General features: G+C 37.8%; 1 protein-coding gene across 4 annotated transcripts; it reads left to right on the top strand.

Annotated features, from left to right (window-relative positions):
* Nucleotides 1–43,983: 43,983 nt before the first annotated feature.
* LOC127494526 (A disintegrin and metalloproteinase with thrombospondin motifs 2) lies at nt 43,984–218,823 on the top strand. 4 transcript variants are annotated; one of them, XM_051860481.1, is made up of 23 exons: nt 43,984–44,286; nt 46,242–46,633; nt 122,018–122,189; nt 173,754–173,953; nt 186,802–186,885; nt 197,152–197,308; nt 197,544–197,649; nt 198,556–198,699; nt 198,783–198,915; nt 199,980–200,009; nt 202,128–202,241; nt 202,341–202,486; nt 202,648–202,823; nt 204,079–204,212; nt 204,288–204,408; nt 205,172–205,252; nt 205,358–205,521; nt 205,609–205,774; nt 207,244–207,376; nt 207,914–208,121; nt 208,212–208,341; nt 210,357–210,446; nt 215,898–218,823. In XM_051860481.1, the coding sequence occupies exons 1-23, from the start codon at nt 44,202–44,204 to the stop codon at nt 217,301–217,303; spliced, it is 4,572 nt and encodes a 1,523-aa protein (XP_051716441.1). In that variant the 5' UTR covers nt 43,984–44,201; the 3' UTR covers nt 217,304–218,823. The 4 variants fall into 4 exon arrangements, with proteins under 4 accessions (XP_051716441.1, XP_051716442.1, XP_051716443.1 ...); XM_051860482.1 differs by lacking the exon at nt 199,980–200,009; XM_051860483.1 differs by lacking the exon at nt 210,357–210,446.
* The last annotated feature ends 1,915 nt before the right edge of the window (nt 218,824–220,738 follow it).

Below are 220,738 nucleotides of genomic sequence, written 5' to 3'. Positions count from 1 at the left end.
TATCATAAACAAGCAGATTTGATTGTACCATGTGACTTTGTAATGGATTTTATATTCATAGATTTAAAAGCAATTTCACACTTGCTAATGTAAACTTTTCTGCTTTGACACAGTGTTAACTTTGAGTCAATCTTTTATTTTTAAACAATAAGGTATGAGATGTCATGCCTTTTGTGAACGTTATCATTAATAAAGGGAGTTGCAACCCTTTTAGACTTTTTTTTTTTTTTTAGCCTGCAACCCCTTTTTGTTAAGCAAATAAATGATCTGATGAGTAGTCCTTATATTAGATCAGACTGTGTTGCTACTACACAAAAATTATGATCTGTTATATGCACAGTGATATGATGAACGGGTGTTTGACATGGCTGTTACTTTACCATGGATTTGAACATGATTGGAAAATTTTATTGATAATTAGAAGCCTAGAACTATCAATTTTTATCAATTACATAATAGGTAATTTGTGAGAAATACAACCCGAATTCCGGAAATGTTGGGACGTTTTTTAAATTTGAATAAAATGAAAACTAAAAGACTTTCAAATCACATGAGCCAATATTTTAATCAGAATAGAACATAGATAAAATAACAAATGTTTAAACTGAGAAATTTTACAATTTTATGCACAAAATGAGCTCATTTCAAATTTGATGCCTGCTACAGGTCTCAGAATAGTTGGGACGGGGGGCATGTTTACCATGGTGTAGCATCTTCTCTTCTTTTCAAAACAGTTTGAAGATGTCTGGGCATTGAGGTTATGAGTTTCTGGAGTTTTGGTGTTGGAATTTGGTCCCATTCTTGCCTGATATAGGTTTCCAGCTGCTGAAGAGTTCGTGGTTGTCTTTGACGTATTTTTCGTGTAATGATGCGCCAAATTTTCTCTTTAGGTGAAAGATCTGGACTGCAGGCAGGCCAATTCAGCACCTGGACTCTTCTACGACGAAGCCATGCTGTTGTAATAGCTGCAGTATGTGGTTTTGCATTGTCCTGCTGAAATACACAAGGCCTTCCCTGAAATAGACGTCATCTGGAGGGGAACATATGTTCCTCTAAAACCTTGATATACCTTTCAACATTCATAGTGCCTTCCAAAACATGCAAGCTGCCCATACTGTATGCACTTATGCACCCCCATACCATCAGAGATGCTGGCTTTTGAACTGAACGCTGATAACACGCTGGAAGGTCTCCCTCCTCTTTAGTCCGGAGGACATGGCATCTGGGATTTCCAATAAGAATGTCAAATTTGGACTCGTCTGACCATAGAACACTTTTCCACTTTGAAACAGTCCATTTTAAATGAGCCTTGGCCCACAGGACACGACAGCGCTTCTGGACCATGTTCACATATGGCTTCCTTTTTGCATGATAGAGCTTTAGTTGGCATCTGCAGATGGCACGGCGGATTGTGTTTACCAACAGTGGTTTCTGGAAGAATTCCTGGGCCCATTTAGTAATGTCATTGACACAATTATGCCGATGAGTGATGCAGTGTCGTCTGAGGGCCCGAAGACCACAGGGCATCCAATAAAGGTCTTTGGCCTTGTCCCTTACGCACAGAGATTTCTCCAGTTTCTCTGAATCTTTTGATGATGTTATGCACTGTAGATGATGAGATTTTCAAGGCCTTTGCAATTTGATGTTGAGGAACATTGTTTTTAAAGTATTCCACAATCTTTTTACGCACTCTTTCACAGATTGGAGAGCCTCTGCCCATCTTTACTTCTGGGAGACTCTGCCTCTCTAAGACATCCCTTTTATAGCTAATCATGTTACAGACCTGATATCAATTAACTTAATTAGTTGCTAGATGTTCTCCCAGCTGAATCTTTTCAAAATGTCCTGCTTTTTCAGCCGTTTTTTGAGACCTGTAGCAGGCATCAAATTTGAAATGAGCTCATTTAGTGGATAAGTGTAAAATTTCTCCCTTTAAACAGTTATGTTATCTGTGTTCTATTGTGAATAAAATATTGGCTCATGTGATTTGAAAGTCTTATAGTTTTCATTTTATTCAAATTTAAAACACATCCCAACATTTCCGGAATTCGGGTTGTAACTAAAAAGTCAATTTTCTGATGTATGGAATGTTTCCTCTGCTTTTGCCTTTTTTTTCTCTCTCCAGTCTTCAGTGTCACATGATCCTTCAGAAATCTTTCTAATATGCTGATTTGGTGCTCAAGTATAATTATCACAGTTAAAAACAGTAGTGGTTAAGTATTTTTCTGTAAACCGTGACTTGTTTTTTTTTTTCAGAATTCATTGAGGAGTAGAATAACAATTTATTTTAAGCATTGTAACATTGTACATGTCTTTACTTTCACCTTTGATCAATTTAATGTATCCTTGCTGAATACTGATTGAAAGTAAAACAGACAATATATATATTGACCCCAGACTTAATGTATGTGCTTTTGGAGAGATGTTTATCAATTTATTGTTTTGGAAATGTGTCAGTGTCAGTACATATTACCATTAGGTGACATTAGTTTTTCTCTTTACTAGCACGTTAAATCTTTGTACGTTTTTTTTTTTTTTTTTTTTAAACTTCACAGGTGATGGCAGTAGTGTGATTTTAAATTCAAACATTACACTGTCTAAACCAGCTATTTTATAACCTTTTAACGGACTGCATTTTTTCCATATAAATATAATAAATTCCAGTTTAAATGTTTCAACGATTCGAGGCAAATTGCTGTGAAGTGTCGAAGCTGTAATTTATGGCATGCTGTGTTGCTTTGAGGAACATCTAGAGCCTGTGGCCTTCAGCGTTCCGCAGATGTTTACAGCTGCTGTTGCACGTCTGCCTCTATCAACAGACCCAGCCAGCGAGACAGAGGCATGGTGCCGTTTCCCTTTTACTCACTCTCTGTGTTTATCTGGGACCCAGCTCTGGCACAGTCCTGCGCACATGGAAGTACTCAGGCAATGATACAGCGCATATGGGATCCAGGCAGTTTGGCCTAACACATGATCACAACATGTTACTGGAGATGGGAGAAGTCAGACATGGAAAGTTGACTAATATGGACAGAAAAGAAAATAATTATGAGGTTTTCAACTCATGGAGACAGATTGATAATGGTAAGGGTGGGGGAGTTTTATATAAATAAAGTGTTTTTTTGCAAAACCATCTGGTATTGGTACAAGTTTTTGAAAAACAAGGTACAAAACATTCATTACTTGTTTGAACATTATTTAATTTATTTGTTTGATTTATTAGTTTACATTTATAAAAAGGATAGTTCTGGTCCTGGATGCTGATTGCTCAATTCAGTGTCCCAGTTGTGCTAAAGTAACAGATTTGTTGTTGTTGTTGTTGTTGTTTTTTTGATAGAAGTCTCTTATGCTCTCCAGTGCTGCATTTAAAACCCAAATTCCGGAAATGTTGGGACGTTTTTTTAAATTTGAATAAAATGAAAACTAAAAGACTTTCAAATCACACAAGCCAATAGTTTATTCACAATAGAACATAGATAACATAACAAATGTTTAAAGTGAGAAATTTTACACTTTTATCCACTAAATGAGCTCATTTCAAATTTGATGCCTGCTACAAGTCTCAAAAAAGTTGGCATGGGGGCAAGAAATGGCTGAAAAAGCAAGAAATTTTGAAAAGATTCAGCTGGGAGAACATCTAGCAACTTATTAAGTTAATGGATATCAGGTCTGTAACATGATTAGCTATAAAAGGGATGTCTTAGTGAGGCAGAGTCTCTCAGAAGTAAAGATGGGACAGTGCATAACATCATCAAAAGATTCAGAGCGTAAAGGACAGCGTAAGGGACAAGGCCGAAGACCTTTATTGGATGCCCGTGGTCTTCGGACCCTCAGACGACACTGCATCACTCATCGGCATTATTGTGTCAATGACATTACTAAAATGGGCCCAATCGGTAAACACAATCTGCCATGCCATCTGCAGATGCCAACTAAAGCTCTATCATGCAAAAAGGAAGCCAAATGTGAACATGGTCCAGAAGCGCCATTGTGTCATTTAAAATGGACTATATCAAAGTGGAAAAGTGTTCTATGGTCAAACGAGTCCAAATTTGACATTCTTGTTGGAAATCATGGACGCCGTGTCCTCCGGGCTAAAGAGGAGGGAGACCTTCCAGCGTGTTATCTGCGTTCAGTTCAAAAGCCAGCATCTCTGATGGTATTGGGGTGCATAAGTGCATACGGTATGGGCAGCTTGCATGTTTTGGAAGGCGCTATGAATGCTGAAAGGTATATAAAGGTTTTAGAGCAACAAATGCTCCCCTCCAGATGACGTCTATTTCAGGGAAGGCCTTGTGTATTTCAGCAGGACAATGCAAAACCACATACTGCAGCTATTACAACAGCATGGCTTTGTCGTAGAAGAGTCCGGGTGCTGAATTGGCGTGCCTGCAGTCCAGATCTTTCACCTGTAGAGAACATTTGGTGCATCATTACACGAAAAATACGTCAAAGACGACCACGAACACTTCAGCAGCTGGAAACCTATATCAGGCAAGAATGGGACCAAATTCCAACACCAAAACTCCAGAAACTCATTACTTCGAAGAGGAGATGCTACACCATGGTAAACATGCCCCCCGTCCCAACTATTTTGAGACCTGTAGTAGGCATCAAATTTGAAATGAGCTTATTTTGTGTATAAAATTGTAAAATTTCTCAGTTTAAACATTTTATCTATGTATTGTAATATCTGTATTGTGAATAAAATATTGGCTCATGTGATTTGAAAGTCTTTCAGTTTTCATTTTATTCAAATTTAAAAAAACCTCCCAACAACCCGGAATTCGGGTTGTATTTAATCAAAAATAAAAAAAAACAGTAATATTGTGAAACATGATTACAATTTAAAATAACTGTTTTTCTGTCAGACCACTATCGTCAAAGATTATTAATGATAACAAAGAACGCTAGCAATAAAACAACGATAGTAATATGCAATAGTGATAGCAATTTAAGGTTGGCGGTATGGAACTGTTCTGGGCAAAACTCCCCGCTCATTTAAGCAGCCATGCCTGGACAGAGCAGGGAGCGCAGCGATACATTTCCCCCATAACCAGAACAGTTTAGCAAAATAATAGAACAGATACTTCTCAGAGAAAAATACATGTGAACATCACCTGAAAGAGAAACAAACAGACATGAGGAATTAATAACAACAATAATTATACCTGGATTACATGAGTAGAGGTGCGGTACTGAGCCACGGGTGCAGTCATATATTGGAGGAGCAGGGGATGGAGGCGGGTATAGCGAGTGCAGCGCGGCAATCAAGCAGCATCTGAATGCTGGAAGGTGTATTTGAAAGACGCGGTCTAATCTGAAATGTATTCCTATTGGATGGTATGGATCAGCTGAATGTCAGCTGACGCAAGCTTGACTGACGTGTCTGCCAGAACTGAAGCTATACGCTTAATTCTATTTTCATATATTTTTAAATGTAATTTATTCCTGTGATGGCAAAGCTAAATTTTCAGCAGTCTTCAATGTCACATGATCCTTCAGAAATCGTTCTAATATGCTGATTTGCTCCTTTTTTTTTTTTTTCTCAGGATTTTTTGACGGACAGAAAGTTGAAAAACAGCATTAATATGAAATAGAATTTATTTTGTAACAACATAAAAGTTTTTAATTTCTCTTCTGATTTAATGCATCCTTGCTGAATAAAAGTATTCATTTCTTTCTGCAACACCAATAGAATTGTTATTGCTTACATATAGGGACTATAATATTTTATATTACTAGTTCTATTTCTGCTAATTGTCTTATTGTGGCCCCCTCCCTGACTTTTTTACTTTTGTTTTTAGAGCCTAGGATTGTCAGAGAGACAGTTGTGATTTCACAACACTAATGTATTTCTGTGATATTCACTCAGGTGGACAATTTTTTTTTTTACAGTGTATATATATTTTTAGTAAATAAATTCATGCAATAAAACTGTAAACTTTCGATAACGTTTGGTAAACTGATGAGACAGTCATTAAGCATCTGTGTACTTGAAGTGAGGCTGTAGAGCATTACCATGCCATATGTGGCCGTTTGGTACAGCCAATACAAATATAGTGGCCAAAGGCTGTTACCTTGTTAAAGTAGTTAGTCAACTGGGCATGTTTTTCTGTTGCTCAAGATGTTTCAGCACACATCCAAGTAGATTCATCACTTGGGAACTGATCATGAAGCCATTTGGATCAGTGGTGAAACAGAAAAACATGTCTAGCTGACTAGACTAACATCCAGCCTGACCTGGATAACTCTGTTATAAGACTGTTACCTTAATAATGTGGCAGAAACATTCTTGTTTATAGCGATTGTTGTGACAAAAGAAACTGGTATTTCATTTGTGGTGTTGTTGTTTTGGATCTTCATGAATGGATTCCATAGCTCATTTTCATTTTGAATTATGCGAATAGTGTTTGTTTCCCCGAGTGCCCTTAAGGGGTAAAAAAACTGGAACTAGAATTTGGTCAATGATGCCTTTTTTGTATTGAGGAGCTCTTTAGGTGGACAGTGAGTAAACAAAAACAAGGGATACTAAACAGACACAGAACAGCTAGGCTTTCACGTACAAAGAGAACAAACATTTCTGAACGCTCCATATTTTTATTCTTAAGCCATTTATGCTTATGCTATTTCTGTTTGACCATGGCCCTGCTGTCAGTTTTAGTTTTAGGGCTGAGGTTGTGGCAAGTTTTATATATATTCTATTTCAGAAAGCTGCTTTCATTATACTATGGTTTGTCTGTAAAATCATTTTGACCATTCAAGCAATGACCAGAAGTCCACAATAAAGGAATAAGAACAATCACAGTGACAAAAAACAGGGAGAGAACTCATTTGAAATTGTGTTATTTAATTTTTATTAAAATATTATCTAAATTAAATGTTGTATTTATATTATTAAAAATTATTGTTAAATTATTTCATGTTGTACATCATGGTTGTGTGCCATTGAAAACTGAATTGAGAAACTTGTGTTAGACTAAGTAGACTTGCAATTTAGTCAATTTCACTTTGAGTTATTCCAATTCTACTTCCTGTGGAGTGTAACCATTTCAGCTCGTGAACAGAAAGGGAGCACGTTTGGAATTTTGACCAACACTGTTGTACATATTCGCTGCATCTGAAATCACATACTGTCTGAGTGGGTACTACATTTGAATATGAGTTAACTTTGTGTCCATTAAAAAAGTATGCATTATATAGTATGAATATGAGTAGTATCAATGAAATTCAGACATACTACATCTGCCATGTTGTTACTGTCACGTGACCTATCATCGTCACCTCCATTCATAAATCCACTCCCATCACCTCATGGGTTAGTAAAGTGTCCATCGAATGCACAGTTCAGAATCTCGGCAGAAGTAGTACGTCATCCGGGGATTTTTCGCCTACTTAACGTTTGTCTTCTTGTGGACTGAACTACGATGTGGTCTTAAGGTCAAAGGTCAAGAGTTATTTCAGCTAGATCAATCAATCATGTTCACAGTCTAGAAAACTAGCCATATCTTGAAGCAAACAGCTTTAGTTTATTGCATCTGTTTGATCAGTACATTTGGAGTTCATATACAAACTAAAATCCCAATGTAAAGCTAAAGATACCCTTGTTTTTTATTTAATATTTGTTTGTTTTAGATTATGTCAGGAAAAAATCATTCTGATTGAGGTGAGAACTTCATTTGCCTGAAATGAATTATTAAAACAGGCTAACAACATCATTAACATAGAGTTGATGAAATAAAGGGGAGAGAAAAGGTAAAAGAGAAAGAAAGAAAGGAAGTGAGAGAGAGAGAGAGAGAGAGAGAGAGAGAGAGTGCGCCAGAGTTTGTTTGTACAGACATTGATCCACAGCCTCCTGGGTCTGTGGCTGCCGTTTACCAATTTGTGTCTTCCCTTTTTCTCAGCACAGCTCGGCGGGAACAAACAGTCATGCTCGCCAACACTAGACCACACGTTGCTCAGCAACAGCACACTGGTCGGAGGGAGGGTGGATAGGGGGTGGTGCGACAGGATAGAGATTCGTGAAGAGGGAATCAAGGCCTTTATTAGCCCTGAGTACAGATCCCTGACCCAGAACTCTGCACTCTTTATGACCCTCATAACAGCAATGGAGACGTTACAAAGCTTTTCTATTGGCCTTAAAGGGTTAGTTCACCCCCAAATGAAAATTCTGTCATTAATTAATTACTCACCAAACCTGTAAGACTTTCGTTCATCTTCAGAACACAAATGAAGATCTTTTTGATGACAGAATGTTGTCAGATTTCCTTCCATAGACTGCCTTCACAACTGAAACTTAGTTAAGATCTGTTTTCAGGGGTGACTGTGTCAAAGTAATACCCATATGGCAGAAATGTACAGTTCTAAGATAATAGAAATCATGCTGATAGCTAACATCTGAAAGTGTTACTACAAAAAAATTAACTCATCATTTGCATATATTAGCTAAGTAACCTGAGAGAGTTTTTTTATAGCTTGTGAAGCTTTTGTAAAGTATAGTGTTGTATTTTCATACATTTCTTTCTTTGCACATTTCCACCTTGTAATGCTAATTTATAACCAGTCTTGGGGAAAGTTACTTTTAATAGTAATGCATTACAATATTGTGTTACTCCCTAAAAAAAGTAACTAATTGCGTTACTTTTTATAGAAAGTAATGCATTACATTACTTTTGCTTTACTTTTTCTCATCTGGGCTGGGCTGTTTATTTGTTTTTATAACAACTATAAAGTTCTATTTTTGGCAAATGTAAAGGGCCTTTCACACTAAGGGCCCTATTTTAACGATCTAAGAGCATGGTCTGAAGTACATGGCGCAAGTGCACTTAGGGCATGTCTGAATCCACTTTTGCTAGTTTAACGACGGAAAAAATGGTTGCCGTTGGTCCAAAAGGGTTGTACCCTAGTCTCTTAATGAGTCATGGGTGTGTTTTGGGCGTAACGTGCAATAAACCAATCAGAGTGTCATCTCCCATTCCCTTTGAAAGCCAGGTGTGAAGGTATGTATTTACATGGTGGAATATGGACACCCTCAACCTGATGAGTCAGTTTAAATACATGTGTGTATTGCCACGATTGGTCAAATAATTAGCCAATTTCATTCATCATTACTGCAAATACTGATAAATGCAATGACTATCCATTGACATGTAGGCATTTTTATCTTTATGTACACAATAATAATCTTTTACATTGTAATCCTTTTATTTTTAATATTTGGAATGTTTGTGTGCTGCCTATAGGCGCGTATTACTAACACGCCCTTTAAATAACAAAAAAATTAAATCAAAAATACTGCGCCATTGACTTTAGACCAGGTTTTTGTTGGTCAATGGAGCAGTCTTTTTCAGTTGCCTCAAAATAGCAACACGCCAACAATGCGCCTGAACACACCTCTGGGCAAACAGATGGGCGTGAGTGCATTTGCTATTTAAACAAACGTGGACGCTGGACGTGAAAATGATAACTGCGTCGGGCTGAAACTAGCAAAAAACACTTGAGTCGCACCTGGCGTCGCATTGCGCCGGGTATATGATAGGGCCCTAAATGTGAAATGAATAAGCCTCAGTCTGAAGGATATGCAAATTCAATCCTGTACAGTAGAGGGCGCAGTTCAAACAAACAAGCCTTTCAGCTGTGTTGCCATTCATGAATACAGAATGGATGCGGGAGAAAAAGTAAATGGGTAAATGTTTTCTCACATTTATTCTAGAACTAGTCTAGAATAACCATCTTGTTTACACAGTGCACACAACGCATCTGCAATTACTCATGATTTCTCTTAGCATAGAGACCGGAGAGCTGTCAGTCAATAAATGGGAAAACAAAATAACTTGCGTTACTTATTTGAAAAAGTAACTTAGATATTTTGTTGTAAATTTAAAAGTAATGCTTTACTAGCTGAAAAAAGTAATCTGATTGCGTAACTCGCATTACTTGTAATGCGTTACCCCCAATACTGTTTATAACAACAACAGCAACAACAATAATGTATATGTATCAGTCAGGTTTTCATTCCACCATTCTGGAAGGAATTGTTAAGAGATCATTCTGGAATTGTTCACTTATGGGTGTAATGTTACATGAGCAAGTTTTCACCTAAATGTAGATCAATGACATGATCCACATTTTTAAGACAAATCTAGATTTCAGTACTGTGCGCATGTTGTGCAGTCTATGAGTCTAGCTGTGAGAATGTGGACCTTGACCTTATTAGGTTTCCAACTACTTCCTTTTAAATGTATTTGTTCTTTATAGCAAGCTATAAGGTTTTTTCATATTAAACTTGGTGACTTGGTGAGAAAATGGTCTTTAAGGTTGGATTTGAGTAATCTGACAGTGTGCTATTTGTCATTGAAGATGTTATTGTTTTTTATATATATATATATATATATATATATATATATATATAAATTGCGTAGTATTTTCTTCAGAAACCTTTTTATGACGATATGCTCAAAATATCTAAGAATTTTGCTTTTGTATGAGTTCAAACCAGGCCACAGTGCAGCTGAAGCCACTAAAAACATTCAATTAGCATTTTGGGAAAGACAGTATGTCTGAAAAATCTGCTTGGCCCTCAAACTTCCAATTTAGTGGTGTGAGGCTCAGAATTAAACTACTAAATGGTGTATGTATTAATATGCCTTTAAGAAGAAGTTATTTAGGTTAAGAAGAATGATATTTATGTTAGTAAAATTAGTAGATTAGGAGTTTAGGAATTATTTAATTGTAGTTATTTCCTACTTAATAGTATAATTTATTATACTCTTGAGAGCTTTTGTACAAAGCATGATTTGTCCAAGAACAGCATCCAAGATACGTTTTTGAGTTTTAATAGCTTCCAGATTTAAAGCCAGTGAGATGTTTTCAGAATCTCAAATAACTTTTAATCATAGTAAAATATGATCTGTGTGTTCAGATGATGTTCAATGCCAGGTGTAAATTTCTGATTTGATTCTTGTTTTGATTCTGTGTGTACGTGCGGGTAAATGGATTTTTAATAGAGACTTAAGGGAAGGGAAACACAGGAATAAATTATCAAGTACATCATGTATCAAGTAATCTTCAGACATTACAAACAGATGGATATGATTTTGTGACAATATACATGTTTGAAGTTTTGATACTTTTGCCATATATACTTTTGGTTGAATTGTCTGTCTCCCTCCCAATACTTTTTTTTTTTTTTTTTAATTATTTGAAATACATCCTATGTGCTTGGCTATTAATTCACAAGATATTATGTCAACATGAGGCTTTCCACCAAAACAATCTGTAAATAATAGTCTCTCAATAACGAACAAACGCTTTTATCCTCATTCAGAATAATTCAGCCCTAAATACTCTAGCCGTTCCTATCCATTCCCTGCATGGCTTACCGGATATGGCAAACATATGCTGAGGGCTGTCTGTGTAAGGTTTACCTCAGTCCCTGGACGAATAAAATAGAAGGATTATTGGATTAGGAAGGAGAGAGGGATGAGGAGATTGCTTTTTCCTCTACATGCCATTTCATATTCTCGTATATTTTCAATTAAAGCAATGCAGTCATTGATTAAAAGACCTCATAGACATAAAGTTAGACATAACATGTCATTTTTACATTATCTTTTCAGTATCAGGTTTAATATCACAAAATTAAGATAATATAATATACTATTTAATAATGGTTTAGTTTAGTTTTTGAATGTTTCTGAATTTTATATAAATAAATACAAATTTAAATAAAAAAATGTAAATACATTTTAAATTTGTATTTGCATTATTTGTTTTTCAGATAAATTCAACAGCATGTGTGACTGTAGATTGTGTTTCGCTGGACATAATGCTTCTTGACCTATAAAGGGAAACTGCATCCACGTCCATGTTTTCATTGCACAAACCTCGCTGGATCACAGATTCTTCGCATATGCACGCCACCAAACCGCTCAACAATACCGTGCTGCGAATTGTATTGCGTTCTTTTGTTTTCTTTTTTTCTTTTGTGGTGCCTGTTTTCGTGTGGTTTCACTCTTAAGGATGATATGAAAATTCTTTGCCAGACATAAGAATGTGATCATATGCTCCAAACAAGCTAAAACAGCATTCTTAAGGGCCTTGAAGCTCCCAGTTCCTCAACTCTTCCAGCCACAAGATCATAGCCTCTCCATACAGCAGGAAATATAAAAGTGCACTTTTTTAACAACACCTACAGTCTCTTAGGGCTTCTATTTGAATGACGCTTCTTAAAGTCAAGCCATATGTGTGCTTAACTCTTATGTGTGCAGGAGACCCTTGTCACCCAGCTGGAATGCATTTTAAATGCATAGTAAAACCTAGGCTCTTGGCAAGGATTTCAGTGCTATATACGTGTTCAAATAATAGGTAGGCTCTATAGAGATTGTTGGCTTTGCATACATGTATTTGTGAAAGATAGTGCTAAAATCCTGTTAATACATTGAAGAGTCATGGATAGTGCAGTATTGATGGTGTGATCCAAAATTACACAGCACTGAGGGGACGCTTGATGGCTGGGGCTGGATTAGCTGGACCTGGACTGCTATTTGACATGACATGGTCGCATGCACTGTTGTGAAGTAGTGTTTATACAAGCAATGCAAGTTTAAGTTTGACTTTGTACATGTAGGGACAATACAACATTACTTAGAATGTTGATGTATTTAAGATATTAAAAAACTTGCACTTTGGATTTTTGCACATTGGATTGTATATACATGGGTGGACACATTGGACTATCAACACACTGAGTTTTCTATGGACTATTTTATGGTATGGAATTGATGGACTCTATGCTTTTACCAGTCTAAGGACTCTTTCCCCCGGTTTCACAGACAAGGCTTAAGATAGTCCTAGACTAAAGTGCATGCTTGAGCTGTTTTAACTGAAAGAAACTTGTACTGACATATCTTAAAATATGTCACTGCCAATGTTTTGTCTCAAGATGCACACCAGTAATGTTTTTTTTTTCTAGTGTATCTTTATAAAAGCTACTTAAATATCCTAATTAAACTAAGACGTAATCCTGGCTTAGGCTAAGCCCTCTCTATGAAACCGGGCCTTTATATATCTTGTGTTGTTTTAGTTCAGCGTCATTTCTGTTGGTGTGAATACATATCTGTTTTTTATAGTTTTCTTGTCTTCATATTTAAACCCAACGTACAATATTTTAATCAGTTCTCGTTTTAATTGTTTCATCTGCCAGTAGGGCTGAGTGTTACAACATTCAACATTGTTGTTACTGACTGTGGCAAGGGGGGCGTGGTTCAGCGGAGTCGGCAGCGGGAGAGAGAGTCAGGAGACGAACGGTGAGTGAGTGGGTTAAATGCAAATGACGAACACCTGTCTCTTGTTCCTGTCTCAAGTCCAGCAGGGCCTGGTGTTGTTCTTGTTGCATGACCGCGAGGGAGGTGATAATCTCCGCAAATGGCGATCCGGAGGACGATTGCATGGCGGCGGCTTCCGTCTTCCTTCCCGGGTTTTGGCACCAGTGTAGCAAGGTTCAGGATTCAGGAAGGAAGAGGACAGGGTCGGCTTGACTACTGACTGCTTTATTTTAACCAATTCACCATATACAAAACAAAGGGGTGCAGACAGGCACAAAGCGGTCATAAATCATTCACAATTCTCTCTCAACAAAAGACATATCCAGCGGGGCAGCAGTCAGTAGTCCTTCTCTCTCTCTCCCACTCCTGTTTCTCCTGGTGTTATATATCTCTCTCACACACCTTATACTGAAACAAGAGACAGGTGTTCGTCATTTGCATTTAACCCACTCACTCACCGTTCGTCTCCTGACTCTCTCTCCCGCTGCCGACTCTGCTGAACCATGCCCCCCTTGCCACATAGACGTATTGGGGTCTCGCCTGGGAGCCCAATATAGGGAGGTATATAAGGAGATATATTAGGCCAGCTCGCACTCGCTCATTTATACTTTGCATCGGAGCTGAGCAGAGGCGGTCTTGCCATTAGGTGACTGCCTTGGGCCCTCAAAAGCCAAGGGCCCCCTAAAAAAAGCTTCATGTATACGAGACGCGTGTTCAGCAAACGGTTGCTGTGGTGTTTGTTACCACAACAACCGTCTGTGTGTCCACGTTGAATGTGCTTCTTGTGTATCCTGCTTGTAGCAAATGAAAATATCATGCATCTTAAGCAATAACTAAATATTGAGCAATAGTTTGTATTTTATTTTTATTGTTTTAAATGGTGCCTCAAATCATTAAATCCGCTCTTGGAGCTGAGCGGTTGTAAACAGCGATTGCTCTTTTCCAGTCATCCTTCGACAGAAGCGGTTTCCTGATTGCAGTGAAAAAGCAATTTTAATTGCTAAAAGAGCTTGTTCTTAAGGAGATCTCACCGGTTGGTGTGAGGGCGCATCCAGTGGTGTTTCGCTTCCTGAGAGAGCAGTGCATGGTGAAGTGCTGTGTCACCCCTCAGCACTTCGGCGCATAAGAGCAGATTTTCCTAAAAGAGCAAGCATAGGCGGCGAGTGTCTTTTTAAAGATGTCTTTCCATCCATGTGTTTCTGGATGCGGTCATTTCCTGGCTTTATCTGACAGCCATGATCGCTGCCTCACATGTCTGGGCCAAAAGAAAAAAAAATGACTCTCCTTCACGAAGGTACGAGTTGCTTCTGCTGTTATCCAGCCCACCGCCGCTTCTCATAGCACAGCCATGGGTCTGGTTAACACTTTGGGAGACCTGAGGGTTACAGTGGGAGCTCTTCCGCCGGGCCAGTCCCCATGTACTTCCCATTCCACTAGCGTGCCATGTGCCGCCAAGCTGCCCGATGATGGTGCGGGCAATCCAGCGTGTCATTCAACGCTTCGGATAAAGATGTCGATAGCTGCATCAAAGAGTGGGCTATTGTCCTCTGAAGAGGAAGATGAAGCTATGCTTCCCCCTCTGGGCGGGTTGCTCATGCTGAATCGGATTCAGAGTTGACAGCCATGCTTGCCCGGGTTGCCATGAGCATCGGACTCGAGTGGAACCCACCACCTTGTCCTGAGCACTCGCGGTTGGATGATTGGTTCCTGGGCGCAGAACATGGTTCAAAGCCACGTTTTGCCTCAGTGCTTTTCTTGCCTCAGTGCTTTTCTTTTGCCTCAGTGCTTTTTATGTGTTTGCCCCCAGGATTGGTTTACAGCAATCGACCTGAAGGATGCGTACTTTCACGTCTCAATTTTACCTCGAGACAGATCGTCCCTACGCTTTGCTTTCGACGGTCGAGCATATCAGTACAAGGTCCTCCACTTTGGGCTGTCCCTGTCTCCCAGCGTCTTTACCAAAGTCATGGAGGTTGCCATTACCTCTCTCAGGGAGGTGGGCATCTCTACAACTGGCTCATTGTAGCTCTCTACCGTGCAGAGCATCTCTTTTCTCGGTATGGTGTTGGACTCGGTCAATATGACGCACATCTATGTGTCTGGAGTTGCTGGCAGTGCTGTTCGCCTTGCACCAGTTTTGACCGTTGCTTCAGGGCAAGCACATGTTGGTCCGCACGGACAACACTGCGACTGTTGCGTACATGAGCATGCTCGCACAGACACTGTGCAAGGTCTGGGAGGAGGAGGAGCAGGCCTTGTTAATTGCACCTTATTGGCATACCCGGACCTGGTTTTCGGACCTGATGTTCCTCACGACAGCACCTCCCTGGAGGATTCCCCTGAGGAAGAACCTGCTTTCTCAGGGACAGGGCACCAAATGGCACCCGTGTCCAGACCTCTGGATTCTCCACATGTGGTTTCCGGATGGGACGTGGAGGACTTAAGTGGCCTACTACCAGCCCCCTCTACCAGGTGCACTTATGCTTTGAAGTGGAGTCTGTTCACTGAGTGGTGTTCTTCCCGGCAGGTAGATGCCCAAAATGTCCGAAAAGTTATGTGCATTCCATCCTGCAAGAGAGGTTGGAGCAGAGGCTGTCCCCCTCCGCCTTGAATGTGTATCTCGAAGCAGTGTCACTGGGAAAGCACGATCTGGTCATCAGGTTCCTGAGAGGTGGCAGGAGGCTAAATCCTCCCAGGCCGTGCCTCATACCCTCCTGGGACATATCTGTGGTCCTTTCTGGTCTACAGAGAACTCCCTTTGAGCTGCTGGAGTCAGTAGAGCTTAAGATCCTGTCTCTAAAGACAGTGCTCCTGACCGCGCTCACTTCCTTCAAGAGGGTGGAGGACCTGCATTTGCGGTCAGTGAAACATGCCTTGAGTTCTGGCCGGCCATGTCTCATGTGATCCTGAGACTGCAGCCTGGATATGTGCCCCCTTTAGAGACCAGGTGGTGAACTTGCAAGCACTGCCCCTGGATGAGGCAGACCCAGCCCTTGTGTTGCTGTGTCCCGTTCACACACAGCATGTTTACGTGGACCGCATGCAGAGGTTCAGTAGCTCTGAGCAGCTCTTTGTCTGCTTTGGAGGTCAGCAGAAGGGAAAGCTTGGCCCACTGGATAGTGGATGTCATTGTCTTGGCGAGCCGTACCCCCTCGGAGTGAGGGCTCACTCCACTCAGGGTGTTGCCTCCTCCTGGTCATTGGCATGCAGCACCTCTCTGGCAGACATGTGCAAAGCTGCGGGCTGGGTGACAACAAATATCTTTGCGAGATCTTACAATCTGTGGGTGGAGCCGGTTTCTTCCCAACACATGGTGGCGTCCGACGCCAGACCCAGTACTCGTGTGCATGCCCGGTTGGTCAGCCCTTGTACTGGACTAGATGCCCGTATGCTGTGATTCCTCCTTGGTAATCCCATATGTGTACTTTCCATGGTATGGTTTCCCTGTTGGTAAACCCATGTCTTTCCCTGGGCAGTTTCTGCTCTGCCCTGTCTCTGCATCAGGTAGTAGTTCCATCCCTGGCTAGGCAGGACCTACTGCAGAGATCTTCCACATGTAGCACTGCCCCACAGGTCAGTCCATATGTGTATCCACTACACGTTACTTCCCTTCGGCAGGGTGTGGCCTCCGTAGCATCCCTCTCCCTTGGACTAGGCACCCTTCCCCAGCGTTAACACACTGGTAATTGCTGAGAAATATGAGAATTGAGATCTGAAGCACTCTGCCCCATGAAATATCACGATAATAGGAACAGCAGCTACGACCGTCTCCAGGGTGAGCCCTGTCCCTTCCATCCCGTTGGTATGGAGGCCTAATTTTCCTTGGGCTTACGTGGGGCGCTGGATAGGTTACAACTGTGTGAGGGCAGTTGCCAAAATGGCACACTACAGCTTGCCAGCATCTGTGTCTCTGACACTTGTAACACAGTTCAGTGGCTGTGGTGCTCTCCATAGCGACCCCAATACGTCAGTATCGATGTAACTTTGAACGTGACTGACTGAATGGGAATGTCTCTGTTACTGATGTTACCCTCGTTCCCTGAAGGAGGGAACTGAGATTTTAAGTCCCTCCTGCCACAACCCTGAATCCCCGCTGAATGGCCAGGATCCCTTTCTCGGCTCCTCAGCAAAATATGAATGAATGAGTGAGTGAGCCTTATATTCCTGTATGTCTGGGTAGGAGTGGCTCAGCATGCAAATCTCACTGGCCAATATCCATTGGCTCGTTTAGTTACCACTTCAAGATGATTGGGCTCCCAGACGAGACCCCAGTATGTCAGAAGTAACGTCTTCGTTCCCTCCTTCAGGGAATGAAGGTTACATCAGTAACAGAGACGTTAACAAGAAATTAATAAATACTGTAACAAATGTATTGCTAATTTTTAGTTAATGTTAGATAATGCATTAACTAACGTTAACTAATGAGATCATATTGCAAAGTGTTAACAATATTTTTTAATCTTTAATTTCAAGGACTAATTAATTATAAATTATAAATCAATTATAAATAATTGTGGTACTTTGTTGGGTTTCCATTTCATGCCCAATTTAAAATCTTTGTCCTAAAGCAAAACCTGTCGGGAACCACTGATATAATAAACATTGATGTATGTCTAATTCATGAAAATGAGCCTGATTTCTCCTTTCAAACCAGGTCACACTGTGTGGAGTCCTACAGAAAATGCAAAAGCTGCACATTTGTCCTCTGTCTTAAAGGTATTTTTCTTATGGGATCTTTTATTACATCTAACGTGTACATCTGGACAATCACCTAAAATAACTTTTGCATGCAGGCCTGTTTGGTTTTGCTGAGGCGCATCAGCATTTTTGTGTTAACTTTTGTGGGCCCAGCCATGAACATCTCACATGAGAGTACAACCATCAGTTTTTGATCTATTTAACCAACATGTGAGGTCAACATTCAGGTTTCCAAGAGGCAACTGATTTTAAAATGATAGGTCAAGTTTTTGAGTCGCATGACCGTGTGTCTCACTAACTAGGAGCATCTGTCCTATACTTCATGTCTTTGACAGATTCCAGCCATAAGCATCTTGCACGAGAGGCTTCAATTTGATACCGTTTTTACCAACATATGGGGACAGCAGTCGATTTATCCATGTGCTAAAGATTTAACATTCACTCTATGTTATAATTGGAATGATTCAACCCTTTTATCGACCATAAACATTAACTATTGAACCCACTTCAAGCAGCTACCCTGTCAGACATGGACCATCTGTGGGTACATCACACTGCAGGTCCAGTCAAAGCTTTAGTGGTCCATTTAATGAGCACCCAAACAAAGATGATGTAAGTAACAGATTCATTAAGCCTACACAATGCCAAAGTCTCCGTCTCAAAGTTGATCTTCGCTCCTTTTGTGGATAATGATACCGTCAAAGGTTTGCAAATATAGAATCTTTTATAATCGCAGATCTTTTAAATAGGGGAAAGCGGAGCCTGTGGGGGCGTCTTTACCATTTCTATCCCTTCATGTACTTTTTCTTTTTACAGGTCCATTATGTACACCCAGACACAGAGCGACGAAGGGTTACACTGGTTACCCGAAAAGAGAACGATTGTCTGATCAGTGACAAGCTGCAAGACTATAAACATACATGTTTTCATGTCATTATGTGCCATCATTGATTGGCAGTGAGGAAGCGAGCCTGTTTCTATCACTAAACCATACTGTGTGTTACATGCAAGGCCCATCTGCCCTACAGCCTCCGTTTTTTCACGTATCTGTCCGTTTTATTTATTTCTTCCATTTGGACTGGGTTTAAAGAGCTAATAAAAACATCAGTACCAGATACACAAGTGGATTTGTGAGACATGAGAGTGTCACACATCCGCTTTTTCATTTCAGTCAAAATCTTTGTCATTGCACACAACATTCTTGAGATTCTCCAGCTTTTAGTCACATGACTGCGTAGAGGAGTGTGACTGTATTATCTTAATTTTAGTCTACAGACAGACAAAACTAAGAAGCAACTCACCTTGGGGCAAGATTCTTGGAAATTCACTGTTGATTTGTGTTTTCACTAAGAATCATTGAGTGTCAGAAGAGATTCATGTTGTTGCAGCTGGACCATTTGCTTCGTTTTCAAGATTCTTGTGATAGAACCGCACATGAAGAGAGTATTTTCAGACAATATATGGCATATGATGTCCGTGTTTAAATTTAGATAGATGCAGGAGAGAAAAATAACATGTACTATATAGCAATCAAAGCCATGTAAAAAGTTTAATTGAATCCATGGGATGCATCGGCCTGGGCCGGCCCAGACTCTGTTGTTGCCCTATATAGGCGAGATTTTAGATAGTGCCCCCCACATGCCAGTACCCAGAGATGTAAAGAGTACCTGAAAACCGTAGTACAGATACCTTACATCGAAAATGACTCCACTACTAGTTACAAGTAACCAATTACAATACGACTTGAGTAAAAGTCTTTACATTTTACTAATTTTAACAGTACTTAAGTATTTTACTCATGCTGAATGTAGGCTCAGAGACGCACTAGTCCTCAACACCTGAGAGACAAATAAGAAACAATTGATTTGTAAGATGAGAAATCAAGTTTATTTTCTAAAATCAAAATAAAACTGAACACCTCAAAATTGCAATTAATCAAGGTCTACGCTGCTGCTGCTGCTACTGCTGCTGAGCAAATACATAATTGTTCAGCTTAGTCAAAATAACAACAAAGGAAAGGCTGCTGCAGAATGATAGAACCCCCCGTAGCAGATCTCTACAGGTGGCGCTGGGGAGGAGGTAGGATTATAGGTGTTCTCATATTATGCGGCGTGCTGATTGCAGCTAGGATACGGTATAAATAAAGCCACGTAAATGAGGAAGTACCTCTGATTGGTTGGTGTCGTAGTACTGGAAGAACCAATCAGCGATTGATAGAGTTTCATGACTGAACTTTATATTGAATAGGCTATGTAATATAGTGCATATTTTTGCAAAGTGCTCCTCTCTCCTCTTTATTTTTCTAGCTACCTGTCGAGTTTATTGTCATTTGAATGGTTTTTCAAAGGTAAATGTATGTGACATATTGTTTAAAAGCTTTTTTGTTGATGTCTTTCCGCCCTGCTGACAAGATCTGCTTAGAACAGAATTTCTATGTTTATCCATGCTGGGTGGTACTTGTCAGCTAACAAAATCTTGAAGTCTTGCTGGTTAAGCAAGTATAAAAGCCTCACATATTATGTGTGTTTTCAACATTAAATATATTTTTAAGTGTGAGTTACTTGTCCAAAACCTTTTAGGGGCAGTTTATGCTTTTTATCTAGGCACATTTTTATACCCATAATCTTAAAATCACTGCTTGGCAAGCTTTCTTTAATACTTGATTCTTTAGTACCTGTTGTAATTTATTTCTGGCAAAGCTACTGCAGATATTCACTTTAATTCCAAAGGTCATTTCTATTTATATGTGCTTGAACAGTTACATTAATGCTCTCTTTTGAATTGCATGCCTCTTAAAATGTCTTGCAACAAAAGGCCTGTGGAACAGCAAGTAAAAGCATTGATTTAGTTCAGTATGTAGCGCTTTATGACAATATAATGGAGGCTTTTGTGTAAAAAATGCTTTATATAGCATATCACAATATGTTTAAAAAGGTTCATTAACAAATGATTTTGTTTTTGACAACACTTGACCGCTAGACCTAGACGCTAGATATCTTTTGATCTCCACCTCCAAGCTTGCAGAAACGTATGCTGTGTGCCGAAATCGAATACTTCCCTAGGCCTACTATAGGCTATAGTATGTCAGACATCACCTGAACTGAATTTCAATTACAGTTTAGTAGTATTGATGACTTTATGAATTTCTTCACCTAGAAAATCAAAAGCATCAGAAATACAACTGTAAAAGCACAAACTTTTACAGCATTTCATGATTTAGCCTCAACCATATGCAGAAGTGGGTAGTAACAAAGTACATCTACTTCGTTACATTTACTTAAGTATTTTTTTTTTGTGGAAAATTTCTACTTTTAAGAGTAGATTTAAATGTGGGTACTTTAACATGAGTACATTTCTATTGAAAAATCTATACTTTTACTTCGCTACACTGGGCGACGTTCCTCTCGTTACTTTATTTTAATGCAATACTGTACATGTTAAGAAATGCGTAGGTTAGCTATTCCAAGCGCGCAAGTCTCTTTTTTCATGAAGGATGCCCGATTCACAAATGAATCACTCTTTTGACTCGATTCTGTTCAAAGACTTGATCAAACAAGTTGGAAAAACTGGCTGCGTCCGAAAACTGGAAAATGCTACCTTCGGAGGACACATTTCAAGGTAGGAAGGCATCAAGGCAAAGGTCCGAATCCAATGTTAGCTTCACTTCCTGTTTCCTGAGATACCTTCATCTGATCGATTTTTCAAGGCAGCATATAGATGTATCCTTAGCTGCCTTTGATATCCCACAATCCTGTGCATTCTGTGACAGTTGAGCTAGAAAAATAAAGATGGCATCCGAAAGTTGCGTTTGCTGGCCAGTTTGTGAGTAAATGTACATTTCTGACCAACATTTTCCATTTTTTATGTCATTTCTAGCGAGAAATTACTACTGTAGTAATGAAATATTTGTTTAGTTCTCACCAAAGCTTGCGCTATATTGCGGTAGATCATTAAACTCCTATGCTGCCTCAGAAGTCTGTCCGAAATTATTTCCCCCGGGTTTAATAAAATGTCTTGCACATCGTCACACTCGTCCGCATACATGGGGATGAGTGAGAGAAAAGGTTACAAATAAACATTCAACTTAGGTCACAAATAGAAAAAGGAAAATAAAAGGGAAAAGAGTACAAAGTCGATAGAGCGGTCATCTCTTCTCCTGCTCACGTTCGCATTCTCTTACAGACGCGCACACTCTATGCACATGCGCAGTTCACGTTCTACCTCAAATTACTGTAAATGCTCTAAGTGACCGTTACAGTATGCTGTCTGTGAACAATTCTACAGGTATCGATTTCATTTGATTTCAATTCATACAGCCAATAGCCTACATTTTACAATCAAACAGATTATTATGCCATGATAACAAAGTATGTAGCATTTCTTTACCGTTTTTTGGAAATATCTCTTAATTTATACATTAAATAAACTACCATTGTTCAGAGAGTGAATGAACACTCGCCGTCCCGCGGTAATTTGTGGTTAGCCTACCTATTGCGGAATGGCGGCGACGGAAAATTAACGCCTTTCCGTAAACACAGTTAACCAGTTTACACACGCCTGCAGAAATATACATTTGATTACATTTTGGAGAACAGACGGCAGAAGATCCGTCAATGTGCATTTGATCATTGTTTGTGTTCAGATGTTCAGTGGTTATGGGCGCAAGCACATGTAAAGAGTTTTCTCTCTTTCTTCTTTCTTCTTTCAAATATAGCTGTATACGTTATTATTATACAAAGCAAGGGACATGCAATGATATTCGGGCTACAGATGCCAGAAATAATGCTTGTCTCTTCTGTGTTTGTTGCAAAGATATCTAATTATGATGATAATAATAATTTAAATATCTATCTAAATAATAACATGCTATTGTTTTGTTATGTATGTGTGTGTGTTACAAAGTAACTAGTAACTAGCTACTTGAGTAGTTTTTTCATTGGATACTTTTTTTACTTTTACTCAAGTTACTATTAAGATTATTACTTTCACTATAATTGAGTAAATATTTCTATAAGTACTTGTACTTTTACTTGAGTACAGTTTTTGGATACTCTACCCACCTCTGACCATATGACAGGAAGAACTAACTAAACAAACTTATCATTGCATCTAAACTAATAACGTTTATTAGATCCAATACCCACTAAACTACTGAAAGAGTTGTTACCTATAGCAGAAGAGCCTCTTCTCAATATTATTAACTCGACTCTATCTCTAGGTCATGTCCCAAGACCGTTCAAGCTGGCAGTTTTTAAAGTGTTAGTTAACCCAAAAATGAAAATTCTGTCATTAATTACTTACCCTCATGACGTTCCACACCTGTAAGACCTTCATTCATCTTCGGAAGACAAATTAAGATATTTTTGATCAAATCCGATGGGTCAGTGAGGCCTCCATTGCCAGCAAGATAATTAACACTTTCAGATGCCCAGAAGGCTACTCAACCTTAATGTTATGAAGCGGCGAGAATACTTTTTGTGCGCCTAAAAAACAAAATAATGACTTTATTCAACAATATCTAGTGATGAGTGATTTCAAAACACTGCTTCATGAAGCTTCGAAGCTTTACGAACCTTTTGTTTCGAATCAGTGGTTTGGAGCCTGTATCAAACTGCCAAAGTCAACACTTGCCATACAATCAGTTCATATGACACAATGCTCTGGTGTGGTCTAGAAGACTTGGAATGTGGTGCAGAAAGTGGACTGCTTTTATGGTGCATTTCTAGTGATTATAGTAGCCTATTTGTCCTTTCAGAAGCTTGACATCTCCTGTTATTTTATGGAATAGAGCTCCAACTGTGGAAAAGAGATAAAAAATGTATATGGTGGTGAAAAATACAGTAAACAGTAATACAGTTTTCTATGTGAATATATTGTAAAATGTAATTTATTCCTGTGATCAAAGCTGAATTTTTAGTATCATTGCTCCAGTCTTCAGTGTCACATGATCCTTCAGAAATCATTCTAATATGTTGATTTGCTGCTCAAGAAACATTTCTGATTATTATAAATGTTGAAAACAGTAGTGCAGCTTCATATTTTTGTGGAAAACGTGACACATTGCCATTCAGAAGTCAGGGGTAAGATTAAATAAATAGAAATTAATACTTTTATTCAACAAGGACACATTAAATTGATTTAAGTGACAGTAAAGACATTTAATTATTACAAATTATTTATATTTCAGATTTCTGTTCTTTAAAACTTTCTATTCATCAAAGAATCCTGACAAATGAAAGTATCACAGTTTCCACAAAAATATTAAGAAGCAAAAACAGTTTTCAGAATTGATAATAAGAACCATTAACAGTCTATAATATTCCCTAACACTGCCGTCATCAATGAAAATTAAGAGCAGCTTTACTCAAGCACCAACTTTAAAAACAACCTGTTTAAAGTGTTAGTTCACCCCAAAATGAAATTTCTGTCATTAATTACTCACCCTCATGTCGTTTCACACCCGTAAGACCATCGTTCATCTTCAGAACACAAATTAAGATATTTTGATAAAATCCGAGAGGTTTTTTAATCCTCCATTGAAAGCAACAAAATTACCTCATTCAATGTCCAGAAAAGTAGTAAAAACATCGTTAAAATAGTCAACGTGACTACATTGGTTCAACCTTAGTGTTATGAAGCAACGAGAATATATATATATATATATATATATATATTTACTACATAAATACATTTATAAATATATATAAATTTACTATATTTATAATCTCTATTTCATTACTACTACTGTTACTACTAATAAAACCGATCTCTGGGGGCCCCAAAAGTGCGTGGGCCCTTAGAATCATCCCTGAACGACATAAATTCTGGAGTGCCACAAGGATCTGTGTTAGGCCCTCTGTTATTTTCAATATATATGCTGCCACTTGGTAATATTATAAGAAAACACGTAATTATTTTCCACTGTTAAGACGATGATTCTCAGTTATATATTTCATAACGACCAGATGAATTCTCTAAATTATCCAAGTTGACAGAGTGTGTTAAAGTGTTAAAAATATTGGATAACCTGTAATTTTCTTCTATTAAATTCATGTAAGACTGAGGTATTACTTATTGGGCCAAAAACCTGTACACAGAATCTCTTAGACTGCAATCTGCATTTAGAATGATGTACTGTTACTTCATCCTCTACAGTAAAAGACCTGGGTGTTATATTAGACAGCAACTTGTCTTTCGAAAATCATATTTCATATGTTACAAAAACAGCCGTCTTCCACCTCACATCTCTAAACTACGGAACATGCTATCTGTTTCTGATCCTGAAATATTAGTTTATGCATTCATGACCTCTAGACTGGATTACTGTAATGCATTACTAGGCGGTTTTCCTGCATCCTCAATAAACAAGGTTAAGAAAATAAAAGGTTACCAGGTCAAGAAAATATGATCATATAACACCAATTTTATCATCTCTACACTGGTTACCTATTCAGTTCCATATTGATTACTATATATTGCTACTGATATAAAGCCTGAAATGGTTTAGCTCCTTAACCGATCTTCTATCGCTGTACAATCCATCACGCTCTTCAAGGTCACAAAACTCTTGATTGTACCTAGGATATCTAAGGAGGAAGTCCACTAAAGAAGGCAGAGCATTTTCGCATTTGGCTCCCTAACTCTGGAATAGCCTTCCTGATGATGTTTGATGCTCAGACACACCTAGTTTAAATCTAGATTAAAGACACTTCTCTTTAGCCAAACATTCACACAATACATCTCTTAACCTTGTACTCTAGTTATATCAGATCAAATGCACATGATTGTCTTTGCTTGAGATGTTTAGAACAGCAGCTACGCTAGTTATTTTCCATTGGCTATTCTGTTTTATCTCGGGATGCCCATACTGAGGTAAATAGCGACTATGCCAGATCCAGTTTGGATCCAGCTTTTTACGAAGACTTCAGATGCCCCAACACCTGTGAAGAGATGACTCCAACTCCTGTGAGGACTTTAGATGATGCAAACTCTGAATCAACCTGCATCAATGCTAACTATATATTGTATACATTGTTCACAACATGTAATAATTACTTCAGTGAGCTCATTGTTACTGCCTAAAATTAATACATTATGGGCCGGTTTCACAGACAGGGCATAAACCAGGATTAAGCCTTATTTCAATTAGGATATTTAAGTAGCTTTTGTAAACATACCCTAGAAAAAAAACATTATTGGTGTTCCTCTTGAGACAAAACAATGGCAGTGGCATATTTTAAGATATGTCAGTGCAAGTTGCTTTCAGTTAAAAAAGCTCAAACATGCATTTTAGTCTAGGACTAGCTTAAGCCTTGTCTATCTAAATTGCAATGGAGACACATGCATTTTCTGCAAAGTTGCTTTGAAATGATGTGTATTGTGAAAAGCGCCATACAAATAAATGTTAATTGAACTGAATTGAATAAATCATTTATTATAAATACTGCAAAATTCCAAAGCAATATTTGTCAATTTTGATTTCATGGTGACTTTAATAACTCCTGTTAATTCCCAGTATTGGACATCCAGCACTGAGTTCAGATCATGTCATTCCAAGAGCAGCTTGAGATGGAGCCATCCACAGATGGTCAGTGTTGTGTACACCCAGAGCACAGTGAACCGGGAGGGTGAACGGGCCAGGCAAAGGGTCCACAGAGAAAGGATGTATACGTTCAAATGGGAGAATGAGCACCAGCTGGCATCTGGCAATCTAAGATCAGCAGCTGCCCAATCTGGTGCACATACCGCTCAGTAATATGGAGGAACAGGACCACCGTGAATGTCTGGACACACAAAAAGAAGTTTATGCGGGCGAGAGGTAGTTCTCCTGTATGCCAAATTTGGACATTTCTTCCTGATTTCAAAGCCCATACACATAAATTGGTTCTATTATCAGCTTTTAATGTTATTTGTTCGTATAATAAAAGTCAGTGGGGTCCAAAACAACATTGTTCCCCATTGACTTTCATTGTATGGACAACATTTTTTAACATTTTTAAAAATATACGTTTCTGTTGCACAGAAGAAAGTAAGTCAGTGTGGGTTTGGAGTGGCATGAGAGTGAGCAAATGATGAAAGAATTAACCCATCCCTTTAATGAAAAGAGCTTTGTGTTTCTTTGGTGTTATGTTAAAGCTCTACAGTCAAGTTGCTACATGTCATTTTATTTGGGTCTATTTTGTTTCATCCACCCTTGACAGTGGTAAAAGGAATTGCTGAAGCACATGACACAATGTTTACCTCTTTTTCCTCACTTGTTGATGCCTTGATTAAAGACAGAACTGAAAAACATTTAATTACTTGGTGTCACAGTGTATCTAGTGTTCCTAAATGTATTTCTATAGTCTGGAAGGGAATGTTCATTCCTGTGACTGCAGTCTTTCATAGACTGATGGATTCCTTGGCAACTGTTTCTCTTGTTTTTTTTGTTTTTTTTCTGCTCACACTTTTTTTCTCTCCTTCTCCCTCTCCTCTTCTTTTAATTAGAGTAGAAGATCAGTGAAATGCCAAGTGTCAGAACCAGAGAGGATGAGAATATAGCATAAACAACCTTTTAAACTTTGCTGATCTTTGATAAGGCCACAAATGGAGCATCTTGGTCCTTCCACAGTATTGTTTGTCTCACATACCTGGACTGTTATCTAACATATCTGCCTGGGCAACTGTGGACTGTGATGGATAAATGTGATGGCTAGAGCTAAGCACATCATGTGACAGACAAAATATCTGAGAACAGAAGTAGCATTTTGCTCTATTCTCAAACTTTCAAGTCATGTCCAGAAAAGTTGTTTCCTCAATGTTTGGTTGCAGTTGCTAAGGTGTTGCTAGGTGGTTGCTAGGGTGTTCAGTGGCCAGTTGCATAAACTGCTTAGACCATACTTAAAAGTTAGTCATCTATTTTTTTTTTCTTCAAGGCTGGTTCTATTTTTTTTAAGGTCAGTTACATGTAAAGGTAGATTGGTCTAATTAGAATTGAAAAAGTAAGACTGATGACCCCTTGATTGACTGCAAGTTGGTCAAACTAGTTATTAAAGGATTAGTTCACTTTCAAATGAAAATTACCCCAAGCTTTACTCACCCCCAAGCCATCCTAGGTGTATATGACTTTATTCTTTCTGATGAACACAATCAGAGATATTTTAATAAATATCCTGACGCATCCGAGCTTGGCAGTGAATGGCAGTGAACAGGGGTCACGAGTATGAGCTGAAGAAAGTGCTTCCATCCACATCCATCAATCATAAACGTGTACTCCACACAGCTCCGGTGGGTTAATAAAGGCCTTCTTAAGCGAAATGATGCGTTTGTGTAAAAAAAATCCATATTTAACAAGTTATGAAGTAAAATATCTAGCTTCCGCCAGACTGCCTTCTGTATTCAAGTTACAAAGAAAGTGTAAACTGGTGTCGCGTCAGTTAAACTTTTTCCGTAAGTTGAATAGGGAAGGCTTAGGATGTAGTGTAAGCATTTTGAACTGCAAGAGTTTTACACTTTCTTCTTACGGTGAATACGGATGGCGGTCTGGTGGAAGCTAGATATTTTACTTCATAACTTGTTAAATATGTTTTTTTTTTTTTTTTTTTTTACAGAAACGCATCGCTTTACTTCGGAAGGCCTTTATTAACTCCCCTGAGCCATGTGGAGTATGTTTATGATGGATGGATGTGGATGGAGGCACTTTCTTCAGCTCATGCTCGTGACCCCTGTTCACTGCCATTATAAAGCTCGGATGCATCAGGATATTTATTAAAATATCTCCGATTGTGATCATCAGAAAGAAGAAAGTCGTATACACCTAGGATGGCTTGAGAGTGAGTAAAACTTGGGCTAATTTTCATTTGAAACTGAACTAATCCTTTAAGACAGTCTTAACATAGTGGCTAAGTTTATACTGCATGGCCCCTGGTTGGTTAAAGTGGTATAAATACTATTTATATTATAGCATTTATTAATATTTTGAAGTAGCTTTTATTTATTTATTTATAATCATTTTCAATTTTAATTTTAGTTTAATATTCAGTAATTATTTGATTTTATTTTATCAGTTATTATTTTAATATTTCTATATAGCTTTACTTTTTTAAACTTTATTTCAGTTTTAGTAATTTTAGTACTTCAGCTTATTTCAGTTAGAAGGCAACCATTTTAAGTTTTGTTAGTATAATTTTTTCATCTAATGTTTATATATATAGCCCCCGGTTTAAGCCAAGCCAAGCCAGGCTTAAATGCATGTTTGAGCTGAAAGCAACTTGCACTGATATATCTTAAAATATGTCAGTGCCACTGTTTTGTCTCAAGATTCACACCAATAATGTTTTTTTCTAAGGCATGCTTATAAAAGCTACTTAAATGCCGTGCCGTAATTGAACTAAGGCCTAATCCTGGCTTAAACTAAGCCATGCCTGTGAAATCGGGCCTAGAGTCCACCTCCTTTACATCTTTTTATTTTCCAATATTGTGGGTAAATATTTTTAAATACTGCATATACCATATTATATTATCAGGAAACACAGACTTCACAGATGATAAGTAACAACAACACAGCTTTATTGAATGATGTAGTGATCAAATGGTGAGTAAACTTGCAATGCGCAACAACCGTGACAGAAGCAGGGATAGTGAGCAGATGATTAGTCCTTCAAAGGTGAGCTAGCAGCACACACACACACACACACACACACACCCCAACAGGTCGCTGATACTTCACAAGTATGCCTCTTTGTCTTACAGGTTGGAAGGAGCAAACTTGGAGACTGGAGCGAGGAGGAGGATCAACAGGGAAAACAATGCGGTGAACTACGCTGGAGGTAAAAGCTTCTGGTAAGTCGAGCATCAGAAACTTTGGATAGTCCTAGTTGAGACCAGACATCGACTGTGTTTCGAGTGCAGGCTTATATGTGGGTGCAAATGAGTGCTGTGATGAATAACATGTGGCAGTGATTAATACTCAGGAGACGGTGAACGTTGAGATAGTGTGAAGGTGGAGCCTGTCCGTGACACATATAGTATATATTTATCATATAATATATTAAAATGTATTATTTTAATATATTTTCTATGTATTATTATTATAATAATAAAATATTTGCAAAATATTTTAAATACTACTCTTCATATACACCTGTCTTGAATAGTGCGCTCTCTTTTCTGTTTTCCTGTCAACTAAGGGCAGAACTCTTTCTGTTTAGCAATTAAAATTCACAGACTTCATTGCCAAATGTCTGAACTTTCTATGACATTGGAAGCCTTTGGGTTTTGCTCCTCTCTGGCTAGAATAATCACCTGCTTTTGGCTTGAGGCTATAAACCACACTTCATAGGGATGGAGAATCTAGTCTGGCAGTCAGAGAGACTAGTGTCAGGACATTTTATTCAATCACACATTTTACCCGCCAGAATTCAGATCATGTTTTGGTTCAGGTGTTATGAGACCAAAATCCAACAGCCTTAGGGGAAAAAAAGAAGTCTCACATGTTGCTGTATATGGATGTCAAATTTAGTCTGTCTGTGTGTGCAAGGTGGATGTTGGATTTATAATAATGATAAAAACAACAGCAAAACTGCTACTACAGTGCTGCTGCTTTTTATATAATATCTACATTCTATTACTTACAACATTCTATGCATCTCCCCTTTTTTTAAACGATGTCTAATTATTCTACATATAATTTTCTCTGGTCGGTTTTTTTACATGATTTTGGGTCATCTTAGCCTTTGACTTATTCATATTGTCAGTTTGTCTTGTGCTAGACATTGTGTGGGCTCTGATATTCAGATTTGGAGAGAAACACTGAGAGCATCTCCAGGATGAGTGGGAGGGTAAGGCACTTGCACCTTGCAGTTTGTTGTCTTTTGGAAAACAGACAAAAGAATAAGTAACACAGTATGTAATCTTCACAATTAGCATTGGATTCACAGCTTTATGAGAGCAAATTGAATTTTCCCACAGGTTTCCAGGAATGAGGTGGATCAGTAGTCAAGAGGTGAATATAGGTATTCGACACTTTTTTGTTCAAGAGTCAGAACAATATTATAGAGCCTCATTTGTAGAATAGATTACTTGGATGACTTAGACTGCATTGTTTGCTTCCTTGTTCTCAGTTTTTTCCACTTGATATTTACATTCTAATGAGATTTAATGAGTTTTCTGAAGAAACTATGAGAAGTGAAGGAATGTTATAATTTGACAGTTTGAAATTAATCCACTATTTTTCTTGCTATACGATATGTACTTCCTAAGTTGTTGCTAGGGTGTTTTCCTGGTCCAAGTCGGAAAAAAGCTCACCAAACCATACGATTTGAGTTTTCATGTCTGTAACACAAATTGTGCACAGGACAGGAAGAAAAAGCATGAATAATAATAATAGTGATGCCACTAAAAAGTGACTTCAGACTGAAAAATGCATTCAATTTCCTCTGACTTCATTTGAAAATATACTATTGCTACACTACCAGTTGCACAACATTCAAAATATTGATGTTGGTCACCTAAGACACAAAGAGTTTATCCTTCTCTCACATATGTGGAAGCAAGCGTTCATGTGCATACATGTAATCGCTCATTAGTGAACTATTCAGTCAGATTAAGTTTGTGTATTCTCTTGGTCTTGGCCTCTGATTCAGGAATTGCAGCTTGTCAGTGGCACCATGACATTCACTGTCAACATTCATTCCAGTTTCCACAATATAGAAATCCTTTTAAATGGATCAGCTGTCTTTGTGAGAGTGTGTGCTGTGCCTACAGTGGCAACAGGGCATTGTTTAAAATATCTATTTAAACTTACATTTTAAAGGGAAGAAAAACAATGCATTTCTGTGCATAACAATATAAACTGTCTTGTTGATGTTTTCATTTATTGCCAGCATTGTTTGCCAGCAATCAGAGAATCTTGGCTCAGCAATTCAGTGCTTTGTTTTGGAGCTAGGGCAAAGAAATTAAATTAAATGAAAACAATTGTCGTTAAGAAAATAGAAAGGGATTGAGTGATTTACAGTATTATAATCATCATATTTTCTGCCAATAGAAATTTGGTTAGAAACAGGTGTACAAACTAAAGCAAAAATAAAAGCAAAAGATGCTGTTGAAGTATAATGCATAGATGAAACGAGTCCGTGAATACCTAGTCTTTTATTTAGACTTTAAAGTGAGTGGAAAACAGCAAATACATTTGTTTTTCAATGGTATAGCCTACTGGTTAAGAATTGGTGTACCAAATGTTAATCAAAACAGGTTTAAAGTTTTCTTTCCATGATCTAACTTAGGATATTGAATGAAAAAAGTAAGACAGGACTTGAGATTGTACATCAGGAAATGAAAAGTGGCCATTATGTACCAGAAAGGATTTGTCACATTAGATGAAAAAGAAATAGTTTTAGATGCACAGCAAGTAATTTGTTGATTGCATAACCTGTTTTCTACTGTATGTTACATCATGATGAGAAGTAATCCTGACAGGCCCTGCTAACCGTATAAAATGATCTCAGCTTTTTGACTGAATTTTTTTTTTACACAGCATGGAGTCATTGACCGAATTGACTGAGCATGTAGAAAGAGGTTTTAAAATATTCATGGATAAAAACAAAACATGTTTTTTGACATTTTCAGGATATGACATGTTCTTGACACGTTCTTTTCATATCTGCTCCCCACAATTTTCACTCATTTGGTCTTAAAACATTTACATGTACATTTAATCATTTAGCAGACGATTTTATCCAAAGCGACTTACAAAGGAGGAGAGCAATAGAAACAATCAAACCAACAATAGGGCAACAATATGCAAGTGCATTTACTTTCGGATTTTTGAACTTAAGTCTTTATTCCCTGATGGTATAAATGAAGAACAAACTTTTTTTTATATTGTTTGGGGTTTCTTTGCATTGTTTGTATTATTTTATTGTTCGCATACTTGCTATATTTGGATTATATGTTGTAGTTGTATATTTGTGATAGTCTTTGCCAAACATACTTGTTACACTCTCTTGGAGTTAGCTGCTTTGGCCATGCCTAACAAACACAAATTCAGCAACGTGACTTTAGCACGTCAGCACAATAAACAAAACAATGTTTCCTAGCAGTGACAACTGCGCTACAAAACAAATGAGAAAAGACACAAATCCACTTGCAGTATGCTGTCTCCTCCTGTTGCTGACAGAGGTTGGACATTCATTTCAAAACCTAAATATATGTGTTTGCAGTATCTGCATCCTCATGTGATTGTTGATCTCTATATTGTCTGCATGCTAATCCTCGATCATGCAATTTTTATGATGTTTGTAGTGCTGTGAACAGATGATTTTATTAATGTGGTCACACAAGGTCATCATAAGTGAATATCTGAGAACTTTTCCATGTTTACGTTTGAGACCAGCACAAATAGGAATTGTTGTGAAAGTGAGTCTGTCCAAGAGAGTGTGGGTGGATGTATGTGTGTGAATGTGTGTACAGGGATATGAGAGTATGAGGAGTTCTGGCAAAACAAGCATGGGTGGCAAAGGGAGAGTGAGGGACACAGATGGACTGCGTTTGCAAAATGTGGGAAAAAGTTATAAAAAAAAAAAAGGATTAACACATCTTCAGTCCCACAGCACAACTGCGTAGCCATGCTGTAGAAATTTATGGAAATTAAACAACAGCAATATTTTTGTATACAGTATCTCACAAAAGTGAGTACACCCCTCACATTTCAGCAACCATTTTAGTATATCTTCTCAAAGGACAATACTATAGAAATGAAACTTGGATATATTTTAGAGTAGTCAATGTGCTGCTTGTATAGCAGTATAGATGTACTGTCCTCTGAAAATAACTCAATATACAGCCATTATTGTCAAAATAGCTGGCAACAAAAGTGAGTACATCCTAAGTGGTAACAGCTCTACGTTGTTTAACCATGCAAAGCTAAATGTCCTATTCATCATGTTCATGTTTTTGTCTGCTTGATAGGACCATACAAATTTGTGTATCTTGTATTAGAGCAGTTAAAATTTGGTGCTTTGAGTACAATCCTCTCACACTGACCACTGGATGTTCAACATGGCACCTCATGGCAAAGAACTCTCTGAGGATTTGTGAATTAGAATTGTTGCTCTCCACAGAGATGGCCTAGGCTATAAGAAGATCGGTAACACCATGAAACTGAGTTACAGTACAGTGGCCAGGGTCATACAGAGGTTTTTCAAGACGGGTTCCACTTGGAACAGCATCAGGTGCAGAAGCTGGCTTCAAAAAACAGATGCATGAGTGCTGCCAGCATTGCTTTAGAGGTTGCAGAAGCAGAAGGTCAGCTTGTCAGCGCTCAGACCATACGCCGCACACTGCAACAAGTCGGTTTACGTGGCCGCCATCCCAGAAGGAAGCCTCTTCTGAAGCTGGCTCACAAGAAAGCCCACAAACAGTCTGCTGAAGACAACCTGTCCAAGAGCATGAATTACTGGAACCATGTCCTGTGGTCTGATGAGACTAAGATAAACTTGTTTGGTTCAGATGGTGTCCAGCATGTGTGGCGATGCCCTGGTGAGGAGTACCAAGAAAATTGTGTCTTGCTTACAGTCAAGCATTGTGGTGGTAGCTTCATGGTCTCACTTTTGTGAGATACTGTATATGGGAAGTTTCAGTTGTCCACTTTAGACAGTCTACTATATAGAATGTCTATATAATAGTATAGTATTACTATGCTAAGTAACTCATAAGCAACTAATCTCAACTAACTCTCAGGCCCAGTTTCACATACAGGGTTTAGATTAAGCCAGGATTAGGCCTTAGCCTATTTAGGGCATTTAAGTAGCTTTTTTAAACATGCCTTAGAAAAAAACATTACTGGTGTGCATCTTGAGACAAAACAATTCTAAGATATGCATAAGTTGATTTTAATTAAAACAGCTCAAAGATGCATTTTAGTCTCAGACAAGCTTAAGCCTCGTCTGTGAAACCAGGGGTCACAGTGTTAGTAGGTTGTTAGGTGTTAGGATTTGTAGAATAAGTTGACACTTGCTTGCAAAGATACTTATAGTCAGTAGAATGTCTATTGGGGAGCATCAAAATAAAGTGTGAGCAAATATTAAAGGATTAGTTCACTTTCAAATGAAAATGACCCCAAGCTTTACTCACCTTCAAGCCATCTAGGTGTATATGACTTTCTTCTTTCTGATGAACACAATTGGAGATATATTAATAAATATCCTGACGCATCTGAGCTTTATGATGGCAGTGAGCAATACCAACGAGTATGAGCTGAAGTGCCTCCATCCACATCCATCCATCATAAACATACTCTACACAGCTCCAGGGAGTTAATAAAGGCCTTCTGAAGCGAAGCGATGCATTTGTGTAAAAAAATATCCATATTTAACAAGTTATAAAGTAAAAAATCTAGTTTCTGCCAGACCACCTTCCGTATTTAACTTAGGAAGAAAGCGCAACGCCTCTCGCAGTTCAAAAAGCTCACGCTACGTCCTACGCCTTCCCTATTCAACTTCCCTATACAAGCTTAACTGACGCGACGGCAGTTCCGTTTTTTTTCGTAACTTGAATACGTAAGGCGGTTTGGCGGAAGCTAGATATTTTACTTCATAACTTGTTAAATATGGATTTTTTTTTTTACACAAATGCATTGATTCCCTTCAGAAGGCCTTTATTGACCCCCCACATCCGTGTGGCGTACGTTTATGATGGATGGATGTGGATGGAGGCACTTTCTTGAAATGTATATATGTAGTCGATATGTAGATGAAAAGTTACTTGTAGTTAGAATGTTTATAGTGAACTATGGAAATAAAGTGTTACCATACTTTTTACTTTTGTGTGCATGCTATATAGTGCTATACTATTTTGAACAATTTAGACAATTATTTATAAATATGCATGTTTTTTTATGATAAAAGTTGTCATACCACTGGACCATTTAGGTGAAAGTAAAATGGTGATTAAAAACAATAAAAAAAATTTAAGAGAAAAGGTAACCATAGCATCTAAAATATATGCTTACCTTGTACATTCATATAAATGTTAAACTACATTTTTCTGTATTATTGTGTGTGTGTGTGTGTGTGTGTGTGTGTGTGTATATATATATATATATATATATATATATATATATTATAAAATATACACTACAATCAGTAAGGTTTTTATACAGTACTAAAAACTAAAAACTAATATTTTGAAATATTATTACAATTTAAAATAACAATTTTATATACAATAATTTATATGAATGTTTAATATAAAATGTATATATTTTAAAGCATTTTAATCAACTTAGCTCTGTTTTGCAGTTCATCTATATAGTCACAGTGTGAAAGTGATTTTTTTTCTAATATAGCTCTGTTAACTGTAATGAATATTAAATCACAAAAACTTTTTTTTTTTTTTGAAAACTGTAAACACCTTGTTGCTCTATTTGTTATTAAGCAATTTAGTTTGGTGCCTTATATTGTTACCTTTTGTTCCCCTAAATCACAAATACATGGTTATGGCCTTGCATTTACCAGCTATACTGGTGAAGACTTAAGCTTTTCCACAATCCTGCATGATTCAGCTCTCAGCTTGTTTACAAATCTCCAAATTGACAAATCAACACAAAACAAACAAGTTTTGCCAAATATTTTGTCAAATAGCTGCCGTCCCCTCCGACATCATAAAATGATGGAGACTTACTCACAAGCAAAACAACAGAAGGAAAGAATAAAGAAAATCAATCAAGGAAAAATAGGTCAGGAGGAAGGATAGACAGAGGAATGGTCTCAAAGGACTGCCTCAGCTCCAGAATGCACAGGAGAGTATTGATAGACGTCTGTTGGCTTGAACCTGCTGTGAAGAGGCAACATGTGGAGATGGTTTGAAATGGTCAACCTGAAAGATTCAGGGTTTATTCTTTGTCAGCTATATTGGCGATGTTGAATGGCCTGTATGTTCTCGCATGGTGCTGTGCCTTTGTGACTAGAACAATGTCAAAATATTGTTTAATATAATAATAATAATATAATAATAATAATACGTACATGTATTAGAGATTGAATATTACACATTGGAATATTGAGTGTGAATTGCATAGCACAGACTTCATGATGACGATATTTTGAATCACTTATATTTATGAATGAGTTACAAATTACACAACTACTTAAAATTATAAAATTACAATATATACCATACACATTTTTGAGGTACAGTACGTGTGGTATGTGCATGTATAGGACTTTGTTGGTGGGTGTTTTTGATTGTGCCAGTCTTTGAGGGGGCTTTTGTATAACATAATGTTATCTTGCCTGAGATGCAAGGCAATTCCATAAAGTTTAATTACATATTATGCTCCCTGTGGAACAGAGAAGATTAGAATAAAATTAAAATGTGGTGGTGCAAAAGCACTCCAGTTGTATGGAGCAGAGCTGTGGTTATCAGAGACCCTGAAATGTCCATAGATCCTTATTGCATAGCGAAAATTCAGTGGGTGGCTTCCCACTCAGTAAAAGACTTCAGGTGATTATTTTTAGTCAATCATTACGTATTCATAAATGCTTTTTTGTAATATTACGTAATAGGCCTATAAGGTTTTTGAAGGCTTTCATTTGACATCAGAGCTTTTCCCCAAATTTAAAATGGTGGCATGGACAGTGGGCTATCTATCTGTCTGTCCGTCCGTCCGTCCATCCATCCGAATTCTTTTTATTCCAAAAATCAAATCACCACACACAGCAGTCCCTAATTCTCATTGTCTGTCACTCAAGGCAGCTCAGTGACATTTTCTGTTAGATGACATTTCTTCTCCCTCACTTATGTTGTCTATTAACACACCACAGAAATAATGTGGATACATCTAAAAGCAAATTTAAAGCACATTTAAAACACACACACACACACACACACACACACACACACACACAATTTTGCAATTCACAATCTTAAAGGATGTTTCCTTCAGAATAAAAATTTCCTGATAATTTACTCACCCGCATGTCATCCAAGATGTTCATGTTTTTCTTTCTTCAGTCGAAAAGAAATTAAGGTTTTTGAGGAAAACATTCCAGGATTTTTCATGGACTTCACTGGGGCACAATGGCTTGAAGGTCCAAATTGCAGTTTCAGTGCAGCTTCAAAGGGCTCAACATGATCCCAGACGAGGAATAAGGGTCTTATCTAGCGAAATGATCGGTCATTTTCTAAAAAAAAAAAGAGACTTTGCTAGCTCTGCGATGCTCCACACATTACGTAATCACATTGGAAAGGTCACATGTGATGTAAGCGGAAGCACCGAGCAAGTGTTTACAAAGCGAACGTGCAAAGACTAAGTCAAACGACCTTTACAAAAAAAAAAAAAGGTAAAACAACCATGTCGGATGATTTTGAAGTTGGAGGAGAAAATTAGATGGAGTTTTTCGCCCTACCGTGGTACTTCCGCCTACGTCATGCGTGATCTTTCCAACGTGATTACGTAATGCGTGGCACATCGCAGAGCAGTGCAAGACGAGCATTTGTGGTTAAAAACTATATACATTTTTCTTTTCTTTTTTTAGAAAATGATTGATTGTTTCGCTAGATAAGACCCTTATTCCTCATCTGGGATCGTGTAGAGCCCTTTGAAGCTGCACTGAAACTGCAATTTGGACCTTCAACCCTGTTGTACCCCATTGAAGTCCACTATATGGAGAAAAATCCTAGAATGTTTTCCTCAAAAACCTTAATTTCTTTTCGACTGAAGAAAGAAAGACATAAACATCTTGGATGACATGAAGGTGAGTAAATTATCAGGAAATTTTATTCTGAAGTGAACTAATCCTTTAATAGACCAGAACTTTTAATTACAAAATTAATCTTATTTTAGATTTTACCTAATTTCCAACAACCTGATTTTTACTTTTTTTGTGTTACTTTGCTTTTAAGTGACACACATTTATACGCTGTCACCTAACATATGTAAGAGATGGTCTCTACTGAGAGCCTATTATTTTGACTAAACAAGATCAGATAATCTTCGGTGATGTTCAAAGCCAGGAGATGCAGTCAAGGTCTTCGGCACGGCTTGACTGTGCTATTCTAAGGAATGGTGAGCTCACTAATTAAAGTCTGAAGCTGCTCCTTCACAGGGATGCAGCACTCAGAATCGTTCCCATGTGGCAGAAATGTAACTGTTATTGAAATGTTCAGGTCTAAAAATACTAATGGCATGAGGTATGCAATTACTTCAGGATTGTTCTTGGATTAACCAAGACATGTGTAAAGATGGAACAGACGCTATATGTTAACTATTTCAAAAGGCTATTATTAACATTCCAGTGTCGATGGTTGACATTCCATGGGACCGACTGCTGGTTTTCAGTTTTTTTTTTGTTGTGAAATTTTGCTCTTCTGTTGAAGTGAGTATGGTAACTCTGAGAAGAAAGTATGATTTTATTGTCAGCTGGTACAAATAGATAAATATATACTTGCAAATACAACACACACACCTTTCCACTATCTTCTCTTGTCCATGCTCCGTAGATCAACTTAGGTCAAGAGGTCAAGGTATTCAATGCCTTCAAAGTCTTCAAAACTGTGACCCAATTGCATTCATGAAAGTCATATATATATAAAGAATTGTAATTTTCGATAAAAATGTCATAAAACCATTGACCATTTAGATTTTCTTCCCCTTTAGTCCAATTAAAGAGGTGTATTGAAATGAACTAATTACTGTGCATTTGCATCTACTTTTCTACTTCTATTATTAAAGATATTGATATATGATTGGAATCAGGTAAAAGTTTCCTTAAAGACTAAACCTTAATTTAGAAACAATCTTGCATGTGATCTGTCACATTATTGCCCAATACGAAACTTCTTTTTTATCTCCAAGGTATTGTAGAAAGTTGTTGCTCAGCAACTGCACCTATTCCACAGGAACGACAAAGGTGGCTTCTTCCAGACAGGATTTATACCTAATCATAGTCCTGAGACAGCACTAGTTATAGTCAATGACTCATTATTGTCCTGACGGATCTCAGTGCAATGTTCAAAACGTTGTCCTATCTCTGTCTGGAAAATCATTCCCAAGCTTAAATAACCTTACCAGTTAGATTAGAAACTTTTTGAATGTACATGGCTTAATTCTGGTATTCCTCAGATTGCAGAGATGTTCTTGAGCACACCAACTCCATTTTATTTTGATTTTTTTTATTTAATTTAATTGCCTATTTAATGCAGTTATTTGACAATAATATATGTGTGCAGATTCACAAAAATGTGTATTTTGTGTAAAAATTAGACAATGAAAAAGGCGGATCATTTGCAATATCAATTATCCATTAATTCCTGCTTTTTACTAATATGCTCACAGAGTGGTGTTTATGTAAGAATTTTTTTGTGATGTTTAGATGATTGTGAGGGATAAGGAGGAAAAGTGAGAAGGAAAAGATCAAACGTATTGACCATCAAACCATCAGACGTCTCTTTATGGGGAAACATGATACACACTGATAGAATTCCCCCACATCCCTGCCACAAAGTGAACACACACACACACACACACACACACACACACACACATACACGTACGTTGGGTTTCCATGTCTTATGGGCACTTTCCATATAGACATAATCATTTTTATACTGTACAAACTGAATATTCTATCCCCTTACTCTAACCCTAAACACAACCCTCATAGAATATGTTCTGCATTTTTACATTTTCAGAAAACATCACTTAGTGTGAATTATAAGCTGTTTTCTTCATGGGGACCAAAAAATGTGTGGTGGTCCTGGTAAACCTTCCGTTGAGGGGACAAATACCAGAAATCTTTGACCTTGTGGGGACATTCTGTCCCCACAATGTAAGGTTTACCAAGACACCCCACCCCCCACACACACAAACACACACACACACACACACACACACACACACACACACACACACACACACACACACACACACACACACAAACACACACAAAATGTGCAGTATTAAGGGAATTTCTCTGCAACAAAATGCTTGATAATTACACTGTGCTCTGACCTCTCTGTATATCTGTGGAATGAACAGGGTTTTCATATCAGCATTGCCATTAGAATCAGTTGCCTTTGCATTTTTGTTCTCATTCTTGACTGAAATGAGACAATAAATATATTAGTGACAATAAAATGATTTGGAATTGGCCTGGTAACTTATGTTTCAGGTACTCAATACATATTTCACTATTTGTCTTAGCAGTGAGTGTGAGATCCTTTTGACTAACTTTGCTCAGGGTCAAAAAATACCATTGTTTCTCATTTAGCCTTCAGACCTTGTTAACACACAAATGTAACACTTATTTTGCTTGTTATAATTTTTTAGATGACAAAAATTGCAATGTGGAAGGCCATTTGCTTTTAATTGAGCTATTAATATGACAAGTGGTTTACATGATAATAGGAACAAATCTTGTTATGCCAAACCAGACTAGGGCAGTGTATTCATCACACCAATATAATGAATGCTTTAACCCTGATTTTATCCATGTTGCTTTGTGGACGTGCATGTTGCTCAAGGTAAAGATATATGTAAATAAGTATAAGATCTGAAGATATGGATGTTTCCAAGCATTTTTTATCAATACTGTATCATGCTTTCATAGGGTCTGGCAGCTTTTTAATGAGTATGTCAGATTAATTCTGACACTCTCTAAACCTGATGCTCAGGAGTCTAACCTTTCAAGAGCAAAATTAAAATCCGTCCCATCACTCATTAGGTATGTTAATACATGCAAACGAATGGATGCCATGTGTTTGACCCTACCAAGGACATTCTCTGTCCGCATTTCAGAAAGGCTATCTGCTCACCTGCCTTTTCAAAACAATTCTACTCCTGATATAAACTAAAAGGAAATTACAGTAAGAATTCTTACTGAAATTACACTGAATTCTCTTATGCAGAAGAGAAATCACACACACAACCATTCTCTGTAAACCCTAGGGATGGTTGTGTGTGAAAATCCCAGCAGATCAGCATTTAATACTCAGACCAGCCCGTCTGGCACCAACAACCATGCCACATTTAAAATGACTTAAATCATCCTTCTTCCCCTTTCTGATGCTGAGTTTGAACTTCAGCAGATCATCTTGACCATATCTACATGTCTAAATGCATTGAGTTGGGAAAAAAAATGCAGAAAAATGCGTATGAGTAATTGAACAGGTGTACCTAATGACATGGCCAGTGAGTCTGTGGGCGAATTCCAAACGGTGTTTTTGCACCCTTGAAAGCCCAAAGTATACTTCACTTTTTACGCGTATGCGACGGTCAACGTAGAGTGAGCGTGACGCGAATTTCGCCATCAGATGAGTACGCGCACCGCCGGATTTTTGTAACCAAGCGTACTTTGTACGTGCAGGTCGCATATGCGCATTTAAGTTTTTTTGTAGTAATTAGTTTATCCACAAGGTGGCAACCATGCCCTGGGTGCGTCGATTCACTATAGTCAAAGAAAAACTGCATAAACAGAACAGACCAGAGCGCATGCAAGCTACAGAGAAGATGGAGGCCTACGTAGATGAGAAATTGTGCGAAGAGGTTGGAAAGTATCCTCATTTGCGTAAAAAATGTATAAGGGCACTTCGGGAAAGGGACGCCATTTGTAAGGGCGTTCCAAATGAAAATGAACAACTAAATCCCTTCACAAAGGGCTCTTCCACAAGTCTGTTAGTGAAGGGAATATGCGATAGTCACTTCAAGGAAGTAATTTAACCGTTTATGGTCATATGACCAGGATAACAAGTCCTCGCGATTCATTTTAAATTTATATGGCGGGAGAGTTGGAGTTAACGTAGAAACAGAATAATTCAAGTTGTTTTGTTTTGTTGTGATATATTACATACTTTTATGTCATGCGTTTCATATTAAGTTTAAAAGAGTTTCATAGGTAAGAAATGTGCTTTATGTTTAATGCTTAACTTATAAAGTTAAGAGCAGATCGTGAACACACACACACACACACACACACACACACACACACACACATACATATAAAGCATATTTTTTAGTTATCATATTAACTGCAATAACATATTCCTGCTGTCGCTGCCTAGCGTTGTCGTGGTAACATTCCATGTGAAGCTAATGAGGAAATTACGTGGTTTTTCTTTGCTCCTATCGTCAAGTGTGTTTCAAACGGCTTCATTATGACACACAAGTGCCCTGCTCCCTCCAAAGTCTCCACTTCAAGGGCTCTGCCCTTCAGAGTGAGTAGGGCATAGGGATGCTCACTTCCTATTGGAATTTGCCCTGTGTATGTATATTGGGCCTCTCAAGCATTTTGATACACTGAAATTAAATTTATTTTCATGTTTGTCTTTTACATATACAAACATATTTTTGATTTCAGTTATTAGGCTATTATTATTATAATGCATTTGCACCATTATTCAGATTTGCCACAGATGTCACAGGTGAGCAATTCCTCCCAGGCAAATGATTCAAAGAGAATTGTTTGGTCATTATCTCAACCATTTGATAAAGGCTCATAATCAACTATAATAATTACAATGTTGTGTGTAATATTTTATACATTTGTGTGGATATTTTTGTTAATGATAATGCTAAATGTAATAACGCAGTTTTGGTTTGTTGTTGATTAAGTGGTACTTGAGCCTACCTGTGATTGTTGTTGAACAAGTGACAATCTGTGTGTGTGTTCAAGGGGGCGCTATTGCTCTAGCTGAAGATGCTGTGCTTGAATGTGATGAGGCGCTGCAAAAAGTTTGAGCAGGTCATGAAGAACACAACCTCACACAAGTAGCATTTCATCTGTAAAAGTTTCAGACTTGAGCAGCAACATTTTAAAAATTCAGCAGTGACTCACACGTGTAGTTTGAAGTCCTTAAAATTTTATTTACGTGCGGAAGAATGAGAAATATCAATATTTATATTGCCGCGCTGTCTGAAATAATTCCGCATCCCTCTATCGCTCCACACTGTAGAGAGCTCGTGAGCGCGCTTTCAGGTGTTGACAGAGAAACCTAGTAAGAGTCGGCGAGGAGGAAGAGGGTGTGTGTGTATGAGAGAGAGAGAGAGAGAGAGAGAGAGAGAGAGAGGCACGCGCTCTCTCCTAGTGCACTTTGCAGTAAGTTGCGGGTGGCTGTTGCTGGCGTGGCGGTTGCTGGTCGCGCAGGGAACTTTAACACGCTGGATCCCAAAGTCCGTCTCCCTCACCTGCGCAGTTCGGAGCTGCCATGGATTTCTCGGCCGGATTTACTATCCTAATCACACTGCCGATCTTTCTGCAGACGAACGGCCTTTATATCTCCAGTAGCATAGGTACGTGCGGCTGCTTTTACCTATTTACACTTCCAGTTCCATCCCATCGCAAGATGTCCTGCCCGGTACCACCCCAGTGCGCATCAGACCTGGATGTTTGCGCACTGTCCCCATCCCGGTGTGTGAGAAACTTGTGGCACGGGCTATTTCTGATCTTTTTAATTATTCTCTAGAGCTTTAGGAAATATAAACAGCCGCGGCATTCTCGTGTGCTGTGTCATTACTGTTTGTTTTGTGTTTGTTTCATATGCTGCTGAAATTAATTCTCAGCGCAGCTCTGGCGGTGTAGTGGAAATGTTTTGGTTTTTTTTTTCCTTTTTTTTTTTCTCGCGTTTTTTTCTTTGGGTTTTTTGACGGACGCTCTGGCGATATTGATCTGCCTGAGAGCGGAAGTATTGCAGTATTGATTTCAAATAATAATAAAAAATTCTGTTCTCCTTCTGTGATAGCGTTTAAACAATGTACGTTTTTGGGTATAGAAACTCAAAAAAATACCCCAAAGCTTTGAAATAGAACTTTTGGTTTTGGAAGAGAAATACTAGGATGTTTTTATGCGGCATCTTTCTGTTTATTGGTAACTTGTAATGGTTATTGGTAAATTACAGATTGTAATAAATATGCTAGAGTAAGTGGTCTCTTCAGAGATGCACATGCAGAACTCAGCATCACTTTGAACTGACATATCGGCTGTCTCTCAAAACCTATTGAGTTCTCTACCTAGACAGCATTTTTGGGCATCATAGATGTGTGCAACATAGGTTAATTAAAGTATTTTTGAGCACATTGCACATTTGAGCATTTTATTAGGCATCATAGGTGTGGTTATCATTACTGGGCATCATTGGTATGTGCAGCATTTTTGGGAATCATAAGTGACTGGAGCATTTTTGTGCATAAAATATTGGTATTACAGGTGCATGTGGCACTTTTGCGTATGATAGGTGTGTGCAGCATTTTTGTGCATCAGTTACATTAAGTATTATTGGGTATTATAGGTGTGTGCAACATTTTGAATGTCATAGGTAAGCATTTTTGAGCTTATTTTTTTTTTTAGGTATAATAGGTGTGGGCGTCATTTTGTGCATCGTAGGTGTGTACAATATTTATGTGCATCAGGTGTATAAGCGTTATTGGTTATCATAGGTGCTTGTGGCACATTTGGGTATCATAGATTTTTTGTGCATCAGGTGCAATAAATATTAGTATTTTCAGTGCATGTGGCACTTTTGGGTATGTGTGCAGCATTTTTGAGAATTATAGTTGAGTGGAGCATTTTTGGAAATTAAAGGTGCATGCAGCATTAATGGGCATCTTAGGTGCATGGAAACATTTTTGGGCATCATAGGCACATGCAGCTTTTTTGGTTATCATAGGCTGACAGATAGACTGACACGGAATGCGCCTGTGATCCCAAAATGCTGACTTGATAGGGTGCTCACTAGGTTTTGTGAAACTCATTTAGGATGAGTGGTCTTTTTTTTCCTTATGTGGGCCTGTGGTTGTATTTCTTCTTGATATATTTCAGAATTGTAAATACATCTATCAGGCATCTGGCTGTCATTGAAAACAATAAGGCATATTGAGAATTATACTTGGTATTTTGTGATGGGAGGCAGATATGTAATTACAAGCACAGAATACCAAAACACACTGTTCATACAGTCTGTGCACAAACAGGCTTTGTTAAATCTGAAAATGAGGGTGTCAAACAAGTGTTAATGTGTTTCTTCACCCGGACCCTTCTGACCCATTGCTTCTCATGTGCATTAACTCGCTGCATGGGAATAATGTGCATTTCAAGTGTCAACATAAACACATCTAAATTTAATTCATTAAATTAAATTGCATTGTTTTTGCAAACCATCACATGAAAGTCGCCGGCATAGTGACATTCATTATAGATGCACTACGGCTAATGTGTGCTGTCTGACTGACCATCTTTGTGTGTAATGCAGATTCCCTGCAGCATGTTCTGGGGGACTATGGACTGGTGAAACCCGTTCTTACTGATGCAGAAGGCCGCTTCCTGTCCCATGCGGTATCGGTTGGTCCAGCAGGTGGGCAGTTCCGTAGGCGCTGGAGAAGAGAGGCGGCATCAGCCGACCACGCCCACCATGAGTTCAAAGGAGACACGCTCGAGCAGCTCTACTACAACGTCACCGTCTTCGGCCGGGAGTTTCACCTGCGTCTGCGCCGCAACACACGCCTGGTGGCTCCCGGAGCCAAGATGGAGTGGCAGGAATCCGGCGGCATGCACTCCGAGCCTTTGAAGAGTGACTGCATGTATGTGGGTGACATTACGGACATACAGGGAGCATCAGTAGCTATTAGTAACTGCGACGGCCTGGTAAGTGGCCACATTGGCCTTCATTTGTGTGTGGTGTCCAGTATGTCCATTTACTTTACACAGTCCCTTAATGAAGCTAATTTGTTCGATAAAAATTGCAATCATTGAAAAGAAACTTTAATGAAAAATGAGCAGTTTATCTTTCCTATATTCAATCAACATGTAAATTAGGAGTTATGTACATACTGTATATTTGTAGGTTTTTTCATTTCAGATGCTCTCAAGTTGTATCCGAATACCAGGGGTGACATTTAGGGGGCAGAACCTGATTTCACCAAGTGCAACATATATTCCTGGTTCAACATCTTTGTTGATCCTGAAACAACATTCCAACCAACCAATCAGATTTTAGGGACAAGTTTACAGTTTATGTCAAGTTTAGGCTTACAACCAAGGTTAGGTGTTTCTACATCTGTGTTTTTCACCTATCATTTCCCTCTGATTTTAGAGATAACTTGTGGGTAGGGGTAGTTTTAGGGGTAGGGATATGGTTAGGACAAAATTTTCGGACCAGGATCCACAAAATATAATGACCCGGGAACATGTCTAATCAGGACATGCACTGAAGGTATAGTTCACCCAAAAATGACAATTTTGTCATCATTTACTCAACCTCATGTTGTTCCAAACCTGTATGAGTTTCTTTCTGAAGACAAAATATGATATTAAGAAAATATTTTGAAGAATGTTGGTAATCAGACAGATGGTAGCCATTGACTTCCATAGTAGGGGAAAAAAAAATACCATGGAAGTCAGTGGCTACCGTAAACTGTGTGTTTACCTACGTTCTTAAAAATATCTTCTTTTGTGTTCAGCAAAAGAAAGTAACTCATACAGGTTTGGAACAACTTGAGGGTGAGTAAAATTTTTGGGTGAACTATGCCGTTACGGGGAGACAACCAGGAATGAGGATGTGAACCTATAATGAGATGGTCTCATTAAGGTCCTTTATGGTGTAGCCTAAATGTTTTGTCCCAGGCCATGTGTTTTTAAGTGACAGTACTACCTAAAACTATCCGTGCCTTAAACTGAATATTGAAAAGTTGTTTTAGTGCATGCAGTAGTCACAGATTTTGCGAGTATCCTGGGATATTTCTAATACAAGCTGAAAGGCAAATAAATAGTTGAGTGGTAGAGTGTGCTTTGTGATTAGTGTGCAATGAGATCTGTGTTTATGGCACTGACAGATGTGAGGATTGGAGCAGAGGTCTCTTGTTAATTACTGGAGGTGTTTTTCTTTACTCAAATAAAACTATAATTCTAAACGGGCCCAGATGAGAAGCTCAGAGAGTCTGTCTGAGATCATGAGATCCATACTCCCCCTGTGGCTGATATCTTTATACAGCGAGAAAGAGAGGCACAAAATAAACAGAATGAATAAACTTTATACGCAGATTAAACAGAGGTTAAATAAATTATGTAGACATTAACTACAGAGTTCCAGTGCAGGGTTGTGCTGTCGGATCTGTTGGTCTCAGTGTTCTTGTAGAGGCATTATAGCCATTTTTATTTATTGATTGCACTTAAGTTTATTGATTGTATACTTGAAATCCAAAAGTAATTTTTTCAGTTAATATAATTGGCACAAATTAAAAAGTACTTAAAACATGACTAATACTGTAAGAGAATACTGTAGACTTTCATTACATATATGTAAGCACACTTTAAAAGTGCTTATTTGTCAATATAATTTTATATTTAAAGTGGTCATGAACTGCATTATTTTATTATTTTATAATGTTTCCTGGGGTGCACTTATAATGTTAGTATGATTTTTACATCAAAAATGGTCATAATTTAGAATTAAAAGGCATTTTTCCTACCTGATATTAGCCCTCTGATTTGAACGCTCTGTTTTAAGGAGTGTGTCTCCTGTGAGACTTCAGTGTAAACAAACACTGCTGTGATTGGCTAAAATCTTTGCATATGGAAATAGCTAAGTGTTACATATGGAATTCTGTCAAACTTTTAGCACGTTTTTACTATTACAGTTCTTAACGTTTACTAATCATGAAAAGTGTCAATTATAGCTTTATATTTAGATCGTGGCATGAAAGGTTGCAGTGATGATCAGACATGTTGAGTGCATGAATGCAGTGATCTCGTCATTGTAACTCGATTTCTGCACACTAACGAATGCTTTCATCATAACTAACAGTGCAAACACAATGTAAATAAGAGATTTGTTGATTCTAATGGGAGTTTTGGCGAAAGTCCAAAACACTTGCGCTGTTTGATTGACAGTTCCAGCGATTGTAAAGGGAGCGTTCTTTGATCGCTTTCTATATATAATTTAATCACAGTTTAAATAACATTTTCATCCTACTAAGAGAAACGATGTGAAGTTGACCGTTTAGTCACTGTTTGATTTACTGACAATAAACGATTTTGAGACAAAAACATCTGACTGTAGGCCTACATGAATCATTACATATCAGAAATCCCTGGCTACTGGTGATTTTGGTTAGACAGTACACATAATCCATACATATCAAACGATCTGTGACACAGTAAATTTTTTTTTACTCAGATAAGTGTGTTGCGCCGTTCCTGTCAGAACCATTATAGAAGGCACAGCATTGTTTTTTAATTTCAGGCTCTCTGCAAATCCAATCCACAACCTGGCATTGCACAACATTTTGCACTCTTCAAAGTAGGGCTGGGCGATTTTTCTGGGTTTTTTTTCGATTAATTCGAATTTAATGTTTTGCCTCGATTTTATTATTTTTAAATCGAGAAATCGCAATTTTGAATAAAAATGTTAGCAAACGTTACAATTAGACGTTGACAGTACAGCAATGATAACCGCTAAGAGAAGAAAATGATCCGACCATATGATGGCGCTCTCATGTGACGCTCTATGAACGTAGAACACATCACTAGTCTTGAGCGGCTGTTCACTCAGAAATGGGTTATTGCGTTGAAAAGATGAGACGCGGGCAGTGGAATGGGAAAAGAGCAAAGTTTTTAAACACAAGTTGAATTTTTTGTAACTTGACCGCCGCATTTTTATTATGCCGTTTCATGAGTGAGACGCTGCAAAAGACGCGAGACACGAGTTCAACAGCCAAACATAAAAATAATGCAATGGAATGCAAAAACCTGTAAAGAACTACTACTGTATGTTTGATATTTCATGTTTGCATGATGGTGACAGGCTGAAAGGTGCTGTTATTTTCTGTTTTTACAAAGCATTTGCTGTTAATAATAACCTATTACTGGTGTTATTTATTGCTATTACTTGTGGCTAAGAAATATTTAGCATTTTTCTTATTTTAAATTATTTCTGAGTATATAGGATGTTTAAGATAAGTTTGTCATATTTAATGCATATTTTCTGCAAAGATATTTAACAAAGATATTTAACAAATAACAAGTTATTTGTTTTACATTTACACCATGTTGATCACTTCAGGTGTGCTGCACTTGGAATAGAACTTTAACCAGATGGTTAATAAAGAGAATGTTACTTGAATCATATTGTAGTTAAGTTTTTAAGTTGACTAGTTAAACATAAAAAAAAAAAAAAAAAAAAAAAAATTGAAATCGTGAACCGGTCAATTGTTCTGAAGAAATCTAGATTTTATTTTTTTGCTAAATCGCTCAGCCCTACTTCAAAGGCATGTTTATCGCTTAGTTGCTCGATCAAGTGTTAGCGTCACATCTGTTATTTACCTAATACTACTTGTTGTGGTTGAATCAGTGGGTGGGGCTACTAAACTTTAGGGTCCGTGATGTCACCAACCCTGGAAGAAGCTCATTGTAGTCCCTACCAGCCGTTTGTTGTAGTCCTTAAAAAGTGATTTCTGTAAAAGAAAATATCTCCCTTTGCATTGAACTGTGAGCATCGTAACTTTGCAGATGTTGTTTATGCTCTAACAACAAGATTACGCACAAAAGTTAAAAAAAATGAAAACATAATCAAGGACCCCTTTAAAGTACATTTAATTTTTATTGTACTTTTTTTTTTGTATCTGTAGTGCGTTACTAGAAATGACATTTAAAATCTCTGAAATATATTTTTAGAATCCTTTTAAGAAATATTCTTCTAGGACATTATTTCCAGTGTTGAGTAAGTTACTCTAAAAAATAAATTAACTACTAGCTACTAATTACATCTTCAACAGTGTAATTAGATTTATGTACTAATTACTCTCTCTAACATATTTCGTTACTTATTATTATAAATTACTTTCTAAATTCGATATCGGCCAGTTAAACAATACAAGGATAGTCATTAAACTGCTCTTTTATGTATGTATATATATATATATATATATATATTATTGCAAAAATTGTTCTTGAACTGACCAAAGTGTTTATAGGGTGTGGTTACATTAAAAACGTACATTTAAAATTTTATTTATTAAAATGTCGTTTTTTTTTTTTTAATTCTATTGTTTTATATTGAGTTGTTCTATAGTCTATACAGTATTTAATGCAATTATCAGAAGTAACTGTAATTAAACACTCAGGGTGTAAATTTACAGGATGGAAATGTGTTAATCAAACACTCGGGGTGTAAATTACAGAAAAATGAAGCGTAATTCCTTACTTTACTTTTTCAAGGGAAAAGTAATTACAGTAATTAATTACTTAGTGATGCATTATTTCACAACATACTTTAGTGCACTTAAATGTATTGATGCTTATTGACCATGCTTAAATACTTTGTTTAGAGACAACAAACATGTACTCTAATTAAATTGATGTATTAATTAGACATTGAAAGGTAATGTCAAACTATGTAGACTTAAGTATAAGTACATTCAGGATTATCATAAATATGCATCAGATTGTTTGATAGTTAGCTGACAGTTAGTTGTACTGAAGTGCATTTTAAATGCAATATAACTAACAGTTTACTTAAATATATCCAACAGTGAATTTTAAATGCATTTCAAGTGCATTAAATGTTAAACTGCTCTTAAATACAGTGAAATTGAAAAAAGTTCAATATACACTGAAGTATGAACTATGAAGTATGAAAGTATATTATATTCATAACTCTTGTTCACTTGTTCTGCAAGGGAGGTGGACAAAAAATAAACGCTTTTGATGAAGCAAAGTAGTTTGAATTAGTTAGAGGATCAGAAAATATATATAAAATAGCCTAAAAACTTTAAAGAATGTAGTATACCAGTCATTGTGTGTGTTGCTTTTGTTTCATTTGTATGATTGTGTGTGTAGTAGCTTGTTTTTAGCACTCCATGTGCTCGTTATATCATAACCTGTATGAATGCCCCATATGAAATCATGCTTACAGGAATACTCTGTGTGTTTGTGTGCTTGTGCACAGGTATGTCCACACCTGTGTCAGTTTGTGTGTGTGTGTATGTATGTGAATACACGCTCCAGTGGGCATGGTACCCACAGGATTAAACAGTCTCCATGCTGTCCTTCAGCTTCAAACACTCAGGGTCATCCAGGGCAACAGCCGTGGGCATCTTGCATATAGAACAGCCTCAGTAACTTCATTTCCTCTGAGGGTGATACTCCTCAACAGAGAGAATAAATGCAACCTTAGCTCCACGGCTCTTGTATTTCAGACCCAGGTTTGTTTGTACGTGATTATGTTGCAGAATGAATAGTGGCCATGCTAACAGCAGCATTAAGTGTATTTTGAATAGCTCAGAGTCAGGATATTCGGAGTGACAGATCAGGAGAGCCTTTGATTTTATCCTCTTTTTTTGGGCATAAATTCTGCAAATTCTACAAACATAAGTTTTGGCCAGGCAGTCATACAGAGAAATTATGAACACATGCAAAAACATTTCTATGCATTTTTTTTTTTTTTTTACGTATTAAAATAAAATAATTTTAAAATAATTTTGTCAGATAAATACAGTACCTTAACCAAGTTTAGTGTTTTGTTCTTCCCTCATATTTAAAATATTAAAAAAATATAAAATATCGTCATTAAAATATATTTTTAACGTAGTTACACGTTTGTACATGTACTTACTATAGTAATAACAAGTAACTAACCCTAACCGTAAGTTCATGTAGTTAATTAATATTACTCAGTACTTAAGTACAATGTAACTACATCACCTTAAAATGAAGTGTAACCATGTTTTTTAATGAGACCAGAAAGGAAAACAGCCAGATGAAAGTAGGTAGATATTGTAGCAGTAACCACTTGTTGTTCAAGAATCTCATAGAAACTCATTGTTCCATTCCTTCTAAATAACTGGAACTGCAGAAAAATCAAAACATCTGCTCATCGAGCAAAAGGTTACGCAGGCTGTAGAGAAATCCAATTATGTGCTATTATGTTTTCTCCAAAACAGTATTTTTTTGCAAATCAGAGGTATGTGGTATACCAGTGTTAGAGGTAAGATGTGGTAATCAGAGGTTCCATTTTAGTAATGCAGAACTGAGAACTCTTTACGGTTGAGATGGTTTATCAACAGGTGTTTATCAACACAATGTACAGTGTATGTGAAGACGTGTCTTTTGGGAGGTTATAGTTTTAATTGCTAAAGGTATTTTAAGGTTTTCAACACAATTGTCTGTTTCTGAGAGTGGACATGTGTACTACAATTTGATTGGTGATATAAAATAGAGTTTTAGGGCTTAGTTTTAGATTAGTCATGACCAGACTCTTATGAGATGAGAGGCCAATTTTGTGTTTGTTTGGTTTTGTAATAAAATGACTAAGGCCAAGATATCCTTTAATAATAGCAAAATGTTGACTGTGCATACATATGTTTTATTGTGGGGTTTTTAATGCAGGTTACGTTAACACTTACTGAGACTCAAGAGAGTAGTCTTTTATTGTTTTTACAAGTTAGAAAAATTAAGCCTGTCCACTCACTAGACGATGGCGTGCTATTTTCTAACTATAGACAATAAAAGTAACTATATATATATATATATATATATATTGTCTCAGGTTACGCATGTAACCATGGTTCCCTGAGAAGGGGGGAACGAGACACTGCATCCCAGAGAGGGTGCTATGGGGGAACCGTGGCCGGTGTCCGAAGCATGGGTGTAAACACGACAATGAACTTGACATTGGCAGGTGGCAGCCTATGACATCACTACTGGTGTGACCGTGAGTATAAAAGGGCACCTGTGAAATATGTCATCAACTTCTTGTCTAAAAGAGACGTTCGCACGAAAACCTGAAGCATGGCAAAAGAAATTATATATATATATATATATATTAAAGTTCACCCAAAAATGAAACGTCTGTCATTGTTTACTCACTCTCAAGTAGTTCCATATAAGGAGAAATTATGAATAATTATTGTCCATACAACAACAGTTCATAGTGACCACGTCTGTAAAGACTATTGCAGTATATTCCAACTCTTTTGAAGTCATACGATAAAGGTGAGCAACAGACTGAATTTCACTGAAATGTTTGTTTTTAAGGTGCGGTCGTATTTACTGTTGCTCAAAAATAGTTTTTTGCAGGCAAAATCTAGTCATTTCAGTAAGAATCTGGATGTTCGCATAAGGGAGAAAAAGTTCCCCACACAGATTTTGCTCATGTTCAAGTTGGTCACACGAATTCACCATACTGACCACCAACAGAAAGCTGCTTGGTTTGTAAGTGACTTCTGTGTGAGCAGTGTATTTTGCTAAAATATATTGTATTATGACTGCACCTTCATTCATTGATAGTGAATTGAGTGAGTTGAACTCAAGAACTGAATCGGTGAAGGAATCATCCTTTTGAGCCAGTCATTTTATAATGAACCGTTTGATCTGGTTGCCTAATGAGGCTAAATGATTAGTTTGCAAATTGTACAGATTTCTTCACTAATTAGGCTTTTGCGATCCCAGTCACAGCAAACATCTTATGACTTCAAAAGACATAAAATAGTCTGTAGCACACAAGTTATACTGACTATTTTATAGCTCTTTTTGGGTATTTTTGAAGCTTACTGGCTGTGGTCACTTTGAATTGTTTGAAGACTGAATTGTTTATTTCACAGAAGAAATAAAGCCATACAGGTTTATAACAACATGAGGATGAGTAAATGATGACAGAAATTTCATTTCTGGCAGAACTGTTCCTTTGATATTCACTTCTTTCTATTTTTTGTTCATAGTCTTGGTGGTGAGCCAGTTGGCATCTTTTAACCACAACTAAACAAACAGATAAACTTTCATTGGACGTGTTCAAAAAACCAAACATAGGAAAGTGGAAACAGACAGGTGAAAGGCACCATCACACATCCTGAGGGAAGCTTTCGCTCGTAATATTGCCATACTAATGAAGACAGAGACTGTTGAGCAGCTGAGCAGGTTCGAGAGGACATGCCATGGTTGGTAAAAGACAAGGCCAAGGCTGATATAGCAAACAGGCAGGTGAGGAGAGTCGTATTGAAGACGAATGGTGCTGTCGGCACATTGGTTTCAGTACACAAGCAGGCCAGCGCACTTCTCCCCGGGGGAGACAGTCTTTTATATGTGTGTGCTGAAGAGTGGCCAAGGCCTAATCCTTTCACACACTTCACTGCCCGACGCAATTATACTCTTGCCTCTTCTCTTCTCGTCTCTTCTCTTGGGGCGAATCTGCATCCAGCAACGCATTCATACCATCAATCAGACCCTTTGTCCATCATCATATAGTGTGCATTTCTGGCGATAGTCGACAGCAGCATCAGCACCAAAAGGCAAAGCTGTTCGCTCTATCTATCCATCCATCCATCCAAATTGCTACCTGTTGGAAGAGCTAATTATTTCCCTAACACTTTCAAACACAAGTACGGCAGCATGTCTAATTTTGATGAGGTGATGAATAGAGTCCCACGAGGAACATTAGCACTCCATTCGCCTTACATGTTGTGGAACATCTGTTTCACTTGCTTCACTTTTACTTGCAGTTGGCTCGAAGTTCTTAAGCATTACTTGATCTCACCCATCTTATCTCATTCCTGTAGTTTAAGGGGGGTCTGCTCCAGGCGTAAACCATTTCAAGTACCGCAAGTGCCCCCGTGTCATCAAATAACACTTTTAACAACTCAGCAGAGTCATTTAGTCATTTTAGGAGTTGATGATCTGGTAATGACACAGGTGGTTTAGTCTGAAAACACTAAGCCGAGAGACTTCATTTCTTGATCAAAAAGCACTAGCGTCACCATGGATATAATCGTGATGGTGCACTGAGCTAGTGGAGTTCAAGTGCCATTTATTTCTGAGTATCAATTTTCTGCTGAGCAGCTGTTATTGACCCCTTTTGTTCGAATTTGTGTGAATCGGCTGGTGCTGGGCATGAACGAACAAGAGATTACGCTATGATTACAGACTCCGCCCTGCAATGTGGCTCTCAAACGCACAATTACTCAATCAGAGGCTTTTATCAGCCAGTCAGCGGCTCAGCGCGAGGGCAGGAATGTTTCTCATAACCTATAATTACCAATTCCTACTGACTGCAATTCAGCAGCCATTTCACAGTTTATGCACTGAACACATAAAAAAGACAAGGGATTTCCCTTTGGATGAGGAAATTCCACATGAGCAAAGACATTATGTACTGTAGGTGAAATTTTAATAGCAGAAGATATATAAGATCTGTAGCATCATCATCTGTATGTCTGTAACATTGGCGCTAGCAACAGCAAGGTCATAAAAAATAATGTAAGTAACGTAATGTAAGTCACTTTGGTTACAAGTGTCTGCCAAATGCATATTGTAAATGTAAATTCAGTTACTACTACACTGTAAAAAATTATTGTGATTTTAACAGTAAAAGACGTAAAAATGCTACGGTGAAAAACAGTTAATTGGTTTACAGAAAGTTTCCGTACTGTATACGGCTGTATAACTGTAATAGATCTAATGGTTCATTTAATGTAATTTTACAATAAAATACAATTAAATTTAGTTTTTGGAAGTGAAAAATAACAAGTCATTGTATAATTTACAGTGAAAAAACAAAAATTCACATTCCCTTAATTCCCTGCGTGACACTTCACATTTGATGAATTTTCGTTGAAATAACTCTTTCTTCTTAGTTTTTTCTAATCAGTTATGTACATTAGAGTTTTATGTTACATCTAATATTGTTAAATTAATGTTTATTGCATTTTTAAAATTTCATGTGTGTTACCATGATGGTGTTTAGTGTTTGTGTGAATGACACTGTGTGCACCTTCCATATATTATTATTGTAATTTTCAGCTTGTGGAAAAGCTGCTATGAGCTTTGAATCATCATGCGACTCTCATCTCCACTGTGTTTGATGGTTGTCAGTGTATTACAAAGGTACAAAACAGATATTAGTTCTTCAATAGGTTGGTAAATTAACATTATATCAGTTAATGTAATACGTTTTTTACCGTAAATTTAAGATAATTTTTTTTACAGTGAAATAAACAGTTATGAACCGTAATTATTACAATATAATCCTTTAAATTATACGGTTTTGAACTGTAAAATAGACGGTAAACTAAGTGCTGTCCCGTAAAACCTAAAACGTTGCTACCGTATGTTTTACGGTAAAGTTCTGGCAACCACAGCTGCCATTTTTTACCGTAAATTGCACAGGGATTTTTTTTTTTTTTTTTTTTTTTACAGTGTATGTAAAATGCATTTGCTTTAAATTCTTTATCAAAGAGTACAGACATAGAACTGAAATTGTTAGAATGACAAGAAAAATAATTATAAAAAAAAAACACAAAGTGATCTTTCACAGCACACGAATTGTCCAACTTCTGCTTTAGAGTCTACTGTATATTGCGAGTTTTATATTCTGTCAATAAAGCAACATTACACAGGCAAGGGTGCTGTTGTTCCAACAGTACAATTGTCATGAAGTTGCAAATGGTTATTGTTATTGAGAGTGTGCTAGTTTACCTAATTAAAGCTTCCTTTTTTCTCACAAACTGGGGATTAACAAGTTGGAAGTCACAAAAATGGTGTCAAATGGGTGTCAGAAACACAATGTAACTGACAAAAGCTAAAAAACAAAGGTATCAACCCACGTTTTGAGGCGTTTGACCTGATTTAGATGTTTTGGTTTAGAATAGTCGACCATTGTGTCTCACCCAATATCCATGGGCCTTGATGCTCAGCACAGAACATTTAGCAGCCTGTACACCAGGAGCCTCCCTGAGAGTCTCCCACTCTGTCTCTCTCCATCTCCTTCCCTTCATTTATCTGTGGGGAGGTGAGTTTGGTGCAGTTCCATGAGCAGCAAAACAGGACGATATCACACTGTTTTGTACGTATTCACACTTTCAGGCTTCCAGATGCTGAGGTGTTTAATTTGTTTTTGTTATTGATGTTGTTCTGGTGTAGATTATGATTGAAGCATTAGATTTACACTTGACTCTCTTATTATTGCACAGTAAAATCAGCTTGTCTGTCTGCCTACCTGTTTTTCTGTCTGTCGATCTGTCTATCTTGTTTACTCAATATTATAGTAATGATAATCAATTAAAATTCGTAATCATTGAAAGTAAAAGTGCATTTAAATTTTTACATCATACAATAAATATTAACTTTTAACTGCCAAATTGTGTTGAATACAGAAATACGGAAACTTGCACAGCATATTATATATCCCAAATACTGTATGTAGAATTTGTATGTTCAATTTCTGTAATGAAATTGATTTCATTGTTGAGCAGCAGATCATTGTCCCAAAAATATTCCCATGCTTATGATGCAAGATAAACCTTTCCAATCTGACAAAGGCAAGTACCCCACTAAAATATTTTAAGTCATAATTCCTGTAACATGCTGTGCATCAAATTGTTTACAGAAGCATTAGAGATTGGTTTAATCTTACTCAAGCAATTTCTTTTGCCATAGTTCATTTCCAGTTCAGATCCTCCCATGAGTCTCCAAGCTCCAGAAGTGTTTCAAAGCCATGAATTGAATTCTAGTGTAATGAATGTACTTCCTTGCTGCAAAACTACTTTAGACTAGCTTGAATTTGCATGGTTGTCCAAGCTAGCTTATGATGATTAGTACTGTTTTGGTGTTGGTTTAGCTCAAGGAGGTTTTTAATACCTAGAGAAATATATCAATTAGCATTCCTATCCATAAAAAAACAAAAAACAACAACAACTGAGTTGCGATGTATAACATGAATGGTCACCAATGGAGAAAGATGCTTATTGCATCTACAAACCTGATTCCAAAAAAGTTGGGACACTGTACAAATTGTGAATAAAAAAGGAATGCAATAATTTACAAATCTCATAAACTTATATTTTATTCACAATAGAATATAGATAACATCAAATGTTGAAAGTGAGACATTTTGAAATGTCATGCCAAATATTGGCTCATTTTGGATTTCATGAGAGCTACACATGCCAAAAAAGTTGGGACAGGTAGCAATAAGAGGCCGGAAAAGTTAAATGTACATATAAGGAACAGCTGGAGGACCAATTTGCAACTTGTTAGGTCAATTGGCAACATGATTGGGTATAAAAAGAGCCTCTCAGAGTGGCAGTATCTCTCAGAAGTCAAGATGGGCAGAGGATCAGCAATTCCCCTAATGCTGCAGTGAAAAATAGTGGAGCAATATCAGAAAGGAGTTTCTCAGAGAAAAATTGCAAAGAGTTTGAAGTTATCATCTACAGTGCATAATATCATCCAAAGATTCAGAGAATCTGGAACAATCTCTGCGTAAGGGTCAAGGCCGGAAAACCATACTGGATGCCTGTGATCTTCGGGCCCTTAGACGGCACTGCATCACATACAGGAATGCTACTGTAATGGAAATAACAAAATGGGCTCAGGAATACTTCCAGAAAACATTGTCGGTGAACACAATCCACCGTGTCATTCGCCGTTGTTGGCTAAAACTCTATAGGTCAAAAAAGAAGCAATATCTAAACATGATCCAGAAGCGCAGGCGTTTTCTCTGGGCCAAGGCTCATTTAAAATGGACTGTGGCAAAGTGGAAAGTGGACTGTTCTGTGGTCAGACGAATCAAAATTTGAAGTTCTTTTTGGAAAACTGGGACGCCATGTCATCCGGACTAAAGAGGACAAGGACAACCCAAGTTGTTATCAGTGCTCAGTTCAGAAGCCTGCATTTCTGATGGTATGGGGTTGCATGAGTTTGTGTGGCATGGGCAGCTTACACATCTGGAAAGGCACCATCAATGCTGAAAGGTATATCCAAGTTCTAGAACAACATATGCTCCCATCCAGACGTCGTCTCTTTGCATTTTCCAACATGACAATGCCAGACCACATACTGCATCAATTACAACATCATGGCTGTGTAGAAGAAGGATCCGGGTACTGAAATGGCCAGCCTGCAGTCCAGATCTTTCACCCATAGAAAACATTTGGCGCATCATAAAGAGGAAGATGCGACAAAGAAGACCTAAGACAGTTGAGCAACTAGAAGCCTGTATTAGACAAGAATGGGACAACATTACTATTCCTAAACTTGAGCAACTTGTCTCCTCAGTCCCCAGACGTTTGCAGACTGTTATAAAAAGAAGAGGGGATGCCACACAGTGGTAAACATGGCCTTGTCCCAACTTTTTTGAGATGTGTTGATGCCATGAAATTTAAAATCAACTTATTTTTCCCTTAAAATGATACATTTTCTCAGTTTAAACATTTGATATGTCATCTATGTTGTATTGTGAATAAAATAATGAAATTTGAAACTTCCACATCATTGCATTCCTTTTTTATTCACAATTTGTACAGTGTCCCAACTTTTTTGGAATCTGTTTTGTAGGTGGTGTAGTTTCAACATCTACCAGTAGGGGCTAACTGGGAAATATTAACTACAGTAGCTAGACAGTGGTAATGCAAATAGCATTTACATGCTATTTAATAGCAAAATTTAGTGGTCTGGTTTTTACAGAGAAGCTCATTGTTTTTGTTGAATAAACTAGTTAAAAGCCTGCTAGGGACCAGCATGCAAAACACAACATATGCTGGAGGTTTCAGCAGGGTTATTGGATTTTCTTCAATAAAAACAAAAGCTCTCCACATTAAAACATGACTATTTAAGACTGTGTTTATCTTCCATGTCATTTTGCTCTGGTTATGTGCTAATCATCATGCTTGATGCTTTATGTCCCTCTTCCACTGCTAGTGAAGAATCTCACTCCATGGGATCCTGCTGTGGTGAGATCTGTTGCCTCTCATGTTCCTGTGCTATTTTTTCACAATCTCTCTGCTAAAAAGATGGCTTTACTTGTCTGTAATCCAGTTATTCATTGCCTGAATGTCACTCTCGCATCTACTTCACCACTATTGTTTTATTTGCTTCTTAAGATAGAAGCAGGTTATAGAATAAAAAGCTAGACGATACAACACAGGCCCAGCCACCCAGGAGCAATTCGAGGTTAAGTGCCTTGTTCAAGGGCACAGTGATGATTGGGCTTCCCAAATATCTTTCCAGTTCATGTCTCCGACTCCACACTTTGCAGAAATGCCACATAGGTTGTTGAGTAGCTGTAGTGGCCACATAGGGGGAGCTCATGAGCACCCTTCTGAATCTTAAAACCTTCACAGATACTCGCAAAAGAAAAAAACAATACAGATTGTTTTAAGGCAGCTTCAAAGTAATAAACAGGAAAATAAAAATCAATGATGCAAACTTCATCAAAAATTAGACTAGCCTAATTCAAATTGCTGTAAAGCAGCTCTAAAAACATCATTATTTTAGCTCTAGCCAGTTCATGTTTTGTAGTGTCAGTCAAATTGATAATATTACTGAATATTATGTGTTGATTTAAACCCCAACAAAGCAAGCCAAAGGCGACAGAAGATGGGAATCGCAACACTGCAAGTACACATAAGTGTGCTATTTTGGTCAGGTGTGTTCATTAACATGACATGGAAATGTAAATAAATGCATATTTACATGTGAGAATGAGGATCAGTATTGAGTTTACAAGAAAATGACAAGAAAATTTGCAAAAAAAGTAAACACACACACAAGTGAGAGAAAAAAATTCTATCATCTACTCACCTTCATGTGATTTTACTGTTATTCAGAATATCTTATTTTGTGTTCCACAGAACACTAAATGACACAATTTTAGTATTTGGGTTAACTGTCCCTTTAAGGACTCAAAGCATGAGTTTGTTTTATGTAAGCTAATATCAAACAGGTGCTGTAAGGACACGCTACTTTGTTACCCATCTGTGGTCTGTCTTGGAGACCTAGGCTTGAGTCTTTGATAGAAATGGGATGTGACATGGCCTTTCTGATTGTCTTTTTCCTCGTGTGTGATAGCACGTTGCCTGCATTCACCTCGATTCCCAAGGAAAAGCACTTTCTTTCCTCAATATTATATTTTCTGCCTGTTTCTTGTTCACTCTCCCCTCTGGTAACCCCACCTCCTCCCCGCTCGGGGGCTCAGGCTGTAGGCTGTAACATCAGATGACTGATGCCATCTCAAGTCATTCTGTGATCGCATCTATCCATCCCCGCCTTAAGACTCACTGAGTTTCTCTGGCCATCTGAGGCTCTAATGTGCCGCCAATGGGAAGAACCACGTATTTACCAGAAAAAAGTTTAGTAAATTGTTACAGCACAGTCTGTTTTAAATGAATTTGATAGGGTGAGGAGGTGTTGGATTCATACAGACGCTGTGTAATTTGTGCCTGGGGTGAGGCGGATGGCATATGCACAGCTTGTAAGCGGCATTTAACAGATAGATTTACAGCACTACTGTCCTAATAAACGTAATAAGATCAAAGCTCCTCCACATAAAGCTGAATTCTATAAGGAGGATTGCAAGAATTATCCCTCATCCTCCAAATAAAGCACTTAACCTTTGAGCCAGGGCACCTGTGAGTTGTGGGTTATCTGTTTTGCTTGGCCAGCATTCATTTGAGCTGTTTTTAAACATGCTCAGATGTCTTGTCGTGGGAATGCCATTTAGACTGTGAATTTTTGTGGATTTCAGGCTGTTTTTGGAACTCACCATGCTGGAATGGGAATGATCCAAGAAACTTGGAACGCAGTGCATCAGCAAAGAGGTCAAAAATCCAGCTGAGTCACAAGCTGTTGCTGCTGGAATGTTACCTTCCTGTGTGGGAAATTACAGGAGACTAGTTATTATTGGTGTTTCTTCAACTATGGGCACTTTTGACCCTGTGGAGACAGACACACACACACACCCACACATATATATATATATATAAAATAAATTTCAGCTTGATTGGAAATAATCAAAATAAAAAATTATTCTGTATGATACTTACCTTAATTTGTCTTTTCTTTCAGTTAAGTCACCTTTATTTATATAGCATGTTATACAATATAGATCATTTCAAAACAGGTTGATGTTAATAATCAGGAAAATAATAGTGTTAGGCCCGGTTTCACAGACAGGGCTTAGGCTAAGCCAGGATTAGGCCTTAGTTCAATTAGGATATTTAAGTAGCTTTTATAAACGTACACTAGAAAAAAAACATTACTGGTGTGAATCTTGAGACGAAACAATGGCTCTGACATATTTTGAGATATGTTAGTACAAGTTGCTTTTAGTTAAAACAGCTCAAACATGCATTTTAGTCTAGGACTAGCTTAAGCCTTGTCTGTGAAACCGGGGGTTAATGTTGTAAAATTCAATTCAGCTGTTCTACAGAATAGTGTACAATCATGTCATTATTCAGCTTAAGTCAGTTCAATTTTGTTTTCTCATCTGATAGTGTCAGTGTGGTTAAATCGACAATATTACTGAATATTAAAGGGGTCACTATAATGCCACTTTTACAAGATGTAATATAACTCTCTGATATCCGCAAAGAGTGTATGTGAAGTTTTAGCTCAAAATATCCCACAGATAATTTTTTATAGCATGTTAAATTTGTCACTTTTTGAGGGTGAGCAAAAACGCTCCGTTTTTGTGTGTCCCTTTAAATGCAAATGAGCTGCTGCTCCTAAGAAGAGGGTAGAGTTTCAAGAATCCGTGTTTGTTAGCAGCTCAAATGTCAGAAACTGTTCAGCCTTTTATGTTCAAACCGGAGTCGGACAATGATGGAGAGAGACAACATGTTAATGCAGTAGGACGTTTCTGAATGGTTAGTTGATGAATTTATGTAGCTGATGTAGAGTTAACTATCCTAAAGTCATTGATTAGCATATTCTGTCATGATAATCTATAAATCACTCGTGTGGGAACTGTTGTAAGATAATACAGAGCCAGAGAATATATGCTGCATGAAGATAGAACAGGTATAGTTTAATTACGGTTATAACTTGTCATGTCGTCATGTTGCTTTTATGACATGCTATTGCATTTGTGTTACGTACTGTATTATAACATGGCCTCACCCCTTTGTTGCGTGTTCTCTGGGGCAGGGTTTATGTAAATTTTAGGGTTCGTGATGTCACCAACCCGGGAAGAATCTTGTTGTAGTCCCTACCAGCCGTTTGTTGTAGTCCTTAAACAGAGAATTCTTTTTAAAAAAAAGTATCTCACTTTGCTTTGAACTTTGAGCATCGTAACTTTGCAGATGTTGTTTATGCTCTAACAGCAACATTACACACTAACTAAAGTTAAAAAAAGTGAAATCATAATCAACCACCCCTTTAAGATGTATTTTAAACCCCAACTGCAACCCCAACCCCAAGCTATAGGCAACATATTCAGTATACAGTACACTCATACACTCATATTCAGATAAAGTTACATTTTTTGTTTGACGCATACTTTTAACTGACACTGTTGTCTACTTGGATAATTTTTTGATAAAACAAAGTTTTGATAAAAAAAAAAATATTGTGGTAGAAGTGATGACATAGGACAATAATTTGTGTTAAAATGTATATATATATTTTCACAGTAAATATTGAAACTTTTTTGTTTAACTGTTAGTTTAGATTATCATAGTTTTAAGTATATAATAATTAAGATTATTATGATGGTTTTTTACAGTTTAAAATTAAAAGTCTGGGACAAGCATAAAACAATAAAATCTATTTAGAAGTCACTTGAAAAGGAGCAAAAGTAAATGATAAAAGCATGGTAAAAAGTGTCCATGGCAGTTTTAAAGTGGCCACCCCCTATATTATATATATTTTTGTGATCACAAAGCTGAATTTTCAGCATCATAACTCCAGTCTTCAGTGTCACATGATCCTTATGAAATCATTCTAATAGGCTGATTTGGTGCTCAAGAAACATAAAAAGTATTAATTTCCTTAAAAAACATCTTACTGACCCTTTTAAACGGTAGTAGTGAATATACGCTCTGTTATAGCAAAAGCACAGCTCTTGAGTGCACCAAAAAGATTTAAGAATTTAGAATACAATCCAGGCCCCAGCATCAAAAGCCAAGATGAGCTCAAAACATTGAGGACTTCATTTGCCAAAAGCACTGATGCTCACATTAAGATGTCATTTATTTGGTTGACAATCTGTTCTCAGGCTCAAGTCCAAAGTAACAGAGCGCTCTGTCATCAGGTGTTGGGTTCATCCTGCAGGGTTTCACATCAGTTTCCAATCAAACTGGGCCGTCTAAAATGACATGAGCATCACTGCGCCTTACCTTAATTGATGCCCTAAAGAAAGACCTCTGGGTCTGGCCACATCAGCCTCTTGATGGCCAATACCAAGGACTGCTGATTGGAGTGTTGGACATAAGTGCAAACAGTAAACTGAAGGTTAAGGAAAAAGTCAATATACATTAATTGCAAGCTGCCAACCCCCTTTGCTTTTGAACCTTCATTGATGTGGTCACATTTCCTGAGACAAAAACTCATCGTATTGCATCCGAAAGCACGTTCTGTGTGCTCCGGGACATTTAGACTGTAGGATCTGCTGCTGCAGAGCCTCAACATCAAGGTCGTGTGCGTATTTGACCCTGTTTTGGAGGCTGAATCCGAAGAGAGTGTGCGAGGACTGCGGTAGATGTGGTGAGGGGTAATCTAGTTAAGGAGGTTAACTATAAAAAATGACCAGGCTTGTGTGCACTGTTTTGACACTTTTTCCTCTTCGCAGCTGCAGCTTTGATGTATCGCGGTAATTCAGTGTTTCAGAGGCAGCGCATTACCATCAGCGGGGCTCTGTAAGAGGCAGGGCATCCATATCTATGGGAATAATGGGCAAAGTGACAATTCCTCTCAATGCAACAACAACGCCCCCACCCAACACACTAAATGCAGAAATCAGACCTAAAAGTGTTTATCTTAGAGAAATGGCACGTGGAGTACCATCACCCTTAGAGAAATGATTGATAACATGCCTTTTATCGAAGCACTTGTCTGTTTTTTTGACACTAACAGAGATTATTTCATTTCGAGACTCACATATTGTGAAAAACTGAGGCCGCCTGCTGGAGTCTTTTGTCACGGTAATTCGGTACGGTGGAGAACTCTGGTATTTTCTTCTAGATAAAACACCATTACCTTTTTTCTCCGTCTGAGGTAATACCACACTACTCTGTTATTTTGTAAGATAAATCACATAAGTATGGCCTCTTCAGTGAGCGGTAAACCACAGATGGGCACAAATTGTGTCTGCCTTTCGCTGGAGCCACATAAATAATATTGAGAGATCTGAAAATCCTATTGAATTACCGAGCAATGTACGGGTTTACTGGTGAAATGACCATTATTATCACTCACATGTATTTTAGCATAGCATGGTATGTCATTTGCTTACAGTTGAAATCCACTTTTGAGATAAAAATGGTTTAGTATGGTTAACATTGACTGTTCTCCTTTTCGCTCATATAGTATGAATTTGCAAAATGTCTGTGCAAAAAATTCTGTGTCTATCGTAAGACTACTAAAAAAGTTGAAGTGCTATTTTACACCCACAAGATGTAATTAGCTTTCTATCACACTGTATGATATTAGCAATATAGGCCACAGAAATCACATCAATCACTCTGGTCAGATCCATCAAATGTTTTTTTTCCCTTTCCTACCTTTAAAACATATCTCATCTGCTTACTTTTGCTATTTCCAGACAGAGCAAGTAAAATGTGCACGTGTCTCCCACCTTTACCACCAGAGAGCCACTCTACAGAGTTCTCTTAAAGGGATAGTTCACCCAAAAATGAAAATTCTCTCATTATTTACTCACCCTCATGTCATTTTAAATCTGTATGACTGACGTTTTTTTGTGAAACACAAAAGAAGATATTTTGAAGAACGTTGAGAACTAAACATATTTAGAGCCCATTGACTTCAATTGTATGGAAAACAACATACAAAAAAACAAACAAACACTGAGACGTTTATTAAAATATTTTCTTTGTTGGCAAACACTATTTACACTAGCTCCGCCCACCAATGTCTGGTTTTAAAAAAGACGCGCAGAATTCAATGTCTTCAGTAGCGCAGCAGTAGCGAGTAAGACCTGGCTTTTAACACGATCAACGCGGGTTCGAATCCAGCTTTTTCCATTTAATAATTTTAATAAAAATAATAATTTACACTCTGATATTGTTGCATCCTGGTAATGTACAAAAATACTGAGGTGCAAATAGTATCTGCCAATATAAAGTAGTGATAGCATCTAATTAGGCACCTATTTACTCTTATTGCAAAGAACTGATACTTTTACATGGTGTAAATAGTCTATTGCGGTTTTCACCAAGTGAAAATAGCATAGAAAATGCTGCTATTGTCACTTAGTGTAAATAGAATATATTGCTATTGTCACTTAGTGTAAATAGCATCTATCACTATTTGAGGGTGAGTAAATGATGACAGAATGTTCATGTTTTAAAATGTAAATTCTCTCATTATTTACTCGCTTTCATGTCATTCCAAATCTCTAAGACTTTATTTTGTGGAACACAAAAGCAGATACTTTGAAGAATAACATTAAGAACATTAAATACAATTTTTTCTTCTTTTACATGGGAGTAAATGATGTCAGAATATTTTTTGACACAAATATGTGTTTGTTTGTTTTTTGGACATTCAACTGCTAACTTTTTTTTTTTTGACAATTTGTAACATTTAAACATTTAGATCTGTCTGTTCTGAAACTCTTATAGCTTGAGTCATTCTCTATTCTAAGTGTTGGACTGTATGTGTGGACCTTCAACATGTAAACATGCAATTTTCTTTCTTTCAGCATCCAGGCCAAACTTGTGGGATGTGGGATGAGGTGGCTATGTTGGTTTGACTAGTTGGCCATGGTGTAGCAATGCACTGAAGTGCTGTGTCCCAACCAAAGGGTCAAGTCATGCCCTGCTGCCCTCTTATCCCCTGCTGGTAGATGTGGTAACTACAACCCCATTTCCAGAAAAGTTGGGACAGTTTGTAAAATGTAATAAAATCAAGAATCTGTGATTTGTTAATTTCTTGAAGCTTTATTTAACTGACAGAAGTACAAAGAAAAGTTTTCCAATGTTTTCACTGTCCAACATAATTGTATTTCGGAAATATAAACATATTTTGATTTTGATGGCTGCTGCACTCTCCAAAAAAGTTGGGACAGAGGCAAAATAAAAATGAAAAGATTATGGAATATCCAAGTTAAACTGTTAACAGTTAAATAGGTGAGGGAATTGTGATTGGATATAAAAGGAGCATCTCAGTCTTTGCCAGCAAAGATGGGTCATGGCTCACCACTTTCTGCCAAATTTCATGAGAGAATTGTCAAACAATTCAAAAATCACATTTCTCAATGCAAGATTGCAAAGAATTTAGGTCTTTCACCATCTACAATACATAATATTGTGAAAAGATTCAGGGAATCCAGAGAAATCTCAGTCAGTGTAGGGCAAACCTCTGTTGAATGTGTGTGACCTTCAAGCCTTCAGATGGCACTGCATGAGAAACCATCATGCTACTGTGTTAAATATAGCCACAGCGGCTCGTAAATATTTCGGAAAAAACATTGTCACTTAACAGTCTGCCGCTGCGTCAAGAAACGCAACTTGAATCAATTTTGAATCATCAATTTTATGCAGAGATGCCGCCAAGATACAACAGAGTAGTTTCTCAGACACTCCACACCATAGAGAGGATGTGCTTGAGTGGCCTACCTGCAGTCCAGATCTGTCTCCTATTGAAAATGTGTGGCCCATCATGAAAAGGAGAATCAGACAACGATGACCACGGAGTGTTGAGCAGCTGTCTTGTATCAGATGAGACTGGGTAACAATTCCACTGCCAAAACTGCAACAATTAGTATCCTCAGTTCCCAAATGATTAAAAAGTGTAATTAAATGGAAAGGAGATGTGACCCAGTGGTAAACATGCCTCTATCCCAACTTTTTTGGAGTGTGTTGCAGCCATCAAAACCAAATTTTTCTTATATTTGCAAAATACAATTAAGTTGGTCATTGGAAATCTTTTCTTTGTACGTTTGTCAGTTAAAGGGCTAGTTCACCCAAAAATGAAATTTCTGTCATTAAGTACTCACCCTCATGTCGTCGCAAACCTGTAAGACCTTCGTTCATGCTCGAAACACAAATTAAGATATTTTTGATGAACCACACATAGGCAGCAACAGAATTACTCCTTTCAAGGCCAATCGTTAAAATAGTCTACGTGACTACAGTGGTTCAACCTTAATGTTATGAAGCTACAAGGATACTTTTTTTGTGCAAAAAGTAAATGCAGTGCAGTGCTTCCATGTTCTACATTAGCACGCTGACTCAGTATTGGCCGACGCTGTACACATGTGCAGCACGATGCATGCGATGATGCTGACGCAGAAGCTGACCAATAATGAGTCGGCGTTCTGACGTAGAACATGGAGGCGCTGCACTGTGTTTACTACGTCAACAGCATAGGATACTGACAGGGAAGAGAAGAAATTTTTGACTAAAGTCGTTAGTTTTGTTTTGTTTTTGCACACAAAAATGTGATGTAAATGAACCACTGTAGTCACATAGACTATTTTACGATGTCTTCACTACCTTTCTGGGCCTTGAAAGGTGCAATGACGTTACTGCCTATGTGTGGTTCAGAAACCCTCAGATTTCATCAAAAATATCTTAATTTGTGTTCTGAAGATGTACGAAGGTCTTGCGGAACGATATGAGGGTGAGTAATTAATTACAGAAATTTAATTTTTGGGTGAAGTAACCCTTTAAATAAAGGTTAAAGAGAATGAATAAATCACAGATTCTTAATTTAATTGCATTTTACAAAATGTACCAACTTTTCTGGAACTGGGGTTGTACACCATCTGGACGGAAACAGCATCTTTCTCCATTGACGGTCATTAAAAAGGGTTTTGGTTTTTTGTTACATATAAATTGCAAATATTTCATTATATTATTGTAGATATTTTATTAGCACCCAATGTGCGTGTTTGTGGCTTCTAGTCACTAGTGAAGGGTTTCGGCATTGGTTGTGGGTGGTTTGGACAAAAAAATTGGGATTTACATGGAAAATTGCTTTTATCGTTTGTTGCAACACATTTGTTTATGAGGTAGGTAGACCTGAATGCAAGTGCAAAAACAGTGTTGTGTGTATGTGGGGTGGAAATCAGCCCCATGGGATCCTGTGAGGTTAGAGTCAGTGGTAAGTTGACTCTGGTTGATTTATTACAGTGATTTTGCTTCATCAACATTAATATAGAGCAGAATCAGTGCAACAAGCATCAGCATTTCCCTTATAAACTGCCAGCATGCGACTAATCAATGAACAGTCAATAGTGAATACTGGAAAGCATCTCAGCCTCTCGTTCTCAGAAAATGAGCCATTTAATTTTAATCAGAGCTGATCGTGTATAACAGTCTGTAACGTTTATGCCTAATTATGACTTGAATGGAAGGATGACAGTTATTCTTTACCATTTAATTGTTTGATGTGGCATCTATATTCTTCGTAACGGCATTGGATTAAAGTGCTGCACTCAGCTTTTTCTGCTGTACGCTGGAGAGTAAAAAAACAACAACAACAACACACGCATGCACACTTATATCATACCTAAACCTTCTTGCAAACCTTCTGCATTGTCTATTCATTATTACAAAAAATATATTAATATATAATTATTTCACATTTTGATGCCTCAGAGAACATTGAATAAAATCATAATGAGTAAATTAATACTGGAGGATTTGATCTGTTGGGGTGGTGTATCTTAGTGGTTAACCCTCTTACCTTATCTACCCATAAAGAATGATTTGCACCATAATTATGAGTAGACAAGGTACAAAGGTTGTTATAAGCTGGAATAATATGCCCAAAAATGAAAATCCAGTCATTATTTAATTTAACCTTAAAATTGTATTTTTGCTGTGAAATTTTTGACAAATATTCATGCAGTAATAGTAAATCTGATTTTATAATCTGATTGGATTTTAGAAGTTTATTATGTACAAAAAAAGAACATAATGTCAGGTTCTGGTTCTGAGATAACTTTATCATTACATAACACTATCTCTTACATCTTCAAAACAAATAAAATGTGATTTTATGTGCGTATATTGTTTTACTTCAATTAACCCCTTCAGACCTGAATTATGTTCTACTAAGCATTTTTTTTATCCACTTGATATTTGCTCTTCTTTTAATGTATAAATGAGTCTAATTTGTGCAAACTCATTTTTTATTAGATTTTTTTCATGTCCACTACAATGGACATCAGGGCTTAAGCAACAAAAAATGTGTCATATTTTAACCATACAGTTCTTATGAGCTAGAGTTCAAACACAATATGTGAACTGTAGCATTTGAAGATTTTGAAAATAACATGCTGTAACAAAGAGCAATGCAATAAGAATGTAGAGAAAATGTAAGATGATAAGATGAATTCTCAAAAAACTTTTATTATTTTTGTTGTTTGCAGTGGGTGAATAGGAATATGTGTATATGTCTCTGTGTGTTTGTGGGTGTGTTTGTGTGTACTTGCTGGTTTTGATAAATATATGATTGTGTGCATATAGCATCAGGGCATCAGTTTGTGTGTGTGTATGTGTATATGTGTGTGATTTTGTGTATGTGTGTTGCTGTGTATGCATTTATTTCACATTTGCTGTTTCTGTTTTTCACTAAAACTAATGAAAACTGAATGACAGTTTATGATCACAACATAGAAGACATAAAATCAGAAAAAAATAAATAATTTTATTAAGACCTAATGTCCATTGTGATGGACATCAAACTTAAAAAAAATCCTGTGTTCTTCAGCTCTGAAAGATCTTCAAATTAACTTTGAATATTATCACTTGATATTATTAAGATTATAATAGGTGCAATTTGATGATGCCATGAACGTAAATCTTCATATAAAAGATAAAAAAGGAGCTCCTCCTCCTCCTTTCTAGTTGGTTAGCCATGCCTGTCTTTTGTGATGCCTGAAGCTCAATCAGATTAAGTTATGGGTCATACTTTCATTGTGATTGGTAGATCAGGGGCCAATCAGTGATCAGGCAGTACTTATATTATAAAAACACAAAATCTTTTTGGTTTAAACCAAAATCCATGTGATGTCCATTCCAATTGACTCAGTGTTTGAAGGTTAAAGCAAGCTAATACAACAAAAAATACAACTAATACAGCTGTTTTATTTAATGCACTATTGCATTAAATGTAACAGGGCTAAATGCTAATAATTTTTTTCTACTGGCCTGGTTGGGCCAGTGGATAAAATTTTACTTGCTGTGCCAAATTTTTTTACTGGCCCCGCCAGCAAAAAATAAATAAATAAAAAATAGTTTTGTTTTTTGATCCATTGAATTCTGAAAAAATAAAGCACAAAAATGTTAGATACCAGTGAAACTATTTACAATTCTATATTTCAATTTAGATGCCTAACTAATTTAAGTTCTAACATTATTGAAAACAAGTGAACAGTCAGTAATAAAATAAGAACAAATAAACAAATTACAAGCAATAGCACAAATAAATACAACAGCTCAAAGATACAAATGAAATAAATAGTGCTTAAAGTTTTTCAGGTAGGTCTAACAGTAGTGTTCAGGTACAGAAATTGAATAATCAAATGTAAAATAACACTGCATAGTCTTCACTGTATAAATGAAATACAGATTAATCCTTGTTAAATCTACAAAAGTTATTCAGTCAAGAGCAGTAATGGATTTTTTCTTTGTCTTTTGATCAACATTAAGGACACAGACAGCGGTGTATTAGGTTGATGTCACTTTAAGACCTAATGCACAGATTCAATATGTTTACATCCAATTTCTTTTTCAAATGTTTACATTCACTTAAGACATAACCGACTGTTTATGTGAATACTCACCAAGACAAGCATTTGGACATAATTGTGTGTATTTATTCGTTAAAGCAAAAAGATGCAAAAGAGAACTCAATTCCTGAAAGCTTGTGCAAATGATAAACTTTCGTGATGATAAACTTTCGAGTTGAGAGTTTTGTAAACCGTCTCGTGTGTCTTTCACGCTGGCCACAGATGTACACTCTGAATAAATATTTATAACGGTCTGAGAATGATTTATCGATCCATCATTGCCTAGAGAACCGTCTTTACCGTAGACTTCCTTGCTCTTTCTTCATAGTTAGCTAATTGTTCTGGACATTGTGAGCCTGTGGGCAAAAAGCTTTTGTTTTCCGTGTGAAGTATTACAGACACTGCAGTCATGTGACACGTCCACCCTGCCCTTTCATCTTTGATGAAACCTGAGACAGAGCAAGGAATATATTAAGGAGGACTAAAGGCGTTGCCTTGCCAACTGGAAGGAGAGTTCCCACGTCTCTACACACCGCTCGACCATAATGTAGTATCATTAACCAATTTGATTTGATGTACTGCATCAAGATTAATATAGGGTTATATGACCTTCACTACCTTTAAAGGTAACATACCTAATAGAAGCTGTAGCAGGATAGATGAAAAATAAACTGTTTCCAGTTGTACACACACTGGTTGTCTCTCTTGTCTCCCGTGTTATTGCTGGAGAACGGCCCAGTACAGCAGGAGAGGTGCTACGCAGGCCATTTGCATTGACATATTGACACCCTTGTCAGGATTTATATGTACAACGTGGCAGGCAGGCTGGGGCGAGGACAGCGGAACAGAGCACAGACATCCCAATCAAGAGATCTCACTTCACCAAACCACACTGAAACTGCACATTTATCAAGCCATAGGTTTTTATTTTTGTCAGATATGTGTTTTTGAGAATCAACAGGGTTCTAAATTAAATTTAAACCTGTTAACGAGTTCATAAATAATGATATTATCTGATTCTGAATGTTCAGGAGAATATCATTTCAATTTTCTCTCTTTGTCCTCTCTCTTTTTCGTTCGTTCTCGGCTAGACTCCCTTGAGGTCCCTTGCATCATTACAAAACTCGAGGCTGAGTTGCACATAATCAAATATTTGACGTAATGAGGCTTTTTAATTACTCTTCCCTGCCTGCAGTATCGGCATGCTGATCCTCTCATTCATTTCCAGAGCCATTTGTCATACAGTTGACAGGTGGTTATGGATACTTCCCATGGTGCATTTAGGCTGTGTGAAGCTGGCTGTGGTACTGTTGGGCAGAATAGAATTACTGTTTATGGTCAAGATATTGGCATATACATTTTTGGCAACAAAAATGAAAAGATGAAACAACTGATGTGCATCTATCTATCTATCTATCTATCTATCTGTCTGTCTGTCTGTCTGTCTGATGGCATCTGCTGCTTTTGTTTTGGATTCTCATTTTGCAACACTGGTCGCATTGGACTTAGTGTGAGATTTTACTGTTCAGTGTCTGAATAAATAAGCATGGAACACCAGACAGACCTAATAAGGGCCGTCATCCATGTTTCAATGTGAAATGTGAAAAGTCTGTGCTCAAACATGTCATTATACAAACAGCCTACTTGCTGCAATTTCCCAGTGTACCTGCATTTTTGTGGGTTTGTTAGAGAAGCTCCTGAAGTCCTTTACAGCAACTGAGGCTTAACTTTACAGACATGACCTTGGTGGAAACTGAATGCAAATAAGGTTTGTGCAGCGTAGTCAAAGACACTCTGCATCTGACACTGCTTTCATTAACGTATTCTTGTAAACATTGAACAGACTTGTAGGTATAAACATGCATTTTAGTTGAAGTTTATACTCTTATTTGCATAAAATTTAATATGAGGTGTTGTAAAGCAACAGTTCGTGATTTTTTTTTTTTTTTTTTGCTTGTTTTTCTTTATAATTTTCACATGTATTCGGTTTAATTTCTCTTGGGTTCATATGATATAAAAATGCATTTTATCATTTATTTGATCTTATTGCTTGCATAAATTTTCTCATTCTATTGAATAATCATACTTTATAAATTTACAGGCCTCAAATAAATGTTACAAGTAGTGTGGGCCCAATAATAATGATAAAAGTTTTCTGTGAGGAAGATACAGGAACAGTTTTCTTCTTGAATTTAGGAGCTTGGAAGGAGACTCGCAGCTCTGCTCTGTCTGTATTCCACAAACACACATCCTATGAGACAAGCCATGGCATCCTCGCAAGTTTCCTGTATTTTTTTTCCCCGCATGTGTGAGAGATAAAATTCTGTTCTTAGATGAAAGTAGAAAGAAAAAAAAGAAAAAGAAAAAGCATGGCACCTGCCTGGATGGAGTAGGACAGGAAAATGAGTGTCGTTTTTGCTCATTAAAATTGTGGAGTGATGACAGAAGGAGAGATAAAATGAAAAGGCTAACTAGAGGTTTTCGCTTTGCCTTAAGTGTCCGTCGCAGCTTGGGGAGGGTGTGGCGGAGCCCGGGGTATTAAGAAGCCCACCAAATGTCAATGATCTCTGTATGATTCAAATGGCGGAATGGAAATATCATTGGAGATATCTAGCACAATCACAGTAATAGGAGGTAATGAGGGCTTTTGTAATGTTAGATCTGTCTGAAGGAGATGGTGAGCAATTGAGAGAGATAAAGACACTAAAAGAAATAGGAAAAAGACAAGATGAGCAGGAAAATACCATCATATGATGCTGGTGTTCCTTAATCGGCAAGGCTTCCTTAGTCAACAAGCATCACCAGAAAACCCTTGCTGGTTGAGCAATGTTAAACCAGCATATGACTTCATGATGGTCTTTTCAGTTGAATTTACTCTTACTACTTTTAGACATTGTAGTTTGAGTGTTTAGGGTTAAAATAAGTTAGATGTGTTCGCAATCAATTATGCTAGAGTAAAAAACATGGCTGAACTTATTTCATATAAGTTCATGGCTGAACTTATTTCAGTTGTGTTCATTGGTTTTATACATTGAAAATGGGATTTCTGTAACATTTTTTGTAAACTTAAATACATTTTGAAGTGGAAACTGAGCTGAATAACTGAGTTGAGTAACAAAAAATAAAATTAGGATGTCGAAATAACACTTAATCTTTCGTAGTCAACTACTAGCTAGCAATAGTGTACGTTAGTGTTAAAATAATGTGCAATTTCAACACACTCTAAAAAAGTTTCAGTGGGTTTCAATAGAACCCTAGGATTATTAACTCATTTTTAAAGAAGGCTTTATGCCAAAAGGGTTCTATATAAGAAGAAGTGTCTTAAATAATTGCATAATATTTTCATGTTTAACAGTTTATTTAATTTTTTTTCTACTGATAATGTATGTTTAAGCTATTTAATTCATACAATTTAAATTAAATTAAAAATTAATTAAAACCAAATTAATTAATTAAAACTAACTCCGTAAAATAATCCCATGATGCGAACCCCGAAAATATTTTATATATAAAGTGCCTGATAGAAGGTCTATATAGAGGGTATGCATTGATGTCACTTTCCTGCCAGAAAACACCCCCTCAGCCGGACTGAGTGGCAAAAGAGCATACTGCATGACTGGATTTAATAGGGGAAACTGCGAAAATGTGAGTTAAACAAACGATTGTCAGATCCAGTGATCCATGGATATTGACATGCAGCCAGGAATTGTGTTTCCTGACATGTGCCTGATTCCGACGCCAGGGAAATACATAAAGCAAATTTGCCTGTGGACGCAAAAACAATATAGGTAGGCCTAAATCCGGGGGATCACTTATATCAATTTTATATATATTTTGCCATATTGTCCAGGCCTAAAACTTGTATAGTTTTTGTCAGTGTTTATTTAAAAACATCCAATAATGCAGAATATAAGATGCTAAATATTAAATTGATGAGTTATACAATACAATATAACAATGCAATATATAGGTTATGATTTTACCTTGAAATTCAACATATTGACACAAACTGATAACTGCAAATCCATGTTTCGCTGCCTGGAGTCCAGTTGTTTCTGTGAATTACCTCTCTTTTCTGTAGCTTTCGGCAGTCTGTAAAAATATACCTCAGATTTCTTGTCAAATCTATCTGTACAGTCAATCGCAAAGCTCTTTCCTATTTTAGATGTGTTTTGTGTGTTTTTCGCGGCATTCATTGCTTCTTTAAATATAGAGCCATTTTACTCAATATGTCTTTAAAGGAACGGGCGAAGATGAGCATAACCGATGTCTATCGCATTGATATCTAAAAACTTTTTTTTTTTCTTCTCACTAACATTTAGATAGCAAATAAAATATCAACAATAAAAGGAACTAGCTAGGTTAGCTGATTACCCTAAAAGTCCATAGATATTGCTGTCAGTTCGTACTGCTGTTAAAGGAACACTCCACTTTTTTTGAAAATAGGCTCATTTTCCAACTCTCCTAGAGTTAAACAGTTGAGTTTTACCATTTTCGAATCCATTCTCCGGGTCTGGCGGTACCACTTTTAGCATAGCTTAGCATAGTTCATTGAATCTGATTAGACCGTTAGCATCTCGCTCAAAAATGACCAAAGAGTTTGGATATTTTTCCTATATAAAACTTGACTCTTCTGTAGTTACATCGTGTACTAAGACCGACGGAAAATGAAAAGTTGTGATTTTCTAGGCCGATATGGCTAGGAACTATATTCTCATTCCGGCGTAATAATCAAGGAACTTTGCTGCCGTACCATGGGTGCAGCAGGCGCAATGATATTGCGCAGCGTCTCTCACAAATGTCTCCATGGTTGCAAGGCACGCTCCCTGTGCAAGCAGCGGGTCACAGGCGCTGCTGCACCCATGGTACCGCAGCAAAGTTCCTTGATTATTATTACGCTGGAATAAGAGTATAGTTCCTAGCCATATCGGCCTAGAAAATCGCAACTTTTCATTTTCCGTCGGTCTTAGTACACAATGTAACTACAGAAGAGTCAAGTCTTATATAGGAAAAATATCGAAACACTTTGGTCATTTTTGAGCGAGATGCTAACGGTCTAATCAGATTCAATGAACTATGCTAAGCTATGCTAAAAGTGGTACCGCCAGACCCGGAGATCGGCTGAATGGATTCGAAAATGGTAAAACTCAACAGTTTAACTCTAGGGGAGTTGGAAAATGAGCCTATTTTCAAAAAAAAGTGGAGTGTTCCTTTAACACTTTCTCCGACAAGTGGATGCAATGAGATCTCTTTTCCTGTTTGTTCATGTGACGTTCGGCATGAAGCCTATTAAACTTCTATTTTACAAATGTAAATGTGAACCTCTGACAATTTTTTTTTTTTGTTGTATTAGCTTGCTTTAATTGAAGTAAATTGAGAAAGCAGAAAAAGTGCCTCTCTTGAGTGTAAGAGAAGTGATGTGTTCTTGAGTAATGTGAGCGAGAGCCCTTATGACCTGTTGATGCTAAGTTACCAGGGCAACATTGTTTTGTTGGAATCTGAGGAGATGCAGACAGCAGACATGAGACGAACTGTCCTTGCAGTCACTGCCATCACGCACACTCTCAGAGAATGCTTTGAAACGATAAACAATACTCTTATATCACTGGAAAAGATTTGTTCACTGCCATCTTAATCAGTGATTTTTTAATAAACATTTTCTCTGACGTATTTTGCTTGTATCTCATTTTACGAATGTTGAAGAAAATTATTTTTTTTGCAGTGTCAGTACAACAGGGCTAAAGAGCAACATTATGTATTGCGATGCTCCCTGTGCGCCTGCCACCAGTTTGTCAATGAAGCTCTTTTATATGAAAAACACCCATCTCTCTAGGAAGTGGCCCTCTTCCATTCAGTAAGGCATTTGATGCCACTGATGTCAACATGAGGCATCAAAAGCCCAAACAAGGACCCAAGCAGAAGCACACTTGGCTAACTGCGGCTCCTCTCGTTCACTTTTGCTCAGAGACACAGTGTTGGTGGAGCTCTTGGCCAGGCTTGAGCTTTTGATGTATCGGGTGGTGAGCTATTCTCGCAGCCGGCCGCAGATGGAGGTTCTGGGCTTTTAACCAGGGTGGAGAGGGTTGAATGGTGTGAGAAGACAGCATGGAAGAGAAACAATTGGAAAGGATGAGTTCAATGCTTTATTAGATCCTCTTCAACTCTTTCTCACCCATGTCTCCATAATTTTTATTTTTTTTTTGTAGATAAAAGGATTGAGTCAAACTGCATGGCATGCTTATTAATTAATAAAATTACTTGGAATTAATCACATATATTTGTAAAAGAAGCCTCCAAATTAATATAATTTAACACATTTGTGGCAAATGCATGTTATATATGAAAAGACATTTTAAAAAAGGCTTTAGAAGTCAATATATATATTAGTCAATATATATACATTGATTTTTAGACTTCTCAAGCACATACTGGATGGTGATTAAGTAAAACTAGGTTATAAGACTGAAATATTTTGGAGGATAATGAGAGACAACAGCAGATACTTTCGTAGACTTTCATCCACAAAATTGACAAACCGAGAGATGGATTAGATAAGGAACAGACCACAGTCAGATGGAGACAGAATGATCAGTGTTGAAATTGTTCATAAACTGCAGTCTCTCTGTCTGGCCTCTGAAGGAGACAGCAGGTAATTAAAAAGCAAAATGGGGGGTTGTGGGATGGGGCCTGGGCTTTGATAGTGCATTAATGGGCTGTGGAGGATAATGATGTGAATTGTACCAATTTACCAATTCTGAAGTTCTGATTCTTCTTAACTATGTTCTGATTCTTCCCAATTAATGATTATTTTAGTAGCGTACTTTTGAGGAGGAAATATTTGGGGAAAAAACGAATGGCAGTTCTTCTTGCCCTCAGAAATCTATTGCCAAATGATGAGATTTTAGAACAGATAATTCATTTATAAATCAAATAATATATAACACACAATATAATTCTATCAAATGGTCTGTTTACACAGACCCCCAGGGCATCCAAGATGTAGGTGACTTTGTTTCTTCAGAAGAACACAAATGATGATTTTTAACTCCAACTGTTGCGGTCTGTCAGTCGTATAATGCATGTCAATAGTAACTCCATCTATAAGAGTAAAACAAAACACGCACAGACAAATCCAAATCAAACCCTGCGGCTCGTGATGACACATTGATGTCCTAAGACACGAAACGATCGGTTTGTGCGAGAAACCGAACAGTATTTATATCATTTTCACCTCTAAAACACCACTATGTCCAACTGCCTTGCGCATTCGGTTGGTGAGGTCTGAAAACGCGTTCTGATGACGGAAGTGATGTCTCGCGCTTATACTTCAATGATAAGTATCAGAACGCGTTCAGACCTCACCAACCGGATGCGCAAGGCAGTTGGACATAGTGGTGTTTTAGAGGTGAAAAATGATATAAATACTGTTCGGTTTCTCGCACAAACCGGTCGTTTCTTGTTGTTATTACCTGAACCTAAATTATGTCGACTCATGTGTCTAATTTCTGTCACAATAACCCTATCATCCAAACCCTATAGTGGAGAGAAAGAAAGAATAATGGGGAAAAACCGTCAAGCGGTGCAACAGCCTTGGTGGAAACCTTGTTTATAAAAGGAATATGGCCACAGCAGACTGATTTATTCAGGAAAAAGCAGAGGTCAAGAAGGGAAGACATAGGGAGGGAGGGTGATTTGAGAGCTAATCAATATTGAGGCTCATCACAGAAAATGATGTTTTATATTCCTCGCTAACGCTCGGCTTGTTTTGTTCTCTCTGTGTGCCCTTTGGGTGGCTATGTTTTCTCCTCTGCGTCTGGAGATTTCTCTGTAGTGGCATTTCTGATGCTATCATTGAGTTCCTGTCAGCCAAAGATCACATTAAATGGCCAGTTATCAAATATACTTAAAAGAATGAGGGTGAAAAAGAGGGAAAGGAAGTTAACAGAGAAAAGAAGAAGAAAGTGAGCGGGAAGGAAGCAAACAAATGCATTATTTTGGGTACAGTAGGGCGGTGACTGTGTAAGAATTTCAGTTAGTATATATGTATGTTAAAGGAATAGTTTATACAATAATCTCCTGTTATCAACTTGTATGACTTTATTTCTTTATTTGAATGCAAAAGAAGATTTTTGTGTATTTTAGAAAGGAAGTTATATGGGATTATATATAGATCTTAGGGCTGTCACGATTCCTCGATTAAATTTGAGTACCCAGTTAAAAACAAAACAAAACAAAAAAAACTCAATATTATTGTCTCAGCCTATTATTTATGTGTTTTAAGTCATTTTGAAGGCTATTGTTTGCTTAGATCTATTTTTATTGCCACAAAAAAAGTCTAATTACTCGATTAATCATCAAAATAATCGTCCGATTACTCAATCAGTGAGTAAATGATGACAACATTTTCATTTTTGGTAAAAAAAAAAAAAAAAAAAAAAAAAACTTTTAATCTGTGTGTGTCTGTGTCTGTGTCCGTGTCCGTGTTTGATTTTTTTTTTTTTTTTGTCTAAACCCGAATTCTGAAACCTTTCAAATCAACAAAACAAACCGACATCTGATGTCAAATTGGTCTATAGCAAAAGAATTAGTGTAAAAGCACCCTTATATTTGTTAAATATTTGTAGTTTGTTTACAGTTTGGAATGCTTACAGTTTGGTGTGAGTGTGTCTGTGTCTGTAAGGGAGAGATTGAGGGCATATGTGTGCTGGTATGCTGCAGTGAAGTGTCCATCCAGCATTTAAATATTTAGGTCTATCTGTCAGCCTGGCTCAGGAAGGACTTGGCTTCTAGGCACATTTGCCGCAGGAAAAGAGAAGAGTGGGAGAGAGACAGAAAGGGAATATGAATAAATGGATAAGAATTGTGGGAAATGAGACAAAGACAAATGAGGACAAGATGAATACCTGGACTTGAAGTGTGACAAACTTATATATACACACATGGGTTGGGTTTCCATGGTTTATGGGGTCTTTCCATAGACATAATGATTTTTATACTGTACAAACTTTATTCTATCCACTAAAACATTTTTCCATTTTCAAAAAAACATAATTCTGTATGATATTTTTTTCCCTCATGGGGACCAAAAACTGTCCATTTTGCCCCTCAAAGTAAGGTTTACCAGGACTACACACACTGAGAATCAAACCTGTGACCTTTGTGTTACTAGCATCATGCTCTTCAAGTTTATCTACAGGAGCACAAAATCAAATATAGAGAAAAGGACGAGTGTCCTGTGTCCATCTGTCCCTTTTCCCTTTTCCCTTTCTGCTCTCAGGAACAAAGATCTTCCCACAGTCCTGCTGTGACTGAAAAACAAATCAGGTTCTAGGATGATGTAAGTTCATTATGTTTGTGTTTGTGGTTGCTATGGACAAAGGAACTGAAATCCATCGTCAAGCCAAAATTATTATCTGGTTTGGCTTCGAATTTGCCTGTGCAGCTTGGTTTCATTCTTGATTGTTGAAGTGACACTTTAAGTTTAGAAGTTCAGCCCTCCAGTATTATGAAAACTGTGGGTTATTATGACCCTCTCACTAGGTAATGTTTTTAACTGGAAATCACATTTGTTCTGTAAATAATATTTGTAAAAAGTCAAAGCTATGTTTAAAACTACACACTGCCCTGGCCAATCAAGTAGACATTTTTCTTGACCTGCCAACTGTTGGCAGACTCGTATGTTACATTTACATGTGTTAGATTGTGCATGACATGATAATTCATTATGCCATGTTGTAAATGCCCAATTTTGAGTGGACATGTTGTGAATATGCTGTTTTCGTGCAGGTTACTTTTAAATGCAAATGAGCTGCAGCTCCCCACCCTGCTTTCCAGAATAGGGTGGAGCCTGTACAACATGGATGCGCTGCCAAAAACGAACAAAACATCTGTTTGGTTTAGATTATCATCTCTATTGCAGTCACGCTCATGTGACAGTTCTTTGTCTTCATGAGAGTTTATTATTTGCATGCGTTTTAAAGCCATAACAGTTTGAACTTCTGATATATGGGTTTTCTGAGCGCACTTATCCAAAACACATGCACAGAAAACTGGCTGTCAGACGGTGCATCCCGTAAATATTAAACTGATTCTTCTTACACGTCTTAACGGTCTTATTGCACTTAAACTGTCAAATATACACAAGGTTATAAAGACACAAAGTTCACAAACACAGTAGGTTATGTCTGTGAACGTAGATCTGAGTATTAAAGTGACAGCAGCATAATATACAGTACCTACTTCTGTATATGCTGTTAATATGAACCAAACAACAAAAGAACAACATAAATCACTCACTGCTCTTGATTAAACAACTTTAGTAGCTTTAAAGGGGACCTGTTATGCAAAATTCACTTTTATAAGGCGTTTGAAAACTGATGTGTGTGCAGTGTGTGAAAACAACCAGCCTATAATGGTAAAAGTCAACTCACTCTTTTTTTTTTTATAGTTCCCATAAATCAATAGCACTCTCATCAAATGAGCTGATTCAGATTCAGGCCCCACCCACAGCCGGTGACGATCTGTCCTATTAGCATAGACACAGCCCTGAGTGAGAAGCACAGAGTCCGCCATTTCTGTATCCTCGCTGCATTCATTTTGGAAGGAAATGTCCCAAATAAAATCGGTAAAGTCTTACATGTTTGCGCCAATCATTTAGCACCAGACTGTTTTACAAACAAGGGTCTTTTCAATGCTGGAGTTTTACAAAGGATGATTCTGAAACATATAAGGCTGAACACCGCTTCTGACATTTTCAGTGCGTGAGATTGTCCTGTTTTGTTGTTGCCAGTATGCTAGAGCATGAGCTCTTGAAGCTCCACCCTCTTCTTGAAAGGGAGTCCAGGAGCACCAGTTCCGTTGCATTTAAAGGGACAAACAAAACGGCGTGTGTTTTTGCCAACCCCCAAAAATTGGATTTGTGAAATGTTCACCTGTTTGGCAAGTTTTTGTCATAAAGAGTCTTTTAAAACCAGTCTAGTTTCTACAACTTTCACTCAAGAGCAAAAATATGCCCTTAAACTTGAAAGAAATAGAGATTTGATATTTATTGTGATAATTACTGTATCAATAACAATTAATATGAAAATTTTTATTGTGATCATTTTAATGGCCATATCACCCAGCCCTACTGGGATCCTTTTGAAGTCTTTACAGAGACGCAAACAAGCTGCATGTTTAAACTGGACGCATCAACGCTCTTTCACTCTTCCATTTGTCCTGTTGTTGAAAGACTCAAGTGCGTGGAGCATGTCAGAAACTGAACCAGCATCTGTATACTTTATCCAGTGATTTTGAAGAATCTCCATGCAGCTCCTCAAATGAATACATAAACATGCTGTTAGGACACAAATTCAGAATATCCCACATGCTGGAGAATAGTTTTACAGCTAAGCTTGAATTTGAACGCATTATCAAGTCTAACCTGGGCTTGTCTTGCTTCAAGTGAGGATCAGAGAGGTCTGTGCTTAGCTGAGGGGTGGCATTAAGCTCAATTGATGGTTTGACATAGATCGTCCATCAATGACGCTAGAGGTTGTAAATGTTATACGATAAGATATTAGACAAGGCTAATAATGTGTTTTAGTCAAAGATTGCTGAAGACTGACTCCTTTATGTTATATATACTGTAAAAGTGCTTGAACACACACACACACACACACACACACACACACACACGTATATATACAGTATCTCACAAAAATGAGTACACCCTTCACATTTCAGCAACCATTTTATTATATGTTCTCAAGGGACAATACTATAGAAATGAAAATTGGATATACTTTAGAGTAGACAGTGTGCAGCTTGTATAGCAGTACAGATTTACTGTCCTCTGAAAATAACTCAACATACAGCCATTATTGTCTAAATAACTGGCAACAAAAGTGAGTACACCCTAAGTGAACATGTCAAAACTGTGTCCAAAGTATCAATATTTTGTGTGAGCACCATTGTTATTTAGCACTGCCTTAATCCTTCTGGGCATGGAATTCACCAGAGCTGCACAGGTTTTTGCTAGGATCCAGGTCGTCTTTACTCTGATTGCAATCCTCATCCATCAAAACTTTCATAGCAAGAAGCTGGTTTGCTTTGTCCAGCCAAGAAACATAGTTTTCATATCATCTGGCCATACAGCGTTGGGATGTTTCGACGTTCCGTTCAGGCAGGAACAGCGTGATGTGGGAGGGCTCTGTATCTTCAGATACAATGACAGAATATGACAGAGAGTGTTTTAAAGCGAAACAAACACTGGAATGAATAAGTTAATTCTTTCTGCCATCTCTAATATAATCAGCATGGACTTTTAAGATCATCTAACTGCGTGGTGTAAATTACACTATGACGCAATTTCACATGCTTCCATAATTTTTTTGCGTTAAATTCATTAAATTATTTTAACGCGTTAAGGATTTTGAATTAATCGCATGCGTTAACGTTGACAGCCCTAATATTTATATATACTGTATGTGTGTGTGTGTGTGTATATATATATATATATATATATATATATATATATATAGTCAAGCACTTTTACAGTATATTGTCACAATTAGAGTCAAAAGATGATGATGAAGGCAGGTTAAGTGTTTCAAAATAGTAACAAGGTTTATTAGCAAAAGCGAACAACACGAGAAAGAGTGCATAGCATACACCAACAATACCGGACAAAGACGGAAGAAATATGACAAAGACAGAAAAGTAATGATCAGCTGTGATAATTAAATGAATATTGTAATAGATGACTGTCGGGAAAACTAGAACAAAGGAAACAGACGATTATCAAACTAAAAGTCAATGAAAGTGAAACCAACTGAACATAATCATCACACATATAATGTGTATTAAAAATTTCTAAAATTAAATATCAGCAAATAAATATGGACCGTCCTCAGTCTACTCACTGTCCGTCCGTCACACGAACATGGGAAGAGCTTCCTGATTGGCCAGTTTTTCCCCATCTAACAGAAGCCAGTGTTCAGTCCTTCTAAAATGTTGTGGATGGAAAGAACTTCTGATGTTTTCTATACAGTGCAATTATTTTTAAAGATTCTTTTTCCATGGCAGTCTATTATATTGATATTTTGGATGATTTTACGATCTTGAGTTGGTGGTTCTTGGACAGATTAGGCAGATTTTTTTTCTTTTTTAGCATACAGAGATGAAAACATACTGAAAACATACTTTAATGGGGATGAGATGGTGTAATTTATACTATGTAAGATTTGGAAAGTTTCCACCCACTCTCAAAACTTAGAAAACCAGGACTGCCTTCTGTGTTTACATTTCTAGCTAGCGTAGTCTATGTAATTTGAGTGTATTTTTGCCCTTTTAAACAGGAAAAAATAGGCTAAGTGCAGGCTCATTTTCCCCCTCAGCCCCTTAGCATTAAAGCTGGGAATTATTTAGCCGTGGGAGAGTTACTCAATTTTTCAAGCGCATCCTGACTGAAGCGCCTGCACAGTTTCTCTGACCATTAACATGAGCTGCCTTGTCACACTCCTCCATCCTTTTCCTGTTCATGTCTTTGCTATATCTCACTGTATTTCCATTTCAAACACCCTTAAAGTGCTCTCTTCAGATTTCAGCCTCTCACTTGAGGAAAACCGCACTGTTTTTCTTATTATTGAGCTAAAACTGGATGTTGAACGTTTGTGAAGATTCCAAAAGATGTAGAGTGGTGTTTGAAAACATGTATGAAAAGCTTCTGTCATTTTCTTTTATGCCTAGTCTCCCTCTCCTAGTCTGAAAGAGCTACTTTCACAACTGATCTTATCTGAGCTCGCTCAGATTTACAGCTTGCACACTACATCTTCACACTAGCCTTAAGGGACAGGGTCAAACTCTGTACAACTGATCCCCTTATCTAATCTCACTGCTGAGACAGACAGAGAAAGAGAGAATCACAGTGACTGAAGGTGTTGGGTCCTGGAGGTTGTAGAGACAGGTGGCCACAGTGCTCAATTATATGTGTTACACACGTCCTTCGATTCAACCTAATGCTGTGTGCTTCTCTATTTATATGTGTGTGTTTGTTATATTCCACCACAGACAGTTAATGTTTAGTGTGATTTTAGGGAATTTTTTGAATTTGTATTTTATAATGCTAGAAATAACAGTAGATCCAGAAGAACGCACGCACGCACGCACACACACACAGCAATTAATTGTGAAGGATAGGAACTGTTTCCTATCATACAGATCCTATTATCTCATCTCAATACATGAGGAAATGTGGAAAGACATAAGCAGTCACAGTCAGATAATTTGCAGTTAAATTTTAAAATGATAGCTCTCAAATACAATGTTAAATGAATGTAACTACCCTTTTTTTCCCTCTGCATTTCTATTGTTATCAGTGATTTTGGCCTTGATTATACTTTTAAATTTACAGTTAAAGATTGGGCACATTTCATCATTTAATTTTAACACAAAATACTATGTAAAAAGTACAGTGCATTTTATCTGTGCCAGTGTGATTTGCAATGTCTGGTTTGTTTTGTGTTCCTGCTGGCCAGATTCTGCTGCAGATTCCTACAGTAAATGGAGTCTGTGTAACTACAGCTAATTAAAGCTGCATTATTGATAGATCATTGAATTATTCAGTACCAATAATAAAAGATAGCCCAATGACAAGCGTGGTGTTAAAGGTTTAGTGCCCTTATAATGGAATTTTTTTTCACCATATTGTCTTTAATTGTCTGTCTGTGGTTTTCTCTCTGGCTCTGAAAGCTGTTTAACAAATCTGTACCATAAGTGTCACACCACTGACCTGGAGTGGGATAGATGGTATGCAAAAAAAGTTAATTAATTTGGCATTCTTCTAATTTCTTCTAATTTCTAATTCTAATTTGGCAGCCTACGTAGCCAGAGTTTTGATGGCAAAAAGCTAAACCCACAATGCAGCTTGTTTTGGACAAGAACCACTTAATTGTGGTGGACATGTAAAGTGACCACAAATTCTACAGACAACCACAGAGCATTTTCTTTTACATGGCTTTTAGGAGCGAGTTAATCTGAAATAGATTGTGTCACAATAATAGACTGCATTGGGGAAAAAAAAGGTAATAATTAGCATAATTAGCAAAAAATAGCATAAAATGTGTGTAAAAAGTTCTCTCCAACACAAGAAAATATGCTCAAAACAAACTCCCAAAAAGTTGTGTAAAGCCAGCCAATCAGAGTACAACACACCAGATTGAGAAAGTGTTTTCCAGTTTTATGAGAAATGTGCATCAGACGGTCAGTGAAAGGACTGTGGGTGGTCTGTAGGCGTGCCGTCTGAGACTAGTCTACTCTGACCTGAATTTAAGGTCATCTTAAGGGAAAAATATTTTAAAAAGTGTCTTGTATCGACATGTAGTGCATTAAGTGCTATGGTTACTCACGTAACCCTGATTCCCTGAGATAATGGGAACGAGCATTGCATCAATTTCACTGACGCTTAGGGGGAAAACTCCGGTTTTCTCCAAATCCTGAAGGCTGATTGGTTCACATCTGTGCAACTGCATAGACAAATGGCGTTTCAGCCCGCCAAAAAGGGTGAGGTTGACTGCCTATATAAGTCATACAGAAACGCTGTCAGTCAGAATCTTTCGACTGAGGAGCACCTAGCATGACTTGCTGGGCAGCGTGGTAGCATGGCAAGCTACGCAATGCTCGTTCCCGTTATCTCAGAGAACCAGAGTTATGTGAGTAAACATAGCGTTCCCTTTCAATACAGTTCACTCGCATTGCGTGAGCGCTGTGCTACAAGTGCAGAACGGAAGTTGGAGCCGACAGCTTGGATGCGCTCGATTTGAGGGCCCTTCAATCAGCTGAATAAAGTGAGGCTCAGACCGCATTCGGAGCTTGCTACGTACTACGTAAGTATTTTTAGACTGACAACACCCGTGCTTGAAGAGCAGGGATGTCCAGGTTGTAAAATCTGATGAAAGTGTAAAGCGAGGACCAGCCAGCCACTGCACAGATATCTGCTATAGAGACTCCGCTGGACCAAGTCCAAGAGGAGGCCATATCCTCTAGTGGAGTGGGCCCTCACTCCTAAGGGGCACAACAAGTCCGCAGACTTGTAAGCCAGCGCTATTGCATCTACAACCCATCTGGAAAGTCTTTGCTTCGAAACCGGCAGCCCTTTAGTGTGGCCTCTGTAGCTGACAAACAGCTGCTCTGATTGCAGAAACTGGCCAGAGCGCTCAGTATACACTCTGAGGGCCCTTACGGGACAGAGTGAATGAGGTTCTTGTTCGCCTTCCGCAAGTGGAGGAGCTAGCAGCGCTATCCCCTATGTTCTGAACAGGGTAGAAAGCACTTTTAGCACATAAACGAATGTCAGCTGACTCGAGCGGCTCAAAGGGAGTATTGTGGAGAGGTCCCACGATGGGACCGAGGAAAGGTGTGGAGGATTCAACCTTCTAGCCGTTCTGAGAAACTTAATGACCGGGTCGTGTTTCCCAATCAATTGGCCATACATCGGGGAACAATTCACTGCGATAGCTACTGAGCATGGAGGGGGTGAGTCTGCCATCCAACGGTTCCTGCAGAAATGTGAGAAGAGACACGATCTCGCAATTAGTGGGGTCTAATTTCCGAGCTAAGCACCAGCTTGATAAAATAGAGTAGTTCTGGGAATAAAGGCACCTTGTGAAGGGGGCCCTCGACTCTGAGATCGTTCTCGTGTTCCCTTGGGGGAAGCCTGATGGCTCCCGTCAAGGGGCCATACATGCACCCATAACTCTGGACGAGGGTGCCAAGCTGTTCCCCCCGCTTGAGAGAGGAGGTCTCTCCTCAGCAGTATGGGCCATGGAGGTGCTGACAGCAGCTGAATCAATTCTGGGAACCAAGGCTGGTTCTGCCAGTGTGCTGCCACCAGAAGGGCCGAAGATTTCTCTTCTCTTTCCTAATCCGACTGACAAGCTGCGGGAGCAGGGCTACAGGAGGAAAGGTCTGAAGGCCCAGGCAAGGCCATTTCTGGGCCAGCACACCCGTTTGCTTCAAAAAGTATGTCTGGCAGTGGGAGTTCTCTTCTGTTGCGAAGAGATCCACATCTGGAAGGTGCGCCATGTTGCATTCACTGTCTGGGGGTAGCGTCTCCATTTCCCCAGCGGTGGTTTGCCGCGTGAAAGCATGTCCACTCCTACATTCTGTCACGGTTCAGGGTGCTTCATCGGCTTCCCTGTTGTCTATGTCCTGTCATTTTCTGCAGCTCGTGACCTGGGCAATCAGCGCTGATTCTTCGGCGCTGGTGTGTGCAGATCACAAGCTGATTGCCCTCACCTGTCGCTTGTTCCCTTCCTCCCTTTTATTCTCTGCTGTGTCTGCCCCTTGTTGTCAGTAGATTTCGTGCTGTTGTTCATGTACGGTTGTACCTGTGCTGTGTGTCTTTGTGTCTTACCTTCTCTTACTGCTGTGCTCAGGACGCCTAGACGAGGAGTCGTTCAGCTGGCCGTGTGCCCGCTATCCTCAGTCTCGTTCCACGTCCCGTTGGGCATTGCACCTGAGGTGGTCTCCACAGCCTGTGTCCACAGGTGCCTGTACGGACGGCTCTGGAGTTGTTACACCAGTTTTCTGTTCGTGTGTGTGTCACTACACACGTTGGATGTTTATTGGGTTTTCTGTTGTGCCTAATAAACTGTTGCACGAATCCTCTGCGTTTGAGTTCTCTCTTCACGTTCCTGACACATTCAAGGAGCCTGGCACATGAACTGCCCTCAATGAGCGGAGGTTCTTCTGTGCCCATAAGAGAAGACGCTTCGCCAGTCTGTAGAGGGCGATACCCGATACCTCTTTGGCAGTTTACGAAGGCAACCGTTGTCCTGTTGTCCGAGCGGACCAGGACATGATGACCTCAGTTCTGTCCAGAGCTCCCTGAAGGTCAAGATTACCAGCAACATTTCTAGATTGATCTAGGTTGATGTGCCAATTCATCAAGGAAGTCGCCCATGAGCCGAAGGCTATTCTGCTGTCGCACAGGGTGCCCCAACCCGTCTTGGATGCGTCCGTCATGACCACTTTCCTTCTGGAAACAGAGCCCAGCATTATTCTGTTCTGATAAAAGCGGGAAGACTACCAAGGGATCAAGGCCTTGATGCAGCCATGGGTCCCTCTGAGAGTGTGTTGACCCATGCGCCATGCATGAGTTGGGATAGCTGAAGACCCCACCTTGAATGAGGCTGCCATGCTCCTGATTTTCAGTGCACGCTCTTGAGAGAGCCAAGCCTGCATTTGAGCTGAATCAAAGACCGCTCCCAGATCTTACAGTTCCACTGATATTGACAGTGTCAGTGATGCTGAGTACATTCTGAATGACCTTATCACGAGGGCACGATTCAGACATCTCCGATCGAGAATGTGCCTGAGACCGCCATCTTTCTTGGGCACGGGGAAGTAGCGGCTGTAAAAGCCTGACTCCGTTCCGTGGGAACTCTCTCCACGGCGCCTTTTTCTAGCAAACTGAACTTCGGCTCGGAGGACATGAGAACTACCGTCTGAGATCGAAGAGTGAATCACACCCATGAAGCGTAGTGGTCTGCGAGCGAAAAGGAGCGAGTAACCTTGTTCTATTACCCCCAATATCCAGCTCGACCACACGGGGATGCCCAGGATGCCCTGCCATGCCCAGAGTTGAGTGGTGAACGGTTAAAGTGCTACAGGCAGCATCTCATGCTGAAGCGGAGAGCGGCACCTGTTACAGCATTGAGAAGAACAGACATGTTCTTTTTGTGAAATTTAAAAATTATAAATGAGAATGTGAAAAGTTTGGTTCACTATCACAGCGAGAAGGGGTTTAGGTGTGCACACTGGCAGGGTGGGCCCAGAACCGGCAGCAAACACATCGTCTCCAGAGCCCCGAGCTGAAGAGAGGACTGGAAGATAGGCATGTTTTGAGGGTGGTCCGGCCTCTGTGGGACATAACCCTCTCCTCCTCCATCTTGTGGCATCAGGACTGCTTCAGCTGCACGGGGTCCAGCTCTAACTTGGGGCGAGGCCCTTGCCATTTTGGAAATGGGTAGCGTTTGGCCAGGTGGAGGCGTGGCTTGACTTCAGGCTCTGCTTTCGGCTAGGGCTGGATGGACTTTGAGGCTGGCCTAGGTTGCTGCTGAGTCGTCGTGGCCGTTCTGGAGCGACTGGAGGCAGTGTACGAGCTGGCTCTCTTCGGGCAGGAAGTGGCACAAAGTCTGTGATGACTTATGTGCTGCGATGTAGTGCTCTGCAAAGCCGTCCACAGCGGAGGCAAACAGGCCCCAAGCTCTATGAGATTAAGCCATAAGTGGCGCTCCAGCACCACTAGACTGACCATTGAGCGACCAATGGCTTGCGTGATGGCTTTTGTAGCATGCAGGGCCAAGTCTGTGGTGCTACGCAGCTTTTTGAACAGCATTGGGTCAGGTCCAGACTCACCCATGTCATAGGGGAGTTTGGCCTGATACACTTAAAGTACCGTCATCATATGTAGTGCAGAGGCAGCCTGGCCGTCAGCAGTGAACGCTTTGGAGGCGAGTGCTGAAGTGGTCCTGCACGGCTTCAAAGGGTGAATGGACTTCATTTTCTAGCCAAGAGCTGTGGGCTGGCAGAGATGCGCAGCAACGGCATCTTCCACTGGCGGGAGCTTCATGTAGCCTTTTTCTGCAGCGCCCTCTACAGTGGAGAGAGCGGCCGAAGAGGAATAGTGGACAGGGTGTGCCACATCTTAGTGTGCCACATCTTAGTGAGCTCTTGGTGGACTTCCGGGAAGAACGGGGCTGGATGCTGGTGGGGGGCCTGCTGGCGGCATCCCGGCTGCAGGAACCACTCGTTGAGTCAGCTGCGGGCAGGCTCTTCTTGGGCCGACCAGTCCAAGCCAAGCTCTTGAACAGCTTTAGTAAGGACTCGCATGAGCTCTAAGTCCACACTGGGACGCACGTCACAAGTCTCTTTAAGTGGCGGAGGGGCGGAGTCATCACCGGAGTTCGCCCACTCACCACACGCAGAAGCGGCCAGAGACATTCAGTGTGCTCGTCAGGCGCGGGCAAAAGAGCCCTGCATTAGTCGCATTCACAGTGCGGCATTTGCAACGACGTTGAGGAAATATGCTTTCAAATTTGCTCTGTTAGAGGTCGCCGGATGGCCGCAGGGGAGATCACTGAATTTGCTTGCTTGCTGAAGCATTGTTCTTCCGTTGCAAGCCTCGATTCGACAATGAGAAGAGGCAAATAGAGTGGCTTTAGTCTTCTTCAGAGCAGCGAGATGATCTTTGCGCTGAAGGAGAAAGATTCTGACTGACAGCGTTTCTGTATGACTTATGCTGCCTTCACGTGCTATCGGAAATTTGATAATTCCCACTTCTGAAGTCAATTCACATTTATTTGTATAGCACTTTTCGCAATACATATTGTTTCAAAGCTGCTTTACAAAAAATCCATGTCAACATCAATTTAGAGTAATCTGTTATCAGAGGTGACTGTGTCCAAATTATGTAATTATAAGAATTATAAATGTACATATAAGAAGTCGTAATTACGAGCTCATTGCATTCAAAATCGGAGGGCGTTCATGTGCAATTTTTACATAGGAAACTCATATTAATGATAATTTCACAGCATTATATAGGCAGTCAACCCTGCCCTTTCTGGTGGGCTGAAACACCATTTGTCTGTGCATAAGTTGCATAGATGTGAACCAATCAGGCTTCAGGATTCTGAGAAAACAGGAGTTTTCCCCATAAGCATCAGCAAAACTGACACAATGTGAGTGAACCATATCGAAAGGGAACTACTTTAATACATCTGACAGTATTAATATCTTTAAATGGAGAAAACTATATCGATACTTACTTAAATTTAGATCATTTAGATCACACATTGTAATGTCTATTTAGGATGAGAAGTTAAAATGCACAGTATGCACAGGTAAAAACAATTCACTGTCACTCCTCGCACTGTGTATTTCTTAACAGTGCTGAAAGTGTGTATGTGTATGTGTCCGTGTAGTTGGCTATATGCTGTGTAAGTTGACCTTTACTACCTGTGTTATGGTGAGTTGGCTCATTAGAGCTGTGGGAAGCAGCAGGTATCTTGTTCAGCTGGGTAATGAGAAAGATTTTCTGTTTCGTGGCCCACATCTACAGATGAAATCTTCATTACAGACCCCTTATTTAGCCTCCCACCAAAATGTTGTCACTGATTCACTACATACCTATAGTGTTGGTTTAGTGCCAGATGAGTACAGTCCATCCATCCATCCATCCATCCATATTTGATTTGAGTCAAGTGGACTTTTAATGCAAAAAAGTATACATGAAGATTTTTGTTGTCACTTGATCAATTTAATGCATCCTTGCTGACTGATTACTTTCATCGAGCACTGCCAGACAAGCCTTACACTTTAGATTTAAATAACTACTAAACTGTTAAAGACTTTTTTTTTTTGCAATGATCTCTGTAATGATTTTTGAACTCATTTTTTGTGTTTTATGTCTGTCTGAATGGCATATATTTAGACACTTTTTTGTCTACATTTTTTTTTAAATTCCAGAAGCAATGCCAACATTAGATTATAGCTCTAGAGAAAAATGGTAAGACTGATCTGATGCACTGCGCAGCGCGTAGGTTTTACTGAAGTACCGTTAAAGCAACTGAGTGAGAGTCAAGTAGAAAAGAAGAATTTTAAAACCTAGACAGCATTTGACACCAGAGGATCAAGCTCTCTTTGGTGTAATAGCAAGCACCTAAATCAGCATAGACAGAGTAGATGTTATCCATTACCCAGCTTCCCTTTCAACAGTTGTGGCATCTTTTTTTCTGCCTGACAACCAGCTAATTTATTCGTTTAATATTATCGCTTTGATCGCTTTAGAAACTTTGAAAACTGAGAGGCAAGAAAGAAAAGAATCTTCATTCAAAGGTATATGGGGTGTGCTTCTCTTTTTGATCTGTTCACTTCTATTCTATAGTATTTTAACAGACTTCAGAGAAAAAAAGGAGGGAAAGGAGAGCAAATACGCAGAGATATTCTGTGGGAGTAAATATATTTGTGTCTGAGTATACTGCTTTTATAGTATGCAGTGTTGGGGTAACGCATTACAAGTAACGCAGGTTATGTGATTAGATTACTTTTTTCAAGTAACTAAAGTAATGCATTACTTTTAAATTTGCAAGAAAATAGTTATTTTTCAAATAAGTAATGCAATTTACTTTGTTTTCCTGTGTATTGACTGACACCTCTCCTGTCCCCGTGTTGAGAGAAATCAGGGGTGAGGTGCAGAGCCGTGTGCGCTCTGTGAACATGATGGTTATTGTAGTTCTAGACTAAATGTGAGCAGGCATTTACTCATCTCACTTGCACAAAAAGGATTCAGTATTCCTAAAAATGAATAAAACTGTAAAATGCAGACTCAGAATATTATGCACACCTGAAATAATTAAATAACACTTTCCCCCGGTTTCACAGACAAGGCTTAAGCTAGTCCTAGATTAAAATGCATGTTTGAGCTGTTTTAACTGAACATAACTTGTACTGATATGTATTAAAATGTCAATGCCATTGTTTTGTCTCAAGATGCACACCAGTAATGTTTTCTTCTAGGGTACGTTTATAAAAGCTACTTAAATGCCCTAATTGAACTAAGGCCTAATTCTGGCTTAGTCTAAGCCCTGTCTGAAACCGGGCCTTTATGTATTTAATCTCACTTTATTAACCAATGTCTTTGCTGCTGACCTTTGATGATCCAATTCTACCTCTTGTTTTAAATTTTTTTGTTATTGCTGAAGTAAGAGTAAACTTTTTATTTTTTTTATTTTATCTTTTCTATTCCTTTGCAATCCAGAATGGCAGCACAGCTGAAAGGTTTGTTTGAGCTGCGCCCTCTACTGTATAGGCACGGATTTGCATTTCCTTCAGCCTTGTTACTTTTACATTTGGTGTGAAAGAGCCTTTAAATTTGCCAAAGATGCAAAAGAGCTTTTCTTAACTAGTTTTGCTAAGCTGCTTGCTAACCTAGGCTAAGTGAAAAGAAAAAGAAAGGGACATATTTAATTGTACCATTTTAGCTTCGGTAATATCATGTAATATATATGCAATTTAAAAAATATATAATATTTGAGTTTAGAATAAATACACTGTAACAAAATATTTACTATAATTTCTAATAAGGCACTGAAGAGGAACCACTTCCATGGTACATATACAGCACTTGAAAAGAATCGTCTAGCTCATAGTTCTCTGCCATTTTTTTTTATTTATGTTTTTTACATTTTTTGAACTTGACAGCTCTTCAGCTTCCATGGTTGCACACTTCAGTATCTCAACAATATGTCGTTCATGTATATTACTCCCTTACTGTATCATGAATGCACTCTACTAATATTGTGTATAAGAGAAGTTCTCTCTTAAAAATAAAGGTTCTTCATGGGCATCTATGTTTCCATAAGTAACCTTTAATATCCATGGAACCTTTCCAATATACAAAATGGTTCTTTATAGTGGAAAAAGATTGTACAGTACAGATAATTCAAATGTTCTTCACAAAAAAAAAAAAAGAAAAGAAAAGAAGGTTCTTTTAACTATTAACGGAAACGTTGTATGGGGAACCCAAACGATTCTTCTATGGCACTCATATGAAACCCCCTTTACTTTTAAGAGTGCATGAATGCAGAACAGTTTATGTACAATGCAACTGTACAGTACATACATACATACATTTTTTGTTTTTTTGTAATAATGTATTCTGTAAAGATTACTAATCAGTTGGATTAGAGCTTTTGCCAGTAACTGTGCCCACTTGACTGTTTAACAGAAATTGGCCATTCAGCCTTGGGTCAATTCCAAAATCAACCTGTCTTGTCATTGCATAGTGCCCATTTTGAATAAATGTTATGTAAAATAAGTGTTCATTTTGTGCACATCATTGCTATTATTAAACTGATGATGCTAATCTATATATAGCAATCAGCATACCTTTTTGTTTTTGTTTTCTTTCAACTTCTCCTTCTGACCCAACACTTATATCTGTCATTTAATGTCATTCAAAATCACAATTAGCAATGTGAACAGAGTAACATCCAATTGATTTAGCAAATCAGTTCAAGGTTAATTAACACATTTTTTCCCCCCACTTTGATAATATCCCATAATATCTGTTTCTAATATAGCCTACTGATGCTCACATGCTCACTTAAAAGGAAATTAAAATTCTGTCATCATTTACTCACTCTTACATTGTTCCCAACCTGTATGTCTTTCTTTCTTCTGCAAAACACAAATAAGGATATTTTCAAGAACTTTTGTTTGTCCATATAATAACATTTTTCCACAGAATAAAGAAATGCATACATATTTGGAATGACACAAGGGATGTTTTTAATTGTTTGGGTGAATGTTTTCTTTAAAATTCTTTGTAGTGTCCAGCACTTTCAACGTTTCATCTCAGGGAAGGAGGTCAAACGCTTGTTTTATAGTGCAGCATGCTAGTCATGTTTATGTATGAATGGCTTTCCTGTGCTATCAGCGAGCCTATTAAAGAGGAATATCTTGTCTTAAGCCGGCACTGCAGGGGTTAATTTGGCTTTGACTGAGCCTGGAAGGAAGAAGGAGAGACAGAGGGATTGCACGATAATGAACCAGCAGGAGGAGACATGACTGACCATAATATTGGTGTGATTATGAGACCTCGGCAGGGCGAGATATGCACAATGTTGTGTTGTACGATGAGCTGACCGCTTGTGCCTTTTGAGTTAAATGCCTTTTAAATTGATGGAGAATAACATGTTTCCATGTCAGGTCACTGTTTGGTTCTGGAGGATTTAAATGGCAGTCTGATAAGGGTGTGGTGGTGTGATTTGATGCATTCGATAGTGCAAACGATGGTGCTTCTAATTTGATTGGCAGGTGAGGGTTTTGTATATTTGTATGCCACATAGTGGCAGATCTTGCGTTCATCCTTTGATTTTTTTTTTCCTCCTGTTCCTAGGGTGGGGCACAGTGTCTGTGTGGGAGGTAGGTATGCATCTCAACAGGTCCTATAAAACTCTCTGATTGGTCTGTTGGGTGCCCTGGGAGATGCAGTCCTTTGTGCCGTATTGGCAGACAAGCCGAAGCTGTCACTGTGCGAGAAGGTGGAGGGCGGGACAATGTCTTCCACTGTTGCTAGGTTACAGGTATACCTAATAGTCGAGATAGAAATAGAGATGGAGATGGAAAGATAACAGGAAAGAGAAGTGCGAAATGGAGCAATTGGCATTCCTGAAACTTTCAACCAGTTAGGGTGTCTTTTGCGGTGTTCTCAGGTCCAGAGCTTTTGGCTTTTGTAAAGTTTTGCCATTATTCAATATTCCTGTGTGCTATTATCTGATGATTAATGCCATAAGCTATCATTTCAACAACCTCTGAGTGCACAGAGTATTATTCGTCATTTTTAAACACAGGCGCTTTACAAATCTCCATTGTGTCACTTATTAATTGAATATTGACTGGAGGTTGTTCTATGACCTGAACATAGTCTGCCTGTACAGGAATTAGCGAATGCTTTAACATTTATCACGACACTGTATAAATATAGCCACGGCCAAGGTTTTCGTTCCTCTCTTCTCATAGATTACTGCTCCGAACCAGTCCGTCTGGCCTAATTGAGGTAATCTATCACCATCCCCCACTCTGAAGTGAAGAGGAAGTGATGAATAGCCGCCGTGCAGCGCTCATGTTACGCTGTTGAAAATAGCGCGAGCAACGAGTCGGGGTGGCAACATCGGAAGTGCGGGACAGTGCCGTATCAGTAATCTGAATCGCTAACAAGAGTCCATTTAGAACTGCCAAGACTGCCAACGAGCTGAGCTCCCCAACACACACCAATCAATACACTCCTGTCAGCCTTGGCAAGGGCTCTGCAGGAACATGCTGTTAGTGCTGCCTAAGAAATGCTACACAGTTATGACATGAGAAAGTGGAAGAGAAGGAAAATGAGAATCTTATGCAGAGGAAAAGAGTTTGATACAGTAGTCTATGACAGCGGTTCTCAACTGGTTTGTTTCACAACACAGATTGGACGTGTAGTGGCGACCCAGCGCAGTACCAGAATTGTTTAGTGCACAAAAGTAAAAAGAAAATAATTAAAACCAATCATTTATTTATTTATTACATTAATGATATTATCATAACAATATTGAATAGTACTAAAATAATAATATTATTAATAATAACTTTTTAATATTATTTAAACATATGTTAATAATAATAAATAACATTGTTAATGTAGTATTATTAGCAAAAAAAAAAAAAAAAGTCTTTCTTTTTTTTCTTTTTTTTTTCTACCTTGTTCTAATGCTGCTGAATCTGGATTGTCTGTGAGTTTTGGGTAGATGTGGTTTGAGGAAGTTCAGAATTGAGTTGTTTATAAATCTTAAATTTAGAAAAAACGTAAGTGTGAACTTAGTGATGAAAATGTTCACATACAGGTTTTACATACAAAAACATGCATTCACACCATTTGAATATTTTTAAGTATTCAGATATTCAGATATTTATTGGTGATGATTACAACACATTTAATCTGATGAAAATGTAATATGGAATTCTGAAGGGGCTTTTGAGAAAAAAAAAAAAAAAAAGATCTTAAACATTGCTTTTTATTGCAATTATCTGCCCTTCATTGCTAAAACTAGCATTTTGTCTAGTGAGTCTGATCTCTTAATGATTTAAACATTTTCCTTTTCATAGCAGCCTACTACAAAGCTTTGCAGCATTTGTGTGCATCAAAGGGTTGTAGACCAATCCCTAGAAATGTTTAATGCACTAAAATGTTGGCTACTCCAACCCGATCTTACTCGTACCAATTCATACGTTTTTTGCTAAATCATACTTATTATACGAGTTGCCAAATTGACCTACCCCTAAACCTGCCCCTAAACCCAGAGATGTTCACGAGTCTTTTATCTGGAGTCCGAGCCAAGTCTGGAGTCTTTAAGCTGGAGACTGAGTCAAGTCTGGAGTCTTTTGTCACGAGTCCGAGTTGAGTCTCTAGTCTTTAAAAAAAAAAAAAAAAAAATTCTCATACTCAAATCCTATTTTTATCCTATTTTTATTTTGTTTGAAATTAAGGTCCTATGATGTAAGGGATAATGTACATCCAGCTTGTTACTTTATCCATTACAATGTACAAAACAATCGTCCTGGCAACACCAGTAGTCATTTTCAATACAGTGGCTAAGCGGACGCAAGATGGCGCCAGTGAGTCACGGTTTGTTATACTGCAGTTTGTTATACAGCTTCGTTGTTATTGAGTCATTATCAGAAAATTACGGAGCCCTGGACATGACATGCGGGAAAAAAATAGTAGGCTAAATCATGCGCACGATTTATTAATTTGTTCCCTCGATTTACTGAAACGTGCGCACGATTTACTATTTCGTTTCCTCGATTTATAAATCATGCACATGATTTATAAATCGAGGGAACGAAATATTAAATCGTGCGCACGTTTTAGTAAGTCGTGCGCACGATTTAGTAAATCGAGGGAACGAAATAGTAAATCGTGCGCACAATTTAATTTTTTTTTTTCTTGCATGTCATGTGCGGGGCTCCGTAGAAAATATCAAACCTCGGAATGTTTAATAGAAAACTGTACGCATGCTGATTGCGATACGTTAAAATATGAGCTTTAAGTAATAAATTGATTGACATCTCTTTCTATCTCTCTCTTATGAACACACATTAAGAAAAAAAAAAAGCTGCATATACTACGAAAAGATTGATAAAACGTAGTGCTAGGTTTAAAGGCTATTTTTTTTTTCATATTTTAACAGGCTGGCAATCCAAATGAGCCATGCAACTACACCACAGTATATAGCTAGCTGTGTGAGTTAATGTGACCAACCTTTGTGGATGCGATGTCTCATAAAATTTGATGATGTTGTTTCGGAGTCTTTAATTTTTTCCCCACATTCTGTGCATCTAGCCGATCTGACATGTTAATAAACCCAAACGAAAGAACGTATGGCACGGTAGCTCCCGTTATGTTTCATGGGACTCTTATGACATTCTATGACAAGAGTCCGATCTACCACGACACAGGGAAATATATGTGATGCAGATATTATAAAACCATTCAAACACAACACAAATTCTTTATTTATTATATCAGTAGTTAAGGGTAAAAGACTTGAGTTGTTTTTAAAATATTCACGAGTCTTTTGTGTCGAGTCGTGAGATAGCGTTGGCTACTTCCTTTCCCCTTCTTCTCTTTCAATTTGTGTTCATCCTGCGCGGTTATATAAGCAGTTCCATAGTTATGCAATTATATGTAATAATGTATAGCTAAATAGCCAAGTTGACCTTTAGGAAAGGGATTTATATTTGTGCACAGGATTTGGCAATTAATCAGCTTGTTTCTTATGGAAAGACCCCTTGAGTACAGCTGTCTTTAAAGCAGCCTGTAGTGCTGTGACTCAACTGAACTGGGTTCAATTTAATGTAATTGAATTAGAATGAGTTAGAAGCCAGAGAGGCCGGAACCCAGGCAACCAAGTGCAGAAAATCTGATCATAATGTTGCCTGCTAATTAACTAGCTTCATTGCGATCTGTGGCTGACTAAGATGTTAGCAGTATAATACAACATATATCATGTAAATGAATAATTTATGTAAGCTGTTTAAAGTCAGCGTGGAAATTACTTCCGTAATTTCAGAGTGAAACAGGATATTCAATGAGGAAAAATGTAAGATGAGATACATTTTATACATGTGGTATTAATTAGATTATGAAAAGTGGCTGTTCGATGGTGTTTAGTGTCTAAAAAGCTATTTGGCTGTTTGGTTAACATTAGTCTGTACAACCCAAGTGACATCAGTGATAAAGGGAAGTTGTTATTTTGATTACAGAGACAAACTTTTTTTTTCTTTAAAATAACCTGCACTAAATGAATCAGTCGCAGTGCAATCAGGAACATGAATTAAAGCCGGGTGCACAGTTTGATTATGAATAGTCCTTTACGACTGTTGCTTGTCATACTGTACGAACATGATCCTTGCTGTAATCCATGTCACACTGTAGGATCTCAGTTGACATTAATGTCAGACTGTACGGCAGTCAAAAAGTTAAAAAGATAAAAGCGGACGCACACAAGAAGACACCGGAGTTTTACATCATCAATGACACGTTCAGTGACGTGAGCTGCATTTACATGTGGGATTGAAAACAAAAACAATCTCTAGCGTTAATTTTGATCATGTCCTCTCTTGAAAAGAAAACTGGAAAAAAATGAAGACAATCTGTGTGAAGCAAGTGGTGGTTTGTTGTTGTCTCACTAATTGCGTCATCAGGTTCTTCGCTCCTATTGGTTTTTGATTTGTCAAACTAGCAATCAAAGACTTCAGATTTTGGCCTAGGATCCGAGTAATCTTTTAGGATTCACAAAATTTGTGTCTGACGGCCAAAATCGTGCAGTGTGAACCTGGCTTAAGAAGGTAAAGTAGCCAATTTTGATTTCATGTTGAAATACTCAGTTGGACCCATAAATCCAAAATGGCTCATAATTCTTGCTCTGTAGAGTCTGAATGAGATAAAGAGAATAAGTAAGAATCATTACTTTCTTTCTGAAGAACCATTTTTTACTTCTGAATACTTTTGCCCTCAATTCTCAGTGGAAATGTGACATTCATAGCATTTTCATTGCACTCTTCTCTCTGTTTGGCTGGATCAAACCACCCCCCTCCAGCACCCTCTCAAACTCTCAAAACATCCACCCAATTCTCTTCTTCTGTCTCGCTGTCATTTGCTCTCTCTCTCTCTCTCTCTCTCTCTCTCTCTCTCTCTCTCTCACACACACCCCCTAGTCATTCACTTCTCGTCACCCGCTCGTGCAGCTAGGCCCTGAGATGACACCAGTTACTTCATACTGGAGCACACAGCTCAACCTTCTCTCTTTCTCTATACACTGACACTCACACATATACACACACATAAACATTATGCCCCTGTTCCTAATATTTATCTTATTTTTCTCTCAAAACAAAGGACTGATTTCAAAAGGAATATAATGAAAAGGGTTATACGTTAATGAGAGTTATAAGTTTGTATAGCTGTGGCACAGTGGCTCAGTTGGTAGCACTGTCGCCTCACAGCAAGAAGGTCCCCGGTTTGAGTCCCTGCTAAGCCAGGTGTCCTTTCTTTGTGGAGTTTGCATGTTCTCTTCGTGTCTATGTGGGTTTCCTCTGGGTCTAATCCCAAAACATGCAGTATAGGTGAACTGAAGACGCTAAATTGTCCATAGGTGTGAATGCGTGTGTCAATGCCATGTTTTGACAGGTATTGTATGCATTATTTTTTATAATCAATTTACTCTTGGATTTTTCTCTTTTTTTTCTTTAAGCCCATCACAATGTGTTATGGGAATGCATTCTCTGTGAAGGATACATGTGATGCTACCTTAGAATTTTGACCAAAAGAAAGGAGCCTTTTTTTAATCAAAAGCACATATATAATACTTTAATATGCTGCCTATATAGGAAGCTCACTAGGATTTGAAACCAGTGTGTCATATTTTTCTGAACCAGCATAGTTTTCATGTGTTTATGATAGATTTGTTCTCAAAGCAACATTAATAAGACCAGGGACAGTATAAATCCCTAGCCGAAATGCATCTGTGGGAGTGACGGTGGGATAGCTGAGCTACAACTGAGCTTCAACTCAGCGAGAATCAGTCCCAGTGGAAGAACCACAAGTTCAGTTTGTTGTGGAGTCTTAATGGGCTAAAGGGGGGGGGGGGGGGGAGGTAGCGACTAGGCTAACGATTCAGCTAAACAGCAATACGTCTGTAACTCATAAGTGTGCACACACAAAAATTGATGAAAATATGCATGCAGGCCTTCCGGAACAATGAGTGAGCTGGCATTTGACTCAACACTTTTCAAGCTGCTGGAGTGATACAGTTTCTGATTAGCTTTGTGTGGTAGTTTATTTTTTGGAAATTATTCTGAACTTGTTGGAGCTGTTGTCTGTTTACTACTTTGGCATGTTGAGCCATGTTGCAAATACAGGCGATCTGATTTCAAATCTGCTTACATGTCTCTGTCAATAAATGCATCTTTTTAAACAGAAGTCATTGTGCTTTTTCACTGGTTAGTCACGTTTAAAAGAATAGTCACATACTGTATTTCCTCCCCTTCATGTCATTCAAAACCTATATGCTGTTATTTTCTCCATGCAATATAAACGTTTTATGACAGATTACAAAATGGCAGTTTGAATATACCGAATGGAGAATGAGGCTTGAGAACATCAGACAGTACTTGAACAAAATGATGTTTTATTAACAAAGTTCGGGAGGAGCACATTCAGATAATCTACATTATAGGAAGTCATCATACCCTGTGAAAATCTTTAACTTTTGTCACATCACACCCTGAAAAATAAAATAAATTAAGTCTAACTTTTTTTGAGCTGTATGTACACATTATAACCCTCATCATCAAAGTGAAAAGAACATTTTAAAAATTGAAAAATTAATAACAGGGTTGGAAAAGTCATCAGTCCCCTGATTTAGTACTTTGTAGAGCCACTTTTTGCTTTAATTACAGCTATTACTCTTTTTGGATATGTCTGCTTTGCACACCTAGATTGGGGAATATTTGCCCATTCTTCCTTGCAGATTTGCTCAAGTTCAGTCAAATTCCATGGTGAGTGGCAATGGACTACTCTCTTCAGGCCCTATCATAAACCCGCCGCAATGCATCGCAAGTGTTTTTTGCTAGTTTCAGCCCGACGTAGTTATCATTTTCACATCCTGCGCCACTTTGTTTAAATAGCAAATGCATTTGCACCTATGGTCTGAAAATGAGGTGTGTTCAGGTGCATTGTTGGCGCGTTGCTATTTTGAGGCAACTGAAATAGACTGTGCCATTGATCAACTGAAACCTGGTCTAAATTCAGTGGCACAATTTTTTTATTTAAAGAGTCCGTTAGTAATATGCGGGTGCACAACGCATGTACACTCTGCTTATTACACACACAGCAGCACAAACGTGCCAAATATTAAAAATAAAAGGACTGCAATGTAAAAGATTATTATTGTGTGCATAAAGATAAAAAATGCTTTGGTGGAACCCGTAGATGGTCTGCTGGCACGCTTTAACCTCGTGCATGAGCAGATCCTTTTCCTCGCTAGAGAAGCGTTCGGTTTTTCCGCTTGCAAATTCCGCCATGTAAATAGTGAATCCGCCATGGCGCGAGCGCAACTGGCTTTTAAAGGGAATGGGAGATAAGACTCTGATTGGTTTATTGCACGTTACGCCCAAAACACACCCATTACTCATTAAGAGAATAGGGACAAGCCTTTTAGTCCATGCGCCAGGTGCGCCGACCATTTTTCCAGTCGGTAAACTAGCAAAAGTGGATTCGGACACGCCCTAATTGCACTTGCGCCGTGCGCTTTAGACCATGCGCTTAGATCGTTAAAATAGGGTCCTTTAAGTCCATCTACAGATTTTCTATCAGATTTAAGTCAGGGCTCTGACTTGGCCACTCAAGGACATTCACCTTCTTATCCTTAAGCCATTGCGTTGTTCTTTTGGTGGTATGTTTAGGATCATTGTCTTGTTGGAAGGTGAATGACCTGCCCATCTTCAGCTGTCTAGCAGAGGGACACAGGTTTTCCTCAAGAATTCGGAATGTACTTGGCAGCATCCATTTTCCCTTCAATCCTTGAAGATTATGCAGGAAATTTCCCTAGTGCAAATCGTTTTGGAATGATATGAGCGTGAGTAAATTAAAGCAACATTTTCATTTTTATTTGAACTACATTACTGCTCAAAATTTTGGTGTCAGTAAAATTTTTCTTTTTAATAAATTAATACTTTTATTCAGCAAGGATACATTAAATAATCAAAAGTGACAATAAAGACTTTTACATTGTTAAAAAACTATATTTATAAAAACTATATTTACTAAAATTATATTTCAAATAAATGCTGTTATTTTGTACGAAGCCCCGGACATGACATGCAGGAAAAAAATAGTAGGCTAAATCGTGTGCACGATTTATTAATTCGTTCCCTCGATTTACCAAAACGTGCGCACGATTTACTATTTCGTTCCCTTGATTTATAAATCGCTTGAATGGTAGTGTATTTCTTTAAATTTGCACACATATGTCTCAGTGACATGACTTGGGCCATATTTCCTCCTTGCGAATTCTTGATGACACTTTCGTGAGTGCCTTTGTACATTCTTACTGTCCTTACCTTTTGTTCTCTTTTCTTATAATCTCAGTGTCTTACACATATACATCTCTGTCAGCACCTTCTGAGTCGTTCTCCAGCCCTCACGAAACTGTCAGTCAGTTATGCACAGTCTCTCTTCTGCTTTCTTTTACACTTTCACCTTTCAAAGCCTACTGAACTCATCCAAGGGACATGGTTCCCTGGCGCAAGAAGAATTGTTTCTCGTAGCAGAGGTTCCTGCTCAGTGCCAGTGTATTCTGCCAAGGGGCAGAACTGTTGTGTGTGTGTTTGTATGTATGTGTTCAGCCACTTGAATCGTTAATCTAAGTAGATCATTCAACTATGTACAATGGAAGCTTTCAGGGGGAATTTCATTTATGTATACACAGCCAGAAATAAAATACAAACCTGTCTAGCTTTTAAAGGCAACATTAGCAGAAACAGCACTGTTAGAGTAACACACATGTATCTAGTCTGCAACAGTTTGACATACACAGTGGAATGAATGTGCATCTCTCAGTGTAATGAGAGGGATGCTGGGATAGGCACAAGGTTGCATCACTAAGTCTCTTACAGTATAAATCGGCCTGACATCTGCCACCCCTTGTGAGAATTTAGGAGTTTGTTTGAATAAAAGGACTGGGAGAGTGTGTGTTTGTATGTGTGTTGGCAAAACTAGGGCAGACGTATAAAGAGACACACACGTGCGCTTACTAACCTAAGACAGATATGGGGCAGACACGCTCTCAAACTGTTAAGGCTTCCTAAATTCACGTGATTACACTGCATTCTGAGTTACTTTACCACCGTGGTCTTTCTGGTAAGGCTAGTTGGTTTGCTAGTCAAGCTATTTTACTCTCAGGGGTAGGCGGTCGCACTGGCGATACCACCTCGGTTTTTTCTTACCAGTGCAAAAGAGACTCAAAATACTCAGTTAATTTTGGACATGCAAATAAGAGTCATATATCATTCAAATCTGCGAAATGTCTTCTTTCATTTGTGTACACTCACAGTCCGTTGAGGACACCAGCATCACATACCGTGGTTCAGCACCCGAAACACAACATGCTAGGTTGACTATTTCACACAGGTGCTTCTGTGGTTGTACATAGGGGTGTAAGAAAATATCGATACACGTGAATATCGCGATATTATGTTTGGCGATACTGTATCGATTCTCAAAAATACTGTATTGATATTTATTTATTTATTTACATCCAAGATTTGTGACTTTGTGTTCAGTTGAAACCACAGACTGTATAAAACCGAACCACTAGATGTCAGTGGTATCTCAGAACATAAACTGAAGCGAAACCGGAGAAGCGCAAGGTGCGTGCATTTCTAGCGTTAGCATTAGCAAACCTAGCTCACAAGACAATAGAATCATTCTGCTCCCGCCACGGTGTACAGAGCTGAAGTGTGGACTCGTTTTGGCTTCAACTATAAAGAAACCACTAAGGAGATCGACAAGAGTCATGTTGTTGGCAAAATAGGCCATGTTAAAATCCAATACTCAGGAAACGCATTGAATCTGAGAGCTCACTTAAAGTCCCTGTGAACCGGAAGTGTTGTGACGTATTTCCAAGTGAAACGGAATATTGAATAGAGGGCAGGGTTTTACTTTAGCACTCCTCCTTTCCGTCTCTTGCTCATAGCAAACTAATGGTCGGATGGGATTGGTTTAAGCGTTTTCAACCCAAGCCGTCAAACTGACGTCATCTGAGAAGGAACGCCATTCCAGACCGGAAGTAACTTTTCAGATTATGATTAAAGATTACCACAACAAACAATTTTTTTCTGAGCATTAACTTGCACAGATTAATTGTTCACCGCAAGACTAGTAATATGCACTAACAAAGTAAATAGGGTCAATTTTGATTTCATGCCGACTTTAACAACCCGACGCGATCCACGCTGCTGAGAGTGGCATTTCGATAGAATACGTACTGCACACTTTCCTCTCAATAACAAAATAAACACAACAAAAATGACAGCGGTGGCAGCAGAAAGAAAGCATCTGATCATAGCGATGTGGATATGTTTGCACCAGCTCTGTTCAGCACTTCAGTGAAGGCACGTTTATTTAAATAGCACTTTATATCTTTAGAACTCAAATGAGGATATTTTAATGAAATCTAAGAGCTTTCTGTCCCTGCATTGACAGCCTACTCAACTACCACTTTCAAGCCCCAGAAAGGTAGTAATGACATCATTAAAGTAATTCATGTTACCCAAGTGGTTTAACCTAAATTTGATGAATTAACACTAGTGGTTTGTTTGTGCAGAAAACAAAAACAAAAAAAACAAAACATAATTTACCACTTTATTTACAAAATATTAATCTCAAACGGGCGTCAAACACTTAGGGCCCTATTTTAATGATCTAAGCGCATGGTCTAAAGCGCATGGCGCAGATGCTCTTAGGGCGTGTCTGAATCCACTTTTGCTAGTTTAAGGATGGGAAAAATGGTCGGCGCGCCTGGCGCATGGTCTAAAAGGGTTGTCCCTATTCTCTTAATGAGTAATGGGTGTGTTCTGGGCATAATGTGAAATAAACCAAATCAGAGTCTCATCTCCCATTCCCTTTAAAAGCCAGTTGCGTTCGCGCCATGGTGAATTCGTATTTACATGTCGGAATTTGTAAGTGGAAAAACTGAAGGCTTCTCTAGCGAGGAAACGGATCTGCTCGTGCACAAGGTTAAATCACGCGAGCAGACCATCCACAGAAAAAGCCACCAAAGCATTTTTATCTTTATGTACACAATAATAGTCTTTTACATTGTAATCCTTTTTTGTGTCACATATTTGGCATGTTTGTGTGCTGCTGCGTGTCCCTGTGTGTGTAATAAGCAGAATGTATAAATAACAACAACAAAAAATTATTGCGCCATTGACTTTAGACTAGGTTTCAGTTGGTCAATGGCGCAGTCTATTTCAGTTGCCAGTTGGGCAACTTGGGAAAATGATAACTGCGTCAGCCTGAAACTAGCAAAAAACACTTGTGCCAGGTATATGATAGGGCCCACAGTATGATTTATAAACTGTTTTCCAAAAAATGTCCACAGTATGTGGTCAGATGAAACTAAAAAAAATGAGTTTTTTAGCAGCAAACACTCAAGATGGGTTTGGTGCACACAGGGGTAAAAAGTACTCCATGTGTACAATGAAATATACTGCTGTATCTTTCAAGTTGTGGGCCTATTTTTCTGCTGGAGATCCTGGACATCTTGTTCAGATACATGGCATCATGGATTCTATCAAATACCAACAGATAAAAAATCAAAACCTGACTGTCCCTGCTAGAAGTCATATAATGGGCCGTGGTTGGATCTTCCATCAGGACAATGATCCAAAACAAACATCAAAACTAACACAAAAATGTGTCACTGAGCATAAAAAGAAGCTTCTGCCATGGTCATCGCAGTTCCCTGACCTGAGCCCTAAAGAAAATGAGTGGAGTGAACTGAAGAGAAGAAGCACTAACATGGAGCTGGGAATCTGAAGGATCTGGAGAGATTCTGTATGAAGGAATGGTCTCTGATCTCTTGTCAGGTGTTCTCCAAACTCATCAGGCATTATAGGAGAAGACTCAGAGTTGTTATCTTGGCAAAAGGAGGTTGCAAAAAGTATTGAATAAAAGGGTATGATTAATTGTGAAGCAATGTGTATTAGAGAAAAACATTTCTTTCATAATGAGATTTTCCCCCCATTTAAATTTCTTTTTCTCCAATGAAAGGTTGGATTTTTGTATATTTTTAAAATAAAAGATCAAAAGGATTAACGATGCAGATTTATTTTCATAGCCTTCTTTGGTCATATTTACCAAGGGTATGAATAATTTTGAGCACAACTGTATGTATATATATATATATATATATATATATATATATATACTGTATAAAAATAATATTTAATGTTTATTTACAATATATATTATGTGTTAAATTTAAACATAAACCTCACTCTATTTATGCATACAATTTTGCTAAATGTATGAATTATGCATACAAAAAATAATTTCTCAATAAGGTTTACATATATAAAAAATAACCTTTATAAATTATTTAAAAAATAATACAATACATATCCCCTTAAAGTTTTAACATTTAATTTCACTTCTCAAATTCATTTGTCTTGCTTAGTGTACTGGAAAACAAATATCAATATATTGCGATAATATCAGAAATATTGCAATTTGATTACATTTTTACAGTTTTAATTGAAGCTCAGAAGGAATTTGGTCTGAAAATTCCAGAAGGAATTTAAAGCATTTTTCAAATTGCAGCTCGTCTGTCATTTATCCTCACTTCTTGTTATTGTGTCTGAAAATCAAGTTGCATCAGTGTGCACCTACTGAATTATTTTATTACCCTGTATGTGTGTGTGTGTGTTTAGTGTGTGTGAGGGACAGGGACAGACAGAGCAAGAGACAAATAGAGATTTATGCCCCGCCTTATTCAGTCAGAGAGACACTCTCTCCTCCCTTGTTTTCTGAATGCACAAAGCATCGTTCTCTCTCTCTATAATTACTGCAGTCATACAACTAACTGTATTCAAACCGCTAAATTAATTCTTAGTCTTCCATAGTGCTGCCTTCTCTCCCCTTATGCTGTCGCCATAAGGTCAGGGACAGTCTTAAATCAGATTGTCTCTGACAGGCTGAGAGAGATGTGATAGAACAGGATTAGACCTTAAAGCTGAACACAACATTTTCCAATTGATTGCTATTGCATCCCAGGTCATGGTTTCTTAACAACATTTAGTATAAAGCCTCTGTAAGCTGTGGGGGCTGAGTAAGAGTAAGATTTAAGGGCTGGAATGATTTGTGGCATATTAGACCACAGGTACATTACAAGGGTAAGTTACAAAGTTCAAATTAAATCATGTATTATAAAATGGATAGTTGCGGCTCGAAAATCTGATTGGATAAGCCATGTTCAAAGGGGTCCATCGGGGTCAACGTTTGCCCCTGCTAGACTTTACGTTACAGTGATTTTACAGTGGTTAAAAAAGGGTTCGCTTTGCATCTTAACCGTAGTAAAATCCCTGCAATGCAAGGTCTCATGTGGCTTAATGCTTTGTTTTTTTTTGTTTTTTTGCAGTTTTTAGTAATATACATTTCTGAGAACACAGTGTAAAATGTGCAATATGTTCTACATTGTATCCCCTCTTATTTCCTCAATAGTTTTCATTGTGATACAAAAAGTTGTCTTTTCTAATGTGTCATAGTGATGTGCCACTAACTGGCAGCCTCCCCACTGCTCAAAGTCACAGTTAGTCTTTTTTTAGGTCCTGCTCACCTTGAAATACATAGGCGGTGCCATGGAAACCATCCTTTTACATCTTTCAAAAAAAGATTTTACACCTTGTGCAAATGCTAACTGCCTATTTCTTTAAGAAGAAACAAGTTTCTATCAAATAAGGCATCAAGTGAGCAGCTGTTGTGCTGCAGACCACATATATTTATCTAATAACAGTTTATTACAAAGCTAGTTTGCTTGCATACTCTATTATATTTGCACAAATTGCTCAGGACATTTTTCACAGTCAGTCTGCAGCATTAGATTTGTTGATATAAAGACATTTTCAATTTGCTTTCTGCAAGATGTCACTGTATGACAGCTGGATACAGCTGTAAGAGTATAATATTTGAATTAAAGTTACATTAGAAGCAGTTATTTAAGAAACACTCTTGATATAAAGAACAACATGAATAACACACACTGTAAAGAAGAAATATTATGAAATGTTTCTTAAGCACCAAATCAGCATATTAGAATGATTTCTGAAGGATCGTGCGACACTGAAGACTGCTGGCTGCTGAAATTTCAGCTTTGCATTTGCAGGAATATATTACATTTTATTTTATTACATTTAATAAAACTGTTATTTTACATTGTAATAATTTTTCACAACATTGCTATACTGTTTTTACTGCATTTTAATCAGATTAATGCAGCTTTAGTGAGCATAAGAGACTTCTTTCAAAATCTTTTAAAAAATCTTACCAACCCCAAAAGTGTGAGTATGTTATAAGGTATATAGTTTTGAATAACTATATACTAAAAGTAGTTTCTTTCTATTTGTACATTATTTGGATCTCACAATTGCAGCAAGAAAGGCTGGTGCCCAATTAAACAAAACAGCTGATTATTGGCCTTGCAATATGAGCACTATTTTTTTTTTTTTTTTTTTTTTTTTCTCGTATAAAAAGTCATGACTTTAACTTTAAAAGTCTTTAACTTCTAGGGTTTGGCTCTCTATCTGTACTGACAGACCTCTTTGGCTTTCTTCTAAATTGCTTTGCACTCATCCACTGAACTTGAATAAGTGAGCAAACAGAGAAGACCCAAGACGAGCAGCCATTTTAGCCCTTGGTCTGTTTCTACCTGCCCGCTCTGTCTTCGTCTCCTAAATCCCGACTTGGAAGTGAACACAGTGTTCTTTTGGCTCCAGCAGGCCTCTGATGTTTTATTCAGCATCTCCTCTGAGAGCTGAAGGGACAGCACATACTTGTCTGGTCCCCTCTCCCTTCTTTGCCTCTCCCTTCAACGATCGATACATCCGTGTCTCAGAGTCCCTCGCGTCATCTTTCCTCCCTCACAGTGCGCGCTGCACTTCCTCTGTTTGGTATTCCAGAGCAGGAGCCACAGTGTAGATCCATCAGCAAGGCCTAGAGATGAAGGGATGAACCGAAAGAGAGACACAAAAAGAGACAGTACGCCTTCTCTCAGAGTTTCTCAGAAATGCAGCTGAATTCCAGACTCCGTTCCACAAAACTGGCATCTCTTTGGAACTCTTTTTGATCAGTAGTTGGTCTCTCTGAACTTTGACAAGTTCTGTGAGCTGCATCACTTGTTTCTAAATAGGCAGATCAAAACTTGATTTATAATATAAGTACAGTACATCACAGTCAGTCCATCCATAGGCTTTCATTATAACCGGCACAGAAGCCTCAGTCATAACTCACAGCACTGACAGTTCAGGACCATAATTGTTTGCGTATGTTGCCCTACCCGTATTTATGAATTTCTTATGTTTTTTGGGCACATTATTTCAAGATTGCCATAGAATGTTATTTAAAATATTATTATTATTGGTTGTTATTAGTCTTGTGTAGGCAAACTTTTTTTTTTTTTTTTTTTAATAATAATAATAATAATAATAATTATTATTATTATTATTATTTTGCATAACACATGGTTCAACTTAGAGCATTTCCAATTTCCATTCACATTTTTTCAAGGATCTATATTTTCATCCACAAAGACCCATTTATATCACATGATCCTTCTGAAATCTTTTTCTGTATGCTGATTTGTGGCTCAAAACATTTTTTTGTGAAACCCACTAAAAAGTTTGGGTAAAGTTAGAAATTAATACTTTTATTCTGCAAGAATGTACAAAACTGATCAAATGCGGCAGTAAAGACATTTATAATGCTACAAAAGATTTCTTTTTTCAAATAAATGAATTTATTCATCAAAGAATCCTGTTTCATCAGTATAATATTAAGAAGCAAAAACTGTTTTCAACATTGATAATAAGAACCGTTATTAATAACTGAGCACCAATAATAATTGATAACAATTGAGCACTAAATCAGCATATTAAAAATAGTTTCTGAAGGATCGTGTGACAATGAAGACTAAAGTAATGATGCTAAAAATTCAGCTTTGCCATCACAGGAATAAATTACTTTTTACAATATATTAAAATAGAAAACATTTCTTTTAAATTGTAATAATAATTCACAATATTACTGTTTTTACTGTAAATGCAACCATGGTAAGCATAGAAAAAAAAATCGTAATATTCAGAACTTTTGACTTTGGTGTGTATTCAAAATTATAATGTTAAAGCAATTGAATTAATATAATATACTAATATAATGAATTGGTAATATTTATCATGTAAGCAATAAGGTACTCGAGGCTGTGCTGTATCGTGAATAAGTCACAGCTGAAGGGCGTTGTTAGGCACGACGTGAAACGTTGTTAGGCACGACGTGAAACGTTGTTATTCACAATACAGCACTAGCCTCGAGTACCTTATTGCTTTTATAAAATGGTTAGCACACAATACAAATATTAAAGCCAAAAAATATGTATCAGTGCAACCTTTGTGAAGTAAACTTTCCCCAAAAGCCTTCCTTCCGCCGGAAAAAATAGTCCCTGACCGTGAACAGCAACAGAAGTTACATTATCACGCCATTAGATGGTGGCAAAAACTGTCTTTATGAGTGTGTCAGTCAGTAGCGAAGACTTTTAAATTGAAATACTGAATTGTTGTGAACACAGAACAAGACGCAACTGACAAATGCTTTGACTAGTGCTGTCAGTCACGGGAAAACCCCTTTACTGTTAAAAGGACAAGATAATACATTGGACATTTAAACAGATTTTTTATTATGAACATAGGACTGACCTATGGAGGAAAATTCTAAATCTGAATGCAGGTAATAAACTCGCTCACTCAATCTCTTTCTCACAATACTCTTCTACATAATACAGTAAGCTTTACGTTTAAGTTTACGTTGCTAAGAGTGGTTGCTAAGGGTGTTGTGTAGTGATACACAGAACCGTTGGGTGAAGTGGTCATAGTCGTGTTTTATGGTGAATAAAACACAGCTATTGACCAATCAGAATTAAGGACAGGAACTAACCGTTTTATAATTTATATTATGATATACATTTTAGGTTTAATTTTACATATAAAATGTTTCACTTTTTTGATGGTAACCACACACATATCACAGCTAATTTTATACAGCAGATTTATGCACAGAAACTCATGCAACACTAAAATGATCATGTTATTCTCAGTGCATGCTCACCACTGGATCATTCAGCCATTCCTGTCTAAGATGTCAACGTGAGAGGACAAACAATGACAGCGTGCATGCGGAGCATGCCTGGGGCATGAATTTATGCTCATATGTGTGTGTGTGATGTGAGATTTCCCTTATGGATGCTGCATAGATGCAGTCAGCAGGACTGGTAATTACCAGTTGTCTAAACAGACAGATGGAATTAAGGAGAGTGACTGGCAATTTTCCGAACGCTTGTTTTGGAGCAAGGAGCTAGAGAGCGCAGGAGCGAGCGAGAGAGAAAGATTACCTGACACTGTGTGTTAGCACCTTCACTTGACATTTTTATCTTTCACTCTCCTGTCACTAGCATCAGGTGCTACTCTTTCACCCTTCTGACAGGATACATCTTGCCCTCTGGCCTTCCTACTTCTACCTTCCACCTTTCCTTCCTCTCCCTTCCTTTTCCTCTCTCTGTCTCTTTCCTTCTCCTCTTCTCCCTCTTACTGAAGAGAAGGTCATCCAGGGTAGATGCCCTTCTGAGATGGCTTACATAACTCAGGCTGACATATGGATCTTTTAGTACGTTTTTGCACAGTAAACTCCAACTGTGCTCAGCTTGGGCGGTGACGGCTCCCTCCTCAGTCTCCTTTCGGTGTGAATCTTGTCAAGAAACCGTCATTTGCAGTGACCCGTGTAAAAGCTACAGCTGACATGCACTTATCCTAAGCCACTGATGCTTGGGTGGTTTACGCACACTGGCCAATTAGCTACCAAGGGATTACAACCTGTGTTGTGTGATGGTAGGAAGAATTGTCACACAACATCTGATTGCAGTGAGTAGCAGGCTAAATTCAGCCACAAAAATGAGTGATTATCAGAATGAATTACAATCAAACTGTTACATAATCTGATATGTATTAAACCCAATGTCTGAAATATACAAATAAAATATAATTTTTTATATTTTATATAAAATGTAAAATATATTATTAAATAGATACATTGAAATTCAATATATGTTATATCAAATATATTTTATTATATTAAACAACAAAAACAACAACAACATGTTATTCCAACAATATGAAAATTGAAGGCTATAAAAATCAAGTAAAGTGCTTTAAAGCTGCTTGTCCAAAGTTTTAAATCAGGCATCTAAATCATAAATCATATCTGGTATGGTGAATGTTCTGTAGGAATACATTCCTCTGATCATAGTAACACAAGAGATGTGTATCCCTTGCCTTTACAGTGATACATTTGTGATACATATATTTTTAAACTTAAACCTCTGTAAACCGATAAAAACTAATATTTAGTCACAATTATAACGCTCCCTTTCTATTGCATTCACGTCAAATTTGCCAAGTTCGTATTATTAAGTGATTTCGGGCTTGTTTTTTTTTTTTTTTGTTAAAGTGGCTTATAGATTTAGGCAGTCGCAGGTTGCATTTTTTTAGGTCACAAACTCACTGACTGACAATAACTTTTTTTTTTGACCAGTCTATTTTGACATCTGAAATCTAATATCTTCAGTGGCCGGTTGCATAAACCACTTAGACTAGTCATAAAAGTTAAGACACTAATGTTTTTCTTGAAGAGTGGTCCTCATTTTTTAAAGTCCGTTACATAAAAAGGTAGATTGGTTTAATTTGAATTGGAAAAATAACGTTGATTACCCCTTGGTTAACTGCAAGTTGGTCAAACTAGTTCTTAAGGCACAGTCTTAATATAGTGACTAAGTTTATGCAACTGGCCCCTGCTGATCTCAAATTGATTCAGCATCTTTTTGCCATTACAAGCTGCTTTTTGTCACAGTTATTTGGACTCATTCACCTTTAGTTTGTCAGTCCGTTAGTTTTCATCAGTCACGTGTTCCTTTGTTTGAGTTTTCCTGCCAGTCATCAGTTCCCATGGACACTCATCAGACCATCACACCTGTTCGTCATCTCCTCATTATCACTGTGTATTTAAGTTCCTCATGTTCACTCTGTGTTTGTCGGTTGTTGCTCATGTTTGTGTGTGGACAGGCTGTTACTTTGTCTTCATCATTGTGGATTATCTGAGTTTGTTTTCATTAAAGAACCCTTTTGTTTATTGAAACCATTTTGAACTCTCCTTCATCTTCATCATCTTCATCTTTGTAACAGAACAACCGACCAAAAGGATGGAATTTGCAGCAAAGTTTTCTGTGATTGCCCAGGAGGGTAGTGATGCAAAGTCCGATTCATTTCCGCAAACCGGTTCTTTTCGGACAGTTCAGCTCAACGAACCGGTTCAAAAAGCCGATTCATAGGTTCCTGACGTTATCATGCTATGATGCCACTATGCATTTCTTTTCTAACAACTCAGTGTCATGTTATATCAATAAAATGTACAAATAAAGTCATTTGTGTCACGCATATTGAACCATTCAAATAAAAAGTTATTTATGTGAATGCATATTGCTGATTATTGCCTTTCATTCACTTTCATTCACATTGGGTCGCGGATCCTTTATGTCGGACACGACAGACCAATATTGATTAGCCTACATCTTGGATAAAAAAATAATCTTCATGTGTAATAAACCATAGTAAAATGTATTTACATCTCAAGGTTTTTGCAGGTTTTAATAAAGTCTTATTTAATAACAGTAGTCATAATAAGCAGTACGTGCCTCAGGCTTGCATGGTATCGTCAACTCACTCATCAGACTCCTCTGTAATCCTCGGCAAACTTCGACAGTCAGTTGGACCGGCTCAATCGGTTCTTTTTGAGTCCTCGGTAATCCTCGGTAAACTTCGACAATTGGTTGAACCGGCTCATTCAGTTCTTTTTGAGTCGGACGTGCTACTTCGGATTGTGCGTCTTGCGTCATCAACCCGGAACTAAAGTTCGTTTCAGTTCGATTAGTGAACCGGCTCGACCGGTTACTTCCTATGAACCGGTTTCAACCTGCTCAAAAGAACGATTCGTTCAAGAACCGAACATCACTACAGGAGGGCGTTGATATTTTTACTTTTATTGAAAACTTCTGTTGTCTTGCCATCACCAGCCCCTTCGACGACGAGACCCTGAAGTCATTGTTTTGGATCGGGGCAAACTACCACCGCCCTATAAACCTCCCAGACACCTCTGGACTTAACTGGAGGAACACCATCATCTGGTTTCTGGAGAGTGTCTACCCCCAGTCCAGAACACAGCTGGACCCAGAGCCCATTTCTCCACCTGTGACCACGGAGGAATCGTGTGTGATCCCCGCAGACAGAGAGCTACCACCTACCGCGACGCATCAGCCAGAGCCCGAGGGCAAGTGGACAGCACTAACCCTCGCCCCTGAAGAGGAGCTCCCCCAGTGAGTCTGACCAGGGGTGTGAGCCCACGACATCAGTGGCCGAGTGTATACTGGTGGAAATAGAGACTGAGGACTGGTTGATGGACTTCAGTATGGAGGTATTGTCTCCCACCCTATCCCACTCCGTTTTATGTTCCTCATCACTGTGCTTAGACAGCACTATGGACTTTAATTAGGTTATTTCTTCGGAACCCTCATCACTGTTTTCAGACAGCACAAATAACTTTTTTGACTCTGATTTGTCTGGGTTTTTTTTTTTTTATATATATTGTGTATATATATATATATATATATATATATATATTTTAATTTCTCATCGCTGTTTTTAGTCAGCACTATGGACTATACTCTACCTTCGATCTCCTAGAGTCTCTGTCTGCCTCCGTCACTGCCCGATTCAGCCAGTCTTCCAGCTCCGCCTCTGCTGGAAGTGTGCAGCCCTTCAACATCTCTTGTGATACCATGCTGTGATGTCGAGCCACAGATCGAGCAACCTCCATCAGAGCCTGAGCAAGTGGATCTTGTGGCTCCGCCTCCAGCCTCTGATCACCTTGCTCCGTCTCGGCTGCGCCTTGGCTCCTCCCACCTTCGGCTCCACCAGACTCTACTGGGTTCCCTCGTCCCACTGACTCCCCTTGGTCAGTCATCACTCCACCTTCACCATGGACTTGCGGACCTTCTGCTACGCTTCGTTCTTCCACCCCTATTGCTAAGAGTGGGCTCCTCTTTCCCTTCGGGTTCACCTCGGTCTTCCATCACACCGGCATCGCCTCAGTCCTTGGGCATTCTGGCTTCTCCTCAGACGCTCGTCGCCGCGGCATCGCCTAGGTCTCCTGTGCCAGCAAAGTCACTCTGTTCCATCGGCTCTCCGGTCTGTGCCCTGGGATCCATCGGCTTCTCCTCCATCGGCCGTCTTCCAGTTGACATCAGCCTCCGCGTCACCTTGGCTCCTCCCTCCCTCGACTCCACCGTGGGTTGTCGTCTCTAGGCTCTGGTCTGTGCCTTCGGACATCTACCACCATCGCCGCCGGGCTCTCGTCATCCATCAGTCACCATTCCTCCGCCACCTGCCATCACCATCCCTCCCTCACTGCTGCTTTTTTTCATCAGTCACATGTGTTCCTTTGTTTGAGTTTCCCCACAGGTCATCAGTTCCCATGGACACTCATCAGACCATCACACCTGTTCGTTATCTCCTCTTTAGATTATGCATGAGTTTATATGTCTTATGAGTTTTGTAGACAATAAAATCAATGTTTTTAATTCAATGAATTTATGACATGATGAGATGGTTATTTGGTCCTTGAATAACATGCCAGGGAGTTGAAGGCCTAGAAAAGTTTCAGGGAATGAAAAGGAACTATGTTTTTAGAAGAGCATAATAGAAAGCTATAACAAAATCTCTTTCAAATGGGTGCATAGGGTTGCCCTAAGCAGAATGTATGTATGCCCTACCACCCAAAACCAGGGGTCGCTTGGTTTGGGCCTGTTTTTTCAGTCCGGTTTGCTTATTTCTCTAGCAAAACCTGGCAATATTGGTTCATGTTCACTTCGTGTGAAGTCTGTTAAGTTTAACATATTTTTGCTTGCTATCAGGATATGCCTTTGTACAAAATGGCAATAGTTACATGAATTTATAACATTTACAGATAAGGATGTGGCAGTAAAATTATGCACTGGGGAAAACATGTTTTAAATGCATTAAACATCATATGCACCTGACAGGCCAAGTGATGAACTATTTGAGTTTGTTTGTTTGAAGCACTTTATATGAAACTTTCTCATGTTTTGGACAACTCAGTTCATGTACTTTTTCCTGCAGCATCTCACTTTGTTACCTCCTCTATTATTCATTTGCATTTTGTCCATTCTCAAAACTGTAAAGTGTTGTTGTTTTTCCCACGCAAAGTGCAAAGACTAATCAATAATGAAATTTGTTGTCAGTTATTTTTCATGATTGGCTATCAGTTTTATCAGTTATTGCAGGCTAATTATTTTTACACCTACTGAACATCATTTTTAATGACTGTTGAATCTTTTATAACCAAATAGCAACTTTAGGAAGTGCTTTAGACAACTTGTTGTATAATGTTTTATGTAGTGGTGTTAATAATGTACTTTAAATGAATAATAGGAAAAACGTATTTTCCCCGGTTTTACAGACAAGCTAATCCCAGACTTAAATGCATGTTTGAGCTGTTTTAACTGAAAGCAACACTAACAAATCTTAAAATATGTCAGTGCCATTGTTTTGTCTCAAGATGCACACCAGTAATGTTTTTTTCTAAGGCATGTTTATAAAAGCTACTTAAATGCCCAAATTGAACTAAGGCCTAATCCTGGCTTAATCTAAGTACTGTCTGTGAAACTGGGCCTTAGTATCTCAATCTTTGCTAGGGTTTATATGAGATATGTGCCCACTGGTCACTAAAGTTGTCTTTATGTTAAAAAAAAAAATCTTAAAGTCACCTAGATGTGAAAAATACACTTGAAAAAGCATGAAAGAGGCAAAAAGTCTAATTAAGACATTTGTGGGAAAAATCTAGGCTTTAATGGGCTAACATTTTAATGGCAGGTGGCTGCAAGCATCAGCCAAATCCATGGCGTTGTTCACACCACACACATCTGCAACAGTACTCCAGCCATAAGAAGAGACAGACGATCCGTCTCCTCTGAGAATCATTGTAGCATATCACTCTCTGGGGTGCTCCTGAAATCCAGTTTTTTCCTCATATCTGCCACAGCTGATTCAGAGGCACTCCTGTTATAAATGTCCTTGTGTTTAAGATGCAGCTGGTGTTAGAAGAACTGATCCTAAATCAGGTGTGGAAGTAAAATTGAGATTTGACTGACTTAGGGTGGATATCGGTGGGAGTAATGTGTCTCAAAGCAGGTGAAACGGGGCCTAAGGGTACACTAAACCTTTTAGAGTCTGAAAGCTGGAAAGAGGATTTCAGCACTATGTGTTAAAGTTTGCCCGGAGGAAGGTTCTGGATTGTGCAGAGGGCCGTATTAGGAATAAAAAGGTGCTAAAATGGAAATTGTGGTGTAAAATGGCAAAGAATCAAGATTTAACACAAATAAGAATAGAGTGGCCTAATGATTTAATTGATTCACTAAGTATAACTCGTTCCCTTTTGGCCAGTACCCGTTTTCTTTAGTTTTTACTTGTTAAATTAATTGTAATGTCTGTTGTCTCATTGTTTATAGACATTATACACTACCATTCAAAAGTCTGGGGTCAGTAAGATTTTTTTTAAAGAAATAGTACTTTTATTCAGCAAGGACACATATTTATTAAAAGTGACAATAAAGATCTATACATGGTTACAAAAGATTTCTATTTTTTTTTTTTTTTTTGTAAAAAACAAAACAAAAAAAACTTATTGATTAAAGAAACAAAAAAAAATAAATAAAAATGTAACAGTATCCACAAGCAACTAAATATTAAGCAGCACAACTGTTTATAATAGATTATCAATGTTTATAAAAAATATGTTTTTGGAGCACAAAATCAGCATATTAGATTGATTTCTGAAGGATCATGTGACACTGAAGACTGAAGTAATGATGCTGAAAATGTAGCTTTGCAATCACAGGAATAAATTGTATTTAAAAATATATATTACAATAGAAACCAGTTATTTTAAATGGTAATAATATTTCACAGATTTATTGTTTTTATTATATTTTGTTATCAAATACCTTTTGATCAAAAGCTTGATACCAAACCTTATCAATCAGATGAATATATTATTTGGTTAAGCTCTTCTCATACAGCTCTTATGGATGAAACTGTACACATATAGGGTTTATATGGTATAAATGCCTATTTAACCTAGAATGAATGTATTACAATTATTTTATGCCATTTATTTGCATGAAGAAAAGAAGTCCTTTATTCTTTGTCACTCGATTTATCACAAGATATCTACAGCATATCAGATATTATGGTATTGTAATGTTTGTATAAGTTTGGCACACTGTATTTATCTTTTTTTTTTCTTCTCACAGGCAGGAATGATCAGAACTGAGCAGGAGGAGTTTTTCATTGAGCCAGTGGAAACGGGACATCATGTGATGGAGCAGGAGGAAGAGGACGGTGGCCGTACTCACATTGTGTACCGTTCCGCCGCTGTGAAGAAGCCTCCTGTTAGTTCACTAGCTGCAGACTTTCACTCAAAAGGTTAGTCCCCTTAAGCAGCTTTCCTTGCTAGAGTTTATGTTAACCTCAAATTTTGCCGTTCCTTTTGTGTTATGTAGTTGTACCATTGTTCCAGCACTGTCTAACAATTCAGAATTTCCAAAGCATTTAGACTCTAAAGCATTTCATTCCAATTCTAGCAGTTACTGTCTGTGCGATTACAACTAGTGGTTTATGTGGTAGACATGCTTAGTTAACCCAAAGAGTCAAAGGAGGCCTCTGGTCAGCTTGGGTTTCACTGTTTGGATCATCATCCACTGGTTGCCCAGCTGAGTCCAACAATGTGTGTCATATTGCATGTAATGAACTGCCATGTTGAAGAAGGAGAGTGTTGTTTTCCTAAGTGAGTCATGTAATTTAATGGATTTTTTTTTTTTTTTGTCATGAAATCTGTGAATACTTTAAAACTGCCTTTCAGTAAAAGTTGTTGTATTTTTTAAGCAGTTACATCTTAATGGTAGGTAAATAACAGAAAGTTTTGATAAATAACCACCTGTTGTAAACAGTACCCTTGTAGTCAATAATTTTATCCCTTAAAACTCATCTTTGATCACAAAAAAATTCTTCATGCCTTAAAATAGCTTAAATGTAAATCTACACCCTTGCTTCATTTAGTATATGATGATTGAATATACTAATTAGCCCCACCTCCACTCACTCACACCAGCTCAGAGATCCACTTGGTCAACTTACTGAGGTAAACGCCGCACAATGGTATCACTTTTTACAACGTCGACCGCATAACATTAATTAATATGATTAGCCTTTTGATTAGCCTTTTGCTTTAGCAAACAGCTAATAATGTGTTGCTAATGTTACACAAACCATGTTCCTGTTCGTGAGTCAGACAGCTGTAGCTGTATTGCTAAATCTACCCGAGTTTTCATATCAACAGAAAAATATACCAGGATGACCTTCTCTTGAGACTCCCCTGCTCCAGAGCGGTTATAGTAAATGATAAAGCTAATGCCATTGATAATGCTAAAGCCCGCCCGCACTTTGACGTGATTGGTTACAAGGTAGTTTGTGACGTCAGAAACACCAGTGATTTCAAATCGTGTATTTGAAACTGTCTTTAGATCAGTGCAGTTTTAAAGAGAAAATACTCGGCAATGGTGTTGACTTATGAATTTGCAAATGGTTTGTCTTAAAGCATTAAAAACTTGATTTTCACCACAGGGGGAGTTTAATTTTTTAGATATCTCTTTTTTACACAGCCCCGCACATGACAAAAAAAAAGAAAAAATGATATATTTTGGCCATGAATTAACAAATCGTTCCCATGACTTACTAATACATCAGCACATTTTACTAATTAATTTGCTCGTTTTACGTAAATCATGTGCACAATATAATTTGTTCCCTCGTTTTACTAAATCATATGCACCAGTGGCGAGGCCAGAAATTTTAAAGTGAGTGGAAATAGGGTGGACCTCAGTACCTCTCAAACTAAAGTACATCATTTTACAATACATGAGATAAAAATAGGGGTGCAAATGTCGACACGGCATTATCGTTTTTTGCCTGAAAAAGAAAAAGGTCAAAAATAGTAATGGAAATATATGCCTAAATTGAAAATAAAAATGTACCTTCACTTGAAAATATGATCTGTTAATCATCATACGTAACAGATAGATTTGTGTCATATCATTGAACAGGTCTCAACTAGCAGAATACAACAAGCATAAGTGTTTCAGAGACCAAACAAAACCAAGTAAACAGTATACACATGCGCCTTTTGGGCTGCGTTTTGGTTTGTAGCTTCACCAAACATTAGTAAAACATAGTAGATCACTTACATTTATTTAGACCAGGTATTCTCGATTCAAACGAGCCCTAACACAACATAACACGACACTTAAATCTTGAGATGATTCTCATAGAGTGGCATTTACATGCTGCTTTGCTAAAGCTATAAGACATCCGAGATCCAATTGCGTCAAGAGGATGACAATGATGTAGAGTTTTCTTTTCATTTGACAACGTCAGGAATGTTTCACGGCTGGATAAAGCAAACCAGCGTCTCACTAGTAAAGTTTTGATGGATGAGGATTGCAGTCAAGGTAAAGACGATTGCAGTGACATGCAGGAATCATACAGTAAGCACACATGATTCCGATATATTGATGAGCAAACAAACCGTGTATTTGCTCTCTCGATGCACGATGCACATTGTATTTATGCACAGACACATTTCGCTACATTCACGTTGTTTCCACACATATTCAGAATAATGTTTTGAATTGTCATGTGTATGTTGCTGTGTTTAGTAATTCTGGATAGATCTGTGTACTGTAGTAGGTATGTAGTCAAGTCAAGGTGGTTGGTTTTAGGTTTTTTTTTTGCGTCTCCATGTGGTCCTTTTTGTTATCGCAACTTGACTTGTCTAAAATATAAACAAGCTCTTTGCTGTTGCACTGTACTCATACTATACACTATGAATTCTGAAGTTTTTTCTGTAATGTTTTTTTTAAATAGGTGCTTTTGGCTTTGGTGTTTTCTTCAATTCATAAATTTATGAATTATGGAGTCCTTATATCATTTGGTGTCCTTTTGGACTCTCCAAGTGTCCTTTTTGGAAAGATACTTAAATTTACCTTGAAAAAAGCTTGCAGAAACAGTTTTGTGAGAATCACTCTTCAATCTCATGGTTTACTTTGCTGGATATAGTAAATGATGACAAACTTAGCATGTTAAACAAGATAAATGGTGTATGCTTAATGTCACAATAAGTATGAGCAAAATGTGGTTAATCGCAATTAAAACTTTTAATCTATTGACAGGGCTTCGTACTATTTCAGTATGAATGGTGTTTATATGACCAAAAATCAGCTCCAATACACATAGTACACGAATTGATATGGTAAGGGATTTTGAGCTGTTTATCTGATGTTATAATTCATAGTAATGAGAGTGAGTAATTTAAATGTCATATCGCAAGGTGTAAGAAGTTTTAAAGGTGTTTTAAAAAGTCTTAAAGGCAAATTTGAAATATAGGTAGCTGTTGAGCATTTAACTGTGCTTTCAATTTAATGCTTACAAGTGACATTTTGCAGCTCTGCCAAGTAGCTGTTCTAGAGGAGATGTTGTTAGCACCATTTGGTCATGTACCTATTCAGGAGGTAGAAAATCAATTCCAAGCCTTTCTTCAATTGCTCTCTGCGTGCACAAGGCTTAGTCAAGTTTCAGCTGTATTTTCCTCCTCTTAAAATGTGTTTATGGCAAAGCTGTTTCATGCTTTCAACCCATGCTGCGTGTCAATACATCTGTTGTCTAAAGCTCTCTGAAATGAGTGACTATTGGCCCTTTAAATTTTTGCTTTTTTTTAGGATATGTTTCAGGGAAAACAAGTGCATTCATAGTCAATGAATTCTATTTATTTATTTATACATTTTTGCACCTTCAATACAGCTTTTAATTATAGGATTTCTGTTTGTGGGTTTTTGTTTTGTTGAAAAATAGAATAGGAGAGTGATGCTTCATTTCAGACGGAAAACAACATGCACAGCCAGGAAGTTTTAGCATGATTTACAAAAAACAACAACAACATTTGGTTTCATTTCTTGTCAGCCATATGGGAAAAAATAACTGTTTCACATGCAAATAAACAATTATGCAATTAAATATTGGTTCTTCATAACAACCCGTTTATAGTAGCTGCGTACTAAAATGTTCAAATTAAAAGGGACAGATAAATAATATTTTATTTTGAAATGAATAAAGAAGCAGATAACAGATTTTCATTAATTAAAATGAAAACAATAAATAATTGCTAGCCCTTACTTCCTGGTTTATTATGGGGAAAAATATGTTTACTTTTTACATAATATACAGTATGAATTCATTAGTGTTTTAAAGGTAACACTTTACAATAAGGTTCATTAGTTAAACATTAGTTAATGTATTAACTAACATGAACTAAACATGAGCAATACATTTGTTACTGTATTTACTAATCTTCATTAATGTTAGTTAATGAAATTCCAGCTGTTCATTGTTCATGTTAGTTCACAGTGCATTAAGTAATGTTAACAAGATTTTAATAATGTATTAGTAAATGCTGAAATTAACATTAACAAAGATTAATAAATGCTGTATAAGTGCAGTTCATTATTAGTTCATGTTAACGAATGTATAACTAATGTTAACTAGTGAACCTTATTATAAAGTGTTACAGTTTTAAATTATTAATTGCATTGCGTGTTGCACTGAGGTGTACAATTTTCACAAAAAATAAACATTTTATTGTTTATATATTGCCAAAAGTTTTGGGACGCCTGCCTTTATGTGCACATGAACTTTAATGACATCCCATTCTTAATCCGTAGTGTTTAATATGGAGTTGGTCCACCCTTTGCAGCTATAACAGCCTCAACTCTTCTGGGAAGGCTTTCCACAAGGTATCAGGCACTGATATTGGTGATAAGGTCTGGCTCACAGTCTCCGCTCTAATTCACCCCAAAGGTGTTCTATCAGGTTGAGGTCAGGACTCTGTGCAGGCCAGTCAAGTTCCTCCACACCAAACTCGCTCATCCATGTCTTTATGGTCCTTGCTTTGTGCACTGGTGTGCAGTCATGTTGGATCAGGAAGGGGCCATCCTCAAACTGTTCCCACAAAGTTAGGAGCAAGAAATTGTGCAAAATGTCTTGGTATGCTGAAGCATTAAGAGTTCCTTTCACTGGAACTAAGAGGCCAAGCCCAACTCCTGAAAAACAACCCCACACCATAATCTCCCCTCCACCAAACTTTATACTTGGCACAATGCAGTCAGGCTAGTACCGTTCTCCTGGCTACCGCCAAACCCAGACTCGTCCATCAGATTGCCAGACAGAGAAGTATGATTCGTCACTCCAGAGAACACGTCTCCACTGCTCTAGAGTCCAGTGGCGGCGTGCTTTACACCACTGCATCCGACACTTTGCATTGCACTTGGTGATGTAAGGCTTGGATGCAGCTGCTCGGCCATGGAAACCCATTCCATGAAGCTCTCTACGCACTGTTCTTGAGCTAATCTGAAGGCCACATGAAGTTTGGAGGTCTGTAGCTATTGACCCCGCTCTGTGATTTTACGTGCCCTACCACTTCGTGGCTGAGTTGCTGTTGTTCCCAATTGCTTCCACTTTGTTATGATACCACTAACAGTTGACTGTGGAAATTTCATGAATGGACTTATTGCACAGGTGGCAACCTATCTAGTACCGTGCTTGAATTCACTGAGCTCCTGAGAGTGACCCATTCTTTCACAAATGTTTGTAGAAGCAGTCTGCATGCCTAGGTGCTTGATTTTATACACCTGTGGCCATAGAAGTGATTGGAACACCTGAAATTAATGATTTGGAGGGGCGTCCCAAAATTTATAATATAGTGTATGTTATATAAGTATATTATGTTTTTTAACCAAAGAATTAAAAATGATACACTGTAAAACTTTACCGATTTAGCATTTTAAACCCATTTTAACTGATTTTGCCACCTTATTTGCTGTCATTATTTAGATATCTGATAAAGTATATCATATAAATTTTAATATTTATGTCGGAACTGATAATCATATGTTGATTCATCATATAAACAACGGTTACATTTTTCATTTAAATGGACAAATCTGAAACTGGTTGTAGGATGGTATGAATCATGTATCTACTTTCGACCCTTGACTACCTTTACCATTCTGATAAACTATACTAACTAATGAACATCAATGTGTGAATTCCCTCAAAAGTAACATACAATTCACATATTCACATATCTCTGTATCTAGGAGCTCATAGTCTCATAGTCTTTTTGCTTAATGGCCTTGGATATGTGAACAGACTCATACAATGAATAGTTCGCCTTTGTATTGACTTAATTTGTTTGCCTGTTGCTTAGAAAGATTTTGCAGTTTGTCCTCGACAACATAATTCTGTGTACTGTGCTGTGTGTTTCTCCATTTAAAAGAGATATTAGTGACAGAAATTATGGAAATATTGCATCTTTGGCACAGAAGAGGCATGTTTTAGTTTGCCTACATGCTAAAGTACCAGACAGACACTGCAAATCCATTGATTTTAAATGGGAATGATATGCTGTATGAGAAAAAACAAAAAAATGCAAGAGTTTGCAAAAGTGATGCTCTGTCATGCAACCAAAAGTTGCAGAACTTTCCCAATTGTAGAACAAGAGCAGCAATGTGCCAATCGCAAAAAAATGTGCCAGATCTGATGACTCGAAGTACAGCAATGCTTATGATGTTTTTGGGACCAAACCGTGTCACTTCACTTTTAATGTCCAATTGATCACCTAAAGGTCAATCAATTGTGACCTTTAGCACTAGAGGTGTTGACGCAAAAGTGCTCTGGTATAAGAGGCATCATAACTTTCAGTTGTTGCTGCATTGTGTAGCTGTGCATTGAACGGGTCCTGGAGTGTGCGGTGAATATGAGGGATTATGAAGGTCTATTCTGAGAGCTCTCGTCTGACACCACAGCCGTCAATAATAAAGGAATTAAAGCAGCTGTGGAGAGGAAAAATGAGTTTCCATAAGAGTGCGTGGCAGAAGGATCTGGAAAGCGACAGATCTTAGCAAAGCGTAGTTTTGTCAGTGACACCTGCTTCTCAGCTGATTTTTCTGTTATGTTTTTGAGATTTGTATGTGTGCATGCTTCTCTTTCTATGTAACACCCTGCAATGATAATAATATCCATATTGACAAACCCTGTTGTATATGCATTTACATACATGAATCTCTGTACACATGCACAAAGTATTCTCCCTGTTGCTTGGTGAGCTGAAGTGTGCGCCTATGAAGTGCTAGGGTGAGTCTGGATGGCGTGGGAAGCGATGCTTGGGAGGTGGTCGTGCTGCACTCTGCTGTGAAAAAGCGGAGTTTTTCATGGCCAGACGGTCATGTGATACAAAGACAACATAACTGAGTTGTTTTCCTGCTATGCTGCATTTTACCTTCTCAGAATTCATACCAAGTACTGTAGCACCATCGATTAACAGCATCACTGTTGGAGCAGATTAATGGTTGTTCTTGAGGTGAACTAGGAAGTTGAATTGTTCTTTAGGATTTAATGTTTACCATGGTATAATTTGTTGAACATGAACATTATGTAAATTAATTTTATATTGAAAAGTCACTATATTTTAAGAAACATTGAGATGATGGTTTTTTTTTTAAATGATGTTTAATTGTCATTAGATTAGTTTTGCATGTTACTGCATGTTAAAAAAAAGACATAATCATTATAATCATATGCGTAGTAGAGAATAGAGTAGAAGGCCAGGTAGCCATAATTTCATAGATGTTATTGAAATCCTGTGTGATAGAATCAAATAATCACTTTTTTATTCTCTAAAACAATAAAATTGGTTTTACATAAACTATTCATTCATTGACAACCCTCTACAATACAAGTAAATCACTTGCATATGTGACTAAATCTTCCCTGTGGGCGACTAAATAATGTCTATCATTAGCCATTGGCTAATAAATTCTTAGATTCTGGATGAGTTGCAGCTGGACTCATTTTTCCACACCTTTTTGATTGACAGGATATAGTTGGCCTTATTACACGGCTCTGTGGAATACTTAATTCTGGTTGGTCAATCAGGCCATCCAGTGGTATGTTATTCCCTGAAAACAACCGCTAAAAAACAGATAACACAGGCTCATCCGGGTAACTCTGCAGCGCTATACGCTTGCTAGGAACGTTTTTTTTTTTTTTTTCGTTTTTTTAAGTTTTGTGTTTGGTTAGCTAATAAAATATTAAAACTCAGTCAAAGCAATATTTTGTTTACAGTTATTTAATTATGTCATCCGGTATCACAGACTCGCCCTCTCGTTTCATACAAACGCAGCTGCTGCCATTTTGCGACTATTTTGTTCACTGTAATGGATTTTAGGATAACAAACAGGAACGATTTTAAATCAGTTTCATCTCAGATCAATATCTCTTATCCCCATAATTATTTATGTGGCAAAATGCCATGTAATATGTGGTATGACTGTAACGTATCTCTTAAATGTCCATCTAGTTTGAACTTGTCGTGCTAGCAGGGTTGGGGAGTAACGAAATACATGTAATTTAGTTACGTATTTAAAATACAAATTTACTAACTGTATTTCATTCATTACAGTTACATTTTAAATGGGTGGTAATCCAATTACAGTTACTTCCGAAAAGTATTTTAGATTACCAAAGTGATTACTTTGAATTTTAATGTCATTTAAACATTAATGTAAACTGTGATGGGCAATTAATGTAAACAGCAAATGGTGATTCTCAGACTCTGACAGTCTGCAAAAGCATCCTAAGCTATATTTCTGCTTATAAGTTTCATACCCCTTGCAGAATATGCAACATTTTTAAGAGGGATCATAAAAATTGCATGTTATTTTTATCTAGTACTGTACTAAAGAAGCTTTTTCAGATAACACGTTTACATACTCCACAGGACAAAATGACTGAATTTATAAAAATTGCCCCATTCAAAAATGTACATACCCTTGAATCTAACAGTAACTGTCCTGTCATTACCTGGATGATCCACGACTGTTTTCATGTTTTGCGATAGTTGTTTATGATTTCCTTGTAATTGTAAAAAAATGTAATTGCGACTTTTTATCTCACAATTCTTTTTTTTTTTTTTCCTCAGAATTGTAAGATTTAAACTCACATTTGCGCACATTTTTATCACGCAATTCTGACTTTTTTCTGGAAAATTACGAGTTTATATCTCACAATTCTGACTTCTTTTTTCGCAATTCAGACTTTCAGACTTATTAGTATTCCAAAGTATTCTGAAGTATTTAGATTAAGTTACAAAACTTAGATAATCTAACGAAATACGTTACAAATTACTTTTTAAAGCATGTATTTTGTAATCTGTAGTGAAATACATTTTAATAGTAACCTATAGCCCTGTGTGCTAGCAACTACTCTCTCCGTGGAAGCTTTGTGTTTAAAGAGCTAATAAAATATTTCGACTCAGATCAATATTTCATGTCTAATTATTTACTTATGTGGCAAGTAGCCGTGTAATAAGCGGGATAATGTACATCCAGCAGGTTGTTATTGCTGTATAAACCCCTTGAGGCTGATGCAAGACCTCTCTGCTTCACGTCGGGGTTCTGATCACACTGTCGGGGTTTATTCTGTGATAACAACTGGCTGGATGTACATTATCCCTTACTTGATCATCGGCTGGTATTAAACAGTCGGCTTTTATCAGCCGATACCGATTTTTGGCGATACATCGGTGCAACTCTACTTATCCAGAATTTTTTCCAGATTTTCAAAGGTGTATTGTTATTTCGGTGTATATAAATGAAAATGATTATTCAATATATATATATATATATATTTAGAAGGTGAAAATACTGAAACATTTTTAGCTATATCACCCAGCAACAATAGTAGCTATTTGTCTGTTTCCAAGTCTACTGTATGTGGATTTCATGTCCCCTCTGTTCTCCTCTTTATCAAGAGAATATTCTTTTGGTCAGTGGACTGAGGCATGCACAGACAGATGGACCCCCATGAGGCGTATCCCACAATGCATCACCTGCTTCGACTGCTGCCTCACCCTCAGGATGTTCTCCAAGCAAATACAGTTTGTCTGGTTAACTCTGTACTTTGCTTTTAATGGTTGTGCTTCTTTTTTTCTTGTCTTGCAATGAATTTGAGCTCTTTTTGGGTCACTGTTTGATGGTTCATTTGGTAGACCAGAAGTAGACAGCTGTCGAGAGGGTTTAATTTTACACAGTGTCTGTTTTTCTGGCCTGTTTTGTTGATTTTGTCTGGAAAAAGTAGGTTGCAAGTAAAGCGTCCAACAAATTAGTGTAGTAGCACTTAATTGTCACATTGTTATTCTGTCCATATTGGCAAATCCTTTTTGAGATGATGAGCACCACCCACATGAACAGGATAAATTAGTGACTCACTGAATCTCATGTGTCATATTTGGCGAGTTGTGTTCATTGTTTCATATGCTATTTTATTATGTAAAAGCAATTTCCATATCACTATTTCCATTGCAAAAAGGGAAGAATAAAAACACTTTGAATCTGTCACAAAGGATTTTAATAAGATGGTACCCTTCGTAACAATATTCCAACGTCTATTTGGCTACCCGCCGCTAGTGCAAAATTGATTTTCATATCAATTTTAAAACACGCAGTAATTAACTTTTATTTATTGCCACACAAGGTCCAGTTTTTCAGGTGATGTCACCTTACAGCGACGCCATTAGATTATTACTGGAATGATCCCTCCTGAATAACTTTAGTGTCTTGCAGGAATTGAAAGTCCTGAGTCTAAATCACTACACCAAATCCTTTGCTGAATCAATTTAACTGATCTTTTCTCCATTGTGACTGTTTTTTCAAGCAAACCTGCAGGTAAAATAAGCAGCCATTTAATCCTGGTTCTACAGAGCAGCCTCCTACACAGTGACTGTCCAGGCCTATTATATCATGTCTTGGGAGAACTGCACATGTAATGGACAGAAGTGAGGAAAACAAATGGGAAAATAACCCATTATTGCTTTTTTTGGTTTGAGCCTTAGTGTTTTACCCGATGGGTCAATGAGAGGTTAGTACTGTCCATCACTTTTACGCTACGCTTTGATCGTTTTAAACGTGTTGTGGTGGAATTTGCTGTATTAAGCTTTAATGAATGTGGAGGAAATGCTTGGGGTGGAATGGTCACATACACACACTCCATTATAAATGTGTCACACACACAGAAGAGGAAACGCTGGGAAATCGTTGAGGAAGTTTATTGCAAGGAATTCAACAGTCAAGCAGTTGAGTATGACTTAGCTCAATGATAGTTAGTGTGGAATAGTTCAGCAGGTGCAGACAAGAGTGGTCCACAAAGAAGAAGCAGCATAATCCAAAGAAGGTAGATAATCCAAAGAAGGTAGAAGATCGACAGGTTAGTAGTCGGGGTGGCAACATAGTCATTGACAAGACCAGACAATGGGTGAATGGATTGTGCTGGTATTTATGGGTAGTCCTGATTAGGTGCAGTAATGAATTAGAATTCTGGTGACAGAGATCGAATGAGCGGAGTGATCTGCTGCTGAAGATGTTACTTACTCTGTGACAAAATGTTATCTCATTCAAATAATAGTTGTCACACATGCACAGATGGCATCTTGCAAAACTAACAGGAAGTCAGTGAGAAAGCAGCTCCACAATAAGTAGGATTTGTACTACTTGAGATTATGTGTATGGGTTTTTTTTTCTTTTCTATTTTCTTGGTCTCTGTAAGATTCTTCAAAATTTCTCCTTTAGTGTTCCACTCATAAAATAAAGTCATACTAGTTTGGAATAAGATGCAAATGACAGAATTTTAAGTTTACATCCAGGAGTTCTTACCGAGCTGTACCACAGATGGACAAAAGGTAGTTTTAAACATCAACTCTCTTGCACCTGTTGAATGCTTGAGTTAAACCTCATCCTATCGATCTGGTCTTCATTCTGAGCTTGTCCCTGTCTCCCTTAGCAACCCACGCTCTGATCTTCCAGTCTGTAGGGACTCACAAACGTATAAAATTTCAGCTCAGCAGAGATGCTGGTTTTCATTTGTCACGAACAGGAACTTTGAGGCCTTTGAACAGCATCCATGTAAAACAAAAATGTTTGGGTTGGACCTTTGAGAAGAGGCTGTTTAACTTGAAAGTTTTCATAGATACACCCAGACTACCTATGGGTGTAGTTATAAAAATCTATCTATTTTTCATCTGTCTGTCCATCTGTCCATCCACCCGCCTGTCCATCCATCCATCCATCCATCCATTCATTTTTGGTTCCCCAAAGAACATATAGAATGGTTAATTAACAATTTTTGTCTTAGTGTAAAGAACATTTTAATAATCTGACAAACCTTTTTCCACTATAAAGTACCTTTTGTGCAGTGGAATGGTTCCATGGATGGTGAAGCTTCTTCATGGAACTGTTGATGACAGTAAAGAACTTTGGGGGTTTATTCCTTTTCCTTTATGAACCATCCAGTTGGTTTTCTCCCTTTCTCCACAGGTGGTCATGTGGTATTCATAGCTACACCCATGGTATACAATTATTTCAGTCCTGCCATTTCCATCTGTATGTTCTGTAACTGAATTTGTTTGAACTGGACAGATTACAGGGCAGCACCAAAGCCGGTTTTAGTGGTCTTTTTATGGGATCTTGACTCCAGAACATCTGTTCTGAAAGGCCTAATATTACAAAATAATAACACACCCAGTATTCCCAGAGATAGACCCAATGGGCTTGAGCACTGGAGGAAGCAGCTGGTTGTAGGAACACTTCCTTCACTGAAACTCTATAATTTCCTCACACACTCTCTCTGTGTCTCCGTTTCTGCCTCTCTGCCTCTTTCTTACTTTCATGTTTCCATTCATTTGCAACACCTGGAAAAGAGGACATATTGATTATCAAAACAAAGTGTTTAATTCCTTTTGCACCATGTGCTCAGAGCTTTTGCAGTATGTACTATGAGTATGTGCTGCTAAAATCCTGTATACAAATTACATATTTAGGAGCTATATAGGCAATATCCATCTGATCACATTGGATACTGTCTAGATACCAAAAGGCATGTTAATGGCAGGTTTTAAAAGAGGGTCTTTGTTTTGAAATAGAAGCAGTTGGTATTGTACGATAACATGTTTTTCTTATGTTTCTTGTTGCATTTTGATATGCTGGGGTTTTTCAGATAGTATGTGACATAACACGAGTATACTGAGCTCATTCCTCTCTCCTTCTTTCTTGCCCTACATAATATTACAATTTAGTTTTCACATCCTCACAGTTTAAGTTACAACAAAGCATATTCTTGGCTGGTCTATCACCATATAAACCAGAATAACCTCCACTGCACTCAAAATAACTTTTGCTCGGGAGCCATATGCTGTCAGATGCTTGAGATAATTCTTGAGACTGTTTCATGTGAGAGTGATTCACCTTGGAGTGCTGTTCTCTGTAGGTCTGTTATTGAGTCATCACTCTCAGTGCCACACCACTATCATTACTGGGAGGGGGGCTGTATGGGAAATAGCAGGGTGTGCATCCGCCTGAGCATCTGGGATACACATAAAAAAACTGGTGATTCCAACTACGATGTCGATGAGCACATGAATGCACATGTAAACACTAGGGCTATCAACTTAATTAAATGTTAATTTGATTAATTAATTATATAAAACAATGTGATAAAGAAATGTAATGATTCAGTATGTATGTAAATAACATAATAAGGACTCCGTTTGATAAAATTAGTGCAGTCTGTAGTTTGTCTGCCAAAATAACGTCTTAAATTGTCTTCATTGATGGTCAGCAATGTAGTTCCTTTAAGAGTTATAAGGAATTAGCTTCCCATGTAATATTGCATGTAGTTGGTTTTTTATTAAAAAAAAAAAAAAAAAAAGAGAGAGAGAGAGAGTGAAAAAAGGGGGAAATACAAAACATTTGGAAAATATAAGGATTGTATTTCCAGGGTTGATGGCATACATCAGTTTGACTTTGACTACATATCTAGTAACAATTTTGTAGCCATATTAATTAAAGGGATAGTCCACTCAAAAATGAAAATTCTGTCATCATTTACTCACCCTCAAGTTGTTCCAAACCTGTATGAATTTCTCTCAAATTCTTCAAAATTCATACGGGTTTGGAACAACTTAAGGGGAGAGTAAATGATGACAGAATTTTCATTTTTGGGTGAACTATCCCTTTAATGTTCTTGTTTTATTGTAGAAATAATGCATATTTTTCATTGTACAACCCGAATTCAGGAAATGTTGGGACGTTTTTAGATTTGAATAAAATGAAAACTAAAAGACTTTCAAATCACATGAGCCAATATTTTATTCACAATAGAACATAGATAACATAACAAATGTTTAAACTGAGAAATTTTTCAATTTTATGCACAAAATGAGCTAATTTCAAATTTGATGCCTGCTACAGGTCTCAGAATAGTTGGGACGGGGGCATGTTTACCATGGTGTCGCATCTCTTCTTCTTTTCAAAACAGTTTGAAGACGTCTGGGCATCGAGGTAATGAGTTTCTGGAGTTTTGGTGTTGGAATTTGGTCCCATTCTTGCCTGATATAGGTTTCCAGCTGCTGAACAGTTCGTGGAGATTTTTCGTTTAATGATGCGCCAAATGTTCTCTACAGGTGAAAGATCTGGACTGCAGGCACGCCAATTCAGCACCCGGACTCTTCTACGACGAAGCCATGCTGTTGTACTAGCTGAAGTATGTAGTTTTGCATTGTCCTGCTGAAATACACAAGGCCTTCCCTGAAATAGACGTCATCTGGAGGAGAGCATATGTTGCTCTAAAACCTTTATATACCTTTCAGCATTCATAGTAGCCTTGGCCTACAGGACACGACGGCGCTTCTGGACCATGTTCACATATGGCTTCCTCTTTGCATGATAGAGCTTTAGTTGGCATCTGCAGATGGCACGGCAGATTGTTTACCAACAGTGGTTTCTGGAAGTATTCCAGGGCCCATTTAGTAATGTCATTGACACAATCACGCTGATGAGTGATGCAGTGTCGTCTGAGGGCCTGAAGACCACGTTCATCCAGTAAAGGTCTTCGGCCTTGTCCCTTATGCACAGAGATTTCTCCAGTTTCTCTGAATCTTTTGATGATGTTATGCACTGTAGATGATGAGATTTGCAAAACCTTTGCAATTTGAGGAACATTGTTTTTAAAGTATTCCACAATCTTTTTACGCACTCTTTCATAGATTGGAGAGCCTCTGCCCATCTTTACTTCTGAGAGACTCTGCCTCTCTAAGACATCCCTTTTATAGCTAATCATGTTACAGACCTGATATCAATTAACTTAATAAGTTGCTAGATGTTCTCCCAGCTGAATCTTTTCAAAATTTCGTGCTTTTTCAGCAATTTGTTGCCCCCGTACCAACTTATTTGAGACCTGTAGCAGGCATCAAATTTGAAATGAGCTCATTTATTTGATAAAAGTGTAAAATTTCTCAGTTTAAACATTTGTTATGTTATCTATGTTCTATTGTGAATAAAATATTGGCTCATGTGATTTGAAAGTCTTTTAGTTTTCATTTTATTCAAATTTAAAAAACGTCCCAACATTTTCGGAATTCGGGTTGTATGTTTTTCTTGTTTAACGAAAAAATAAACATTGCAAATTATTTGGTTATTTATTTAGTTTATCATGTAATTACTTTGTTTAGAACAGAAGCTACTATTTTACCGTTTAATAATAATTTATTCAACCATATGCTCATTATCACTGGATATTTGGTTCTTGTTTAAACAAATGAATGGGAAACAATTGAGAGTAACAAATCAAAACACCACAGAATTTTTGTTTTTGTTGGAAAATGGTAGACAAAGTGACTGTGGCCATTGCAGGCAAATTGGGTAATAATTAGCAACTGTGCAGAATTAGCCATGGCGTTGTGTTTATTGTGGATAATTTTTTCCCCACCAGCCTAAAAACCAGTGCTGATTTGATCGTGAATATGTTTTGATGTGTTTTGTTTAGAGCCTTCTTTAGCTGTCCGCACCTCTGCGTTTCATTATTTGATACATATGTCATGTTTTTCATTAAAGTTCCACTCCAGAGTTGCTAGGAACATGGCTATTTTAATAGATGTTCACATGCCCTTAATTAGAGATACTCTGGGGGTAATTGAATGCCCAAATGACACCTCTGGCCTATTAGAATTCATTAATGTGTTGTGATTAGCATTCACAGCGCTCCCCAGAGGCATTTGAGGAGAGATCATTTTGAAGCAGGAGGTCTGGATCACACGTTTCAAAGATGCTACTGCGGAGTCTAGATTATGAGTGTCAAAACTGCCGCACTTACTCATGCAAAACCTCTTTGAACCCTGATAACCATTGCTTTTTTAAAGCGGGTGTAATGTTTATAATCTCCTGACACTGTATAATTATATTGGAGATCAAGTTTTCAGATGATGTTTTGAACTAGGGTGGTTCAGAGTAGTTTCCTCAGTTCCAGATGGTTTACTTGGTGTGATTATGACGTATGTTAGTTTTGAGCATGAGTGATATGTTTATTTGGCAGAGAAGAAGGGTTTGATGTTGATAGTAGCTCATGAAAAGCATCTAAATGGTTTTAAATGTGTAGCTGGCAGGCAAAGCGCCCAATAACATTCTACTGGCTTTGATTCATGGGCGTCTGGCGTGTCACTCCTCAGTTTGGACAAATTTAGCACATTCATGTGCACCCATCAATCTACTATAAGTGCCCTGCAACTTACACTCATATGTAAGCATTTTTCATTCATTTACAGTGTAATGGAATATAATTTATAATTATATAAGCAATATGGGAACAATCATGTTAAGCAGGTCTAGTTGAAGAGGGTACAAATGTGAACACTTAGCAGAGCAGAAGGGAGAATCCATTTTGACTAAAAAGTGATGGTGATTTTCTTATTAACTTATTAATAAACAGATTTAAAGAAATACTGACAGGCACTGAAAGTTTATTTAGCAATAATGCCAAACTAGCTCTACATTATACTGCTCATAACACATAGCAAATAAATGAATTTGAAATTGAAGAAAGAGAAAGAAAGAAAGACTGTGGAATGATATAGGCTAACATACATGGAACTGGCAGAGCTATGTAGGAAAATAGTTGCTTAGGACAATGTACCTGTATAATTGTCAAAAATGCTATTTATGGTCAATTTTACAAAACATATTTAATCATAGAATGCAGCGATCGACTAATCAAATTCAAGTATTCCATAGATTGCTGAGCTTTAGAACTTTGGCATTTAAAAGTAAAGCAAAAATGTTCCATCTTTCTATCACTTTCTTTCTTCTGTGGAATCCAAAAGAAGGTATTTTGAAGAATGTTTCAGTTTTGGAAGAACATGAGGATGAGTAAATAATGATAGAATTGTCATTTTTTTGTGAACTGTCCCTTTAATATTTGTTAGTGTTTTCACAGGGAATAATATACCATCCTTTTGATAGTGTTGTCCTTTTGAAATGTTTTGCACTCTTTTAAGTGTTTGGATAAAGAAAAGAGGCTCTTTAAAGAACAAGACTGATTGATTTCTGCAGAGAGTACTGATGATGGTCTAATTAGAGTTTTGACACAAACATTTGTGCTCATTAAGGAAAGCAATATAATCACAAAATCATTGCAGCATCAGAGATCAAATAGGACTACTAGTGTGATCTTACCAGCATTTGTGTACATTAAATGTTTGTAGGCTATTCTGGAGCTTAAATGAATAGTTGACTTAAAAAAAAAAAAAAGAAAGAAAGAAAAGACATTTCTGCCATTATTTACTCACCCTTTGTTATTCTAAACCCTTCCATTTTAATCATTTCAAAATTTCCAGCACAACTCTAAAGCAAATTAAAGGGGACCTATAATGCCCCTTTTTCAAGATGTAATATAAGTCTCTGGTATCCCCAGATTGTGTCTGTGAAGTTTCAGCTTAAAATCATTTATTACAGCTTGTCAATTTGCCTCTATTTGGGTGTGAGCAAAAACACATCGTTTTTGTGTGTCCCTTTAAATGCAAATGAGCTGCTGCTCCCGGCCCGCTTTCCAAAAGAGGGCGGAGCTTTAACAGCTCACGCATCGATTGCTCAACAACAACAAAGCTATACGCAACCATAATGACGATTGTCAGTAATGGTGTCCAGCCTTACATTGTTCAAACTGGAGTCAGACACTGATGGAGAGACTCAGTAGTTACAACTTTTAGTTTTCAACTGGACATTTCTGAATGGTTAGTGGATAAATTTATGTAGTTGCTGTGGAGTTGATTCAACTCATTGACTAGCATGTGCCGTCATGTTAATCTTTTGAGCAGATCCAGCATTGAATTGACCCGTTTGTGAAGCAGTCTGGTGTAAAATGATGGCAAGGCAACAACACTCTACTACAACAACTGTTCTCGGGGGCAGGGTTTATGTAAATTTTAGGGTTAGTGATGTGACTAACCCGGGAAGAAGCTTGTTGTAGTCCCTACCACCCGTTTGTTGTAGTCCTTAAACAGCGAATTCTTTAAAAGAAGTAACTTTGCAGATGTTGTTTATGCTATAACAGCAACATTACACACTAACTAAAGTTAAAAAAGTGAAATCATAATCAACCACCCTTTTAACATTTTCTAATCAAACAATTGCTCATGTAGTTGTGCTAAACATGCGACATGTACAAAGTGTCTGCTCGATGTATTCTCTCAGAGCTTTAGAGACCTGATTTTCCTCTGGGCTGTTGATTATTTCATACGGTATGCTGATCTCAGATATCCACCCTGCAAGCAGTCAAACTGGTTAGCGATTCTGCAGTGCAGCGAAGAGTAGACGCGAGTGCAAGAAAGAAATAATGACAAAAGTGATGTGCGTATTCATATACTACTGCTTTTATTTAAAGTATATGTTGCTTTCACTTAGAAGAGTGGGCAAATGTGTATAAGCCTCATTAAAAAGATGATCTCCAGTAATTTGAGGGAGCTGATTTTGCTGTCCTTGAGGCATGGCTAATTGAATGAACACTTGTCTGATTTTTTCCCCTTCTTTTTTTCTCCACACACAATAGCCTGTGGGCCTGCTGACCCATGGGAAACTTTAGACATTGCATGAAGAATAAAGAGAATGTGAAAACATTTCAGTTCAATTTTATATTTGCACTGCATTTATTGGAAAGCAGATTTCCAAGAATATCTATGTATGTAGTGATCTTCCATTTGTAAAGGTGCATAGCCGCCTTCTGCTCTCTCCAATGGATTATTGTGTCTTTGTACCATTAGGTTAATCCAGAGGGAGTGAAGCGAAATAAAAGCAGTCCAGGGTGGCCACACAGCAAATGGTTAAGGCAATGAACCGACACCTCCACTGGCTTACAGAGTAATTGTGTACTGGGAAACCGTAGGACTACCTAATACAGCCGCCCACTTTTACTCAAGCGAATCTTATGACTGCAGCACCCAAATCAATTTTAGCCCGTGCGATGAACATGATTTATTTCCACTAGTCTGAGCTCCTTGCTGTATTGACATTCTTTAGGTTTAATTACTGTGCACCTTGTAGGGATATCCCTCATTTTAGTATCAATAGAGTTTCAGATGTTTCTCCTAAATTTCCTTAGGAGAAATAAGAGTAGACAGAAATGAGACATGAGAAATATCTGACAGAAAAGGAGTTAAAACTGAGAATGTGGTGGAAGAAACATAGAACAGCTCTTTATTGTCTTGTTGCAATCTCTTTCAAGACTCCATTATAGGTATATTTTATTGCTCTGAGGTTGCTCCTTCTAAGCTTGTGAGACTTGTGATTCTCATTTATCTCTCATTGTAGTATCAACATTGTCTCAGATGTTTCTCCTAAAATTCCTTAAGCCGGGGACACACTTAACGACTAGCTGAAACGTTCTAAGACTGAGCTCAACACACAAAGACTGTTTCCTTCAACTGAAGCAGATTTACATACTTACACACGGAATTTGAACACCGACTGTAATTGCCGGCTGAACGCAACTGGCTCTGACTGGACGCGTTTGAGCGTGATCAGTCATAAGTATCAATTTACATTCATAATCGGCCTTACAATCGTTAATTGTGTCCCCAGCTTTAGGAGAAATAAAAGTAGACACAACTGAGACATGAGAGAAAGAATTCCAAAATTAGAAATCTTTATTGTCTTGGGAGAGGTGAGAAGAGAACAGGTGCAGGAAAGTACCGGGGACTCGAACTCGTGCCGTCTGAGGTGCTGCTGTGCTTCAATGTTGATGTGCTGTCCACAAGGCTATGGTTCTGACAGAGCTTTCTATAAGATCACAATACTAAGAGCTGATTATTCTCTTATATGTCTAATTTAGGTATCAGCTTTTTCTTTTGGTGCCAGTTACATAAACTTAACATAGTTGCATAGTAAATTACGAACTAGTTTGACTAAGTAGCACTGGATCTCTCACATTTGTCTCCTTAAAAGCTTTCAAAGAGACCATAGTAACATCACACACTGACTGTGCTTAGATTTTTCTCCTTAGTTAAAAACTCTGAAGCTCTCATGTTTGTCTCCTTTTAAAGTTTTAGAAGAGATCTCAATAACATCACACAGTGCTCAGACTTTTCTCCTAAACTAAAGACTCTGAAGCTCTCACATTTGTCTCCTCTAAAATTTTGAAGACATCTCAGCAATATCGCACACTGTGCTCAGATTTTCTCCTAAACTAAAGACTCTAACACTTGTCTTCTCTGAAGTTTTATAAGAGAGGTCAGTAACATCACACACTGTGCTCTGATTTTTCTCCTTAGCTAAAAACTCTGGAGCTCTCACATTTGTCTCCTCTTAAAGTTGAGATGAGATCTCAACAACTTTACAAAGTGTGCACCAATAAAGTAAAAAAAAAACAGTCCATAATTTCAGCGTTTAAGCTTATATTAAGAGAAAAATATGCAGAAATAAGGTTGGTGTTACTCTTAATTGTTGATTCAATAAGAAAGCTGTACAGTTATGTGCGTAGGGCACATCATTTGTTGTTGGAAATAGTAATGTACCAGACAGCATTACCAGGAAAATTGCCACAGGAAATGTAAACCTGGAGCATTCTTTGCTGAAAGGCACATTAAATGGCTTATGACTTAATCCTTGACTAATTTGATTATTGAGCGCCAAAGTCTTTAGCTAAGGAGATAAATCGGAGCACAGTGTGTGATGTTATTGAGATATCTATTGAAACTTTAGAGGAGACAAATGTGAGAACAGCAGAGTCTCCAGCTAAGGAGAATAATCTGAGTATATTAAGTTGATGAGATCTCTTATAAACTTTAGAGGAGACAAATGTGAGAGCTCCAACTCTATCTGAGGAGAAAAATCTGAGCACAGTGTGTAATGAAACTGAGATCTCTTATGACACTTCTGAAAAGACAAGTGTGAGAGCTTCAGAGTCTCTAGCTGAGAAAAATCTGAGCACAGTGTGTGATGTTTTTTAAGTCTCTTTTAAACTTTAGAGGAGACAAATGTGAGACCACCAGAGACTCTAGCTGAGAAGAAAAATCTGAGTGCGGTGTGTGATGTTGTTGAGATCTTTTCTGAAACTTTGGAGGAGGCAAACGTGAGAGCTTCAGAGTCTCTAGCTAATGAGAAAAATCTGTGCACAGTGTGTGATGTTTTTGAGATCTCTTTTAAACTTTAGAGGAGACAAATGTGAGACCACCAGAGACTCTAGCTGAGAAGAAAAATCTGAGCACGGTGTGTGATGTTGTTGAGATCTTTTCTGAACCTTTGGAGGAAGTAAATGTGAGAGCTTCAGAGTCTCTAGCTAAGGACAAAAATCTGAGCACAGTGTGTGATGTTTTTGAAATCTCTTCTAAAACTTTAAAGGAGACCATTGTGAGAGTGTTAGAGTTTTTGTCTCAGGAGACAAGTGTGAGAAGCAGGAGCCTGAGGAAAAGTCTCAATTTGATGTTAAAACTCATTTTTGTCTAGAAGAAACATTTGAGATGTTAAAGAGATCTCACTTTTGATTTTTCTTTACTATGGGGAGGATGAGTAAATGGTGACTTGATTTTCATTTTACAGTCCCTTTAAGCATTTTTCCTCTGATACACACCCTCTCAAAAAAACCCAGCTCTTCAAAGACAGGTCTGATTGGTAAGTTTTGTTTGTTTGTTTTTTGTTTTGACAAAAAAAAAAAAAAAAAAAAAAAAAGAGAAAAAAAAAAGGGACTGTCACAAAGACATGCAGATTTGATTTCACAGCTATTTCACACCTATTTTAGTAATATATTTGTTGGGTTGCCAGGGACATTTTGTGCATTTAAAATAAATAATGCTTATTGTCACGTTTTGTTTGTATTTAGTTTCATTTCATTGACTTTTAGTTTGTTTCCTTTCAGTAACCTGTTTCCTTTGTTCTAGTTTCTCACCACTAGTCTGTTGTCATGGACATTCATTTAACAAGCACACCTGTCTGTATTTAGTTCATCATCATTGTGTATTTAAGTTCCTCTTTGTTCTCTGTTCATTTGTTGGTTCTCGTCAACGTTGAAGTAAAGTTTGGTAAATCTAATCTTCTGCCTGTTTCTGTATTCTGAGTTATTTTAGTTTGTTAATAAAGACTGTTTGAATTCATCATCTTTGTCATGCCTGATAACCAACAACTCACCAATCCATGACACATATAAAATAATAAATCTGCTTATATAAGCTGACAACACTTGAACGCAATAAGTTCTTTATAAACCTATAAAACAAATCTTGCTTCACATTACTCCATTAGTGGTCACTGAGTTTACAGAATTTCTTTTTATTCTAAACCTTGTGCTCTTTTTCTGAATAGCATTGTTGTTAGTCAGACACACAGCAAACAGCAAAGGCAGAACAAGGACACAAGCTTCACGTTTTATTAGTTTATTGTGGTGTGATGTACTGATTGCCACAAAATCAACTCTGTGTACACCAGTATGTACACCGTATATTTGATTATTGCTATTCAACATCTTAAAGTGTAAATTAGTACAATTTAGTACAACTGCATCCTCTTCATTTCTCTCGTGGCCATTGGACATCAGATGTTGTAATCGACTCTCTGAGACTGTTGGCATCATAGTAGTAACTGGTGCAATACAGTTCCTTTCAAACAACCTTGCTTCACTCATGTCATGATTCTGTGGATTTCTCTCTGTCTGGTGTTGTCTGTGTATACATATTTGTACACAAACATTTGTGGATTATATTTTAAGTCTTCTGAAGCCATACAGTATAAGATTGTGTGAGTATACTGACATTTCAGACCTTATTCACTAATAATCTTCCCCTCTGCAGAATCTCTGAAATGTCAGTTATCAAATTGTGATCAAAATCATATGAAATCTTTTTTTTTTTTTTTTTTTTTTTGACAGATGTGTTAATTTAGTTAAATGTACACTTTAAAATGTAATCAAAGCCAGTCATTACAATTTGCTCAAACCATCTTGACCAAACAAAGTACCCAGTGTTATATTCTCTTTGGAAGTTTTTATTCACTATGACAGCTTTGCAAAAACACAAAGACGCACTGAAGTTGTCAGCTGCTAGAAGAGAGTAATGGGGCATAATAGACATCTCACCTCGCTATATCAGTGTTATGAAGAGAAAAGAGATGGCTGTCTCCTTTAAGTGTTTTTGGCAGCTTAACTGATAGTAATGAAACATAACAGCCAGCCATAATAACTGTCACTATTACTTAGTGGGCCTCTGAAGGGAATTAAAAAAAAAAAAAAAAAAAAAAAAAACAGGCACAGACTGAAACTCGGTTCTGTGCTGTACTCTATACTTGTGCGGGTGACATAATTCCCATCTATGGATGTCTGTGTGAGGGAAAGAAGCCAAACTTTGACATGATAATAACACAAGCTTGTTGTTCAGTGTCTGTAGCCTAGTAATTTCCCAAATTTCCCAATCCCTGGACTTATTTTAATATTTTTTACATTAGAAAAAAAAAAAAAAAAAAAAACGATGTGTGTGTTTACATATATTATTACAAATAATATAAATGCAATATAAAAACAGAAATATGTATTTATTATTGTAAATATTTTAGAAATTAGCATGTAATCTTTTCCCTTCTGAAAAGACTGGCATGGCTGTTTTTTTTGTTTTTGTTTTTTGTTTTGTTTTTTTTGGACTTCTGGTGCCCTGCTGGCTTTTAAAGTGGTTACATTTTGCTTGTGAACATCTTGGCAGGCTTGGCTAGCAGGAAATTCATCATGGTGTTTTCAGCAGTATTATTAGAAAGAAAAAGTGATAACAACCCCACAGAACAGGTTCATTCAGACGTTCACTGTGCCTCTAATCATCTCACACATGTAGCTTACATTATATAGGTGTCATGTCTTCCGAACTGATTCTAAACCTTTGAATACTGACAAGCGGCTGCTGAAGATAGAGTGTGCACTGCTCTCTCTTGAGCTGAGGAAATCCCCAATCTCAGGCATGGCTTTCAGCAACAGTGCTACTTTTCTTTCCATCTTGCTGTTGTTGCTTGTGCAGAAGAGGTATTGGAATGTATTTAGTCTTTTGGGTGAAGTTGTTTGTGGTCAATGCAAGTAAATGTTAATTTAAAGGGGACATATCATGAAAATCTGACTTTTTCCATCCACGGCACTGCCATTTTGTTTTTGCAAGTGACAGCGGTGTACCAGTTCTAACACTGGTCCTGGAGTGCACAGTTTTGCTACAATCCTGATCAAACACACCTGAATGTCGTCAGGACTACTAAAGCTACGTAAAGGAAGGTGAGTTGGGTTTGAGCAGAACTCTGCAGGACAGCAGCACTCAAGAATGACCATCCCTGAGCTTGTGATATGTCTCAGCCATGTAAACATTATCACCGATCTGTTAATGGCTATAATAGTAAACACGAGTCTCCATAAACTCCTAGCATCTGAGCCACTTAGGACTCAGTGGTGTAATTTTATTTATGAAGTGAATGTGTTCAGATTAATTAATATACCAGTATGTGCTAGTCATTTTACACCAGACTGCTTTGCACACGAGGGTCAGTAAAACACAGGATTTGCAAAGAAGTTGATTCTCAAAGATGGATCGATACCAACTGTTCATGATGCAATTTCATATATATTTTGGAGACTGTCCTTCTCCAAAAAACGACCCTATAGGTCGTTTTTTTCATGCACCTTATTACGACCTATATTTACGTTTTAAAGTCATGCGCCCTCTAGCGGGTTAAAAATAATGACAGTGTCGTGTTACGTCTGTCGTCATGAAAGGACATACGACCGTCGTTACCAATCAAAATGCGTGTTCATTTAAATGCAATGTGTGGACTTTTTACACGGTCCCTTACCTGCAATTTGTCCTATTTCCATTTACCAAAACTCATTTTTTTATTTATTTTTTTTATTAACGATGACATCTACCCCAACCCTAAACCTACCCTTAGTGATTTATAGTGCATATACACTTTATGAGCACATGCGTTCCCTAGGATTGAACCCTCGATCGCATGATCACATGATTGCATATTGTTGTATATTTTAATGCTCTACCAATTGAGCTACGCAAAACCCAAAGTATGACGTAGATAAAAGGGTACAATGCATTACAATGAAAGTGTCCTGTTGTCGATAGGGGCGCAACTTTAGTAAACGCTCCTATGGGTCGTATTTCATGCATTAAAATTAAAGTGTCCTGTTGTTGATATGGGGCGCAACTTTAGTAAACACTCCTATGGGTCGTATTTCATGCATTAAAATTAAAGTGTCCTGTTGTTGATATGGGGCGCAACTTTAGTAAACGCTCCTATAGGTTGTATTTCAGGGAAGTGACAAACTACCTATATGGGTGTATTGGTTAGAGGACATGTTGATATTTTGTGATGTTTGCAAATTGTCTTTATGAATGTGTTTCGTTGGCATGTTGCTAATATACTGTTAAATGTGGTTAAATTTGCCATTGTTTCTTACTGTGTTCACAGAGACCAGAGCCATGTCGTTATTTTCATTTTTAACCCGAAAACGCTTGTAGTCTTTATAATTCATAAACACATCTTCATTCTTATTGAGTCTCTCCAATAGTGCGTAACTTTAGCCATTTTAGCCGTGCAGCACGCTATCAAACACATTCAGAATCAAATGTTAGCAAACATCCATAAAATACATTCCATAGCTATGTGATCTGATATGCTGCATCACAAACAGTTTGTAATTATCCATTTTGAGAGTTATATTTGCTGTGTGAGCTTCTCCTGTATTATTTATGCCTCAGTGTAGTGGAATCGTGAGCTTGGGGGCGGGGAGCACTAGCTCTTTTGCATTTAAAGGTACACACACCAAATCAGTGTTTCTCCCACCCAAAAATAGGCAGTTAAAACATGGTATAATAAAAAATCCATGGGGTATTTTGAGCTGAAGCTTCACAGAAACTTTCTTAGGGGCATAATAGGTCACCTTTAAATACTGATTAAATGCTGCTTTTATAAATACAGCTTTTTAGGAATAACAAGTGACTGAAGCATTTTAAGTCTAGATGATTACACGTTTTGTTCTGAACAACAGTGATGACTTAGTAATAATTTAATGTAAATACACAGTTTGTGCAGATGGGGTGTCACGGTGACTCCTTCAAAAATTGCAGTTTTGGCATCTTTTTTGGCATGTGTCTGCACTCCTGAGGAGCCCTGCCCTTGTAGTGCTGCTCATGCTCCAAACCTCTGCCTAGTGACTTTGAGCCTGCTGGGCAATAGGCCGCTGTGCCTGGCATCAAATATGGCCGAAATATGACTTCCAGGAATTTGCAGTAATTTTTGCTCACTGCAGATCTATCTATCTATCTATCTATCTATCTAGAATCTATCTATCTAGAATCCAATCAGAATTACTATTGTGGTGGTTTAAAAGACATTGGTTGCACACAGTAATTGTAATGATTATTTGGAGAAACCCAACCATTAGACTTTTACACTTAGTGAAGATGAATCTGCTTTTAAACAAATCTACTCAGTGATCAGGTTTCTACGAGGCTTTTCAGTCTGTGCCAAAGCCAGTTAATAATGGATAATGCCCACAGAGTTAAATTAGCTCTCCAAAGACCAGCATTTTATTTGCTGATAAAATGAATAAACACACAGACACACACACAGGTTTGTTTTGCTATCTTAGTGAGGATAATAAATTTAAATAATGTTTTTAAAGCTATTTTAAATATGAGGGCTCATGAAATGTCCACACACACGTTGGGTTTCCATTTTTTATGGGGACATTCCATAGAGATGATGATTTTTATACTGTGCAAACGGAATATTATATCCCCTAAAGCCTTGTTTATACTTTCACCTGGCTCCGTGCTGCAATCCTCCACTGACTGCGCACGCACATCTCCAAATGGACGAGGCGTTTATACTTGACACGTTCGCCATTGTACTATTTTTTGAAACGACAGGGGGCGATTTGGAGTAATTGTCCTCTTAAACCATCAGTAAGCAGAAAAAGTAAGGCACACACTTGACAAAGTTTGTTTTTTATTATACTTCACCAAACCCACACTATAAAAGAACAAAAGAATCGTGTATAACCCAGTAACCTTACTTATGACATTAGAACCAAATATATGGATACGAGAACATATGTATAAAACTAAATGTAAGATTACTCCTGAACGAAGCCCACCAAATCGACACAACACCACAGATTAAAGAATCAACCCCCACCGAGCCATTCGTGAACCATAAAGGCGAACCATGGAACTAAAATGGCTGACCGGAGATGGCTCTCTCCCATATCTGCCGTTTGGAGATAATTGATTGTAGAAACAGAGCCAATCAACAAAGAGAGTCCTTTTGTTCTGTTGACTTTAGAAAACAGATGGCCCAGTAATGCCTTTTTGACTGTAAGGTGTAAATCCGCAATCCTTATCAGGAAACTCGGACTTGCGGAGACATCCCAAGGTGCAAAGCACCACAGGCCATAAAGGAACTATCTCCAGAACTGTATGAATGTGTGTTTGTGTGTGTGTGTGTGTGTGTGTGTTTTCGTTAGATTAGTCTGTGTGTATTAGAGTAGTTCAATAAAGTCTTGTTTTGATTTTTCACATATATCAGTGTCTTGTGCTGTGTGCTTACCAAATTACTGTCTGAAACTTTTTAGATTTTGCTACCTTTCTCATATCAGTAATCATAACTTTATATTATTACCGTTGGCCACGGGATAATATTTTGTCCAGAATTGGTAAAATACCCTAACCTCAATTTTTCGGTGGACGAATAATTGATAAAGTGTTAAATATTAATTCTGAATCATTTACAGTTTAATTCGGTTCTTATTCACTGTAATTTAATTACCTTTGAGTTAGAATTGATCCGATTGGCCCTTACATAATTTAAACAACAATCTCTTTAATATTTTTTTTTAATTTCATTAAACATTTTCATTTAATTTCATGAACATTTTTAACATGGACCTTTATTTTCATTAAAAAGGCTTATTTCTGCTATTGTAGGCTCGTTTTGTAAATGTAAACAATTAATTTAGACAAGCACAAACTGGGTACTGGTACAGACATATCTGTTCGGCCGTAATCGCCTCGAAGTCGTGCCTCTTCGGAGGTAGAGCTGCGCGTAAAGTTAGAAAAAATGACACGCACGCGAAATGGGATATTGCGCACTCAACGCGCAAGACCTCCCACACTGCAGTGACGTCATTTTTGCTGCGCGCACCTTCACGCTTGTGTGGACACAGCGAGTATAAACCAGGCTTAACCCTAAACCTACCCATCACAGAAAACTTTCTGTATTTTTAGAAAAACATCACTTAGTATGATTTATAAGCTGTTTTCCTCATGGGCAAAAAAAAAAAAAAAAATCCTACAAGGTCAAAGATTTCTGGAATTGCCATTTTTGTGAGGACATTGTCCCCATAACATAGGGTTTACCAGTACCCACACACACACACACACTGGCCATAAAAAGGATGGTCTTTGTCCATGTTTATACTGGAAGATTTGTGTCAGATTTGCCCAACTAAGGCATATATATATAAAACATTTTGCCAAATATATAAATGACTCACTCACAGGGTCTCTTTCTCAACCACTTGTTGTCTTAACACTGCCAAGTGCAGTTTACCTGATGCTCTGAGAGGAGTAGAAATTACCTCAGCTTGGTGTTTGTGTCTGTGCTTGTGAACATAATGTGGGGGATGTCAACAGACATTTCCTTTAGGCAATTCAGATGAGGTTTTGATTCTGTGTGTATAAAAGGGCATGGACAAAGAAAACCATGAAACACTCACATACACTCAGTCTGGAACACTGTGAACACAGACACAGGTGGAGTGAGTAAACTGTATAAAATGAGGTATTGATCATTCCACTAAGGAAGTGCTTTCAGTTTAAAATAATATTGGCATAGCATGTTTAACATTACAATAATATTGGGTCTTTGGTGTTAGCTGTACACCCTGATATCAATGCTTGAACACATCTTAAATTTAAGAGTTGTAGGTCGACTTAAAATTAAGTTAGATTGATCAAGCTGTATGGTCTCATTTGGTTTATTAGTGCAACTAGTTTGTGTGAAAGAATCACCTGCTCATGTCCTGTGAGTGTCAGCAAACAGACAGATAAGAGAGGTGCCAGTGCATGTGAAAGGTGACGTGGTGTCACATTTGAATAAATGAAATATTGATGCCATCAGTCAATTCAAATTCAACATCGGGGATCTTGGGAACAAATTAGAGTGTTTCTAATAAGATCATTTCCATTTAATGCCGCCACTCTACTGCCATGTTTACCACCCCATGACTAGCGGGATCTTTGCAAATGGTCTTTACTTTGTAACTTCTAAAACATTTTAGTGTTAACAACTCTTATGGAGGACAAAGAAACAGTATGTGATGGAGGAACAAGAGCATATTTTATGCAATAGTCGAGTGCAAAGTGCACCGTGACCCTGAAACAGCATTAAACTGCAGCTCCATGCTGATTACCTCCCTTCCTCGCTGTCTCAAACACGCAAGCAACAATAAATCACCCCCCTCAGCAGCCAAGCTAGCTCAGAGCCGCCTGGGCTCTGTCTGCTAGAGCAATATTAGCCCAATGGTAATTGAAGCACTTCTACTGCGTTCACTACATTAAAGAGTTTTTGGCCACCCAAATGTTTGGCAGTGGCTTGTCGAGTGAATCCATTGGCTTGTTAGCACAGTTAGCTAGATGATTTCTAGTTAACCAAGTGGACATGTTTGCAGCTTTGCTAATTTTGAATGAATTTCAGGGTTATGCAAAATTAAATTAAGAATGCCTTGAAATTCTAAGGGTATGTTTACTTGACAACAATGTACCAAAAACGGAAAAGTTTTTCCTTTTTTCACGTAGACACGACACCATTGTAAAAACGATCCCCGTTCACACGGATCCTTGAAAATGACTAAAAACACGGTATTATTCATTCAGGCCAGTAGTTGATGTCACTTTGTAAAGAAACACTATAGACTGAACACATAATGCGCATGACATTACCATTTTCACAAATTTGCATTTTTGTAGTTTACACAGAGACAATAACGATATTCTTTAAAAAAAAAACACTTTGAAACCCATTTTCAAAAGCTTGCATCTTCAGGCTCCCAAAACGCCATTGTCGTGTAAATGAATGGCCAAAACGCATTAAAAGTTTGACATTTTTAGTTGAAAACAGTGTTGTGTAAACAGCCCCTCAATTAGTTCCTGAATTTAAACTGAGGTTTCAAAAATAATGCAGAATTGCAATTCCAATTTTAATGGAAGCAAGTAGAAATAAAATGTAATTTAAAAGTTTCTCAAGATTTTGTTTGAAAGTTTTGTTAGTTTATAAAGTGCATTTTATCGAAGTCCCTTTCAAGGAAAGTCTGTTCACTCGGCGGCCATATTTGCAACGCCTCCGGGCAGCTATTTCGAGCATCCAAGACCAAGTCCTATCTATTTGAATGGGGGAATCCTGAAATCTCAAAAACTGCTTGGCGAACTCAAAATTAAATAACATATTTCAAATCAGCAACAAAATCTGACATTAACTGTCCCATAAATGTTGTTTTTATGCTCAAATATTGTTAAAAAAGCTTATTTTTTAGACTAGATGAGCCAATGCACATGTGCAGTCCTAAGTGTGAGTCTCAGGTTTCTATGGGAACCGGAGCCTCTAACGTCAGCTGCAGTGAGGCAATGACTTTATCAATCAGCGATTGGCTCTTTTACTTAGAAGGCGGGACATATTCCACCATATTGCGTGTTGCAGTTTCTCCCATTCATAACTAATAGGAGTGAACCGTCTTTCTATATCTATAGTCTTTGATTTTATTTAATAAATTATCTTTTATTGGCCAGAGTGGAAGAGCACTTCTTTTCTCAGAATTCACTGCCTGTGTTGAATTTCTTTAAATTGCAATTCAGTAAATTTCAATGTCATTTAAATTCAAATTCCAACTCATTAATTATACTGAAGCTCATTCTTTAGTTCTGAATTTTGCCCAAATCTGGTGACCTCTAAAAGTACCTTAACGTAGTAAAATGACTATTTTCATATCGTGGTATTTAGGGTATTTATTGATTAGGTAAAACAGAAAAAAATCAGCACACCAAAAATTTAATAATGGATTCTCACAAAATGTCACCTGCGAGTCTAACTAAGGATAGGATCAACACATCTGACTGGACATTGTTTGTTGCATACTGTAGATGTGCATTTTAAGTGAATGTACAAGTGGCCTGGTGTTTTTTATTGTAAATCAGCTCAAGTAAAAGTATAATTTACACCTGGAATTCCGAGTATATTCAAATTAAGCGTATGGACAGTGTAATTATGGTTTAGCATTACCATAATTTATGCAATAAAGGCCTTTACACAGCGAGGTGCTTGAGAAATAAGTGATGTATTCATATAGAAAGCACAAGATACATGTTTTGCTCAAGATGCTTTTTGCCCCTTTATACATCAAATCAGTCGTCCCATGTGGCAGCTGTCAGAGTTGCTTGTGTTTTTTTCAGTGCACAGCACAGGTTATTTTTAATGAACATATGAGATTACCAGCTGTGAAAATCAGAGAGCCATCAACACTTCAGTGCGAGTCACAGTATTATTTTAAGAGGTCTAGTTTTCATGTCTGTAATCACAGCACAGTTTCACCCAAGGCATGGTGTCGAATCCATTAGCATCGGTTACAACTGCTAGGTGTGGATGTTGACAGTGTTGAATGGTGTTTGTGTGACTTGTGTTGGCTTTCACACTGGTGGCTATGGTGAGTAAACCTTCCTAACACAAAGCTAGAGTTACAGCCGCTGTGAATCAATGTAAAAGACTAGCTCACAGTCAACACAAACGTGTGTTTTCCTTGCTCTGTTTTTCTCACCCACTACCACGCCATGTCTATTGCTCTCTCAGTTAGTGCCACCTTTTCTTCATAGTGACCCATTGCATCGATGTCTGGCACATTATTCCTGTTGAATGATGTACATTTGGCCTACAGATCCTTTCTCATCACACACGCACACACTGCAGCTGTTTGCCGACCAATCAGTAACCCTGTCATTATTAATGAGAGAAAATGATGGCATCAATTTTTAAGCAGTATCACTGACGAGATGATCACAATGTCCTCTTCTGTACGTGTGCTTCTCTTTGCTTGCTTAAAGGTTTGCAACAGTGCAAGGCTAATGAAATGTATAGGAACATGTTTAAAATGTAATTTAGAACTATGTGTTCAGTAGCATATTAGTTATTACTGTGGTTTCTAGAATAGTTATTTATAGGGCTGTCAAGCGATTAACGTTTTTAACCTAGTAATTACATGATGTGGTGATTAATTTATCTAATTAATCGCAAATTAATCACACATCAAATTTGACTGAGCAATTACCCCCAAAAGATCATTTAAAGTCATTATTGTGTTAAATAAGAAAAGCATCAAATAGACATTAAACAAATTAGCTTTAGAAAAAATATATATTTTATTCGATTCAACGTAGAATTTATTACACAAACTTTTAGGCCATGAGGGTGTATAAATGATGACAGACTTTTCATTTTTGGATGAACTATACTATGGGTTAAAAACCCATAGTATTAATAAAAAACCCTAAACTATGGGTTTTTTTATTAATATGGAATTTTTTTTTTTTTTTTTTTTTATGAAAAGATACTCTAAATAAGAAACTAAATGATTCATTCAGGAATGAAGTAAATGGCTCTCTTTATGAATGGGCCATTGAATCATTGGTTCACCCGATTGATTCACTCAAATGGCAGATTCATTAAGAAATTAAACAGCTGTCTGTTGCTCGGAGATGCACAACAGTTCTGCTCTGGCTTTGTAGGTAATATTTTCATTGGGAAAATTGAGCAAAAGCAGATAATATTCTAAATTTCTAAAATATAACACAAAATTAACTTCTTATTAAAGTGAAAGTGACGTGATGTGACGTGACGTGACGTGTGGCCAAGTATGGTGTCCCATACTCGGAATTTGTGATCTGCTTCTTACCAATCCAAGTGAACACACAGTAGTGAACACACACACACACACACACGCACGCACTGTGAATACACACCCAGATAAGTGGGCAGCCATTTTTGGTGCGGCGCCTAGGGAGAGATTGGGGGGTTAGATGCCTTGCTCAAGGGCACCTCAGTTTTGTAGTAATGAGAGTGGATGAAAGCTCTATTGTGGATGTGGAGTGGATGAAAGCTCTATTCGTTCACTCCCCCCACCTACATTTCCTGCTGGTACTGAGACTCGAACCCGTGACCTTTGGATTACAAGTCCGACTCTCTAATGCCCGGTTTAGACTACACATTTTAGCCCGATTTTGCCATGATCTGCTTGACGTAGGGTGTCGTGGGGATTCAACATTGTTTCATCGATTCATTGTTTTAATTCATGTAGTGTGTCATAGCGGATGACAACTGATGCCGCGTCTGTGATGCTTCGCGATGTCACGACAGAATTTAATTTTTAATTTTTTTTCGGTCATTCATGACGAGTTCCGTCACGTGCGACACTGGCCAATAGGAGCACAAAAGCACCTTCCTACATGCTTTCAAACATGTTGAAATGAAAGAGAGACAATGGTATCGTTCCTGCTAGGTGAAATTTTACAATGGAGGAAATGTTTGTGGAGCTATGGCAACAATACTCCTGCATTAATGATGTTTCCTTGACGGACTACCGCGACAGAGTGGAAAAAGGTAAATAAAACATGTTACCTCAGTTCTCTTTGGAGGAAATCCAAATATCCATGCAATCCAGATATGTATCCACTTTTCTGACGACAAGACAGAGCAAAACACGCTGCTAGCCATTGTTTGTTTATGCTCTCGGCACCTTCTAGTCGATAGTCCCGCCTTCTCGATGACAGCATGCACGTCGTTAAAGGCGGCAAGCAATGAACGGTCGGGTAGCAACGTGTAGTCTGACAAGATTTTTGGAGTCAAAATCGTATGATCTGACAGTTAGTAACTGTCAAAAATATTGTGTAGTCTGAACCCAGCATAACCATTTACAGTTGTGGCCTTATTTATTGAATTGTTGTATAAAATCAATATCACATTTGCACTCCTGCTATTCGGGACATAAACATTACTTTTGCGATATTGCTTAATTATGTCATATCATAAATATTAGACAAAAACTCATACAGGGGCATTTTTGCCCTGATATCTTTAATTTTAGTGGCATTCTAACTGCATCCTATAGGCTTCATCACCCAGTGAGATGTTGCCCTGCTTAATGTTCGTCACCAATCAACTGTATGTAATGGAAGATGAACTAGGTCTGGGGCAGGGCGGGTGCGTTAGAAGTTTCTGAGAATAAGTTCCATGTTAGCTGGGTAAGTAGTCAGTTCTTGTATTTTTTTAATTACTAAAATAGAACTGGTTCTGCATAAGAATCGGTTCTCGGTTCCGAACCCTAGAGTGCCAAGCCTTGGTGCACATTGTGTGTATTGAATAAGTTCAGTGTGTGCTGTCAGGAATGTCACGTGATGTGAGCATTTGTATTTCTTGATGATGCCACGAGCATGTGCTCCATAAATCACACCGTCTCACATACACACATTTAGAGATTAAAAGGCCTCGAGGGCTCCGGGCACACTCTCTCTCTCTCTCACACACACACACATGTTCACATGCAGAGACCAAAAGGCAATTTTCACCAGCATCGTAGTGAGACCCACTTCATTAAAATTGGATAGAGAATGGCAGGCCAGTGCCTTCAGAACAAGAGGAGCGAGAAGGTGAGGGAAAAGGAGAAGAGAGAGCGGAATCTGATTTCCCAGCCTCCTCTTTCTTTACACCCTTCCCCTGCCGTCCGTACCGTGCTGTCAAGAATAGCAGGGGGAAAAGGAAGCTATCTCATTACTTGACGTTCCTAGGGCTATGCGCTTTGGCTTCTGGGTTGGGGCTTTAAAGCTTGAATTAGCACATGCTCGCTACGTGGCTGGTTTAATTTGTGTGGCAACAGAGGAAACGCTCCGTATTGTCAGAACAAACGCGCGGGCCGTGTGTTTGCTGTCACCGTCTGCTGCACTTTGCTGCATAGCTGCTTTTGTTGTGCTGTATCTAATGAACTCATTTGGGGCATGCACTTCATGTAGACCTTAGCAAACTGCTGTAGTGCTTGACCTGACTGTGCTATGTGAGACCAGGGCACTAGCCATTTAAAGGATCCTAATTCTGTTGACTTTGGGATTGTAAGATTATTCTCTCATAATAGAGAACTGTGTTTGAAGTAAATATAATGAGGTTTCAATACCTGAAGTAGAAATGTAAATGGAGAGGTTATGTAATAGTGTGTTTGTTTGTTTTTTTGTTTTTCCCAAGGAAGTTCACCCACAAATGAAAATTCATTATTTACCCATCCTAATGTTGTTACAAAACCGTATTGTGTTATATATATGCATATTATGTATTTGTGTGTGTGTGTGTGTGTGTGTGTTTAGTTCTGGTAAACCCAACATTATGGGGACAAAATGTTCCCACAAACATGGCAATATCCAAAATCCTTGTCCTTGTGGGGACATTTTTTGGTCCCTTTGAGGAAAATTGTCTTTTTTTAGGGTTTAGGGTTAGGGGTTATTCAGCTTGTACAGTATGAAAATCATCATGTCTTTGTCCCCATAAAACATAAAAATCCCAACACGCGCGCGCGTGTGTGTGTGTGTGTGTGTGTGTGTGTGTGTGTGTGTGTGTGTGTGTGTGTGCGCATGTTTTTGTGACATGTGACATGGGTATGACATAGCTATTACAAGGAGAGTGTGACTTATGAGGACATTACCCCATGTTCCCATTTTTCAAAGGCTTATTAATCATACAGAATGAGTTTTGAGAAAGTAAAAATGTGCACAGTTTTCTGTGATGGGTAGTTTAGGGGTAGGGGTAGTGTAGGGCGATAGAAAATACGGTTTGTACAGTATAAAAACTATTATGCCTATGGAATGTCCCCACAATTCACAAAAACAAACCTGTGTGTGTGTGTTAAGGGGTTGGTAAGATTTTTTAAATGTTTTTAAAAGAAACCAAAGGTGCATTTATTTGATCAAAAATAAAGTAAAAACAGTAATATTTTGAAAATGTTTTAAAACATTTCTAGTAACAATGTAAAAAAGTCTTTATTGTCGCTTTTGCTCAACTTAATCCATCCTTAATAAATAAAAATGTGGCAAGTAATTTCTTTCAAAATCAAGGTCTTACCTCAAAGTATGCATCAAAGAAGATTGGCTTTAAAACAGACTTTTACGATATGGACTCGACAGTAATGCAACAACATGTAAGTAACTGTGTTCATTCTAATGCCTGGTCTGATATGTAATGATTCATGTACAGTCAGATTCCTTTGTCTATGTGTCAGTAAATCAAACCAGTGACTTCACTCAGTCAACTTCACATTGTTTCTCTTAGTAGGATGAAAATAATCTGTTATTTAAATGGTGATTAAATTATATATAGAAAGCAATCAAAGAATGCTCCCTTTACAATCGCTGGAGCTGTCAATCGAACAGCACATGCTGGAGCTGTTAATCAAACAGCGAGAGTTTATCAGTGACTGAGTTCTGGACATGCGCCAAAACTCCCGTTTTATTCAACGAATCTCTTAGTTACATCGAGTTTGCACTGTTAGTTATGATGAAAGCATTCGCTAGTGTGCAGAAATTGAGTTGCAATGACGAGATCACTGCTTTCATGCGCTCAACAACATGTCTGTGATCAGCTACAATGTTCATCCCTGCAACCTTTTATGCCACAACCTTGAGAGCCTGTAATAGTAAAAACGTGCTAAAAGTTTTCGAGAGAGTTAAACATGTAACTATTTCTTATTGCTAAGATGTTAGCCAATCACAGCAGTGGGCGTTTACACTGAAGTCTCACAGCAGACACGCCTCTTAAAACAGAGCGTTCAAATCAGGGCTAAAATCAGGGTAGGAAAAATGCCTTTTATTTCTAAATGATGACAATTTTTGTTGTAAAAAGCATACTAACATTATAAGTGCACGCCAGGAAACATTACAAAACAATGCAGTTTGTGACCTCTTTGAAGAGAAATCTATCTTTGCTGTAAAACTTATCATAGTATGTAAAAAGTACAAGTAGTAGCTGCTCTCATGCACAAGCTTTGTAGAAACATGATGAGTGATGATTCACTCTCAATACACTTCTCTTTGTTTGGACTGCTACAAACTAGGTTACAGAGACAAGAGTGGTCAATGCTACCTCAGTATAATAGTGACATGGGACAGTCAGGAACCGGCCCGGTAGTTTTCTTGACAAAGTAATTTGATTTGTTTATTGTGTAATGCTATTAAGGCTTGATAATTAATTTATCACAGGTCTTAAGTGAAACTCTCTCTCTCTCTCTGTCTGATCTGTGTGCCGTTGGATTAGAGGACATTACCTGTGCAGCGAAATGAGGAGAATTAAATAACACCCAGTGTCGCGTTCAGATTGGAATCAGGAAAAAATAACCCTCTTTGAAGGCTGTTATTGAATTTCATCAGAGAAAGATAAGCCCTAACATTTCCCCTGTCTGTTTCCCCTCGCTACACTTTCAGTGCTGACTCTGTCCAAACAATATTACTGTCCGGTCTCTATTGTATAGCATATCCCTCTGTGCTGCGTTCTTTCACTAATGCACACCCACATTTATTGGTTTATACAGTTCTTTGTTGTACCCTATTCACATTTTAGCATATTGTTTCCGATTATTATAAATTGTATAGCTTAAGGTTTGAGGTTATATGAGCCACTTTCTCTGATTAATCTCTTTAATAATAATTCATTTATTCAAATCACTTTTTGGTTCAAATTAATTAAGAATGAACGTGGTTTATGTTGTATTAGTGACTAATTCTCAAAATTTCAATATAAATTTTGCAAATCCGGTAGTATTCACGCACAATTTTTGAGCCAAATTTACATAGGGGGCAGTTCATTTAAATACAACGCATCACTATTTTAAAGCTTTTAACCGCTGGTTAAACTGAATTTCAGGTGGTTAGCTATTAAGAATAAAGTTGCTCAACCGTTTAGTGCCCTTTTGTGTTTCATGTTGCATTCAAGTTGTATTGTAGTTGCATGCATGAATAGGCACAGTTATCAGAGATGAGAGTAAACAGTGTGCCTGAAAATCCGATTCTCTCCAAGGATTCTGAGAAATGGCAGTCCAGATTTATTCATTCGGTGCCATGGGAATGACACGCGCACAGGACATCTGCTCTGGTGCGGCAATCCGCCACAGATAATCCCATTAAAATTGCAGTTTATTAAAATAGGAAAACACAAGAAGGGATACTTTACTTTGCTGCTGGAGGAATATAGTGTTACAGACGGATGAGTGTATTGATTAATGATGGAGCTTGCCAATGGGTTCCAAGAGAGAACACAGATCCCATGAAGGGACAATATTGCATGGTTGTATTCCTTGCTGAATGGTGACCCATGTGTATATGTGCAGAGAAAGGGGCAAATTAACAAAATTATTGTTAAAAAAGTAATAGGTCTATTATGCAATCAACAGGTTAACCATATAGCAATTGTTTTTCTCTGTGCAGAGTATATTTTGATTCATAAATGTGTCAACCAGTGGAACAATTTATTATGAAGAGTTATACTTCATAATCCTGACTTTAGATATGTGTTTATAATTTTTTCTTTAGTGTCTCTGATTTATAAATACTAATATTAAGAATACTGTGTCCATTACACAAACAAATGTACATCCTTATTTGAAAAGGGTCTGTCATTTTTCTATAGCTTTGCACAATTAAAGTATATAACTGACTGATGAATTTCCATAAATCATAACTGATATATATCCACGTTCCCTGTGGGAATCTCTACCCGGGATCATTTGCATACATATTGTCTCACACCTTTTGTTTTTCTCCACCCCCTCTACTCAAGACCATTTTTTACAATCTTTTTGCAGTCGAGATGGCTGTATATGGCAGCTAGTTGAATTTATCTTGGAATCAAACCGCTGAAGTACATCATCAAATTGTATTGTATCAGTCACTATCTGATTTTATTAAAAGAGCATGTAAAGATGAGCTTGGACATGCTTGACAGTTACGACAGCTAATATGTCTGAATTAACTTTTATAACAGAGAAAATTTGAGCATTTAAAATTAGTTTTATCTTCTGGGAATCTGACCAAAATGTAGTTAATCATTTTATTATGCACTTATTTTTAAAATAATTTATTATTTAATTATGTAATATTTTATTTAATAAGTGTAATAAACTTTATATATATATATATATATATATATATATATATATACTCACCAACAACTTTATTAGGTACACCTATTCAACTGTTCGTTAAAGCAAATATCTAATCAGTCAATCACATGGCAGCAACTCAATGCATTTAGGCTTGTAGACATGGTCAAGATGATCTGCTGAAGTTCAAACTCAGCATCAGAATGGGGAAGAAAGATGATTTAAGTGACTTTTAACGTGGCATGGTTGTTGGTGCCAGACGGACTGGTCTTAGTATTTCATAAACTGCTGATCTGCTGGGATTTTCACACACAGCCATCTCTAGGGTTTACAGAGAATGGTCCAAAAGAGAGAAAATATCCAGTGAGAGGCAGTTCTGTAGGTGAAAATGCCTCGTTGATTCCAGAGGTCAGAGTAGAATGGCCAGACTGGTTCAAGCTGATAGAAAGGCAACAGTAACTCAAATAACCACTTGTTACAACCGAGGTCAGAAGAGCATCTCTGAACGCACAACGCATCAAACCTTGAAGTAGATGGGCGACAGCAGCAGAAGACCACACTGGGTGCCTCAGAGTCTCGATTTCTAATGCAGCATTCAGATGGTAGGGTCAGAATTTACCCACCCTGCCTTGTATGAGTGGTTCAGGCTGCTGGTGGTGGTATAATGGTGTGGGGGATCTTTTCTTGTCACACTTTGGGCCTGTAATGCCCATCCCTTTATGATCACAGTGTACGCATCTTCTGATGGCTACTTCCAACAGGATAACATGTCATGTCACAAAGCTCAAATCACCTATAACTGGTTCTTGGACATGACAATGAGTTCACCATACTCAAATGGCCTCCACAGTCACCAGATCTCAATCCAGCAGAGCACCTTTTGGATGTGCTGGAACGGGAGATTCGCATCATGGATGTGCAGCCGACAAATCTGCTGTCATGTCAATATGGCCAAAATCTCTGAGTAATGTTTTTAGCACCTTGTTGAATCTATGCCACAAAGAATTAAGGCAGTTTTGAAGGCAAAAGGGGTCCAACCCAGTACTAGCAAGGTAGTCTTAATAAAGGGACCGGTGAATGTATATATACAGTGGTATAATCTCTGCTGTCTTTGGAAGAAGCCAGTTGCTGTAGTACATCCCTTATCACTACAATGACTGCTGCCATTTCTCACCTGCTGTTCACTGACATTGCTCCTGCTTCTTCTAATTTTTTTTGCTCTAATGCAGGGATCTTGGAGAAATGTTTTTATTTCCCTAGAGATAAAGGTCAGGGACAAAAGACATACACAGATTCCAATTAAAGTGCCCCTATTATGCCATTTTTAAAGTTTCTAAAATTGTTTTGGGATTCTCCTACAACAGGTCTACATGCATGCAAGGTCAAAAAACACTTTTGTTTTCTCATAATATACATTTAATATCACCTAATTTCTCAAAGATTCTTAAATGATTCGTTCAAAGCAGTTCGAAGATTCAGTCTCTCTAAACCCCTCCTTTCTCTGAGCCTATTCTGCTCTGATTGGTCAGATGGCCCAATCTGTTGTGATTGGCTTACCGCTTATAGAGCCTGTCAGAAACGAAACGCTCATTGCCATAACTGAATTACAGCGTAATTACAAAGTATGGACAGAAAAGATGGCATCGGTTTTACCTTATCAATTCGAGCTGAGTCCGACGATGAAACGTCTGAAGTCAATTAACCAGAAACTCAATCGCAAACATGGCTGCAAAATAATAATAATAATAATATTATAATAATAAAGACATATAAAAACATTTAAAAAAATGTTTCAAGAGCAAGTGTTTGAGAAGCAGGCAATAATATTTGAGAAGCAGTCCTCAGTAAAATGACGAGAACAACAAAAGATTGGGATTGTACTGTTGTTTCGTTGAAAAAATGAATTTTAACCACTGATTCTTCGCAACCTTATCATTCAGAAGTGAAAATAAAACAAATGTACTTTCGCAACGTAGGACACAGTGTGTTCTCGACATGATGTTAACTACACGAAAAAGCTACAGTGTTTGGCAGGTCAAATTGTTCGTGGGTGGACAACGTAGAACATAGGCGGACATTAGGCAAATGTGTTACTCAGTGACCCGTCATAGAAGTGGGATTAGAATTACTGACAACTTGTTTAGGCTGTTCAGAGTCGATTATTTATTTCAAGAGACAATAAATACAAAGTTCTGCCATTAAACTCTAGATGGCGCAGATTAATAGGTCCTCAGCTCAACCTGCTTGCAATCACATCATTCTCTATAGGGCACAGCTGATTGGTTCATGCTGTATTAGTACCCAGTGAGCTTACGTGCTCAACCTTCAAATACTTGGTTGGCATTTGCCTTAGCAGTGCAGCGTGCTTTCAGAAACCCTCCACCATCCCCAGCTCCACCTTTATAGATCTGCTAAGGGTAATTCATGTACGCTATATTGTACAGCAGCAGCAGCAGCATGTCTTACTTGCTCACAGCAGTGTGTATTTATTGCAACAGCAGCAAAAGCAACAGCAGCAGCGTAGCAGATCTATTTCTCCAAGACCAAATATATCAACATTATCAACCATTACTATGCATTGTCATGACAGAACTTTATTTATCATGCACTTTCGGCTTCACAACTTGCAGATCGTTTACATTCAGACAGCTACATTACACATTGCATGAAAGTTAATATTCGAAAAAGCATAAAAGGTGCACTTTAAACTTTTAACACTGCTATCCTGAAACCTAGAAGATTTGAGCAAATGGGTTGTTAGAATATTATTTTTTCTGAGGCAAAGGTTCTGTTGAAATTAGGATTTTGTAACCCAAAGTGTTGTACTGCAGTCGTCAAAGGTTTTTACAAATAATTGAAAGTATTATGAGCTTATCATTGCCATTGGTTGGAAATTTAGTAGACATTTATCAAATGTTCTGCAAATGTTTTCTGATTGGATCAGATAGAAAGATGGATGGATGGATGGAACTGTTGTTGTTGGCCATATTATTTCCAGATGACAACAGGAGCAGCTGATAACAGAATCTCTGTGAGCCAGAATAAGTTTGTAAGAGACACTTGTACAGTTAAAGCGCTGTCTATTTCTGCAACCACCTGTTGTATCTGGAGGAGAGTGAGACTATTGCCATGTCAACACCTTTGGAGGTCAGTATGGCTTTGTCTATTGCTTCCACTCATCTGTCACCGTACTGGGGCTCATCCACTGACCTCTGTGGCCCACATTCATGGACAGTGACATGGCCAGGTCAGTTTTACTTTTGAGCTTATAGAGATAGTTCAAAAATTAACATTTATTCACCATCATGTCATTCCAAACCTGAAAGAATTTTTGTGAACTATCCATTTAAATTAATGTTTTATTTAGCAAATGCCACGTGTAGAAGATTTTAAATTAGAAATTGTAGTATTGTATCAAAATTAGTTGTAGTATGAAATACAATCACTTACTATACGCCTAGCCTCATATTACTGTAAGCAGTATTGATTCACTAGCAATACTCTGATTACAATGAATGTTTTTTCATACAGCAGAGTGTACACTTACAAGTAAGTACTCCCCATTTGAGGGGTTTCACAAATGAAATCTCTTATGTCTCAATTGTTTCTCCTAGATTGCAGTAAGATTAAATTGAGATTTTTGCTTAATGGAAGTCTCCTGCCTAGATTTTTCTGAGAAAAGGACTCTAGTAATCTCATATGTCTTTTCTCCACTATTGAGAATAGACCTCAATCGTTTCTCATTTAATTCAACTATGCTATTGAAATTTACAGCACCTTAAACTTACTGCTTGTTAACAACTCTTATTTTTGTCTCTTTAATTTTTTCTAATTAATTTTAGGAGACAGGTCTGAGAGAAAGTAGATACTTAAAGAAAATATTAATGAGAACTACATTAAGCCTCCTGAACTATGAAAGAGAAATAATATGAGTGATAAAGCTATCAAGATAAAGTGATTTTATCATCGTAAATCTACTTAGATTCCTCATTAGCATATTCATGTAGGTATATTGTGTCCCTTTTTTGTTATATTTCCATAAGGCAATCACAGCCTTGCACACATTTTGGGTTCTCAACTAGGCTCAAACTCAATCTCCCAGCATTCAGCTGAAAAATATCTTTCCACTGATAGACACAGAGAAGGTGGGGGAAATGTAGAATGTAAGGCTGACCTGAGAGAGAGCAGGCGTCTGGTGCAGAGACGCTGAGGAGGAGGAAGTGGAGGAGGTGGAGGAGGACCCCTCCCATCTTGGCATGAGTGGGTGGATTTCTCTGTTTATCTTTAAGATCTGGCAGTGACAAAAATGCTAAAAACCGTCTTTTTTCCTCTTTCTTGTATTTCATAAGAGGATCTCTTATGGCACTCTTATGAAATCATTCCCTTGTGTAGATATCCAGAGTCTAATGTGTGAATTGCTGGATGGCATGATATAGCCCAGTGGAGCATTTCTCCCATGGTGCTTTGCTGTTGCTTGTACATGTCTGACTTTGAGGACAGTCAGCTATAAAGATTATGGAACACTAAAAACTAAATATTCCACATTTGATAAATCAAAGCCTACTGTCTATTACAACCTTGTCCAATACTGTGGTTATTGGTTACTTTGTCTATCTATCTATCTTCTATCTATCTATCTATCTATCTATCTATCTATCTATCTATCTATCTAGTCTGAAGTACAGTCTTCAAGAGATCATTATAATATAGTGATAAATGGTTTTAAATATTACTTGCACAGTATATACAGTAGATAATTGTAAATAGTGTATTGTATTATATTACATGGGGAGAGGGTGATATGATAACCAATATAGATTAAAAATGGCACTTCATGTCAAGAAGGTTGCTGACCTCTGCTCTACAGTAACATTGCTGGTTTACTTACCACATAGTAAACATTAGTACATTGTTGGCATTTATTTAGAGCTTAATCAAATGGCATACTTTATTACCACTGGAGATGATTTAGTTACTGATATCATTACCAGCTCTAAATGGCCTGGTCCTAAAGGCTTAATTTGATCTCGGCTTTTACAACACACCATTAAAGATTAAAAGGCAGAAAGAGCATTAGTTGAGCACTGGCTTTTAGAAAATGTGTGTAGCTGGATCAGATTTCCCTAAGGTTGCGATACCCTTCCACAAGAACACAGAAAGGCTCGCTTCTACATCTGCTGCATGCACACACTTTCTCACACTCTAATTAAAAACACTGTCTGACATCACCGGCGCACAGCCAATGAGCAAGCTGTTTGCACACAGAATGTTATTGTAGTTTTGCTACACGAGACGATATTCTGTGCTGGAAAAACTCTCATGGACACACAGAGTGGAATGTACTGCTGAATGTTTTTTACGTGATGTAAGAAAAAAATGTGCAGTGACCTAGAGGTCATTTAGATAGGCCACATTCCTTTTTCTGTTGATGTTTGTGAAGAATCCTTTTAGAGTCAAGAAACGGTTTATTTACAGCTGATTCCACCTGCCATGGTGCTAATGCTTTATATTCCAGATATGTCTGATTTGATTGGTCAGGAGTCAGTTTTTCTTGCTCTTATGAATGGATGAGGCTTTCATTGTACCATTTGCACCTCCCTAAGGATGACCCTGATTTCTTTTATTCTCCTTGATCTTCAACTTTTTCCTTGCATACTACGACCTTATTTTCTGATGCACTGCCGTCACTATCATCAATATTTTCTGGAAAAGGTACAGCTTTTCCTCTCTGTCTTCTATAAAACTTACTAACATAAACCTAAAACAAAGGCAAAAAGGCTATTATTCTGCCTGCCAGTAATGAGCAGTAGTGCAGCTATACAGAAAACATCTATCCCCTAAAGGACTTTTTTGGTATTCGTGTTATTGAATTTACAAAATGTGCATTAAAAATGGCCAAAAACTTTAGAAAACATCTGGATGTAAAATGATTTGTTTTTAAAATTGATATTATATGTATTTTCTAGTCTAAAAAGAACACACAATGGAGCCTTGACAGCATGTGACCGAACATGTGCTCATGTCTTCTTCACGTCCTTGTTGACAAAAATGTCAAGCACATGGCTGAAGGGGATGTCATATGATAATACTAAAATGCAGTTTATTTTGGTTGAATATTATTTTTGTATTTTTATTATTGCATTTATGAATGACGAAACACCATAGAGGGTTAGGTATTCAGTAGGAATTTGGTAGAATTAAGGGATCTAGAGTATGGTCATGCAGAATAAGGCACTAATATGTGCTTTATAAGTACTAATAAATAGCCAATATCTTAGTAATATGGATGCTAATAAGCAACTAGTTAATAGTGAGAATTGGACCCTAAACTAAAGTCTTACCTAGGTTTTATTTACTATATTACAATAGAATAAATTGAATTAATTCTTTTACTCTGTTTCAGTTTTTTGTATTTATTTATTTATTTTTATTTTTTTTTTACTATGTTGATTATTTTTGACATTTTACTATTTTGTATTTAATATTTTGACAATTTATTATACTATATTAACTGTTTTTTTACAAAGCCCCGCACATGACATGCAAGAAAAAAAATTAAATCGTGCACACGATTTACTAATTCGTTCCCTTGATTTACCAAATCGTGCGCACGACTTACTAATTCATTCCCTCGATTTACTAATTATAAATCGAGGGAATGAAATGGAAAATTGTGCGCACGTTTTAGTAAATCGAGGGAACGATATAGTAAATTGTGCACACGTTTTAGTAAATCGAGGGAATTAATTAATATATCGTGCGTACGATTTAGCCTACTATTTTTTTCCTGCATGTCATGTCCGGAGCTCCGTAGTTTTTGGCTATTTTGTGTTTAATATTTTTTACTACAATCTTAGAAGAAAAGGTTCTATATAGAACCTTAAGGGATTCTGTCAGGTGCTTCATATTGGTTCCCATAATGGTTTGATTTTATGGATAAAGTTTTAATTAATTTGGTTTGAATTCATTTTTAATTTTAATTAAATGTTATGAATTAAAACAACTCGTAAACATGCTTTATCAGTAGTGTAAACTTGAAATAACCGTTAAGCATGAAAGTATTATGCAATCATTTAAGACATTTCTCATTTTTGGTATAAAAATTTTGTCAAGAACCCTAGGCTTATATATATAGAACCCTGTTAAACCCCCCTTTTTTTCAAAGAGTACATAATAGAAAGTCGTTAAACGTAAAAAAAAAAAAACTTGATTATTTTGTATTTAATATTTTTTGACTATTTATTACTACTGTATATTGACTATTTCTGACTATAGACTATTTTGTGACAATTTCAAATTCAAATTATTCGAATTCAGAAGACAGGTTTGTGATTATTGTCTGTGAGTGGAAGTAGCCTATTAACATGATTTTCACTTTACAAGTTTACACATCGGGCTGTTAGTATAAGAACAAATATTTATTATACATGTGCTCAGATTCAGATCTACAAGCTCATGAGTTTTACTTTCATACAAAACTTAATGCAAATGTTTGTACTTGGGAGTGTGTACATATTTGTGTGTATTTCTATGTGCATTTGTCAGCAGACACGTTTAGATGCACCGAACTCTCGTTCTGTCTCAGTGCTTTTGCAGTTTGGCGGCCCGACGACCCATAAATCTGTCACTCATGGAGATGAGCAAGTGATGCTTTGAGTTGTTAGAAACCCAAGTGAAACAAGCTACTGTGAGTTCAGTACTTTGGGTTCATAAGATGACACTGTGATTCTGGAGCAACGTTCTGTGAACATGTACATCTGTGACTAAAACACACTCACAAACTCAGTCAAACTTTCCCTAACATCACCAAACAGAACCACAACTGTACATAATATCAATTTTTTCAAATGTCCAACCAGTTTGAGCACCCTTTCCCTCTCTCTTTCTTGCGTTTCTTCCATCTTTCTCTCCCTCATAGCTTCTCTTGACATTTGCAAAGGTTGAAAGACAAAGTAGCTTTGTGTCCTGATAAGGGCGAGGACTCCTCGGCCTGAATGTGAATGTTCTCTCATGGGATCAGAACGGAGCTGTGCGTATTTGACAGACAGGGTGATGGGTCAAGTTTTGGAGGATCACAGAATAAAACTGAATAGCAGAAAAAGGCAGATGTCATATATGGAGGTTAGTCGTCACCAATAGAGTAGAACGAGGGGAAAATTCCCCTTAAAAAAAAAATGTTTTCTTTCTGTTCCCAAAGAAACAGATTTTCCATGATGATGGGGAAAAAGACAATGTATTTTGTATTGAATATTGCGTTATGTTCCATTTATATTCTTAGCTGAAGCTTTCATAGGGAAACAATGTGGCTTTTATGCAGAGGTGTAAAGTATTTGAGTAAATGTAATTAGTTACTGTACTTAAGTATCTTTTTGGCTACTTTGTAATTGTACTGAGTATCAAAGATATTAGGAACTTGTACTCTCTAAGTAAATGTACTTTTTACTCCAATACATTTGTGATGAGTAATGCAATTACACATTACATTTTGCATGGCACCTAACTTTTTCTGCAGCAGTTTGTTTCTGCTATAAAGAAGCGATATTGCCATCTAAGGGCATTGAAGGTACTATATCTTTTGTCGTTTTGCCTTTACTCACCCATACTTCAACAAGGCTACTTTACATGAATGCATTATCAGGTAGTTGCTGAATCGCAGGTTAGAGTTGTCAAAAGTACCGACTTCGCTACCTATCGGTACTAAAATTTTGCTGTTGTGCGGATTCGTAAACACCTCTGATTGGCCATTGTGCTGACGCGCTCATCGGATATGTCTGTGATTGGATACAATGATCAACACATGGCAGCGTTTGAAAGCACACGGAAGTGTTTGATCTGTGTGTATCTGTGTCAGCGCTTTGTGAAGAGCTTCATTGATAACTATTTACAACGTTTTTACAGCGTTGATCATTGAAGCCAATCACAGACATATATGATGAGCCGTGAGCTCAATGGCGAATCCGCTCAACAGCGCTCAAAGCGTCACATTTTTAAAATTTCGGTACCGAAGTCGGTACTTTTGACAACTCTATCGCGGGTGTTTGATTTAGGAGATGAGGTCGTGACTGCAGCCAGTGATGAGCCCGAAACCAGCACATCCAGTGCAAGTAGACTTTGACTAGTTAATTTTACTTAACATTATTTTATTTATCTGCTATATTGGCAAGACCTCTTTGAAGGATATTGGTTTACTTATAGCCTTTTTGTGCACTTGAGCTTAACTGAGACTTGAGTGTGGGAAAATGAGTTTGTAGATGTTTAAAAGGCTGTTGTGTCGACCTTGTTTAATTGCAATATTGAGGTGTTCAGTTTTATTTTGATTTTAGAAAATAAACATAATTTCTCATCTTACAATTCAATTCTCTTATTTTCACCAGCATGTCTATCAGATGTTGAGGACTTGTGCATCTTTGAGGCTACATTCAGTAAGAGTAAAATACTTAAGTACTGTTAAAATCAGATACTCTAAGACTTTTACTCAAGTTGTATTGGAATTGGTTACTTGTAACTTGTAATGGAGTCATTTTTGCTGTAAGGCAGTGTTAATTTCGTTGACGAATAATTTTCGTCATAATTTTCGCCAACAATATTTTTTTACGGACAAAAACGAGACGGTGACTAAATAAAAATGCATTTTGAATGACTAAAACTATGACTAAAAATCTACTCTAATTTTCGTCAACAAATAAAAACGAGACGAAAATGATAGAGAGGGACGATTTGGGAAGATATCCAATCAGGAATGCTGTCCTGTGTGGAAGATGCGCACATTTGAAGTGTTATGTGCTGATTTAACTGCGTGAAAACGCGGCGCTGTTGCGCGCTCTACAGGCTCTCCCAGCAGCACTTCAGACTGCTTCGCAATTAATGAATAACGCACATTTATGTCAAGCGATTGCTTATAAACTAATGTTGATGAATTATGACAATGTTTACTGCACAATGTTTATATGGTAATATGTTTTAGACGGTTGTAAGAATGCATATTTTATCTCCCTCATCTGATCTTAAAGGAGCAGCCTGCTACTGCTACAGTGACTGCAGACAATTCAAAATAAGAGTCACGGTGTATTTCGGGATAGTTCATAATTATTATTTTTTCCTGGTCAATATTGTTACTTTGTTTCCACAATAAACTGTATTTAATTTAATTTCTATTTAATTCAGAGTAAACTACTGTATCTTATGTCACAGGAAGGAAATACTAAGAACATGATTTGACACATTATTCAATATATTTTACAAGTATAAGGGTTATTATAGTTAACTAAACCTAAAACCATAAAAAATCTTCATTACTTGAAATAAACGTTAACTGAAATAAAAAATAAATATAAAAAATGTAAACTTATTTTATTTCATCTAGTTTCCAAGCTTTAGCTTAAAGGATTAGTCCACTTTCAAATAAAAACTTCCTGATAATTTACTCACCCCCATATCATCCAAGATATCCATGTCCTTCTTTCTTCAGTCCAAAAGAAATTAAGGTTTTTGATGAAAACATTCCAGGATTTTTCTCCTTATAGTGGACTTCAGTGGTCTCCAAACGGTTGAAGGTCAAAATTACAGTTTCAGTGCAGCTTCAAAGGGCTTTAAACGATACCGGACGAGGAATAAGGGTCTTATCTAGCGAAACGATCAAAAAAAATCAAAATGTATATACTTTATAGGCACAAATGATCGTATTCCATATTCTTCAAAAAGCTTACGCTGTATGTCCTACGCCTTCCCTATTCAACTTACGTAACGAATGTGGTGCCAGTTCCGTTTTTTCCATAAGTTGAATAGGGAAGGCGTAGAACATTTAGCGTAAGCTTTTTGAAGAATACAGAATCACGTTCTGGTGGAAGCACTTGTGATGCGATCATTTGTGCCTATAAAGCATATACATTTTGATTTTTTTAGAAAATGACCTATCGTTTCACTAGATAAGGCCATTATTCCTCGTCTGGTATCGTTTAAAGCCCTTTGAAGCCCTTTGAACTCAATGACATTTTAGTCAAAAGACTATGACTAAAACCAAATCAAAATTTGCTGTCAAAATTAACACTGCTGTAAGGTATCTGTACTTTTACTCAAGTATGGTTTTTAGGTACTCTTTACTCTTTAATATTTTTGTGGAAACCATGATACATTTTCAGGATTAATAGAAGTAAAAAAAAAAAAAAAAAAAAAAAACAGCATTAATTTTAAATAGAAAGCTTTTATAATAAAATAATTTCAAATAAATTCATTAATGTCTTTCAAAAATAAAATCTTACTGACCCCAAACTTTTGAACAATGTTTGCAGTATAAAAAAAAGAAATGCTTATTAGCTTATCAGTTGTTGTTAACAGGTTCTGAGGATGATACTGAAGGGATTTCTTCCTCTTCTTACTTCTGCTGAACAAGACACTTACACCCAAAGATGCTTCAGGGATTCTGCAACATGGTGGATTTTTCTCCACCACCCTCAGATCATCATCAGCTTTGAGCAGACTATGCTATCATATCAGCCAGGGGCAGATATTGGTACAAAATAGATACTGTTAATTAAGCTACAATTTTAATGGAATAAAAAATGTTATCACTTCAGGAAAAAAAAAAAAAATCTATGCATATTAAAAGACATGAGCCAAGAGCATGTTAATTGCTTTTGTTGTACTGTAGAAGCTTTCTTCTAATTTTGGGTGAAAATCTGCTGACACAGGCTGTGATATTATGAACACCTGCTGGTGAAGAAGTTTACAACCCTACAAAATCCTTCATAATAAACACCAACAAAAATAATGGGATGAAAAAAAACAAAAAACAAAAAAAACACACACACTCAAACACCACTCCATTTGGTTTATTGGTAATTTTCTGTGCTCGTCTTCTTGCCTCTTTAGCCCTGTAATAATATGTTACTGACTCTCAGCATTAAGATGATGAATATTGTTCTTACTCTCGGATTATCATCCAATAAGAAAGTGACTGGTGAGCTAATATTAGTCTGCACCGAGCGTTGGTTTACCCATGAGCAGGTTGCCTAGGAAACGTTACATAATTGGAGCATAGAAGATGCCCCCAGTTGATTGGGTGATGGAGACAAGGTGATAGATCTTCCTCAATGTGTTCTCTCCTCCATGTTCCGTCTATCCGCCTGGAGAGGGAATGACCTCATGACACCACACATAGTGGCTAGTGGTTTGATAGCTTTCTTCTTATGGCACAGAACAGCTTTTCCTTTCATGTCTTCAACAATATGCCACTTAAAAGGAAAAGAAAGTCTGCACATTGCTGTAATGATTTATAAGTTTACGCTGTTCAATTTCTGTATTTTTTCATAGGTGCTGATCTGGGCGGTCTGTTGGATCTTGAGACTCTGTATCAGGGCGTGGAACGCAGTATTAACCAGAGCCGACGAGCCCGCAGACAGTCCCCTGAACGAGCCTACAACATTGAGGTTTTGCTGGGGGTGGACGACTCCGTGGTGCAGTTTCATGGACAGCAACATGTGGAGAAGTACCTCCTCACTCTTATGAACATCGTAAGTGTGCTCGAGCCACCCACGCTGCCTGTTGTGTTTGGGTTACCCTCGAGAAAAATCAAAGAATGATAGAAACTACTCTGTCAACAACAGCAATTCTACAGGCATAAGACAGCATTATAATAAACAGCTGAGATGAAGCTGACTGGTGGTGAAGCATTAGAGACACAGTGTTGACACCAGAGGTAGTGCTGTTTATAGCATTTATATTCAATCCTGCAGTATTTTGAAAACATTTTAGCATCTATCTATCTATCTATCTATCTTGTCTATACAAGATGACTCCATCCATCCAGCCATCCATTCAATCTTGTCTGTCTGTCTTGTTTCCAAAATTTCCAAGCAAGGTCAAGCCAACATTCAAAGTTTGCTTTGATCAACTTTGGGTTTCTAGTTAAAAAATCGTTATATGAATTTCTTTGAATTTCAGTTGATTTCAATTGGACCTGTGCTGGCAAAATCAGTTGGAATGCACACGGGCTAATTTCGAGCTACAAGCAAAACAAGAAAAACAAGAAAAAATGAGTTCATTGAGCCCTCTTCTACTGATCCCAATGCTCTAAATAGCAATTAAACATCTAAAAGTATCTGTATTTGTACATTTTCTGAGAGGAGTACCTTTCCTTTGTCCATGAAAAATGCAGTTTTTCTCTGCTCGCTTTCTCGACTACTGGCGCTTCCCTCAGCACAAGTTTGGTATCGTTGTAAAGCGCAGCATTCCAACTTCGTGAATATTCATAGCGAATTCTCGATGGCATGAGTCTGAACCAATGAAATGTGATTTTCAAACTCATAATGATGTAAACAAAACAATCTTACTCGCGCTGACTGACAGATCTGAAGCTCGCGCACAAAGACGCCTCAGACAGCGCGCGATCCTGATGTACACATACAGAATGTGAGAATAACAATAACTCATTTTTGAAAATTTGCTCATTGCGACTCATTTTGGCAGCCCGGGGTCACATATGATTTTTTTTATATTACTTAATACTTATTTCAGATTTACACTTGTGCATTTTTATGCAGTTTTTAGAACTATAGCATCAGTTTTGTGTGTGTGCGTGTGTGTGTGTGTGTGTGTGTTTGTGTGTGTGTGTGTGTGTGTGTGTGTGTGTACTTGTTTTGACTATACTTGTGAGGACCAAACAAGGTAGGGGTTGGGTTAGGTGATAGAAAATATCATTGACCTGATATAAAATTAATGGAAGTCTAATAGTCTATGCAATGTCCTCACTAAGATAGTAAAACAAACCTGTGTGTGTGTGTGTGAGTGAGTGTGTGCATAAATCTGCTTTTTAGTATAATTATATGAGCATATTATCCACATAAATTAGCCAACTCAATAATTACAAATATTTTTATTCTTTAAAAAAAGGATCATAAGCCGTTAAATTTTGAGATTAATCTCAATTAAATCGTTCAACAGCTCTAGCTTTAAGTGTTTATAAACCCCACTCCTGACTATTTTGGAGCAGTTTTCTGATATTGAAGTAAAAGAATACATGCAGTAGTCAAAATCATATAATCGCAAAGATTTCATGTACTTTCATGTTTCATTTTGTGCCATTTGTCTGTGTAATTGTCAGGGTTTTATTTGTTTGTTTGTTTGTTTTTTGGTGAGAAGGATGTCAAGCTCAGGTAACGCTGGATGCAGTAAATCAGTGGCTTTGTGTCATGTGGTCCAGGGTGACGGTAAGCCAGGGGAGAAAATATGCTTCAGGACAAAACAGCTCTCATCTGCTATGTGTCCTTTAATCTCCACGAATTAAACCTGCGCAGTGAAAGAGAGCATGAGAGAGAGAGAGAGAGAGAGAGAGAGAGAGAGAGAGATAGATCAGCTAGCCAACAACAAAAAAAAAAAAAAAAATCAAGCCCGGCCAGATATTATATCATCAGTAACAGTCAATGATGTGAGGTAAAATCAGACACATATTAGATCAGTTCTGCAGTCATTTTTCTACATCATGGATCACTCCATCTAAGATACAATGTGATGGGATGAAAAAGGCTAGAGAAAAATGTATTATAACCTCACCATTTGTCTCTATATTGCATATTTTCTCCAGTTATCATAAGTCCCCGAACAATTTCTGCAGCTGTGCCGCTGCCATCTCCTTTCCTCTCCTCTCGCTCTCATCCTAGGGGGTGTTTGAAACGCTGCATTCTGAATAAATGACAGGAAAACAGATAAACAGAAATATATAAATAACATCGAGTCTCCTATCTCTCCCACGCATTGAGTTCTTGCTGCTTTCTTCTTGAAAGTTTGCTTTGCTCACTTTTGGAAGGCATGTCTCCCTCGCTCTCCGGGAGTCAAGGAGAGAAAAGAGAGAGACATAAAGCAGGTTTTTGCCCTTTTTTCCTCCAACTATTTTCCCTGACTTCCCCACTTTGCAGCTTCTCTTTTAGTGTTTGTTACACATAAGGGCTGTGTGTGATGATGTTTTATGCGTAGCGCCTAAGTTTGTTGTTTTGTTAGGTTGGATTTGTGTGCGTTGAGCGTGTGTGCGTAAATGTCACTACTCTGTTGCTGTGTTTGCTCAGAGTGAAAAATCCTCTGCAGTCTTTCATTCATGATCTCCTGGTCAGTGGCTGGTCTCTCTGAATGATCCAGCAGGAGGAGAGAGTGGGAGCCGTCTGTCTGTCTGCCTGAAAAGGGATCTGTCTACGGGACTGTACGTGGGTGGCATGGGTTGAGCGCCATTCACAACCGAATTTAGAATGCCTTTAGAATTTCGAAGCCTTTTAAATTCCTGAATTTGATTTGGATTTGAGCTGAAATAACAAAAAGGATACAGAATTGTAATTAAAATTTGAATTTAGACTTAAAATGGAATGAAGTTCAAATACATTCATGTAACTGCTGCAAGGTTTGACAAGGTACCTATAGAAATGCATATTTAATATATTATATTTACATTTAATAGTTATGTTTCATTATATTTAATTAATGAGGCCCTATCAATTCAAATTCCAGGTCATGAATGGAAAAGGAGCCAATGGCAAAATGGATGCATGTAGTATGTGTAAGTGTGTATGTGCCTGTTAAGAACATCATGCAATTTAAATCTTCTATCCTGATCTGAATCATGGATTTGTTTAGAGTAAGGTAGTGTCAGAAATTAAAATTTTATTATAGGGACATCGTATTAGTATTATTAACATTTTAGTATAGTTGACACAGGGGTGTACTCTAGTTTTTGTAGTGAGTATACTGTGATTTTTCCCTCTCAGCTTCATACACGTCCCAGAGTGACACCCCATAAGCACCACCACACTCACTAATGCATATAGTATGCATCTGATCTAGGCTACATGTAATTGAGAGCATTCTGAAAGACTGCTTATGTGTGTGTTATCATGTCAATTTATTATAAGCAACACAAGACTTTAACAGCCAATGACGTTTATAGCTGGAGAGACTGGACTGATTTTCTACTGTTTATTGTCAAACACCATCTAACTCAGCCAGTTAAGATCTACATTTAGTCTTAGATGTTATATGAATATGGTCCCAATTTTCAATGCACATTTAAGAGGGCAAGTTGCAACTATTATTAACAATAATGGAAAGATGAGGCTTATCAGTATGTCACAATATCACCCTGTTTTGACTTTGTTTTCTGTTTTGCACCATTTCCTGCCAATCTGTCATCACAGTTATGCATTTTGATTCACAAGCTTGCAGTTCGATTTGATATCAGTTATTTTGGATATACTATATATCAGGTACAGTACATGGCAAATTTTGGCAAACTAATGCTGTAAAATATATATGTGAATCAATAATAAAGTTATAATAGGCCTACTAACTTTAAAATTATTTCTACTCCAATTCGTTTTTTGAAATATTAACATTTAAATGGTGGCTGTCAACTTGACAGATTTATTTAAACATGCATTATATAGGCTATTGAAGAACATTGAAATCTATAATTAATATGTAATATGGTGCATATATTTAGCTAAATGCTCCTCTCTATAGTTAAATTTTCTAGCGACTAACTAGTATATGGTCACTGAATAAGTTTGTTTTGAGGTAAATGTGACGTTACGTGACATTGTTTACAAGCTGTTTTATTAACGTCTTTCCGCGGTTGAAACACTGATTACGTGATTACATAAGGCATGATACGGATTTCGGTAAGTTGTACTGTATCTTTTAACATACCTTTAGATGTCCATTCATGTTTATTTTGCGCTGTAACTGTTAAAGTGGAGGAGAGGATCAGTTCACGTGTGTTTCACGCTGCTGCTTCTCTTGAACTGAGGCACTACAGCGATCTATCACGCCACATTAAAGAGCGCCAAAACGGTATTTGTTTATTTATTTCATAGTAAAATGGGCAGAATTTGAAATATGAGACTTTGTTTCATGTCAAAAGCAACAAACCACAAAGCTTATTGTGATTTATTGGATGGTTACGTATCCTTGCGCTTTTTTAAGTGGGTATATGGAAATCCTTAAACTTTCCTAGTGGGTATATAGCCCTTATCCACTGAGTTTACACCTTTTTAAATATGTGACCCTGGACCACAAAACCAGTCATAAGCCGCACGGGTGTATTTGTAGCAATAGCCAACAATACATTGTATGGGTCAAAATTGTCGATTTTTCTTTTATGCCAAAAATCATTAGGATATTAAGTAAAGATCATATTCCATGAAGATATTTTGTAAATTTCCTACCGTAAATATATCAATTTATTTTTGTGAGTGGATATGCATTGCTAAGGACTTCATTTGGACAACTTTAAAGGCGATTTTCTCAATATTTTGATTTTTTTTTTCTTTGCACCTTCAGATTCCAGATTTTAAAATACAGAAGTCAACATTTGAAGTTGATCAAAAAAGTTAATCAAAGTTGTCCTAAGAACTAAGTTGTCCTAAGAATTAAGTTGTCCTAAGAAGAAGGTTTTAGGACAACTTTGATGAAAGGTTTTGATCCACTTCAAATGTTGACTACTGTAGTTGTATCCCAGCCAAATATTGTCCTATCTAACAAACCATACATCAGTGGAAAGCTTATTCAGCTTTCAGATGACGTATCTCAAATCTCAGTTTCAAAAAATTGACCCTTATGACTGGTTTTGTGGTCCAAGGTCACGTGTATAGCTTTCTATTTGTTTATTATGTTGCATTTTGTCCTGCTTCATTTCTGACTCTAGTCTAAAGTGTTTGTGAATGTAGTTTTGCGTTTTCCTGAATTAATTTGATACATTAATCTCTGTGTGGGCGTTGATGAATTTGTGAATGGGATTTTTGTTTGTTCTGGAGAACTGGTCCAATGACTTGCTCTGCCCTCAATTTATAGAACAGAGTGAAACAATTCTTTAAAATGCACTAAGATTGATTGGTCCATGGGAAATGATGAGGAATCGATGCGTCAGACAGGGATCAAAAGATCTGGAGGCCTTTTGACTTACGCCCACCCTTCCAATCCACCAATCAGCAATCCTTCACCTTCATTCCACCCCTTTAAGACTGGGACTTTCAGATTTAGTGTTGTAGTCAAGATAATGGACCTGCATTTAATGCAGAAGCTCTTTGTGGGAGAGTTTGTTGTTGTTGATACTCCTTTCTAGTTTTCAATCTTGGAAAATCTCAGAACATGCTGATCTAAGATTTCTTTTAGCACAGAACTGAAAGTATCATATTAGATACAGGAATACGCCATCACAGCCCCTCGACGACGCCCACGGGCTCTTAATTCTTGTACTCAGACTCATTTCATGTATTTGCACGAGTGACCAGCGCAGCCAGTATGTGTAATGGAGCTGAGACCTTTGTGTGTAGCATTAATTGTGTGAATTGAAAGTCGACAATATTAATTGCTTCCCTCTATATCAGTCGCTCCTCAGGAGTAAACAAGACATGCGGGCGGGCGGACCATTATGTAATCAGCTCTTCATAGACATGTTGTTCTGGCCCTCAAATGTCAGACAGGTAATAATGGTCCAAAATGTCAAGTGAAAATGGCAGAGATTCAGTAATGAGTCTGAGCAAATACTGTCCACCAGTGCGTACCCTCATATCTCTGAGCATTCCTGTACATTACAGAAGAATGAAAGGGAGATTGGGAGGACCGCCAGCCAAGAGCCTGATGGGATTTCTCTACTCATTCACTTTCCTCTCCTGGACTAAAACAGGGCGATGATGATTCAGCATAATATATATGTGAGATGCAAGGTGAAATGAGTGTTGTATGGGGAACGGAAGACTTGTATGGGAGTAATTTTGTCTAATTTATTTTTTGCACTGGCAAGAAGTCTTTTATATAGTTGATTTTGAGGCATGAGTACAGCCTGACAATTAGCCAAAAAAGTGGATTCCTCATGAAAGTACCATAAAAATAATCCATACTGTATGTCTTATTTGGTATATTCCAGATCTTAGGGAAGCTATGGTAGCTTTGTATGAGAAATACCGAAGTTTTCACAGAAAATAGGTTTTATAAGACATCAGTCATGTTTGGTTCTTGAGATGCCGGTGTTTATTATGACTGAGGATTTTTGAGTGAACTATTCCTTTAACAGTTTATTGTTAAAACCTCACTCTATCTGTGCTGCAAGCAGGGCGGGGCTGAGAGCCGTGGGAACAGAGCAAGGCTGGTTGCTTTACTTTCGGTTGTTTGATTATTTTATGATTAAAGTTTATGTTTAACGTTCGCCGGTTCCCACCTCCTTCTTCCCTGAACGTGAACTCTGTTACATTGGTGGTGAAACCCGAGAGAAAGGAGGAACGCGCTCGCCCCTGGGGAAATCCGCGGTGCCATCGAGTTGAACAGACTCTACCACCATGGACGCTCAAGGCGGTGGGCTGGAGTGACTTGCCGGGGAGAGCGACAAACTCGCTGCCATCTGCCTGGGTTCTGGAGCGGAGTCGCCACGACCGTTTGCTGTAGGCCGGAGACTGTCGCTGTCCTGCCATGATGGGGAAGAGCAGGGAGCGGGGGACTCTCTCGCTGCCTGCCCGAAACCGGAGGAGCGTCCCTGTCCACAAGGCATCAGAGGAATTAGAGGACCGTCCACCAAGGGGTATCCAGCACCACTGCCAGGCATCACAGAGGAGTTCACCCAGCTGGGGGAGGACCGGATGGCAGTGCGTTTTGGGAACCAGACCAAGAATTTTTTTTCCCTCTTTCCCCTCTGTCTCTCCTCATCCTTCCGTCTTTTTTTCTCTTGCCTCGTCTGTCCTTACGGCCTCCTTCTTCCCTGAATGTGAACTTTGTTACAACCTGTGATAAAGGAAACCTTTTGGCACTTAAATCCCTTCTATCGAAGTTCTTTTTACAGTTTGGCAGGGCCAGATGATAAACAGGTCTGATAAGATAAAAATTGGCCTCTTTAAATGGCTCTTTTTCATGGCTCTTTCTCACTGGTTTAATCTATTTGATAAGGGAATGTTGGTCATTATGCTAATATTTCTCATCACATTATCACCCCAACCACACACACACACTATGCACTGACTACTCATTCGGTCAATGACCACACACACACATAGATTTTTTTTTCTATCCGCACCCTCTGCTATTTTTTCACTCTCCCCTCCTTCCTATAAAGCGGTGAAGTCACAATGCTAGCCCCTGCTGCATTATTAATGGGATATTAATGATTTTCTGACTTGCCGACCTCTAGGTCTCCATTAGTTACCTGTAGGCTGATGAAACCCAGTGCTCCTGAACAAGGCCAGCAACCAGGGCAGTACTAATGAGACCTACACTCTCACGGTCATTAACATAGAGAGAGATGGGTGGGAAGGGGGAATCTATAGGGGTTTTATTCTGTAGGAGGTTGAGGAAGAAACCTATTGGTGTTACTAAAGATTTGTGACTCTAATTAATATTAAGCTTTCCAAGAATGTGTGCATTTGTATATTAGTGGTGGGTAGTATACAACAGCGTTTTAGTAGCATGTTAAAATTTTTAAACCTCTAAGATTTTGATAATACAGCTTTTACAAGAATAAAGTCTTTAATAATCCTCATAATATTAAATGTTATCAACAGTGTTGGGGAAAGTTACTTTTAAAAGTAATGTATTACAATATTGCGTTACTCCCTAAAAAAGTAACTAATTGTGTTAGTTACTTTTTATGAAAAGTATTGCGTTACATTACTTTTGTGTTACTTTTTATCACCTGGGATGGGCTTGATTGTTTATTTTTTAATAACAACAAAAAAAAGTTCTTTTTTTGGCAAATGTTTAGGCCCTTTTACCCCAAAAGTGAAATGAATATGCCTCAGGCTGAAAAAAATGCATATTTACGCCCGTACAATACCGAAAATATTGAAACAGCAATGCATATTGCTGATTATTGCATTTCATTCACTTAATGGAGTTTGTGGTCACAGTTTCATTGGATCGCGGATCCTTTATGTCGGATACGACTGACCAATATTGATTAGCCTACATCTTGGATAAGATTCGCAACTACAACACACACATTCATGCTCAAACGCAGATATGTTCTACGTGTCTAAAGTATAGAAAGAATAAACTCATTGATTTCACTTAACAACTTATAATCTGCATGTATAATTGTTACAGTTGCTATAGTAGCAAAGCACGATGCAGACGAAGATGACGATAATAACAATACTTTAATATAACACAGGAGATTCCAACAGGGTAGATAACATAACTCACGTGTGAACATGAACGAGAACGGACCAGGAGTGAAGGAGAACTCTGGGTATATATACATGTGACCAACAAAGGGAAACTAAACAAGGTGATGAGTTAATTAACGAGACACAGGTGGATCAAATGAACTAATAAAACAGGCAGGGGAAAACTAGGTCACAGAACACAGTACATATAACAATAATAAACCTTAGAAAAATTTTTTTTACATCTGTTGACAAAAATTTTTTGCAGGTTTTAATAAAATGTTATTTATTAACAGTAGTCAATAAGCATATTTCCAGTACGTGCCTCAGGCTTGCATGGTATCATCAACTCATCAGACTCCTCGGTAATCCTCGGCAAACTTCGACAGTTGGTTGAACCTGGCTCAATCGGTTCTTTTTGAGTCGGACGTGCTACTTCAGCTTGTGCGTCGTGCGTCTTGCGTCATTAACCCGGAACCGAACTGAACCGAACCAGCTCGACCGATTACTTCCTGAGAACGGCTTCAACCGGCTCAAAAGAATGATTTGTTCAAGAACCCTACATCACTATTCAACACTATTATTTCTAAATCTAATATAAAGTAATTTTCGCTTATTAGTATGGTAGAATTAGATCATTGAAGGTCAGCAGCAAAGACATTGGTTAAAGTGAGATTAAATACATAAAGTATTTGTGTAATTTAATATAGTTAATTATTACAGGTTTGCGTAAACTTCATTTGGAGGTATACTGAATGTTTTTGTGTAAGTGAGATGAGTAAATGCATGTTCACATTTAGTCTAGAACTACAATAACCATCATGTTCACACAGCGCACACAATGCCTCTGCACTTTATTTCTCTCAACATGGAGACAGGAGAGCGGTCAGTGAATAAATCTGAAAAAGTTATTTAGTTAAAAACGTTATTTATTTAAAAAAGTAAATTGCGTTACTTATTTGAAAAAGTAACTTAGATATTTTGTTGTAAATTGAAAAAGTACTTTACTAGTTACTTGAAAAAGTAATCTGATTACGTAACTCAAGTTACTTGTAATGCGTTACCCCCAACACTGGTTATCAATATATATATTTTTTTAAATATTACTACTTGAATCAACACTTTAGACATTCTAACTATAAGTAACTTTGCAACATGACAACTATCAGTCATTAGAGTATTAGTAGACTGTCTGCTTTATATCTATAATAATACTTAATAAAAATTTGTTACATTTTATATAGCCCTTTTCTGGGTACCAAAGCGTTTTACATATGGAAGGGGGACTCTCCTTACCCACCACCAATGTGCAACATCCACCTGGATGATGCGACAGCAGCCATATTCCGCCAGAACGCCCACCACAAACCAGTTTATTGGTGGAGAGGAGACAGAGTGATGAAGCCAGTCAGTACATGGGGATGATTAGGAGGTCAGGCACTGATGTTGGACGAGAAGGCCTGGCTCGCAGTTTCCGCTCTAATTCATCCAAAAGGTGTTCTATCGGGTTGAGGTCAGGACTCTGTGCAGGCCAGTCAAGTTCCTCCACACCAAACTCGCTCATCCATGTCTTTATGGACCTTGCTTTGTGCACTGGTGCGCAGTCATGTTGGAAAAGTAAGGGGCCACAGAGTTGGGAGCATGAAATTGTCCAAAATGTCTTGGTATGCTGAAGCATTAAGAGTTCCTTTCACTGGAACTAAGGGGCCAAGCCCAACCCATGAAAAACAAAACCACACCATAATCCCCCCTCCACCAAACTTTACACTTGGCACAATGCAGTCAGGCAAGTACCGTTCTCCTGGAAACCGCCAAACCCAGACTCGTCCATTGGATTGCCAGACAGAGAAGCGTGATTTGTCACTCCAGAGAACTTACCAGATTGTCCGACCTCCTCACTCTCTTTCTTCCAAGCAAGATCTTTTTCATTCCTGTTTCTATAAAAGTACGAAGATGTATCGTACAGCGACGATGATTTTGTCCTCCATTGTTGTTCCGGATTTCTGCCTCCGCTCGCTACGTCATAATCACGTCACTACTAGAGCAAGCTCCTGATTGCTTAACGTGGCGCGAATATTTGCCAAAGTTCAGATTTTTCAACTTGCGCGATTCGTGCGAATCACGCGTTACGCGCGTCAAATGCCCGAAATGCTCGATTCGCACCACGTCATTTTCGCGCGAATGACGACTTCTACGCACTGTGCACCTCAGCATGCGCTGACCCTGCTCTGTGATTTTATGTAGCCTACCACTTCGTGGCTGAGTTGCTGTTGTTCCCAATTGCTTCCACTTTGTTATGATACCACTAACAGTTGACTGAGGAATATTTAGTAGTGAGGAAATTTCACGAATGGGACTTATTGCACAGGTGGCAACCTATCATGGTACCACGCTTGAATTCACTGAGCTCCTGAGAGCGACCCATTCTTTCACAAATGTTGTAGAAGCAGTCTGCATGCCTAGGTGCTTGATTTTATACACCTGTGGCCATGGAAGTGATTGGAACACCTGAATTCAATGATTTGGAGGGGTGTCCCAATACTTTTGGCAATATATATATATATATATATATATATATATGTGTGTGTGTGTGTGTGTGTGTGTATCATATATCAGCCTTAGTGTAAACTGTAATAATGTGAGAGAAATGAACTTTTTCTTTGAAGTGAAGTCTGGAAACAAGGCAGTAGCCATATCCCATCATGCACTGCTTCTCCTAATGCAGAGTCCTGAGGTGTTGCACAGTGTGTGTTCCGTATGAAAGTCGTGCCTCAGTTTAACGATCATTAACGTTCAGAACACTGGAGTCATGGTCACCTGGCTTTGCCTTCTATGCCTTTACTAGTCATCTGTATTAACATGGTTACTAAGGCAACCAAGCCTAAGAGCTGCGCTCTTTAGAATTTCTGAAGAAATCTTGGCGAACTCTACGGAAAAGGCCTATACACTAGTTTGAAAGATAAGCTTTTGGCAGCTGCAGACACATATACTGATTTAAAACTGAAGGGGAAGAGATGATGAATTCAGAAAAGTTGTGAATTGTAAAAACAAAGTCTGCAGAAACATAACGAAACACTGACAAACAGACAGCACAACCAGGACATATTCCGACAGTCAAAAGGAATGACAGCAAACGAAGAGGGAATGCCAGGAATACAGAGAGAGAGAGGGAGGGAGAGAGAGGGCTCCGCCCCATTCTGAAGTTTGCCGGTTGCTTGGCAATATAAAAGAGCAGGTGAGTCGGTGCAGCGACACATCGGTTTCGGAAAGCATGTTGTATAATCTTTTCCTTCTTCCTTGCCACCCTCTTTTAAACCCCTTTCTTCTTGTCTGTCTTCGTCTCTTTTTCTCGCTCCCCCTCCCGCAGTCTGTCCATCAGAAATCTCATTATTGTTGGCTGTGTATACATCTCAGTGTCTCATTAGCAGGCTTCCAGAGCGGCAGAGGACACAATGTCTGAACTTCTGTACCAATTTGTCTGCCTCTGTCTCCCTCTCTGTCTGGAAACCGCGTTTCCCACAGTGCATTAGGCCCATCCTTCAGCAAACTGAATAAGTAAAGATGGCTGAGGCACGGGGTGAGAAGTCAAACTGGAGAATCATGGGAATTGAAAAAGGCTCTCTTGAACATTATTGGGACCTCTGTAGTTTGTCTGTGTGTTGCTACATGTGTGCTACATTGCTGTCTCTGTGGGGACCAAATGACCCCTAAAATTTGGTAAAACCTTAAAAACCATGCTGAAAAGTGGCCTGGCCTGAGATGGTTTGCTGGTCTTAGCTGGCTTAAGATGTTCTAGCTGTTCCCCCCCCCCTGAAACCTCTCTAAAACCAGCAAATCAGACTAGTTTGTGTTTTTACCGCTCTGGGAGCCTGCAATATTTTTGAATGAAGTCTCTTGTGCTCACCAAGGCGGCACTCATTTGATCAAAAATACAGTAAAAACAATATTGAGAAACATTGTAAAATATAATTTATTCCTATGATGGCACAGTTGAATTTTCAGCAGCCATTACTCCAGTCTTCAGTGTCACATGATCCTTCAGAAATCTGATTTGATAATAATCAGAACTGTTTCTTGATGGGGAAAAATGTTGAAACTGTTACCCTAACCCTCTTTAATTCCCCCCCAGAATTCTTTAATTAATAGAAAGCTTAAAAGCAGCACTTTTTAAAAATAGAAATCTTTTGTAAGCTCTTAATGTTGGATCTAACACCGCTTTTCTCTCTTCACAGGTTAACGAGATCTATCATGACCATTCTCTTGGGGCACGAATAAACGTGGTGCTAGTTCGGATTGTTTTGGTGGATGCCAAAAAGGTAAGGACCATTGTGTGTGAATTATCAATCTAATGACATCAGATGCATCAGATATCAGATGAAAAGTTTAAATTAAGCATGAAATAAAAATTTTCCCTATTTGCTATTTTATTGCACACTCCTGGTTTTAGTACACAAGATCATCATGTTTGATTCAGTACATCTTTTATCTACATTTAAAAAAAAAAAAAAAAAAAAAATTCAAATGACATCACAAATCTTTGTAGTCATATTTTGTATAATCTTTTATTTAGTGAAATGCTTCAGAGACAAACAATTTGTCTCTTCACTGTGGTTTTGTGACAGTTTTAACATTGTTCAAGGAGTCTCAGGTTGCATTCAAAATCACATACTCTCTTGAGTAGATACTTATTTTGAAAAAGTAATTACTTCATAACCGCTAAAAAAGTATGTTCTATATAGTATGAATATGTGTAATATGAATGTAATCTGGACGTAGTACTTTCGCCATGTTGCCCTTATCACTTACCAGCGTAAGTTGCGTCGTGTCACCGCCATTCACAAATCCTCTCCCGTGGCCTCATGGGATAGTAAAGTGTCCATCGTATGCACACTTCAAAATCTCGCCGGTAGAAGTAGTTCATCTGGGTACTTTTTGCCTACTTTTTTATGAGTACTGTGAATTTGGAAGTCAGAAATCAGTCTTCTTCTGTCACATACTGTTAATAGAGAAGTATGTGATTTCGGATGCAGCCCCATACATTAAGCTGTGGCTCAACCAGTGGCATGAGTTTAGGACAGGGCTAACTTTTTTTTAATCAGATGAAGACGGACGGAGTGATTGGGAAACTTTATTTTCAATTCAGTTTGGTTTCGCTAGTAGCGGAGAAATTACACACTTCTCTTTAATAGTTGGTGTTTCATCTAAGACGGATTTCATGTTCAGACTCTAGTTTTCAATCTGATAGAGCACTGATGTAACCTAGTTACATCAAAAAACATCATTTTTTCTTTTTACAAAAATTCCCAAATGAACCATTTTGCTGTCTGTAGCCATTTAGCACCTTTGCAGCTCTGTGTCATGACAGTTTGACATATTTCATCAGCAACAAACATGTATAGACACACACTCCATTTCTCTCTCTCTTCCACCCTCTGTCTCACACTCACACCTACACAAACACATAAACACACTGCTAGCTTAGCTTATATGCACATCTTTTTCCCACCCCCTTCTGCTGGGTGCTCACCATGGCCTAGGGCCTGTTATTCCACCGGACTGAGCAAACGGGAACTAAAAGCACAGCTTTCCCATGGGAGTGTTTTCAAAGTCGCACGCCTTCACAGTTCAACACCAAAGCACACAGAGTGCTGATGTTATGCAATTGCCTTCCTAATACCCCCACCCCAACACATAAACACGCACACACCAGCACCTCCCCTATGGGACCGAGCAAAGGATTCTGGGAAGAAGAATCAAGAATGCCAGATAAACAATCAATGATGACCCTGCCTCATTCATAAACAGAGCTCCATAAAATGCTACTCTTCCTGTAACTGGAGATCAGGGGGAGGCTGATCTCAGATCAGGGAGCCAGTCTCAGATGTGGTTGACCTGATAGTCACCACAGTTCTAGGCTCAGCTTTCATCTGTCACACACACAAAAAACTAGGTTCTTCAGCGGTTCTTTGGGGTGGTTGAGGTGCTATATAGCACCGCTACTGTATAAAGAACCTGTTAAGCCCGGTATGGTTCTTCAGCAGTTCTTTGGGGTGGTTAAGGTGCTATATAGCACCACTGCCATACAAAGAACCCGTTAAGCTCCTGTATACAGTAGTTCTTTAAAAACTCTCTCTTAGTTTAATTGGGGAAAGGATTAAAAAAATTACATTAAAATACATGTTTCCTGAAGATAATGTGGTTCTCAACCTTTTTGCCCCTAAGGCCCCCCGTAAGTAAATATTCCAGGGCCCCCACATGAGACTTTCTGACCTCAGAAAAGCATAAAAGTGTATCAAAACAGCTCTTGCCATTGTAGTAAATTCCCGTTCATAGCAAACGAGAGTGGAGTAACATATCTAAAATCTAAGGAGGAGAATAGGGTGGTGGTGGGATACAACAAGACAGTTCGGATACTGAGAGCTGTCAGTTGCAGTTTAAATGATGTGGAAGTAGGAATACAATTAGAGGACGAGAGAAAGCTAAGACATGGTGATTGGCTGTAGTTTTTGAATGAATGTAAACTGATAAGAGGTTCGAAAGTAGGAGGCGTTTGTGAAGTCAGTTACATACCGAAATTATGTCACAAACTTTAATGAAAAAGGATATATTCATATATTAACTGCTTTGTGTTATTTATGTAGTCAAATAATTAGGCTATATCTTGATGTTTTATGATTGAAGCATTATGTAAGTAAAGTTTTCAATCAACTCTTATGGTTCTACATAGTACCATTTGACAAAGGTGCTGTATAGCACCTTTAAAGATAGATGCTATATAGCACTTTAAGTGGTTCCCCTATGATTACATGCCAATGAACCATTTTTAGTGCTACAGTATTTAGCACCATTTTTGTTTAGCTCCTCACTAAGAAAATCCCATATCTCTTCAGTATCTCACCTAGAAATGAGATTAAATGAATAGCAATAATGTGCATTACATATGCATTAGTGGTGGAGATTTTTCAGTGACTATTTACGTAGTTTTTGCTACAAACAAGATTTTGGTGTGACAGCCATACGCATTCGACTTGCGTCCAAAAAACGTTAACTTCTGCAACATAGTACACAATGCCATGATATTCTATGCTACGCCATGACGTACTACGCTATGTCTTGCGTTACAACGCAAATACGTTGAATGCATATGGCTGTCGCACTGAAAATTATTAATATAACTCTGTGTTTGGCTGAAAGAAGAAACTCATATAGACGTAGGATGGTTTGAGGGTAAATTATAGGGTAATTTTCATTTTTGGGTGAACTAACACTTTAATTCAAGTTATTTGTGTAAAACACTGATTTATTCCAGAACAAAACAAGTGACTAATGACTGAGTCATTGAATACTTAATTAGTTCATAAATACTGATTAATTCATTCAGGAACAAAACACTTGATTAGTTTTAAGAGTGAATCATTGATTTGTTCCCATTAATCATTGAATCATTCACATGATTGATTGAATCAATCATTTATGAGTGAGTCTTCAAATCATTAATTTAAGCAATTCGTTCAAAACACTTCATTCACTCATTCAGGAACAAACAAGTGACTGCCTTTATGAGAGAGTCATTGAATTATTTACTTGACCAGTTTGTTCGCAAATACTGATACATTTAGGAACAAAATAACTGAATTATTAAATCATACATGAATCAATGAGTGCGTGATTAATTCATTCAGTTATGAGTGAGTAATTCAAACATTTATTCAACTGATTTGTTCAAAAACACTAATTCTTTCAGGAAAGCCACTATTGTGCGTTGCTCAGAGACAAAACTTTTTTGCTGTTGTTTTGTACCTTTTGTAAGAGTAATTGGCAACATTGTGTCTAAAATGTAAGTTGCTCAATTAAGTTCATTAAGTACTCATTAAGTTTATTGAACTGTTGTATAAAAGCAATATCACACTTGCACTCGTGCTGAAATATATTAACTTTTGCTAATGTGATATTGCTTAATTGTCTTATTTGTTTCTATGTTTATTTCTCCTAAGGATATTTAGGGGGTACAAAAGACAAAAGTTTTACTTTAGGTCAAGTATGTAAATTTCATTTTTATTAGAATACTTTCTCTCATGCCAGTTTGACATTTAATTAAGCCTGTCACAGGTTAAATTCCCATAGGTTAATGGGAGTTTAGAAAAGTTATTATTATTTTTTTGTGACGTTAATTCTGTTTGGTCCCACTTCACCTTTAAATGAAACAATCCTGAGACAAACACAATGGAGCTTTAAAAGAGCAATTTTCCTCAGGGAATGTCTGAATAATATGATATCTGAAAAAATACATCTTAATAAATTGTGAAGTTAACACCTACACCATTTATTTAATCAGTTTCAAGTTCAGGAAGAAAGGATCTTTTCTCCAGGAGTGCTATCTAGGTGCGTAACCCATGAGGAAGATATTTTTAAGCCACTTAAACATGACAATCCATCACCTCTCTATATCTGCGACGGAGCTTACCATTACCACAAATGTCAGTTCACCCAGCGGGAGGAATAGCTCACAACGCTATGGTGCCCTCAAATTTTGCTCTTCTTACTGAGACACTATACCACCCCCAGACATTATGATAAATGGTGATTTTTCCTCAGTGACAGATAGTGTGGGGGGTTACATGGTGATTACGTGTGGTTTCAGGTGAGATGGAGAGACAGAGGTCTGCAGCAGGTCAGGCAGATGGCGTTTCCTGCACTGATTTGTGGTGATTGTCCCTCTGGCCTTGTCTTTCCAGGATTAAGTTCTTAAAATGCAAACTGTCCCACATGAACTCATCAAGCGGTTGACACACAGGACTCTCTCTCTCTCTGTCAGTTCTCTCTTCGTCTCTGTCCCTGTGCTCATACATCCTCTGGTTTCCTTTCCATTCTGTCTTTTTCCTTCAGTCTGTTGCTGGTCACGCTTCATCTGCCTCTCACTGTGACTTAAAAATTCCATTCAGGGATGTGGTGGCCACAGGGAGCACCGGGACATTCCCAGTGGGTCGGTTGACCTGTGGGCTGGCTGTCTAAACCCAATTTAGATACAAAATAAATATACAATGATTTTAAAGAGGAAAAAAAACTTTCTGACATCATCAAGTGGCAGATTCTGGCATAGATGGCATGAAACAAAATAAATGCAATTGACTACATCCCTGATACCTAGTTTATGGGCAATTTGTATGCGCGATTTGAACTCAGGTCACAGCAATGTTTCCATCACTGCTATTTTAGTATTATTTACATATATTATCATTTCTATTAACATTTTGAATTAGCTCTTATTTTTTTCAGTTTTTGTTTTAGTTAAATTTTGTTTTGCTTTTTTGTGTGTATATATATATATATATATATATATATATATATATATATATAACCATTGTTTGACTGTGTATGTATGTATGTGTGTGTGTGTGTATGTATATATATATATATATATATATATATATATATATATACATACACACACAGTCAAACAAATTTATTCAGACACCTTAAACATTTCATTCATTAATACAGTTTATTCACTATAATTTAAAAAGATGGTAATAAAATATGGCAAGATCTCAGAGTTAAACTGTGTCAGAAAAAAAATAATCTTAATTATGTCAGATAACACTTAAGCAAAACATGGTCAGATCAAAGTGTCTGAATAATTTTTAGTTCCACATTTTTATCAATTTTACTGGTAGTCCACTGTATGAAGAATTTTTGGGTATAATATGTCACAGTTTACTTTATTTTGCTATCCTCACTTACACAAATGAACTATAGTGTCCTGCACCCACTAGTAAAAATATACCAAAAATATAAAAAATGTCTGAATAATTTTTTGGTTTGACTGTATATACATTACATTTCTTTATTTTAATTAACAAACATGTTTTTAATAGATTTAGTTAATGATTATAACCGTGGTTTCCATCTAAATTGTGTATTTAATTTCTATGTAAAATTTGAATATTTCACAAATATACCAGTTTCCAACCTTCAGTATGTGTTCAAGAGAAAAGAAAAAAAACAAAACAAACATCACTGTCAGTGGGGGATTGGTGCAAAAATGTTTTATTTTCTTCTGAGTGTGTTAAGTCACATGACTTGAGGTAAAGTCACATGACTTTTTTGATGCACATTTTCCAGTGTAGTATATTTGTCTTCTTACTGAATGAAAAAAGTTATCCACCTGTTCACATTCACATGTTGGTATCCATCCAGCTTTTTAATGCAAGATTCCATTTATTTTCTCTCTTTTTTTAATTTTATTTTTATGTTTTTTTTTAATCTTTTGGGCATTTGTTTTAAAACTAAATAATAGAGCAAGCATTAATTTCTATTAGGCTGGAATAGTCCTTTTTTTTAAAGCTGTGTTCATACGAGTACATTTCAAGAATGTGAGTGAATATGCATATTTTTCAAAATTAACACATTCTTACAGGATTGTCATGACAGCAATTACAAAATAGCCAAAGTGCTTTAAATATAAATGACTAATAGCCTATAAAACTAGTTTGTGAAAACATGTTATGTAATTAAAACAAATACACATGCACAGAACTCAAATCATGGCTATCATAACTCAATGTATGCTTAGGGTGGGGATGTCGATGATGATTTTTTTTTCTTTTCTTTTTTCATTATTATTATCTGTTTACTTCCTGTTAAGTAGAGGCACATTAATGCAGTTGTTCCATTTCATTACATATTTGTTAACCTTTATCTCAGCTTCACTCTTTCAGTGTGGAAACCTTTCCACTGCTTTTTCTAATTCACACTCACTCGCATCCTCTAATCACTCTAGATCTCCCACTTATTTCAATAGCACTACCACAGATATACATCTTTCTCCATCTGTATCTTTTTCTCTCCACTTCTCCCTCCCTATTTTTCTCGCTCTTACACAAACGCCTGGTTCTTCCACACCCACTCCTCTCCCCTGCCGCCTCAGCCCCAATCAGCATGCAGCCTCGCCCGTCTTGCCAGCAGGTTGTCCATCATTCCCAATTACTGTGGCAACCGTTGCTGCCGGCAGCGGCACGCACCGATCAACCGAGTGACCCCGCGCACCTCCAACATGATTCCAACATCACAGTCTCTTCCGCACATCTGTTCTGCTCTTCCCCTCACCTAGCGCCGAAAAAGATAAAGAGACCCTGACACGACACACCCAGCATCAATCTACAGAGCGCGCGTGTGTCTAAGTGTGTGTGCGCGCGTGCGTTCGTTGGATCACAGAGACGATAAAGATACCGAGATGTTCTTTTAATGAGCATGCTTGCACGTCTGTCATGTATTCCGTTAACAAGAACAACAAGAGAAACTCTCCTGTGTACAGAATCCCGAGAAACACCCTTCATGACATTATCAACAAACATCTCAGTGATGGAATGTGGATAAGTGAAGATAAATCTTGTGTTTAGTAACTAGTTTACATTAGTTTGCTGCCTGCGCACAAACCTTCTGCATAAAAATCATCAGTCACAAATAAATGAAGTGTAATGAGAGAATAAAGCGCTGGATGCACTTGTGCTGAGAATGATGCTGAGTTGAGTTATTTCCCACCACCCTCTTTCTTTCCCATGGTGCACAGCAAGGCATTGGAATGGTGAAGCCTCCCTCTACTGGTTGATGAAGACATTGCAGCGTAGCTCTCAGAGTTCATGACCTTGATACAATGTAAAATAAGGCACAGGGAGAGAGAGAGAGAGGCAGTTTCAGGACACACATCTGGAAAGGATCTCCTTCTTCCAATGGCTCTCGTGGCCACGTCATCAAAACACAGCCACGCATTCCTGTCTGGATGTTTCTTCGCATACACATTTATCTCCCTGCACAGATTGCGGAAGAAAACCAGAGCAATGTTTACGTCTGTGTTCACACGAGTGTGAAATGAAGCAATAATAACAGCGTCATGGCTGCCATTTTTTCTTTTGTTATTATATAAACATTTCATGTCAAACGTGTTCAGTTTCACTATACAAATTATATTGATTGGATTGTTCAGTACTTTTAACATCAAAGGGTGTTAAATGATTGATGAACAATTGTTTCGTGCTTTTGTAGTTTGTGTTGACGTAATTGTTTAGGAGTCTGTCCTCTGATTAAAGGAGCAGCCTGGGTTCAGCATCTGTGATTTGACCGCAGAAAATAGTTTCGATTCATCCCTCAGAGTAATAACAAACAACAATTTTTCAGTGTTCAGTGATGTAATTATATTGGATGTCTAAGGGGCAAGTGCGTGAGATGCACTTTATATGAAATATACTATAGGTTTACTAGCATTAAAGGCTTAGTTCAACCAAAAGTGAAATTTCTGTCATTAATTACTCATCCTCATGTCGTTCTAAACCCGTAAGACCTTCGTTCATCTTTGGAACACAAATTATTAGATATTTTGATGAAATCCAAGAGGTTTTTTCATCCTCCATTGAAAGCAACAAAATTACTATCATTCAAGGTCCAGAAAAGTAGTAAAAACGTTGTTAAAATGTGACTACAGTAGTTCAACCTTAATATTATGAAGCGACAAGAATACTTTTTTTGCGCAAAAACAAAACAAAAATAACGACTTTATTCAACAAATTCATCTCTCCCCTGTCATTCTCATACGCTTTTTACGTTGCAGTGCTTCCAGGTTCTAAGTCCGAACGTCGGCTCAGTATTGGCTCACGTGAACCGATACTGCCAATACTGTCGAATAAAGTCGATTTTTTTTTTTTTTTTTTTCAAAAAAAAAGTATTCTTGTCGCTTCATAATATTAAGGTTGAATGACTGTAGTCACGTTGACTATTTAACAATGTTTTTACTACTTTTCTGGACCTTGAATAACAGTAATTTTGTTGCTTTCAATGGAGGATAAAAAAACCTTTTCATCAAAATATCTTAATTTGTGTTCCGAAGATGAACGAAGGTTCATCGCTCTTACGAGTGTGGAGCGACATGAGGGTAAGTAGTTAATGACAGAAATTTCATTTTTGGGTGAACTAACCCTTTAAATGGTCAGATTATTTGATATGACTAAAGAGACAATTTTAGCATACGATTCTATTACAGTACTTTCATGTTAACACATATAATGTATTCTGGTTATATACCACTGTGTCAAAGTTTGGGGTCAGTACATTTTTTTTTTTTTTTTATTAATTATATAATAATTAAAGTTAAATTAATTATAATTTATAGTTGATGCATTAAATTGATCCATAGTGACAGTAATGACCTTTATAATACTACAAAAGATTTCTTTTTCAAATAAATACTGTTGAACTATTTATTTCAAATAAATGCTTTATAAAAAACTTTCTATTCGCCCAAGAATTGTGAAAACATTACTGTTTACACAAAAATATTGAGCAGCACAACTGTTTTCAACATCAAAAATAATAAGAAATGTTTCTTCAGCACCAAATCAGCATATCAGAATGATTTCTGCAGGATCATATGACTCTAAAGACTGGAGTAATGATGCTGAAAATTCAGCTTTAATCAAAGGAATAAATTATATTTTAAAAAATATATTAAAGTAGAAAATAGTTATTTTAAATTGTAATAATAATTCACAGTAATTGCTGTTTTTGCTGTATTTTTTGATTAAAGAAATGCAGCCTTGGTGAGCGTAAGAGTTTTTTTTTTTTTTTTTCTTTTTTTTTTTTTTTTTGAAACATTCCAAAATCTTACCGACCCCAAACTTTTGAATGGTAGTGTACATACTACACTAGAGGTTTGATGGTAACAATCATCACTATTCATAACTTTCAAATCTTACTCACCCTTGTGTCCTTCCAAACCCTAATGACAAGATGGAATACAAATGTAAAGCTTTGGAATAGTAGTTGGTTTTATGATAGAATTTACATTTTTTGATGTACTGTTCCTATAAAGGGTTAGTTCACCCAAAAATGAAATTTCTGTCATTAATTACTCGCCCTCATGTTGTTCTACACCCGTAAGACCTTCGTTCATCTTCGGAACACAAATTAAGATATTCTGATGAAATCCGAGAGTTTTTTTATCATCCATGAAAGCAACAAAATTACCACATTCAATGTCCAGAAAAGTAGTAAAAACATTGGTAAAATAGTCAACGTGACTACAGTGGTTCAACTTTAATGCGACAAGAATACTTTTTGTGCGCAAAAACAAAACAAAAATAACGACTATATTTAACAATTTTCCTCTTCTCTGTCAGTCTGTTAAGCAGTTGGCGCAGTGCTGCGTTTCCATGTTTACTTCCGAACACCGGCTCATTATTGGCCGGTTTCTGCGTCAGCATCACACGCATGTTAACAATGTTTTTACTACTTTTCTGGACATTGAATGTGGTTATTTCGTTGCTTTCAATGGAGGATAAAAAAAAAAACCTCTAGGATTTCATCAAAATATCTTAATTTGTGTTCTGAAGATGAACGAAGGTCTTACGGGTGTGGAACGACATTTTGAGTAATTAATGACAGAAATTTCATTTTTGGGTGAACTAACCCTTTAATAGTTTGTATTGAACCTACAACTTAATTTAGATGTTTAGAACACACCTTCACCAGATTCCAATAGCGAAATCAAAATTTAGCTTTGAGTGTAACATCCTTCTCATGTATGCTTTCAGTCCACGAGTCTCATTGAGCTGGGCAACCCTTCTCAGAGTCTGGAGAATGTGTGTCGATGGGCTTTCGAACAGCAGAGGAAGGACACTAATGATAAAGAATACCACGATCACGCCATCTTTCTCACTCGTCAAGAGTTTGGACCCACGGGGATGCAGGGTAAAATGCACAAAGACACTCACCAACACAGCATCATCAACCTCCAGAGTTGCTATTAAAAGCAGATGATTATTCAAACATGAACACACACACACTACAAGAACATGCTACAGTGATCTTGAAATGATCTTGACCTCAGGCCTCAGATCAGTGGAAAATAAGAGCTAAAAATGTGTTTATAGTGATGAAGATGTGAGGAGGACAAACTCAGTCAGGTGTTCTTATGTGTTGCTAGGTTACGCTCCTGTCACAGGCATGTGTCATCCCGTACGGAGCTGCACTCTCAATCATGAGGATGGTTTCTCGTCTGCTTTTGTGGTGGCGCATGAAACCGGCCATGTGTGAGTACCTGCTGCACCCCTGCTTGCCTAATAATAGTATGTCAAAAGCTATCTCATATATTTTAATTTACACAACAGTTAGTTCTGGTGTTTGAATCTTATAGGTTGAGCTGCATTCGAACAGATGACTTTCCACTTTTTAGTAGTGGTGATTTTATAGTGATTCTTTCTGCAAGTTACATTAAAATGCCCATACAGTATATGGCAAAAAGTGACTGAATCAGTAAATCATTGGATTGTTCACAATCGATTTGTTTAAATCACTGATTAATTTATAAATAAACAAGTAACTGGCTTCATTTGAAACTGTATACTTCCCAACTATATAGTTAGCGAAAAGCAGTATGTGAAAAGATTAGTATGTCCCTATTCACAGTATTCATACTTCCGCCGTGATTCTGAAATGTGCATCCGATGTACATTTTACTGTCCCATGAGGCCATGGGACAGGATTTGTTAACGGAAGTGAAGTGATGCAACTGATGCTGGTTGGTCATATGACAACGGATGTAGGGCCTCCAAATTACATTCATACTATACAGAACATACTTTTTAACATTAGTGAAGTAATTACTTATTCAAAGAAAGTACCTACTCAGAGAATATACAATTTCAGAAGCAGCCACTGTCTTTATGGGTGTCATTGAGTGATTTGCTCAACCGATTAGTTCATAAACAAAGTCATTCAGGAACAAAGAAAGTGACTGTGTATACGATTGAATCATTGAAACACTCACTCAACCAATTCATAGAAAAAAAAAAAAAAAAAACAATTCAGGAACAAATTTATGTAATTCCATAAATATGGTGTCTTCCCTAAGTTGTCCTTAAAAATGTAAATTGTTTGTGTGTGTATATATATATATATATATATATTATATATGTGTGTGTATGTGTGTGTTATAGGTTGGGAATGGAGCATGATGGGCAGGGGAACCGTTGTGGAGATGAGGTGCAGATGGGGAGCATCATGGCCCCACTGGTGCAGGCTGCTTTCCACCGGTTCCACTGGTCCCGCTGCAGTCAACAGGAACTAGGCCGCTACCTGCAGTGAGTACTAGATGTACATATACACCCAATCAATCACAACTCTACTATACTGGATTATATTCCACCTCATTCTGCCTCTGTAGTTCATATGATTGTCTCCGTGATGACCCGTTCGAGCACACGTGGGAGGAGCTTCCACAGCTGCCTGGGCTGGATTACTCTATGAACCAACAGTGTCGCTTTGATTTTGGGGCCGGATATATGATGTGCACAGCGGTGAGTCTTGAATTAAGTGCCGCACAGGCCTTTTCATTCAAATAATGCATTATTTTTATGAGATTGTAAAATCACTACAAGCATGTATAATTCTCGTTGACAACCATCAGCTTGCCATAACAATCACCATTTGTGGTCATTGGGTTCACCATAGACTGCCGTGACCCAGTATTATGTGTTATACATGCTAATAATGCATTATGAATGTAACACAGTATGTTGTGTTAAGTGACTGAGTTTTGATATCGGTACTGTACTTGCTGAAGGGAAAAAGCTTAAAGGAACAGAATAGTGCACCAGAAATGTTCAATTTGTCACTATTTCTTACGCACATGCTCTTTCAAACTCATATGGCTTTCTTTCTTTGTGGAACATAAAAGCAGGATTTAAAAAAAAAAAAAAATTCCATGGACACAAAAGCACCTTTAATAAAAAATTTCATAAAAGTGGTCCATATGACTTTTTCTTTTTTCAAGTCTTCTGAAGTAATGCAAGTTATACAGACTGAAAGTCTTTACTGAACATTTCATTAATGAATTGTGCTTTTGAGTGTGATCTTTTCAATGAATCTTTTCATAATTTTGCAAGTTTGCAAGCCTTTTGAACATTCTGTGTGTTCCGTGAAAAAAAAAAAAAAAAAATTGTCATATGGGTTTACATGAACGTGAGAAAATGATGAAACTTCTTTTAATTTTGGGTTACCAAATCTTTTAGTGACTGAGAAGGACCAAGTTGTAAAAAATCTTTCATACAACATCAGCTGGTTTTATTTTCCAGATTCACAACAAAACATACATTTCAAAATGATGTCAAACGTCTATCTGAGAAAAAAATGTGAGGCTAATTATATTGTTTGCGATTCACTGTTGGGGGAAAAAATATTTTTAATTAAAATTGATCAGATAAGCAAAACCAGATGGTTTGAGTTTGAAATCACTTGATGTTGCTTTAACAAAACTGGATAAATATGATTTCAAGAATCATTTCTGCACTAAAAAATGAAATTCCAGCTGAACACCACTGCTTGGACTGTACTTCACTGTCTTGTTAAACCATTCCCTTAGCTGCAAAAGGTGGGGCCATCAGGAGCCCAGGTAAGGTGTTCTCCTCAGTCCCAATGTGGCCTCTTTCGTTTGAACTTGGTTCAATTCAGATGGTCTTATTGTTAATCATTACATGTTATTGGTTGGTGTTGAACTCATTGTCATTTTGCAGACATGTACGCAGCAGGATACTAAACCCACAGTCGTCTTTTCCTCATTTCAGAATTGATTGGCACAGTTTTCTCCCACATGAATTTAACAGCCTGTGTGACATGAAGTTACATGAAGGAATGCTTGAGTTCAATACAAATGTAATGATTTAAATAATTTCAACTTGTCCTTCAGTTTCTAAAAATAAAGAAAAAATGTGTGTACAGAAATGCACAAATTGATGTCCATATATGTGCAATATAAGCACATGAATACTCAATCATCTGCAAAGTTCTGTTTACAACGAGCTCCACACAGAGGAATTACATATTTTAATGCATATCTGGAGGTTCATCCACCCAGAACAGTAGTCTCACCACTTAAAGGGTGTTTTAGACAGCTTTACATCTTATATAACACATTTTATTTGTTTATTTATTTATTCATTTTTGTATGCAAGAATTAATATATTTGCTTCAGCAAAAACACGAGAGGCACTTTTCTGCTTCTAAACTCTCTGGAATGCCTTGCCCCTTGACTTAAAGGGTCCAAAAATGAAAATTATGTCATTAATTACTCACCCTCATATCGTTTCACACCCGTAAGACCTTCATTCATCTTCGGAACACAAATTAAGATATTTTTGATGAAATCCGATGGCTCAGTGAGTCCTCTATTGCCAGCAATGTCACTGAACCTCTCAAGATCCAGAAAGGTACTAAAGACGTATTTAAAACAGTTCATGTGAGTACAGTGGTTCTACCTTAATATTTTTTTTGGCGCACTAAAAATATTCTCATCGCTTTATAAGTACGCTTTATATGTCTTTAGTACCTTTCTGGATCTTGAGAGGTTCAGTGACATTTCTGGCAATAGAGGCCTCACTGAGCCATCAGATTTCATCAAAAATATCTTAATTTGTGTTCCGAAGATGAACAAGGTCTTACGGGTGTAGAACAACATGAGGGTGAGTAATAAATGACATTATTTTCATTTTTGGGTGAACTAAATTGTAAAAACACTACTGTGAACACATGATTTCGTTTTTCGAAATGAGGGACAAAATTATTTTCTGTGGTAAAAAAGCATGCCACAGATTCTCTCAATACAGCTCAAACTTCCTTTGAACATCCCTTTAATGTCAAGTTAACCAGGTCATTGCAGTCTGGTGACTTTTCAGTGAGTTTTCTATATTCATCAGAAAAAACATCCATGAATAGATCGCCGACTGGAGCAAGTTTAATCACAATACAGTTCCCTGAAATGTCTAAAATCTCTTCAGATGCTAAATAATCATCTAGCTATTGGCCTAGCACTATTTTCGCTATTTAGCTTGGCAAACTCTAAACAATACTCAAACTGAGATAACGGAAGCAGCCAGCTGGCTACTGCTGAAAACTGTGAGCCATTATTTTGCACTTAGTGTCTTGATGTGTTTGAAACGCTTGTTGGGTTTAGGATCCTGCTAAATGGAGTGTCATCATTAGTACCACAGCCAGAGATTCTGGTCCTGTCTACTACGCCTCTCCAAGGGAGGAAAAAAAAAAGAGAGATTTTGCTTACATTTGAGGCCATATCACATCACTGCCCAGCATTCTGTTGTCTGCCTGTGCTCTTGGTCAGAAGCTGTATCATAACTAATTGTTTTGTCATTGTTTTGTTTTGCCTGCATGAGATTGCTTTGTTACATAAATGTAACCTGTCCATTACTGAAAATGTATCATACTGTTTCATTATGCAGAAAAACAAACAGGTTATTTGAACAATATATACAATTTATTTATTATAAAGACAAAGCTTAATGGACCTTTTTTCGATTATTGGAGATTACGGGGCTATTTGCACATTATCTCATCTTTGTAAAGAACAGTTTACTATATTTACCCAATCTGATGTCCTTCAGATCCTAGCCTTGTGACTTTCTGACCAGTTGCATCTTGTTGTAAGATTCATCTCATTCAAGAGTGTGTGTGAGAGGTTGAGAATAAATTTTCTTCTCTCTATTCCTCTATTTCTCAGTATCGCTCATTTGACCCCTGTAAGCAGCTTTGGTGTGCTCACCCAGACAACCCCTTCTTCTGTAAGACCAAAAAAGGACCACCCATTGATGGTACCACATGCGGAGATGGGAAGGTACCGCCACTCAGCCTTTAATGCAGATATGTCCTGATGGGTTAGACTCACTCGCTTCCTCTGTGTTTATGTGTTTGCTTTGTTCTCTTCCCCCCTTAGCACTGTTTTAAAGGCCACTGTGTGTGGCTGACTCCAGACATCATAAAACAGGATGGAGGCTGGGGGATGTGGAGTGAGTTTGGCTCCTGCTCTCGCCCCTGTGGAAGGGGACTACAGTTTCGCACCCGAGCTTGTGACAGTCCACGGTGTGTACATCCATCCATCCATCCATCCATCCATCCTTCTTTCTATCTATCTATCTATCTATCTATCTATCTATCTATCTATCTATCTATCTATCTGTCTGTCTGTCTAAATTGTTCACATGTAACTAATTCTTTTTTCCAATTCCTTTAACCTCCTCCAGTCCAGCTAACGGTGGACGTTCTTGCTCGGGCCCAAGCTATCAGTTCCAGATGTGTAATACACATGAGTGTAAGGACCCGTACCATGACTACAGAGCCGAGCAATGTAGCATGATGGACAACAAGTTTGAGTACCAGAATACCTGGCACCACTGGCTGCCTTATGAACACCCTGACCGTAAGTAATACAGCGGACTTCACAGACTTGACAGAGTTGACAACAGATACTGAGCTACAAAACAACTAGACAAATACTACATCAAATACTACTGACACAATTTTAAAATAAGTATAAATAAAAGAGTACCCTAAAACAGTACAATACACCAAAAATATATCTGGACACATAAGCCACAATACCCACCTTGAAAACTTAAGGTACTAAATACCCTTAATGTACTAATACAAACCTTTTATGGATGGGTGAGGTACAAAGATGTACTTTTGAGGCCTAGTGACAAGCTTTTTTTTTTTTTTTTTTTTTTTTTTCTGTGCAATAAGCAAAGCCAAATACTATGTAATCTATTGCTATATTTGTACATTTTATTTAGATCACTCACTCCTGTTTCTCACTCCTGTCCTGCACAATCAAGATCAGTTCGTCCGCCAGGCTTACAACCGGGCTGATGTAATCCATCGCTCCACACAGCTGCTCTCACTTAAACAGTGGGCACACATGAGAATATGATTTCACTCAAAACCCCCTCTTTTTTCCATGTGTACTTCTACACCATTCATGACATCAGTGAGAACATGAAATCCCTCCAGTGTCATTAGCGCTGAGGACATCTGCCTTAGTTTTACTATCAACACAAGTACATCCAAAGTAATGCTCATATTAAGAGGGACTTTTTGAGTCTTTTATTACTGTCATGTCAATAATGACTGAACACAGAGTAATTCACAGAAGAATGTTTGTGGTTTATGTCTCATACCATGAAATTGGCTTGGATACTTTTGATTAGATGAAGTAATCAACACACACAGAGTGCAAGTAAATGCTTTTAAATTGCTGGGATATCCAACAGTCATCACATTGTTCATGGATAACGTTTGGTCTTTATGGGAAATTGAATTGTACTTCTGGAACAGAAGTGTCTAGTTTTGGGATTATACACACCAATGCTGGGAATCCGTCTGGGATGATGTAATGTACAATGCATTTATAGAAGACCATTCAAACTTAATCAAGGTTGTTTTTTTCTTTTTTCTATAAACCATGGAATAACATTAGCCTATGTCTATCCTCTGTTGGACCAAGATGGACTAATTGTGGAATAGATTTTCAAAGCATTTTGTAATTTTTTTTCTAAACATATGGAAGCTGTTTTCTTTTAAGAATTCAAGATCTTCTCAATCCTTGTTAATATGCACTTGATCTTTGTGTTGTATATCTTAATCCGTCATTCAGGGATCTCTCTTGTCTTCCATAGCTAAGCAACGCTGCAAATTGTACTGTCAATCCAAAGAGACGCGAGCTGTAGTCAACATGCAGACTCTGGTGGAAACTGGAACACGCTGCTCCTACAAAGATCCCTACAGTGTGTGTGTGTACGGAGACTGTGAGGTGAATAACTGTATGTACCTCTTGTAAATGTGTGTGCTTAGTTCCCTTTTGCTTATGGTGTCTTTCTCCCTTCAGAAAGTGGGCTGTGATAATGTAGTTGGATCAGCTCTTCAGGAAGACAAGTGTGGCGTCTGTGGGGGAGACGGAACCAAGTGCAAGACTCACAAGTTTAACTTCACCTTTGTAGAGAAGAAAGGTACGTCTTCCCAGCACACATGTAGGCTTGGTTCCAAAACCTAGTGGAGGCTGCATTTTAAGGCATCATAAGCTTACAGTCCAGACACAATGGCTCTTCTAAACATTGGCATAATTATGCTGCCTCCTAAGATAAATTCTTTTGGCCAAATTCTTCACAAAGGCAATACCATAACTCAGGGTTACCTTTCAGTCAGTCACCTTCAACGTTAGGTCAGAACTGAACTGACAAATTGGGATCTCACCTGAGATATTAATCTTAGGGGGTACTTCAAGAAAATATTTTACATCTAAGGCACATGTGTCAAACTCCGCTCCTGGAGGGCCACTGTCCTGCAGAGTTTAGCTCCAACCAGCTCCAAAACACCTGCCTGGAAGTTTCTAGTAATCCTGTAGAGCTTGATTAGCTAGTGCAGGTGTGTTTAATTAGGGTTGGAGCTAAACTCTGCTGGACAGTGGCCCTCCAGGAACTGAGTTTGACACCCCTGATCTAAGGGGTTCAGCTTAGAAAAAGTTGAAACCTTAGTGGAAATTCCAAGAAATAAATGTTGGTTTCAAAATTCAATACTGAAAGCATCCATAAAAATAATTCAGTCTAAATAAAACCATTTTGCACTTGTTTATAAAAGCTACTTAAATGTCCTAATTGAACTAAGGCCTAATCCTGACTTAATATAAGCTCTGTCTGTGAAGCCAGGCCTTAGAGTATTGTTGGATAATAGTGGTAGTAATAGTGATTTGAAATTGTTTTGCATTTGGTTTAGGTGTCATTAAGGTGCTTGAAGTTCCCAGAGGGGCGAGACATCTCTTCATCCAGGAACTTAATGGGACTACTCACATTTTAGGTGAAGCCTGATCTTTTCCTGTAGTTTCTCATACAGTAAGCACTGAAGTGGTCACTGTTTTTGCTTAATTACGGCTCTCTCTCTCTTCATTTTTTCACTGAATAGCTATCAGGAATAAAGCGTCGGGTGATTTCTTTCTCAACGCACATGGAGACTACCCAGAGACGCGCTCAGTTATCGAAAAAGGACTGGAATGGGAGTATGAGAATAAAAACAATAAGGACACCATTCAAACCAATGGCCCCCTGAAAAACGATGTGGTTGTCATGGTAATTTCCCATAGGAATTCACACACGCATGAATGGACACACACTCTTTTAGCTTGTCATAACTGATTGTTTTTATTTGTGTACTAGATCCGAATGCATGGATCGGCCAAAGTGAAAGTGTCGATCAAATACATCACTGATAATGACAGACCAAGTGACAGTGCCAATGAGAATAACATGGTTCCTGATAATGCTGTGCCATACTCCTGGGTGGTGAAGAGATGGGCACCTTGCTCCAAGACCTGTGGAGGAGGTAGTTCACTGCAACCCTCACAATCATTTGTCTGAGAATAGTTTGATATAGATGCAGGCAGATGAGTTTCCCCTACATCTCTAATAAGTTTCTACTATAACTGACCCTTTGCTAAGTCTCTCCTTCTGACCAATCTGAAAATGAAAATGCCTTGAGCTTGTGTTAATCGCAGACTTTATTTCAGGCATTTAAAGGGATAGTTCACCCAAAAATGAAATTTATCCCATGATTTACTCGCCCTCAAGCCACCATAGGTGTATATGACTATCTTCTTTCAGACGAACACAATTGGAGATATATTTAAAAATATCCTTAGTCCTTAGTTTATAATGGTTGTGAATGGGGGGCCGTGTTTTGAAGCTAAAAATAATGCATCCATCCATAAAAAAGTAATGCATATGACTCCAGGGGGTTAATAAAGTCCTTCTGAAGCGAAACAATGCATTTTTGTAAGAAAAATATCCATATTTACAACTTTATAAATTCAAATAACTAGCTTCCGGAGGATGACCGTATGCAGAATGTGCAAGTTGATTTGCGCCAAATGAGTAATCCTTTGAGGCGATTCTCTTATATCGAAATCCTCCAAAATTTCTTTTTAAAAAATTATCATTTTAGACTTATATCTCCGCATTCATCATTATGTTGTGTGTCAGGTCAAAGGATACTCTTCCGCCACAAATCGACTTGCGCATTCTGAGTACGGTTTTCCACCGGAAGTTAGTTATTTGAATTTATAAAGTTTTAAATATGGATACTTTTCTTACAAAAATGCATCGCTTCACTTCAGAAGACCTTTTATTAACCCCTGAAGTCATATGGGTTACTTTTTTTATGGATGGATGCATTCTTTTTGGCTTCAAAACGTGACCCCCCATTCACAACCATTATAAACCTTAGAGGACTAAGGATATGTTTAAATATATCTGCGATTGTGTTTGTCTGAAAGAAGATAGTCATATACACCTAGGGTGGCTTGAGGGTGAGTAAATCATGGTATAATTTTCATTTGTGGGTGAACTAACCCTTTAACCAGAAACCAATTTTAAAAAAACCTATTGACTTCAGGACAATGGAATGCTAAATGCTAATTCTGTGTTTTTTGGGGGGTTTTGGCCTACAAAAATATATCATCCTTGCAGCACTCTATTCATGTTGTCCTGTTATTTATTTATTTACAAAACCTCCTGTAAGAACAATTTTGACAATATTTGGTACAATAGTATGTTAGCTTACATTATTTTTTTTATTGTACTTCTCTTTTCATGTTCATGAGTATTTGATTCACTCCCTTTAGCTTTTTAACAAAACTTTGTAGTTTTTTTTTTTCCTCCAAAAAATGGACTTGACCCCCAATTCTGACAATATTTAGTCCAATAGAATGTTAGCATATCTTATTTTGATTACATTATTTCGAATTTCTCTTTTCATGTTCATGAATATTTCATTCACTTCATTCTTATGGACAGGCATTCAGATGACACGTTATGGCTGCCGTAAGAACACAGAGATGAGGATGGTCCATCGCAGGTTCTGTGAGAAAATCAAGCAGCCTCCGCCCCTGTTTAGAGACTGTTACCTGAGAGAGTGTGCTCAGCCTATGTGAGTTTGTGCACCAGAAGAGCTTTCATTTCCAAATCAGAGTATTGTGTATTGTTATACGAGTTACAAGGATATTCTTGTTATTTTTTATTCATATTTTCAGTTTTGAGAGTAACACAAGTTGCTTAATTAGATTATGTTTTGAAGTATTTTTTTATTTTTACATGTTAATGGTATTAATCTGCATTTTAAACCCACCTTTGCTGTTGTTATCACTATTGGCACCTTTTGTTTTTTAATCATCAGTGCACGGGATGCAACGTAGAAATCAACATTTGTCAAAAATGTGATACAAATGTGATACATTGTTTGCTGTGATTTAATGTACAATGGGATCCAGAAAGGCTTTTAAAGAAATAACCAATACAATTTTATTGCAAAAAGTATGTAAAACTTTTAAAACTAGTGTTCCCTACACATATTTTACATTTTGTAGTCTAGTTTTCTGCAACTATAGTCTATCTCCAGTAGGTGTCATTGTGATACCTGTTTTTTTCTGAATAAACTGTGACTGTGTGTTTGATTTTATGTGTTTAGCTGGGTGGCTGGAGAGTGGGGTGAATGCAGTAAGTCTTGTGGGAAGACAGGCACTCAGACACGCTCCGTACGCTGCGTCCAACCTCTGGTCGACGACAAGTACAAATCCATCCGCAGTCGTTACTGCAGCGACGAGCGCCCAGAATCTCGCAGAGACTGCAATCGCAACCTGTGCCCTGCTGAGTGGAGGCTTGGCCCCTGGTCACAGGTACAGACATGAACATGCTTTGTTTTTTTATCAGTATAGATCTGAGCGTTGGATTAGTTTGACATTCTGTTTGTGTGTGTGCTGTTGTAGTGCTCAGTGACGTGTGGTAATGGCACGCAGGAGAGGCAGGTGCTTTGCCACACCCGTGACAACACCATTGGACTCTGCTTGGACTCCAAACCAGCTGCATTAAGACCCTGCAGAATGGATCCCTGCCCAAGTTCGTATTCCATTTTATGGTCACGCTTTCTGTCACTTTCATTAATAAGTCTGAAATAACAACCCAAAATGTCTAACAGATTAGTACATTCATAATTAAAGTCAACATGAAGCCCATTTTCTGTAAAATGATGTATCGAAACAAGATATTAGAGTAAAAAAAATGTGTAGGGCAGGACTTGAATTGACTGGATCGTTAAAAGTGGGTGTAACATACCAGATTGGATCCAAATGGTTGGTTGGAGGGGTTAAAGGGTTAGTTGACCCAAAAATTACAATTCTGTCATTAATTACTCACCCTTATGTCGTTCCACACCCGTAAGACCGTCGTTCATCTTCGAAACACAAATTAAGATATTTTTATCAAAACCCGATGGCTCACTGAGGCCTGCATTGCCAGCAAGACAATTAACAGCTACTAGCCCAGAAAGCTACTAAAGACATATTTAAAACAGTTCATGTGACTACAGTGGTTCAACCTTAATGTTATGAAGCGACGTGAATATTTTTTGTGTGCCAAAAAACCCCCAAAATAACGACTTTATTCAACAATATCTAGTGATAAAGCTTGATGAAGTTCATGAAGCTTCGAAGCTTTACGAATCTTTTGTTTCTAATCAGTGGTTCGGAGCGTGTATCAAACTGCCAAAGTCACGCCCCCCAGTGATGAACCAATGAAATTTCGAAACACTTATGACGTAACAAACCTTCATTTACTGAAATCACGTGACTTTGTCAGTTTAACACACGCTCCGAACCACTGATTAGAAACAAAAGATTCGTAAAGCTTCGAAGCTTCATGAAGCAGTGTTTTGAAATGGCCCATCACTAGATATTGTTGAATAAAGTCGTTATTTTGTTTTTTTGGCACGCACAAAATATTCACGTCGTTTCGTAAACATTAAGGTTGAACCACTGTAGTCACATGAACTGTTTTAAATATGTCTTTAGTAGCTTTCTGGGCTAGTAGCTGTTAATTGTCTTGCTGGCAATGCAGGCCTCACTGAGCCATCGGATTTTATCAAAAATATCTTAATTTGTGTTCTGAAGATGAACGAAGGTCTTACGGGTGTGGAACGACATGAGGGTGAGTAATAAATAACAGAATTTTCATTTTTGGATCAACTAACCCTTTAATGTTGAATGCAAAAATATATTAAAGGGTTAGTTCACCCAAAAATGAAAATAATGTCATTAATTACTCACCATCATGCCGTTCCACACCCGTAAGACCTTCGTTCATCTGCGGAACACAAATTAAGATATTTTTGTTTAAAAATCCGATGGCTCAGTGAGGCCTCCATAGCCAGCAATGACATTTCCCCTCTCAAGATCCATTAATGTACTAAAAACATATTTAAATCAGTTCATGTGAGTACAGTGGTTCAATATTAATATTATAAAGCGACGAGAATATTTTTGGTGCGCCAAAAAAACAAAATAACGACTTATTTGGTGATGTCCGATTTCAAAACACTGTTTCAGGAAGCTTCGGAGCATTATGAATCAGTTATTCTCGTCGCTTTATAATATTAATATTGAACCACTGTACTCACATGAACTGATTTAAATATGTTTTTAGTACCTTTATGGATCTTGAGAGAGGAAATGTCATTGCTCCCTATGTAGGCCTCACGGAGCCATCGGATTTCAACAAAAATATCTCAATTCCGAAGATTAACGAAGGTCTTACGGGTGTGGAATGGCATGAGTAATAAATGACAGAATTTTCATTTTTGGGTGAACTAACCCTTTAAGCCAAGTATTCATATTTGAAGTATAGTCAATTGGGATTATTTGAATGTACACATACTAATGATCTGTCAAGCTTGCTTATTAATGTTATTAATAAAAGTTGTATTTTCTGTACTGATTTAGTGCAGAAATAACAGACTAATTCATGACATTAACAAATGCACTAATATAGCTGATGAGTTTTCTCTTGCTTTCTCTCTCTCCGTCTCCCGTGGCTTTCTCCTTCCCGACCCCACTCCCTCCTCTTCCCATATGCAACAGGGAGCACTTCCGACTTCAACAAGCACGGCAACTTCCTGATACAGTGGTTGTCGCGTCACGACCCCAAATCCCCCGTGCAGAGGATGTCAAGTAAAGCGTCTCTCTCCAGCCACGTTGTCGCGCTGCGCTGTCTCAGCTCTCTCAGCTGGATCTTCTCTCTGTCACTCTGCCTGGCTTTACAAGGCAAACTCCCCTGACTGCCTCCCTCTTCTGAGGCTTGCACGCTTCTCTTTTTCCTGGGTGGTGGTCCTCTTTTACGGGGCGTTTCCGATAGGGGGAGGTTTCTCTGTTTCTCTCTCTCTCTGTCTCTCGCTCTATCTCTCTCTCTCCTTTGTGGAGCTCTGTGTTGTGAACGCTGGCCAGTAAGAAATTGTTGACAAAACAAAACATGTAAAAAATTTGGGGGATGTTCGTTAAAGGAGGGGCTTTGTGGTTGGACGGGCAGCTTGCGGAGCTAATGATTGCGCTGAGGTTTCCGCAGGGGCGACGCGTTTGTTTGAATCACTGCCCTCTGCAAGCTGTTTCTATATGGCTCACGCTCTCGAGGCGGACGCTGTTTTACAGAGGCGCCGTCTGAGCTGCAGGTGTGAAGGGGAAAAAAATAAACATGAAAAGTGGCTAAAAGATTAAAAAAGAAAAACAAAAGACAAAAAAAAAGCTTTATTGTGATTGTGAACTTGTCACAATGAGGAAATCTTTGCTAAGTGCTCATTCCACATCCTAGTTCATTCTCGAAAACCGATGGGACAAAAACAAACACTCAAACTAACAAGTTAAGATGTTAACATTGGACGTACTGTTGAACCGCCATCATGCGTGTTGGTGGCCAATGGTGAACATGAGGTGGAACTTGCTAAACAGGGTCGCTTTACTACACACGTTTGAACGCCATAACCACCTCATCCTCCATCCTCTCTTTGACTGTTAACAAATTCAATAAATGCAGCTTATTTGTGCTTGCAGACTTTAAACAAACATATAAATATATTTGTATTTATATATGACTATAAATCTATATGGGTACCAATAATATGAAATATTAATAATTTGTTTTACCATGAATAAGCTGTAGCTTATTAGCCTAACATTTTGACTGCTATTGATCGCTTTAATTCTTGACTGTTACGTGTATTTTTTTATTGATTTTACATAAATACAGAACTATTGCTATTTAATAACAGAAGTTAAGTGTTTCGGGGGAAGGGGAAGACCTATATTATGCAGGACTCGCTCAGCCAGTTGCCTCTTCATTTTATTTTCAGAGAGAAGTGATTTCATTTTATTGGATTCATCCTGAACGAGAGGGATTCATGCACATTAAATATATCCATGTGGTTATGAGACCGGCGTGCTTTTTCGTCATGCCTTCGTGTGTGCGAGTGTTTCCGACACAAGTGTGTGTCCGTCTGCCAGCATGTGTTTTAACGTTGGTTACCAGTGGCCATACGAAAGACAAACGACACATAAATATACCTCATGAACTTTCATCCACATCCGAGCATATTCTTTTCGGGGTGGGTGGGTGGGTGGGGCGGTGATGGGAAAGGGGAGACATAGAACAATGCCTTACACTACAATTGAATGTATCGGCATTTATCTGTGAAAGTGATGGCTTAGCGCACAGAAACCAGAGGCAGCTTCAAACAAAACCTAAAATAGAACCAACTGATCAACCAATCGTCACACACATCCGAAAACGGTGGCTAACCCATTGGATACGGAGAGCGTTTTAATGGAAACTTACACTCAGCATCTCTTTATCACTTCAGACTTGTCATTGTATCGTGAAACACATTTCTGTTGTGACTATGTAGCGAGCTATCCGAATTTTCATGCTCAAAGCCGTGAAGAAAACACTAGGAAAAGCCAGACCTTGCAGTGAGATACTGTAAATAAACATTGGTGTTTACTGTATTTAATAACATTTATGACTGTTATCTCCTTACTTATAAGAAAAAAAAAATGCTAATATTATATACTATGAGTAACTGTCATGTTACTTCACTGGCCTAACTGCGTCTTGGCTGGCTGTTGTGGGGGAAATGTCTGGGGAACATTCAGATGGACTTACGTGCACTGCGTCTATATGCACTTTGATTTATCAGGGAAACTTTATTAATGTTTTGTAAATGTTTAATATATGACACTTGTATGTGCCATGCCAGTTTTTACATCATCATGGAAATCCTGTATTTTATTTAACTAATGACCTATTTATTTATTTACCTGTTCATCTGAATTACCAATGGATTAATTGTTCTCAAAGTAATGAAGTGTTTAACCAAAGTTACTGTGACCTTGTACCTTTCAATACAGTTGATTTATTTTTCTGAAGAAGATAACTCTATCTGTATGTTTAAAGGGGGGTGGGAGTGCATTTCATTGTTTCAGTTTCTGTCATGATCAACTGCAAAAGTAGGAATAAAAAAAATGTGTTATAAAAACAGAAATCTTTTCTTCTGGCTTTTCCCTGTCTGTGTTGGTGCTCTGCTTTCTGTCTGTCTCTCTGAAAGTATGATTCCTAATTCACAACGGTAAGCTTGTAATAATGTTTTATAATTCGGGTGGGTTTTCGCCGCGGGAAATTCGAGCATGTCGCCATTTGTCTTTGCGTCATTGCGTCAAGTCTGTTTACATAAAGAAGGAGTCCCAGCTAGTAGGCTATATAGCATGTGAGGAGGATCATTTATAGCCTTTTCTCACAGCAGCTGCAATAAATAAACTTATCATTTGGATGGCGGATTGTATGGTATGACAAATTAACGTTAGAGATTAGACTGTACAGAAATTAAAATCTACATGTAACGCTAATACACATTAAATACACATAGTCACACAATGCTGATGTTGTTAACATTAAAAAATTTGAGAACAAAGTATAACAATAATAATAATTTGCATGGTTTGATGTGATCCAAGCTAAGCAATCGTTAGATTTAATCACCATTTGCAGCGCGATTTATTGTAATGCTTTTTTTTTTCCTCAGTTGGTCAGAACAAAAGTGGCAGACATGTTACTTACTAGTTCAGATGACATTTTCTGGTGAAAATTCTTATTTTGGTCATACTTAAAGACTACAATCTGTGATTCCGAAGTATAGTATCCACACCGGTGTGGTGACTGACAGCAAACATTAGATTCATCCGCGCTGAGGAGCACAATTGCAGGTTTCAAACAGAGATGGTGACAAAAATGCAAAACTTACGAACTGTAGCTTTCACTAACCATTCATCCTAACATGCTTGGTCCTCTAGTATGCATCTACATCCCTATTTTGACAGATTTGCTTAATGGTCAGTTCATAACTTCTTTTCTGCCTTTGCCTTAACTTATGAAATATTTTTTCCCCCCCATTTCTGCTTATTTCTTGCTTAAACACACTTGTCAAACACACAAAACAAGCTTAGAAGTATTTTATCTACTTAGCTTCGCATACACTCCTGGGCAAAAATGGGCCAAGCCCAAAATGTCGAAACACTAAGCTTTTAATTCTTAATCTTTAATTTTTAATTCATTAATTTTTAATTATTTTTAAATCTTATGTCTTAACCACAAATTATTGGTCAGGAAATTAGCAAAATTTAAGCAAATGCACTACTTAAAAAGCCATTGATGTCTTAGAAAAACATCAAGACAGAATGCAGTTTTTGGCAGAATATGGTAAGTTGAATCACAATGGAACACGGGTTGCATGGTGATGCTCCAGAGCGGTGTCTTCGAAAATCTGGTGAGAAATATAATAATAAATGCATCTCTATACCACAGTGAAGGATGGAGGAAGAGGTGTCATTGTGTGGGAGGTCTTCACGGGTCCACTTGTATCCGAAAACCGAGACCCGAGCGGGTTTGGGTCCAAAACTTCGACGAGTGCCTCGGACATGGGTTGAGTTCGGTATAGTGGCTGTCTGGGGTAATTTTAAATAAATGTGCTTTTTTAGAATGGACCCAAGGAGACACAAATTTTTGTAAACTTTGTTGGGCATTTAATAAGTGATTGACATTTCAGCACTTCAACAAGTAGGCTGCTTGCGCGTTTGTGTTAAGTGCATTTTTGAGAAACGCACGTAAAAAGTAACAAACGTCTGTAACCTCGCACACAGAAATCCATCTTATAGCTATGAGATCCATCAGAAAAAGACATGCTGCATGTTCATGCAGCGCTTTTCTTTTTTGTGTGTAGAATCCCTTCGCCAGAAATGAGGTAAATAGGCCTAGCATTGCAGACAACGCTAGCAAATCCATGATTTATTAGGCTATCGATTTCATTTTAATCGAGCAATCACATTTATTTTTCCAATCCATTGCTAACAGTTGAAAGCTGAACTCAGAGATAACTTGATCCATCAGGCAGACAATAATATAGGCTAAAGTAAATATAAGTAAATTAAAAAAATGAATACACACCCTCATGTCGTTACAAACCTGACTTTCGTTCATCTTAACAACACAAATGAAGATTTTTTTGATGAAACCTGACTGCTTTCTGACCCTCCATAGACATTGATGCTTTAAAAAGTTCATAAAGAGATTGTAAAACTAATCCATATGAATTGAGTGGTTTAGTCCAAATTTTCTGAAGAGACTCGATCGCTTTATATGATGAACAGATTGAATTTAGGCTTTTATTTACATACAAACATTGATCAGCGAACATAAACAGAAGCTCAACCGAACCTGCTTGATGCGCAAGAAAAAAACCTCTTGCGGAAGCTCAAACGTGCCGCGTAACACACAAGAATGAACCTCATTGGTTCCCGCACATCAAGCGAACATGCTTGAGCTTCCGTTATGTGTGCGTTGATGAATGTTTATATGTGAATAAAAGCCTAAATTCAATCTGTTCTGATCGAGTCTCTTCAGAAAATTTGGACTAAACCACTCAATTCATATGGATCAGTTTTACCTTCTCTCTATGAGCTTTTTGAAGCATCAAAATGGTAGCTGTATATAGAGGGACAGAAAGCTCTCAGATTTTATCAAAAAGATCTTCATTTGTGTTCTTCATTCAAGTCTTACGGGTTTGGAATGACATGAAGGTGAGTAATTAATGACAGAATTCTCATTTTTGGGTGAACTAACCCTTTAAGACCATTAAAAGACCACTAAATATTTTGCCATATTTGGCTTGGCCAATTTTATTTATTTATTTATTTTGCCCAGGAGTGTACAGTACATTCCTATCTTCACAGATTTGCTTAATGGTCAGTTCATAACTTCTTTTCTGCCTTTGCCTTAACTCATGCTTACCTCAAGATTTCCCCCCTATTTCTGCTTATTTCTTGCTTAAACACACTTGTCAAAAGCACTAAACAAGTTTAGAAGACATATTTTATCTACTTAGTCAATAAGAACCTCTTTATATATTCATCATAGATTGTAAAAAGCATTAACTTGCTAATGTTACCTTAAGAAGCCTTTTCTACATGATCTAACCCTTAGATTTAATTTTGGTAGTGTAACCTATATGTATTTTAGCTTGTTGCTTAAGTATGATTTCAGTGTATACATATGTCTTATCATGACCCTCTCCTGTTTTTCAGGACTGCGTTGTCATGGTGACCGTTCTGCGTTCTGTCGCATGGAGGCGCTGCAGCAGTATTGTTCCCTTCCGGGCTTCCAGCGCATGTGCTGCAAATCCTGCAAGGTTGATAATTCCACAAAAATCACTGTGATCACAAGTAGGCCACCATCCAAATCAAAAATAACCACTAAAGGACGATCCACCATAACTCACAGTCCCACACGCACAGAGTCCACCACACTGTGGCCCTCCACAGCAGCCTTTCTGCAATCAACAGAAGGGAAAAGTGCCACTTCTGTGAGCACACCTTGGTTATATACGGCCTTAGCAACGTCAACTGATCCTCACGGATACACAACAATGCCCATTTTTCCGTATACTACAACTCCTATCTATAAGCACGCTAGTCCAGATTTCCTTCCAGAACAGAGCACATCCTTTGCCATTACTACAGCAACTAGGAACACATCTGCACCTGGTAATGACATGGCAAACAGCACAGAATTACCTGTTAGAACTGTAATCCCCTTCATTTTCACTGATGTGAATGATGCCACTCTCATTCCCAACACCACCGTCCAGTTTGAAAAGTTTGATAGGAGTAGTGATGCACCAAATGTAGACAACGGTGTGGTATTGCAGTCAACGACAGAGTATGGTGTGAATGAAAACGAATTATCAACATCGGACACCAAATTACCTGTTAGCACTGTTATCCCCATAATTTTCAGTGATGTGAAAGATGCCACCCTCATTTCCAGCACCACCGTCCAGTTTGAAAAGTTTGATATGAGTAGTCTTGCACCAGATGTGGACAACGGTGTGGTATTGCAGTCAGTGACAGAGTATGGTGTGAATGAAAACGAATTAACAACCTCGGGCACCAAATTACCTGTTAGCACTGTTATCCCCATAATTTTCAGTGATGTGAAAGATACCACCCTCATTTCCAGCACCACCGTCCAGTTTGAAAAGTTTGATGGGAGTAGTGGTGCACCAGATGTGGTACTGCAGTCAACGACAGAGTATGGTGTAAATGAAAACGAATTAACAACCTCAGGCAAGATGGTCCTCAGCATCCCAGTGACATCTATAGCAGAGGTGCCAACTACCACAGAAGAACCTGCTCCAATGGCAACGACCTCTATATCTACAACTTCCAGTACACCACAGTCAAGTACGACAGCATCCAGCACAGAGAAGACAAGCAGACGGCCGAATAATTTGGAAGAGACAAGCGAGAGCAACGCTATCGATATGCCTTATCGAATAATCCCATTGGACATCGAGTTTCCTCCAAATAACATCATCCCCAGGAAAGGGCGCGTGTTTCTGCGTGAGAAAACACGGAATAAGCGCATCCAGGAACTGCTTGAGGAGAAGCGAAACTTTTTGAGACGGATGAAAAGAGCACAGGGGTTTTGAACCCTGTCCAGTTTCTCTTATAGAGATACAGCTGCCAAATGCTACTTCTGAATCCAGATTTCATCTTGGTGCTTGGGTCAAGAACTGGAAAATGGCCAAAATATTTAATGAACTGATGCTTTTCCCTCTATTAATGACGTGGCAAACTGATCTTTGTGGAACAAAACCACTAGCATGTGTTTGCACAGTGTCTTTGAAACTCAACTATGTCCCTTTAGGAGGTTTCACTGAAGGATCTTCTAATTCGAAGTGATTTATCATCTTAAAGGATTAGTTCAGCCATAAAATGAAATTCTGTCATCATTTATTCAACCTCATGCCATTCCAAAACTGTATGGCTTTCTTCCTGATGTAGAACATTTTACATAGTTTTCAATACCATATAATTGAATGGTAATGTGGAGCTATCAAGCCCCAAAATGACAATAAAGCATCATACAAGTAATAGTCTTCCGAAGCCATTTGCTTTGTGCAAAAAACAAGTAATTTTCAACAAACAATATCATAATAGATCATAAAACATAAATCCTTAATATTCACATTTCAGGATATTCAAATACGGTTCATCAAAAAAAAAAATTTATGGTACTTTTACGGTTTTGTTTTGAAGCTTGACTGCTTCTGGTCCCCATCCACTTTTATTGAATGGAAAAAAAAAACAGCATGAAAAAGAAAAGGAAGTCAACAAGAGGGTGAGTGAATGGTGAGAGAAATTTCATGTTTGGGTGAACTAAAAACCATAGAAAAAGAGTTGAATGAATTATCATTTGCACAAATGTGTTTTGCCCAAATATGCTAAATGACAGATACGGACAATAGGCACATACTGTATTATTGGTAAATTACAGGATAGAAATGGTGTACTATTTTATTCATTTGGCACCAGCCTGAAATGTACATGTTGGCTATGGTATGTTTCAGCTGTAGATTTTATCATAAAAATGTCTGATCATTTTACAGAGTGAAAAATATGGAACCCATGGTGACAATATGGCAGTTCAGTATATTGTGAATATACTGGGAAATAAAATTGAGAGTCAATAAGTGAATCTGCAGGTACTTAATGTACAGTAAATGCTCTTTCAGTATGTAAAATGAATAGCACTAAATTACCCCAGAGAAGTGAATCAGAGTTAAGTGTGTATAGCCAGACATGACATGCAGTTAAGACATTTCCATTACTCAATATTCTAACCTATATCACCTATATGTTTTGACTTGCATGTATCTGTCATGAGAAAAATTACACAGTTGTTTTCACTGGTGAGTGATTTGACAAGAACAATTCAGGGATGCACCATACAGATATTAATTTTATGCTTGTGAATTATATTTCCTTTCACCAGTATGCAAGCTTATGCTGAAACTTTATTAAATCAGGTCAAGAATATATATATTTTTATTTGTGAGATATTGATGATTATGAGTGCTCTACAGCCTTACCCAAAGATTTCTAAGACTCCATATGTAAAAAAGCAGAAGAAAATGTCAAAAACAGAAATAAATTTTCTATATTGCAAGAGTTTCGTTTCACATTCCTCTTATACATTTTCTTGTGCTTTTACAGACCTTTTTTAGATTTTGATAGAATTATTTCAATTTCAAGTTTATATCTGTTTCATTTAAATGCTAAAACAAACATATACGGTACATATCACCTTCATTTTTTTTTTTAATTTATTATTCTTCATGTTAAAAAATTGTATATGCCACTTGCATGTTAAATAATTAGGACAAACTTTTTACAGCTGTTTAATTAAGTAAGTTACCTTAAAGGTTTAGTTCACCAAAAAATGAAAATTCTGTCATTAATTACTTACCCTCATGTCGTTCCACACCCGGAAGATCTTCGTTCATCTTCGGAACACAAATTACGATAGCTGTCTGATTCCTCAATAGACAGCAATTTAACAACTACTTTCAAGGTCCAGAAAGGTACTAAAGACACTTTTAAAGTAGTCGACGTGACTGCAATGGTCCAACCTTAATATTATGAAGTGACGAGAATACATTTTGTGCGCAGAAACAAAACAAAAATAATAACTTTATTCAACGATATCTTCTGTTCTGTGTCATTCTGGTATGTTGTTTACATCCAGCACTTCCAGGTTCTACGTCAGAACGCCGGCTCAGTAAACTTTAGCAAAATGACGCCATTTCCATTAACTGATGTTATGAGACTAAAACTCTCGCGATAAGTCATTTTCTAAAAGATACTTCTTTCTGAGAGCATTATTCAGAGCGTAATATTTGCCACGGCTTCTGGAAGCCCTTCTCCCTCATATATGCTTCCCTTTTCAATACTCCAATGGATGCTTCCTCATTTCTTCACTCCTCCATCCTCCAGCCTGTGACCTGGAAACCGATCAAAGAAAATCTCGAAGGCCATTTTAATTCTATAAAGGCCATTTCAATTCTATAAATGCACCGCGAGGAGGTGAGGAACGAGGAGTGAGAAAGCTTCCTGAGGAGCTATGAGCGACGATGCACAGGTGCATAGACATTTACTATTAGTTTCTATTATGTTAATTATTAATTGTTAATAGATTAATGCTATTAGTATTAGATGTCAAACTTCAATAACATAAGATCACTCAAGGCTCGAGCGCAGCTGATGACGCTTTAAACTGACGCTCGAGGGATCAAGAATATTCCAATATAAAAATAAGATTTCCTTCGATTACCCCATCCTCATTTTCTTTTCTTGCATCCTCCCGCTGCATCTATGGGCTGAAGCTGAGGCGCGAGCAAAGATATGCATAAATAAGTAAAGAAAGGCACCCCGTCTCGTCTTCTGTACAAACATACAGCGCTGTCTTTGAAGAATGATGATTTGACTGTAAATGAGAAAAAAAACTGTTTCCATTGCAGTTTTGCGAAATATTCCTTTTTCGAATTGCTTGGAAAAACCACCTCATGCGAGCGTAAAAACTTTCTTGCAATATTTGGGAGTTTTTTTCCATTGAGCGTAATTTCAATTCGCAATTACAATTTGTGCAATTTTAAGGGTAATGGAAACGCGGCTAGTGTCTTTAGTACCTTTCTGGACCTTGAAAGTGGTTGTTAAATTGCTGTCTTTTGAGTAGTCAGACAGTTATCGGATTTCATCAAAAATGCCTTAATTTGTGTTCCGAAGATGAACGGTCTTACGGGTTTGGAACGACATGAGGGTGAGTAATTATGACAGAATTTTCATTTTTGGGTGAACTAACCCTTTAAGTAAGTTAGTTTTCTTTAAAAAGACTCATGTACTCTTCTCATTATTTTACATATTTGCATTAAGGTTTTCTTGAGAAAGAACAGTACTAATTAGAACAGAAGAAATTAGAGATGTACCTCTGCCAGGGCTCCTTGCTTCACTTCATCCACTTCATTAGCTTTCATCTTCACCACAGGTGAAAGTCTGGATGGACCAATCAACACATCCATTACATA

This window comes from Ctenopharyngodon idella, chromosome 14 (genome assembly GCF_019924925.1).
Source record: "Ctenopharyngodon idella isolate HZGC_01 chromosome 14, HZGC01, whole genome shotgun sequence".
NCBI lineage: Eukaryota > Metazoa > Chordata > Actinopteri > Cypriniformes > Xenocyprididae > Ctenopharyngodon > Ctenopharyngodon idella.
Note: the sequence above shows the minus strand (reverse complement) of the source record. Positions and strands in the feature narration are given on the sequence as shown.

Excerpts from the sequence above, each read along its gene's own strand:
- LOC127494526 (XM_051860481.1), top strand. The coding sequence starts at position 44,202 with ATGGATTTCTCGGCCGGATTTACTATCCTAATCACACTGCCGATCTTT. Across the intron at positions 202,242-202,340 it reads CCACATGCGGAGATGGGAAG|CACTGTTTTAAAGGCCACTG; the intron begins GTACCGCCACTC and ends TTCCCCCCTTAG. Across the intron at positions 205,775-207,243 it reads CTCCAAGACCTGTGGAGGAG|GCATTCAGATGACACGTTAT; the intron begins GTAGTTCACTGC and ends TCTTATGGACAG.